Genomic DNA, 288,358 nt, shown 5'->3' on the forward strand with positions numbered 1-288,358 from the left:
CAGGACGTGAGTATAGCCATCTTCCCTGTCTGAGCTGTCTCCCCCAGATGGTGAAGATGGACTATTAGCGGAGCTGCTCTGATAGTCGTCTGGAGGGGTCCGTGGGCATTTTGTTCATCCATATATATCATTCCTTGGTCATTGATCAGTAGCTGCTGGGTACTATACTGCAGAATTAATACAAAAAACTGCATACAAAACAAAAAAGTAGACTTGTTGGTATTCTTTATTTCAACCCCCCATGATGTGACGCATGAAGATAATCTTTAACATATACAATTTGCAGATCTGTCTCAGTAATATTTTCTGATAATAAAATAATTAGTGATATTTCAGTAAAAAAAAGGAAACTTGTATTAAATACATCCTCATTTATCAAGACAAAAACATACTCAGCAGTGTGTGCATTTCATTTCCCTTGATTTCCTGACAATTATAAGACAGTGAGGAATATAAATATTAATTGTATTTAATATGGGTGGTCCTTAAAATCATCTCAGTGGTGTAATTCATCTTGAGATTTGGAATAATGAAATTCTCAGACTGGAGTTGCCATTTAGTCTTTATAATAGTAAGCTCTGCAGAGTTTACACAACAAGCACGGGTGCTCAAAATGGAATAACTGGCCGCAGGTTCACAAAAGCCAGAACTTATACAAAGAGGCTTTACATAACACAAAATATGAAAAAAAAAGACATGCCAGAACTAATACAAAGAGGTGCTTCATAAAACGTAATATGAAAAAAGATATGAAATCCTCCTTTGTGTCTATCTGCTGTGTCCGCTGTAGCAAACTCGCTGGTTGCCAAGGTCACAGCAGTGAGACACCTAGTCAGGGGATTTCCACAACCTTAGACACTGGTCAGAGGAATTTTCCATAACAGTTGTTAAACCATTAGAATTAATATGTAAATATAACGTTAGTATAAAAAACTATAGTTGTGACGCTCACAATAACAAACCAGGCTCGTTTCTCTTTTCCCTAAGGTCAACTCAGGATGTAGATATGACCAAATCAGAAATGTGTTAAATGTTAGATACGATTCTAGTTTCAGTTCATGCACGGAGCAGACCGACAAATCGTAAAGTGACAACGGGCGCAGCAAATAACACAATCTAGTACTGTGTCTTTTTAAACACTCGTGGATGCATTTGACTGGAGTGTGCAGTGAAAAAACAACTGAATCAGCTCTGACATTTCAAATCAAGGCAATCCCAGTTATATAATAATACATTTTCTAGCTACACTAGAATGAAAATGGGACCATGAACCCACAGGAAGTAATCATTGCAGTCTATATTAGTCCAACGCTAATATCACTTAGTTAGTTAGTTTCTTCACTTTATTCAATCAATGAATCAGTGAAATATGTAGTTGTTTATACTCTACACAGGCTTAAATCCCCATTAGTTTGATCTTTGTCAGTTATAATGTGTCTATGTAAAAAGTGTTAGTGTACAATGGTGTTAACATAAACAAAGAGAACCTAAAAATGTATTTCATTATGCAAAAATGAGCAACTAACTAACTATCTCTTTAATAACTAACAGTAAAAGTGCACTTGATAAATCCCTTATTCCCTGTTTCCTTTTTGACTTATTCGTCTTTACAGATAAAATACAAAGTACACCAGTTTGCATCCATATGTAGTTTCAGTTGATCGTGCCTTTGCTGCATACAGTATATCACAACTTTCAGAGTGTCTTAAGCTGCGAGACAGATTGAAATGTGCAGAGAATCCAAAAGCTTTACTCCACTGGCTCTGTGAAAGGTACCACCATCCTCCCGGCCACAAACACCTCCACTATGTTACGGTCGTCACCTAGAACAGAAGAACAACACAGATGCATTTACAATCGAATTTGAAATAGTCTTCCTCATCTACAAAGCTCTTAATGACATGGTGCCATCATTCCTTAAGGAGCCCATAGTACCGTATCACCCCACTAGAGCACTGCACTCCCAGAATTCAGGCTTACTTGTCGTCGGAGCCAGAGCCTTCAGATGTCAAGCTCCTCTCCTGTGGAATCATCTCCTAGTTTTAGTTTTGGAGGCAGACACCCTCTCTACTTTTAAGAGTTGGTTTAAACCCTTTCTGTATGATAAAGCCTTTAGTAACAGCTGGCTCAGGACAGCCTTGGACCAGTTATGCTGCTATAGGCCTGTGTCAGGGACATAAGACACATGGAGCTTCTGTTTTTCTTTCCTCCTCTCCCTCTTAACCACATTAATTTCTCATCAATACATGCTACTGACTTGACTTATTTACCAGAGTCCTTGTACTTTATCGTTTGCAGATCCAGGATCACTGTAGCCTCCACATTGTGAATCATGGTGGCAGGTGATTGTGGATTATGACGACAACTAGATTGCTTAGATGTCAAATTCATCTTTGTCAGACTTTTAATTTTTCAGAAATACTTTGCGTATTGATACACCTCTCCATTTATAGTAGACTCTTCTTCTTTTCTCATGAATACTATAGATATTATTATTATGTTGATGTGCTCTGTTACAGGCTACATCTATTGCACTTAAGTCTGTGGCCTGGCAGAGATCTCCTTCACTTGCAGCTCTCCCCTAAGTTTGTGCATTTCAATTTTTTTGTTGTAGTTTTACCTCACTCTAGCTGAGGGTTAAAGGCCGGAGGATATCACAACTTGTTAAGTCCTATGAGGCAACATGTGATTTGTGAACATGGGCTACACAAATAAATTGACTAGGAAAGGCAAACTGAAATGGACACTCACCCAAATTCAAGAACTTTTCCAACAGAATCTGAAAGTAAAATGAAGATAAAGTAGTCTGAAACTGGATGTTTTTTTGCTTTTATAAATCTGTACGTGAATGTGTTGGTTTCTGTAGAGCGATGAAGAAGGTGCTCATCCACCAACCTTTGGCTCTTCACACTGGATCAGGTCGATAGGTGCACCAGGAGCAGCTACGTTCACCCTAAGGGCATCGAAATCTTTGCCAACCTCAAAATTCCCTGTTTGGTCATCTAAGGACAAGGCTGTAGACGAAACACACATTCAAATACACTGTTGTACTCTCTCTGCACTTCTGTCAAATTGCAATCAGCCATCATCAACAAAAACATCATGTTCTGAAAGTGACTGGTATTTTGATTCTGCTGAGACACTTGGCGTGTTATGTGTGTTACCTTGGCTGCCGCCTAGTGTGGCCAGTCTGAACACCTCCTCAAAGGTGAGTGTGTTGTACTCCGGGTCCTGGATGGTCAAGACTTTGGATGTGTCCAAGGTTCTCCTCACAGCATCCAGCATAGAGGCTGAGTACCCCCCCGCCACGTCTGATGTAGGACCACAAACACAGGTGGGTCACATGAATATAGGCACATATAAAGACACAAACACAGACTTGTGAATGCCTGTGGGAATATGAAGACAATACTTTTTGGGGAATATTAAAAAAAACAGAATGTGCATTTTCAAATTTCAGATGTGCAGGTTTCAACAAACTAAAGTTAAGACTTTCACCGAATTCCTTAGAATTTCCCGTAACTGAAGATAAAGGGAAGTAGTCTAGTAGAGAATAACCCTAAAAATGCTATGTTTTGCCTCAAAGCAGAGAGAGAGTCCTTCATCCTCCCAAGAGGCAGGCAGAGGGAACTGTGATACATTCTGATCAGGGTGATGCTTATAGACTAATATGAGTTCCACATTGATTATGTTTGTAGTATCTACGGTAGCATTACACAAATGTTGACACAACTGAGACCTACCCAAGCATAATCTAATACCTACTTAAACGTAATATTCAAAAAGTATTTAAAACCTAAAATGTCAATGATTGAATTGACCCCACAGAAACCCTGAACTCAGATGTTAAGATTTACTCAAAGATGGATGATAAAACCAGCTAAATGAAAAGTGATCAGCTGACCAGGGTGTCAGACTCATCAGCTGACTGAACTCCCCACGTCAGTAAAACAACCAGACTTCTGTAAAACCAGATGATGCTATCATGTGATGCTCACACGCATGCTTGTGTGTGCAGAGCAGAGGAGTTGAAGCGGGTCAAAAGTTTGTTAAAAAGCAGCATGGCACTTGAAAATGTGCAAAAAGTGAATCTTTTCCCACCTGTTCCCAGCCCCAGCTTGACTTTGTGGTTCAGGACGTTGCGGACATCTAACAAACCACTGCACAATCTGGAAAGCGAGAGAGAGAGAGAGAGAGAGAGAGAGAGAGAGAGAGAGAGAGAGAGATTTATAGAGAGAGAGATGACTAATACAATGATCCATAAAGCGTCCTCTGTATAACATATTTTCATTTAGGCATTCGTGATAATTCCTCACACTTTTAAAGTGCTATTTTACTGTTAAATCTGTGTTATATCAATCATCATGGGCATAGGTCAAGTCTAGAGAAACACCCGGATACTTACGCAATGTTGGAATTGGGGCAGTGAGACACAGAGGCTCCCGTCTCTCTGAATAGATCCAACTCTTTATCACTGAGGTAGCAGCCATGGGCCATCACTGTCTGTGAATCAATCCCGTTACAAATAAAATCAACCCTGTTCAGCAGTTAAATGGGACATATTATGAAAATTCCACTTTTGTAGTGCTTCTACACGTTAATCTGGGTATCTGGCGTGTCTACCGTCCGTAAAACCTCTGGAAAAAAACTACTCCCGTGATTTGTTGTGGTTCCTCTATGTCAGAAACGATACGCTAGAGTGCGTCGAATGGGATTACGACCGAAATAAACGTCAAAGTCACACCATGCCCATGTAGGGAGTCTCGCTACAAGGCCTTGGACGAGTGAGCTAACGCTACCTGTCAGACATTTAAGTGGCCTGATAAACAAGGGACCCCCGGGACACCTCTAAACGTTGACGTGTTTGATGTTACAGACATTTCATTAAAACCCGAAGGAATCATATCAACTGTGGTAAAAGGGGCATAATATGTCCCCTTTAAGCATTCATACAGTTTCTATTTTGCACAGAAATGTGTGTGTGCTTTTGTGTGTGTGTGTGTGTGTGTGTGTGTGTGTGTGTGTGCGTGTGTCTGTGTGTGCGTGTGTGTGTGTCTGTGTGTGCAGGCAGTGATGTGTTCTCACTTTGTCTGTGAGCAGGTTGTGTCTGTGATAGACGTCCGTGTACGACTCTGATTCAGGAAACAGCTCCTTTACAAGGTTCACCTCCTCAACGTTTTCACTGATATGACTCTGTCAAACATAAAAGTACATTTATTGATCACAAAAATGTTTTTGTTGGATCTATCTAAATATTCTTCACTTGCATACAATATCTCTTAAGTACAAATTCAACACCATAAAGCTGTAGGATCTACATGGAGCCTGAGGCACTGAGGTGACAGGATGAACTCAATCCGGATGCTTTTCTGAAAGTATGTTCTTCAAGTGTAAGTCTGTTTTTTATGTCATTGCTCAAAACCCCCACAGGTCCAAACAATAAACCGTCTCCATGGCAACAGTCCCCAGTGGACACGGCCTGGTTCGGTTGCCACAGTGAGCTCACCTGAATGTGCAGGTTGTTGTTCTTAGCGATCGCTCCCAGCTGTCCGAGCAAGGCTCCCGTGCAGGATAGTGCAAAGCGAGGAGTCACTATCGGCTTCACAAGGGGGTACTGGGAGGGGAGAATAGAAGAATGTAATGCAGACCTGTGATCGTTTTACTTGCGGTGTTGAATTGTCCTGGTTATCTTAATTTAAAACCTTACCTTTTTGTTTAAAAGCTCTGCAATGAACCTTGAGGGAACAAAACAACGATTACAAATAGGTCGTCAGAGACTCTCTGTGATGAGCATATCTGTATTGTAGAGGTAATACTAGGAGGTGTCAATAGGAAGAGGATAGGAATTAAAACATTAAGACCACTCTAATTTCGGTCTTATGCCACTCAGACGCCCTGAAACCATGGAATTCATTCTGATGCTCCCCATTCAGAGAAACTTGATGAATTCCCACTAGATTGTCTCTTATTTATTCGGACATTGTGGCTGTTATTGAGCATCACAGCGTATATCTGTGGCATATCTGTGTCTGTAACATATTGTAAACAAAAAACTGCCTCATCATAAAGCTGTTTTTAGACAAACAAATTCTGTGTTTAAAACAACTGGAATTTTCCAGTACAAGGATGTAACATATAAATTCTGCTGTCGAGTTGAGGGTTTTTTGTTTATACACATCGACACCGGTATCGGGCTTAATTGACAAAAGATCTCAAATCACGTCTTTCTATGTTGACATCTTTAGATTTAGATATTTTGTTCAATTTCTTGACGTTTGCATGTTTTCAAGCCTTGCTACGGTAAACGTTCTGGAAAATGTCCCGCTGTGTTCTCACATGGGCTCACGCTGACATTTCACCAGGGGGCTGGCAGGAAAAGTTTCAAAAAATCTCAGCAGCAAAGTAGTGCTCTTATAAACAGCACATCGCCAAATCTTCAGGATATTGTCCAGACAGGCGCTGACTGATGGTCACAGTTATTAAAGGACACACTGAGAAGGATTCATCTCGGTCAGCAAGGTCTGAAAGCGCCTCTCAGCTGAGGCACTTTGATACAGCGCTGGGTCAATGTTTGTTCCCAGCATGCATTCAAGAAGAGATCGACAAAGACAAAGAGATTTGCAGAGTTTATATACTGCAGCTCTCTGGGGTAGCACACACTACACGTGAGACGTAGCTCATGAGGAATTACAGCCATGTTTCTTTCCTTCCATGTATGTAGCACGCATGGAAAGTATTCAGCCTCTGTACAGAGAACATCCTGAGGTATGCATGTCTATTGACCGTGACCGTTCTTGACTCGAACCGATACAAGAGATGTGTAACCTTAGAGCGTGTGTAAAAACATAAGGACCAAGAAAAGAAAATGAAAGCTAAATCTCAATAACACTAAATTGAGTCAGACTAAGGTTATTGCCCGCAGAGAAATTCTGTTCCTAAACATCTGCATCTGTTTCTGATGCTGTTGTTAATTTTACAGCTTGAGCCGACACGTATATTTGATCTGGCCTTCCACAGTGGAGTAGGGTTGCATAAACCCACCGAGAGGTTTCCTCCTGCGACTCCTGGATGGTCTCTTTGTAGTGTTTCACACCCTCGTTCCTGTCCATGCACACCTTACCCACCAAGGCACGCTGTCCAAAGTCATCTGCAGGAAAAATAAGGATGATTGAGATCACTCTGAGTTAAAAAAATACAATCGCGCAACGTGTCACAGCTTTTTTCACTCTAGACGTATTGAGCAAGAAAATACGACTTGCTTCACCTAACATCATGACCATGATAACATGATCAAAACATGTGAACTAAGTATCTGAGAGATGTTTGATATACAAGGTCCCATTTCTATTGCTCCATTTTATTTTTATTTATTTGACTGTTTTAATGTTGTTCTTTTTGTGACGCTCAGTCATTTATGTTTATGGTTTTCTATTTCCTGTTTTATTTTGTAGCCCCGCTGTCACTGTCTTGTTTCAGCTTCTCACTTCCTGTCGTTAATTGTCTTCTCAATCCTCATGTGTTTCACCTGGTGTAATTGCCCCGGCCTTCCGGCTTTGTATTTAAGCCTCTGTTTCCCTTTGTCTGGTGTCGGGTTGTACTAGTTGTTTTCTCCCCACGTCGTGAGAAATGGTTTGTTTGTTCCAGCGATTTCGACCAGCTTCTCCTGCTTCCTCGTTCCTTGTTCTCAGTGCGCCTTGTCGCCAGTGTTACTTTTGTTAGTGTTCTTGTTTTGTTTTTGTCTTGTTAAAAGCGTTTTTGTATATTAAATCCCCTTTTGTTATAACCTCTGAATCTTGGGTCCATCTCCTCCTTCAAACCGTAACAGAACAACCCGACCAAACTATGGACCCAGCAGAGGTTAGTTTTTTTAGTTGTCTTTTCTCAAACCCTTTTGAGGGAACCCGCCTGGCTTTTGGTGGACCCCGCAGCCTTCAACAGAGGTCTGCAGTTGGTGGCGGAGGTCGGAGCAGTAACCCCGCATCTTTAAGGCCAGCTCGCAGGCGCCACCCTCCAGCCCCATCCGTAGTCCTGTACGCTGGAAGCGACAGGGTTTTTTGGGGACCCCGCAACCTCAAGGGGTTTCCTCTGGCTGATTGCGGACGTGAGAGAGGGGGGATCCACAGCCGAAGCAGGGACCAGCATGCTCACAGGGACCAGCCACCTACAGTCCCGACTGGGTCGCAGTCTCCAGCTCCACGCCGGAGGCTCCCAGCTGATGTCTCTCGTTCACCGACGTCAGTGGTCCTCGCAGCGGCGTCTGCTGCAGCACCGGCTCCAGTCCCAGCTCCACGCCGGAGGCTTCCAGCTGATGTCTCTCGTTCTCCGACGTCAGTGGTCCTCACAGCGGCGTCTACTCCAGCACCTGCTCCGGTCCCAGCTCCACGCCGGAGGCTTCCAGCTGATGTCTCTCGTTCTCTGACGTCAGTGGTCCTCACAGCGGCGTCTGCTCCAGCATCGGCTCCAGTCCCTGCTCCGCGCCGGAGGCTCTCGGTGGACGTCCTCTGTTTTTCGGCGTCGGAGATCCTCGCGGTGCCAGCTCCGCACCCTGCTCCCGTGCCTGGTCCGCGCCGGAGGCTCTCGGCTGACTTCCTCTGTGTTTCGGCGTCGGAGATCCTCGCGGTGCCAGCTCCGCACCCTGCTCCCGTGCCTGCTCCGCGCCGGAGGCTCTCGGCTGACGTCCTCTGTGTTTCGGCGTCGGAGATCCTCGCGGTGCCAGCTCCGCACCCAGCTCCTGTGCCTGCTCCGCGCCGGAGGCTCTCTGCTGACGTCCTCTGTGTTTCGGCGTCGGAGATCCTCGCGGTGCCAGCTCTGCACCCAGCTTCGGTCCCTGCTCCTGTGCCTGCTCCGCGCCGGAGGCTCTCGGCTGACGTCCTCTGTGTTTCGGCGTCGGAGATCCTCGCTGTGCCGGCTCCGCACACAGCACCTGTGCCTGCTCCGCGCCGGAGGCTCTCGGCAGACGTCCCCTGTGTTTCGGCGTCGGAGATCCTCCCGGTGCCAGCTCCAGTTCTTGCCCCACGTCCAGGGTTGAGGTCGGAGCTCTTGCCCTCTACCCCTGACTGGTCTTCGGTCCACCTGCCCGTGGAGCCCCCGTGCTGGGCTCTGGACCGCCCTCCTGAGCCTCAGAACTCTGTCCCGGAGCGGCCAAGGCGCCGCCCTCCTGGGGAGCTCCCGTGTTTGGCTCCTGACCGGCCTCCAGGTCGTCCAGCGGAGCCTCAGAACTCTGTCCCGGAGCGGCCAAGGCACCGCCCTCCTGAGGAGCTCCCGTGTTTGGCTCCTGACCGGCCTCCAGGTCGTCCAGCGGAGCCCTTGAACTCTGTCCCGGAGCGGCCAAGGCGCCGCCCTCCTGAGGAGCTCCCGTGTTTGGCTCCTGACCGTCGTCCAGCGGAGCCCTTGAACTCTGTCCCTGAGCGGCCACGGCACCGCCCCCAAGAGCCTCAGAACTCTGCTCTTGTGCGGCCACGGCGCCGTCCTCCCGAGCCTCTGCGCTCAGCCCCGAAGCGGCCACGGAGCCGTCGGGTTGAGACTATGTACTTTGTCCCGGGCCGTCCTCCTGAGGAGCCCCCGTGTTGCGTTCCTGTCCGGCCTCGGGGCCGTCCACCTGAGACATTATGCCAGGTTCCGAAGCGGCCACGGAGCCGTCGGTCCGAGAACCTGGGCACGTCCCGGAGTCCCTCCTCCGGTTCCCCCCTCCTCCCTCCCGATTCGGTGCTCGTTATGGACCATCTGGGATCCGGTCCTTGAGGGGGGGGTACTGTGACGCTCAGTCATTTATGTTTATGGTTTTCTATTTCCTGTTTTATTTTGTAGCCCCGCTGTCACTGTCTTGTTTCAGCTTCTCACTTCCTGTCGTTAATTGTCTTCTCAATCCTTATGTGTTTCACCTGGTGTAATTGCCCCGGCTTTCCTGCTTTGTATTTAAGCCTCTGTTTCCCTTTGTCTGGTGTCGGGTTGTACTAGTTGTTTTCTCCCCACGTAGTGAGAAATGGTTTGTTTGTTCCAGCGGTTTCGACCTGCTTCCTCGTTCCTTGTTCTCAGTGCGCCTTGTCGCCAGTGTTACTTTTGTTAGTGTTCTTGTTTTGTTTTTGTCTTGTTAAAGACGTTTTTGTATATTAAATCCCCTTTTGTTATAACCTCTGCATCTTGGGTCCATCTCCTCCTTCAAACCGTAACACTTTTCTGTATGATCAGTTTTTTTCTGATTAAAACACACAAGCAACTGGTCTTGAGTGCTATGTCAACCTAATCAATAATCTTTATAAGGTCCCATCAATTAAATCCTTTGTTCAGTTTTGTCCTTGTATGAGTATAATCAACAATCCTTTGCTAAATGCAGATCAATAACACATGTACATCATGTGTCTTGTGTGTACTTCAGAGTTCTCATATCAGTGTGTATCATTATAATACATTTATTTGTATAGCACTTATCTCAGCAAGGTTACAAAGTGCTTCACAAAAAAAAAAACACTGAATCATAGTGTATTGTTCAGTCCTTCCACAAATACTCTTATTAAATCTCTTTCGGTGTGACATACTGAATATATAAGGCTACGCACACAAAAGAGATGTGACTTGAATATAATCACATATACACACACGTATGATCATTGAATTGCAACAGTCCTCTGCGAAATGCAACAGCTGCTCAGAACAGGACAAAGGTGGGGGTTCAATGAACCTGGTTACACAAAAGGACTACGTAAACCTGCCAGTGCTCAGTATGGTTGTCATTATGGAGAAGTGAGGATATTTTTGTTAATCCTCGCAACAGCTATCAAAGGGTTACGACTTCCTTTTAGGGTCAGAATTAGGTTAGAATTAGGATTTGGGAAAAAACTCAGGTTTAGGTTTATTTTAGGTGAAAAGCACAGGTGTCTGAACGAGCACTCCGAGGGGCACAGGAGATTGTGGGTGTTTAAAAAACATTTGTGGAGTCCCTACAGTTACAGCTGGGTTAGGAATAGTTTTCGGGTTCAGCATTAAGTTGGGATGATTAGGGTAAGGGTGTAGGGAATGCACTATGCCAATGAGTGTCCTCACTAGAAGTACAAGAGTCTATATCTGTGTGTGTGTGTGTGTGTGCATCTTCTATAGTTATAAGGGGCAATTTTGGTTAAATACCATAACTGTGGGGACATTTGGACATTGGGATGCCATTTTGGCTGGTCCTCACAACAAAGTCTTATTCGAGGGTTAAGACTTGGTTTTAGATTTAGGTTAGGTTTTAGGGTTAGGCATTATGTTGTGATGGTTAACGTGAGGATAAGGGTCTAAGAAATTAGATGTGTGTGTATGCGTATGTCTACGTGCATGCCTGTGTGTGTGTTTGCGTGTGTCTGTTCAATGTTGCATAACCTCACATGATAAGGAACAAGGCATAAAGGTGAACAAAATAAGTGATCATACAGGACCCACAACCTCTGTCCGGCACATTGTCATTTCAGCTCTGCTTATAACACCACATGTCCAGCTTTAACACTTGGAAAATGACAAAGGTCCTGATATAACATGTACTGTGGAGAAACTGACATATGTAGAAAACGATGTGCTCGGTTTGACAGGCTTATATCACGTTTTTTTTTTCCAAGGGACATCTCTCTTTATGTATAGACCGAAAAAACTCAGGCTTTTGCTCCAAGTTGATCATTTTAAACTACGAGCTGGATATTTTGATGTATTTAAGCCTTTACCAGCATCATGTCACCTGAATGGTTTCACAACACGAATCAACATTTCAGTCCAAAGTCCACGTCACAGATAGAAAACACTCCGAAGAAGATTTAGGTCAAAATGTGTGTGTTTGTGTGTGTGTGTGTGTGTGTGTGTGTGTGTGAGAGAGAGAGAGAGAGTGTGTGTGTGTGTGTGTGTGTGTGTGTGTGTGTATGTGTGTGTGTGTGTGTGTATGTGTGTGTGTGTGTGTGTGTTTATGTGTGTGTGTGTGTTTGATGTCTTACTTGCAATCTGACCCAGCAGAAGTGAGGCGTCGCTGTGTATGGTAGCAAAGTAACATGCAGTGGTTGTTCCGTTTCTCAAGGTCCTTTTCTGTAATGAGCAGGAATCATATTACAGGTTAAAGGTTTAAATTCCTTTAATTATTTTTACATTGTTATGTCACTGAGTTGGTCACACCCTCGTCAACTCAGGGGTTAGCGTCTAATTGTCAAAGAAACCGCTTTGACCTTTTTCCCACAGCACAGGTTGACAGCCCCTTTGGCAATACCATAATTATTGCATTATGCCACTAGCAAGGCTCTGTTTGGGTTTACTGTGTGGCTTTAATTCACATGGATTATTTCATGAAACCAGGAAACTCACCACTACTCGGGTGTAGACCCGGTTGGCAAAGTCCAAATCCTTGAAGCGGGACTCCACAGGGAAGGTGTAGGTATTGAGCCACTGCAGCAGGGGCAGGTCCAGGGCCGTACCTGCGTAGCTGTACTGGGATGCATGGATGTGGGTGTCCACCATTCCTGGCATGAAGAATTCACTGCAGTGGAGCAAGCATGGAAATTGTTTAATGATTTTGCTTTTATGTCCTATGCAATAAACAACCTTCATATGGGGGAATGATCCACGTTCATCTTTGGAACTCAAGTGGTGAAGCAAATTCATTTCTCTTGCTAAACACTTTGACTGTCATCACCCACTGGAACAACCGCCCTTCAGCACCAGGCAGAGAATGTTCTAAAATGTGCACCAGGAGCACAAACATCTGAAGGATGCACTTAAATCCTGCGGATACCAAAACTGGACCTTTGTGATAATGGCAGCAGGCTTTATGAAGAACACCATCCCTTCGGGTCGGGCAGGTTTAACATGTGCATATGTCTGGAGCCTCAATCTTCAACAAGCATCACATTCCTGTGTTTTTCACACCCATGCAGGAACACCCTGAGACAAAAACTGGTTCATGCAAACCATCACACACCCACAAAACCGCAAGTGTGCAGTCCAAAGCAGTGAGGGATTCACAGACTTGTGTAACAGTGAAAATATCCAACATTACATAAACCTATGGCTCAACAATGAAAGTTCAACCCCCTTAGGTCATGACTCAGTAATTTACATACACCTGATGGATGAGTGGGACTTATTTAAATGACCGCAATGTATACAGAGGACCACTGAATCCAACAGACAGCATCACTAACCGACCAGGGGACATCCTTGAAGATGACGCCACGGAGCTTCAACAGCAGCTCTCCATCAGTCAGTCTGGGCTGAAGAAGCCTCTTGGATGAGAGGTGAAATTTTGAGTCCAAATGTCCTCACTATCTGTCAAGTCTAAGTGCTATACTCTCCAACTGCCTGAGGTCATTGCATAATAATTGCTGTGAAACACAAGTGTGCTTCTCCAGTGATTAAATCCCTAATCATACTCACTGTTGTGTCAGTTGCGTCACCTCAGAGGGACTGAATCCAAACGCCTGAGCAAGCTTGTGCAGATCGACACCTGTTCCAATGAATGCGATCTGAAGGTTGAATGGAAAGAAGCCAACAGTTACTGGAATCAAGCATAAGGACAAAAACCTGTTTGCAGACAACTATCCAGTAGCAGTGAGGCATTAAAACACCGGTCTACTTAATGGAGCATGTCAGCCTATACACCACTCTCTTGATGCTTCACTTCCTTTGCAGTCTTGATTGATTTGATTTCCATAATGTCCCCTACCATATATATAAATTATGTATTTTCCTTTGGTTTTTAATGATGTTTTATTGGTTTAAATCCCCTTTATTATAGCCTGGTTACAGAGGCTTTACTTCAGACTATCATTCATTTTTTTGTAAGTTTCAGAGCTTTTGGGATAAATTGTGAAAGCTGCTCAACGACAGCTCACTGTATAGGAGACAAAGTTTTAAGTAAGAGATCTCTGTCCGTCCAACTCAGCCGTCTGCCTACTCGTGTTTTTCACGCACAGACCGAATAGTCACAGTGAGTGAGCCAACAGATAACAGATATCAATAAAAAACCTACATACCAAGAGGTGACTGCGCGGCTTCTCTTATAATAATACGGATCATTTAATCAGATATTAAAAAAGACTGTAAAAACCTTTCCCTCCGCGTTCACTCCCAGGAGCGCGTCTTCCAGAATCTGCACGGCCGTTTTCTGCGTCGAGTGGATAAAGGTTCCCCTGAAGACGTGCGAGATTGCGGCGGTGGTTCTGTGAGCGTGCGCCATCCTTCCAGCAGATCAGCCCGAGTCCAGCAGTCGGTTACCTGCAGCGGCGGCAGCGCACGGGGGTTTTGAGCTTCGCTGAGCAGGACGCACGACTCCACCTGATTGCATCGACCATCCGCAGCCAATGAGGAGAAAGGGTGTCCGTGTGCGTGCGTGTTGAGAATACACTGGTCATTTTAGGTACAAATATTCCCCGGTCACAGATTTCCCAAGACTGAGAGGAGGCGGGTACAAGTTTTCTTTTACCGCAGATGCTGACGCGCAGGTGCCAGACGCGTTACATCGAGTTACCCTTTGAACTGTGGCTGTTCAGTTTTTATCACAGAGAGGTCAATCATGCAGGATTACCATGCTGCTCCTCTTGTGACAAGAAACTAAACAGCTCCCATGCGTTTATATGATCACATCTCTTCAGGTCAAATGAAGGGAACCTGCGCTCTGGCTGTCCAGAGCTCCTGCGTAAATGTATGTGGCCTAATGAAAGACCCCATTTTTAATATAAACAAACATGTCTGTGCATGGTAATCCATTCATTTCAGTTGTCATGTTAATGTCATGGTATCCAGGAAATGAATGAAAGTTCAGTATGTCCGCAGGTTTGCAGAGTCACTCCAGATCCATATAAAATTAATTAATTAATCAAATAATAAAGGACCTTTCAATCTTAAGCACAAGGTTTGTTTCCTCCAGAATACGAACATTTCAACACTTTCTTACTCTCTGCAAATTTTGGTAAGAATTTGAGCATGTTAAAGCCCTCCAAAAGCTAATTCATTTCCTACTCTTCTCCATCTGCATGCTGAAGTTTCCTTGGCAAGATAATGAATCCCTAAAATTGACTGGACATCAATCACCTATTAATTGAACAATATCTTACACTCTTTAAATCTAAAAACAAAAATAAATAAAAAAGAAGGAAAACAAATAATTACAAAAATTAAATTGAATTAAAAATAATTAAATAAAATGAATCCTGCTCAGGATGTGCACAGTCCGCTTCTCCACTCACCACTTTCAAATTTTCTGCTAATTTTGGTCAGAATTTGAGCAAAAGCCAATTTAATTGCATGAAAAATAATAATAATAATCCTAACAATTTCAATAAGGATTATTGAACCCAATAAGGATTATTGAAATTGCACTGACTGTCTGTCAGTGCCTGTCAGTGCTCGCGCCCTAATAATAATAAATTGTTATTTCTTTCTTTCTCACTGTCTCTTATTATTTATTTCGTTATCCCTTTCTTATGTATCTAAACTAAAAAAATTGAGTGGCCGTCTTTGAAGACAACACCTCTGTTGGTATGAAGATGTGATACACCTTCTCTGAATAAAAAGTTCTCTGTGTCCATGCATCTGTGAAAATCTATTTTGTGAATCTCATTTTTTAGTGAGTCTACTATGTCTATGAGTTTACACTGAGTCTACTCAGTGAGGGTCCCTGTCATCGTCACACGGGCATCTTTCTAATCCAGAGTTTCAATTTTCAAGGGGATCCTTATGTTTTTTAGTTGGGTTCCTGATAATTATCAAATTCCATTTTGGGTCGTCTACGAGAAGTCTATGAGTAGAAACCTTGATTGAGAACATTCTGTACCATGTTGAGTGGCAGCAGGGCGTCGAAAAATAAGCCTAAAATAAGTTACTTCTTCCTGAAAGTGGATTCGAATTTCACAATAACAAGGTCACACCCCAGTAATTTCCCTGTACATACCAGCTTGTTCCTCTTTGTTGTAATGCAGTTTACATATATGTTGTGAATATTGTAGTTCAACATGTTGTTTGACACCTTTCCCTTATATTAAGCATGTGACAGCACTTGACAGTATGGTATATTCTATGCAGCCGAGAGGTCGAGGTTGTTGTTGAAGTTGTTGATGATTGAGGAAGGACTCTGAGGACCCAGTACTTTCAATATAACAAAGTTTATTACAAGAAATTACAGGTCGGGACGGACATCTAGATACCCGGATATACACAAGCCAAAAGTGAAATCTGACTTGCAGGGGTCGAATGCACATTTACAGTTAGGTCCATAAATATTTGGACATTGACAACATTTTCATAATTTTGGCTCTGTACACCACCACAATGGATTTTGAATAAACAATAAAGGATGTACTTTAAGTGCAGACTTTCAGCTTTAATTTGAGGGTATTTACATCCAAATCAGATGAACGGTGTAGGAATTACAACACATTTTATATGTGGCACCCCCTTTTTAAAGTCAAAATCAAGCACAGCACATCAGCAGTAGTCTGGAGAAATACGTCAGTTTAATGGTGTGATAAAAATAAAATATAAAAGCTAAAATACAATCACAGCCAAGTCCATTTCCTTTTTTTTTTAAAGCTAACAGATGTGCGTTTCTTTACCCTACGATTTACCCTATACCTATAAACTAACCATTTCTCCTTGATTTTTATTTCATATAATTCATGTTATATATTTTTTGTCTTTGTTCACTTCTCAAAAAATATATTTCCAACCAAACACTATCCTCCAAAGGGAATCGTATTTAAAGAAACAACAGGTCAGTGTGTTTAGGAACTGGATTAAGGAAAAAAGGGTGTGGTCTAATAGTTCAAGGATTGCAGTATGTCAAAGTAATAACTTCATTTATAATGCCCCTTGCATTCATAAATTAAATTTGCATTATTAAAAACTAAACTAAAGGGCTTCATAAAATAAAATAAAAGATCCAATTAGACAAATATTATGAATTGTAAATATGGAAGCAGAAAACAAATCATATAAGCCATCAGTTGATTTTCAGTTAATGTTGACTGAGCGTGTATGTCTAATGTAACAGGACATGGAATTCAGGAACACACTAAAGATCAACATCAGAGGGCCTAAGGGCTCTTGTTGAGTGAAAAACGATTACAATGTCCAAAATGTAACAAGAAGAAATTGCATTATCATGAAAAGCTTTGTACGTGAGGGAACAGATCTTAAAATCAACTGGAAAATAAATTAGCTGTCAGTATAGAGTGAGAGAAACAGCAGTGAAGTGCTGTCTTTTCCTCATATTTGAACTCGTTTTGATGAAGTTAAAAATTACCTTATTTGGTATGATTTTTCTACCAGGTGAAAAAATGCTCACTAAAATGTGCTTCAAAGTTCAAAGGACAGTCCAAAGTCACACAAAGAACTTTTACTTTAAATTTAGTGAGGTGACCAAAAATAATCTTTATGTCCTGGTGAGCTGTGTATCTGCTATGTCTTTGTTACATTTTAAAAGCACCATTGTTAAATGTGGTTACCATACGCAGACAAAATATTACAAACATCATTATACTGCAATACAATTCAGTAGCAGCAACCTAATACAGCAAACAGTAACCGCTGTGGTTCGTGTTACAAATAGCCCAATGAGGAACTACAATATAGAAAATCATGTCTTCTCAAATTCGTCAACCTCACATGACAAAAGACACTACTTTTAGATGACACCATATAGCTTGCACGCCAGACAGCATTTCTGTGTTACTACGGGTTATCCATGCTGTGACAGAGGGAGGAAGTGGGAAAGTGGCTGAGTTCTAAGTTACCGTTTTGTCCCATAAAGGTTTGATTAACTCTCTAGATTAACTCTCTGCTGTAGGTGATCTTTCAAGCTGATTATTGAGAGTTGAAACGATGAAGCAGTGAGTAAAGTCGGTTTGAATAAGTAGTAAAAGTTAATGTGAGGGAAGTCAACTGAATATTTGTTGTTCTATTTAATTAATTGTATTGTAGAGGGGAAAGGTAGAATCCCAATGGCAGAAATGACCTTATTTTGTGGTTAAAGACAAAATAAAATACTTGACTAATATCAATTCTAAGGCGATCCCCTCCTACTGGAATCCTGTCACAGTAAGACTCAATGCGCAAGTAAAGGTTACATGTGATTACATACTGAAGTAAAACAAACCAGTGTGTCTTGTTTGTAGTGATGGATAAAGTCCAACATTGAACGTCTTTAGTTAGAAACATGCTAAACGGAATGAGATTAGATTATGTATAGGACTCAAAAAAGGAATAAAAAAAAGAACAACACAAAAAGAGGAAGAAGAGGAGAAATGAACAAGTATTGGAGCAAATGTAAAGTTATTTATTCCAATGGAATAATATGGATGTAAACTGTTTAAATGAGTGAATTACACTGTCAATTATCATCACACACAGCTCAACTATAAACAAACATAATAATGATTATGACTTAATTTATTGAATTTCCTGTACAGGCTCCGATCAAGGCTGACCGACCTAATCCTGGGAACTCATCACTACGGTGATATTTTGAAGAGGAAGGAAGAAATTCAAGAAGACAGACATCGGATGAAGTCATCCTCTCCATAGCCAGCGATTGATCTGACTAATGATAAACCAGCGCTGGTGAATGTGAGGGCAGTGGTATCTCTTCCTTATCACTCTGGTCAAGCCGCCCTCGAGCTGAGCTGGCTACTCATTCCACAAGCCTGGTATTGACTTTATTACCTCAGTAAAAAAAAAAGTATATTTAACTGACTTTTCATTTGCACTTTTAGCCAGAACTCCAAAGTTAACCGAGCACTGGTGATGGAACTCAACGTAAAAAATAGCATTATTAGTTAATTTGAGTGTGGTCACAAACTTCACAATTATACTGTGATTAGGTAACTATTTTGGTGATAAAAAGTCCATGTGGAAACCTCTTGGTTTTTATTCTTTAAAATGGACTCTGGAAGCACCTGGCCGCGCAGCAGACCCTGTCTGTGGTTTCTTTCGACTCAAGTCAATGTCAAAGTCTTCATCATCCTCATCGTCAAGGTCACCAAGGTCATCATCATTATCATCGCTGTCCATGTCCTTCTTCCCTCGTTCACTTCCTTTCTCTGTCTGTTCACCATCTTCTTCTGTCTCTTCCTTGTCCAGATGGGAGTTTATTCTACACAGGAAGAGAAAATCTAAATGAGGCAGTGTCCAATGTTATCATGTTACTTGTGCTCTTACAGCAGAGAGAGGAATATATAAAATAATGATGTAAAGACTGAACCAAGTTGTCAAGAAGCAGTTGTAATGCATCTCTTGGTCCACCAGGCTGCAGTCTTGCACTAGAATTTACTACATGTGCTTGACGAATATAAAAAGATTTAATATATGAACATAAAATGTCATTTAATCCCGCCTCCACATGTAAGGCCAACCAAGCAGCCTTTCTTACAATTGTTTAGTTCATATATAAAGGGAGAGCATTTAATATAAATGGTTTCCTATGAGTCGCTGAAGGCAATGCTGGTATAAAAATAGAAGCAGATGTTTTTAATGACAACAATTAATGTATGGCCAGAAAACAAAATAAAATCAGACATTAATAATTTGTAGTAGAGATGTTCAAAAACCGATACCAACCACAGAAAAGCCTCATATGCAGCTGAAAATGCCGGGTACACAAATCTAGGTACCGATCCAATACCACCTCTTTAAAGAAGATTTTTTTTTTTTCCAGTCATGTTCATACCTTTATCTTTGCAAACAACTACTGCTATTTTGCACGCAGTCTCGCATTTATTCTCTTGTTCTTCGCTCTATGTGCAATGCCCTTTACATGCTGCTCTGACATTAATTTCCCAATTTGGTGCTTTAAATCAATAAAGGACATCTATCTATCTATCTAAATATGTAATTTTCTTTTCTGCTCCACAACAGCAGTGGTGCTGCACTGCTACCAGCAAGAACCGTTTTTAGAAGGTCAAAGTAGAAGGGATTTGTGCTGTGTAGTGTTGGCCAGCGTAGCAGCAACTTTTGAAAACTCCATTCAAACAACGCAATTAATTCAAATTGTCAAGAAAGACAGTCCCAAAGAAAGATAGAAAACTGAAAAACGTGTCAAGATCATTGTTCTGGACGACCAACCCATGGCTGTTGTTGAATTTGTGGGGTTTCTCCGTTTAATGGAAGATTTGAAACCATGGCACAGTTTGGCAGGTCTGTTGCAATGGTGTTTAACATTATTACTGTTAAAGATACAGACAATGTGTAATTTTCTAAATTGCAGCTGCATTTTAACAGTTTGTGTTTAATTGGATGATTTATTTTTCTTTGAAGTTGCTGCTGAACTGTTTTATAATGTTCCTGTACTGTTGCAGCTTGCAAGATCTATTATTCTATAAACTGTAGCTGCACTTTAACAGATATCTAAAAGAGGTCAGTTTTCCTGTGTATTCATGAGTCTCCTTTTTCAGATATGACAAAACTAGATAATAAAAATAAGTTCTATATAGTTCGTTCTCTGTATGCATTTCTTTTTCTATGGGTTTAACCTGAGCTAGGCCAAACAACAATGATAGTAATCGCCACTTCCATACCAAGCTAGTAACATACAACTGTTGATTTTGTGAAGCAGTTTGTAACTTGTTTAGATAAGTGCTTTACAAATAAAGCTATGATCATTATAATATCAGGAAGGGGAAATGGCATCAGATCATTCGATTTGTACGGGAATACTTACGGAACAACAATGTCCTCCTTCTTCCCACACTTGCAGCAGATCTCCAGCTCAAGAGAACAGGGCTTACAGAGGATGTGGTATGCATCCTTCACAGTCTTCTGAAAGCATTTGACACTGAGAGAAGACCACATGAAGAGGGGGCGTCAGCTCACATGTTTGGAGTCAGGATTTGACTTAAGTGACAGATACTTTTCGATATCATGTGTGCAATGATCCAGTACTCTCACCATTTCCGGGGCTGTGTCAGTGACTTGTATTTGCTGTACTTGACTTTCCACTCGAGAACCCCTTTGCAGTGTAGACACAGGCCATCGTGGATCTTTGAGTTTGCCACCTACAGCGAAGACATATATACAATCACAATACGGTAACGGTTAAAGCTATAAAAATGACAATCTGACAAATCTAATTTGACACAAGTCGTGAAAACTCATCGCTTCATCAACTCAGATCTTGAACGCTCACAAACCTTCACTTGAGCAGTCGCTCCGTACTTGTTGTTTTTGTAGGCAATGGCGTTCTGATGCTTCTGGGCTCGCGAACGAGACACGTTACCTTTCTGAGAACTCATCTTATTTCCCTCTTTTCAGTCGCACATGTTATTTTCAACAAATCCCACAACCTCAACACCATGCCGAAACACACACTGACCCGGAAGTAGTCCGAGTAGGTCCCTCCCCTCATAAAACGTCGAGGGAGTCGGTCTATGGTCGAAGCACGGATCCAGTTTTTCAAAAAAACGAAACAAATCAAGGAAATTCTGTTTGTTTCGTAGAATTACGTTAAAAGAATCCACATTTTTGTTTAATTTGATTTACAAACACTTTGTCACATGTCAATGACGTCACCTACCAGGACATTCGGGAGCTCCTCAATCGATGTTGATTGGACGGTGCTCCACAATGGTAACCTTTCATTGGTTCTTCTCTGCGTCAATCAACGTATGAGTCAACCAGACACGGCCTATAAAGTCCCACACCTATTTATCATTGGTCAGTTTGTTTCCTGAACCTTTTTCCTATTGGTTCTTGTAGCCGTCAAGCACCGCCCCCTTATCTCCTCGAGTCAGGACAACAAGCAGCAGGGTGATTTCCACAGCCGACGCGGGGATGTTCCTGAGCGGATGTTAACACCGTGACTCTGTGTGGTTCATGTCGCTGCTGACTTGTACGGACTCCAACGTTTCCCCCGAGTCGGCCTCGCTGTCATCCAGGACCGTCTATTGAGGGAGCCGAGCGGAGGACCGACACTTCAGCCCCGGACCGGAGGAGGAGCCGCTACCAGCTAACAGAGACTCCCAGTTGTGGTGGATCAGTAAACACCGGGCGGAGGAACGAGGAACGATCATCTGGTCGAGGACAGCCGCGTCCAGAGGAGATAAGTCCAGTTGTCCCGGTGCCAGGAAAGCGTCTGTGACCACGGCGGCCGACACTGTCACGTCCGAACCGAAAGGAAAAACGAAAGCGGCGTCCAGCCTCCATCCAGGTAATGTTGTCATCCGCTCGCTGTTCAGGAGAAACACACACACATACATACACACACACACACACACACACACACACACACACACACACACACACACACCCTTCCTCGATTAGTGTCGCGGGTTAATTGGCCCGTCATTGAAAACCGCGTAGCCTCTGGAAATGAAACATCCAGACACCAACCGCAGCCTTGAGTCAGTGTAATCTCCCTATTACTTTACCACCATTTTACAATAAATTGCTGCGGGGCTCAAGCCTCCATGGCCGCAGGATTATGGGCTATTTTGGGGGGATATGGGAAGCAAATGGGGTCCGATGTGTGCTTGGCTGTTACACGCTCCTTATATGATGTCACATCATATTGTGCAACATGGACTCCTAGAAATGCATTCACCCGGAATCATATCAGGTCCAACCAGTTTATTGATATGAATAGGCACATGGAGTCACGTGTGTGTAAGTTAGGTGAGATGTGGGTTTAGTGCATCTGCAGGGCCTCACTGCTGGTAGTCCAGTGTTCTTGTTTAACTGCACCATGAAGACATATGTCCATTCAAAACCAAACCCATCACAAGGTTGTTGGGGAGGAAAAAATGTAAATTAGGAGAGTGATACACAAATATTATCAGACACCATGAATGTGCAGCTATCGGCTCGGGGGGAGTGAGTGAAATTCAGCATGCGAGATGAATCCTGAGGATGAAGGTCACCACACATTCTAGGTTAAATCTGAAGCTCCAAGTGGCCAGAGGTCAATGACTGAAGGAGGGAGACAGGCAGCAGCTGTCTGGGTCATTCATCGATCATCCACATGACAACAGAAATACTCAAATAAATATATGGACAAGGCTCCATAGTCTGAGATCTAACTTGAGTTTTTGGTACAAGCCAAACATTGCACACCAGTATTATAAGTAAATTCTGGGAGTCCAATACTGAGTCCGCCATGCTTGACGTAGGCTGAAATTTCACAATGGTCTTTAAAAGTCTTAATTCTAATGAGTTAATCTGCAGAAGCCCTGCAGTAGAAACATTTCCATCTCTTCGTTAAAGATGTGGAGGCTGCATCATGTTTTTGGATGCTTTCCTGCAGCACAACCTGAAAAGCTTTAGGAGGCTAAAATGAAAGAAACCTTGCAGGTATATCCTTGAGAAAATAGGTGGCTACTAGGGAGAAGGGTTACCTTCCTGCTAGATACAGTGCCTTGCATAAGTATTCACCCCCCTTGGACTTTTTCCCATTATGTACGGTTACTAACTGGAATTCAAATAGACTTAAATAAACTTTTTCCCGTTTGATCAACAAAACATGCATAGTACTTTGGAGGTGCAAAATAAATTTTATTGTGACACAAACAATAATGAGAACAAAAAAGTTGACATCTGTTGGGTGCATAAGTATTCACCCCCCTGTGTCAATACTTGGTAGAACCCCCTTTTGCTGCAATTACAGCTGCAAGTCTTTTGGGGTATGTCTCTACCAGCTTTGCACATCTAGAGATGGAAAGGTTTGTCCATTCTTCTTGGCAAAAAAGATGAAGCTCAGTCAGATTGGATGGAGACCGTCTGTGAACCGCAATCTTCAAGTCTTGCCATAGATTCTCTATTGGATTGAGGTCTGGGCTTTGACTGGGCCATTTTAAGACATTAAAATTCTTTAATCCAAACCATTCCTTTGTAGCTCTGGCTGTATGTTTAGGGTCATTGTCCTGCTGGAAGATGAACCTCCGCCCCAGTCTCAAGTCTTTTGCAGACTGCATCAGATTTTCTTCAAGGATTTCCCTGTATTTGGCTCCATCCATCTTTCCCTCTATTCTGACCAGTTTCCCTGTACCTGCTGAAGAGAAGCATCCCCACAGCATGATGCTACCACCACCATGTTTCACTGTTGGGATGGTGTGCTCAGGGTGATGGGCAGTGTTGGGTTTTCGCCACACATAGCGTTTTGCATTGAGGCCAAAAAGTTCAATTTTGGTCTCATCTGACCAGAGCACCTTCTTCCACATGTTTGCTGTGTCTCCCACATGGCTTCTGGCAAACTCCAAATGGGATTTTTTATGGATCCCTTTCTACAATGGCGTTCTTCTTGCCACTCTTCCATAAAGGCCAGATTTGTGGAGTAGACGACTAATAGTTGTCCTGTGGACAATCTCCCACCTCAGCTGTGGATCTCTGCAACTCCTCCAGAGTAACCATGGGCCTCCTGGTTGCTTCTCTGATTAATTTTCTCCTTGTCCGACTCTTCAGTTTGGGTGGACGGCCTCCTCTTGGTAGGTTTGCGGTTGTGCCATATTCTTTCCATTTTCTTATGATGGATTTTATGGTGCTCAGAGAGATGTTCAAAGCTCTGGATATTTTTTTATAACCTAACCCTGCTTCATATTTCTCCACAACTTTATCCCTGACCTGTTTGGTGAGCTCCTTGGTCTTCATGATGCTGTTTGTTCAGTAATGATCTCCAACAAACTCTGAGTCCGTCACAGAACAGGTGTATTTATACTGAGATTAAATTGCAGACAGGTGGACCCTATTTACCAATTATGTGACCTGCAAATGTGACTTGTGAATGCAATTGGTCGCACCAGATCTTTGTTAGGGGTTTCACAGTAAAGGGGGTGAATACATATGCACTCAACACTTTTCAGATTTTTATTTGTAAATAATTGTGAAATCCATGTAATATTTCCCCCCACTTCCAAATGATGCACTATTTTGTGTTGGTCCATTACATAAACTCACGTTGAACTAAATTTTAATCTGTGGTTATACCATGACAAAATGTAGAAAAGTCCAAAGGGGGTGAATACTTATGCAAGGCACTGTACCTGCTCCTCACATTAATAACAATAATAACTTGGATTTATATAATCTGAAGGGTTTCAAATGTGCATTTCAATTACGTGCAAACCAATATTCTGGTATTAACCTGATTAAGTCAATCGCCTGAATGACGCACTGCCATGTAAAGAGCTTATTTTCTGATTACCTAAACCCGAATAAGGTCATACACGGAATAAGCAAAAATGTCAACTAATACATGCGGAGTACTCTGAGCTAAGTCGCATTATGTACACAAAACAAGTATATGTCTGAATAGCATTATAACGTCCTATTGGAGTTTTCATAGCAATTGGCAACATCATCATCTACCAACTGCTTGATGACAATTGCCCTGGATTTGAGTGTAAAAAACTGTAGGACATATGTGGACTTGAGTCCTAGTCAGGCAATGCTCTATAATATTTAAACAGGAATTTGAATGGTATATTTTATTAGCAACACCATAATCGAAATAATATCTTATTCAGAATAAGGTCAATAGACTGAATATTGCTCTTCATGTAAATGTAGTCACTGATGGTGTCATATCGGTCAAGTCTAGACCTCAGGCTAATCAAGTATCTATGGCAGGAATTGAAATGAAGTGGACCCAATTAAACTTGACAGGTTGGAAGAAAAAGTGCTTTGTATTGCGGGGATACAGTCGTGTTCACATAGACTAATTGATGTATTTGCAGGGTTGAAATAGCAGGATGTAATGTCTGTCTTCTAGCACCTACACCTCTACACATTGTCATAACCTGCCATTATGATCACCCTATTCAAAAACACTAAATGAGTCCAATTTCAAAGTGAAACCAAGGGATACATTTAAAGCATACTCAACGTTTTGTTTATCCTGACCAACCAGTGTCACCAAAACAAGCTCTGCTGACATCTCCAGTGCTGGCTACTGCATTTCCAAAAGCACCTGGGATATCTCAGCGGTAGCCTTAGGTCCAGGTGCTGGATGGAACAACAAGGTCTTTTAAGTCTGAGTGGTTTTGGAGCCTCGCGGCAGAATGAGTACAAACCCTCAATTGGGGTCAGGACTATATTTTCTTATTATCCTGGGTGAAGAGAGCCATGCGTTCTGGTGAAGAGAATTGATGGTGTACCCTTTTTTTTAAAGACAGCAGCCTGGCCTTAGCCCTAAATTCTGTAAACCCCTGGGGGTGTTTGTATTCTGAGAAAGAACATAATCCACAAGCTGTATGGCACGAATTTGCTCTTGTGGTGTTTTCCTTGTGATCAGTCTGCAGCGGATCTAGTCACAAATTACAGTTGTCTGAGACAACCCAGATATAGTTGATGAGATTAGATCTGTTTTTCCCATTCTCTGTTCTTGAAGGACATTTTTTGATTTAATTCAGTAATGAAGTTTGTCTGCTTCTGTTTTAACTGTCCTCTCCCTCTCTTGCCACAGTTTGTTGAGGATGAATCACTTATCCCTCAGTGAGCTATGCTGCTTGTTCTGCTGTCCACCATGCCCCAGTAAGATCGCCTCCAAGCTGGCCTTCCTGCCCCCGGAGCCCACCTACAGCCTCATGTGCGACGAGAGCGGCAGCAAATGGACGCTGCACCTCTCTGAGCGCGCCGACTGGCAGTACTCGGCCCGTGAGAAGGACGCCATCGAGTGTTTCATGACGCGCACCTCAAGAGGGAACCGCATTGCCTGCATGTTTGTCCGCTGCTCTCCCAGCGCCAAGTACACTCTATTATTCTCCCACGGAAACGCAGTGGATTTGGGCCAGATGAGCAGCTTCTACATCGGCCTTGGCTCGCGGATCAACTGCAACGTCTTCTCGTACGACTACTCGGGTTACGGGGCCAGTTCTGGGAAGCCCTCAGAGAAGAACCTGTATGCTGATGTAGACGCCGCCTGGCAGGCCCTCCGGTCAAGGTAAGGAGAGATGATGATGAATTAAGAGGGGATGAGGGTAACCGTGCACGAGGGGAAGAAAAGAGTTATCGATTAGTTGTGGTGAATGCTGATATTAGAGCAACTTAATAGCATACAGAGGCTGTAATTGATTTATAATGGACTGGAGACTCAAGCCTCACAAATGTGGCTACTCTGTACCAAACAGCATCTATACTTTGGAGTAAAATAAATCTTAATGGTGACAAACATAAGGCATCGCATGAATTTAACTTGGTAACTTGTTCATGAAACACTTTTTGTCTTATTTGTTGAAATCCTCTTTAGGTCCCAATAGCCATCATTAAATGGTCATCAAAAAAATAAATAAAAGAAGCAGGTCTGTGGCCCTCAAAGGACAATGATAAACACAACCTATCACTTATTTCAGGCCAAATTAAATGATTGGCTGGCGTATCTGTCCGGCAACAACCGAATTTTCTTTCTGTGTGCTCCCCCGCCTGTACTCTCACTGAGCATGCGCATTCTAGCATTTGACGAGAGGGCCGATTGGAAGGGGTGTATCAGTGGCTTTTCCAGGATTACCAACCCCAGCTCTAATGGGGAAGGGAAGTAGCATATCCCCAAAAAGCAGGCAGAAACATTATAACCTTTAATCCTATAATTTGGAAGATCATAGTTCAACTTCTATCCTGATTTGTTGTTGTGATTTTTCCTTTGGATATTTAAAGTCACAAAGTATGCTGTAAGCATTGTGAACAGCCAAGAGAGAATCATATCAACAATCAACTTTGCAAACTTATCGTGTGAAAGTCGGCAGAAATGCAGGAGTTTCACGCTTAAATGAGAGCCACTGACATCAAAACAGATTTAAAGAAAAATCCAAGCAAGCCTGCCTGAAATATCCCAGGCACACAAAGACATAATAAGAGGATTTGAAGACTACAGAGTGAGCCAAGTGGAGGCATGATCAGTATTCATAATATCATCGTTGGTGATGTGGAGGAAAGAAAGTTCAGTAGCAGTGACTTGATGTTTTTGTAGGCGATTTATAAGGCGCATGGTTTCTATGCTTACGCCGGCCCACAATCTGTAGGTGTGAGTGGGTTCTCTCCTGCATGTTTGTGTTCTGCAGTCTATTAACAGACTATCAGTGTACTGATTATCAGCAGCCGACATTCGACTCCTATTGGCAGTATCTGTATATTCCTTTATCAGTATCTGTGAATTTCTTTAGCTGATGAAACTGAATAATAAAGCTTATTCAGCGCTTCTTTTTACAATCACAGTATTATTCCACACCGTATCTTTGTAATGATAATGATATAAGCACGTTTTTTTTACAGTGCAGAGGGCCTAGAGGAATTAGCTGTTTACATTTACACTACAATTATATATCTTTATTGCATTATTGAAAAATAGATTCACAAGAAAAAACAATACTTAAACAAATGTAATTACTTTCACGATCCTGTTTCCATTTTAAATACATTTTCTCAGCTTCAATCCCTAATGTGAAGGCCTCACAGAAGAGATAAGGTGTTCCTGAATGTAAACAATGTTCATCAGTCCATCCGTCTTACCTCACTTCCCACACTTCCTTCCGTCTACACTTAAGACCTGGGACGTCTCTCGTCATCGCCTCCTTTTGACCTTTTGTAACACCACAGACATTACACTCTGTGTCTTTGGTGCTGGATTGCCAAGAGAGCGTCTGTATTTGGGTCTCACAAACATTCAGTACATAAACGTGTAAAGAGCTGAAACTGTGTAATTGTGTAAACATTGGCTCCAACCGACTTCTCAAATTTTGAATGACAGTAAATGAAAGGAAAAGCCCTGAGGGTTCATGCACTCCATGAACGTACGTTGTATATTAGCTATCATTGTTAGTTGCAGCCTTATACACACATGCGTTCAAGGCGGATGGTAGTGCCATGCAACTGTTTGGATCAGGAACAGGATGTGGAGAGGAGTGCACAGTGTTAATCAGTGTAAATAAGTGATAACATATTTGGCCGTTTTTGTTTGTCGATGTGGGAGAAATAAAAATTTCATCCAGTAGGTTGCTTCTGTATACTTCCTGCTGCAAGACAAACAAATGACGAAGAGAGGAGAGGGAGATTGTTTGCTTAGGAAAAATAAAAAGGCCGGAAGAAAACACCCGGAGCAGTGTAAATCCGTCACAAAGAAGAGTAAACCAGGCTTCTAGTGGGGCATGCTCTCCTGTGTCAAAGCTGATGTGTATGTGTGTGTGTTCTTTCTCTGCTAAATTAAGTTGTTGGGTCTGCAGAGATTTCAAAGTGCTGATGAATAATTTTGGTACAGCCACCAGCAACTTAAAGTTACTGTTTCTTAGCTACTGACTTGTGCGGTAGATCTCTGTCAGCACTTCTCTTCCACTTGACACTATCAACTCCTCACTGAGTGGCCTTCTGTAAATAAGAACCTTTAAATGAGGAAGCAGGCAAGTTAAACAGGAAACCCTCGATCATAAAGATTCTACATGCAGGAAAGTGGCCAGACTCTGACTGTGTATGGGGTATAATCAAATGCAGTAATTTACTGAGCGCTTTCTGTCACTGGTAATGCTTTCTTTGAAGAAGTGCTTCACATAGTTTTACCAAATGTTTGCTGTTTACCATAATGTGCACCGGACGGCTTGAACGGATTTGTCTATTTTATTCCTCTTGTTTTCATGACCAGCACAGAAATTAACTTTGAAATATCATTTAATCTGAGCAGAGTAAAACAGACGCTTGCTAATTATGCTTGCTGATTTGTGTGTGGAGCAGGATGTGGTAAACAATAATTCCCAGCATGAATTAAAACTGGAACGCACAACTTGATATGTGAGCTGAAATAGATTTGATGACCATTTGCATGGTGTGGCCCCTTGTCCCCGTCTGTCCTCTGGAAGACTGCAGGGAGGTAGTAGCTGTAAAAGGCTGTTTCTGTAAATCAGCTGACTTATAAAAAAAAAGAAACCGGCTGAGAAGGTATTAACAGTAAATCAGACACTGTATCATGTGGCTGTTGGTTAATCAGGAAAGAAACCTCTTCAAAGTCGGATAAGAGGCTTACAGGAATAAGGAAATAAGTAGATATTCAAGAAGCTGGTCCCATGGTTGGCAGTCACACAGCACTGCAGGACCCGGTTTCCTCTAGCTCTCCCGTCAAGACGAGTTGACATCAGTTTCATGTCTGAGTGCTTGCTGTTCTTTCACAGCTGTGCTTTGCCGTGCGTTCTACATGTTGTAATTAAGCTGTCTATGAGCAATGATTCCGAGTCGTTAATAAATCGTTAGATATCTGTAATATGGGCCAGAGTTCAGGAGCAGCTCATGAGATAATAATGTGATTCAAAGCTATTTAGCTTTTGTTTATTCTTCTTACTGAAGTCAGTTTCTCTGTGACAGTGGATGAAGTGTGTCGAGTGTCCTTTCTGGATACTGTATGCCACAGAGAGAAAAGATGCAGGACATTGCTTTGTTTAGAGCCAACCTAAACATAAAGTATATGAAAAGACCCAGATTATCATATATGTGCAGGACAATCTACTCTTTTCACTTAAATTGAAACATGGAATATTACAATGAGACCATATGTTAGTCCCTAAACCTATTCTGCTTGTCTTCAATCACCAACAACAACAACAACCCTTTAATGACAGTGTCTCACTGTCTGTGTTTTCCTGTTTAGTGACGCTGTGCTTTGGGCTTCAAACCCTCCACATTCTATCACCTCAACAAGCACTTCATGTTCACAATGATCCGGTGCTTCAACTTGTTTTATCTTGTGCAAAGACTGCTGAAAGTTTGAAAGGATGTTTCACAACACCTCAGGGCTACTTAAGAGTTAATATCTACGATCAAAATGGGGATCGGGGAACGGGCATGATATATTTTTGGACTGGCATAGGCTACTTCTCCACTTTTACATGGACATGAATTGTGAACTTAAAAAGCCCCAAAACACACAAGTATATTATTGTATATTATCATAAATTTTCTGACTTTTTGACTTGGCTGTCAGTGTCAGTGTTTTGAGAGCTGTGCCATTCCTATAATTGACTGCCTGTCTGATAAAGAGGTTACAGACCAGCCTTTTGACCCAGCCAAACGTAAATCAAATAAAATTGTGTTTATCACATCAAAAGGCATCTCTGCCTCGCATTAGTCTGCTGCCCATGGCCCTCGTACATCCCTCGTGTTAGACCAGGCAGAGTCTGAAGAGGGCGGCTCTCGCTCTCTGATTGTCGATCTGTGTCTGGGTCTTTTCTTTCTCGGATCATTTGGCACTTTGAACACAACCGATCCTGACTTCCTCTGCTTCTCTTTTTGTGTCACTCAATCTTTTTCCCTGTTTTTGACTTCAGCTGTCAGCCAGTTCAGCTTCTCCTGAGTGTTGACTCATTTATGTAGGCTTCTTTCTCTGCACTCCAGTCATATAACATAGCAACCACGGCCCACCCGTCACTATAACAATCTTACCACACAATTGCTCAAACCAACACACACACACACACACACACTCTCCTCATGCGTTCTTTTCTCAAGCCAAGGATGAGGCACTCCCTTCACCTGAGCAGGGAACGGGTCAGGTGATTCAGCTCTATGAGTCAGCGGGTTTACACATTAACACACACACACACACACAGCCTCTGTTATCATGCAAAGTATTAATATTAGAAAGGAATGAAAAAGGAACACTTAATGGACTTTAGAGTGATCAAGCTGGTGAAAGCAGTTAGCCCACTTCCTCTTTGTTTGTTTGTGTGTGTGTGTGTGTGTGTGTGTGTGTGTGTGTGTGTGTGTGTGTGTGTGTGTGTGTGTGTGTGTGTGTGTGTGTGTGTGTGTGTGTGTGTGTGTGTGTGTGTGTGTGTGTGTGTGTGTGTGTGTGTGTGTGTGTGTGTGTGTGTGTGTGTGTGTGTGTGTGTGTGTGTGTGTTCTCCACTAAGGAAAGGCACCTCTTCATTTCCCTCGGAGGTGTTGGTGAGCCAGCAGTCAATCCTGCTCCCCTAATATTGAGCTGTAGCCTAGCAACCAATTTTCAAATGAGCTTTCAGACTGAGGTCTTCTGTGGCCGACAAACAGGAAAAACCAGTACCTTCCTGGGGGGGGGGGGGGAATCTGATTGATTCAAACAAATCGCCATATGTCAAACTCTCATGGCAACACACAATGTAGTTAGGTGTTTACTTCTCGCTCTGCTTGAAATGTCGGAGACTATTGGCCTGATGAAGGGTGTCGACAAAGGCCAATGTGCCTGTTATGTCAGATGGGTGGAGTCCCGTCATTCTCCTGACTTGTACATATTGTCCTCTCATCTGAATATTTATTTCAGTTTTATCTCAAATCTGTGTGATCATTGAGCCATAAATGGAGATTAAATGTTGCGTAAGGGTTTTGTTATCTGAAAAGGTTGAGTATTCAATGGATTTGAAGATGCACTGTAGCGCTTCAGTGGAGGATCCCCCCGCTGTAGTACAGATGGTACTCTGATCTGTGAAGCATGCTTGTACATATGTTCAGGATGTCCTAAAATATCTATTCGTCATAGTGAGGGCTATGGAATTAGAATAATTTTGTCTTCAGGGAGCAAGAGGTGGGCAGCCAAGAGGGAGCAGGAGACAGAACAGGGGGAGGAGGGAGGATGAGATGCATAATAGATTGGATTTGTGTCAGGAGTTTAAATTGATGAAGGTCTGGGGGAGGGGTGTAACCATGGTGCATGGCTGGCTATGGTTAGTTGAGATCCATTCAAGCTGAAAGGCAATGGAGCAAATTGTAGACCAGTGATAGCCGTTTCAGGCGGTGGGGGTGTGTGCGTCTTGTGTGGAGCTGGGTCACTCAGAGCCCGTCATAGTGTCTTTATAAGAGCGGTGATTGTCCTCCTCTGTGCACAGCCTTTCCTGAATGTGTGAGAAAAAGCCACAGGAATTCATCCAACAGTACAGAGTAAAAGGGATAGGATAGTGTTGAGGAAGCTTGTTGCAAGTGGAAGATCACAGGTTCAAGCCTTTTTCATTGTTATTTGTGGCCTCTAGTAAAACGCTCCTCCATGCATTTCCATAGACCAGATTTAAATGTTGGACTCAAATGCTGATGAACAGAATAATGTCTCTGACCCAGCAAAGAAGTGAACCAAAAAGTTGAGGCTAGCTTGAGCTAGTTTGAGATATTAAATATGTTGTTTAACCTTGAAACATGGTCCTGTGGCCCCTCCTTACTATCCATTGAGGGATCTCTGAAATAAAAAGTTGGTCAGACTCTGTGTTTATATGACTTCTGAACCTGGATCACAGCAGTACACCATATTGTAAATCAGCATTTGAGCTGTGACTTCAGAGGAAAGGGCTCTGCCTGAATATGGTGGCCTTGCCAAGTTAGGTTCTCTTCCCATCTAATATCAATAGACCCGAAGACTAACCTGTCAAATAGCTTTCAGTTTACCCTCTCTTCATTGACATTGGTGATATAACTTTACAGTGTTGGGACATCCGTGTGTCTGCGTCTTAAGATTGGCCAGCCCTTCGTGGTGTGATATGTTGAAGAACATCGAGCAGATAAGCCAAAAGGAGATAGACGCTAACAACACGTGGTTATAAAGGGTAAGAGCAGATAAAGGTCTAGGTGAAACATTTGGAAGATTACAGTAAACAACCAACGCACTGTGATGACAACATTGAATCGACGATCAAATGCTGCCCTTTATAAGTGATGAGTAAGTGAATTCGGCAAATGGCCCTCGTGTACCTAGCAGGTTCATTTCCAGGAGTCATCTCAGTTTGCTCGACATCCTCAGTTATTTACAAAACCAGTTATCTTTTCTGTTGGCTTCCGGCGAACCTCTTCCAAATTCTACTTTCAGTGATACGCTTTCTGTTTCAAATCGTGGCTCATACTCAGAAACCCTTGAGGCCTTTTTAAGGTCCTGAGAAAAAAGCTTTCACACAAACCACACTAGACAAAGGTGGAGTCTACGTTAGAAAAGCATACTGCCATTGACATGCAAAGCGGGGAAGTTGTTTGTGACGGATTTGGTTCCCGGACAGGCCGGCTCAGAAAAGAGCTGTGTTTTTTTTTTTTATGGGTTCAAACTGAAGAAGACTGCTACTGCCCTTCATCTCCTTTAGACTATGTTGTACCATTAAGATGGGCAATACATTTTGAACATGATTCATACAACAGCCATCCTAGAGATTTAAAGTTGCTGTTAACGGTGTCGCACCAACAGCCTGCAGTCACTTTCCCATGCCGTGCCAGTGTTAACACCCTTATTTATACTCGGTTAAGGCCAGCTGACACGCCAACGGTAGACAGATCCTATATTCCGGCTGTCTACAATCGAGACTGTGTGTGTGTGTGTGTTCATTTTCATGTTGTGTCTGAAGTGGACGTGGCTGCACTTAAGTTACGTATACTGACCTTTATAGCAATAGCTCTTCAATACTGCAGATTCTTCCAGATCCTTGCGAAGGTTGTGTTGTGTGTGTGCACGTGCGCTCCTAAATATAATAATCTATTTCAGCGGTGTAGAGTGATGTCAGACTTTGGGGCTCATGCATTGCTCATCACTGTGTATCATAGGCGTGTAATGTCAGTGTCCTATTTTTTAATAATAGACTTGAGCAGCGATTTAGTCAGACTGGTTGTAGCTGTTTACTACGCGGCGGCACAGACAGTGATGTAGTGTGCTCAGGCCCGGCTTCTGGTCGTCAGCTGACTTGCTCACTTGCTAGACTGCGTCACATTCTCCATAATCGGTTGTGGAATGTCGTCTCCTCCATTTTTCTCCCCCTCTCTCTCTGGATTTTTGGTTCTCGCTCAGCCTCAGTTCAGTATCAGTATCAGCCTCTTTTTTTTTTTTGCTCCCGCTCAGCTTGATTTCCTCTAATTCTCCCTCCGCCCTCCTGAATCACAAGACCTCAGCGGTGGTTGTCTGTGCTGGGAAAAGCAGCAGAAAGCAACTCAGCCTGGACTGTATCACTGATCTCTGTGTGTATGTGTGCTTGTTTTGGGAGGCCCTATAATCGCTGAGTAATCGCTATGGCCTGACATTTCAGCCGATAATAAGTATGAGTAACTGCACACAGGTGCATGTTTGCTTATGGAGCATCACGTGGCACAAATCCAAGACTGATAGAGAGTGTGTCTGAATATAGTTCCTGTGTGATGGGTATGAATCAGAATTTACTTGGACAAGTTTCCCTTTTCCTATGAAAAGCCTTTAAAAAAAAAAAAAAAAACAACGAATGATTGTAGTATGAAATACAGAATCTGCCTCTCGATTTTGCCAGCCGTGTTTTTTTTAAATGAGCAGCATTAGGCACCTGCCAGCCTGACACTACACTAAATTTACCTGAATACGTCTGGTTACTGGTTGTGTACACATGGTGGCTGATTTTCTGATATTCTTTGTCCTCCTCGCAGGTATGGCATCCGTCCAGAGAGCGTCATCGTGTACGGCCAGAGCATTGGCACCGTGCCCTCAGTGGACCTGGCATCTCGCTATGAGAGCGCCGCTGTTGTCCTCCACTCCCCACTCACTTCAGGCATGAGAGTGGCCTTCCCCGACACCAAGAAGACCTACTGCTTCGACGCCTTCCCAAAGTGAGTGCAAACTGCACATCCACTGAAAATCACACAACGCACAGATAATTTATATGGGGTATGCATGCATTTCAAATGACAACTCTGCATTAGGAAATCAGGGAAAACACAAATATATTTAGGAGTGTTCATATTCTTAAAGTCTGTGTAAAGCAGTAAATGTTTCTGCACAATAGTCCCAAGCCAGATTTGAATGATTAGAGAAATTGAAAGGTAATGTTTAAAAATTATCAAAACAATAAGATGTATTCTCTATTGTGAAATACCGGGGGTTGTGTCTGCTAAAACCAAGGACAAGTGTTCCTGGTGAGCTTGTTTGGTCCACAAACTGGTTCATGTAACAGCTCTGAAAGGCCCAAAAGCACACACATATGTTAGTATTCATTTTAATCCCCCTAAGAAGGAGACTTATTTCTCAGTCCTTTTCCTTCACATACAAATCTAAATTTGTAAACACACAAGACAGCCATTTGTTGGCGGATGTGAACTGCACTTACTGTACTGACCCTGGAATAACATGATTAAGACCAGAGGAGGGAGATTTAGTTTGGCCCCTTTCAACAGCAATACTAGATTAACCATAAATCTCATTTGTCTCCACTTTTTAAAAGAATATATTATAGTATCAGGGCAGGGGTTACGCTAAGAATGGCTCCTAGTCATGAAGTCTGCTCCGTGTGATGTCAAACTGTACAATTTAATTCTAAAAAGTTCCCATATCTTTAGAAATAGCTTTCTAGCATATGTAGTGTGTTAAGACAGAAATCTCTTTACACTGACTCAAAGGACTCACAGCCTTCAAAATATTTTCAATCGCTCCCTCTAGTGGACAGTCAGCAAACCAGCTCTGCTCTCTTTCTATGTAAACAGTGTTGATCTTAAGAACAGCTCAAATCAGTCCCCGTCTTTTTTGTTTGTCACCATGTCTGTATTTTTATGAATCTCGACCTAACTCCCTGTTCCCTTTCTATTCTCACTTCAAAGCATCGACAAGATTTCCAAGGTAACGTCACCGGTGCTGGTGATTCACGGCACAGAGGACGAGGTCATCGACTTCTCCCACGGCCTGGCGCTGTATGAACGCTGCCAGCGCCCCGTGGAGCCGCTCTGGGTGGAGGGGGCCGGACACAACGACGTGGAGCTCTACGGACAGTACCTGGAGAGGCTCAAACAGTTTGTCGCCCACGAGCTTGTCAACTTGTAGAGGAGCTGAAGATGAGGGCGGAGAGGGAAGAAGAGAAAAGAGAAGAAAGCTGGTAGTTTCTAGGAAAGGTCGGATGATGGACAAGGAGTAGAAGCAGTAGAACTTTTTATCCCCGTGAAGTAACGCAGGTAGAAGTGTTGATCGTCTTTGTAGTTCTGACCTCCTGATGGCTGACTTCTCTCGTCAAACCCCTCTCCCGCTCAGAGCTCCAGGGGTCCCGGGCTCAGGACCTGTCCGTATCGTCCATTCCACATGCTGCAGCTGTGAACTTACAACTACACATTATTTAGTTATTTTCTTCGTTGTTGTTTTTGCTTCTTTTTTTTGTATCATGTTTAAAGTTGCACATCATGATAATGCGTGAATGAAAGAGGAAGCAGTCATGTGCACAGACAACATACCATGTGTATATGAAATATTGTAGTGTGTGTGTGTGTGTGTGTGTGGGGGGGGGGGGGGTTGTGTGTGTGAGTATGTTTGTGTCTCCCACATTCTTGCTGCCTTTTCGAGGAGGACGTGGTCCACAGTTGTTGCTGGAGACTTCTGGTCATCTTCTGAGGCTGTTGACGTTCAGAGAAATGGCCTTGCTTCAAGCTGGACTGGACCAGAAATATACCCGTCATAACAGTGCAGTCACCATGTTTTTTTTTTTTTTATTACTGTTTGCTATATATATTTTTTTATATTATACACGATATTTGCACGTCACAGCTGTCACTGAAGAACTGTACCAGACAAACTGACTTATCGCCTCGCTGTGCCAGTCTTGCCAAATGTTAAGTGTGATATATTCCAGAGGCTTAGCGTAGGTTCTGAAAATCCGGTTTAGAAACATCTCCAAAGCTCCGCTAACTGTCATTTAGCTAGCCGTCTTCAGTCCCAGAATGGTACAATGTCCTGTTACAGAGACGCAAAGCCCAGTGAGCAGCTCGTTCGCCAGTTAAGAGGCTGTAAGTCATTGACCAATAAAGAGTGGGATATTTCCTCACGTTGTGTTTTGAAACATTTCCACAGTTCTCTACTTCTGAGTTTACCTTGATGTTTTGTTGCAGTAAGATCAGTGTCATTACGATAGAGTGGTAAACTCCCATGCCTTCAGCAAAATGAAATCACAGACCTTGATATAGTATCTATTAAGAAGCCCAGTGTTGACAGTGTTATTTCTATCAAGTTAGATAACGTATGTAGGTGTTATTCTAGATCTTGTTTATGTACCTGAATCAGATCTTGTGTCTTTATATTATTAAAACATTTAACCACTCTGACAGAAGCTACCGGCCTGTGCCCTGCTCCAGAACTTCTACCACTAATGCCAATCAGGACTGAACGTGGTCAACGTAGCTGGTCCTGGTTTATTTTCAGTTCAGGAACTTGTTTAAAGATGACAGTGTTGTAATTTAAGTTATTGAGAAGCTTTTACGGCACTATATTTGAGGTGGAAATTAAAGGACACTCAACCGGGTGCTGTGAGAGTAAGCGGCTCAAAATGAAAGGCCTCCATCATGGAGAGAATGTTTTATTTTTTCTGTCTCCACAGTATTTCTGGAACCATTGTTGTCTGTTGATTTGCTGTTGAATTCTGTGTGAGGCTAAACAAAGCGTCCGCCAGCTGACGCCTCCATTAGGTCCACTGAAAAGGTAAATGTCACGCTGCATGCCACAAAAGGCTCCTTTGACACACTTAAAAACTGTATGGATCATTTTTCTCGTGGATATTTTTCATACTGTGTGGAGTAAAATATGGTCAAATGCTGTTTAATGACAATTAAACAACAAGCCAATTGGTGCTACTGTAAACCTTCAGGTCTATTCACTTGCAGAATGAGAGGAAATGATGACAGCTTGTCAGATTGATGAAAGATCAGGATCGGTAACTCATGTGTCACACAATGATCTGTTATGAAAACCACTGTTTCACAGCTCATTAGTCTTATAAACAGGGTTGTGCTTTCTTTTCACTTTGTAAATGATTTGTTTTTGTACTGGACATGCCATTTACATTTTTTTCCATCATCTCTCGACTGTATTTCTTATTTCTCTAACGACTATTAAAGACATGGGTAGGCCATCATTTCTGGCTTTTTTGGTGACCTTTGAACTGGTCGCCCCGACCAATCTCATCCTTGATTTGATTAGATTAATTTTGTACAGCGTATTTCAATACAGAAGGAACTTATATGTAATTACAATATTAATATAGTAATTCTAACATGGATAGAGAAAATAAAATGATATTTGAGAAGCAACCCAGTTTGTGAGTGAACTTTTGATTTCGGAGGGAAATATTTGTGCCTCTTCGTTTTTACATGTGTTTGTAGATGGAGAGGGATCTTTTTGTGCCAGGTGAAAAAAAGCTTGATCTTGCATGTTATTAAGATAATACAAATACAGTTTAATAGTGGAGTCTTCCTCCAGATGTGATGGGAACCTGCTCTTATTGTGATGGGGCAGAGCTCACAGGACAACAGAGAGCTGCTGTTGTGACTGTGACTTGGCTCCAACAAAGCAGGTTGATATTTATGTTCATCCCAGCCTACACTCCCTCCTTCAGGATGATAGTCATAAAGCAGCTCTTTCACATCTGGTATTCATTCCCTGTTCTTCTGATAAAACCTGATTTTAATGTCAAGTTTATGAATAGAGCCGGTGAGTGTAGTTTCACCATTTACCCTCGCGTGATTATGACTTAAAATGTGAGAGGGCACATGTCACACATCAGCACAAACAAATATTGTGGTTTTACTGTAGAACACATCTTCACTTTGATAATAGATCAAGTTCTACACATTGTATTTATGTGGCCCTGGAGAACAGAGTGGCACTTTGAATTAAAAACTTGTTTATTTTTATAAGCAGACTTAACAAAAAGGCCTAAATTGTTAACCTGAGACAAGAGGTCATCATAGCGGACGATGTTTGGATAATTCTTATGTAAAGAAATTTAAACTTTATCTGAGATTTGAGATCAATGTTCAGAATTCCCCAGACCTGATATCTGGTCTAGTGTGCACTGTCGGAGGTAATTTCTCCATCATACCAGCAGGCGGCGTTGTGTCGCAGGTTTAAGCCCCTCCCCTCAGTGAACGCCGCTCCAGTGCTCCTGGTGAGCCATTCATGACTCCTCGGAAATATCTCTTTCGTCAGAGATTTTAAGAGAAGGACGTGTCCCAAAGATGAGAAATGAAAAGACCTCATGATAACTCACATGAATTGGTTGATTTATCTAGTTTTTCATTCAGCTGCAGAATCACAGACAAAGTGTTCTGACTATGTTTGTCTTACTTATACTCTGTTTAGGTTTTAGAGAGAGAGAGAGACATCAGGATGTGCAATGGAAAAACAAAAGCAAGACACCCCCCACAAAGGAAATGGTTTTGCATGTGGTGTTCTCTCCTTATCCTTCAAGACTGGTTCGTCTCTAGTTTTGTGTTCTGCTAGTGTCCTTGTCACTACTGGTAGCATGTACCTGCAGCCCATCAGGTTACACAGATAGTCCAGCTCGTCCAGGAAGGCACATCCATAAGTGTGGACACAAGCAAGTTTGCTGTGTCTCCCAGCACAGTCTCAAGAGCATGGAGGAGATACCAGGAGACCAGACATTAAGCAAGGAGAGCTGAACAGAGCTGAACAGAGCTGTCATCAGCAGGACCAGTATCTTCTCCTTTGTGCGAGGAGGGACAGGAGCGGCACTGCCGGAGCCCAGCAAAATGACCTCCAGCAAGCTACTGGTGTGCATGTTTCTGACCAGACTGTCAGAATCAGACTCCATGAGTGTGACATGAGGGCCTGACGTCCTCTAGTGGGACCTCTGCTCACAGCCCAGCACCCAGCAACTCGATTGGCATTCTCCAGAGAACACCAGAAGTGGCAGGTCCACTACTGGTGTCTCGGTCTCTTCACAGATGAAATCAGGTTCACACTGAGGACATGTGACAGAAAGAGTCTGGAGAAGCTGTGGTGAAAGTTGTGCTGCTGTAACATCATCCAGCATGACCGGCACCATGACTGCTGTTAGGTACAGGGATGAAATAATCAGAGTGATTGTCAGACCTTAGGCTGGTGCAGTGAGCCCTGGGTTCCTCCTGGTGCAGGACAATGTGGCCTCATGTAGACCGAGTGTGTAGAAAGTTCCTGGATGACGAAGGCATTGATGCCATTGACTGGCTTGAACAATCTCCTGACCTAAATCCAATTGAGCACCTATAGGAAGTTATGTATCAGTGCATCTGACACCACAAAGTACCACCGTAGACTGTCCAGGATCTCACTGATGCCCTGATGCAGGTCTGGGAGCAGATCCCACAGGACACCATCCACTGACTCATCAGGAACATGCCCAGATGTCTCCAGGAGTACACAGGAACGCGGGGGCCTTACACTACTAAACAACCTTAAGAGTTGTGATGAAAATCACACAAGTAGAATCAGACTGTAATTTCAAATTTTCAGTTAGATTTTTTTTGTGATTTTGAATCCAGCCTAAATGGGTTAATGGTTTTGGTTTCCATTGAACTTTCTTGCTATTTTTATTCTCAATTAATTTCACACTGTTACATCAGTAAATATTTTCCTTAGGTGTTCCCTTAAATTCTTTGAGCCATGTATATATTAACAGTATTATATATGATATAATATATATCATGATGATTATTGTGAGGTTGTCTACTTCAATTGATAATTAGAAAAACCATCATGAAGAAAACGGCCAATTGCACTTAACTATTAATCTATAATTAAATCAGTTAACAATACATATTAAAAAAATTATTTAATATTAAAATGTTTTCTGTAAAATAGTAAAATTGACAGGATATGTATCTGAACAGTTAATATGTAATGCAATATTACTTTTTTTCTACAAAACAATAATTTATATATTTGTGGTCTGTGGTGAAATCTGATATGACGAAAATGAATTTGATAATAACAACTAATAATTATAAACTATAACTGAACTAATATAATACAAGTAATACCATATTATAAAGATATTATTATGATTATTACAGGTCGATATCATCTCTACACGCTGTCAAGGGAGGTTGTGTCTTTGTTTTCATCGCCGCTTCTCCGACAGCCTGTGAACGCAGCGTCACTTCCTCCCCGACAAGCCGCGCCTGCTCCTGAGTGAGGGACCGAGCCACGGACCGGGGGTCGAGCGACGACAGCCCATCAGCGAGGAGCAGGAAAAACACCATGTGGAGAAAAGGTGGAGAGAAGGTGGAGATATAAAGGGACACGGAGGGAGAGAGGGAGGGAGAGAGAGAGAGAGAGAAGCTTTCATCCGTCTCACCGACACCGGCTTCTGGTTTCGAACGGCTCGGCGCAGAGCGAATGGACAGAGCCGGAGAGAAGCAGGAGCAGGACAGTGTCACCAACCACGGTACTGTGTGTGTGTGTGTGTGTGTGTGTGTGTGTGTGTGTGTGTGTGTGTGTGTGTGTGTGTGTGTGTGTGTGTGTGTGTGTGTGTGTGTGTGTGTGTGTGTGTGTGTGTGTGTGTGTGTGTGTGTGTGTGTGTGTGTGTGTGTGTGTGTGTGTGTGTGTGTGTGTGTGTGTGTGTGTGTCTGTCTCTGTGTGTATGTGTGTGTGTTTGTCTGTCTATCTCTCTGTGTGTGTGTGTGTGTGTGTGTCTGTCTGTCTCTGTGTGAGTGAGGTGTTAGCTTATTTTGGGGGCTGCCAGTATGCGTGTTTAAAAAGTGACAGTTAGCACCTTTCGCTAGCTAATGTGCACAGCTTGTATGTTTATATTCACAACAAATAACTTAACTGTCAAAGTGGAGAAAACAAACACTTAACACGTTGAAAGTGTGTTTAAATGTTAATGACTTAGCGTGATGCCTAAATAATGCTGTAGGTCATCTTCTAACTTCCTCTACTGATGGAAAACTACTATAGTTACTCTGGAATGAGTCAAAACAATAATAATAATAATGAAATCCTCCCATTTAAAAACGTGGATGCACCCAGTGTGGTAACCATTGAGTCAGCTGGGGCTGTGGAAGAAGTGGTAATATCATATTAATAAACGTTATTTATAACTATTATATACAGTGACGAGGTGCTTTGCTAGAGGACACAGTTTAAAAAGCACAGCTGTAGAGCACAGATACAGATTTCTGTATAAAATAAAGATAAAATAAAACACTATAACATGATAAAAAAAGAAAGAACACCTATAAAGATGTGTTAGATTTAAAAGAGGATGAGGCGTTTGTCAGATGGATCTCCTCAGGGAGAGTGTTCCATAGAGAGGGAGACAGAAAAGGCTCCTCTCTCGTCCTCGTTGTAGTAGTAGCATTACTGGTGTTTATGATTGTAGATTTAATGTAGGAAACGCATGGCTTACTGTCTGTTACTCTGCCACTGTAAATGTCCAAAGTAAATGATGAGTTTACCACGGAGGAATGTCTAATGGTCTGTCCCGCGTTGACTCCGGCGTTTCCCCCCACATCTGTTTGATATTCAGTAGCTTTCAAATCAGGAAAATATGAGAGGGAGCGAGAGAGGGAGGGAGGGAGTGAATGAGTCTGTGGTCCGTGAGGAGCAGCGCAGCCCTGTGATCAGTGTCATTTCCCCGACTCCTGAATAGCCCCAAGGTGAGTAAGCTCACAACTCTCATGGCTCTGACAGGTCGCTAACAGAGGGGGGAGCCGGGGGCAGCTCGGCCCTTTCTTTTTCATGGTGAGGAATGTGAATAAAAGCGTAGCCTGAGATAGGGCCGTAAAAGACTGATGCCTGAGGGGGACATCCCATCACTGGGCGGCCCCTGAATCCAGTGTCCGATCCAGGGCACGGACTGGGAGAACATGGACATCCAGGACACCAGCGTGCCTCGTTGTTGGGGCGAGTTTAGGTTTAGATTAAGATTTAATAGCCACTAAGACTTTGTCCAGAAGAGACGGTGTAATGGGATAATTGAGGTTGAAGTGGGTGGAACAGCTGCTGTTAGGTCGAGCTCATACATAAGTGACAGAGCCCTTCTCCTGAGGTCATCGCTTGTATATTGCTTTGTTTATGAGCTGAAGTGGTTTGTTGTACTCCGGGCTGAAAGGATGACTAATTGGCTTTGCAAGACAATGGTTGTGTGTGTGTGTTGGCATTTGTGTTTGTGTGTACTCATTTTATTGTTGTCTCTTTTACGATCTTTTCCAGTATAAAGACTAGAGGCCGGTCCTAATTAGGCTAAATGTCATTTTTGAGGCCCTGGTTAAAGTTAGGGGTAAGATGTCAATTGTGGTTAAGTTATGGTTAGGGTTAGGCATGGATTGTCCAGTGTCCACAATGAATGGAAATGAATGCTTTTTCATTAAAAGGATGCCTGTGCAAACTTGCCTGTGTGTGCATGTGTTGTCCAGGGGACCTAACTCTGTCCACACAGTCACATAGTCTGGACTTGTCTTCTGTATGGGGACAAAAAGCAACTCTCCACAATGTGTGTTTGTTTGCGTTTGTTAACGAGAGAGAAAGAGGAGCACCCCTGGATATGTCCCCTGTGTCTTTGGTTTGACCGAGCAAGGCTTGTAAAGATGTTGCTGTCTTGCTCTTCTAACCACCTCTTTAAAAGCAGACTCGGCCATTCTTGGACTTATGTGGCCCTGCTGTGAAACTTTGAACTTACTGGCGTTTTGTTTATGAAGTCCTTTAGTAACATTTGGTGAAGTGTTTGTGTTGAAGAAAAGTGCCATTGTAGCCCTTTTTTCTGCAGTGTCATTTCCTCTACCTCTGTGTGTTTGTGTGTGTAGGTTGGTTTCCAACGGACCTTTCCGTGTTTCTGTGTGTGTGTGGATTCAGTTCATTTAGTTGCAAACCTCTGGAGTTAGTGTGAAATAAAGACTCAAGCCGGGGCGCTCTCCTCCTTCCCTATAGTGTAATTGGTGCCATCTGTTTTGGCTGTGTTAACATAGTGTGAGGAATGTTATGATTCTTTATTCACAGCCTCCTTCATTTGAGTGGACAAGCGCAGCCAGTGTCACTATATTCAAGCCAAATCGGCCGGGGGGGGATAGGCTGACTGCTTCGGAGAAATAGATTTACTGTCTTTTAAAGACCCCCCTCACAGGATCATCACCTGGAGGTCCATATGAATGAGATGATTGGTGGCTTATTGCCTGTTACCCCAGAATCGGCTGTCTTCTTTCCTCACCTCCCACTGGTTTTTACTCTCATTTGTGGTTTTATAGTGTCTTTTTCCTCCTCTTTGACCTGTTTCTGTCAAAACTCTTTTTCCATTCACTCCTTTCTTTCATCCCTAATCCCTTTGCTAGTTAATCAACATATTCCTCGTGGTACAGTCTTTACAAAAAACCACAAACATGTGTGCAAGTCAAATAACTTTTCGGCAACAAACTTAGCAGACAAACATAAGTCCAATGACTCCCATCAGAAAGTTAGCCCAGATTCCAGATTTGGATGTGATAGACAGAGGGAGATGCATCTAAGAGAATTAGAAAGTCAGACGCTTTTTGACTGAGGTTCCTAACATCCTCAATGACCCCATTGTTATGGTCCTTGTTGCGAATGTTTAGTTTGCCTTCTGAAATAAAAAAATGTGCCATTTTCTCATCTCAGGTAGCAGACACGTTTACAATGCCGACGAGTGATGGCCCCAGTCACTTCCCTGTCTTCGTGGCTCCGCCCCACGGCCACCACCCGAGGTCCCCAGGCTATGTCCCCGGGCGAGTGGCCCCGGTCCGCTCGCCTCCACCTGCCAAAGCTCCGCCACCTCCTCCGCTAAAACCTCACGGCCCGCCGCCGCAGCGACCAGCCCCTTTTAACCTGTCAGAGGAGAGCCAGCGCAGAGAGCTCGCTCAGAACCTACAGCAAAGAAAGAACACGCTGATCTGCTTCGGAGTGTCGATGGGTGCATTGCTCCTCACGATTATCCTTGTCCTTAGTCTCACCAGTGGAGATGTGTTAGATGGTCAGTATTGATTCAAATGTTTCTGATTTATATGTTTACATACTTCCCAAATTGTTCCATGCTGGATGTACCATTGCTGTATAGTGTTTGATCCCTGTGTCTAATTGCTTACAGAGAACTGTCCAGACCACAATCCATCCCTTAGTAGCTGGAACCCAGGTCATCAACCAGATAAGGCTGTAGTTGTCTTGAGGGGACATTTGTTTCGATTGGATTCTTCCGCTACCTTCTTTTCACTAACTATTCAGTCAGGAGGTAAGCACACCAAGGTCAATGATTCATTTAGTAATAATGTTGATGGCTTTACATGTATTATTTATGATAAGTGACATTGTTCTGCAGAACAAGTTCAGCTTGTGGACTTTTGGGTGTAACACTCAGCAGGCGACAACTCATATGTGTCTTTCTCTGACCTCCGACAGGTCAGGTCGTTTTTGCAGACAATCCTGATGGCTCCAAAAACATAACCTTGAGAACACACCACATCCTCATAGAAGAAGGTGGAGCCCTTCACATCGGCGCACCCAAATGTCGCTACCGTTCTCATGCAGCCATCGCCCTTGTGGGTCGTTCCGACAACAAGGCTGTTCCTGAGGTCACTGGCCTGGGCCGCAAGTTCATAGGCGTCCAGAGAGGAGGCACCCTGGAGCTGCACGGCGCCGAAACGGTTTCCTGGTCTCTGCTGACGAGAAGCATCCCAGCTACTGGGCTGGCCACAGGTGGTCATGTCTTCCAAAAGAACTTCTACCGAGGCATCCACCTGCGTGTGGTGGACCAGGACACAGCCGACGTGTTGGTGGCTGAACGCTACGACACGCACGACTCCCGTAACGACAGTCGCCAACTGACGCAGCTGCTTCGGTCCTTACCCACGGGCCGTATTGTCTCACTGGCTGTAGGTGACTCAGCCGCTAAAAGTCTTCTAGATGAAACCAAGAAGATCATTGAAGAGAAGCTCGGCAGCAGCTTTGTTTATGACCTCAAATACAGGTAAATATTGCCAACTCTGAGTTTTTAAAAGAATCATTCATATTTGGGTTTCAATTCAACTACAAATTAAAACACACAGGGATTCTTTTTTGTTGTGTTGTGAAAATGTCTGTTGAATAGGTGCTTGTGAGTTATTGGCTCAGCTGTATGGCAGTGTGCCAGCTCTTGGAGAGTTTGTGGTGTGTTGTCTCTTAAACTCTCACTGAGTGTTTTGTTTCTTCTTGGTCTCCTGGGACTGATAAAGAAGTTTAATGTGTTTTTGTTCAACACCTAAAGTAAGGCGTCTCAACCTTGAAGCCTCAATACTGGGACTGAAGATACCATCAATTTGTTCCATGTCCATCCTCTCTGGAAAATAGTTCTACTTTCATGTATCTTTTATCTCATTTGGGATCCCTCCTTGAATCACCCCTAGTTTTTCCTCTTTCCTTTTCCTGTGTTTTTGCTCAATTGCCCTCGGCCAGGAAAGGAAGCACGTAGCGGATGCTGGGGTTATGGTCAGGATTTGCGCAAAAGGTAGTGATTCAGGATTTTTTTTGTCCAGCATGCTTATTCCCTCCAAAGAACAGATACTGGAAGGTTTGTGTTCCTGTTCTCATGAGCTAATGTTGTGTTTGAGCTCATGATGTAAGAGAACTGGATTTTAGCTTTATATGACATTAGATATCTGTCATTGTCACTGAAACATATGCATGAGTACATTTCTTTGAATGGAAAGTTTAAGTGCAACATTTCAATCTGAGTCATTTGTAACTTGGTGTGGTTTAGTCATTGGCTGGCTGAAAAGCCAACTGCTACGCCAGATTCTCCAGTGTCACATTTCCCCTTTGGGGGTGGGTGCCAAGGCAACACAGAGGTCTTCATGCAAATCCCCTCTAACCTAAATGGATCGGACAATAAAACCTGTGCTTGTGAGTGTGTGCGTGCTCTAGTGAGTTACTGTCTGCTAATCCTTTCACCATTTATTGGTGTGGAGATCTTTTATCTTAGCTTTCTGTGGTTTTTCCTATGATAGGAGGAAACACATAAAACACATTTATGAGACAGCATGCCGCTCAGTGTCTTAATAAAGTCACACTTTGTTAGTATGAGTGATGTTAGACTGGAAAAGGTGGGTAATAAAAGCATATAATCTACAGGATTAAGTATAATGATCAGTTCATTATATGTAATAATGGAGTGTTATGGAAAAACAGCTGGAAATGTTGCTGGAATCTACCTGGGAACTCATTTAAGTTATTTGTATTATTTGATGTGCTGTAATGTCAGAGTGCACTTTAAACCCCTCGTGATCTCCAACTTAAAATGTAATACAAAATAATCAGCTACAACTCTGCCAAGTGCCAACAATCCCTTCATGAAACCACATTTAAATTCAATTTGGGTCTGCACCAAATTGTAGACACTCGTAATATCAGACCCTTAAACATGTATAATTTGTTTTCATCAAGTCCCATGAATTATTCTCTGAGAAATCTACATTAGTGTCTAAATTACCATATGACCCAACAGAAGGGCACTGGGAGAGCACATCCACCATGTCTGATTGGCCAGTTATCACCACATGGCATTAACACATATATTGAGATCATATTCATCCGAATCGTTATTCAATTAACACCAAATCACATCTTTTCATAGTAATGTTCAGTCTACATTTTTGTTTCATTAAGATCTCTACATTATTACATCTCTCCATTATTTATTCACCCTATCTCTCAATGTTAAAGAACCCCCACCCTTCCACTTAGTTTAATAAAATCGAACTCACAGACAAACTGCAATAAACACGTAACCTCCTCGGTGGAGGTAAACCAAACTCTGTTTACTATAGGTTGGTCTTAGTGGTGTCAACCATCCTTCCTGGCACAGATCCATGAATGTGTTGCCTCGTGCCTGTTGACCCCTCTGTCTTTAATCACTGCCTCTCAGAAGAGCGCTCAGACGCACATGAACACCCGCTCATGTGCGTCTGTAGTGAATTCACCTCTGGCCTCCACACATTCCCTATATCAGGTCAAACAATGAGGTTGTTAAAACACTGATGAACATCAACCCTGGGAAGTGCCAAAAGGAAAAGTGAAACACCCACCCTCCCTTATTTCCTCTAACTGTTGGATTCATCTTCTGATTCACACATAAAGTGCGCAGACTGTTTAATAGCAGCCTACAGGCAGAAAAGGGGCCTTCCTTGATATTTTTCCCTAACAGGAAAAGCCACACACTGGGGCTGAAATGAAAGAGCAGAGTGGATCTCCAGATGGATCTTGATTGTGAATCAGTGGGGTGCACAGTGACACGGCACAGGGGCTCTTTCATCTACAAAGACATGTGTTTTGGTTGTGGTTATGCCAGTGGGAGCAATTATTATGCACTGAGACAGATATTAGCACAGAGGCAGGTTGGACTTAAAAGAATCGCTGACTGATGCTAAAACCCAGGGAGATTTAGTGGGTAAACACTGGGAATATGAAGTCCCTAAATCCCTCTGGAGCACATATTACATTTTTTGTGATTATTCCAAAGATCATTCTCCAAGGAATAGATGGAGCGTTTTACTACTTTTACTACAGTGTTCAAATGTGCCAGGAGCTGTGGGCTCAACTGTGGAAAGTATAGTACCTGAAGTAAAAGAGCTAGAAATGTAAATGTAAAGGTGAGTTTAGGAAATTGCCCCTGACACTGTTTACTGTATTTAGAGGGTGGTTCAAGCTGTGTCTATTGGAAGCAAGACTTCTACGTCTGAATACTTTCCTGTAGTCCTTCAAAATGTACAGCTGAATATCCAGGATCCCATAAGTGTAAAAATAGGCTTTTGTGTGGTCAAATTGTGGTAGAAGGTCATGTTGGTCAGGGTCAACATGTTTGTGCTGACAAAGAGTGAAAAGGTCATGTCACAGTTTAGAACAATGGTGTTCAAATATTATTGAAACCATGAATAGCAAGGACATTTTATGCTTGTTTGGACTCACTCAGCTGATGCTGGACAACAAGAAAAAAGAAAGAAGTCATTCTTAAGAAGCTAAGGGCATGACATTTGAAACATTTGAAGGCTGCACACCGTCTGGTTTTAAGTCATACGCCCTCAAATACACACCCAGTCCCACTCGCCCGCCACACCCTCGAGCTCCTCCACTCGAATGGTTGTTCATGCTTATTCAATCATTGTAATCTCATTTAGAATGATTCTCTTCACATTCCTGCTTTATAAGATATTGTGCAGTGGAGTGAGAAGGGAGGACCTGGGGAGGATTTGATTGAATCTTTGGACTTGGTAGTAGGTACAACCAGTATCCCTTCGGGCCACACGCACACCCTTCCTGTAATCATTTTTTCTCATATTAATAATCCTCCTGCTTTCAGATATGCTTTAGTTTTACCCCTCTCACGGTCTTTTTATTATTACAGGACATTCTCACTGATATTCAGCTTCCTGCTCATCTTTCCCCTACTGTCCTATTTCAGGCTCATCACACTGGCTTCTTTAATCCCGTTCTTCAGATATCTTGTTGAAATGTCTGCCTGTAATGATCTATGGTCTCACTGTAAGACATTTGTGTGTGTGTGTGTGTGTGTGTGTGTGTGTGATGAACACAGACGCTCCAACGCAGAGAAGCGTTATTACTCAGCTCAGGGCACACCCTTTATCCGATTAACTGTTGCATCTGTAAGATATTATGTAAACTTGAATCTTTAAAATCCTCTGAAACTACTGCACTGATTTTGGTGCTAGCTCTCAGCTTGCATTACATCTCAGGGTTTCACATGTTTGTTAAGGTTTCCTGTCGCAAGTAATGGGTCCCGTAGGGGGCAAAATTTATTTCTGATCAGTAGCATTGATAAGTGGGTTGCTTATTATAATTAACTACTCAGTGAGCCTGTAAAAGGATTAAAACACTGGTACTGGTGTTTGTGTGCTACAAATGTGAAGATGGCAATAGATGACAAAGTGAGAAATGAGGAGAGACTGACCAATATGGATTTTTTGGTGGTGATGCCGATTACAATAGTAAGGAGTGAAAAGAATTCTCACACAGATACTATGTATTGGCCGATATATATACATAATTGTAAATTATTCCTAAGATGTCACAAATACAAACAAATATATAGAACTTGAATTCAGAACAAGACCTTGAATGTTATTTTCCTCATCCAAAGAAAGTGTGTGGAAAACTACAGCCCAGATCTTGGTCATTTGTTATTTGATGCAATGGAAGTGTGAAACATCCATATCAAATACTTTATGTCTGACAATGACTTGATCTCTTCTCTCTCCCACTTTTCTCCTCATCCCTCCGGTCTCTTCAGACAGGCGTGGGCCCTGGTCTCTGTGGTAGACGGCGGCAACACCTCATGTTCAGAGGACGTTAGGGAACATGAAAACCATGACACGGGAGGCAGAGCTCTTGCAACACGCAACTTCACCACGGTGGACGGAGTGGGCTTCTCGGTAACCGCCTACAGCGAATGGAAGAATGGTGAGCAACAGCTTATGATTTTCTACATTTGTCTATTTTTGAGTGTTGACAGCTATTACAAATGAGGAAATGACATTTCTTTGTGGGAAAGGTTTTTCTCTATCAACTCAAGGGTTGACCTTATTATGTTATGATTTGGCTCTTAAATTGGACTGAACAGAATATATTTGATTACAAATGGGTAGGCTGTGGCTGAGGGGTAGAGCGGTCATCCTCCAACCAGAGGTCGGCAGTTCGATCCCAAGTCTTCCCCATTTACATGTTGAAGTGTCCTTGGGCAAGAAGCTGAACCCCGAATTGCCCCTCAGAGCACAAAAAAGTGCTGCTAATAGAAGCACTGTATTAATATGTGTCTGTGAATGGGTGAATAGCAATCTGTACTGTAAAGCACTATATAAATACAAACCATTTAATATCGATTCTTCATTTTGCCATGGACCTTTGTTTGAAGCACGTTGTAACCTTGTTTAAATGAGTGCTATACAAATTAAGTTATAATTATTATTTATTATAATGTTTGTGCTCTCTATCATTTTGTCCAGGTGGTCTGTGTTTGACTCTATTTGTCCAAATAACCGGAGTCAGTATTGTGTAAGCTGTCCAGCTGAAAATGTCAGGATTCTATTTCTTTGAAAGTGTAAAGGGTTAAAGAGACAGGCTCAAGAGCAAGGTTTACTCTAGGCCAAGTGCTTTACAGATCAATCCTCGCAACATGAAAGACATTCTTGTGTTTGTGTGACTGTCAGTGTTTTTATGACCATACTGTTACGACAAATACTAGGTCTTAAGGCAGAGGAGAAGCACACCCTTAGGAGTTGTTTATTAATTGCATGCCCACACCTTGTAAAAGACATTTTGAAAGTTACACATTATTATTGTGAAAGGTAGTAAAATGTGATATTGTACAAATATTGAATTGAGTCTCTTTTCACAGGTATTTTCTGTATTTATTTAAATAAAGTCTTTTGTAGGATCTTTTGTGGCTACTAGTGCAAAGAACAATGCCAAAAATCAAACTGTATATGTTGATAATCATGGCTCACCTCAATTTAATATCAAGGGCATTACAAACATTAATTAAAAAACTATCAAAGCATCAGATTCTGTTCTGTGTCGTGCTTTGCTGTGGGCCTCATGTTCTTTTTAAATCAAGTTCTCTGCTGTGTCCTTGCAGGTTTTGCCATTTCGGGCTTTCAGGTGGATGCTGTGGACCAGGTGGTGCTCAACCTGCAGGATGAAGTGCAGCCGACCTGGAAACCTGGGGATCAAATTGTCGTTGCCAGTACAGATTACTCCATGCACCAAGCTGAAGAGTTTACCCTGCTGCCCTGTCCTCACTGCACCAGGAGACAGGTCAGGATACAAGGTGAGGGAGATCAGCATCGCTTTCTGGACTGCAAACAGAAATTGACTGGTTGTTTGTCCTCTGTTGGTCCACTCTGCTATCTTGTGTGTGTGTGTGTGTGTGTGGGGTGTGGATGTGTGGATGTGTGGGTGGCCTTGAAATCTGACCCGAGGCTTAAACTGCAATCGTCCATTTTGAGCTACACAGTTCCTGGTAAAAGGAGAGCAGTACAGAAGAGAAAAAGGAAGGAAGAGCTTTGAAAAGTGCATTGCAAAGTTATTATAAATTTAGTGAACACTTTCATGACCAATACTTTGTCAAGAGTAGAACTGAGCAAATACAAGGCTTGCAATTGTAGTTTTTCTAAATCTGGAGAGATGCCCTGTCCTGTTCTTCTGTTTGGTTATGGTTTGAAAACATGTCAAGCTAAAATAACTGATAGAACGGATTTGGTTTCGCCTCTGCTCTACATCCCAGAGTTTAGCAATAATTATCTAGAAAGTGGTTACACATTATAGTTTAGTTTGTCCTGCCAAACTTCTGAATCGAAAACACGTCAACACTTGAAACTTTTTAGACACTGTTTCCATACATTGATTTATTTATTGCAGCTCGCCACATATTGATTTTTTTGTTCATGTAAAATTGATAAAATATCATTCTAGTGTTTTGTTCTGCACAACTCAAACACATGAACACACAATGGAGCTGACTGTCAGACTGGCCCCAGGAGCTCCAGGAGAAATCCTGCCACATCGGAGGGCCAGTGAACCATCAATAAACCAATAGCATATTTACTGTCTCTTTTTTCTCTACTCTCTGTGTGCCTGCCATTCGGGCTGAGCATGAGATGATGCATGTGCCGGTACCGTTCTGGTTTGAATAATATGAAGTATGAAATGAAACACTGACTGAACCAGGTCAGGATGGTGAGGGTAAAATCTTATTTCATGTGATTTGTTTGGAAACAATGGAGCTGTACACTGTTCAGTTGAGTTGTTTATTTTTCATAGAGCACTTGGCAACAAAATTATTTGCAGTGATTTAAGAAAGCACCCCCCCTCGTCAGCTACTGCCACTAATAGAATCTATTTCTGTGGGGAAAACAGAATCCTCCTCCTTATGCTGCTGCTCTCATTTCATTCTCAATATGTGACTTGTTTGTCCATCTCTTTATCACACACGTTTCCTGATCTCATTCCGTTGTTGTCAACAATTGCCTACTCCCTTCCTGAAGAGAAGGGTGTATTGGTTTTGTGTGTGCGTGTGTGTGCGTGCACGCCTCGTTTTTGAGTTCGCTGCTGTGAGGAAGGGCTGACCAGCTGGAGAACAGCTGAAATTTAACATTGGCATCTGCACTCCTCTGGGCACGGGTACTTTCCACATTTTCGAAAAGTTGATTATTCTGTGTTTCACATGTTTTAGACTACTATTGTTTTTAGGCATCTGGAGGGCGTGGGTAGGTGCATGTTTGGATGTGTGCTGCATGGGAAACTTCCTGTGGTTGGCAGTTGGTGGTTTTTAATGGTGACCTTTTTTTATTACATTAGATGCGACTACCTGTTTGTCGAATTGTGTGCAAGATTTTTCCTTTAGCATGTGACTGAGAACCAACCTGTCTACTCTGTGCTGCTCAGGGAAGCCTCAGTATAACCACGTGGGAGAGGTCATCGATGGAGTGGACATGCGCGCCGAAGTGGCTCTGCTCTCCAGAAACATTCTCATTTATGGAGAAATGGAAAACTCCTGCTATGGAGACAACCTGTGTCAGTTCTACAACCACGACACCTACGGAGGCCACATCAAGGTGGGTTTTATTTGTGTTTGTGTTTTGTAATTTGAAAACACTGGCTGTTGTTTAAACTGTGTATTTGCTGATGTTAGTGTCTGCATGACTTTACATTTTCATTAAAGGTCACTGTGGCATATAACGATGCCACCGGGGTCTCACCACAACAGCCAGAGACAAACAATTCAGGCTTTAACGTTTTATTCAGCTACCAGGGGAGAACAAAAACTTAACTACAAACATAAATTCAGCCATTTCTGCTGGCGTGTCAGCTTTGGTTTTTTGGTCTCTCTCATGTGCATCTCCTCTATTAGCTTCACTCATGTGCGTCTCCCCGAGTCCCCTCTCCCTGGCTCACCTGGAGGGGCTCACTGAGCCTCGGCCACAGTCAACATGTCTGCAGTAACATGCTTGACGGTTTCCATACTGCAGAGCTCCAGTGTGCATACATTCTATATTTATATGCTGTCCTAAATGAGAGGGGTTGTTCATGTTCCCAGTTCATTTTCGTTCTGTAAGGTCCAACAATTTCTCTGACTGCCATTCCCTCTGTTTTTCTCATTTCTCCTGCGACATGTGAAGCTTTATTTTTCTGGCCGATGTTCCTTCTGTAAAAGGTACGCAGTCTATAAATCGGAACATAACCCGATGAAAAGAGGACGGATCACGGTTGAGCAAAGCAATAACTGGAGCATCTTATCCTCCTGGACTTCTGTTGCTCTCTATGTAGGCAAATGAGTTCATTTCAATTTAGTTAATGATGGTTTGACTCCTTTAACATTTGTGGCAAATAAACAATAACATTCCTTAGGCTTGATGTAACCCGTCCCCCTCGGGCAAAACAAAATAAACACGTTTTTTTTCTTCTTTCCACCACAACTGTCTCCAACGAAAACACTTAAACTCATATTACACAATCTGCCTCTGAAATGATTGACTTTACCCCCCCCCCCGAACAGACCTCAATAAGAGCACCATCTCTCTCACACACACACACACACACACACACACACACACAGAACTCATAGCAAATTGTCCTCAATCTATTGGTCACCATGCTCCCACCTGGACACAGATATAAAGCCTTTCGTAATCTTGTCTTATGTTGTGTAACTGTACTATAAGTGTATTTCTTAGAACTCTCTTTGCGTGGGTGTCTCATAGTAGCAATCACTTAAGAGGAACAGAGGGGGAGCTGGGCATTATGTATTCTGGGTAACTGAGTATTTTTGTGTGTGTGTGGTTGAGTTACAGTTAGCTGGACGGATTGGCCAATACCTCCTTAACAGGAACCAGACCGTGTGGATTTTGCCATACCGACAGAAAGGCCTCCTAGAGAGCATTGTACAGCATATTCACAGAATATTTGATTATTTGCTGATGTTAGTGTTTGACCAAATTTGCTCCTCAGTGCATTTGTGTTATGCATGTGTGGACCTCGACGTAGATTTTAATTTATGCTTCTCCCTTGCATCTTGTATTTGTAAAGAGGAACATCTGTGGTTCTGGACAAGTTTGACTCACTTGAGCAGGGTGCCAGTAAAGCTATAGCTCATATCCCAGTGGGATCATTGACTGAAGATCTAAACTTTTAACTGGACCAGAGTGACCAGACCCTTTGCTTACCTTTGTAGCAGAATGTTACCTTATGTTACCTTCCACAATATCAGTTTAAATGACTTTCTCTCTGTGGAATAACTCATTGTTCTTGCACCATCCGTTTTCAAGTTTTTAAATCCTCCACTCAATCCTTTATTTGCTCTCTCTGTCCAATGCCATCAGATCTTTGGTAACTTCTCGTCAGTGCATCTGTCCTATGTGGAGCTGAAGAATATGGGTCAACAGGCAGAGAGGGACCACTACCCCCTCCACTTCCACATGTGCGGGGACGTTGACCAGAGGGGAGGTTACTGGGAGCCCACCTATGTGGACGGACTCTCCATACACCACTCCTTCTCCCGCTGTCTCACCATCCATGCCACCAATGGGTTGCTGGTAAGTCAAGTGTGCGGCTGTGATGAGTTAAGTGTATGATGTATGAGATACTGTAGAAACAACACATGTAGACCCACAGAACTTACTAATGAGGACCATGTGATGCTGACTGTTGAGTTCTCATCAATTAAAGCTTCCATTACTGGATCACTTTAATCACTTGTTTCCTCCATTTTCTTGTCTTTAAGCTCTGTCTTCAAACCCTCCTGTCCCATCGTTTTCCCCATTATAGAACCTGTCGTTTATTCTCTATATATATATGTTTTTTTTCTTGTTTCATAAATAAAATCAAATGTGTTACATTATTGTGTTTTTTGTGTGTTTATGTGTGTAATGTTTGGGGTAATACTGTGAGGAAAAAACTAATCTAAACTTTCAAACAACATTCAATAATATTTTAAAAGAAAATAAACTATGAATTCTCCAAGATAAATCTGTTTCAGTTTTGAAGAATCTGAACAGAATATTTGCTCTTCACTTCACAGCCAATACGATTTTAGTACGGGCTAATATAAGCATTGAGATTGATAAGGGCTTGTTGCAAAAAAAGACCCAAACTGTAAAATGAATGATGAGTTCTGGAAATGCGTAAGAAGCCATTGTTTTTCAATTTTCGCCACAGGTTTATTGAGGTCTTATCATTTAATCCGGCATGATGGGACATCTGTTCCCTTGTTGTACGTCAAAGGTCCAAGCTTTTGGATCATTTTTTTCCCTGTTTCCTCTCTGGCACAATGTCCATGTGGATATTCTTTTGTTGTGTGTCTTCTTCAGCACCTCTCTTGATACCATCATTCTCTACATAGCTTCAGGTGGATTTAATAAAAAATGGTCTCAGTAGGAAATTGTTTCAGGAATTTTAAGTATTTAAGGAGGTTGGCATCAAGCGACCGGAATGTACTTTATTTTCCTGTGGGTTGTTTGGGAATCCAGGATGGACTAATAAATGTTGTCCTTGCCCTCTTGTTTACCAGGATTTTCTGCATACTTCCTTAAGGTGCAAACTGGCCACTACTTGGAAAAGGAAAGAGGGCTATGAATTGGATTTAAAACCAACTTATTTTCTCTCCAGCTGAGAACTCTCCTCTGAAAATCCTCCTGTGCTCTAAATAGTTTCTCTTGTGTCTCGTTTCCTTCTCTCTCTAACCCAGGTGAAGGACACTGTAGGTTATGACACGTTGGGTCACTGTTTTTTCCTCGAAGATGGGATCGAGCAGCGCAACACTTTCTTCCACAACCTTGGCCTGCTAACTCGACCTGGGACTCAGCTGCCCACTGACCGCAATGACACCCTGTGCACCAGCATCAAGGACAAAGTCTACAAGGGCTACACTCCCTCGCCCAGCACAGAGTGCAAGTAAGATATCAGTATAATGACATAGTATATCTCTAGGAGTTCAGCTCAGACAGAGTTTCTGCACCATTATCAAGGCTGATGTAGTCTAATGCTTTGCTCAGCAAGCACTGCAAGTCAAGAACCAAGGATACAAACATTGTTAACAGAGCTTTTTATAAACATTCTATGGTTCAGAGTGAAGTTAGAAGACCTTGTGTTCATCCTACTGATTTATCTGCAATGGAGCCGTTGTGCATCCATTATCAACTGGATTTTGTTTTGTCACACCGAGTCAACGTTTATCCTAAAACGAAAACGGATTCATCTTTATTACTTTTCATGTGTGTGGTTTACATATAAGAATGACTTTATTTTTTCTTACTTTGCATGTCAGTTATTTCAGAGGTCGGTTAAGCGAGCGACACAACCTGCAAGGCGCTGGTTGCTTGTTTATTCAAAGTTTACTGATATTGAATGTGACGCACCACATCTGACACAGCTCATCCTTGGACCTTTAACAAAACACATGCCAAGTGTGATGTCGATAACATGAACAGTTCTCAAGTTGTACCTTCCACACCAGGACAGAGAAAGAATTCTGGAATTAGTAGATAGATATATTTTATAGCTATTATTGGTGTTTAACTTTTACCTTATTAATACATCAGCCATAATTCACAAACCCTGAGAAGGAGGATTTTCATGAAAGATAAAAATTAGATAAAGATGAAGAGTTGTATCCAGTCAAAATCTTTATATTTAAGTGAGGAAATATAAAAAACATTGAGCACCTGTCTTGGCTTTAAACAACAGGAGCAAAATAGCACGAACGATTCATGCCACTTGTGAATGTGTCCTTGTCAGAGTACATTTTGGACTTTGGTGTCAGTGTCGGAAACTTGGTGAGATGTAGCAGACATACTTTGAGGGAATGCAGCAGGACGGTGTCCTTGAACGAGATACTGTCATTAGCAAAAATGTGTGAGAGAGACATTGGCAGGATGTTTTTTTATCCGTGCAATAACAACTTTCCCTCTCAACGGGATGTTTTTATGTCGCTGGAAGAACAAGAAAAGTTCCTCAGTGAGGGAAACGGCAACGTCTGTTTCCAGAGGTTTAAGTGCGAGTCTTGGCAGGACTCGCCCTATCCAGGCTTTAGGTTGGAGAGGTGGATTGTCAAGGGAATTGTTTTAAGATCCCTCTGATCTATCTTCTTCTCGTAAGTCAGTCCCAGACATGTCATGTACTGCTCTTTTCATCTCCCTTCTGCTTCTGTTTCCGTGTCCTCATCTGTGTGTGGTGGGGGTGTTTTCCAGGGCAGTCTCCACATTCTGGATCACCAACCCAAACAACAACCTCATCAGCAATGCAGCTGCTGGCTCTCAGGTAATAAGATCAGGGTTATGTAGGCAAACTGCTTCAAAGCAAGATTTTAGAAATTATTAAGAAAAATATGAATGACCAACACAGAGTCAATTAGTGAAATACAGCAGGACCTGTTGTGAAGCTGCTGTGGCTTTGCTGTTGCTGAACTCCGCATAATAATAATTAAAGATTTATATTTCATAAAGAAGTGATCCATCAATAAAACAGGAATTAACATGCTTTAGTGTTTTATGAAGGCTGCAACAAACTAGTGATACTCCTAATATATGAAGATAGAAGATGAAGATCCCTCACTCATCTCTTTTTCATTCGGGCACAAGCAATGTGGAAGTTCCCATGGGAGGGGTATGCAGTTCACTGCTTTCTAGTAGGGGGTATTCATGTGATCTTTAGATTGACTGTCAATGTCTGATGAACCATAAACTTTAATGAGCCATTGGGCTCATACGAACTCCACCTGGCAGGGTTCCTACGGTCATGAAAAACCTGGTTTCATTCAAAAGTCATGGAATTGTTAAATGTTTATATCCAGGCCTATTAAAGGGCTTGAAAAAATGTAAATCCCAAAAGTTTTGGAGAAGTCATGGAAATTTGTCATATTCATATTTTCAGTTTGTTCATTTAAGCTGAGTTTTAAATAATTCATAAGCTTTTAAAAGAAATACGTTCAAAATATAAGCAGGCATACACTGTCATACCAATTGAAAAGTTTGGTCGGAGAGCAGGCGGGATAATGCACTATGACATGGAAGTGTAGATTTAACCAAGCTTTGCTATTAAAACGAAAACTACATGCCATGGGTTACAACAGACAGAGGCCTCAAAAAAAACTATTGTCTCATTCATTTGTGTAATTTAAGGTATACTGTATGCTATGGAATTCTCATTGTTAGCTTAAATACTACATTTTGTCACTTTTTCATGTATACACCGAGATTTCAAAAAATGTTTGGTCATTGAAATTTGGTGCAAAGTCATGGAAAAGTCATTTAAATCCATTGGTCAAAAGTTGTATGAATCCTGACCTGGTTTGTTGTTGCTGTGGGACCTGACGAATATGAGAACAAAATGATATCCAGCCCTGTTCTACTTATTACCCCATAGCCCAGTATTGTTTTCACCCATGCGTGTGTGTCTCTCTGTGTTTGTGTGTACACACAAAAATAACTCTATAACTCACGTGCAGATTTTAATGAAACTTGGTGGGGATATTTGGAGGGTATGCTCATAATATTAGCCTTTGGAGTTGATTGGTCAGGGGTCAAAGTTCAAGAGTGAAACACATATTTTTCTAAGATATCTTTGCTAATAAAAGGACTAGAGAGAGAATCTAAAACTAACATTGATCAGAAAACAACATTATGCCTACTTTTTGCTTAGTGCGTTTCACTGTTTTTGTATTTCACTCACATCCTCCTATTGAAGAAGTGTTTCTAAGTCCAGATAATGAAATTCCTGCTGTCATCCCGCAAATGTGATTTGTCCTGTCTATCACCTCATTCCTCTTCTCTTCCTTCCCGTTTCAGGATGCTGGCATATGGTTCGTGTTCCACAGCTCTTCCACTGGAGACTCTCATGGGCTGGTACCAGAGACCAAGGCGGAGCTCACGCCCCTTGGGATTTTTTACAACAACCGTGTTCACTCCAACTTCAAGGTATGATCTGTCTTGCATATTTTCAAGCCATATTCTTGTATTCATCCGTTCACGTTCAAATCAGTGTTTTTATATACAGTGTTTATAACTGGTGAAAGAAGGATTGCACATAATTCTCTGCTTAATTACTCAGTTCAAGCCAAAAATGACACACACACACACACACACACACACACACACACACACACACACACACACACACACACACACACACACACACACATACACACACACACACACAGACACAAGCACTCACAGGCACACACAAGCACATGCTCTATAATAGTGCTCTGTTGTGTAAGAAGTGAAGTCAGGCAGGTGAACTGTAACTTCTTTGTCCAGGCAGTGACCACAGCAGCCTCTCTTATAGTGGAAGGGGCCCTGAGGTTTAAGACTATACCTGACTTATACCACAAGACCAACTCAGAGCACGGGTTTCCATATACATAGCAAACAAACACAAATTACATTTGTTACTCCATTTATTTTATAGTTATTTCTTAAACACACAAAACTTATGTAATCATACATGTAAGTTTATACATTATTCCAAGGAATTATGTTTCCCCCATTTACTGCTTTCTACACGGACCTGTACAGCATTTTAATTAAATACATTTATTGCAGCCCCAGGTCCCACACTGTCAAATACTAGATTATATATTTCATAGTATTTAAATCCAGCAGAAACAGGTGGTCAATCTTAGATGTGCAACCAATGTAGAAAATGTAATTTACTGTCATCAAACTTTCCCCTTGTAGGCTGGTCTGTTCATTGATAAAGGAGTGAAGACCTCCAAGGCTAGTGCTGCTGACCCCCGGGAATACCTGTGCCTGGATAACAGTGCCAGGTATGTGTGTAACAGCATTTTACAGGGAAGTGTACAATATGTCATTTACAGAAGTAGTATATACTGCATATGTTTTTGCACTAAGCCTGTAACTGTGTACCGTTATATGGTCTCTGCTGGGTGATGATCTGCATCATGGTTTTACAGTTCCTATATGTTAATGTTAAGGCTTTTGTGGTTAACTAACGTATTTGTTTAAGGCCACAGTTTATGATGTTTATAAATTAAGTAATTTATAGTTTTTTTCTGTATATCCAGTAGATTATGGTCATTGACTGGGATAGATACAGTAGATGGCCTTTTACTCTGTTTCTGCATTTTGGTAGAAGCTGTACCAAAATGTGTTGACAGAGAAAATAAGGCTTCACAGATAGAGTTTCCACTCTGCAGACCTCAACTAGACGGAAAAAATCTTACGTGTCCACAGAGACTGCTGGCCACGCTCTCTCTCTCTCTCTGTGTGTGTGTGTGTGTGTGTGTGTGTGTGTGTGTGTGTGTGTGTGTGTGTGTGTGTGTGTGTGTGTGTGTGTGTGTGTGTGTGTGTGTGTGTGTGTGTGTGTGTGTGTGTGTGTGTGTGTGTGTGTGTGTGTGTGTGTGTGTGTGTGTGTGTGTGCGCAGAGGTATGAGGAGGAGGATTTGAAATGTTAAAATGTGTACTCAGGATAATCTTGCGTAAGTGAGAGACAGAGAGTAACCTTTGTTTTTGGTCATTGTAAGAACTTGTAAGATAAGGGTATAGATATTATTATTTTCCAGAGAATAGTTACTTCTGATTTAAAATTATATCATGTTATAATTTGAATCACATATAGTAAGAGAATATATCACATTAGATTCATTTATTTTAGTATGTACTTTCAGCCATTTCTGCATTTCCAAGCAAAGCAGCATGGGCTCTCATGATTTCCAGACGATCGGCTGGTGCTGTCTGATGACGAACAATCCTGCACCAGCTTTCCCACTGGTTTAGAGTTTACTTGTGTGTGTGTGCATAGGTGTGTGGTGCACATGCAGAGACTCATGCAGTTTAGAGGAGGAGGGTGAAACCGCAGTTGATTTTCTGTACCTATAATTTACATTCAGATGTCAAAACGCCTCACACACGGTTTTTTTGCTCGATGCTACAATTTACCAATGGTCACTAAACTTAACTTCAGTCCATGACAAAGAACCAACGGCCATATCTCCCTAATATTTGTGCCTGTTCATGGTGTCCCGAGCATAAATACTGGTGTTTAACCTGAGCAATATTTTCTACATAGGGCCACCATTAGGCTGGAAGAAGATGATGCTCACTATTTTGGTTATTCTCCATAATTCTTTGTACACAAGATGTTTCCTTCTCTAATGGGAAGTTGAACATAAAACCTTTCTAAGCGCTTTCATGTTCCCAAAGGGAAGAACTCTTTTGTATTTAATGATGCAGTAAACTCTACAGTGCAGTTCACATTTTGGGAGGTAATGAAGCCTGCAGTCGCTACATTACAACACTGAGATTTTATACTTACTTTATATAGTGTGTATTTATATAATATGTCTGTGCAGATTTATAATATGATTATGTTATGATTATCTTCTCCATTAGTCACAACGTGTGTGTTGTGCATTGACCTACATGAGGATCACACATCCAGAATATTTAGAGGCTACAAATAGGTTTGACATTGTGGTAATGGTGAAAACCTCACTCTGAGCAAATGAGTGTAGTCATTGGAGCGTCATAAGTGTAATGGATCAAATACCCTGTGTGTTTACCTGTGTGTAATACTTTCAGATTCAGACCACACCAGAATGCTGATCCGAGCCGTCCACGGGTGGCGGCCGTCATCGACACTCTGATCTCCTTCAAGAACAACGACTTGGGAGCGTGGATACGTGGTGGGGACATCGTCATCCAGAACTCTGGGTGAGACGAGGCAGAGGCAGTGATTTGACTAATGGGTTGTCTTTAAGAAATCTGAGGATGTTTCTGTCGATAAACAGCGGATGGTGTCTAAAGCATATAGACACCAAAATGTAGATACTTAGAATTTGCGTTAGAAGCTTAATGGTTGATTTATTCCAACCACAAACTCCCCTGTGAAGACCCTTTTCCTTACTTTTACATTTTCGTCCCACATTTATGTTCAACTGTACTATTGATTTAAATGTGTTTTTCAAAGTGGTAACAAAGAACCGCAATTTTGAATGCAGAAGCAGATTGGTTATCAGATGGTTTTCTTCTATTTGAAAGGTTCCTCGATTACTTATTGTCTTATTTATATTCATGTTCTGAATGTTGGATCAATATCAAACTATTCTTAACACAACTTTCCTTTTTTCTGTTTCCAGTTTTGCAGACAATGGAGTGGGGTTATCCTTTGCCAGGTCTGTACTTTACTAAATCACTCTTGTTATGGTTTTATTCAGCTGTATCTGCTTTTCTCCGTACTGTGAGAGAAACTTGGAACAAAAAAGCAAACATTTGTGATTGATAGATATTGACGAGGAGCAGATGCTTTGAATATCATTCTTGCATAACACATAGACATGTATTTTTTTCTTCTACTTGTATTCCTGAGAAGCTGTCAGCATTACACACATTTATTTTTGTTTTAATTACCATATACTGTACATTCATGTCCTGTCCAGTGATGGCAGCTACCCTAAGGACGAAGGCTCCAGCCAAGAGGTGACGCAGTCCCTGTTTGTGGGTGAAAGCCAAAACAGAGGGACCAATGGAGGACAAAATAAATACTGGGGACCTGGAGGAGCTGATGCACAGATGAGGACGCTGCCTAGAAACAGGTGGGGGGGGGGGGGCAAACACGGATGGATACGTTAATGAAGGAAGGAAAGATATACTGTGGGTGAGGAGTTGAGGGGAAAGTCCAACACAAACTGGGCTTCCGCGGAAATTGCAGGGGATGGTGTCGGAGTAGTTACCTAAGAAAAATATGCCGAGAAAAACAAACAAGGAGGAGAGAGCCAGCGGGGCAATCGGATAGTTGGACAGATGGAGGGATGAGGCTGCTGCAGCTTTTCGCTGGAGGAGGACTCGTGAAAGGAAGTTCTGTTTGGACTAACTTCCCTCCAGCGATATTTTAGGCAGCTTATGAAAACTGTGGTGGCAACACTTAGGAGATTCTGTAGATAGGGATTACTCACTGTGGCACTTGATTCCTTTACGGCAAGGGGAGTCGTTTCATGGTTTTCTGACACATATAAACGGCTGTCACTATTTAACTCCTGTTTTTTGTAATATTTCTATCATTTTGAATTGTTGATCATGTTTGGGAAGATGGATGAGGATCTCTCTCCGTACTCTCCCACTAGCAAGTAATCCAGACAAATGTTTTATAAGATGCAAAGTGTCAGTCTATCCTTACACTGACAACTGGATTTCCCTTAAGAGGAAGTTTAATTAGTCTCTCTGCTGTTATGCCATGAAAGGCCATGTCAGCCCCAGTGGACAGTCTTGTAGAGAGCAGAGTTTTGAGCTTCACATTCACTCAGGGTCTCTGTTTTTATGTCTGTCTTTGTCTGTTATTACAGTGGTCGTTATATAAAAAGAGAGAAACATATACTAGAGTTTGCCACATAGCTTCTGCTTTTAGTTTCTAGAACTACTGCTTATGTCTCTATTTGACCACTGTCACGACCAAGTACACATTTACAACCAGTTTAAAGGCTTCCTCACCGCACTGTGACACCTGGCTCAGCCGGGTTTGTCTATCGTCATCGTAGTCACTGCCTGAGCTGCTGACATACTTTATTTATCTTTGCCAGAAACTAGATAGTTCAGGTGAAATTGACGGTTTACTTCTTTTAAGGAGTTTCATAAAAAAATATCTGAAGACTGCTTAGTCTTATAAATTAGTTTTATTTGGGTGACAGTAAACTCTGTATAGCCACCCCATTATTGAAATACATCAAATTTAGCAGTTGAGCCCTAGTGCTTCAGTTGTGGTTTAACAGGAAGCTAAAAATACTCATGTTAACATCAACAGGAAAAACAAAGTCACGCAGGAAACAGTTTAAAATATAAATGATAATTATATATACAGCCCAGGCTGAAGAGTGCTTATGTGATTATCATTTCAGAGTATCATGTTTATTGATTTACGTAACTTCAATTAAAAAAAATGATGTTTGTGCAACACAATGTTCACTTTGGTAAAAGGTATAATTTCTAGCTTTTATTGTCTTGTTACTGTATTCTTTATTGTACTGGTGCAGCTTGGTGATGCAAGGGTTTTTAGTGTACATGTTCTCCCTTTGCATGCTGGGGTTTTCTGCAGGTACATCTGGTTTCCTCCCTCAGTCCACAGACATGCAGCCGATCTAGGTGTGAATGTGAATGTGGGTGTGTCCAGGTGTATCCTGCCTCACGCTAAATGTCAAGTGGGATTGGCTCCATATCCCTCACGATACTCAAAGGAAAAGCGATATACAGAATATATGAATGGATTGTGCATACATCTGTATCTTTTATAATATATTTGGAAATACTATGTAAATACATTGACGGTAATGTCTACATTAATGTTAACGTGGTTGTAATTTGGGGGGAAACCCTTGCAAATGTAAAATTGACTAAACGCCCCCATTTACCAAGAATTATGGAGCATATCATGTCTGAGGAAGCTTGATTTCTCATCAGCTCCAGGCTGAATTATGTTGCTGAGTTTTTATTGACTTGTCCCTGTGCAACTATTTAAAAGTTTGGGGCTTTGGTCAAGTCCATGACTGTATTTTCTACCACTTGTACATTGATTTAAATTGTCTTGCCTCATCGTGGAATGTTAACTCTCCTTCTTAACCGCAGGACGTTTCCGATCCGAGGTTTCCAGATCTACGATGGTCCGGTGCGACTCACTCAGAGCACGTTCCGTGGATTCATCCCCACACCAGAGCGTTACACCAGCGCAGTGGGATTCAACCTGAAGAACACGTGGCAGCTCAACCCACGAAACAACTTGTCCCAGCTCCGCTTCCACTCCACTGTGAGTGAACATGCAGGTTTGATAAGATCAGAAGCACCTCATACCGTGTCCAGTGTGTAGCACATATGGATAGTATATGTGTCCTGGGGTTTTAAACTATACTATATACTTATATACTGTGTCATATTTATTGTTGTCATTGTAATCTGCTTATAATATCTATTGGTTATAATGAGTAAGTATAATAAGCACCTCACGTTTTTAACCATCTGAATTGTTTTCCCTCTCTCTCTCTCTGTCTCTCTCTCTCTCTCTCTCTCTCTCTCTCTCTCTCTCTCTCTCTCTCTCTCTCTCTCTCTCTCTCCCCATCTGTGGCTTCTTACTTTCCCGTGTATTTGTTCATCACCATTATACCCATCCCCTCATGTTGATTTGTTTAGGTCACAGCCATGTACGCGGTAGTTATTTGAAAAATAATTGCGACAGAAGAAAGAAGAAGATAGTGATTGTGAAGAAGAACAATGCAAATCACTGATGCCCTCTTGTGGTGATATTAGTCAGTGCGCTGCCTTTACTAAACATAGCCCTTAATATCTTAATAGATCTGTAGGTCATCAAATGTAATCTCTTAAACCTTGATGTCATTGCGGTATTCATCCTAACCACACATTGAACATAGATGTGTGAGGGGTTTAGTCTTTTTCAATTAGAGTTATCAGAGTGCAATTCCCTGTCCTTTTGCTGTGCAAAGTCCACTGTGTGTGGAAACTTTAAATGAATAATTTTAGCAGGTATTCACAGCATTCTTTGCCACTGATGTCCTCAGGTGGGTCTGCAGACGTTCTTTGGTCGCCCCGGACAGTGGTTTGAAGAAAACGACCTGGACGGGGACAAAAACTCCATCTTTCACGACGTGGACGGCTCAGTCACAGGCTACAGAGACACATATGTCGGCAGAGGTGACAACTACCTGATCCAACATCCTGGCTGTGTGCACATGTCCCAGTGGAGCGGAGTGATCTGCAGCGGCCGTTACTCTCAGGTAGAACACGTCCAAATCTACACCTCAATTCTCCTCCAATGTAAAATGAATGCTCCTCCCCCTGACCTTTTACTCTACAACTCCAATGTCTTCTTCAGGTGTACATCCAGACACAGGGAGCCCCCAGTCTTAGTTTATCCATCAGCAGAGATGAATATCCTGATGCTCCTCTGGTACTAAGGGGGACTAACAGCCAGGGGGCGCCATCTCAACAGTACCAGCCCATCCTGATGATGAGCAAGAGCTACACTATGCATTGGAGTGGACCTGCTCCTAGGGAGGTCGTCCTCTCTCTCATCAACTTCAATAAGTAAGTAGTAGAAAGTGTGCGTGTGTATGTGTGTGCGTGCGTGTGTCCTCGGTGTGTTTGTGTGTGTGTGAGAGTGAGTGAGTAGCAGGAATAAATAATCATAAAGTATTAAATAGTTAACAATTCATGTTAGATCTGAAAAATCTCATTAACAAACCAAAGAATGACATTTTTCTGATTCTAAATGGTCTTGGTGGAAACCAGTTAATGTCGCCATCCTTCTCTTTCTGTCACTTAGAGATGACTGGGTGCTGGTGGGACTCTGTTACCCGTCAGAAACCACATTTCAGATCATGGCCGACATCAACGATAGGCAAAGCAACACCTTCGATGACCTCACAGACTACGGCACAGTGTCATCCCTTGTAGAGCTGGAGAAGAAGCCGATGGAAAGGAAGTACTTCTTTGACCAACCGGCTGGGTAAGATAACTCCTGTCACTTTCCTTCTTTTGTTTTTCCTCTGTTAGCCAATCAGATTTATCTTAAGTTATGTATTTTTTGAAGCACTTTGTAGCCTTGTTTAGATAAGTGCTATACAGATGAAGTTATCATCTTTATTATTATTATTAAATTCTTTCTGTTGTTTGTTTAGCTTGTTGTGGCTCTACCTTCGGGCTCGCCATGGTCGTGACGGTCACAGCTACTGTTCAGTGAGAGGCTGTGAGCGAGTGAAGGTCATGGCCACCACATCCTCCAAACAGACCTGTAACTGTACAGCTAAGGCCTACCCTAAGTACTCCAGGAGTCCCTCAGCTGTGGTGCCTATGCCGGCTCTAAACACGCAGCCCTGCAAAGGCTGTGGTGCCAAACAGGTTTGTAATGATATTGTGAAGATAACCCCGCTGCTTTAAACACAAACCCCCACTGCTGACCAACGTGTTTCTGTCTCAGCTCGTGTTTTCCAGCGAGCCGTGGACTTCCTACCTCCAGACACAGATCAAGTCTCTCAGCAGCCAAGAGCAGCAGCAGAGAGAAGATAACAGCTCCTTTATCACTGTGAGCATTCTCACATTATCTCTATCTGTGTATTTCCTTATCTATATGACGAGAGCCCCTTCAACTGGTTGTTTCCTGTCACCTGGCAGGTAAATGAGGAGACCATGTCCTTCTCTCAGCCGGGATATTTCCTGGTCACAGTGGACGCCTGCTCTGGGAAAGTCACCAAGAAAACCTCATTTTCCAAAATGGACGCTAAGATGGAACAGTACCTTAAAAGTGGAATAGCAAAGAGGTATATAAAAAATATAACAATGATAATAACAACATTAATAATCTGTCTATAGAGCACTTAGTACAAGGTGCTGCACCACAAGAAAGCGATGGTTAAAATACAGGGGGAAGTACATAAATAAAAATAGTATAAATAATAATAATAATAAATTAATTTTCTACAGACAAATATATACAGAGAAATGGCCGCCTGTTCTCATCGCATATGTGCTTAGAAACTTGTTTTTAATCTGCATTTTGTTTGATTTATTTTGCACACCAGGTCGATAGTGCTCATGGCAACACGAGGTCAGCCAGGTGACTTGGTGGCCGTTGCTCCGCACCTGGTTTCCTTTGGTTTGGCCAAAGCTGCCAGTCTGCACAGTAAAGGTGAGTGACGTCCTGACCTACTAGTTTCCCTTTCTTTGTCTCTCCTGACACTGGATTTAGGGGAAAAGTCTCTTTCTCTAACACTCACACTCTTAATGCTGCCTCTCACCACAGAGAGCCTGGCACTGTGGGGGTTCCAGGGTGGTGCTCCGCCCCCTCCATGGGTTTCCCTACGAACCGGGCAGGGGGACGACTTCCTGGGGCTGCAGGAGCGTTACCTACCGCTGGGCTCGGAGGCGTACGGCTGCACGCCGCCCGCAGCTCAATCCCGCAAAGACTTGGAGCTACTCAAGAAAGCCACGGGACAGCAATGACAAATGTGAACTGTACAACATACCTACCCGATACACTCTTGCACACAGACACACAAACACACACAACCAGCTGATGAATGTGAACTGCTGAACCTTTAATTTATTAACAATAACAAAGATGTGACCGACTTCAAGGGGGAGAAGGTTATTTTATTATGAACAGGCGGAGTGTTTTTGTAATTTAGTTTGTGTGTGTATGTGTGTGTGTAAGTGTGCCTTTGGGGCCGCTGAGTCAATGCACTTTCCCTTTTAAAGACACAACTTGCCTTATCAGCCAAAGTGATCTGATGGAGCTCAGCAGTGCTGAAACTCAGCTGTTTATCTCGGACGACAGAAAAAAGCCCAAATCCCTTAACCTCTAACATCTCCCTACCAACCTTTTTTGTTTACCACGAAGTAAAGGAAAACATAATGAATCATATTGAGTCTGAAAAATGCATTAGATACACACAGGCCTGTAGGAAATTATGAAAATATACTACATCGTCCCTGTGACGAGTTAGTTCGATTGGACCTGAAAAGATGGATTATTAGATGTGCTCAGGTCAAAACGAAATTATAAAAATAATTGAACAGCACCATAAAGCCAAACATTAACATATAGTGTCATAAAACAGCCATTTGTTTATGTGTATTTGGGAATATGTGATGCAACACACATTTTTATTAAGGAATCATAAATTAAAGCCATATAAAAATACTGTATTCAAATATTTTCTAGTAGTTTTCAGTGAAATTTATTTTGCCATCTTGCCTTCCTAGCATGTGATAACAGTGAAGGTCATTAATCTCTTTCCACCAATCCTCACACACATCGTTAAGCTTCTGAGTTGATATAACAACTGAATCTTTTAACTGGAAAACCTCCTCTGATCATCGGGCAGCTCGACAACTGAACACTTTAAGCACCTTTTCATGGATCCTTACTGGTCTTATTTTGTTTTAAATCTCATATCTTTGTATGTATCTCTTCGCAGTCAGTCCGTGGTGATGAGCACACGCGCAGCACAAACAGACATATTATCTTGTTACTTTTCCTTCTATTTTTGTTTTCTTAACCAGAATTGAATGTTTTTCAACTGCCTCATGTGCATTATCGCCAAAACTGTGTTTGATACATTGAAGGGTGCTTTTTTTAAGAGATAGCACCCTGACTGTGCAGTAGTGAGCAGCAAAATACAAACACATTCTATCTGTGAGGTTTCAGGCTTTCTGTTGAGATTTACAGTTTAATATAATCTGTTATAGGGTGTTTGGATGTGAGCAGGGCTCCCCCACTGAGCAGTGATAAATACCAATCTGTGACTGTATGCATGTGTGTGCGTGTCCGTGTGTGTGCTTGTGTGTATGACTGTATGTGTACATGACTTACCATGTGCGAGAGAGCAATTACCTTGTTGCCTTTTAACCACTCTACTGTCAAAAAGAGCGAGAGAATGAGAGAAAGATGTTTCCATCCTTTGTTTTTGTTCAATTGATGCTTTAAGGATGCACAACCAGAGCGTTATTAATGGGCGGGTTAAGTTAGAAATGACCTTTGTAAATACAGTGTTTAATGTCTTGTTAATGTGTAACTGTACAAACTGTACATGTAATGGAAAACTGGTTGTCAATAATGTATAATGTGTTTACTTTTGTTTTTGTATTTTGTCGATAGAAAAGTCATCTGGAGGGATGTTATTGAAGTCATTCAACATGGCCTTTTTGTTATAAAGTTGCCAATTAAATAAACATTTATGCCTTTGTGATAAAATAACATGGTATGACTTGAGAGTAACAGTCTCTCGTAGGTTATACATCCACATACATCAATATTCATTGTTGTCCTTCAGATATACACAGCCTCACCACTTGGGGGCAGCATAGTATTCTTAGCGAGCCGTTAGCCATCATTCTGGAATTCTTATCTTGGCACAAATCTTTTTCTTCTAATTCAAATTATCATCATCAATAAGACAAGGTTTTAGTATACGAACAAAACCGCCCTCAACCTGTAGCAACAAACATCTGTTGTTGATTTCAACAGAGGGGAGGGGCCAGAGGGTTCTCGTCGAGATCCCAGTTTACATCCATCAAACATGTTAAACTGGTAGATGTTGAAAAACACAATAGCAAGATGGAGTGCAGAAATAAAATGATGAAAATCTTTTAACCCCTGTTAAGTTTTTAGTTTTTTTGTCTTTCTTCTCTTGCTGAGGGTTAGAACAGAGGATGTCAAAGCCCTATGAGACAAATTATCATTTGTGAATATGAGTTATACAAATATAATTTGATTGATTATCCACCAGATACAACTTTATCCAAGATGCTAGATTATTGATTGTCATTTTTGCAGAAAACAAAAAAAAGACAATGAAGCGATGGCACTACCTGAGCTAACACTAGGACAAATATAGAGAAAAATTAGATATAAAAAGGATAGAATTATAAAGGAATGAAAAGAAATACATGCATACATAAATATAAGGTATTATTCACTGTGACATTCAGGGTGCTAAGTCAGCAGCAAACAGATGGATACAGATAAAAGTTGAGATATATTCAAGGACTTGCCTCATTAAATCAGACAAATATCTACTGTCATGCCCCTGCTCTCCATCACCGAGTGAGACTGATCATTCCTGTGTGTGTTCATGTGTGTGCGATGCCCCATGACAAGGAGAGGATATAAAAAACGTCACCCGCCTAAGGAAATATGGTTCAATCCTAACACAGCGGAGCGCGGCGTATGGCTCAGAGAGTGAATTAATTGTCCATAAAATGGTCTCTGACCATGAAGACCGGGCGCTCTCCTCACGAGGACAGATTGGTCCGACACACTCGCAGGCGAGAGGATGCACATGAGGACGGCGGCCCCCCTCAGGCATCCTCAATAAAGAAAGAAAAATGTTAGAAATGAATAAATAAGGCACAGTGGTGAGATAACACTGCATGGTTTGTTTGTTTCTCACTGGTGGTCCCTGCAGGTCTGAGGTATGAAGGGACACATTTCACATTTACAGGCAATGAGAACATTTCTAACAGTTTTCCCATTAAGTTGTCGATGGGGTGGTATTTGTGTTTTTTTTGTGTGTGTGATATTTTTGTAATCCTTTGATGATTGTGTTTCTATTGTGCATGGATGGATTCAGCGCTCCTTACAGCTGAGTTTCAATTATGTAATACTCAGGTTTTTGAACTGTGCAAATACAATTAGAGAAATGCCAAAGCTAAAAATATGACACAGTGGAGACTCGGGTTTGTGTGCGTGTGTAGAAGTGTGTGGAAGCTTGTGTGTGTGTGTGTGTGTGTGTGTCTGTGTGTGTGCTTGCATGCTGGAGTGTGGGCAGTAGCCTTTAGCGTTGTACTGTATATTGTTTTCGTGATAAAGGTAAAGCTATGGCAACATGAGTCCACATTATGACACATCACGGTATCTTCTTACCTTCTTCTAAAGGTTAAATGAGAAAGAGGACAGAAAAAGAAAAAGGTGCAGACAGAAAAAAGGGTTTAAACATTTTAACAGAGAACTTTACCTGGACCTAAAAACTCTGCTCTGCCTTTGAAAACAAATGTGTGAGAATATATGTTATATAAGTTTTTTCTTTAGCATTTCATACATTATAAATATGTGACTTAAAATAATACATTTCACCATTCTGAACTTCTACCTATTTTTGTACCACCTTGGACCCCAGGCTTTATGGGAATAACTGTTTTGACTTTGCATATGTCTAACCCACTTGGTAAACACAAACAGTTTTATTTCACCATTCACCACATTGGACTGAAACAGTGATTCACGGATGTCGTGGGTTCTGATCTCTGTCATGTCCTCTTCAGCAATTTGTCCACAAGGTAAAAGTACATTTGTTAAGTGGCTGTGATGCTTTAGGTCGAGATTAATTACAGAGCTTTTATTTTCCAAAGTGGTAAACTTTGGTCTGAGGATTGTGTTGATTACTTAACAGACCTCTGAAGTAATACCATAGTGAATCATTCAGACATAAATATAAGCCCCACACATGAACAGTTATAAAGCAAACTGACCCTAAAATCGGTGCAGAGCAGGATCCAGTTGATCATGGACACACAATGCCTTCACTGCTGATAAACCTGATGGGATGAACACAAAGTTTGTACTTTTACTTCACTCTTCACCATGGACTGTGTATAGAAAGCTCTGCCCACAACGTCCGGCACACAGGCAGTGCAAAGTGACAGTATATTGTAGAGCTGTTCGAGGAGGACTCACTAATGACAAGGAACAATTCTGAAGTGGCTCCGGATCATTAACACAGGACAGGAGAACAGAACCAGGCAGATTCAGAACGGACACTGACCCAGTTAACACTAATTCCAATGAGACAGATTCTCACCTTATTTTATTTCGTATATGTTCAGAGCAACGTACACCCTTAGCAACATGACCGCTGACATGAGAAGAATGGCTTCTTGCCATCTTTAGACGAATGGATTAGTGGTGTGAGTATGTTTGCGATGAAATGAACTGTGTGTGCAGAGTAGGGAATTCTCCCCCCCACCCCCCAGCAGTTCTATAGACCTTTGCTTTACACTTTGCTATATTCCAGCTAAGTTAATCTGGATTCCCCAACTTGCTGCGTCGCATCATTTTTTTTTTTTATCTCACCATTCAATCGGCTGAGCGGCTCCAGCTGATCCCCCGCTGGTGCTCAGCGATGGTGGTCCTGAATAATTAACCAATCCTCACAGCCGGGTAGGGGTCCGTTTCCATGGCAACCCCCTCTCCCTGTGTCCTCGCTGCCCTGAGGAGCAGTATAAATCTCCTGTCTACTTAATGTCACGGTGACAGCGGCGAAGACACACAGGTGGAGGTCGGCGATGGGGGCTTTTGATTGCGCGGCCGGGCCTCGGTTTCCTCTCTGCTCGGTGGCATCGAGCGGGGAAAGGTGTGATGGACGACCTGTGGCCACATGAGGAGGAAGGTTCCTTCACCGCCCTGCGACCATTAGGTGGGAGCGGAGGAGCTACGTGAGCTGCTGTAGGGCACAATCATACAGTACACAGCTGCTGGAGGAAGACAGCAACTAACTTTGGAACGTCTCATCGTGTGTAGCAATGCAGGCCGCGTGGAGAGTGACCACCGCAGCTTGAGCAGCTACCGATGAGTCAGTGTGGGGGTGGGTGGGATCGCTTCAGGGTCACAGGGGGAATATAGCAATGCTGTCCGTATCTTAGCTGACAGTGTGTCCACACATCTGCGATTCTGAGTGGCGATACACACACACACAGGCAAACACACAGCATCCCCTGATCTCCCCTTTTACACTCAACACTACTCAGACATAGTCAATTACCCTTCAGCATCAAATGGGTCATCAGTTCCCGAGCCCATTAGACCAGCGAGTTAACCTTCTCTACCTGCAGATGAAGACTTATGGCTGCGACATTAGAAGCCTTGTCCCAGTTGGAGGTATTTCGAGACAATATGCTGTGTTCTTTCCACGCAGCGTGACGCCCGCTAATCGGGGTCCAGAAATGCAATAAAGAACGGATTATGATGCAGTTTTTTTTCTCTTTATTGTCAAAAGTGCTTGTTCTGTATTTTTATTCTTTCACTCAATTTAGTATGTGGCTACGTGTTGTGTTCGGGGACTCGGAGCGGCTGCGGGATGTTTAAATGCTCAAACTCAGCGTGAGGTGTTCTCAAACACAAACTCTATGGAGTGCACTGGGTTTTTAACATGACCTAGATTATAGCTCCTGTTGAGGCTCAAATGTGTTCATTTAACCAGGACCTACAGATTTGTGTGGTGGCTGAGGACTTTTCGAACTCACATTCTTAACAAGATCCGCTCCTATGAGGCCACGGAAATGTTCATTTATAAATGAGGTTGTTAACTGAGTTAATGGTAATCAGAATGGTGATGAATTACTGATGACTTGAATTTGCCAACTTCAATCTCCGGCTAAACTGATTTTCACTGCGAAACCAATTGCCTGTTGAGAGAATTCAAGTTGAGACATGAAGTGTGGTTAGGAGTCGGAGATAATCACAGCTCCCTGGAGACACGGCACCAGATTTCTCTCTGCTGCGACTGACCCAACATCGTGGGCCCGCTGCTCTTCTGAGAGCTCCACTGCTCCAGGCTGTCGAGGATTCATCTGATCCTGTAACCGAGCTAAAACCAACTTTGGTGAAAACCCCCGAGAGGCCCCGGCTCAAACAGAGAGATCACTGGGTAAATCCTCTGCGATGCTCGCTCAGTAATAAGCCCTGATAGGCACAAGGCAACCTGAGTACACAGAGTTACTCACCAGAAACCTGTAGCATGTACCGTTTCAGCTGGCCGGCTCAATGTGACACAACCACGTGTGCTCGTGTGATTTCTACGTCGTGAAGTAAGTGCTGTGCCATCAGCCGGACCTAAAAGACACACTACATTTTCTGATTAAATATAGATTTTGTGTGTCCTTACATGAAATGAGGAGAAAATGATCATATGTTTGAATTGATCGATTCACATTTGAAGCCATAAATAACAGAAACACCTATTGAAACCACATTGGCATAGAAAGACTGTGTGATTTTTGTGTGTTGAGTTTTAATCACTGCTCTCTACTTCTCTGTACTTTGTGTTCTTGCTTTACTTTCTGTTTCAATGAGGCAGTCAAATATGAGTGTGAAAATGGCCTTATGTCCAATTGTCAACAAAAATAAAACACTCAATCTTTTTGTTTCACAACTTCAGCTCACGATGGTGAACACGCTTTTACTCTCCTCTCTATTCCCTCAGTTTATGAGTCCTCATCATCATCCGCCTCCCTTCTCTACAATTCTTGTCTCTTTGTTTGTGCCCTTACATCATCAGAAAAGACGCATCTGCTAAGGAGAACCACCCACTCACAGTCAGGTAATTGATTGTTAATTACTACACTATTAATGCAAACGCACTGTCTGAGATGCTACGCCTCTTTTAATCACTTTATCTTGTTCACACATTCCTTTCTTAGATGTTTTTCCCCCGGTGTGAAGCTTTATATAGGAGCTCCGATGTGACCTTTCATTTAGAAGTTTAAAAGAGAGAAGGCATTACAGCAACGTGCACAGTGTGTACAGGCTGCTTGGAGGTAGTTCTAAGCTTGTATTCATGAATTTCAGTTCATGGATATGGTTAAGAATGCAGTGTGTCAAATGGCCTGGTACAGTGTGGTCGCAACTGTTGAAATACCAATGTGTGTGTGTGTGAGTGTGTGTGTGTGCAACAGGTGTGCATGGCTGCCTGATGGAGCGGTGTGGAAATGAATGAGGCCCTGATAGGTACCGGTTTGTACCTGATTTGACAGGCCGCGGTCGCAAGAGCCATGTTACGATCTCCCTGATGACACCGGTGCAGATGGGCAGTGACTTGAGAAGGGACAGAGAGAAGGACGAGGGCGGTGGAGGAGGGAGAAGCAAATCACTGCAAAGAGGAAAATGTAAACAAAGTGGGGTAAAAGAAGGGGAAAGCTTTTGAGCAGGGAAATAACTGATTTGTTGTGGATGAATACCAACCCCACGTTATATCATGCTCATGTTTCCAGACAACAGAGCGGCAGATCGGGGCCCTAAAATGTCCAGCGGCTTGACGGGGGCCCCTCACCGAACTCCCACAAGACGACTCCTCCCCTCTGTTGCTGTGGCATCTGAGTGATCTCTTCATTAATTCATAGCCTGGTGCTGAACTGAATTAGCACTCGTTAGCCCCCCGCTGTTTACTTTTCATTATTTGCTATCATTAACCCTACTCCCTTCAAACTGTGCATGTGTGTGTGCTTGTGTGTGTGTGTGTGTGTGTGTGGAGGGGGGGGTGACGATTTGGGCTGGGCATCATGACTGCCTCACCTAGCAACCTGGCCTGGAGAGCTGCTCAAAGGGTCTGGATCAGTGGTGGTGAGACGCACACTGAGTCTCCCGCCCTGCAGCCCCTCAGAGTCACTGTGACTCAGGTGCTCTGGTGGATGACGCTCCACCTGCCAGATGCTCTTCAGGCCCCCACACGCAGCAGCGGCCAGATCTGCAGGAACAGGTCCTCCACGCGACACCCCCGGGTTTTCATCCTCAGCCTCTGCTGAAGCACAAGGCCTTTGCTCGGAATGATCAGCCAATGAGGAAGAGCGGAGGAGACGCGCCGCAGCGTTAGAAGATACAGGACGTCTTCATCCCGTTTCTTCACGCCTGCCAGATGACAAAACGACAAACTCTTCTTCTTCATCTTCTTCCTCTTTTTGACTCGTTGGCTTCAAACACAGACGAGGTTTGTCATAACAAGCGTTTAAACAAGTCAGCAAACCGATTTAGAGATCGAGCAAGGGTTCCCGAGGACTTCAATACCTGTAGGGTGGGTTTGGCTGGTTCTGGTGTTGAGGCTGTGATGAGATGATTGCAGAATATCTGGATCCTCCTCATTAGGGTCGTGGTTTCTCCTGGACCTATAGACAGGTTTCATTAGAGACTGACAGTCTCTCTCTCTCTCTCTCTCTCTCTCTCTCTCTCTCTCTCTCTCTCTCTCTCTCTCACACACACACACACACACACCGGCCGCGTCATGCCGTGTCCTCCAACACGCCTCCACTAACAGAGAGACTTCTTGCCCACCTGTGGCTTCTGACTCCTGGAGCCAGCCATCTTCTCTCAGCCTCCATTCCTCTCTTCAATCATCTGGCTTTGGTTTTTCTGTCCCAGTCTGTGTGTGTGTGTGAAATCACCCAGGTTTACACCTTTCTGTCTTTTGAAGGAAACAAGGACATTTGCTCAGGAGAAGATTCAGAAGTTCAAGACTCAAAGTGAAGTAAGGGAGGGAGGAAGAGCGATTCCCAGAGGAGCCGCCAGGACTTTCAAGACTGGTAAGACATCGGCCATTTTGAATTTGAAAGCTGTTTAATAAAAAGGCCAATCGTTGCGGATGATTTTACACGTAGACTTAAAGTTTGATTAAATCATGTTTTGGAGGAAAATGTACAATGTAATAAAAAAAAATTAAAAAAAAGAATAAGTAACTTCACTGTTATGTGGGATTTCTCCGTGTGCTGAACTTTTACCGGGTGATGATGGAAATTGTATGATGGAAGCTGGAGGAACAGATCAATGCTGAGAAGTTGTCGGCTACTGGTACGCTGAATAAATCATAGTCGTCTCCCTGTATCCCCCCATGTCTTTCTTGCTTCGCTCCTCCATCTGTTGGCCATTGGACACAGAAGCGAACATATGCTCTCTATGTATAAATCATCCGCAGTGGGTTGCTGTGTGTTAGTCTGATAAAACATGGATTTGGCACCTTCACAGCAATCCTCCTGAGGAATTCTCCGTCCCCTAATCAGAGGGGCCGCGTTTAGTTTTTACTTAAATCTGTAAATTTGCTTATTTTTGAGGGATTAAAATTAGAATAATGCAACCTCCTGTCCTATATGTTTTCTAGTTCATGCCTTTTAAAGTTAGAGCTGAAACACAAGAGGATTTTTCTGACTGAAGCCGAGTCTTATAATGTCATTTCATTTAAATGAAGAGTTTTATTTCCATGATGCAAAAGTAGCAGAAAACCTGATCACGACCTGGAGAGCGGAGAATCATCATTACAGAGAGAATACCCATGTGTGCCTGTTTTAACATGATCTGGCATATTAGTGACTTGCCTCCAAGTTGGTCCGCGGCTGTTGTTCAGCCACTGATGATGTGTCCCTCATTAGTGTGTGCGATGGAAAGCCAGCATTAGTGAGTCGCTGAATCACACACGAGCACACACACACACACAATTAGGAACACATCATTTCGTGAGCATATTGAGGATTTAATGGCTTTGCTAGTTGTCATTTACACTGTTGTCAAACAGCCTGTGGCGTGTGTAGGAGTTTCTGCAGCAGCATGGACAGTTTTGGTGACACTTCTCCACCTGACGCTTCTCACTCCTTGGTCATAACAGCTCGACAGCAGGAGGAGTAACTGAATTAACAGACAGCCAGAGAAATGATGAAACAACATGAGAGAGCCTCTAAATATATCCACCTAATGAACAAACCAGGCGCGTTTGGGAGAAATTCACAAATTCTGGCAAACAGAAGTACACATATTGTCTGTGGAAGCCGTGCGTGAATTATTGATGGCGTCAGCCTGCTTAAAAATGCATCCCCAACCTTTCTGTCGCACAGAGAGAGGAAGCAGTAATTAGTGTTAAGATATGACAGGAGAGACAGAGGAAAATCATCGGTGTGGTAAATGCCATATTGTTGACTGCTAATTTTTTATTACATGTTCCAGCTGGTTTCAAGAAGGGAAAGTGTTTGAGAAGGATTTCCTCCTTGTTGGTGAGTGTGTGATTGTGACTAGATAAATTCAGAAATTCAGATTTGGAAGAGCTGCTTGTCAAAGATCATTTCAAGTTCAAGGATAAGAAAATCCTGAATCCATTACAGCACTTTCCCACATTGATTCGCTCATTTCAGCGAGGACTCCAAACACCATTCATCCCTGAAAGAAATCCGAGGTACGGCCTCGCCAGTAGAGTTGCAGATTACGTCCTTGTCTGTCAAGGCTCATCCGTCAAGATTCATATAATAAATGAAGTGAGGAAGCAATTTAAGGGTTTTCTGCTATAATTAGCCTATGGATTATTTTGTTATTGCCAAAAGCATGTGACTTTGACCTTTCACCACCAAATTCTAATAAGTTCTTCCAAAGGGCAAAGTGTTAGTTTGTGGCAGAGGTTATGAGATTCCCTCCAGGAGTTCCTGATGTATTGTGTTCACAAAAGCAGGTCGATCGTTGGACAGACGTAAAACCACCTTTAACATTTTTTTTTTTTTTTAAACTGTAATTTTCCGGCAGCTGGGGTGCCAAAAAAATACCGTGAGTTGACAGAAAATTTCCATAATTAAAATACATTTTAAAGTTGTAATTTAACAAGATTTTGCCTTACTTTCAGGTTGTTTTTAACGTTTAATTAGAAACATTTTCACATTTTAAAACAATGAAATTACCTATAAATATGGTAAATACACGTAATACGAATAATAGTGCTCAAATTTACAGAAATGTATTGTTATTAGTTGGTTTTAATGACATTATTTTATGTAAAGAGGTTGTATAATAATTTATATTTGATGTTATATAACAGTATATGACACACAAAATAATGTGATTGTCGAAAAACTAGATATTGGGTTTACAATTGCAACAATTTACTGTTAATTTTAATGTATATTAAGTTTTAACATACATTAACATTTTTGTTTTAAAACAATGAAATTACCTATAAAGATGGTACATAAACATTGTAATATGCATAATAAACCTTAAATTTACCGAAATGTGCTGTTATTAGTTGGTTTTAATGGCACTATTTTATGCAAAAAGGCTGTATATTACTTTATATTAGATGTAATATAACAGTATACAACACACAAAATAACTTCATTCATCTTTCAAAACATGTCAAACTTAACTTAGATATTGAGTTTACAATTGCAAAATTTACTGTTTATTGTAAATTTAGTTTTTTGTGTTCTTTTACATAGATTTTCTGAATATTTAATGGACTTTCAACTTAAAAACCAAGCTCACCTATATAATTACACCAGAATTATTTTAATTTTAAATGGTTTAAACTGGTTTTTGGCCATTCGGAAAAGGGGCTTAAATGAATTGTTGTGTTTGAATGAGACTAAGCTGAAAAACAACAGCTACAATTTCCCGTTCTCAGTATTTTTATTTAAATTAACGAGTAACCATTATTACAGCAAAATTCAAAAATCAATTAAATTAAAATGACTGTCTGGTTCTGAAACAAAAAAAACAAACAAACAAAAGCTGGCACTACATGGTAGTGTGTATTACTGTGATCTTAGGAGTTTGCCGTAGAGATTTTTGACCATTTGGAACATCTTGTGCTGCTCAAGCTGCATGATGATTTTCTGGAGCAATTCAAATGTGAAATGCAGAGGTTTTGGGTAAGCTAGGTTGATGGCATATATGTATCTGAGAAGAAGGGCATAAGCTGAGGCAACTGAGGTCAGTCCACTTAGAACCTCAACGCCCTCAATGATGATGCCAATGTCTTCAGGTGGCTCCTGGCATCCTTGCCCGTCTTTGCGAATAACAAATACTGCCACGGTGAGCTGCTCCAGGTCCTTCTCAGCACTTTCAGCTCTTGAGTCCTACAGATGGGTACATGACAAACATCATTGGCAGCACTTTGCACTGTTATACAGTTACTATGCATTAGGTAGAACTAAAATGCACCATGTGTAGGATATTTATGCATGTCCCCTGGACTGACATGCATATTTGTGTTAAAACTTACAAGATATTTCTTGATCAGGTCATCTGCATCTTCTCCCAGGAATATTATGAGGGCTTTCAGTAGACACTCTCTCCAAAGATGAATATCCTCAGCCTAGGAAAAAATTATCTTGATAAAAAAAAAGAAATGTGATTCCAATGGTGTAGCTTTCCTACAGCTGAAAACATGACCTGTAAATCAAAGACGTGGTCAACATTGGTCTGCCCATGTTTATGTATCTATAAATGATAAAGATAACCTGTGACACCCCCCTTAGCTACTAAGAAAAATCAGGATCTCCTCTGATTATACACATCTACCTGGTCCAAAATCTGCATGATGCCAGCAATCTTCTGGCGTGTTGCTCCTCCTTTGGAACGTTTGACTCTGATCAGCTCACTGGAGTGCATATCTAACTGGGCCATGAATTTCTCCTCCAGGGGAACAGCCATGAGCCTCTTGAACTCTTCGTTGATCTTAAACAAATGACAATTGATATGGTATCCTTACACAAACGGACTTGTACACAACCTTAGGTTTTCATAAGTAGCCACAGAAGCATGAATATACAACCACAAAAATATATATACACCAAAATGTACAACTAATACAGAAACTATGGACTACCAATTAATACAAAAGCTGAGAAACTTTGATCACTTCAGTTCCATAATTACCTCTCTTTGATTGAATAGTGCAGGCCATCTGTCCTTGAAATCCTTTAGGCTGGGCTCTTTGTTTGGGACCTCTTGTCTTCTGTAGGCACTACTGTGACCAATCCTCCATGAGAATAGGTTAGGACCACCTTTCTCATTAGCATGCAGACACAGAAATACAGAAATAATAAAATGGTAATTTATTAATGTGGAAATAAATTACATTTCATCATGTATGTTCTATTTATTTATGCATTTCCTTATTTATTTGTAATGCCTTTATTTATTTATACTTACGTCATTTTTCGGCCTCCATAGAGGTTGAGGGAAATGCTGACATTTGTCAAACTCGTCTGAAAGCAATACACACATCTCAAATGTACATTCAAAGCATAATTGGTTATTGGAATTATTTTGCTCACTTCAGAAGACACTGCCCTGTACATAGTCACAATACATTCTATGGAAATGAAGCTGTTCATTCTTGGATTTTAACTCACCTTAGGTTAATCTTGTGTCCTGGGCTCAAGTAACTACCTGGAACGTCTGGAACAAAATCATGTTAAGAATATAAAAGTCCATTAATACTGGAGGAAATGGGTACCTTTCTATTCAGCGTCTAGTTAGAGCTGTGTAAAGAGTCTACAATGAACCTACATTAAACAGTATTACATGTAGGTTCATTGTAGACTCTTTACACCAGAAATGGCCCTGTTTATGGACTCAATGGGCACAGCAATGACTAGTTGAAAATACTGAGCTGGTAACACGGAACAACGAGCGGGTTATCTGCGCTGCTTTCACACAGTGAGCACTTATCGCCGTCATCTCCATACATCCCAACATTAATACAAAGGATGTCATGTCGCCCTGGCACAGAAATACTGAGCTGAGTCCGCTTAGCGTAACGAGTTACCTGTGGTGTTTTCACACAGGGAGACTAGCCTCCATACTATCCCGACGTAAATACGAGGGCCGCAGCAAGAGCGGAGACCAGCCGAAGCACCCAGCCCGTCTCCCCAGCAGCCCCTCTCCGCCCGAGCCCCTCTCCGCCAGACCGTTTCAGCGGGGAGATGTGCGCGAAACCAGGGGGCCATCACAGATGTCCACAAACATCAAACTTCAGGCAGGAGTGAAGCCGCTGAGCCCGGTTACATTTTCAGAGACGCAGATACACTTTAATGTCAAACTGAGGGGCTCAGGCTCCATGAAGAAAGACACCCGGGACGGTTTTAAACGAGTGTTTCGCTAGGGCGTCGGAGAACTTGGCAAACGGCTAGCTAAGGCTAACGCTAGCATCTAGCCCCGCTAGCTCCTTGATGTTAACCCACAATAAAACGCACGTCTTCCAAACTCACCGACTCTAGTCTGGGTGAAATAAATCCTTGGTTCACAGAGTTAGCTTGATGTGAATATACGCCGTCCTTTCTGTCTCCTGCCCGGTCTGCCCCGGCCTGACTGGGTGTGTACAGGTGTTTTAACGTCGCATGAGCTGAGCGTGACTGGGCAGCTGCCCCGACTCGTCCCCGGTGAAAGTACGGAGCAACTAACCAGAACTGTAGAACACAAGTGACCGCATATGAACACTTAGCGTAAGGAGTTACCTGTGGTGCTTTCACACAGGGAGACTCGACTCCGTACTTCCCGACGTAAATACGAGGGCCGCCGCAACAAGTATGACTAATAGAATTATATAATAGCTTGGTGTTGCGTGTGGAAATCAAAGGAGAGGAGTCGTCGTTCTCAAGTTGAAATTAAGCAAGTTTATTCAGAGGTCACAGGTCAGGAAAACGCGGTGTCCAGCAATTGGACATGCATGGGTCTCTAGTTCTATGCTGAAGGCTACACAGAAAAAGAGGCGCTTAAACAGAGTGCGCACATAGATTATATATTGATATATTGGGCGTGACAGGGGTTCTTCTTGGATTGGTCGAAACTAGATGGAGGCCGCTGCATCTAGACGCGCAGTGCCTCCTCCTCTTGGAATGTCGCGTGATGAAGATATCGTACGTGCACCCTGTTTGTCGTGGTTACCAGAGGTCATAATGTTCCTGTCTCAACGCAGCTGCCTTAGTGTGTTGTGGGGGAGAGAGATTTCAGGCCAAGGTCTGCTCATTATCTGCTGTTGGTGTTCTACTTCGTGTGTGTGTGAATTGAAACAGGGAGCTGGGATGTGTGGTACAAAGTGTTGACTGTTCTGCAGAGTGTAATAATAAGGTATAAGGACATGGTATGTGTATCTGACCACACGCTAAAGTGTGTGTATTTCAATATTGGCTCTTATGAAAACATAACATATTCAGGGGACAATTTAATATCTTACATGATATATCATTTAATATAAGATAAGAGAAAAATCGTGCACTTGACTTACCTGCTTGTTTGAAAAGAAAGATTGGCGGAGATCGGGCGAAGAAATACCCCCGGGGAAAACCGAAATTGATGTCCTGACGTCAGACGCAAGATGGTTAACTTAAATGAGGCGCTTTGACTTCGATAAGAAATGTGCTTTAAAGGAACAAGCTGTTTTATTAAGTTGATAAAGTACACAAATGTGGACTGCCACCACTAAAGCAGAAAATTATGCATGCAGTTTCACTTGGAAGTTAAGTTTTAACCTCAACATTAACGTTAACGTTTGCAGTACATATACGCATATGCTGAAGGTATATCTTAGGAGGTTGAGTGGTTCTGATGGCAGTGGTCATTCAGGAGCAAGGGTCTGGAGGAATTCCTTTTGAAACTCATGACAAGTCATTCATACTCAGACTGCAGACTCAGACTTTTTCCTGGATTAAAATCAGCACCAAAAATAATATTATACACAAATGTCTGAGTGTTAATGGGACTGTGTTTGCATCTTACAGTCTGGCTAATAAACTGCCCTTGACAATATGAGCATGCTACGAGTTACACAAGAACATCCAGTCATCAAACAGTGTGTCTGCTTCAATACTGAAGCAGCAGCTGCAATAAAGTAGCAGCATCTCCATCAGTGAAATGCTTTATTGAAAGCATTTAATTGCAGCTCAATTGGTAATGCTAATGCCCCATAAGCAGAGGCTATATAGTCCTTCCTGCAGCAGCCCTAAATTCAAGTCCAACTCTTTGCTCTGCATATTATTCACCCTGTCAAGCTTTCCCCTTACCCTATGTCTCTCCAGATGTCCTTTCAAAATAAATGTTAATATGTTAATAAATGTTACCATCTAGGTAATTACAGTAATTGTGGTTATTTTCAATGAAAATATTAGTCAATTAACAAAGAAATTCTAGTAAAATTACTAATTAAATAGTTATTTTGCTATTAATTTCTCAGTAATTTTAAACGGTTTCTTATTTTTTTATAGTTTTAAAGTTGAATTTGACAGTTTACTCCCTTAAATAACAGGCAATATTTGTGAAATTACGATACATTTGTGAACGTATTTTAACAATAAATATGTGTATTTCTAAATGTTTTTTTTGTATTTTCACAGTTACAGTAATTTCATGTTATTTTACATTTGACATGTAAAATCACAGTCTCTTTTTGTAAAATTAATGGTATTCTAAAAATACAGAAAAAATCTGTGAAATAAAAAGTAAAGTTCTGTTATATTACTGTTTTTTTTACTGTGCACTAAACATAAAGCACTGTTACTGGCACAGAGGCATGACAACTATTGATATCTATATCATATGGAAAGATATTACAAGAAAGAATGAAGAACAATAAATAACTATTATATCCATCCATCCATCCACTTATTCATCTATCCATCTATCCATCTAACCATCTATCCATCTATCCATCTATCCATCCATCCATGAGCTGATATTCTTATCCTTTAAGAGTCATGGGGGGGCTAAAGCTAATCCCAGTAGACATTGGGCGAGAAGCAGTCTTCACTCTGAACTGTTCCCTTTTCTCTCCTTCATGCTCTTCCTACCTCATGCTACCAACCTTTGCATTGCTAATGCAAATCAAGGATTTCGCACCATGATGCTGTATCAATTCAGAAATCCTTCTATGTAGATTACTTTCTAATTTACCAGAGCCTGTTATAACATCCCATGTCAGTTCAGCTGCTTCAGATAAAATCAAACTGGTTTAATATGTAAAGACAAACAACCACTCACTCCTCAAGGAAAATTTGAGATGCCAATTAATCTCAACCTTCAGGTTTTTGGACTGTGGGAGGTCACCAGCGAGGAAACCCAGACAGGCATGTCCACACAGAAAGACCCAGCAGGCTCAAACCAAGAGGCTGAACCACAAACATCCTCAGAGCTTTTCCTCATTACAAGTTTTTGATCTAATGCAGTTGGGTAAAGTTGACTCTGTGTCCATTTGAATGAATAGACCAACACTTCAGATCTTTTAAGTCTCATTTAAGCTGTGAGAATATAAATAGAAAAGGCCATTAAGGGAGTTCAGTCCTGTCAGCTCAGTGTTAACAAATGGAAAAGCATCTTATGCAACCACAGTGTGCATATTTTCACCACATTGCATCATAAGTTCAATATGAAGACTGGAGAATCAACAGGTCCTTTTAAAAATATGTATATGACAACACTCATTGATAAAAAATTACAAAGTTTTTATCTAGTCAAAATGTAATAAGATTCTGAAATTTTTGTTTGATGAGTGAGGCAATGAATGAGAACAGAGTGACGTGTTAGTAGTTAAGTAATTCATTTAACCACCACTTTCCGATGAGATGTGGGAGCCCATTCATACTAATATAAAGAATAACATCTTTATTGTTTATTTATTTCTCTCTCTCTGATTTTGTCCTCCAGAGGAAAATGCCGAGGAACTCTCACACCAGAAGGGTCCTCACCCCGCTGTGCACAGAGCTGAAGGTAGGATGCACACTTCCTGTTCTACCACGATCTGCAAGATAAAAACTGATCAGAAAGAAACATGGCATTTCCAAAATGAATAAATGTTTATTTGTATTTACTATATATAAATATATATATGTTTACTTTTGCATTCATACAGAACAGGATTTGACTGGGATCAGACATGATGTCAGTCGCTCATTTGAAAATCTGAACAGCTGCTTTTACTGCTGCTAAATAATTTAATGAGAAAGTCAAATAATTAATTACCAACATTTTAAGGAAGAAAAAATATTAGCAGCATTGCATCATTTTTCCACTTTCTAAATTAATGTTAGTCCTGAATATTAATTTTACAAGTGTAAGTGCACATTGAGGTGAATAAGATGAAAGCTATGGGGCTAAACGTCAAATTTGCAAAACACATAAATCTTCAATATCAAAAATACTCATTAGACTGAAATGGTTCCAATCAAGCCTTTATTCTGAAAATGTTTAATAATTTTTTAACAGACTGATCGGCTTCTTTTATCAACATTTTACTTAAAGATTTCAGATTTTCAGCGTCAATAATTTGTCACAAACTCAATATGTGTTTATATTGAAATAATGACATGTCAGATTTCCTCTGTGTGGACCTATGGTGACAGTTGAAACCTCAGCAGCTCGGCCTCTACATAGGTTACATACTGTATCACTATCAGCCTATTCACAGCAGACATTTCGACATGTTACAGGGTTGGGCTGCTGGGTCAGAATCCAACATGTCATGTCTGAGTGGGACACTTGAACTAAACCGAACATTATAAGTGGCATCTGTGCTTTTCCTGTATATCAAAATGTCCTTTACGGCAGTTAAATAGTTATATCCATGTCTTTGGTAAAGAGATACACTTTGATTATCAACAAACTTCTAGACCCGAGTTATGTCTTGTACAGAAAGTCTGGCAATGATCATTTGTTTAAGAGATTAGAAACAAGCCGGGCAATTTCTCTCAAGTATTTAGTTGTTTTCCTCGGCTAATGGGAGCTCCTCGCTGGCATGCTCTGCTCTTTTCTGTCGTTTTTTTCTGTAACTTGTTACCGAGTCAGAGCTTGACACTTAACGCAACCCCCTGGAAAATATTCTGCCCATCACAAAGCCAATTAAAAATCCTCTGGCTCTCCAAAAAGTTACCTTTCTGATGAAATGACATGGAATTTAATGGGGTACATGTTTTTCAGGTCTGTGGATGTTTGGAAATGAATTTATTTATTTTGTGTTGCACCATTTACCAAACATGTCACACTATCTGAAAGTGAAAACAATATCTGCTTATGATCTTCTGCCAGAATCCGTACTACCTTTTTAACTTTTTTTAAATTTATGAAATCATTTTTATGCCGATTGTGAGATAATGTGATCATCTGTTATTGAAGGATAATTTTTCTGGCAAATCAGGATATCAGTTGGTGATCCTGTCAGATTGTTTGCATATTTGTGTGTACGTCTACGTGCGTGTGTGGGATTTTTTTTATTGGCAACTGTTTGTGTGTCTGCTGCCGGTGTGGGTGAATGTGTGGATATAACGGTGTGAAATCGTCCGTGAGTGCACATGGTGATGCATGGGAGGATCAGAATGAAGCGTTCATGGTTGTTACCATGGCAACCACACAACCCTGTGTGGGTGGATCTTTGATGTTTAAGAAAGGGGGCGGTAGTGGGGGGGGGGGGGGGGGGGGGTAGGGCTCAAGCAGATGTATAGAAGTAGTCTCAACATTACAGGACTAGTTCGAACTTGACGTGCAAGACAAATCTTAACCAAGCTCTGAACCTCTATCTCTTTATTTCCCTTCTGCTCTTCAAACTTTTTTAACTCTGGCTCTCAGGGTTTTTCGACCTCTTACACCTTGCATCCCCATTAAATATATGAAACCAGTAAATCAATTTTACAGTAAGTTTGTGTTTGGTACAAAATATGATATGGGGCTTCTTTTTTTATATATTTGAATTATATTAATACATCACTCTTATCTCATGTACTTTTACTGCTAAAGTCTCTATATCAAACTAATTTTGCTAAACCTTTGAAAAGCTGGAAAAACTACCATTTAATTCTGTGTGTTGTGCCGGTAAACTGGGCTGAATTTAGGGACCGATTCCAGTGCTGAGGTAAAAGTCTCATTGCCAACTCCAGTTGAGATAAGATAAGCTAAGATAAGCTAAGCTAAGATAAGCTAAGATAAGATAAGATAAGACTTTATTGATCCCACAAGTCAGAATGAGATGGACAAGAAAATACGAAAGGCAACAGAATCAAAACAGGAAATTATAAAAATACTGAGAATATTAGTAAACATCCACCTCTCACTATGGAACTATTAATCGTAGAGAAATGTGTGTAAGTGAAGTGCAGTGGCATAGGATGATTAACACATTTCCTTAAAAAATATAACAATGCAAAACACATATTCCCATTTGATACTCACTCTGCGTAAGGTTTTGATGTCTGAATAAAATGCTTATAGCCTGAATCTCCATTAAATAAGAGTTTTTACATGAACTCATACGTTTATGTACAATGACGACGAGGGTTCTTCTGACCAACCTGCTTCCTGACACTTGGACGGATCCAGCAGCTCCACTCAAGTCTTTCCACAGAGTTGATTCTTATGAAAATGATAAAAAACGTTTCTTTCAAAATGTTTTACAACCACACACCTTAGTCTGTGTTGGCCTTAGAGAACGTTTGACTTTAGCACCTCCTAGCGGCAACAGCAGGGGGGACACCTTTAGCTGCCACATGGACTCGAACACAGACCGGTGGTGTGCGTCCCGCTCACACCCTCTGACAGGTAGATAACTGTGAACTACTTACACCCACTGTGACTGTGTCGAGCACTTTACAGCTTGTTACTCACTTGTTGTTGGCTAGCTGTGAAGATTAGCAACAGCCTTAGCAAATCATTAGCATGCTAAAGCTAGCCTTAGCTAATTAGGCTATCAAATGAAACCTGTGTGCGGCATAGAGCTGAACATTTTCATCAAGGTGTTTCTAAATAATGTGGCATTTTTAGCAAACCCTGACCTACTGGGTGTTATAGGCTGAATAAAAACATGCTCAGGCAAGAGGTCCTGTTCAGGCTACGCAGGCTAACTGTCAAGCATCGTATTCTAAGAGCTATTTTACCAGTTCAGATTTCACTTCATGGATTATAATGTAGTTTATTTACAATGAATAACTGTTTGAATAAATGTGAACTTCTGTTAGCTAGCTGGTATGGTGGCCCAGAGAGCTCAACACATACAAATTAAGAAAACACATGATGCAATTAGAGAAAACACGTTAAAATTAAGAAAACATGTGCAAATAGAGTAAACACGTGTAAATTAAGAAAACACGTGCAAATAGAGAAAACACGTGCAAATTAAGAAAACACGTGCAAATAGAGTAAACACGTGTAAATTAAGAAAACACGTGCAAATAGAGTAAACACGTGTAAATTAAGAAAACACGTGCAAATAGAGTAAACACGTGTAAATTAAGAAAACAAATGTCATCACATATTGGATGTCACGTGAGCTGCAAAAAGTTCCAACACATCTAAATACAAAAACGTGCTGCACATTGTAAAAATGTCTCGGGAACTGTCTCTCGGGGGCCCCCCCCAAACAATGAATGAACCTGGTTCCAGTTCAATGCTTTGGGAAGTCCACTTTTCTGTCTCCACTTAGCTTTTTTCATCCAATACATAGGATCGTCAATGTGGCCGTCCATCAGTCACTTCCTGTCCCGTCGTTTTATTCTGTGTTTGATAAAAATTTAGTTTTCACTTCCGCTGTCTTTCTTCATCCGTCCATGTCTCGACTCGTTCACCAACTCTCATCCTTCAGTGAATAACTGTTTTGCCTTTTTACTTTATCTGTGTCTCACTTACTCAGTCACACTACCTCTCCCCTCTCTCTCTCTCTCACACACACACTCACAAATACACAGTAGAGCTTACTCCCAGGTGGTGAGCCGTTGCTGGGAGCGGCGACAACATTGTCCCTTATGTTTAGACACTGTCGCCTCTCCTTCCCCCCTCCTCTTCTCTGTCCGACTCTCCTCTGGGCTCTCTCTCTCTCTCTCTCACTCTCTCTCTCTCTCTCGGTCTAACTCTCACTCTGTCTCTCTCATTCCAGAATCTAATTCTCTTCCTCTTTGGTCAAAATAGAGTAAAGTGCAGCTAAAAATACCTTAATTTTTTCTTCTCACCATTGCACCTGAAGAAGTTACCTAAATTCTCACCTTCTGTCAACTCCAGAACTCCACAGCGTGGCACGCCTTTTTGCACATGTGAAGACTTGTGAAGTGAGAGAAGAAGAAGAAGAAAACTGGGAAAGCAACTAGACCTCGGAAAAAGAAGAGAAAAAGAAATACAACTGCCAGGTTTCTTTGGTATCACCCTTTACTCTTTAATCGCAACAGAGAAAGTGAGGCTCAGATGGCTTAACTTCCTGAACTGTGAACCAAGTGCATCAAAGAGGGAGGAGAGAAAGAAAAAGAAGAAGATGGGGAAACATGCAATCCACAAAGAAGAGAGAGGTTGTGTTTCAAAGCTTTGGGAGCAGGAAGAAGATGCGAGGGAGGAGATGGAGGTTTAGTAGCTGTGGGTATTCATGGCACAGTGCTCACAGTGAGAGAGAGAGTGAACAGGGTGTGTGTCTCTGTGCTTCTCAGTCAGCTCAAAGCAGCTCTGCGCTATATGCTCAACAGGAACCCTGCACTCCAGAGACCACTGCTTGTTTCTTTGTTTTCTTTGTCTGCAAGCCTTTTCTTTTTGTCCTCTCTCCTCACTCGCTTTCCTCTCTTGTTTTTTTCTTGCCCACTTGGTGAGCTTCTCGATATAATTTTGTCTCCATGTTGAAGTTTCTTTCAACCTGATCTTTAAATCGTGCCCTCCAACCCCCTCCTCCTCTTCCTCCTCCTCCTCCTCCCATTTGCTCGCTCGCTCCCTCCATCCCTGCCTTCCCTTGCCTTGTTTCCCTGTTTCTCTCCCTCTCTCTCTCCCCGTGTGGAGGGAAAACGGCATCATCAGCTGAGCCACAGCAACAGCACATGCAACAGGGTGCAGACAGCACCTACTACTGCTTCTCCACCTCTCCTCGCTGACTCTCATCCCTCCCGGAGGAAGGCTACAGCGAAGAAAAGAAGAGCAAAGGAGTGCAGCGGCTCAGGTGGAGATCTGCTGTCCCTTTGATCAACAGCTCAGAAGAAGGAGAATTTTTTCTGAGAACGCTTAAAGAAAGAGGAGAGAAACTGAGCGGATCAGGAGCAAACAGAAGAGTTAAGAATGAAGTGGAGATGCCACCTGTTGCACTAGTTTGATTAGAGAACAGCCGCCTCGACTCAGCCTGGCTGCCATACTTCCCACCTCTCTTTGACCAAATTTGTTTTCTAACACCAATGGCTTCCAAGAAGAAGTGGAGTGAGCGGAGGGAGCTGCAAAGGGAGCGGCCCTTCTCCACCCGGGATGATTCATCTGTTGCGTCCGGGACATCTGGGCCGGGGCGTCCCACCACCAGGGGGCGGTTCTCAGAGTCTTGGAAGAGGCTCAGCTCCCGAGGGGGGTCCACCAAGAGGGGGGTGCTCAACTCTCAGCAGCCACCGGTAAGATGTTTCAGGGACACATGGGCCCCTCTATACGTTGCCCCAAAGATTAATCAATGGTGCTGGGAGGGAAAGAAGACAGGAAACGCTGCTGTTAGGGCCGCACCTGTCCTGGGGCAGAGTTAGCAGCAGTGATGGATTACGCTATGAATCTGGCAGAAGAATCAATAGTTTAAATTAAACATTCAAACTTTAAGATCTGTAGATTATTAAAGCTGTGGGGATTTTTGCATAAGAATCTGCCAAAATACAAAACAGTTTTTGTCTAGCTGGTTTCAGCTTTACACAGTCGTCCATCACATGTTACCTTGGAAACCAGGTACTGCAGACAAAGTTGCATATATTTATGCATGGATTACTTTACTTACTTACTCAAACTGCATAAACGTGCAGTTACTTACCGTTGAATTAAATAAATGCTCCTTGTACTAATTTCCGAACATTTTAGATAATGCTAGGTAATTATGGATGGTCAGTCACCACAACACATTATCCATAAAGACATGTGATTGTGGTGTGTGCACTCCCTGTATGTGATGATCAGTCCTCACCTTCCACCATCAGCGCCCAGTGGGTGAATTGTAAGCACTGAGGAATTCAATATTGATTCACAAGAAATGTGTTTTTTACAAATTAGTAATCTTTTAAAAAGCAGCTGTTGATTTTATGGCTTTATAATCCTATGTTAAATGAACATTGTTTGACTAACTAGTAAAGATTTGACTATTTTTATAGACACTTGGAGATCAGTATATATTAAATGCATTTGTCTAATTAAATATATTTGTCTCATTAGTTGTCAGTGGCATCTTATGACTGGCAACTGCTGTGTGAAATGTGGCTGCAGATGTCAAGACGTATAAAGAACCAATGATGATCCCTTACTGACATAACTAAGTAACATTAGCTGAATATTAACAGGGAAATTAACAATTTGATGGCTTTCAGGGACCATGACTCATTTCTGCAGTAAAGCTATTGTAAATGGTAGAAAAATCCCAAGTGTAGCTGTATTGCAGAGTGGTAGTTGGGACATTAAGTTCTTCAAAATGTATGTATTTTATGTATTTTTGCAGCATCTCTTAAGCTAGTGGGAAAAAAATCTCTGTCACTTTTGCTATGATGAAACTTCTCTGTAATACGGATGTGATGTGGTACCGTCCCTCTATTTTAGAAATGGCGAACTTCTCTGATGTTTATGGATCAAGGACAGAATCATCAGAGCTGACTGCCTGCTGGTGCTCATCGGCTATCACACTTAGCCAATCAGTGGGGAGATTTTTGGCAGCGATAGCTCAGCTGGGAGATGTGTGGAGGACACAGATATGCGCGGCTGGCGATTTGTGATCCATTTCTGGTTTTTCAGTTGTGCTCCAGTAACCAGGGCTATTTTGTCTTGCGCACACACTTTTCTTCTGAGCAATATAGAAAGGTAGTTGGCTGTCAGCCGGTTTTATCACAGTGATTAGAGATGATATCAATGTGATGATGTATGGATTTTTAAAAAGGCTCTCAAAATATTTCATAACAGTATAACAAGTGTGTGTGTGTGTGTGTGTGTGAGAGTTTGTGTGTGTGTGCTCCTGTCTGTGTCAATGGCTGTATTTCTGTTTGTGTGTTTGTGTAAAAAAAGAAAGCTAAGCTCAGTCCTGAAGGATTTGGGTTGCTTAGATATGAACCACAGAGTGATACTACCACAACGCCACTGCTGGTCTCAAATCATTAGACACTTTGAATCATTAGTCATTTGTTATGGCCAAGAGTGTGTTCATGTGTGTGTATGTTGTGTGAGAGACTCACAGTGAAGGACAGACATTGAAAGAGAAAGTGAGTGAGAGATGGAGAATCACTCCAAAAGCACTTTGAGAATCCAATACTCACTGTTAGTAGAGAATGAGTGAAAGAAGAGGAGAATTAGAGGCAGAGACAGATAAGGAGACTGAGAGAGAAGCTTTAAGAGAATTCCACTCTGTGGATTTAAGTTTGTCACTTTAAATCCTCAGAATAAATGTGGACCTTTCTGTAAGGCTGCAAATCTATTCCTCTGTTAAAAAATCAGGTTTCATTCAGTTTCCTCCAAGACCAAAAATGATATACATTTGTGTCCTTTGAATTAAGAACTGCTTTCTGTTTTCTTTAAAAAAAATTTTTTGTATTAAATCATGGAACTGTGCCTTGATAAAGTTAGTAAACATCGCACAACGATACAAGCAAAGTCAGTAACTAATTGTCTATACTAGGGCTGCCGCGATTAGTCGACGTCATCGATGACGTCGACGCTGAAAATGCGTCAATATCAATATTTTAAATCTACGCATCTTTTTTTTGTTTTATGAATTTACCTTTTCGATTTCTAAAACGTTTAATTTCTATTCATTAAAACAAATGCTCCGTGCAGCACAGCGCTATTCTCAAGCGCGCTGGCGGCTGGCTGTTCACACGGGACACGCATTTCTCAGCGCCGGTCAGCCCGCAATGCTGCTTTCTCCGCTTGTTGTTGTATGTAACCCGTCCAATGTATCGGTTTGGGAGTAAATGATGAAAACATAATCCAGTTTTTTCGTAGATGAAAAAATAATGTCATAGACGAAATTCTTAATGATCAATAATTGATCGTCGATTAATTATGCCCATCCCTACGTGAAATCCTGTCATAGATTCACTGATCGATCAAATTTAGTGCCAAGGCTGTCACTTTTCCAATAATTAAGTTTTAACAAATTTCACACGACTCACAGATGTTTCTACTTTAAAGGCAGTAAGATGAGGTTGAACACTTGCCGTCGCTCTGCTTGGCAAACAGCTGCTGCTGTTTACAGTGTAGAATACAAAACACTTCCACATTCTGCATCTCTGATGCTAGTGTGTCGTCTTTGCTTGATGGCATCCTCCACTCTTAGCCTAACAACAAAAACCTTACTGACTCACTTTACTGATAGTTCAAGAGGGCATAGCTCAAGCTGCTAGTTAGCACTCTCTCCTGCATCACAGAGAAAACTACTTCAGATGGTCTGATGTGCCTCTCTGCTGTATCTTTTGAATTCAAACATGTCATTACAGTTCAAATATGAACTTTCCCCTCACTTTGTTACTTAAATCATCTTTACACTCTTATCGTACCCTGTTTTCAGCTCACTGTGCATGTGTGTTTTGAATGTGTGAGTCTGTTGAAAGTGAGTGTGTGATAATGCGTGTCATAGTTGGTGTTTTTCTTTATTGCCATGCGAATGCCCTGCAGTTCATGAAACCATCTGTGGATAATAGAGACCTTCTGCTGAGCACATCGAGAGAAATCCCCTGTCCTCTTTCATAGTGAGACAAAATGTTGTTCAGGTTTAATTTGCTTGTGAGATGTTGTTTGTCTATTTTGTTATGTGGGAACTAGCATGTAATGCAAGCTAACCCTTGGAGAATATGGCAATTGGAGTAAAGATGTTAGTATCCCCCTGGTGCTTTTGGCTGTAAGGAGCATCACCTCATGTCACAGAGGGACCACTAGTACAACAGCCCCATGAGAACACAAGTGTGTCTTGGGCCACCCTGAAGGCCCGCTTATACTCGCTACAGATTTCTAATGAGCTAAAAATATTTCTACATTTTTGCATGTTTCCTTAGCATTGTTTTATTTATGGTTTCAATATCAATGGCCACATTGATTCATTTGTATTTTTGATTAGTTAAAATCATCAATTATGTCATAGTAGAGCTACAAACAGCCTCTCTCTCTCTCTCTCTCTCTCTCTCTCTCTCTCTCTCTCTCTCTCTCTCTCTCTCTCTCTCTCTCTCTCACACACACACACACACGAACAAACACAAACACTCTTCTCCAATGGATAAAATAGAACACATTGACAATGGACCTGTTGCAAACATCATTTGTTCTTCGTGAACAGAAATGATGTACGGGTTAATTTGCATATAGAGTGGAGAAGTGAGATTTGATCCCAAGTGGTCAGTGGAGGCACATGTAGAGCTGCATACTAATGCCAGGTATGAACCAAGATACTTGTAGGCTTGTAATCAAGTGTTGATGCCAGGTATGAACGGGGTCATTTTGCCAACTGTTATCACACCTGGTACAAAAGCGTATTCCTAATAATCTCTCCTAGCCCGTGATTCCTTTCATTAGTTGTAGCCCTGACAGGCTCATAAGTGGACACGGTTAATAGTCAGGGAGCTGAACAGTAGAGGGAGTATTTGGCTATATTTTCTTATTCATTTAGCAAGCACAGAGCAGAGGTATTACACACATAAGATCCACCGTATGCTGTTTTCAGACATTTCCTGCGGAGGATTTCCACAGAATTGCGTCTGGATTGTCACTGAAGTTTGCTTATCACACCTGCATAATGCAGCCGGGGGTGGGGTTCTGCTCAGACTTGGTCACAACAGCAACAAATAATCCACAGGATTCAGGAAGGGGTTCGGGCAGCAGACAGGCGTTGGGCCACTTGAAGTGAACCTTCAGAGAATCATCACCTGAATCTACAGCTTCCTTCGGCTTTACTGTACTGAACTTTGGGTTCAGGCATCTGACAAACACCCACTGCCTGTTCACTGCCAAATGACAGACAGACAAAGTTAACAATTGTTGTGCATGGTATTACTGCCAAGTTTGATACAACGGAGGAATTAATTCCTTTCATGGAACTATCAGAGGTGAGGATTTGTTTGATCAAGGTGTTTTGGCTTAAACTAGTTGCAAGTAACATCAGCATCATCTGACATCTGATATGAGATGCCTCACCAAAGTGAAGCAGTTACAGCCATTGCATTGGTGGAATATATACAGTAAAGTCAAGTTTATTTTATTACACCTTTTACAGATAAAAACGTTGCAACGTGCTTTACATCAGTAGAAAATACTCTATTAAAAAAACATTCTAAAAATAGCAAGTATTAGAATCAAGCAATATTTGTTTAATAATTTGTAATGACCTTGTAATTAAAAAGAAATGGCTAAACATAGTTTGGACGCGTTGTTGCTGGTTTACTACTGTAACAAACTATATCATTACATCACTTAGGCTCTGTATCCAGCATTTAAACTTCATGTACAGTACATACTCATGTTAAAAACTTTCCATGCTAATAAAATCAGGTTGGTTGAGTTGAACATTATCATTTTTCTTCCTTGTACCCAGGGGGAAACCAAATTGAGAATAGGGGGATGCTTGTCTTAGATTCTCATTACAATGAACTCAAGTGTGATATTACTTTATGAGGCAGAGGTTGGAAAAAGAGAAGAATGTTGTCTGTTCCTATGGTAACGGTACATGGTCCAGTGATTTGTGTCTTTTTCGAGAGATGTTTTTAGAACAAGGATCTGTGCTCTTACGCTACAATGGGCCATCTCCTTTGCTGCTTGGTAGCGCAATCGGCCAAATGATTACTTTTGAATACAATTTTGGTCTGGAAAATATCAATTTGGTTTCAGAGTTTGCTAGTTTCATTTATTAACTTTTTTTGAATTATTTCTCTCTCTATGGGAATTGTATAACTATGAAAACAAAACCATTGCTGTTAAAGAAAAACATAAAAAATCAAATCCATCCATATCCTTATTATATCACAATTACTCTTTCAACAGAGATAAAACTAGCTAGGGCACCTGGAAACTACAATGTCTACCATTGCATAAATTCAGGAAGACATATTAACATTTTTTGAATCAGTCGAGCCAGTAGGTAGTGGATGGAAAACAAGGGGAAGATTGTCCCCGGACATCATGGAGGCTGTAGTGGTGATGAGGAGGAGGGGAGTTGTACATAGACTGACAGAAATACGTTGATTGACAAATTCAAGGAGCTCGGGAAGAAATATCAAGTGATGTGATTAATCCCAGATAAATAAAGATTATCTTGAATCATGATGAACAAGAAAAATCAAATCATAATCATAGTGAATGAAGATGTAAGTATGTGAGAAAGGCATGAGAGCTGTTGGAGGCCAGCGGAGATCAACTTTAGCTTTCTATCTAATAGAAAACAAATTAAGAGATTGCCACGGCACAGAATCGGTTGTAATCTGATATTCAGTCTGTTTGATTCGTTTTTGAAATTAACCAAATGGTAAATCTCTGACCAGCATCAGACTAATTTCACAATCAAAGCAGAACTTCAGGCTGTGGGAACAGAGATTCCTATTTTTTTACTTTTCTTGTTGCCCCCGCCAAGGAGGTAATGTTTCTTCCCTAGCTGTTTGTCTATATGTTTCATTGTCAACAGGATTAGGTGCAAACTATTAACACATTTTTCCACAGAACCTGGGGGAAGGATGGGCCAAGAAATAGCACATTACGTTTTCGGTGCGGAACTGGGAATACGGGCAGATACAGGATTTATTTTTAACTTTGCAAGGTATTAAAGATTTGAAATGTTTACCAAGTCACATTAAGGGGACTGATGTCGATGAATGTGTACAATTTGATGCAGCTTGATTGGCGGAGGTTTGTGCTCTACTGAGGGGCATTCTTTTTGTTTGGTTATAGTTTCTGTGTATGTGTGCGGGAATATTTTGCATTTGACTGGTGCAAATCAATTGTGTACAAAGGGAAATTTAATTAGATGATGATAATTATGCTGGTGACGATGATTACAAATATCCAAAGAATATAGATCTACTGCTGTGTGGCTATCGCCTTTAACAGGCAACAGGGGGATTTGTGACTCAGGCTAGATTACATTAATCCCTTAGAGGCTCTGAAGACTTTTAGAGCACTGTGTTGGAAAGATTTAGTGAACCTCTGCAATGGAATCACCAGAGCAGACATCACAGAAGCCAGAGAAGAACTTCAGCTCTAGATGCCCACCGTCGATCTGAAAATGAGATGGATCTTCTTAGGTCATCAATGCCTCTTTCACAAAACATAGACAGAATCAGAAACAACTGAAAAGGTTTGTAGTGAAGCACAGAGAGGAGCTGTACGTCTGATTGACAGACGGGGATAATTGCACTGATATTTAGGAGAACCGATGAAAAGTGTAAGACACAGAGAGAACCAGGGGGGAAAGACGTCTTCCCAATTGATCAACAAAGTTTCCTAAGCTCCATGTACAATAATGTAAACTATTGGTATTCTACAGCTGTCATTCACTCTTGTGTTGGAAAACGTATGAGTTTGCCAGAGGCTTCCTCTGAGTTGCAGTCACTGGTAGAGACAGCATTTCCTGGGGGATGATAGTTCAGACTGTTCAAGTGCAGGACAGAAGTGTCCTCTGCCTCATGCTGCTTCCTATCTGTCAAGAAGTTGATGATTCATTCACAGGGGAGTCAGGCAGCTTCAACCGAGCCAGGGACAGTTGAGATGTTGCAGCATTTAGTGTTGTTACATGTCGTATCTCATTATATGAGCATGTTGTAACATTGTGGAGAGGAAAGTGAGACCCTATATTGGGCTGTTTTTGTTTGTTTTGAAGACATGGATGAAGAATAGTCCCTCAAAGACTGTCTGTCTTCATTTGTGAGAATCAATGTACCAGAGATGTTGATGAGGGACAAGTCCTCCTGATAAATGAGAGTTTAGAGATGATTCCTGGAGATGAAGTTGCAGTTAGAATAGTTGTTAAGTTTTCTTTCTCTCTTACAGATTTCACCATTTGCTTTTTTATGGGGTAATTTCACTACAATTGAAAGAAGCAAAGTGTCTTATGGGAAATGAGTCAACTATAAAGATGATTGTCCAAGTTATGCTGTAGCACATCTGTTATCTGTCCTATGGGTGCTTTTTATTGCATGTTAGGTCATTGGTTTCTCTGGTGACTTATTCACAACAATCTCATACCTCAGATGTATAAAAGGTTCAATGTCATGACTGAAATCTTGAATTTGTTACACAGACAAATTCCCATAAACAAGAACACAGTCACGATCAGTGATATTAAATGAGTTATGAATAATACTCCTATAAAATAAAGTTACTAATAACACTGGAAATGAAAGCTGCTTTAATTAAAATGATTACAGATATCATGACTCAAGAATAATTTTCTATTTTATAATGATTCACAGTGCTGATAATGATAATGGAGTGAAAAACATTGTGAGTCATGATTATAATTACTAATCATCCATACGTCATGTTAAAAGTGTACTGGGGCAGCCACAGTGTCGTTCCACACTATGATTTGGGAAATATTGGTTTAAATTGCAATTCCATTTACACCCATTGATCAGTGTCCTCTGACACTTTTAAATAACAGGACAATCTAAAAGGATTATTTTGCTTATTTCTCTCAGTTTTTTCTTCAAACATGCCATCATTCAAGTAACTGTGACAAAGAGCCTGCACTGCTGTCTCTTTTCCATACTTTATATACACTGTAAAAATACCACAGTCAATTTAATGTAAATTACTTTCCTGATCATTTTATTAAGTCGGTATATTCGTGAGAGATTGAAAAAATAGAGAGAAAGCTTTGAGTGCTTCCCCCACAAGCATCTACTCCACACATTTAATAGATTATCTTCAATGCCAAAGCAAATAAAAGAATACATACAAACTCGACCTGTGTTCCTCCTGCTTTCATCCAGTTTCATGTAAAATAGGATCTGCCTCTCAATGGCTTCAAAGTTAACATTTAAGCATGATAGTTTATGATAACAACTTTCCCAGCAGCCTCATTACCCAGAGTACCATGCGTTGTATACTAGCTATATTCATAGTTTCAACTATTTATCAGAGTTAATCTATTGTAGTGAAACTATAATCTATTATTGTATGTTTATTTCATGTATTCTATGCTGACACAAGGCTTCTAGTGCCCCCTCGTGGCTTCTGCCATGAAAAGATATTCTTTGAGACATCATTAAACCATTAAATGGGGCCATCAAAACAAACAAGCTCAGGTTTATTAGACCAACAATAGTTGGTCTACTGCCGTACGTGGGTGATGTGGCTAGCCACCGTAAGGTAGTGCTGTAACCAAGTGGGAAGAAAGACGAACAGCACAGATGGTCTGGTCTATTCATATTATTGTCTCAGTAACAAAACTGTTTCTGTTCTCACAGAAAACACTTCTCTTTTGAGTGTGTATTATTTAATTTTCTTTTACCACTAACTCAAGACCCTCCAGCAGCATTCTAATATTGTTAAACATTAAGCTTTAGGGAAATGGTTCCATGGTAATCCCATTGATGATCAGCGTAAACAATAATGTATATGTATAATTTCCAACATGTCAGACAACACATTTTGCTCTCCCTGTTAGCTTCATACTTTTACCTGTCAGTTTGCCTTAATCCTACATTTTGACAGCGGTTGTCAAGACACAGTGCACATGATTGGATTTAGGTGGAAACTATTGCTGACTACAGATTTTGTCTTGGTTTTAATCTGCACCACCCTAATTTTTTTAAAGATTGGACATCTGATGGAATATGAGGTGTGGTGTTATTTTGTTTCATACGTCAACTGTGTTAGCTTCAGCGCGTATTGAGGCTGAAAATAGTTTATCTTTTAATAATGTTAAAAAAAACATGTGGCCACAGGGACCATGACTTTATAAATGGCTCCAATGGTCTTGTTGATTGAATGAGAGGGTTTGCATGTTTTTCAAGCATATAAAATACTAGAAGGACACTTAGTAGAGCGCAAACCTCCATCGGGGCTCCAAAGTCCCCTTAAATTTTATCAAGCTGCACGAAATTTCACACACTCATAGATATCAGTTTCCTAAATGTCAGATTTTTTAATCAAGAATTACGAACAGTGAAATTGTTGAAGTGATAAAATATTCCTTGCTGTTGCTTAACCAATACAGCATTCTTCCACCAAGTTTAAAATCCATTCATTTTTTTCTGTGTAATCTTGCTTACAAACATACAAACATGAGAGCGGGGCAATGTGAGATTTTTTTTTTACATTTGCTCCCCTCTAGGCGAGCTAAATTGATATATCAGTAAAATGTACACATTTCCCATTAATTCAGGAGGTTTTCTAGCATTAAAAATGATCAGAATATCTTTAGGACAAAGGGCAGTGAAAATATGATTGTTTTTTAAAAAGTGGTCTTGTGTCTCACTTTACTCAAGCTAAGGGGTAAAGTGAGACAGACCAGAGAAATCAACGGGGTAAAGTGATCCACTTACTTTTTCCACTTTAAAACTACCATAACAAAAGCATGTTGTATTAGTTAAAATCCTGACAGCTAGATTGACAACCACACATTCCAGAACTAATATCGGACTAGTAACAGAATCATGGGGATTGGTCAATTAAGCACATTTATGATTATTATGATTCATGTGATGTCTTGCACACCCTAGCTTGCCTGCACATCGTTTCTCTGTCCATTTGGCAGGGACAGGGATATTGTTTTTCTCTGCGTATTCAAATAACAGTTCACGGCACCTAACTGGAGCAAGGCCATGGAACTGGTCAGCTAGTTGCTTCAAGTGTTTGGCAAGCTCCTCCTCCATCTCATCTGTGAATATTCTCTTTACCTCAGCTACTGCACCCCAGGCTACTGATTTTACTTTCCCTTTCTCTTTTTTCTTTATGAATCTTTTGAGGGTTGTCTTATCAATATTTCTATCCCTTACAGCTTTTCTTAAGGACTTCTTTCCTTGCATGACCTCAGCGGCTACACTCCATCTCTGCGAGGGATGTCTGGCCCCAGGTTGTCTTCCTGGTGTAGTTTATGGAATGATGGATTTTCTACAATGTTTATGACATTAAAAAATAAAACATATGTAATGTAATATTACACTAAAATATGTTTAAGACTAAACTTAACTTGTGCTTCATGTCTCACTTTATCCTACAGCATTTGTCTCACTTTACCCCACAGCCAACATTTTAGAAAAAACAACATGTCATAGCAATTCAGGCTAATCTTCAGCTAGCATGAACCACATTTTGGAAGTTCATCAACATGTATGATATAAGTTTTTCTACCTACATCAATTTGTTTTGACACAACAGTGGATTAAGTTCAAAGCAAGAAAATTTACTTTTACATGCAAAAAACATACTTTCCACAGAACCAGCACCAACTTCTCCTTCATGGCAAGGGGGGAATGGGAGGGGCTTGAAAACGTAATGGTCACATGACCACAGATGTGTACCGTTGCCTAGATACATGGGGTGTCTCACATTACCCGATGTCTCACATTACCCCCCTCTCCCCTACAAGGAAACAAACAGACAGATGAAAAAAACCTTCATAGCGGAGGTAAGGTTAATCGACTTTTCGGTTATTAGCTCACTCACCACATTACTTGCCTGCATAATTTTGTCTCTAGCAGAATGCAGTCTTGTGAAAGTTGTTTGTTGGGCATTCAGGCACCCCAAAAGAGAAAATCTTTTTCCAGGCCAAACTTTCACATCAATGTTGGCAAAATAGAAATATCTCCAACTCTGTCTCTTTGGCAAAGAGCCGCAGTGCACAAACATTCATCTCATGTCATTTATTAACATTAATTTTGTGAGTAACTTGGTCACATGTGGTATGATTTGTGAGGGAGGAACCTAAACTCTGTAACACTGTTGTTCAGTTGTCAGTATTTCGGATGAGCCAACAGCTCATACAGAATGATGCATCTTGTCTCTAGTGCATCATTTCAGTTTAAGAAGTCGTGCCTCTCAGTTAAATCTTCATTCATTTACTGTCAACAAGATGATCAACTTCAATATGAACCAGAAAATAGCTAATTGAAATTAAGGTTTGCCCAAAGTCATTAGACTGCATCTGTTATTTCAATGGGCCAGAAACATATTTATAACAAATTGCGAATCCTCTGCTCTTTTATAGAGTTTTGGATCAGACTCCATGTACTAGCAGATACCCAATATCAAAGGATAGAATCAGGGACAACATTCAGATGAATCCTAATGTCATTCCCTGTCAATTTTTAACTTTAGTTAATTAGAGTAAATCACCGTTGTTGTTTTTTCAGACTTATTATTTAATGACTCACACAAAAAGTAGTTTTTTTAAATTTCAGAGTTGGCCTTGCACAGCTCTGTAATTGGTCCCTCTCAGTCAGTGTTTCCAAACCACAATACTTTGTCGACTACTGAGTCTAATGACTGTCATGCAACGCCAGAGACTTTCATTTCACTTGATGTTCGCATGCCGGTGGGGTTGAATCATAACAAAACTCCGGCTGGGCTGCTAGCATGCCAACGCAGCAAAGTCCTCAATGTTAATCTGTTTAACACATGTTTCAGTGGCACACCGGTAGTACAAATAAGCTGGTTATTTGAAAGCCGTGATGGTTTATGTGTGTAGGTGCTGATTGACATCCGTAGCAACAGGAGCTTGAAAACAGCCCTAAGTATTATGTAGTGTGTTTAAGCAGTGAACGGGGGGGCCGTGTTAGATAGTGGCAAAACGTGCTGAGGAGATGAAGCGTCTTTTGGGGAGATGAAAGCATTTATCTGTATGTGATCACTTCTATGTGTGTGCATCTGCAACAGTTAAGGAGAGCATGTGTGTGTGTGTGTGTGTGTGTGTGTGTGTGTGATGAAGACAAAGTTTAAAATGTAAAGGGTTTGAGCAGGAGTGATATTTCTTTTGAGATTTCTAAGTGCAAGTGGTGCATTTTATCTCTAGATTGCTCAAACACACACACACTTTTTTGTGTAAACCTAACTAAGGAGATCTTTTCTTTAGATACCATTCAGAGAGACGATGTGAATGTTGAACTTTTCAAGCAGGGGGAATAGAAAGGGCAAAATGAAAAAGGGATGGGAAAGGAAAGGACGGCAAGAGGACGGGGTCTGATAAGGTCACATGGCAAACTTTTGTTGCGATGGCAATTCTTGTTCAACTCTTCTGGCTGAGCTAGTGACCGCAGTTGACCTGCAAGTCAGTATCTGTGCATGTGTGCGTGTGGTGTTTTTATTTGTGTGTAAACAGGGACTGCCCGACATATTCGGACCTTAAAATCACTCATCATTACTGCTGCTGTTTGTCTCGAGCTGACTCTGTGTGCCGCAGTGCACTAAGCTTCACTGATCTATTAGCGAGGAAGCCTGCCCTATCTGCCTTCATCTGGTAAATAAATCACTACAAATAGAAACAAAAGGAATTTTTGAAGATAAAACACCACATCCTACCAACCATGAGCTTCGTATAGTCTTTAAAATGCAATGAAACAATGTGATCAGGTGTCTCAAAATTCGACTTTTATTTTTTTGCTTTTCTGTTTTCTTTGAGTCAACTCTTTAATCTGCTAATCCATTCATCTCCCTCTCCTTTCTCGACATATGATTTAAGAGAGAGAGAGGAATTATGACCGTTCTATAATCCTTCCTCTCTGCATGGCTTTTGGATTTGAAATTTAGAAGCTCTTTTTCATTATATTACACTGATCGGATAGTGCTATTGTCCTTGGGTTAGCTTTGGCCACACTTGTGCTCCTCGCCATCCAGGCCAGTGCACTAATGCTGAGTGGCACGGATAAAGAGGTGAAATCGCTTGTATGTGCAAAAAAAAACAATAAAATCCGCTCTACCTGGAGTGCAGGATTAAATGTGTCTCCAGGGGTTTCGTATTTACCCCACAGCTGTTTTTGAAGACACACACACATACACACCTAACCCCCCCCCCCCCCCGCACACACGCACACGTACTGTTTACTTGGGCTGTGTACCAGTCCCTGGAATTCAGTATCAGTACCTATACCTACATATTTTCATACTTCACAACTCTGTTATGTACTCTTGGTTTAATTACTTGAGTTTAAGACATTGTAGAAAATCTCCAATAATGTTTAACATGGCAAATAGCATGTTTGCTTTGTATTATAGACTCCTTTTAGCTCTCATTTTTTCTATTTATATTCTGTTACTCAGACCTTAACCCAGATGTGGTCTCGGATACCAACATTTGGCACAACATGAATTGGCAGTAGTACCGTTATTATTTGGTCTGTGATCACATATGTACTGTACAGAGTTACTGTGTACACACACACACACACACACACAGAAACACACACAGGTTTGTGCAGCTATCCTTATTAGGACTTAACTTCCAGTCATTGTGGACAGCTTAGCCAACACCTTACCACTAATCTTAACCAGGAGCCCAGAAATGACGTTTTGCCTCATTAGGACCAGGCTGTGGACTCCATGAGGTCTGCTGGTCCTAAAAAGGTCTGTGTTTATTCTAGAAAAGGAGGTACCAAAAACTAGTGCACACGTACACACTCACAGGAACATGAATATATTTAGGAAATCAAAGCAGAGCATGTAACATAATACATCTGAACAATTCACCCCAAAAAATTATTAAAAAAATAAACGTGTCGTATTGTAGTACAATTATTTGGAGATGTGTCCATTAACATCAGGGTAGTATAGTATTAACCCATATTCATAAAACAGGGCAAAGTAACTTGCCATAGCAATATATAGCCTCTTAGTTGCTACCCTTATGGATTTGTCAGATTACTGGCTTGGTCCTGATCAAAGCATTTTAAACCCTCCTCTAAGAAGCCTCACTCTGAATTCTGTCTGCTAATTTATCCTGGGAACAGAAGTGGAGGCCGAGACGCAGACAGAATGGTTTCAGAGATGCACAGTCATGCCTCAGTAGAAACAACCTCCATTAGACAGCTCACATTAGATTACATCTTTTTTCGATGCAGGAAGAAATTGGGTCTTAGATTTTAATTTCCCTCACTTCTCTCAGAAAAATCTGTTGCTATTTCCACTGATTTAGTTTGATGTCTTGGTGTCATGAACAAGACTGAGCTGTAATATCTCAAGCGGTTAAACTTAAAAAAAAAACAACAGTGAGCTTTATCATATTCTTTTTTGCCTTTACATTTTAGTAATTGACAAATCTTTCAGAAATTGCTAAATGGATCTGTTGTTAAGCTGGTAAATACCATCATCAAACTTCAAGTCAGTGCAGACTGTTTAGGGGAATGTGTGTGGATCTTATCAATCTAATGTCAGATTAGTGTCTGAGAGGCACAGAGCACTGCACACATTCTCAGCGGACTGTGTCAGATTGAGGGGATTTTCTCTTCTTTTCCAACTTTTTAAATCGTTTTCTTTTTGCCAACATTTTAACACACAAATCGACATTCATTAGGTACTGCTCAGCAAACATTAAATGTGTTCAATTATTCATTCTCCCCTGCTGAGCAAATCCAGACAGATCTTGACACGTCTCGTCTTATTATTGATGTAGTATTCTCTATAAACAGATTCTACATGGGAATCTGTAGGTATTGGACCAGATTTTGGGCTGGAAACCTTCAGGTGTCTGATTCTAGTTTGACCAATCAGGTTAGAGCAAGTATTGTTTGCTCAACAGGCTGTGTGGAGGAGGAACACATTGACTGAAATGCATCAGCTCTTGACCTTTTCATTTATCTGCACTCATATGCAGATATCTCTTAATAGAGATCTGACAAGATGTCGTCTGATCGAAAACATCCACAAAAAGTATCACTGTTTAACTGGTGTGATCAAAGACACTAGTCGGACTATAACAGTGTGCAACAAAGGGAAGACAGCGGTTTGTACCGGAAAGCTGCTGTCCACACTGTAAGTCCCCAAATAGGCTGATTCATTGTCAGCCGAATGCCGATGGGCTCAGAGATTGATGATGTAGTAACTTGCTGGTGGTTTAAAATTTTTTAAACTAATTCATTTAATATATGGCCTTTACTATGTGGTGTGGTGAATCTTGTGATTGTCCCAGAAGATTAGTATTATATTTCATAAAACTTAAATTATTTATTATCCCATTAGCAAAATAATACTCTTTAATGAAGCAATGCTAGGGCACTACTTACGTAGTATGCTCTAGGAAACCCTTGTGTTTTTAGTTTACTGGTATTGATATTTTATGGAGATTAAATGGACAATATCCAGTCTGTGCTCCCTAGGCTGTTCCAGGAAACTCTCAACGGGAGCTCTGTCTTCATGTAAATGTAGATATTTTGTTATTTATGCAAATTTAGAGATGTTTGAATAGAGTTGATGTGAAACCTGTGTTGCACCCTCTCTTTGAACTTTGGCTTTGAAGCTCTTCTGTATGATCCAATGAGCTCTGTGCTTTGAGGTTAAGCGTATCCCTGTATGTGTTTCCTGGTGTAGCGGTGTGGCAGTAATGATTGTCATAAAAGCCATTATCAGGGGCCCCGGGGCCACTGGGCTGCGGCTCTAGCTTTATTACACCAACCTGCAAGACAGTAATTATACTATGTCCACGTTGCTACGGCAACATGGAGGTTCACAACGGCTATTGCAGTATTTATGTGAGGGGAGTGTAGCATTTTGTTAGTGTAGCTGTACATTTGTGTGTTTGTGTGCCGCCTTCTCAACAGGGGCACATCTCATAGATGGAGTGACAAAATGGAGGAGGTTGACCCATTAGCTGTACTATCCACTGTTTCACTTCACTGGCTTGATCCACATAGCTGAGCACTGAAGCCTGAGTTTAAGGACAAACTGGAACCACTCTGGAACACAAGCTACGTCACGAAGTACACCCAGATACAGCTCTGAACTAGACTGATCCGAACTCCGACTTCTTGGCCAGAGGAAAAATATGTCATCAAATCCTCCCGGTGACTCATGGCTTGTGACCTGGTTATTGGCATGTCAAATATTAATTTTGTAAACCAGCAGTTTTCTAAAGGTAGAAATGTGATTAAATTACAAAACTTGACCCAAGTCTCAGAATATCTATGGATTTTGGTTTAACAAAAAAATTGATCATGAATTTAATGATTGAATCAAGAATTTGGACAAAGTACAATGATTTCTGCAGAATGAGCCTTTAGTTTTAAAGACGACTCTGCAGTATCGGGGCGACATGAGTGACTGTTCATTATTGTGGCTTCTGATACTGAGCCATGTCTGCATTGCTCTGTTGACTCAGAAGATTAGATCGGCAAGTACTAAGTCAAATCTGGAATTTATAGATTTGTGTGTGTGCGTGCGCGTATGTGTGAGAGAATGAAAGCGAGAGAGTAAGATTTTTATCTATTCCTACTTTTGGCTCTGGTCTGACATATAGATTTTGGGGCTTCAGGTAGGCGCCACACTGACGAGAGAGAGAAACACACTAGTGTTTTCATTGTATTTAATAGGGAAATGAAATCGTATAAACCAGCATGATAGTGATTTAACCAAATGAAGATGGACAAGAAGTCCCACTTATACATCATAGAGTGGGCACAGGCCAAAAGTGGAATTTTCAAAATATTACCAAAGCATTTATAAAATGAACATAATCACACAAATACAATAAAAAAAACTGTAAATTTAACTAATGTTCAAATGCCAGTCTTCTGCCTCATCTCCAGTCAGTGCAAGCATTGTTTGAATCAGAAGTTATTCTGATAAACAAAGTCCAGCAGTTGGTTGGCATATCTCTCCACTGGTAAGAATAACTCCATCATAGTCCATATAGCCTCTGGACTGGAGTGCATCAGTTTTCAATTGTGGGCCTTTCATGTTTTTTCCAGAGGGGCATCATATGCAGACATTGCATTATCTTCCACTCTAAAGCAGTCAACTCTTCCTGCCAAGCCCAGCAACCTCACTCACCTGCTATATGTAATAAACTGAGTAGTCGACAAAGTATTGTAGTTTGGAAAGACTGAATGCCCAGAGATGTTTTAAAAAATAACTATTAGTCCAGACAAATTTGGATTTGCATCTTGGATTTAACCCAGTTGAGAAAAACTTGTTAATTTCTAGTTTTGCAAAAAGTTTGGAAAATTGGGCCCTCCTGGTTTTGTGATGCCTCTATTTGTTTGACTGTCGATCCATCCTGTTCTTTTAAACGCTATAACCCAGGAATGCCTGAAGTGTTTAGGGCTCAAGGATAAGTCAAAGTAAAGGCACCCATGAGCTAAAAAAACATGTTTTTGGCCACAATCTATAATTTTTACACTCTAGATCAATATGGCTGTGGTTTAAAAATAACAGAATTATTATTGTTGTATTTTCTCATATGTACTGCATATAAATTAGAGCAAGAGAAAGCTGGTAAAACACAATATGTAGTGACCCATGGTGATGTTGCTTTTATTTTTAGATCTCGGCTCTAAAAAAGGCTAAAAGATTGGCATTTGGTTTTAACCCTAACCCTTATTTATCCACACCAATTGTTTTATATCCCATCTTACTTTTTAATCTTATAGTAAAGACGAATAAGACACAATTTCTTTCTCAGCCTAATTTCTAATGAGATATTGAAATGGACAACTTAATATGAAAGGCTTGAAGTGCTTCTGCTGCTCTAATGTAGGCACATTATCCAAAAGAGATATTTGATGCTGGTGTCCAACAATCACTTGTATGAAATGAATTAACAAAATGTTAATCTAAACTGGTTGTGTTTCTTCACTCTTGTTTTCTCTTCTCTCTAACGTTGAACTCTCAGTGCTTCGTTGGACAGAAACACCCAAAACTCTTCTCTAAAATTCTTATTGAGAAACTTGCAGCGTAACATCAGACACTCAAGTCCCCGACCATTATTCTGTTCTCTTTGACTGACTCTAGAGTCTTGACAGTTTTTTTAATAAAAAACTATTTATGTCAATATTTTACAGCTCTGTAGTTCAGTCTGATGGACTGAACCCCCCAAAACCTCAAACCATGAAGGCATATAAAAAGCACAATACGTTTGTCTCATTGCTTTCTTTACTGTGAAAATAGCGTGAAAATAAAGACATAATATAATAACAGTCCTCGAGGCACTTGTAGTCAAGTTGGCTCCTAACTTCTCTTTTGACATCAAGTGATATTACCCGAAAGTTTCTTATTCTTAAATTGTGAGTTTTATTTCAATCTAAATGTATTGTTCCCAGATAACGTGACAAAATTGCTAAAGAAGGATTCACGTTCGAAGGACCGCTATTAGTCTTTATACATTATTCATTGCCAATTCGGTTCCTATAATTACGCCACGCTGCAGTGTGCTGTTTATGCATCCTTCAGTTCCGGGGCAGTTTTTGAAGATGCTTTTCTCCAACAACGGAAGGCAAGGCAGGGCCCTACATCTTAACCTTATCCACAAACTGAAATTCATCCATACAATCTTAGAAATACCTACAACCAGCCTGTACATACTGTGCACTTTGCTGTAATTGCCTTGCCTCTTTTGAACTCTCTTGTATTTTTCACACATTTGTAATAGCTGTTTTGCTGGAGCACATACGTTTTCTTCCATTTGGCGTAAAATAAACAGGGCGTCACACCAGTGATGAAATAATGCTGCTTATACTGACAATCTTTTGAATGCTGTATTTATATATGGCCATTTATTGTTTTACTGACAAGCCTTCAGCTTGAGACAGTCAGATATGATGTGTTGCTGTGGAGCAGAGTCACTATGTTCAACTAAGGGGATCATACTGTATGTGCAGTTGTTTGTAAGAGTTTCGGCACCTCTTACAAAATTAAATAATTTGTTGATTTTCAAAGCGAAAAGAAGTGAAAACAACCCTGATGCAAAATAGATAAAAAAAATCGAACATTATTCAAGTGTTACTGCAGGTTGAGTTTTTATTGTATATACTAGAAGTAGAGATAATACTGTATAGAGCGATTGTTAAAAATGTGGGGACCCTGCTTAGTCAGCACTAATCCCCCTTTAAGACATATCCCAGCGTACAAACACTTTGTGGCCAGCTTAAGGTCTCTCTGTTCTTGATTTAAGAATTTTAACCCACGCGTCCTCACAGGTCACTTCAAGTTCTAAGATATTTTAAGGCCTTCTTGCTCAAAAAGCATGTTTAACATCTACCCACAGATCTTTAATGATGTTCGAGTCAGGGGGCTGCAAGAGCTGATCCAAAATCTTCTGTTTATATTGTGTTTGAAGGAATTCATTGTGGATTATGAGGCATGCATAGGATCATCGCCCTGCAAAACATTTGCATTTAGAATTGAGACATTTTGTAAAGTACATTTTTCTCTCTGTCTATGCAGTGTTTCTTGTGCCACAGGCTGCCACACAACCACACAGCTGAATGTTTCCATCCTCATACTTTTCTATCTTCGAAGGGCGATAAAGATACTGACTGAAGGTCAATTTATACCTCTGCGTTGAATTAATGCCATAGGTTTAACACATCCACGTACCCTGTTTATGCCTCGGGATGCACACACCATCTCCTCCAACATCTTCTCTCTTTTCTGCGTTCCAGAAATTTCAGTAAAAGTCACGGTTCACTCATTAGCTCCAACGCAGACACAATCAGTTCAGATTCAGTTGCTATTTATTGAAGTAGACACATAGTGGCATAGAAACCCCGCCGTGAACTAGCATTTTGTTATTGCAGAACACACAAGTACACATGCTCACAGCAGGCTCTGCAGCGGTCCTAAATATAAAACAGGCGGAATGTCCTGGAACTTTTGCATGTGTCACAGTTACCGTTCAAATTGTATATCCACGTTTCTTATATCTGTGAAATGAAAAAGTTAAGATAATTTTTATGTTTATTTGATGCTGGAGTTGCATTTTCTGCTTTTAATTGCTATAATCAACTAAATATATGATTTCAGAACTTTAGCATACAGCTGTGCATTTATTTAAATCAATTTTATTCCACCTTGTGGAGACTTGCCAAATATAGTATTACTTGAAGTCATTTGTTATATAAATGAGCACTAATAGATTATTAAAGTAAATTTAAGGATGAATTTCATTTAGTTATGCAGAGTCTAAGATTTTGTATCTAAAACACCTATCTAATAGTGTTTGTACTTTTCTTCCTGCAATTATGAGATATTTGTTGTTTCTCTGCCTTCTCATATGGGGATTGTAAAATCCCACATATATAATTTCTATTGCAGAGAAAATAAGTCTCTTGTTGCTCCTTTGTTAGGTGACATAACCGCTTCCATTCACAAGATCCTGGACAGGGTTAGATCAGGATGTGTTCTTGTGTAAAAAATAGGATGGTGGATCTGTGTAGTAAACTGACGATTTGCAGACATGAAAGAGACTATGTGAAGCTTTGATAAAGGATGGCTTAAGTGACTGCCGCATCGACAACCACTGCAGGATATTATTTTTAATTAGCACCAGCTTCTCAGTCCGTTACCTCTGGCGTAACTGATAACACCGCTGTTAGTCAACACTCGCTTTCACCTGCCGATAACATTTAGCCGTCCTGCTAGAAGCCTAAATGTCAGAGCTGAAAGCCGTGGACCTGATTTCAGGGCCTTGATGGGACAACCTGTGGGACACGAGGGAGCATCGATCTGCATGAAGACATTGATGTTATTACAACTTTGATTGGATGCAAAACGGACTGGCCGATAGTGAGTGATGAAGAGTAGCAACAAAAATAATGTGGTGAAAGCTACAGATTCTACAAGCCTGTGTGCGTGTGCGTGTGTGTGTGCGTGTGTGTGCGTGTGTGTGTGTCTGCGCTTATGTATGCATGTGGTTCCATCCCGCAGGCTAATAATCATTGCCTCTCTCCAGATGGAGGAGTGTACCCAACTCAGCAGAGGCCTTCCTGCTTCCTCAGGGCAAGGGAAGTAGGGGGTAGTCGTGTGTGTGCGTGTGTGTGTATGTGTGTTTGTGGGCGTGCATGCCTGCGTGCGTGCGTGTGTATTTGTGTGTGTTTGTGAGAGAGAGAAAGGTGCGAGAGAGAGATCATTTTTGTGTATGAGTGCTAATGGAGGGAAGTATTGAACTGTCATTTACCTAGAATCCTCCAAGGGATGATGATCACATAGAGAAGAGGGAGAGGGAGCCAAATCAGATAAAGGCTTCTGGCACCATCAATCTACAACAGACAACTTTGTTAACACCTGCACTTGCTCATTTTACTGAAAAACCAATTGATTAGGGGATGTATACCTGTATGTGTCCGTTTGATGGACATATTCATCCATAACACTGTGTCGCACTATATAGATTATTCAGTAAGTTTTTACAGGCAAAGTTGCACAGCTTTTTCTTCTCTTTTCTGACCCATGATTCATTTCAGATTTTTAAATTTTGTATTTTTATTCACAATATTGTCAGGACTCCAAGTGAAAAGTGTGCTATATAATATAATGATGACAAGCATCATATACCCCAATCTGCTGACGTATTAATATCGTAAAAACAATGACATCCCACTGTCACAATGAAGTGGCACTAAATCTGATACTATAGCAGCTTGAGGCCAAGTCTATATGTCATGACTCTGAGCTTTGATATAAATATTTAACTTAAGACACTTCTTGATTATAGACATGTTTCTTGTGTTTAGATTTTGTTTGTGTTTGTTTGTTTTACATTGATTTCTCCGTTTCCTTTTTTTATTCTAAAATGATATTCCTTGTGTATCTCCAGCTTGATTTCCCACCTTTGTGATGGTCTTGACCTGTTTGTTCAATCATCCCTGCCTCCCTTTTCCCGAAATCTTACATTCATGACTATTGTTTCCCTCAATGCTTCATGAAAAGTAGTGCACAACCAATGGTCATTAGCCGAGCGATATATACCATCATGCATTGTGCTCACAGCGGAGAGACGAGAAGAGCGAGGGCAGCAGGAACAGCCTGACCTGTTGCATAAATATAAATAGAAGCAGAGCAGCGCCTCACAGCAAAAAGTCCAGTTAACAAGTTTATTTCTACATTTAAACAGGAGCATTCAATATGTTTTTTACCTTAGCATATTAATAGGGTAAAATAAATTATAAAAATTTACTGTGGGATTATCCACTGGCCGAGGTTGTTGTTTTTGTTGTCATAATCCTGCAACAACAGTAGTCACTATATAATATACTATATATAGTGAAGTTCTGAATAGTGAGTGGGTGATTTGAGACACAACCTCTGTGATTCCCTTTGTCTTTGTCAGTTCGTCTGGATCCTTGTTTCACTTGAGTGGTGTGCTTCAGTCATTTCTTGTTTTTCAGTGTTATGATTCTTTTGAAGTTATTTTTTTAGACAATGCTTTACTTTCGTACCTTTTAGTACTTTTGTTTTCCTTTGTGTTGATATTGGCTGGTGAGACTTTTGGTTATTCACCTTCATCTGGCTCCTGCGTTTGGGTCCTCCTGCCTTCCACATTTGCGACACTATAGTCCAATAGGATGCAGAGATACCTGAAAGGATGCATGCTATATTTTGTATTATTTTTTCGGACTTCCTCATGACATCACATATGGTATTATATTATGTTTAATTACTGTCCAATCCATATAAGCTTTAGATTGTCTCTCTTACTCCATTATTAGCTTTCTTTTTAAACTTGACCTTGGACCGATCCCCTCCAAAGGTTACACACACAGACATGGGTGAGAACGATACCCTGCTTGTGTGGTTATAACATCGCCCGGGGCAATAATATTCCACAAATCCAAACTCAGTGGGCCCCAATCTTTTACAATCTTTTCTGTCCAAACACTCACAGAGAGGATTCACGTGTTCATTGAGCGAGCAGCTCCTTGGGAACTCCTTTCTTTACTTGACTGACAGGTGGAAATTGGCTCCTTTCTCACTTCTGTCACAGTGCAGGTAGGCAATGTCACAATGTCTCCTTGTAGCAGAGATCCCCTCAGAGAAGAATTGGATTACAGAACACCCATTCAGTCTTATTACGCATACATGTGCTATCACTCTTACATGCAGATGATGAAATGTACAGTTTCCGCCCAAGTACTTGTGGGTCATGAGTGGATTATTCAGATGTTCCCTGATGTGCACACACTTTACATTTACATAGCACTAAATAAATCCACATCTAAGTGACTTCATATGGTAGTTTAATCATACTGTGAATACAGTATATGTTTAGATTCACTCTGATAAATAACACCCCATTTCTAACATCATACAAACATGAGTGGCAAAACATATTTAGTTATTTATTGTTTTTGCTTTCACCATCTGACACACATTCTCATTGCTGAAGCACTTAAGTAATTAACAGCAAACTGCCTCCTCAGCCAAGTTAAGCTCCCATTGGAAGAAATTAATCACTGTGAGGGAATTAAATCTCATCTTGTCTATTCTTTGCTTTGCCAGTGTTTAATACTTTTCAACGTTGTGATAATAAGAATTGCCAAGAAGAGTGAAAGGATAAAACGAACCAAGACACTCATGCAAGGCATGTTGAACTGATGCTCCCTAGTGGCTGAAACATGTATGTCTTTTATGGCAGAAAGATAATGCAGACATGTCATGTAACCTGATGCATTTACTAATAACAAGGCAGTAACTTTGGTTTTGTGTTGGTAAAATAGCATGTGGTTTGATAATTATTCAGATTTGTTATTATAGGATTGTGGTTTGAGTCATGATTGAACGCTGAGGCTGAGGTGGATATTGTGCATTAGAAGGTTGCCATCTAGAGTTGGGATGCAGGCAGTGCACAGAGATGAAGCTGTGTTTGCAGTACCATTTCATGGGGTGAGACAGAAGTGTGAATTTAAAGGGTTAGGGGGCACAGTATCACGCCTTCCGTTGCCACAATATCTCACACACACGCACCATCTCCACAGTGACTAGCTGTATGGTTGACAGACAGCTCTCCCAGAGGTCTTGCAGGTCCTCCGGGACCTGCTGGTCAGTGAGGTGGATATTCTTAACATCAGCCCTTGACTGCCAGTGCAAAACACCAACTAACTGTGAGGTGGTTACTCAAGAGAGTCATTAGACAATCTACTAATACTAATACTAATATCTTATTCGAATACCTTGCCAGCACAATGGAGTTTGAGAGCATTCTGGCAATGTGTTTTCCCTATTTTCATATTGTGCTGCGTTACAGCACCTAATATTATTATACATTTTATAAGGGAGAAAAACACACACTGACAGCGTGTCCTGCTTCATACAAAGAGCTGCTTTAAAAATATGAGAGCTTCATTTTCTTTCTTTTCTTTTCTATAAAAGCTCAAATTGTAAGGCCAACTGTTCCCTTTGTATTCAACATCCATATTTAAAGCTAATCTTTTATTTGCACGGATTTAATGTCTCTGCCAAGCAAGAGCCTGTGCTGGACAGGTACACTCTGATATTAATGTAGCTGTGTTCACTGTGACATTAATCTGAACAATTTAAAAACAATGACAGCGCACAGTGCATCTAACCGGCAACATGATGGGTTTTCATCAACACCTCTGAACCCTCAGTGTTTTTATGTGTACACCAGAGGATCAGATCAAATCGAATCTCTCCTCCAACAGCCCAAACATGCCCAGTCTGTCACAAAGAGAGTTGATAATTTGTGTTTTTCATCTCTTTTGTTTTGACAAGCTTTTGGGTCTTTGATTATGGTGTATCAACAATTCACTGGAGACAATCTGAGGGACTAGAAATAGAAAGAATAGGCACATTACATTCAGAGCACCAACAAAGACAAAATGAAACACATTCACTGGCTTATTTTTGTTAGTGTGCTTAATAATCAAGAATGCAAGTCTGTATCTGATATACTGATAAAGGTTTTCTATTATAGATACAGTATATCACATATTATACAGCTATCTCTGGATGATTGTAGGGTGTGAGATTATACCATTCACTAAAGGCAATTCTCCTGGTGCCCTAAGACAGGGAGAATGATCAATGCGCCAATATCTCCCTGATCATCTCAGGCTTTTGTAGAGATAGAAGACAAATGTTTCACATATGTGTAGTATTTTAATATTACTTAGGGTAAAGATCATAGCAAGCCTTTGTTATTAAGGTCCTGAAAGGGGGTACGACATAAAATTCAAATTTAAAACAATTTAGCTCTAAATAGAGGGCATTCGATGAAGAGTCTGATTAGATATAGATGCAATACACTGATATCATCATGTTGTAATTTGTAAATATTAGGGCTGTGAAATGATTAAAATTTTTAATCAAATTAATCACAGGTTTCTATGGATTAATCATGATTAATCACATTACCGATTTTCTCGGAATATTTTTGTGAAAACAAGATTTATGACATTTAACTTTTCTTTTGTACTGCAACTCAGCAGTTCTTCAGCAGTTATCATTGCTTTTCCATATGGAACATTAATATAATCTTCATCCTAAACAATATTCGGGCTCCTTAGCCATTGTGTGGTTGAATAAAACTTTTTTTTTTTTAAATCAAACAGAAATTATTTGAGCTTCTTAGTCATAGGATGGTTGACATTTTTTATATTTTTTGTCACACAACCATTAACCACACCATGATACAATCTAATGCCTCTAAAGGCCCTCTTAGCTACTCGTTCTTTAGCCAGTTGGTGAGGCAAACTAACTTGTTCAAATTCTCTGACAGTAAAGCTGACCGCTTCTTTTGCACAATGTGTCCTGCGAGTGAGTCTGGTTTGGCGCATTCCACTTGAACGCCCCTCGCCAACCAACACATGCTTCCCGTTGCGGTGGTTAGGCGGGTATTGCTACGTCGAAACGATAACTTCTCGCAGAGTGTGCATATCACCTTGGTTTTACTGAATGTTCGATCTTTGTTTTTTTGGAACACGATCTTCCCGTCCAGAAGGTCCTCAGGTTCATCAGAATTATCCATGTTGTTTGTTTGTTTGAATGGCAGCTGCCGTCTGACTGCATTAGAGCGGCAACTAGTGCAGAGGCGGCGGAATTGGAAGGTCCTTCTGCGCATGCGTTAAATGCGTTAAAAAAAAACAACGAATTAATCCTGTAATTTAATCATAACGCGTTAACGCGTTATTTTTCACAGCTCTAGTAAATATAAATATACACAATCATTTGTTTGTGCTACACATCTATCATTGAAGTCTGTGTAAAGCAGTAATAAGTATGCATTCTGATTTTGTCACACCATTTGGTATTAAGCACCCTGCCCAGTTTGAATAATAAAAAAAATCATCAAGTATCTAAAATCAAACCAAAATGTGATTAAATGTACATATAATAAAAGTTTAAAGTGCTTGGGTTGTGGCCACACCAGGGTTTGTTTGACAGCTTCCACAACAGTCCCAGGGAGGGTTATAAATAGTGATATGGAGAACAGAGGTCAAAGGTTTAAAATCACAACATGCACTCACAACAGCCCCGTGCAGGAAGGTTCAGTAACTCAGAGAATACGCACTGAAACAAAATGAAAGCAGCAGTATTAATTGGTGGCAAGTGGCAAATAACAGTGTTTTTATATCTTCCTGGGAAGGTGAAGTGACCCTCAATCCATGGTTTTCATGATACACAAACATAAAATATGTACACAAGGGGACTTACTGGTGGTCACAGTACTGTTGGTGGGATGGCACCAGTTGTCTCTGGTAGAAGTACTTAAAACTACCTGGTGTAAAATGGTCACTGCAGAGGCAGAAGGTCTTAAAATCAATCCACTTCTTCGTCATCTCATCATGCTTATGCAATTTAAATAAGGAGAGACGTTTTGCTTGTAGCCAATTCACAAACTGTAGTAGGTGAAGTAACTTGTACTTGAGCCAGAAAACCACAGATGCCAATGTGCTGTAGTATGATTAATGTTTATATGATGTTAAGTAAGGCGCCAGTTTGTCATTGAGCCCACCTTAAAAAATCCTGAATATAACTTTGAGTTTAACGATCATACGCTTCAATTCAGTACTACAGCATTCACAGTCTTAACACATATTTGAAATATGAAAGTCACGTCGGCCGTGCTGTTTTTAGGGGCTTTTTTTCTTCTGCTTCTTAATGTGCAATTCAGTAAGTAGGTCGTACTCCTCTTCACCGCCACAGCACCGAGTTGTTTAATGTGCTTACATCTTCAAGCTCCATCTGAATCCACTCTATAAGACAGAGCTTTGACTGAGCTTCACACATTTCCCTTTCGACCACCACACAGTGCCTCATCTCATCTCCTTCGCTCCCCCCTCTTCCTATTCTCTCTCTCTCTCTCTCTCTCTCTCTCTCTCTCTCTCTCTCTCTCTCCATCTCTCCTGTTTTTTTCCCATGCGCAAAATCAACCTTTTTTCTTGCATCCTTTCCCCATAGTTTCAATTTCAGCTTGTTCATCAATTGTATTGGATTGTATTTTGTCTCCCCTCTCTCTCCCTCTATCTCTCTCCCCCTCTCTCTCATTTTTTCTCTCTCTCCATCTCTCCCCCTTCCATTCTCTGTCTTTCCCTTTTTCTCATCTTGGAGACAGTAGTGTGCATGCAGCCTCAAATCTAAGCTGCTGCCTGTCAGGCTGCTCCGTTTATTCGCTCTGCGCCGCTCTCGTTTCCTCTTCTCTGCCCTCTGCGCTATACTGCACTGCACTGCACTGCTCTGCTCATTTCTCTCTCCTTTCTATTCCTCTTCTCACATCTCAATCTCTTTCTATCTTCTACCTTTTTCTCTACCTGAATCCTTTTCACATTCCAAGCTCTTTTATCTGCTGGGCATTGCCGTGCTCTGCTCTCTTGTTTGGGAAAATATTGTTCACTCTGGGTTTTTTCGCGCCACCACTCTACACGCTCCAGCTACTGGTGGAGGAGGAATCAGATGCTCCTGGTGCTCCAGGTTTGGCTTGCTTCGAACTCTTTGGATCTGTGTGCACGGAGTGGAGAGGAGGACAGGGAGAAAGGGTGGAGGGGCAGTCAGCTGCCCAGGTGAGCGCTTCATTTGCCCAGGGAGGTAAAGGCTGGCAGTAGTGGTGGCGGCAGTAGCGGCTGTTTTTTGTCCATCGAGGGTCATGCCCTGGGAATTGCGTGCTTTTCAGCAGTTGGAGTTGGAGACCCTCTCCTATTTTTGCCCCCCTAGTGGGGCAGCATTGATCCTGGTGCCGCGAAAAGCTGCCGGGCACCAGTGGCTGCTCCGAGAAGAGTGGGCACCATGAACCAACTGGACGCGCCACGGCCAATCAACTGGACCATCAGAAAACTGTGCCATGCAGCCTTCCTGCCATCTGTTCGCCTGCTAAAGGTAAAAAAAACTTGAAAAAAGAGAGTGTGGATGAACTAGAAAATAAATGTCCAGGGAGATGTATCATAAAATATGTCAGGCAGCCACTCTGCTATCCTGCTGCTTTCCAAAGGAAGATAAATGGTGTGTGAGAATACCAAATGAATGTTTGAAAAGCTGCTCTGCCACATCTCTGGCTTCAATGCATTTCGTACATAACCCAGTGGATGTAAGGCACACATGAAGAGGAAATAGAGGATTTGGTTGAAAATGAAGAGACTTGTGGCAAAACTCACTGAGATTGGAGCATTTAGGTTTTGAAGTGTAAGGATGTGCAGAGAAGAGTGGAGAATAAAAAATGGAGACGGGGTAAAGTGGGAGCATGATGCTAGAGAGATGCACAGAGTGAGGGAGCTTAGAAGAGAAAAATGAAAAGGTGTATACATGAATAGGGGCTACACAAATTTAGGAGATGAGAGAACAGACAAGAAAGAGGCTGAGAGTGGATTAGAAGGATCGAGTGTTGAATGAGAAAGGTTTACACAAAGGCGGAAGGTGACGGCCTGATATGTAGAAAGTTAAGGAGAGTAAGTACAATAAATGTGCGAGGGGAAAAGGAAAGGCAGATGATGAACAAAAGAGGCAGAATATAAGGGAAGCAAAGATTTGCAGGCATAGCTGAGGAGAAGTGAGAAAATTGGAAATGACGGAAAGAACTGAGGAGATTGAGGAAGAAGGGGATGTGCTACACCAAATCCCAGTAGACAGGTGTTCAAATGAATTCAACAATGCACCTGAAAGCAGAGCCTCGTGGGACTGGTGTTTTTTTGTAAGAGTGAGTCAGGTTGGGCTGGTAGACCACACCACCTCGTCTCATCATCTGAGCAGCTGGTGGAACATGGTGTGCGAGATTGAGTGTACATAACCACCCGTGCACGTATCTGTGCATGTGTCTCATTGCCTCGGTAAATCCAGAAAGCATTTATCTGGCCTGTTTACACATATTCTGTTACCTAAAACCTCATCTGTATTCATTCAGGTGTTTTTATAAGCCAGTTACAAACCCCATGCAAGGAGGGCTATTGTTGGAGGTCTTGAATGCCTCTCCTTTGATCTGGCTGTATCAAAGTGTCTCACAGAACAGTGGCGCTGTGATGTTGAACCTCACAACCACAGTGACTGGGCTCACATGTCAGGCATTTGCATTTGTTTAGCCTGGTTAAATGAATATCATTGTAATCGGTGATTAAATGTACGCAGGATCCATGTGTGCAAACAGTAGGTGTCTGTCTCAGGATACACATGGTGTACTTGCTCACACGTGCTTGAGGATTTCATTTCGTCTTGATGCATTTGTGTGTTTATGGCATTCAAAGGGCTGCATCGTGCAGTTAACATAAAATAAATGTATTCCATTTACAAACAGCTGCAAGAAGCTCCAAAAGTGCCCCGATATTTCAAAATTACAGGTGATTTTATTGAGTAAAAGCTTTTTCTCACTACCTCAAATGTCTAAGGGAATTTACACACATGGATTAATTTCAATGTTTTTTTAGCTGGATTCTTGAGTGTCAGGACTTGATTAGATTAAATATATCAAGTCAGACTTAACATCTGCGTAGGCTCATAATTACTGCAAGATTGAGTTTCACTAGAATTTAAAGCCCCCAGCTGTGACAATGAAATATCCCAATCCCATAATTCCTCTATAACAGCTTCTCTTTAGATATGAACACACATTTAAGACACAAACACACACACACACACACACATGAACACACAGAACCACACACACACACACACACACACACATACACATATGTATATATAAAGAATTAAACGGATTGTCTGGATCAGAACATGACAACAGGAAAATGTTTGGGTAAGGGCATCTGGGTAGAGCATCCAGGTGACAGGACACGATGTGTACGTTCCGTTGTAGAAATCACATCGACGCTGGCATCAGCTCTGATTGCCAAAAGCTCTTGAATCTCTTTGTCTTTCCTTGTTGACATCTTGGCCGTCTTCCATTTGTATGAGATATTTACCTTCTTTTCCTTTAGTTTTTTTCCAGTTTGGCATTTGTCTTGTGTAAGACATTTAATCAAAGTTCCCCCTCACTCACTGTGAATTTTCTTGCTGTATTCTCACATGTGCTGGTGGGATAAGTTCTGGAAAATGTCAGCATCAACGACTCAGACATCTGTGTTTTCATATACAGCCCCCCCGACAAAATTTCAGGAAAATATCCAGAGTTCGATGCATTGTCTGGAAACATATTATATGTCTAAGCTTCATCAAATGATGTAAAAAATAACTTGGAACTATCATTTTTAATCATGTGGATCGTTGCTTCAAAGTGACTCTGTTTAACTGTTGCTGCTTTTGAATAGCTGATTTCTCATTTCGAGGTTTAGGGTCTTACAGTTTTGGTATTGGCAGCTGAACCTGTAGCCTTGCTTATGTTATAACTATGGATGAAGGAACAGAGGATTATGGAAACTGCGTTCACTGTACATCAATCACCTCGGGGAGATATCAGGCTGTCAGTGTGAAATTAACCTAAGAGGCCTGTCATTATTGCTGGAAAGTTCTGCACGACAAGCACTTTCCTCCCATGTCCCTCTAACTTATCACCTGCCTGCTGCTGCCAGCAGCATTCTCGCTGTGTGCTTGTGTGTGCATTTGAGTGTGACTACAATTTATAGGCTGACAGAGATGTTTGCCATCTTCCTTGGGCAGGAAAATATGTCCAGCAGATTGCGAGTTCGTACTTGTGCGTAGGTGTGTGTTTGTGCACGACCGTTTTTACGAGTATGTGCATTTATGATGCAGTGCTGACGTTGCAGCAAACATGTAGGCTGCAGGCATGGGTGTGTGAGCATATGATTTGAACCCTGTGTGCAGAGCGGGAAAAAATGCTATTAAAGGTGCCTAAACTGAATGTATAGTAGAAAATTTCAGGATAAACAAGCAGGAAATGCTAAGGTCTACCTCATGTAAGCACAACTACTATATCTGTCTCTTCCAAGCTTACCAGTAAAGCAATCATATTCCATGTTTCAATGCAAACACACACAAACAAACTAGCCTGCTTCAAGGCTTCGATGCAGTTAATAAAAAAGCTATTACCAGTTTCACTATCTTCATTACCCTTAAGTAATGATCCTTATTGAACGTATGGATGCGTGTGTTTGAGACAGACCTGCAGCATGCTCACTTATTGATCAGCTTAAGGTATCATTTTCACAGTGGTTAAGGCCTTGCAGCACCTGATGTGGAAATGGTGTACTATCCATTAAATGTGTGTATGTGTTGGTGTGTGTGTGTGTTACATTTTTACTTCACACATTTGTTTCTCTAGCAGAGTGACTCAGTTACGCTCTTTCTTTTTGACTTCTAAAAACAAATTCCTTGTAGTGTAAACAGAAAAAAGTCAGACAAAACACTTTCTTTTCTGTTATCTGTCTCCAGTTACACTTTTTAAACACTTCACACATTTAAGAATTAAACATTTCAAGGTTGCAGGAGTAATAGTGAAATGTGCTCTGCCTCCTGAGAGGATGTGCTTCACACTTTCAGTAGGTAGGCCCACTCAGCAGAAAGTGGTGCGGTTTCCAAACTTTATAGCGGCAGAGCATATTTTGCTTATTGCCCGCAACTTGCTCATCTCTCTTGAAAAATCCCAACTGTCAGCAAACTTGTGATTTGTTGCAATTCTGTGGAACGTGTAGCTCTTCCTCCTCCATGATAATCTCACCCAGACCAGCCCAACTTGACTATAAATGGCTACTGACAGCAGTGGGGGGCTTGAGAACCAGTTTAGAGGGGGGATCTAAAAATAAAATTATTGGTCTCACGTCTTTTCTGACACAAAGATGTTACCAAAGAATGCGACCCGAGTTCATCCCAAAGTGTTAACCCGGGCAATAACCTTGTTTATGCTGGTGCACCAATGCCAATCAGTGGATCTTACACTCCTGAGTTCTGTGATGGGTTCATGTCAAATTTGATAGAAAATACACTTGTGTTGGTTCAAGATTTTCCCAAGAAATAGTTGTGTTTTTTTCTGTAAGAGCGGTCCCACTTCAGTTACTCAGTTTTATTGATGGTCCCAGGCTGACAATGAATCAAGTTTGTACCGACACCGACATGAGTTTTCAACAGGTAATTAAATTAATTATAACAACTTCCTATTGACCTTTAAAAGGCCAAGCAATTGGTGCTGCTTGACAGAAGAATAATGCCCCGATTAGACAAGACTGGGTTTCCTGAAGTAGGACAAGTAAGAAAAATGAGAGGAAGCACACCTGGAGTTTCATTCTGGTCCACCTTCTCTCAGAAATAGACAGCAGTTTTTAGGTTATGTCATTTTTAAATCTTGTGCCCCGTCTATCCAAACCATTATTATATGCTCTTTGCTTTACATTTTTAACAATGCTTGTTTCTCCTGGAACAATTAGAGTATTTTGTGTTGACTCAGTGGAATCAAGTGCGTAACAGGAAGCAGCATCGTACAGAATCAGAAAAACTGTTATTTTTCATTGTCTCTCGTCAACTTTAATACTCTGTTTGTCTCATTCTTGTACAGTTGTCTTGTCTTTTTCTTTTGTAGGCAACAGCCTGTCTCACACTGCACATTATGTGTGTTCTTTATCTCCTACTTTTGATCATCATACCACAATAACTTGTCTCAACTGCCTCTTCTATATCCGTTTCAAGACATTTTTATGTCACATCTCTTCACCCTGTGAGAAAATCAGACAGTAACGACCTCTGCAGCGCTCTGCGGTAGTTCTGCAAAGAGAAAGCAGCAGTGAATACAGTATTAATCCTTTCTTTGATTCTCTTAATGAAGTTGTGCATTTTCTACCTCTCTTGTCTCTACCAGCCATCTTTTCTCTGTCCCATCTGTCTGCCTGTCTTTCTCTCTTTCCCTCTCCGTTATATCGCCTCTCTTGTAGTTTCACTCTCATCCTTTATTTCATTGGCTCCTGTTATCATAAAGCATAGATAACACTCCATCTTATGCAAAATACATGTTGCTGCTAAAAAATAAATGTCTCTAATGCTAAAAATAAACTTGGTACATACTAAGATATATGCAGCTAGAGTGCTTTATATCCTCTAGTTAGCTGTGACAATGAGAGCACATTCTGACCAATGAGCAAAGTACATGCCATCACCCATAGGTGGCACCACCCATTTTTTGTACCCGTAATAGATCCAGACCACAGTAGATGTCAGTAAAAAGATAAATATAACCTAAAACCTACAGCTGTATCTGATAACTGTTAGAGTTTTTAAATGATGCAGATGTTGCATCAGCACAGCAGCTCTTTGTTTGATCTGACTGAAGAGTGCAATACATTCTTCTGTTGTAATACATGGGCCTGTTCAGTTTGATATTAACACCATGAAACATCCCATTACTGTGTTGAACTTTTAATTAGCTGTATTGTGAATGTTGGAGCTACTGAAGAGACAGATTTGATTTTCAGGCTGAGTTGAGTCTTTGCATTAGACTCATTATGTTCAACAAATGTTGTGCTTCATTTACTGATGATACTGATACATAATTAAGATTGGGGCAGGAAGGGTTCCGCTTATCAAATAAACCCCTGGTTATCTGATGGAGTTTTCCATGTTGCACTCATACACATTTATCTCTGTGTGCGTTCTAACCTCCACCAAGGAATTGATGTTTTCCCCATTTTTTGGGGAAGGTTTTGTCAGCAGGACTACACAAAAATTGAAGAACAGATTTCCATGAAACTTGGTGGAAGCATAGGAGATGAACCAAATTTGGGGCAAATTCAGAACTTTTTTTTTTTACTTTCAATGCGAGATAGGGCTTCTTTTTTTTTACATGTTTACATATTTCCCAGAGAATAATGGATGGATCTTGATTAATATACAACAGGCACATTCAGACTGAAACCTATGAGTACGTGTTTTTTTGTTAATGAGTTGATTTAAATGGGAAAGGGCACACAATGTAAATCCTGTCATTCTTTAGCTTAGCTTAAATCTATATTTAGTTCCTGTACAGGTACACAATATGGTACACAATTAAACACATGATTCACCATTACATCAAACAACAGGGTCAGAAATAAGATAATGAATTACCAACGTGTCCTTTGTCTTCTTTTTTGGTATTTGGTGAACAGGCGTATAACTCATTGAATGTCTCAAACCTTGCTTGTTGTTTTTTTCCAATTAACTCATAATTACAGCATTGAGCATGAGATTTCAATTTAAACATTACCTCATTAATGAGCCAAAATATGAACATAAGCTGCGAATTAGCACCTCATTCCATTATTTGGCCACACAAAGACTTTTTATTTCCTGTTTGGCTTGATTACACACCACATCATGGGAAGTGAGACAAGCTGTTTGCAAATTTGTCTTTTACAGGAAACCAGCTTGAGGAAACAATGTGTCGTCATGCTCTCTGTAGTATTTGTCTCTGAATGCATTTGTCCTGAATTAATGCAACAGGCAGCACAGAGGGATTCTAGCTACCAGTCAGCGGCTGAATCATTTATGAGATTCAATGCTGAAAGGTTTCTGGATAAATGTATAATTTTATAAAGCTACTTCTAGCTTTCACTGTGGAAATTTCTCGCATGCGCACAAACGTCAGTAAAACACACACACAGATCTGAATTTTGTGCCCATCCACTAAAGGAAGGTCCCTTTCCACCATCCTCCCACCGTGAGTCAGAGCTGCAGCGTCGGTGATCGTATCAGTAGAGTTATGAACTCTGAACACTGACCTTTGACCAGTGTACTGTCAGGGGGAGTTTTATACTGGTGGTGATGGTCTGTTTAATAATGTATCCACACAGTATGTCATGAATCCCCCTGCTTTATAAATACTTCACACTATACCGGCATAGAAAGAGAGACCCTAGTGTTGGGTGAATTGTGCATTTCTGTCTGGGTTTTCATTTACGTGTGTTGCCTGCAAATGTTTGTACACATAGTTTGTAGGTTTCTTACTTTGCACAACCTTATACTCCTGCATTTTCCTTTGAACCAACATTTAATTTGTGAGCAGTATTGCAGCACCTGAGCTTTGAAGTAGATTTGTATTTCACCATCACAGTAACATAGGGTGTTGACATGTTGCACTGTTCACTCTGAAACCATAATTAAATAAAACAATAAGTCTTTTATTGCTGAGGCAAATTGGAAGTTGAAAAATAACAGTTTAAAGCATGTTAACTTAAATATGTAAATATAGTTTAGTCTCAACAAAATCACATTATAAATAAAACATAACCATACAACAAAAATGTAACTCCAAATAACAGTTTTTGAATGGAGTAAAACAAAATACCAGAGACGCCCACACTGCTGGCTGATGTGTTTGGCATGGGGTCACACAAGCAATCAAACAAGGAGCCTCCCTCTGGTCTCAAATGTGTCTCTGCACCATCAGGTGCTTCATTAGGTTTGTTGTGTTCCTGCCTTTACATTAAATCAATTTCAATCGTTCGCTGCACGTCCCAGTGTCATAAAATCTTCACGTGAAATACAGCAGCACTTTTGACATTTAGCTTCAGGGATTTTGTTGTTGTGTAGACTCAGGTTGGAGGTAGCTTCTACCGTAGGCCAACTGGAAGGCTAACTTCACGTGCTGCCAGATAGATCGATTGACACAACAATTTGGCGCCCAACCCTGTTTTCAGGTGAAGCTTCTAAAGTCTTGTCACAAAAAAGTCTTAAGTTCAATTTTTTTGTCAAATGAAAGTTATAAGGTGATATTTAGTGTATAGACAGAACAAGCTTAGTAAATCACTGATGTAGTTGGGTGGTGAAGTTTGCGTGGGCTTTCTTTTTTCACAACGGTTGTCAGACTGTGTGCATATGTGTGTGTCATAGGTTGGGCTTGTTGCGTGTTTAATTATTCATATTTTCATGGTTCCTTGGGAGGTAATTGACAGCTAATCCATAGGTCACAATAAATCAATAAATCCACTGATCAATACATTTCCCTGTAATAATCTTCACATGTGATTGTCAGGGCTGTTAAGATAATGAAAAGACACTGTGAGGTGTGAGAGGGCGGTGGGAGAAGGGAGACTAAAATCAGAGGCTTTCTAATGAGATCTGTAGCCATATTGTTACTCAGGCTTGCGCAATCGATCAAGCTGTTGTTGGTGTTGAAGCCGGCTAACAGATGCTGTTTGACAGTGTGGTGAAATGCAGTCTGACAAATCAGCACCATGGACAGTGACGGCAGAGCATTTCTCACTCACAGCTCTGACACTGAAGTCAGAGATATCGCAAGTCCCAAACAGATTTAATATAAGTTTTAGTTTTCCCTTACTACACTCATTCTTATTCACTAGGGCTGCCCCCATTGATTATTTCCATTATTTTCATAGATATAAGAAAGCCCAAACACCAAGGCTGAGGATCAGAGTCAGGCTACGAGACTTGTGACGGGGCCTGATAGCATGTATGTGACCCCAAACATAGAGGGTCTCCAAGGGATCTGGAGTGCAGACAATTTGAGATATTGGAGTGCTACCCATGAAAGTGGGGGATATTTTGCTCTTTTAGATAATGGTACAAATGGAAGACTGCTATTTCAGGTTTCAAAGCCTTAAGAAATTGATAGATTTTAACATGAAAGTTCATTCTTGACCTAAGAATTTGGTGCAGTTACAATTTATAATAGTGAATATTTGATATTGTGGCCCTTCACATGGTGTTTTACTATTCGCTCGTGTAAAGATTGTGCTGAGTGAAGATTCCGAACATTTCAAATAATATTCGTTGGCTTTGCTCAGATTTGACTACGGTCGTCAGGATTGGGACTTTGTGTATCAAGAGTTTGTGTTTGTTTCAGCATCTGTCACATGAAATCATGTCCTGAAATTTGCACTTAATTAGAATCTTCAGTGACCGAGTTTCACCTGTTTAAACCTCAGACCAGCTCATGGGACCTGTAGGCACTGTCTGGGCATCTAGTAGTCTGTGAGTAATTGATATGGCCTTGGTTGTTGTGGTGTCTTTGTGTGTGTTTGTATAAAAGGCTGAGTCATATTACTTATCCAGATTCCAGCTTATGATAACAGTATATAAGCCTGCATCTTTTGTAGACACCCAACATCCTACATAAAATGCACAGTTGCAGCCTGAGAAGCTTGAATATTATTGTAATCATTCTTTGCATATTGCAGATTTAATATTTCTCCTCAGCACTGGAGTGGTATCTGTTGCATAAGCTGTTATAGGATTTTGGCCTTTATCTTTTAATGGCATCAGATAAAAACAAATATGTTTTTTTAAAAAGGTTTTATAACTTCATTTTAGAGTTTGCTGAGCTGGTTGTTTCTGCCTCACAGATATGTGGAGCACTAATTCATCATTTTTATTGCATTTTAACTGTGCAATGAAAAAAATAAAATTCTAGTTCATTTGCACACAGATGCAGAGTGAACATTGTGGTCGGTTGCTAATCTCCATGAAAGTACAGCATCTCTAGCACCTTGTGTGTTGTGTTGGAGGACTGGTAGTGCCTAAAGAAGAAGTGTGAGTAAAATAGTGTTTATAAAATGAAAAGTGTGAAAGAGAACAAGAGCCTTTATGACAGGAAGTGGTTTATACTATGAAAACTGTTGAAGGAGAATAAAAATCTTTACGACAAGAAGAGTCTTTTCACAAAATGCTTTGATCTGGGAGAGCGCTGGAACAGAGCGCTCTCGCTTACTGCCCGGCCTTATGTAATGTCTCATTTGATCACTCTCTCCATCTGTACCTTTCTATCAGTTCCCTCTCGATGTTTCCTCCCTGCTTCACTATCCACCACTATCAGTGTCACTCTAAGTACCCTCCGCAACTCTGTCTATCTCAAGCTCCGTGGATGAAGATAAACTAAGTCATCAGGAAGTACAGCGTATTCAAAAAACTGCTGATTTCATCTTATGAAATCACATTGCTTTTATTATGTATTTTCTTTTATCCTCACCTGAGAATGTTGTGTTTACATTGCTATGTAACTGAAATGATTACTAATAAACTACTGAGTTGATCTTATAGAAACTTGGTTGAGGGGGAGGGGGGTGTCGGCCAAGGAAGAAACCATTACATTTGAAGCTTATTTGATAAGGGGGTGAAAGAAATAATGCAGCGATCTTAAAGAAAAAAAATCGGGCATGATCAGGGGACTGATTTCTATGAGTGTGTGCAATGTGGTGCAGGTTGATTTAATATAAGGAGACTGTTGGGCCTTTGCGGAGGTATGCGCACAACTGAGAGCCATTCTAGTTGAAGATGTCTCGGTTAGATGGGAAGATACAAAGGGCTTGACGGATTCACACTCTAAGAAGAGAGACATGGATGGTGTTGGCAATAAATAAACCATCCAAGATGAATTTATTGAATAATTGCATGTTTGACGATTCAATTTATTGCTTTAATCCTACAATAATAGGTGTTTTGATTACAAAACTTAAATCTATGTAATCAAGCTCATTTAAACACACTTCAGGGATTGAACTGAATGAAGAAATGCTCTGTAACTTACTCTGTTTGATGCTACACTTTTGTTATACCCTTATGATCTCCTCTGTCACTCCATACATGGTTAAGGCTTTTAACAGTTTTTTTTAGATTTATTATAATTATTTGGCTTTCAACAAGTCATAAATAAGAAGTGGCACTATTTATTTTCTTTGTATGCCCCTCTGTCTATGGAAGGAATTCACATCTGGCCGTTGAAGTTTTTTCTCTGTATTGGTTACTCGACATCACTGTACTTTGTTGCAGTACAATTATTTGTCTCTCTCCTCTCCTCTGTCGCGGCTTTTTCTCTAAACCAACACTATTTTCTGCAGCTCCACACAGTTTCGTGTTTCAGTGTTAGGGACCCGGGTCTGTAGCTGTGTGTCGTGTTTCAGTGTTAGGGACCCGGGTCTGTAGCTGTGTGCCGTGTTTCAGTGTTAGGGACCCGGGTCTGTAGCTGTGTGACGTGGCATCTTAAATCATGGCGGAGCAGCTGTAATTCCCCCGCACACCTTCTTCAAAATGTTGGCGTGTGCAATCCCACTTGTGGATCAACGTACTTACTGTACACAGAGGAACCACAAAACTAAAATATGCATGCGGATACATATCATGCAGAAATCTATACATGTATACATAAATAATACTCAGAAGTCTCATTTGCACTTAAAAGCTAATTTACTGGAACACAAACACACAAACACACTGCACGTGTGTGATTAGCCTCCTTCCGCTCTGGCTTCGAATAATAAAAGTGAATTCCCTCTACACCAAAATGGAGAGAATAGATAAAGAGTCTGTACCCACTGCAGGCATTAGGTTTTTTTCCATCAGCTGAAATGATTCCCTCATGCACCCATGCACCTATACACACACACAAGCATGTGATACGAGAAGAAAATAAAGTAAAGAAAGGAAAATAAGCTTGATTTATTTTTGTTAAAGTTACTAAGACCACCTGCATGCAATTTGTTTTCATTTCCATTCCTCTCTCCATCTATCCCTCTCTGCATTGCTGCCTTTATCTCTACTCTTCTGTCATTTTTCACTCTAACCTCTTACCATCTAACTTTGTCCCCTTTAAATGGCTCTAAATCTCAAGGCATGACGACAGGACAGCTCCCTGAGGAGTTCTACCGGCTGCCTTCAGTGTGTGTGCATCTGTCTGTGTGTGTCTTTGTGTACAAATGTATGCACAAGTGTGCCCATGCCTAAATATCCATTTGTTCTCAAGGCCTTACTAGGTGCAACGTAGCTTCTGATGGAAATGAAGAGGATGGAGGTGGGAACAGTACTAAGAAAAGAGTGTGGAGGTGTGGAAGAATGTGAGAGGAGAGCGTTTTTTATCACAAAGGTAAATTACATAGCGTGTGTGCAGTTTTGTGTAGCTCTGTGTGTATGAGTACTGCACTGTGTGTGTGTGTGTGTGTGTGTGTGTGTGTGTGTGTGTGTGTGTGTGTATGTGTGTGTGTGTGTGTGTGGCTGTAAATTGGATATTAGGACATGGAAAATGAAAGTGAACAGCATGGCCACATATGGTCTATTTTTGTCCCTCCATCCATCTCTCAGTCCTTCTCACGCTCTCTCAGTGGATTCCATCACCCCCTCCTTCTCCCCAAACTTTCCTCCTCCCTTTTTTTCCCCTGTCACTGTCATATCTCACTCTTTCCTCGTTTTCAATATGTCTGATATATATCTGTGGCCACATCGGTGCAGTCTTTCACACCATTCACAATGGGCCTAGAGCCCCCCACCCCGAGGGGATGGCTGTCATTTTACATCTAAGAGGCTATTATAGCGGTGCTCCACATTGGCTTCCAAAGTGCAGTTTTTACAACACTAAAGTCTAAAATAGCCTTTGCCGTCCTTCTATAAATCGTCTCCACATACAGGGATTTATAAGGCAAAAAGGCTACATCCAGAAGTCAGATTTTCAGTCTTTCCTTAATTTATTACATAATTTCCAGTTATGTCTTCTTTTTTTAAATATATATTTATAAATATATTCGCACTGCACACTTGTTATGCCCCCAAGGAGAATTCTGCAATAGTTATGCAGGATTTCCCTCCGCTTCTTTTCATCTTTTTCTTACCGGTTTTCACAGCAGACAGCTCAGCTACGGTGCATTATTCTGTATCCATAAAAATTCAATTTCTTCCTCAGCCCCAGTCAGAAGATTTTCATATGATGTAAGAAAAAAATGAGGGTCACCCTGGCTGATAGCAGGCCGGGCTTTATTTGACAAGAAAGATAAAGAATGAGATCAAATGTAGTCAGAAGCTCAATTGTAGAAGCTGTATGGAGAGTGTTCTCCAAAAATAAAGAAATGCTTCACAGAAGAGCATGTTGGCATTTCAGGGTGAATTGTTATGGATGGCCATTCCCACGTGTGCAAGAAAGGCACAGAAAATACATTACCCAGTATGCACTGTCCTAATCCAAACATTCTCTTACCCGCACTTCACTGTAAACAGTTCATGTTTTGATATTCCCGCAAATACATCCACGCTGTTTCTTCCTGTTCTTAGATACTTTGCGCGGCACATACATGTAGAACAGATGTGCCTCCCTCTCGAGTGCGCAACAACAGTGGCAGAACATCAAGAGGATTATAAACTCTGTGAGGACAACCAGAGACTTAACCAGCACTGCCGGCTCTGCCTGCTTTTCAGCATGATCCCAAAAGGCAGGAGGAAAGTAGGATGCAGCACTTTCCCTGAGATAGACGGAGAGAAAAGGGGGTGGGGGGTGGCGCAGGGGAATGCAGAAAAATAAGGAAGAAAAACTAAAAGAAACAATAATAGATGGAAAAGGGAGAAAACTGGCTAAATGAGGAGGAATGAATGAATGGACAGACAATGCGAGGTAAAGAAAACTGGATTCAGGGAGTCGGTGTGATGATGAATGCGTGCATGGTGTTGTGTGGGATTGTTGGCAGGTGCTGTGCCTCTGAGCACCAGCTCCTCTCCTGCCAGCAACCTTATGTAATGAAGCTTTATCCCTGTCACTCCATGAGGGTGAGAGGTGCAGCGGCACACCGCCTTCCCCCTGTAAACGTGCCATGAAGAAATATGGAGCCGGAGAACATGAATGAGAGTTGCTTGCTTAATTTCTCATGTTTGGCTTTTAGTAGATTACATCTCCTGCTGTGACTCAATTAATTGTGGTAATATGGCTTTACTTTTCAAAACTGACATTGGTCTTCATCTGAATTCAGTGCATTATAAAAATGCTAATCAGTGCAAAATAGTGACCCCTAATTTTCAACAAATTACCGTTTTCATATATTTTTGTTAGGGAATTGGTTTCCTTTGCTTCCTCGGCTGTTTAAATGACTATAAATACATGTAGCTGTTAAGGGCCCTGCAGCCACCAGGAGGCCCCTAAACTGTGAAATTACAAATGGGAAATCCTCTCCCACATTTTTTTGTCATGGTAATTATCTTACAAATTTTTCTACTCTTTCTTTTATACCATAAAAAAAAATTGTGTTACAAAATTGGCATAAAATTCTGGCAGATTTAATATTTTTTATATTTTATTTTCAGAGATTTGTTTCTGAACCTCTTTTGATCATATTTGTTGAAATATGTTGTAGGATTTGATCTGAGCCAACAAGCCTATTAACATTACTGATTTTCTTTAGAGTTCAATAAAACACTGACCTTTTGCTTGATGTAAAAAAAATTGTAGAAAGAGGGAGATATCTAGTTTGAGATACTTGCTTCCAACAAACATATTATCCACCACAATGTGTAAAATGACCTGGATCAAATTGCAAGGTGTATTATTTATAATTTCTCTGTCCTCTCTGTTTTTCTGCACAGTTCTCCGCCAGTCTTTCACATATTTAGACAGTCCTATTCCAGCTCAAAGTCACAGGGTCAGGGGGGCAGGCACACATTTCACGGTTGAGTGGCACTAGGTTGAAAGTGAAACAACACTCCTTGTTTTACTTGTCGATCAGGAGAGGTCACATCTGGTTCAGCAATGTGTAGCGCATGCGGAAAGCCTGTAATGCACAGTGTCGGTCTATTTCCTGCCTGATGGGATTCCATGTATGCTTTTATCTCGGCCTGCCCGTTGCCCCATGAGGATGCATTATATGTTTTCAGAGGAAGAACCCATATTTGAGTAGGAAGCCATGACCTTGACTGTTTTCATGACATACTTCTGCAGAATCAGCGTCCCTGCCCTGAAGTGTATGTGTATCGCATATGTGTGTGTGTGCGCGTCTGGTAAAAGGGGGTCAGATGCTTCATTGAAGATGCTGCCAAGAGAGGCAGACAAAGAAAGCCCAGATCAGAGAGAGGCTGTAAATGAGAGTAGCTATTTGGGGAAACCTCGCACTGCACAGCTCTGCACCACAGGTGAGAGAGACACACACATGAGTCAGTTCATGGGCAGACACCAGCTCATGAGTACGCATGAGAAGCTGGGCAGTTAAAATTCTGTTCACCCTCATGCTTAAACATACAAAGGCTCACACACACACACACACACACACACACACACACACACACACACACACACACACACACACACACACACAGTATAACTCCATCGCACCCATATTTGCATGTTTGGATGCAGGCATTTCCCCGCATGGAATTGGATAGATTGATAGAATGGGGCAGGCGTGTGAGGTGGGAATTGCAGGGAAGAAAAGCAATTAAAGTGGCACTCAAACGGTAGCGGTGCAGCAGAGCATCGGATGGAGTCAGTCCCTTGCTTAATTACGCTTAGCCACGAGAGCCCTCACCACGAGATGTGTCATCAAAACACACCCACAGAGCCAGGAACATGTGGCCGGGCTTAATATTAACATGCAATGAGACTCTGTTGTCATAAATTAGACATCGTGAGGAAGGAGGAAGTCTGACCAGGTAATAAATGTTTGGTGAGAGCTCTTAATCGCGGAATGACAGCCAGGAATTTAAAACACAGTGAGGTGCAGCCAAATACTATGAATAACAGTAATATGATAATATGACTATAACGTGAGAATCATGTTGTTTTCAGAAAGGAAAAACTGAGGAGGTTTCTTTGTTTGTAAACAGGATTACACAAAAACAAGAAAGGGGGTTTCCACGAAAGTTGGTGCAAGGACACAATATGGGTCAGGAACAAACCCATTACATTTCAGTTTTTTTAATTTATTTTACTTTTTATGTTTACAACATTTTCAGCATTTTTCAAGGGTAGAATATTGGATCTTGATGAGAAAAAATCAGACATATCTTAGGAACAAATATCAACGAGTGTGTAATATTTGGTTAAGCTTGATTTACTTTAAGGGGACTATTGGCCTTGGCGGAGGTATGTGATCTACTGAGAGCCATTCTTGTTATTTTATGTTTTTTTAAATGTTTAATCACTTTAATTCAGATGCACCCTTTCTTCGAATCCATTATTTCTAATTAATCCATGTCTCTTTCTTACCTTTGCTCATAGGGATATGAATATGTCTGATCAGACATTGAGACCTAGTGAATCTGTGTTGAACAATTCCACATTAAAATGCAAATTCATTGGTTTCCCATGTGCAGCCTGTGGGCCAAATGACTCACAACGCATCCTTATCTCACTAATCGCCACTATATACAGCAGCGAAGTCACATGGAAGAAGTCATATAATACACAGGATGGGTTATGTAAAAATGTGTTGGCACCACAACTAACCTGCAGAGTCACAGATGCTGGTTGAAGCCTCCGGAGTATTTTCATTGATCGCAAATATTCTGACCTACTCATGCATGTAGTCAACCTTAGCACAGAAGCTCTCACACATAGGGGATGATGATGATAAACCATAATTATATTTTACATTGTATAGTAAAAAAATTGTCAAGCTACAACCTTGGAAATGTTTGAATTGTAGCCGCCTGAGTGTATTTTATTTTCCATTGTGCAGTAACTCAGAGATTTCCAGCCCTGGTTCTTACCCTCTGCCTTTATTTTGTTAAATTGCTGCCATCCCTGTGTAATCCACATGTACACATGTACTTCTCAGTGGTCATCCTACAGGAATGTGTCTGTGGGGTGACAGCTTGACAGTTTGAAAGGAGAGGGAAAAGAAAGTCAAAGAGAAGGAGAGGCGAGAGTTGAGAGCTGGAAAATGTTGAGGTGTTTCAACAGTGGTAGGAGGGGAAAGAAAAAAAGATCCCAGTTTCACAAAGAGTGAAATATAGAGAGAGGCTGAAGCCTCATGGCAATAATGAGTTGCTGAGGGAATGTGATGATATGTCAGAGAAGGGAAAGTAGTGTAGAGGCCCAATATAAAGCAGAGAAACAGAAATAGAATAAGAAAATAGGCTGATTAGTACAAGCGCCTATAACAGCAGGAGAGGGCATCGAATAAGAGAGAGCGAGACAGGTCAGAGATGAAGAGTGAAAACCTGATAATGGATGTTGAATGTGAAGGAGACAAGCTGTGAAAGAGAGAGGGCGGAAAGACAGAGGTTTCACGCGCTCTGATCCTCAGCCAGCTCTTTTTGCCTTATCAGGCTTGTCCAGACATGGGAGAAAAAAACGTGTACCCAAAATGCAGTGTGGCTTTTGCCTATCGGCCTGGAAAGAGCCCCTAACCCATTCCTATCTGCTCAGAGGTCGGTAGCCAGTGCCAGTGGAACTTCATCTCTGGGTCCAGGGAAAGAATTGTGTGCTGAGCTCGGTAGACAATAAAACACAAACGCACATATACAAACCCCAGATTTGGGCCATCAGCCATCAGAAGATGACGCCAGGTCACATCATTTACATAACCTGCACTTACATGCTCACTAGTAGCAGCCTTCTCCTGGTTTGATCATATTTGGCCTTACACGCAGCATTGAGTAATCTGGTCACTCATTGATAATACAAGTATCCTGGTGACTTGTAACTGCAGGTGCCTGACATGTTTAATATTACCATGGTAACAACTACACTGCCTAATGTCTTTTAGTGGGATTAGCTCTATTACATTCTGACATGGTGTACAGGGTTTGGCTTATTCAATTTATTGGGAGACTAGAGCGACGGAAAATATTAAACATCTCCAATTTGGCTTGATCCGTTCATGAGACAGGAGGAGACAGCAGTTCAAGTTGTCTCCACATGTGAAACGCTTTCTTTGCCGCCACTGTTTGTGTTTATGCTGCGTCACTTGGCTGAAGCCACGCCGGTGCAGGCTATGGTAAGAAACAAGGACAAGATCAATACATGCACCAGTCCTGGTTACTGAAGAGTACTCCATCTTGTCTATGTTTTTTTTAAAGGGTTTATCCAAGATGCAGATAATCAGGATAGGACGTTTACAGACTTGAACACAGGTACCTGATAAATACCAGGATGCTAGCATGTATGTTAACACAGTCATAGATATATATATATAAACACACATTAGGACATACACAAATACACATTTGCAAACAAAATTACAAAACACGTAAATCAATTTGAAGATGGTTTTGTGCCGTTTGTGTCAATGTAGCGGATATCTTCTAAACTAAACCCAAATGAAATGAAACCACCGCAGATCATCTCCCCAGATAAATAGTTGGAGTTCTTAATGCTTCCAAAACTGTCTGCCAGTCATTTCGGGGCAGAACTCAGCTGAACCGAGCTACAACCCCCCGGCAATATTGAGGGAAGCTGATGAGCGTGCTGTCTAAATGCACACATTACTTACTGACACCACATTTATCCCAGGGCTTGTTTAGTGACATGTGATTTGCAGTGAAAGGTCCTCACCTAAACACGCCTGCATTTAGAGACCAGTCAGATGCGCAGTTTCAGTTTTGTCAAGGCCACTCTGTGTGTATCTGTTTTCTCCCCTGTGAGCTCTGCCCATTGGATCAAGGTAGGATTTAGTGTGAAGCTCTCTGATTGACATTGATGATGAACACTGACATTCCTCAAATGAGCCAAACTGAAAAATTTCACACAGACAGGAAGAGCAAAATGACTTAATATTATTATTATTATTATTATTATACATCTGTATATAACTAATGCACATACCCTATAATATCATTGTACCTATTTATTGTCCTCAGATTGTCCCACAGCATAATCCGACCCAGGTTTTTGTTCATACTGACATTGTTTGCATTTGTGGCAATTCGAGGCAAATTGGTTCTCCATGTCCTGTTGTCTCTGTCCATCTGTTGTAGATTAACCTGTCCGTCTCATTCCTGCCAACCACATGTTTCTGTCTGTTCCCGAGGAGCTTACTGCAGCTCCTCTGTTTGACACGCCACCACACCTCATCTGAAAGCAGCAGAGTAAACTGATATTCATTTATTGTCATTCACCAATAATTGTAAAGACATTTCAAAGGAGGAGGAGCATTTCAGGTATCTGTAAAAAAGCACTGCTGCAAATATTAAATGAACTGCTTAATTTAAAGAGACGTATTTATGAATTACTTATGGCTTTGAGTAGAATGTCAAATATTAGTTTTTTGTGACTGATTGGGTTGTAATACTTGGACTAATCTGACAAGACAATTTGGCTTGTTGCTTCTGACAAGGGACCAGATGGCAATGATTTGGTTTGAATTATTTTCTATATACACTAAACCAAATTATCTTTATAGTGCTATAGGTTTTACTTTTTAAGTCTTGCAATAAGTTCTGGCACCGGATATATGTTATAGGAATCAGTGGAGGTTATTATCAGACTTCTTTCTCTTATCTCTTGTGTATCTCCAATCTGCAGAAACAGGGGGGGCAATGATAGTTCATAAAATCTGTTACACTGATTAAAATAGCCAATATGTGTCTGTTCAGCATCTGTGGTGCTGTAGAGCTCGGTTTACAGACCAGACCCACTGCGAGTGTGAACACCTTTATTAATTATGGCTCTGCTGACCCAAAATGTGAATGCTGAGTCGTTTGATGTGAAATCCAACTATGACGTGGTGCAGCTGCTTGTTCACACAAATTACGTGAATTCCACTGAAGAGAGAGAGAGAGAGAGAGAGAGAGAGAGAGAGAGAGAGAGAGAGAGAGAGAGAGAGAGAGAGAGAGAGAGAGAGAGAGAGAGAGAGAGAGAGAGAGAGAGAGAGAGAGAGAGAGAGAGAGAGAGAGAGAGAGAGAGAGAGAGAGAGAGAGAGCACCTGATTGCTGTGCCTAGAGGTGTGATTGGGGACAGTGCTGATTGTCTGATTATGCATTTAAACGCTGCTGCTGAGACCCATCTGTATTCATTTCCCTGGACAGGGACATACTGTTGAAATGACACCTTCAATCTTGGCAAATCCAAACCTGCGTGCTACACTAAGCAAGCCCAAATGCTCATCAGATTAATGCATCTTTAAAGATTCTATAAAGTACAATAAACAGATCAGATGCTCTTGCCCACATCCTCCTCAGTTTCAAGCTCATCTGACTCATTCCAAGTCTTTATGTAACAGAATCCAATTTCGTTTCAGAGGCTTAAGTGAACATTCTTTGCTGATGTGCAGATCCACTCACTACAACTTGAACTCGACCTGACACTGACAATAGGTCTCGGCTGGATAACGAACCCTCTTTATTAACCCTGCTCCAATTGGAAGGTCATGTAACACAGAAAACTCTGAGTCTTGTTTCATTTGTCACTCGATGGCATTTATTCAAATGCCTCAGCACAACCAGAGTCTCTCTGTATTATATAACTGATTATATAATGTAACATTATGAGGCTCTATCATCAAACTCTCCGTCCTCCAATTATTAGACAATGGCTCCACTGGACATTGATATCAACAATGTGTCTGTGTGTCTGTGTCCGCACAAGCGAGCGAGCAAGAGAGAGAGGTAGAGAGAGAGAGTGGTGAGAGAGAGGCACTGAATGAATCTCGTGCAGCTGTGCCGTGAATACGATTTTAGCAATTTAAGGAAAGTATCGATCATTATCTGGTGATCAGTGTTGATATTGTAGCGTTGGTCACAAACAAATCAACGAGAAGAGAATAAATCTGTTCGATTAGTAGTGAAACTGTAGCGGACGTCAGCTGAGTAGGAGGTCCTTCTCAATCGGCCCAGGACGCATTTGCTTTCACACTGCTGAATGAATGTGGACCCATGTGGCTTTAAATGTGGTCTTGCGTGATCAGAATCTCTTTCTGACTGAGTGCGTTCACACCTGTACTCAGAGCTGTACACTTGATTTGTAACATCAGATAAATCCCTTTGCATGAAGTACCTCTCAGAATTTATCCCTGGGACTGTTCCTTGAATATAAATTGTGAAGAGTGCACAATAAAGATAAACACATTTTTATTGCTAAATGCATAAGTGAAACGTGACCAGTCTAAATTTGAAAGACCTGTATAAATCCTATCCCATACAGCTGGGTCAGCTACAAATTGTATTAAGTAGCCGTTTCCTAATTTCTGGATCTGGTCTTGTTTCATCGTATATCACTGCAACCCCCCCTCTCTCCCTCTCTTTCTCTTCCCTCCTTCTCTTTCTGCTTGCCTCAATAATTAATAGGCATTTGCATGTTTTCACTGCAGGAGCTTTTTTTCTTGCTGAAGTAATGATGTGTAAATACAGGCCATTTACTGTACCGTCTACTTCCTCTTTGTCCAATTAGAGGGCACGACACAAATCCCCGCTGAGCAAGGACAAATAGCACACAAACTGCTAATTACAGGAATTATAGGCCGCTGCCGGCTGAGAAATCGTGATTGTTTGAGGAAGAGGGAGATAAGCCCGCACAAAAGTTTTTCAAGACCATTGATACCCGCCCCACAGCCCCACCCCAAAACCCCTCACCCATCCGTCCACCCACACTCCCAAGCAAACAGTATAGAGATGTTGTGTAATGTTGCAGAAAGAAATCACATTATTTCACCTTTATTGTGTCGACATGCCCGAGGCAAAGAGATTAAGAGAGACCAAGGGATGCATCACAGCTAAAGGTCATGTGGTCTAAAATGTCAATATCACCATCTTACATTTGTGTAAAAATCGATACTGTTCATCATTGCAATACCTTTTTTTCTTCATCCACCTGTTGAGCTGAGGGCAAACGAGGGCATGTGTAATGTAGAAGTGAGACATCTGTCTGTGTGTGGCAGATTTCATAGAACTGACTGTTAGAAATTCAGTTCACAAATCATTAACAGTAAGATTAGAGGAAAATCAAACAGAGTAATATAGACATACAGTGAACAGAAGCATGTTTTTGCACCCGCATATGTGTGTAGGCGTATCTGTTCATATCTGTATCACAGGAAAGGTACAAAGTCATTTTGTGTCACGGTTTTTCTTCTCATTATATTGCCATGTCTGTGGTTAAACAATCCATCGCTGCTGCCCATCCAATTAGCCTTAGATTCCCACAGCACACCACCAATGACACATGAAAAGATACTCCATTAACAGCGATGGAGAGATGAAGAGGAGGTAACAAAAGCAAGAGACGGGATTCACATTTGTCCTTCCTCAAACTTTGTCTGAAGTAAAGAAATTATGTCTTTCATGGCATGATTAACAGACATCAAGTCGTCAGTCTGCTGAGAGAGGAGATCTGAATATCACCCTTTTGAATTAAGTCTAACGTTTAGGCTGGGGCCTGTTTGGAAATTATCAAAACCGTTTCATATTCCAACACTAGACTGGGCTGCCATACCAAATGTTACCACCAGGCATTTGTACTAAAATCTTGGTCTGAAACTATAGCAAAGATACTCATGGTGTTACATTTTGCATCAGTTGTAAGAAAGGACCCTATTTATAAACTTTGAATAAACAGGTGGTAGATGGGACTCATCACCATTAATGAGTGTCTGAATAACAAAAACAGCACGTGACAATGGAACAACTGATTCTCCAGTTCAGGATTCTGCGTACTGCAGTCGAACTTCACCAAACTTTGCATAAACTGGTCAACAGCTCTTTGTGCTGCAGCGGTGATGCAGCTTCAGGGTTCTGCAGTGGGTCTTTTTTTCCCCTCAGATCAATAACTACAGGTCACTTTTACTGTTTCTTAAAGAAAGCTGCATCCAGCCTTACCACAGGCTAAACAAACAGGCAGGTTTAGAACGGGATCTGCAGTCTAACACAAATTTGATCTTCATGTTGCCGACCTTTGCTTTTCACTTAATTGCACTTGACTTTTAAGACACTAGCGGTTCCTTTAATAGTTTATAAATAAACATCAGGGTGTCGTATAGTGTGCTATTTATTAGCCCCGCCAAGGAGCTGATGTTTTCATTGCTGTTTATCTCTTTGCATTTCTGGTGGAAGGGTGGGGCTCCTACTCTGCACCAAACCCAGCCCTACTTACCTGATTTGTTTTCACATTTAATTATAATAAGTAGCCCACAGGTGTTGCAAAACAAACATATGAGCACACAAATATGCATTCATTTTCAATATGCAATGATAATTCAGTATGACGTCCACATTACAACTAATTGTCACTTACTTTGTTATGTCTGATATTGAAGCGGTTGCATCATTATGTAAAAGACTCATTCTTCACTTTGGTGTTAAAAATAATCGAATTAGCATGATACTATTCTGTCATGCAAACTGACATTCACTGCTAAACGCTTGACAGAAGCTTTATCTTGGATTATGCTTATTTGTGAATATAAGGTGATGGATCTGGTGAGCTGGATTTGAGGATTTAGATTGCTTTGCAGAACATGTGTGCAGTTTACTGAACCATCCTATAAAGGTCTCTGCAGTTATGTGTGTGTTCAGAGAAGCGTCTAACTGAATGGGATTTTTTGAATATAGGAAGGTTGCGCTTTCCTTTAGACAGCAAAATTGTGGACTAAAGACATGTAAGTCTAATTTTACAACTAATCTCGACATGGCCAAGGGGAGCACAGCTTCACACACTGAACTGGTGAAGGGTTAATTTGTTAAACGTGCAAAGAGCAGATTTGCCTTGCTGCCACGAAAGAGGAGAAGGAAGAAATCCAGCATATGTTGAAAGTGCAGGGGGGACAAATCGTTTTAATGGGACTTGCTGTTCCTACTCCCACTTCTGAGCTTATCTTTTAGGCCAAGGTTTATCTTGATTCAGCTCTTGACAAGCTCTTGTCGTGAGTGTGTGCATGTGTATGCGTGAACACAGAGAGACGCGTTCACTGATTCACACGGAAAATAGAAGTCCACTCACTTTTTACAGGGTACAGTGGACTGAGCTAATAGAGGTCACTGCTGATTTTCTTTAATGAAACATAAAGTTGAAGCCAAGCAGAAAAGCAAGAACACTTTAAGTTTTACAAACACCCCTCAATGTGTCTCACAGGTCAAAATTACTATGGGGGATGGGAGAGTAAGTATGTAATCTAAAGTATGTAATGTAGGTTTTCCAATTATAGAAGAACTACTCATTGCTGCCGATGATAAATTGTGACGTCACTGGTTTTTTGACGGCAAAATGTTTTTTGGCGTTTTCCTGAACAAAATCCACAAACTTCTTCCAGTAAATGTCAGGAGCTAACTGGCATTTACAAATAATGGTTTAGCCTTTCTGAAATGTAGAAAGCAGCAGCCATCTCTATCTCACGGCTTATTTTACATGATGCCGTTATAGAACAATATTTCTCAACTGCATACACATTTGGTCCTGGGAGTACAGAATATCCAGGCGAACAAAAAACAAATCAACCTCTGTGTTTGTGTGTGTGTGTGTGTGTGAATGTCCCCTCACAAGTGTTAGGGTGTCCTGGGGCCAGTGGCAACAACTGGTCTTGCGCCTGGACTTAAGCTAAGTTGGTTAACAGCATTGTAGGTCCAAACTTATTGTTATGCCACTAAGTCTTATAACTAAGACTGGTTGTAAATATTACACCACCTTAAGGAGGAGATGCAAAGTCAAATTCTTAGCCAGTAAACAGGTGAAATAGTGAAGACTATGGAATGTGCTGAGCTTTTAGTTCAAATGTTTTTAACATCAGTATATCTTTTAAACCTAAGAATCCACAATATTCTCTCTGTATGTCTAGGGTCGCTTTTGCTTGTTCCTGTATCAGTGGACACCTTCAAGCAACAAAGAGCGCTGACAGAGAGGTGTTGGTCAATGTGTGTGTCTGCAGGGGTGTAGTTAATGTGAGAGATGGCTAATATAACAGGTACAATTTTATTTAATATTGATTAATAAGCTACTGCTGCCAACAACTGCTTAACATATTAATGGAAAACAGGCCAGATCCTCTCGACATTGGACTTTCAGCAGTCTCTGAGCATGTCTGGACACGGGGATCATTGTCTATCTGCACCACTTTCTGCGTTGACAGGAGTATGCATCACTCTAGAACACTGGCTTTAGGATAATGCTAACACCCTGACCAGAGCAGCTATTTACCTAATTAAATGATAGAGATTGTTGATGTAGACTTTATTGCCACCTACTGGCACGACTTGCTTCTTTGCTTATTTGTAGTTGTTGTGTCGATGGAGGAAAAAATATCCAAATTTTATATTTGCTGTACTGTTGAAAAGGCAAGTTGGCTGCAGTAAGTTGGTAAATTTGGTCCAGGTGTTTTCTAAGATGTAAGAACTGTTTGAAATTACAGCAGGATGTTGTTTGCCCTGATAAAAAAGAATAGACTCGTCACTGATCTATATCTATGTTCAGCTCCTCCGCCTTCTCAGCTAGAAGCTGATGGTCCCACCTAATTTTGTTTGATACTGGATCCAAAAGTTTTTTTGTGGCACCTTTTGTCAGACACCGGCAACCCTTCTCTATATGCTAATAGAGCTTAACTGCCTCCTCTTGGCCAATACCGCTGACAAAAGCTGTGTGAAGTCGTTGATGTCCCGGCCCCGAAGAAGACCACTTTCCTCTGGATTAGTTCTGAGTGCTACAGGTTCAGTACCACATAGAGCTGCAATGGCCACAGAGCTACTGAGTCATTCATTATCACGATCTCTTCCTCTGCGCGACAGCTGAGAGAACAGACACTTCTACCTCCACAATCTAGCTTCAGATGTTAAAGGAACATCCTGCACATTCTAGAGACCCACCGCTTTGAAATGTGTGACCCCATCAGTGTAAGCCCCGGCTCAGCTGCACTTTTCCCCTCCAGCTTCCTCCTCATTAGACACAGCAGCGGTGACACAAGCGTTAAGGTTGGCCTAAAACGCAGCAGCTCTAAATGACTGTTATCTACAAGGCCCCCTCAAAATATCTATTTTGTTTCAGCATGAAGCAATACTGTGCAAAATAAAATTCATACACTTTTACCTCGACAATCTAGCTTCAGTTACTTAAGGCACATTCTGGAGACCGACCTACTTAAACTAAGGATGCAAGATTAGGATTTTTCCGACTGATAACCGATAAGTACATGCTTCACATGGCCAATACTGATATAATTTCACGTTTCCTAAAAAGAACTTTATAGCCTTTAGTTTAGTTTAGTCCACTGCTCGGTCGAAATTTCTACAATTCTTCCCTCTCCTGTTAGGTTCTGGTATTCGTTTTAGTATCCTAGTATCCAATAACTGTTTTTGTTATTCAAAACCAGATACTTGAGGTGAGAATTCAGATCCATTCTTCATTGTTATATTCTTTTTTTTGTTATTGAAACATTGCTGTAATCTGATTAAATATCGCTCCCCTTACTTAAATTGTCAGCCATTATCTGAAATGCTAAAGTGAAATCTTTTTAGTGGGCTAAAAAAGCTGACAAATTAAATTTCCCTGAATGCATTTTGCCTTTTAGCGAGTATTTCTGTGAATCACGATGTATTTCATCAGTCACGCGTCTTAAAAGTGACGTTGCATGCTATTTATCAACTTGCATTTTTTAAGCTTATTTTTCCCTCTAAGTTTGGAGAAAAATAAACCTTCAGTCCATAAAGTGGGAGCCCCATTTCCAAAAGTGTGCTATGAAATTTTAAATAGCGCCGGATTATATTTTACTTCTGAACGTAACTCAATGATACAATTGAAGTTACGTATCTAAAAACAAAAAAACAAAATCTGTATTCAAGAACAATACTTCATATTATTAGCTTTAACATTTTGAACACCCTTTTTTCCTCCTCATCTCCTTTTCCACAACCCTTATCATTATTCCTTCACTTGCCCTGAAGACACCACACTCCCCTCTGCACCTCTTTTACATACAGAGGAGCATGAGTTTGACTTCCAGCCTCCCTGCTTTCAGCTTAGTTCTCTTCCCCGTTGCCATTCTCACCACTCCTACTCCTCCTGACAGGTCCCTCCTTCCCTTTTTCCAAGTAACTCCTCTTCTACTACTTCTGTACTGGTGTCAGAAATGCTGTCTGCTGCTCCCTCAGCCCCTTAACGTTTCTGAGCTTGCCATCAGACCTTGCAGCAGTTTTGCTCTCACAAAATAATCGTCGTTGCTCTTCCATCCTTCTCAACAAGGGCTCCCTCATTGTCACTCAGCTGGTCATCTTGCTCTCATCTTTCAGCTTTACCAGACTTCTTTCATATCTTCGTCTCTGCCTGTTGCTCTCGTCCATCTGCTCCACAGTGACCAGCCCTGAGGGTATCTCTCCTCACTGCCAGCTACAAATGCTGACAGGAAAACTTCTCATGTCCAGGATTCCCCCTCTCCAAAAAGGACAGCCTCTCTGCTGTGCTGTTGGGAATGGCAATAGTTTCAAATGCATCTATTTTTAACCAAACTTGACTTGCTCCTGCCACATGTAATATCTGTCTGCAGAATTACAAATGTGATTTTACTCTTTCCAGAGAACTTTTGGTGAAAAATTAATTGGAGAGCTACAGAAAGAATCTTATTTCCTCTGCGAAGGAGGATGTTTTGTATTTCTGTCTCTAAGTAGGATTACGCAAAACCCACTGTGGTTCTGGTGAGGGAAGAACCCGTTAATCCAAACGAAGGATCTGATCAAATGGGCGGATGCAGAATTTTGTTTCCACTTTTTCTGCAGCGTTTCACATAGAATTCATTCAATCTATGACAGCGCACACAGGAGCTTACAAACGTCACTCAGGGAACAATACTTTCTTGAGTGAGAGAGAGAACTGCATTGCGGGCTTCTTGTGGGTACACATAACTGCAGCGATGGTGTCGTTGTGTATCACACTGCACACAACTATACAATGCAGCAACAGAGTATAACACAAAGTTAGAGCTCTCTTGTTTTAGGTATGAGTATAAGTATAAAAAAAGTGTTGTATCATAATGAAACTGCGGCAGGACAAGTTAGAATATATGTTTTGGGATTAGCCTTGGTAAAAGCATCTCAGAGCCTGAGAGGATTCATCATTTTCATTGCTGTTTGTCTTTTATCAGGATTAAGTGTAAACTACTGAATCAATTATATTGAAAAAGAGAATGGAACAAAACAAATCCATAAGATTTCAGGGCGGATTCGATTAAGGGGCGGATCCAATATTTTTCACAGTCAACATTGAACTTTTTGTGAATTTCTCAAGAAATTCTGCAAGAATCTTGATGTAACAAATCAGAAATACTTAGAGGACTTGTGAGTTTGTGAAATGTGGTGTGGCTTGATTGAATTGATTGGGCCTTTATGGAAGTATCTCTCTACTGAGTGCCATTTAGTATTTAATAGATTGAGGGTATTGTGACTCCCTGCCACTACCTCTACACTAGCAATGATCATTGTGTCAATACAAGAGACATTACTGCAGCTTTAATTCATCTTGAAATCATAGTCACAGTTTTCACAACCTGTCTGTTGGCAAGACCTTTCCCACTGTAGAACTGCTACTAGGCACACAAACTGTAACAGCCAAGTGTTAAATGTCAATCTCTCCAGTCCCAGCGCCTGTCAGAGGTCATTCTGACCTGCACGTCAGACTCAGGAGCCGACACCTGCTGATGAAGGTATTTCAGAGTCAATGTTACCAGCTTCGTTTTATCCCCCTCACCATGTTTAAATAGAGGTTATCCTTCATTTAGTTTTGTAGCTGAGTTCCTACAAAGTCACAAGTATTTCCTGTATTTAGACTTTCTGTTATACTCTGCCAACTCTCTGGAAATAGAAAAAAAAACAAATGCTCATGGGGAGGCTGATAAAAACAGGGCTAGAGAGAGCGCTTGTTTGTGTGCGTATGTGCAGTGTGTGCAACCCAGGGAATAGTGTGTCTTGGCGTGTTGTGTTTGTGAACTTTCAAACGCCTTATCTACAATTTCCAGACAGTTGTAACACCTGCAACATGTGATATCATGAGAAAGTGTTGTCAGAGGCTGTGATGTGAGCATGTCACAAGCAAACAATACAAACTGTCATTTAGTTCATCTTCATTTCATGATTTGAGAGCAAGGATTTCTGTAGTGAGCAATATGTTTTTCATTACGCTATATCCTCTCAGTTTAAGGCTTTCAGACATTTAATGCCTCCGTCTCTCTGTCTGCATCTGTGTCTCCATCTAACTGTCACATACAACAAGACGCAGGGTGAGACGAGGGGTAATGTACACTCAGGGAGACATAGAGAGACCGGCAGATGGACCACAGGATTATGGCCCAGGTTTCAGTAAAGAGCTTTGTGTTGGTGTAGCTTTGTCCACAGATACATTACTGTTCAAACACAGACAAAGTAGATCTAATTCACACAGATAAGTTTCTGGATGGAAACTGACACATGATAACAACCACTCCGTCCGTCTTTATACTCTTCAGGCTTGAAAAATACTTGTATTATTGGACATACATGTAGAAGTTAATAGTTCGTAATAATCCGTTTTTTAATTTAATAAGCATACGCAAATGTGCAGATTATTCAACACATGACGGCTTGTTTCATTGAAATTTTGACAGTCTGTGTAAAGATCATCTCCTGTGAGATCAAGGTTGTTTAACATATTTGCTTTATGGTTTAGAAAAAGCTCAGTTGTGAAAGAGCAAAGATATAGTTCCCTGATCCGTCCACATCTCTGACAGCTCCATCACTGGTCAGACAGCTCAGCTGACAGGCTGATACCAGATCACATCATTCGCCTACTTCCACAGAAAGGAGCGTGTCTCAGAAATGTCAAAATACCATAATTTGTTTAACTGCGGCCTACATTGTCAGGATTAGTGCTTTGCTTCGCATTTTTAAGGTATAAGTATTGTAAAGACATACAAATTTGATATTTAGAGACTCTCAGGTTCTACTTGTACAGTAAAGTTCACAAATACTCTGACAACTAAATCCTCAATGATGAAGCTTAGAAAGAAAGATAAGTCGAACTGTCTCATAGAATAAGAGACTCGAAAGACACTATAGGAATGTGACCAGTGATGATTTATTAGACTTTCTTTTTTTTGTACTAAATGATTTTATATCAAATATTTAAAAAGTCCCTCAGGCCCATCTGTAACAGGATGTTTTGTCTGTCCGTCATTAGGATCGATCCTTTCTGAGATATTTCTCGAGCTAAATGTTTTAACCTTTAATTTTTCCGCCAGCTCCCTCGATGCCAATCAGCGTCTTGATATAAATGCTGGAACACTGTGACGGGGCACTGTCCCGCCCAAGCTTGTCAAATACCACCTGACATACAGAATCATGTTTGATGGACAGAATAACAGATAAACAGAAGCAGGCCAGATCCATTGTCCTGGCTTCCTCATTTCTCAGCCCCTCATTAATATTCAACCATATTTCCATAAGCCTGTCAAAGAAATATTGTTCTGCAAATTTGTAATTATTCCTTGTTACCTTTTGCTCTGTGTGCGCTCGCTGTGGTATCAGTGTGCTGACGCACATGGGCATGCTCCAGAGATCACCTCTCCTGTTCCCAGCTATGCCTGGGGGCCCACGGGAGGGGGGCACAGGAAGCAAGGAGGAGGCTGGGATGATGTGTGGGGGGTGGGGGGTTTCCTCCTAGTTTTCAGTATCCATGGTAACACCGTTCTGCCCTGCCAGGATCTGTGTCAGTAATCCTGAGATGGGTTTCAAACAGACTGAGGAGCGACGGATAGGAAAGAAAAGAAGAAGTATAAAGAGAAGGATAGTGGGTGCAGGGGGGTTGAGAGGATGTGTTAAAAAGAGAAGAAGAGAAATTAAGTGAATTGTGGAGTCGGTGGGGATGTAGTCAATGGGTAAATGGACAGACTTGAATGCCACTCAACAGAGCACATACCCTCCGCCAAAGCCCAACAGTCCCTTTAAATTCGATCAAGCTGCACCAAATCACACAAAATCTTGGAAATCAGTCCGTCAAATATTTTAAATACATTTTTCATTATGAGAGAGCGACGATAACATTGAATGTGTTCATTCTTAGCCATTTCCCATCCTCCCATCCCATCCACAAATATTTACAAAGATCAAAGCAGTAGTTTTTGATGGTCCTGCTGAAAGTCTAACAATCTGGGATGAGAACATGAGCTGCTTTCAGACGATGCACTGAACTCTGCAGATATTCCGTATTTGGTCCAGGGGAATTGCATTTGTAAACGCAAATGTCCGTGTGAGAGGCTGCGCACTTTTTGTGGACTTTGTCTGCCTGGCCTCCTTGTATACAGTCCGTAGAAATCTAGGAGCAGTCGATGGATTCGTCATGCGCAACAGACGCAAAAATGAAAAAGAGAAGAGAAAACAAATATCTCCCAAAAGTGCAAAAGTGGTGACACACACGTTGAAGGCACTGATGAGGATGTCAAGAGAGTTTGTGATGATAAAAGCTGACAACGGTGTCTGTGTGTTGTCTAGAAAAATCACATGATCTCCCGTCATTTTATTTTATTGCTGTTGTGAAGGCGTCTGTGCAGAGAACCTCCCGCTGCGTGGTGCATGTATAAAAAGCAAACTGCGGGTAAACTCCACAGCCAATTCAACGGATTTTACAAGCGGGTCATATCTGAAAAATGGCTAGAAACTCCTTGGTAGTTCATTTTACAGCTGTAATGCAATGCCTCTGACATCCTCCACCCATATGCTCATGCCTACACACCTCAACACACACTCATCCCTCTCTGGCAGCAAGGCTGGCACTACGCATTTTGGCCGGCGGGGAAGAGCTGTGACTTCCTTCCTCTCCCTACCTCCCTTCCTGTCTTCCTATCTGGGGATTCTCTCTCTCTCTCTCATTCTACCTCCCTCAATTGTTAGAGTCAGATTGAGTTTACCAAGCAGCCAAACTGCTTATTGATCGAAAAAAGGTTCCAGGGAGAGGCAGGCGACCAGGGAGATATAATTCAATACAGGGTTAATGATTTGAATCTAATACGACCGAGGGTTGAATTTATGTAGATGTAATAAGAAGGAATGAGGATGCCATGGCTTTGGTAGAGGTTTTCCTTTTTTTATGTGTGCGTGGTGAATTAATACCGATGGCACGCCAGAAGAGGAAACTCGTCAGCTGTTCCCGCTGTGCTGGAAACAACAGGGAGAGACACAGAGAGAATAAGAGACTAATGGTGTGTGTTTGTGTCTGTGTGTGAGCGCTGTACATCTTGTGTGACCATAGTGTGTGTGCCTGCCTGTGATGATGATGATAAATGGATTTAGCCGCTCAGCTCAGAAACCATAAACTATTAATAAATACTGACATGCATATTCCACTTGTGTTACAGAAATGACACATTGAATGGAGGAAATAATGAAATTATGTTTTTTTTTCTGGGATTATTAGACATAGTCACACTGCTGCTAAAAATAAGTCATTTATCTAGCACTTGATCATGCACCTCAGCACCATCAGTTCTCAAACAGATGTTGATGACTGCAGGACACACCAGGAAGTTTTAGAGATTTCAGAAAGTCGCTCTGACAAATCTTATTTTTGCCTGAAGAAAAATGGATCCATAGTTGTGCGTCTGTACCAGTGGTGCTATTAAAAACGAATCATTGGCCATGTGTACTTGAAAAGAAATATATAAAGATTAAATCCATTAAATCCACTGTTTAATGTGCTATGGGAGACATCCCGGGACTTGATCAACCCAGACATTAAAAGGAGAAGAAGATAAACCTAAAGCCAGGAAGCCAAAACTCGTTACTAGGAAAATGTACAGTGCAACAAATAGAACATTGAAAAGATTAAACAGCATTTCCCTCAGAAATAATTGTATATATGGCGGTAACAGGGTGCACATGCACAAAGGGTCACTCTCATGAGCAATAGATTCAGATTGACAGGTACTAAAGAACTCGAATGCATGCCGCAACTGCAACTGAAACTATCAATCAATCAAATTGTATTTGCATAGCCTATATTCACAAATCACAATTTGTCTCATAGGGCAAGATGTGACATCCTATGCCACTGATCCTCAACAAGAGTAAAGAAAAACTACTTAAAAAAAAAGGAAAAAGAACGAAGAAACCTTAAATGGAGCCACAATAGATGCCACGTGTAATGGAGAACATCAGAAAATAAAAGAGTATTTACAGCATTGGTTAGAATAAACAGTTTGTTGTATAATGGAAGGTATATTAATTGATGAATTATTGTCAGTAATGGTAGAGAAACTATGAGGTCTGACTGTCTGTCTCGACAGTAAAAACCTCATGGATCATAACATGAGTTTGCAATAGCTTGTTGAAGCACACGCATTAAACATCACAAGCGAACATGCAACAAATAAAACTGCAAATAGGACTGCACATACCAATTTAGAGATCTCTAATGTTGATATTAGAAAGATAAAATGTCTTTTGCTTTGTAATGAAACTGTTGCAGTACAAATTTCATTATGGCGGGCTGCCATAATCTTTGAATTTGATGGGAAACACTGCTAAATAAGGAAATGTATATTAAGCCAGTGTTAAAACCGAAGGAATGCGATGAAAACTGTTGAGCTAACTCCGACAGGTACACAGCTGATGATGTGTGGCTAACTTCTGCTGCTGGTCGTGAACATCTGCTGCTGATCCTTGACATCTGCTGCTGCTTAGCAACTTATTAGCAGTCTCGTTAGGAAGACCTTCAAACCTTCACAAACCATGTCAGAGCTGCTTTTCCCACATTGTATGTGTTATGTCCTCTTTCTTCTCCTCCTCTGATGTTTCCACACACAGACTTTATCGGCCGGAATATAGCAAATTCACATGATGCTATTTCACAGCCTTACGCCTGAACCACCAGCACCTGCAATTTCATAACCACACACCGTAGGACTGGTTCGCTGCACACACATAGACACACATAACCCAGCACAGTGGCGCTCTTGTTTTGGCTCCGAATGTGGCACCTCACACTGTCATCACATGCCGAGTTCTCAAATCATACTGCCAGTGGTTTGGTAAACAGCAAATCATAGCAAAGGGCCCGTAAAGAGCCTGTGGAGCTAAAAAGAAGACAGAGGAAGGAAAGATCTGAACCAAATGTTTTGTAAGTGTACAGTGAGTTACCAAGCCAATTGTGTCCCACATTAATTCAGTGTTTCGCAAATGGGTCCGGTGTTCGGTGGTGTGACCACTGACAGCTGTTACCATCAGTCGGAGTTTGGCATGCAAGATTGAGAATGGCCACCTCCACCTCCTTTTAATTAGCGAGCTGTCTAGATCTGTTAAAAACAGCTACTGAAAATGGAGACAAGGTTGGATGACACTGACAAAGACGTACACATTTCAGCTCATTGAAATAACAGTTTTCAGATCCACATATTTCCAGGAGCTTAATACAAAAACATTTTATAAACTGCTTCTAGCAGCCATTTCTATACATGGTTTCTGCAGGTCTTACATAAAAGGAATTTAATCATTTTCCTCTGAAAGAGCTTCAAATGTCTTTAAGCCTTGAACGTCTTGTATAAAAGTTTGATATTTTTTCTTACCTACTGTAGAGAGTACTGTGAGTTGCACTGGCTGTAGATGCTACTATTAATTGAATTTCTAGCTGTCTGGCAGTAACAAGAGGCAGTTCAATCCTTTCTTGTCAGCAAAACCATCACTGCTGCTCGCTACAGTATATAGAAGTTCATTGCCTCACAGTGGGAACCTGTCAATTTCAGCAAACACTTAATTAATTCAGCAATTTTCAATGCTATCCAACTATCCATTTTCTATCACACAATGCAGGTAGAGGCTGATTTACTAACGGTGCGCACTGAGGATTGCGTCATGGCATCAAGCAACGAGAAGAAACTGTCTGACACCAACATCAAGGTGTTTGTTAGTGAGGGGTGGAGGTGATGAAGGACAGATCGTTTGGTGCCCACAACGGTGATATTATTTATAAAAAATACAATTAGTGGTAACTTGTTGCTGCTGCTGTTAATGCAGTGAGTGAGAGTGAGTACGAGAGAGAAGACTGTGCCTGAACTAAAAAACAGGTCAGATTATAAAACCCAGAGTCGGCTGTTATATCCTCAAACTCTTAAAGTTATAAAGAAACCTTTTATTCCCAAAAGGTGCTACACACAGACCTGTCGGCTAATCATTCCAGATAGCGAGAACTTGTGTTTGCACAGGGACAGTTATTTTCCGTTGAATCAATCTGTGTATTACTGTATCACAGCTCTATAGAATCTATCAGCTGATGATTCAGTCACCATCATGGGCCAGGAAATCGTCATGGTCGCTACCAATCGTTCCTACTAATCCTTCTATAAGTGTACTCCTCTATCAGTGCCAGTGCCTCCATCACGCAGCATTACACACAGCAGTATTTATGTTCACAGCATGTTGGCACATAAGTGGTATCCTATCCTCAACTTTGGGACATCATTGGGTAATAGAAGTTTAAAGGTGAACACAGTTTATCTATTTTTTTGTAAATGGTCTCCAGTGAGCTCTATGTGCTATGTGTGCTCTGTGCAGCTGCAACACACTATTCTCTTCCAGGGTTTTAGACACACACACACACACATATACACGTTATACGAAAACTTAGTCGTACTTGGTGTTAAAGGCACATTGTTATAGAAAATATGATTAGAAACTTGATTTAAGTTCAAGTTATTTTATCTACCTTTAACTTTTTATATATTTTTCAATTGAAGGTTTGTATGTTACAGTTATGTCGTGTGAGCACAAATAATGCTCTTGGTTTCAAAGATAGTCATGAAGTGGATCAATAATCTGGCTTCAGTTCACCTCCTCATGTCTGCATCAACACTTTCCTGTCTCGTGCACATGGGTTAAAGTTTGCATACAAGTCTGCACATTTTCCAATCAAGTTTGTTTTTATAGATTCCAACGTTTGTGTGAAAAGTGGCAGATGCACAAAATGGCGTCTGAAAGATGGGTATGCAACGGTTATAAATGAGGCCCGAGGTCAGAAGTCATCACAGTGCACTCGGCTTGGATGTGAGAAAGACCATGGCTACCTACTGTCTGTGCCTCAAAGGTTATTCTAAAGGCTACTCTCTTATCTTATCTTCAATAAGAGGGAGGTGTAATTCCTTCAGATCTGTCATATCTGAGATAAAAATTTCATTTATTGTGCTCTTCAAAAGGTCTTTAAAAGTCTTCAGTTATACCGTGGAAACCTGCAGAGACCCTGTGAATAACTGAATTAAGAAAAAATGGAACCTATGGTTTTATTGTCAGGATGTAGATTACACATAACACATATTAACATATTGAACTCAACATGACAAAAAACTGTGGAATAGGAAATAAATATGACACAACAGAGAACAGACGCCATGATGCAACATGACAACACAATATAACAACACCAACATCAAAGCTTAGTCTTAAAACACCTTCCCAACAGCTAATAAAACACATCTTCTCTTTTTCTCATATCTTCTCTACTGGCCCCTGACAATTACACTGTCCAACATCCCTTAAGCGCTACTTGACAGGTGTCAATCAACCCGTGGTTAACTAAACCACTGTGTGATCGAAGGACTGACTGCAGTTCATTGGTTGGCTGCTCCCCCGGTCATTCTCTGTCACTTTACCACTTACTCTTATCACGTTAGGAGTCTTTTGGATTTATTAGACCCGTGCAGAGAGAAGGATGTGGCGTGAGGCGGACAGAGCAATTCAATATCAATCAGATCCATGATCAGATCTCAATGTGGAGACACATATTAGTACAATGTGAATACGGAATCAGGTTTATATCATATTTAGATTCACTCTGAATACAAGACATAGTTTTTGAATGCCGGGTGTTAGAGGGGTCTCTCTCTTCCGTCACTCCTCTTCTCTGCTGGCTTCTTATCTATCAGCTACTTCCATAAATCTCTGTCGCTGTCTGTGTGTAAGTGGAACACATATGTCGCAAACCAGTGAACTTATCAGCTTCACATTTGGCATTTGAACTGTTAAAAGCCCCAGGTGTTGCAGAATCGAATTTGGTACGTAATACGTTAATAATTAATAAACAGGGACGTCTGGGTGTCGTCTACGTTAGTGACTTAATTGATCACGACTGAACAGCTTATTTTGGCAGCAGTCGTGTGGCAGCTCCAGGGTTCTGAGTCCTGCAGATTGTCTTTACTTGTCAAAACTCAGTAACTGCAGGTCACTTTTACAGTTTCATAAAGAAAGGAACAAGCAGCATCTCCACATGCCAAGCAAATCGTCCATTCCAAACAGGCAGGTTTAGAACATACACTGCACTCTATTCTTCTAATGTGAGGTTCCTCACTCAGCCAGCCTCACCTCGACACAGATAAAACAGATACAGCTCATCACTCGTCTCTATCAGTTTATTTCTTTTTCGACCTATTTTCGACTTGGACTCTTTCGCCTCAATTCTCTTTTTCTGTTACTGTTGCTTTTATTTTATTTGTTTGGACCTCGCTCCTGATTGACGGCAAATAGGTTCTTCTTCCTTTTCTTCTCTTTTAACTCTCCAGTAATGTCAACTTAATCTGTCTCTGAGAATTACCGTCTCTTTTCTGGTGTTCCCTCCCCCGTCATTCTTTCCCTCCGCTCCCCTCCCTGTTTTCTCTCACTGACTTGGCATCACCCTCATGTCTCCCATCCAAACTCTGATACAACACAATTTATGTCACATCTTGCCTCTTCTCCATCACAGCACCCACCTTCACCTCTTCATCACTTCTTATCTCTCCCAGCGCTTACCTCTGCTCCATCTTCCCCACACTCTGTCTCACCCCTTCCCTCCTCCTCATCTCCTTTTGCCACTGCCCCCACCTCCAACCCCTCCCCAAACCGTGAACCTGTCTCCCCTCTTTCCCTCTCTGTCACAGAGAGAATGGCCATGCCAGTGTTGATTAGAGCCTGCATGACCAGATGCTCAGCTAGGCTTAGCAGAGGCCTGTGGGAAACAGAGCTGCTTATTCTGCCCTCAGGAGGTGGATTGAAAACGACGTGGGCTAAAACAAGCACGCACTCTCTCATTTCTCTCACGCATTCAAAACACCCGCACATGCGCACAAGTTCCCAAGTAAGCTTGAATTACAGTAACACACAGCACAGAGTCCGGTCAAGAAGGAAATAGATGCATGCACAGGCGCATTTTGAAAACACAAAAGTAAACAATTCTTCCCCTCATGCATTTTGCATTTAATGTTGTTTGCTGGATTTTTAGGGGATTTCGCTGCTGTGATAATGTCCGCTGACATTGAGGTTTGATGCTTGTTGGAGAAAAAAGTGCAGTAAACAAGAATTATTATTTTCAGGGTAATGTGATGTTTCTTGTTTACTTGTGTGGAAACTGAGTGATACAGTGTCTTTGCATTTATTTAAAGATTTTATTGTTGAAATGTTTCTTTACATGCAAGACAATATCTTGCATACATTATCATAACAAACGTATTCGTTTGCATCACTGCATTTCTGCAGACCACAGCTCAGGATGCACTGATCCAAACTGTACCTATTACAGACCAGTGCTCTCTTTCATGAATGGCTGAGGTCCCATGAGGTAGAGCGGGTGGTCCTCTAACCAGAGGGTTTGAGGTTCAATCCCCAACGGTGTTTGAATCATGTGTAACAGAGAAAGTGCTGCATATAGATTCAGTGTATGAATGTGTGTGGGTGGATGGCCAAACTATACTTTAAAGCACTTTGACTGGAAAAGCTAAATATAAATACAGGCCATATAAATGTATACACCTCACTGCTTGGATCTTATTGGGATTTTAATGGGAGGTACTGCACAGTGAGGCTGGAGATTGTTACAATTCAGTCTGCCATGACTGCATGAATGTAACTGATGGTTCAAATTCTGAATTTTATAATGACTTGGACGATGGAAGTATATTTTTATTTTATGTAGATGGGATACATTTGGTAGATACCCACAAGGCCTATAATAATAAGGTCGCTATCTGCACCAGTATCATTTCCCTGGATCAGATTGGTGCATCCCAAAATAAATGTGATAAATGAGACGCTATGTATGTCACTTCTTAAAAATAATTTTCAGATTTCCTTGGTTATAATGCATCACACAGACACACTTTCCTTTTTGTCTCTATCCACAGCTCTTCACTGCAGGATGTCTAGCAGTCTTTATTTATCCTTTTCACAGTGACGGATGAATGTAAAGTAACTTGCTAAGAATATGTGTCACCAGTAAAGTTCACTTTGTATAATAATAATATGACTATATAAAGTCTATTTACAAAAAATCCATTAGGAAACAGCCTTTATTCGGTTTGCATCATTCATTGTACATAAAATTTGGGGAAATTCATCCTCTGCTTTTAACCAATCCGTAGGTGGACACATTACACAGAACACAACACACAAGGGCAGCAAGCAGCTATATATTGGAAAGCACTGGGGAGCCGATGTTGGAGGGGAGTAAGGTGTCTTGCTCATGGGCACTTAGACACCGGGATAGGGAGAGGAGGGTCCATCTGTTACTCCTCTTGGACTTGAACAGATCCATTGTCTGGTCCATCCTATGATCCAAGTATCATGTTTTGCCAGTCCGTGACCTCGAACCAGCGACTTTCTACTCCGATGTCCCTCTTCTGTAACCACTAGTCCACAACCACTCCCATTAACAAATGATATACTGTATATTGTATATAACATATATATATATATAACTAATCAGGAGGGAGATTTAAGGTTGTCTGAGGGGTATATAGATTTTCAATTAAATGGTTTATATATCAAACGCAGCACACACAGCGGAATAAATTAGAAATTACTTTTAGGGGTTTATTACATCTACACCCTTCTGTCTTATAGGACACGACATAGCTGTAGATAATTCTATAAATCACATTGGAATCAGTCCATAAACCTGAGTGCATCCTACCGTAAAGTCTTCCTTCGGGATCACAGAAATCCCATTCCAGAGCTTTTTCAGTGAAGGTCCCCTCAAGGTTGCTGGGTTGAAGAATCCGTCACAGATAACTAGTAACTGTCGTGGTCTATGACGTTGTGGATAATTATACTGTAGATCACTGAGTTACATTGCGGAAACCTGGAAGTTTATGTCTTCCGCAGGGTGGAAATCTGTTTAAGTGTGAGAGCAGATTAATAGCATTGTACGTTCCCCTAGTCCTCAAATACGGAAACTAAATCTGTCAAGTATCTGGTAAATCTGTAAATCTGTTCAAATATTAATGTAAGATGTGCCTCCTTAAATCAGCTGCGAGAATTCCTTTGAAAGGAACCACTATAGAGAAGAGACAATCTTTTAAGTTTAAAGTGCTTTGTTTGCCATTTTTAAACCGGTGGATGATAAAATATGTGCAGTTAAATACCAAAGGAGAGCGTTGGCAGGCTTGTTATTCAGCAGCTGTCGTTTGCACTGGGTGAAATTGTGTATTGTGTTAGATTAAAACAAAGAATCCCACTGGCACTTAACAAATTACAAGATTTAAATAAATTTTCCCTGTGTCTTTAGTGCTTATTAATGTTTGGTATTTAACTAAGTTATTTTTTTATTTGAATGTTACATGGCTCTAATTGGGAGACACAGTGTGCATGATGAAATTGTGGGCAATTGCCTCAGGAGACACAAGTCTTTCCTCTAAATCTTGTGTTTATGAGTTCATGATGCTTTCTTTCACTGGAAATTTGAAAATTCTGACTTGTGGGTATTTGCATCAAAAGTGCTGCTATCCTTGAATATGACACCTAATTGTTAAAAGAGAGTTTGGAGATTTTGGTTTGGTGCTGCGGTGGGTTATCTTGTGTGTTGAGCAATTTGTCACTCTTCTCCAATTGTCGCCTCAGACTGAGGGAGAGCTGCTTAATAGAGGTGGAAAAGGAGGACTGGGATTAAGGGGTTTCTCTTTTGTAACACACCGGAGGAGAATCCCCAATCTGCACTTAGATATCTTGTGTATTTTACATTTTACATCTTAGCACGATTGTGCGGTGGAGAAGTGTTTTTCTCCCTTTTCACAACTTTCCTCTGGTCTGCCCGAGAAGAGCTTCGGAGTAGAGTTGCAAAGTATTGCTTTAGAGTTAGACTTTGTTGTGCAGCAAGCAATGAGCCCCAAGTTTATAGTCAGTTGCTTTTTGTTTGGGCCATTTTGAAACAATGTACCTTGGCTGCTGAAAAATGGAATGAAATTGCCCCCCCGAGCACACACATATATTTGTTATAGGCCCTGTAAAACGGCTCTGTAACTCGATTGGGGGTTACACTTTAAATCTCTCCTAGGCTGCAAACACCCATAACAAGTGGAAAACTCATTTTGTGTGCGTACAAAGGGGGTTGTATAGTTCACATTCCGACTGCCCTACATGAAGATAAACCTAGGTTTCTGTGTGTGTTTAGGTTAGTGAATACTATTTCACTTTGTTCCTCCTCTTGACGTCACTGAAGTAAGAGGCAATGACCTCCCCCTTATTGTAGGTAAGTACATGGACATTATGAGATAGCGATGGCCTTTGTGGGCCTCCATCAACCATTGAGTCACAGTTGAGTGCTGTTTACCAAGGCAGCGACTTGCCAGAGAAAGGCTATTTTTGAAGGTCACTGTGTATATACCTCCCATCTTTGTGGTTTACATATTGGGTGCATGGTTGGCTTCTAACTGTTGTCGTATAGGGTTGCAAATTGCCTTGAAGAAAAAGACGAAGACGAAAGGAGGGATAAAAAGAGAGAGAAGGAGCCAGGCACAATGACATTAGGTACATGAATCCAATTGATATGGAAGCTGAAATTGCTGTACAAGTACAGTTTAGTCTACGTCTGCTCTGAATGGCTGTTTGTTCCTTTTTTCCATATTGACAATCAAACAATGTTTTACCGAGCACCGGATATTTCAAAGGCATTTGGCTGGACGTTCAGGTCAACAGCAATGTTCACTTAATGTCCTAAACAAACCAAGGTATCCCTGCGGGTTGATGCACGCTAACTAGGCTAACAATTTATCCTTTTTGAACCAGCAGTAGATTTCATACAAAAGTCAGAGGAAGATGCCGATCTTGCAATATATACACTGCATTGGAAATCTGTGTCTCCTTAGTTTTTTTTAATGCAAGTGTGACACATGGCATCTGGTTTATGATCAGATCAGTGCCTTTTACACAAACCATCAGTTTTCAAGTCTGGGGTACAAATGCAAGGCCTAGAGAAAAGCCCCACTTCTGGACAGAGGGAGGAACATACTAATTATTACAAATTAAGAAAAACCTGGACATCAACAGGTTTTTGGATATTTGAAATATCGCAACACTGACATTTTGTGTGTGAGAGAGAGAGAGAGAGAGAGAGAGAGAGAGAGAGAGAGAGAGAGAGAGAGAGAGAGAGAGAGAGAGAGAGAGAGAGAGAGAGAGAGAGAGAGAGAGAGAGAGAGAGAGAGAGAGAGAGAGAGAGAGAGAGAGAGAGAGAGAGAGCTGTATAGAGCTGCCATTCTATCTGATTTTCACTACATGATTAAATTTGGCTAAAATTTTTCATATTAACATTATCCCAATATCTATATCCAACCTGCCAGAGTTGTAAAGATAGAAGATGATCTTTGTGGTTTTCGAGAACCCAGTGTTAAGGCATGATCCCATATTTCCAATGATGTAGGAAATTATTACTATTTGTAGTAAAAGTAAGTAAATACTAAATAATGTCAGCTGTTTTGCATCTCCTACAGGTTCACAGTGCAACACAGACATTTAAAGAAATAATTCTACACTTCTTCCCTCTCTATCACTCTCTCTCTGGGAGGGAGGTAGGAACATCACAGAAACAGCTGTTACTGGCTCACAGCATTCTCTCCCCCTCTCTCTCTCTCCCTCGTTGACTGTCCATTCTCTTGGAATTAGGGCTAAAAGTTGTATTTAAACCCACGAAAAAGGAAGAGAGAGCCACTGAGAGACAGAGTGGCGTTAATGTGTGTGTGTGATTTTGTATCCCATTCTGGAACAAGCCACTGAGTAAGTTGAAGATTATAACCTTGCCATACCGCTTCCTTTTTTACGTATGTGTGTGTTTGTGTGTGTGTGTGCGTGTGCGTGTGTGTGTGGTTTGTGATTCGTGCACGCACATTCTGACGAAACTGCCTCTGTTGCCCTACAGCATCTGAACTGTGTGGACTCAGGTGCACTCCTCCAAGCAGAGTCAGTCATGACACTGAATACATTCATCTTTAATTTAAACCAGATGTAGGCCAGCGAGGCTTGTTCTGATCATTTCCCTTGCACTCACTTGTCGTTGTTGGTGCCTGCCCGTGTGTCTGTGTGTGTTTTGCAGTAAGAAGGATTACAGTTTTTGGAAAGTAGATTTTCTTTCCTTTATGTGTTTTTCCTGATTGTGTATCATTATACTTAATTTATTTGAGATTACAGTTTTAAGTTCCCAGTTTCCCCCACTGCTCCTGCTAATTAAACCTGGTCGGTATTATCTACAGTACGTTAATCCCCTTGATGAAATCAGGTCGGAAACTGCCCTAAAATAATACAAGAAACCTGCAGGTGAAAAGGCAAAAGCTTACACAGTGTGTGTGATTGCATGCATATATGTGTGTGTCATTTAGAACAAAATAATGATGATGAGCAGGCTCGACGAATGTTATGTTGCTCCTTATAATAGGCTCTCTTGCCATTCAGGCTTACTCTTCGGTTTTGATCTCTGACAGGAATGTGGCTGAGAGACATGAGACTCTCTCCCTGCCTATCTCTCTCTCTGACATACACACAGTCACACACACGTAGCTACCTAGCCACACACCCATACACTCATACAGTCTGACGCTAATTTAAAGCTAGAACAGGTGAACAAGAAAAGTGGAGGACAGAAGTTAAAAAGTAACTGTTTTCTGGAAAAGTCTTTATACTTTCGATTATTTTTGAGAGGTCTGACTATTATGGTATTACAATAGATTGTTAAATAGTTATCTTGTGAGATTTCCACATAGAGATAGAGTACATACTTGGAATGGGGACCAGGGAGGATACTCAGAGATACATAAAGAATAGTTGAGCAGGGATTCAGGGTTTGCCTATAGTGTGTACCTTTAGCACCATGAACATGCGCTCACACACACACACACACACACACACCCACACACCCACACACCCACACACACACACACACACACACACACCCACACACTCACATTCCAGTAGTTCTAATAGTCCCAGAATGGACCAGTTGCCCGGGGACTTAGAGGTGGCCTGATCAGTTTTGCTCTGATCGGGATCATTTAGTACTTTCTGTTTTGTAGATAGGATCCTAACATCTAACATCGCAACAATGCAGCTCATCTCAAAGCACAGGTGAGTCCACACACCTTTTTGCCACAGATGTACCTTTGATTTACCTGTTAGAAAAAGCTAAACCGATACAATTTAATTTGAATCCCTCAAGCTGCGAAAAACCAATTTTTAATCACATTCAGTGTTTATGATAACATATTATTTTACTTGACTATCTCCCTTAAATTATTTTTATTTTAAGTGTTTATTTCAGATTTATTAAATCAATTTATTTCAGCCAGTGATACATAATTTGAGTGAAGGAAAAAACTACTTCCTGTTCAGTCCCAGTTATTTGCAGCCAAGATTGAATAAGGGCTCTCTTGTTGTTCAGCTCTTGCATCTTTTGGGATAACGCATCCAAGAAATATGGTCTAACTTTGGACCAACTTAGTTTATTATGTATGGGATCACCTTCTACTGAAAATGTTTAATAACTTTTAATTAAAAGCTCTCCATGTTATAATGTAAGACATACACATAGAAAGCAGCTCTGTTTGATGATGCTTTATCACGTTTTTGGACATCAAACAAAAGGAGAATATTTGTGTTTGGTGACAGTTGTGCTTATTACTAGTTTCATGCTTCAGTAATTAATAGATCCTGTCAAGTAAATTAGTATTTAATGCTAAATACACTTCATTAACAGTGCTAAGGCTTCACAGTGCAGGCTGCTTATATGTTCACCTATGTGACCGTATCAAATCAGAGTAATTCATGTTTGTTAAAAGGAAAAAAAGATTTAGAAAAAAGAAAGCGCGAGACAGCAAGGAGATTAGGCTTTTGATTGCATATGGTTCTCAATTCCTCTACCTGCCACGGCCAATAACAAAGAGGAGATACAATAATACGAGATGGGAAGAGAGAACACGGAGAGGAAGGTGGTGGAGGTTTGAGTATAATGGAGTCAAGACCCCTAACAGGCTGTCAGATGCTGCTCACTTGCTGCACAGTCACTCTTTACACACACACACACACACACACACACACACACACACACACACACAGACACACACACACACACACAGCAGGTCTCTTGCAAAACATTGGACTGTGTGTGTGCCCCCCGGTGATAAATCTTAATTACACAATGGAGTTCAGGCCATGTGCCATCTCATCATACCATGTCAAATCTCATAAGCAACACTAGTGAGCGTGAGAGGAAGAGTGGGAGATAGAGATGAAAGAGAGAGTGAGAATTTGTGAATATAATGTGTGAACAAAAAGATGGAGGGTCAAGACTGAAAGCGGGTTGAGCAAAAGATGGGGTTACAAAGCGAAAATAAATCTTTGCATTGGCTGCTCTGAGGCAGAGCGACTTTTTTATTTTACCAATACTACTCAACTCCGAAAACCATTGCTGCTGCTGCCACTGAATGGATCTAGTTTCCGCAAGGATGAGCCGGCGGATGAATACACCGTTTTAGCATGTCATAGAAAGAATGGGGCTGACGGCGTTGTTGTGGCCTGCTGAGTCATCGTGGCCAGGGTGAGCTCTAAAAGCAGCCCCCCAGCCCCCCAGAGTAATGGTTAATCGTGGAAAGTCTGGTGTTAGGGTAAGTGTGTCCGTGTGCAGGCTCAGCCTGTTCGTGGCCAGATGGGGTGCATGGGTTTTGGCGTGCTGTGGTGTGACAGGGCCAGTCAGGCGGATGGGGCGTGTTGTTGTAGCTGTGGCGATGGGGAAAGCCCTGTACAAGCAGCTTTCAGCTCTGCTGGCTGGGAGAAGAGCCGGGGCAGCTCTCCCAGAATGAAAAGCAGTAAAAAAAAACGCTCTGTCCTTTTGTTTCCACTACTGTTGTGTTCCTGTTGCTGTGGGTTTGGGGGTCTGTCCTGTGTGTCTTCCTGGTTGTATTTGAACGTCCCGATGAGACATTTGGCTTTATTCTGGACCTCTGGTGCTGCGATCTGTCGCCACGAAACCTCTCACTGACATAGTCCACTTCCTAGAATGGCGGCATCAACACAGGAAGTATAACCTTTGAACCACAAATAGCTGAGTCCAAAGTTGTTCGTTTAAAAGGCCGAGGATAATTTTCTAATAATCAGAGGAACTGAACATTTTAATGCAACACATAACTGATTTTAGCTGTATTAACTGTTTTATTTTTTACAGTTAATCAACAAATAAACACTTTAAATATTACAGAAAAAAAAGACACTTAGGGATATTTATTACATACTGTTCGTTTTGCTTATAGATCTGATTTATAACCATAACAGCTGATGAAACAAGTTGGACTAAGTCCTGGTCAGATGGCAGCAGGGTGAAGATACAGCTGCATTCAGGACGTTAAGCACATGTGCAAGAGCAGGACAAATAAAACAAACCAAACCAAAACATAGTTGTCCCTGTTAGATCTAACACTGAGCTGTGATGTTCAAGTGAAAGTGTAGATCTTATTATATATTCTGCATTTTTTTATCCCATTTGACTGCTGATTATGCTGATAGAACAACAAGGCAAAGTGTTTATTGATTGTTCTGTTGCTCTCGCAGGAAATCTAGATTTCAAAGTTGTTCCTGCAGTTGTTATTATATATCTCATCCTCTGAAAGACGCAGTAAGTGGAATTTAAAAGGTGCTATGCACCCCTGTACTTCAATTTCTATAAAGTAATAACCTTTCACTATTTTTGGCCCTGCAATATACTCCTACTTTCACTCCCTCAGTGAAGGAGAAAATTGAAAAAGCAACTACAAAATAAAATCTACCCTTCTGGCATTATTTCTATAACATAAACAGATATACTACCAACACTATTAAGGTGCAACAGTATTTTAACAGTTTAATACTAAAAATATAATCTCTCTGTAATCAGGCAGGTTCCACTGGCAGGCTCTGTTAGCGTTGTGGAAGTAAAGCAAATGTCAGCAATCGCCAAAGAATATAGAGTTGTAGTATTTCACATTGTGACATTGCATGTTACCTTTAGCCAGCTTATCTCGTATCTATTGTGAAAATGCAACATTATTAGTTACAGGTCACAGTTAATTCTCTAAGAGACACCCCAGTGTTGGCACAACTCCATGGTCCCTGATAAAGCTCACAGGGTCGTAGATGATATTAACTGCTCTGTCAACTAAAGCGAGGAGACTTGATACCTTTCTTACTTTTATCATAAAACTTGGTGACTGTATTTATTAGCGGTGAGAGGGTTCTGCTGCATACAGTATATATCAACTTGTGTGCTGTTGGATCCTCGTTTATATATAATGGATTTGTGTATGTGCGAATGTGTGGTGACGTCTTTACAGATGTGTGCTAGTTTCTAAACATGTGCTGTGCGTGTATCTCAGGCTCCTTTTAGTGGCTCAGCGATGTCTTCCTTGTTGTATCTGTAGCAGGGTAATTGGCTCCAGTCAGTCGCTCTGTCACTCAGACCTGCAGCTGATGCGACTCCAGAGCAATCAAGGTCTTGCACTTGCACCCTACCTTCATTATGCAGAGGAAGTCTTTTAATACTACATACGATTTAAGAACAAAATGCACGCATTGCGATATACATGCTCACACTTACACACACACACACACACACACACACACACACACACACACACACACACACACACACACACACACTCAGCTGGCTGCACATACAAGTATCTAAGGAGTGGAACACGGACATAATTTAATGCCTCAGTGCATTTGACATCCGCTTTTTCTATCCAAGCTCTTCATCTATTCCAGTTTGGACTGGAGTCACTGAGTAACAAAGCATTTCTGTCAGAGTGTCCTCAGCGTTTGAGTTATGTGTGAGGGACCCTGCATCTGGTGTGTGTGCTGTGTGTGTCATCTCCAAAGTGCTGTGATTTTTGGGGGTAATAAATTGCTGAGTTTTACTTGCATCTCTAAGCATATGTTGTGTTTGCCGTCCTCCAAATCTGGACTGTTGCTTGGAGATAGACAAGGGTCTGTGTCATTTTACACAATACATCGCTGCCAAGCACAGCTTTTCTTATTTCCTGAAGGACAAGAAATTATTTTCTTTCACACGTGAACCCCACAGTGAAGCACAGGCCTAAACGTCAGTGTATGGGCCTCTTGCCTGCCTGCTGTCACTCCTGCGTGCTCAGGTTAGAGCTCCATTATCTGACAAAGACTGACTGCCTTCTTCTGTCTTCATTTCTGCAGGCACAGAAATCGTGGATAGAAAGAGCATTCAGCAAGAGAGAATGTGTTCATATCCTAGTGAGCGCCAAAGACCCCCATAGGTGAGTAAGAATGTGTTTACCTATTGTTGTTTTGACAATGCTTGAGGAACTACATTTAACTTATGTATGTATGTATGTATCTGCTCTGATTCTACGCAAAAAGCAATTTGTGAAAAATAAGGATTTCTCTTTCTATAACATTATTTTGTGTAAACATGTAAATTACAGGACAGTTTTGCATTAAACAAGTCTATAGATTTAGGATTCAGGAAGTTAACTAATGTGATAGTTCACCACACATCCATCGGATAAAGAACGCTGTTTAACTACACATGTTTTAGAACAGGCCTCAGAATAATATCACACAGGCTTCTGTTTGCATCACAGGTATATGCTACATGCTACAGAGGTTGATAATAGGTCCTAACTTACTTCTAATCTGTACCCAGATGGTGTTCTACCTGGATCTGAACCTGTAAACGGCCGATCAATTAAATTTGTCAGATTTTGACAGCACGTTTCCATTACACTCTGAGCTTTTCAGCCTTTCTGACAGTGGTGTGGCCCAGGAAACTCACACATCTACTGCATTCCTTGACAAATAATCACTGAATCCCGATCAGCATTGTGCCAATCAGTGAGAGAGATGCACGTGTCAGAGAATAGTGGAGAAGAGTGGATTGTGAGAAGGGTGCTGAGACAAGTAAGGAAAGGAGCCTCACACTGGTGTACTCTAAAAGCTTCAGTTGTTAAGATGGGTGGAAATTGATAGAACATTTTTAAGACTGTTAAGTGAAAATAAGGTAACAAAATGAAGAAGAAGTGACACTAAAATCAAGCACAACAATTAGAAAAAAGCTTTCTGTCATGTATTTTATTTTTTACTTGATATGTATAAAAATATATATATAGTTTTTACTGATTTATAGTCCAGTAAATATTGTAAAACTGTTATTGCATTATACTCTATTTGATTTGACAGTTGTTGACAACACACTAGCCTTGATACATTTTATGTTTCAAAGATTGCACTAAATCAATAAGCTAGTTATGATGTTCCAGACCTTTGCTTGAGGAAATGTTCCCTGTCTGGACCTCTCTGACTTTATGTCGACTTCCCCTGCTCTACACAAATGAGTCGAAACACTGACATTACACATTTAAAACCCCAGGACTGCTTTATTGACATTTGTGAAATACAGGGTCAGACCAGTTCATAGAATCAGTCAAATATTCCACTTCAGATTATTAATCTAAGCAGCTCTCAAGACAGAGCCCTCAGAAGCTTAGTATCTACTCAGTATAAGGAGCTATAAATATAAATATCTGTTTTTGAGAAAATCTTCCTGATACTTCTGGACACATCTTCAGTGATGTTTCAGGAAATAATCTGGTGTTTCGGGTCTTTAAGCGTCATAACATTACAACACAATATTAGTGCATTTCAAGAATATAAAAGACTCAAGCTCAATTTCAATGTCCTCAAAGCGACTGCCAGTGGTGACTTTATCAAAAATCTTTCCTGCAGCCGACTGTCAGACTCAAAACGTCCAATCTGATTCCTCAAGCGCCGACATATGTCACCACACACACGCGCTCTTGCACACACGCAAACACACACACACACACAGGAAATGCCACTATTGGTTAGGTAAGTATAATTAGCTTAAGTAGAGGAAAGCGGGAGGAAGCCATGAGCAGTAGGAGGGGAATGAGATGTTCCTCAAGATCAAATCAGCTTTTCTTTTTTTAAGTCCAAAACATTTGTGCTGACACGTAAAGGCAGAGGGAGGCAAAGTAACTTTGGTTGAGGGATGACAGAAACTTGAAGTGATAATCAAAGCATCCCAACTCCCCTTCCTCCCAGGGCTCACTCCATCCTGTGAGGTGATAATACATGTCTGAAAGCTGCATTCAGCACATCTGAATAAGTATGTACTTGTGTAGGAATTCTGCAATTGATTCGTTACAACTCAACTGTCAGGATGCTAACTTTTGAGTTGCCAAAAGGGAAAAGGAGAGGAGAAGATAGGAGGGAGATAGACAGAGGTTTGCGAGGTGCACAAAACAAAAAGAGACAGAGCCGATGGAAGATTACAGGGCCCCACAGATGCTTCTCCTCCTCTCCTCCCAATCAAGAGATGAAAGTCAAATGACAAGCTGTCATTTCAGCCTTGCCCACCTCTCACTGACTACAGCAGCTCTCACACTTTTTCTCTCTTCCCCGTGTTAGACACAATGTCTTTCTCACCCTCTCCTCTCTTTTTCTGCCCAGTTCTACAATAGCTTTGCTCGAGGCTCAGACCTGTCAAGGTTTCAGTTCTTCTCTGTAAAGCAGTTTGTAATGTACCCATCTTACATCCACTTTGACTTTCTGCTCTCATCCAGGTGCTGTTGTGGCCGTCTGATAGGTCAGCATGTGGGCCTGCCCCCTGGCATCTCATCCAGTCAGAATGACAAGGCAGAGCGTTTGGCCAAGAATGACAGCCTGTCAGAGAAGTGGTCCATCACCAAGCACACACAGCTCAGTCCCACCGATGCCTTCGGCACCATCGAGTTCCAGGGAGGAGGACACTCCAACAAAGCCATGGTGACTTCCAAAAGAAATCGACTGTGTCACATTGTGTCAGTGTACTTCAGCCACCTTGCTCCTCAAGTCATACACTTCATATACATGTATATTTAAAATTGTAAAAGGAAATGTAAAGAGGACTCTTACCCCTCTTGACTGAGGTGAACCCGGTGCCAGGGCGGATTTTGAGTTAAAAAATATCATATAAAGTATGAAAATATAACAATATAAATATTACAATGAAGCATCAGTGCAATGTAGGTCAATGTGTAGTCTTATTGAGTCTGTGCAAAACAAACATTGTGTGCACTTTTCTATGGGATATGTCTGTATGCATGTGTTTGACCTATATAACAGTCTGATGGCTGTTGGATAGAAGTCTTGCATTTCACTGTGTATGTCTGTGATTTCTCAGTAACAGCAGCGCCAAATCCAAGCACAATATCAACAATGGCAGACTATAGTGTCTCTTTTCAGTTTTATTTTACAAAAATCAATCTTCTTGGCAGACTTCCCATGGCACAAGCTTGTTTTTTTAAATGCTGGTCACAATATTTTGGTTGGTATGAAGCAGTTATTTCTGCTAGACAAGTGAAGTGTTGATGCCAGACTCAAAACAGTTTCTCTGGGCAAGAGCCAATTCCTCTCCTGCTGAAACACAAATAACTGGTTCGAGATTAAGCTCTGGCTTCGAACCGGTCCTGGAAGTGCCTGGGTGTAAAGGGGATATAACTCCTTCGGTACACTTCTCAATCAAGCGCATATTTAGATTACACTCAGAACAAATTAAAAGTCATCTCACATATGAAGAATTGCATCATATCTGCTCGCCTAAAGAGGACAGACATGCTAATAGTTATAATGACATATTATTATCGATTCAAACGAGTTCCTCTGATCGATCCATTCCAAGAGTAGAGAGTGTTGTTTACACAGTCACTGTCTCACATTGACTCAACCATATCACATGTAGTCCAACACACATGATTAAGGCAAAATTAGGTCTGATGTATTCACAGTGCTAAATTATTCATCCAGACACATGTCAGGTTGAGTGACTGAAAATGAACGAGATGCTGATAAACAGGTGATCCATAATACATGCGGTTCTGCAGTCATACTACACATCTGTTCAATACTTTTTATAACATGAAACATGAAAGCCTTTTGCTCAGCATCAGGTCTTCCATACGGCCCTGTCCTATTCACTTAACTTTACCTTATCATCATATATTTGCATAACATGTGATGCTCCTGTAACACGTAGTGGATGGCCCTACTGTCTGCATGAACACGTTTGTGTGTTTAAACATCAAGCACAGGCAGACAAAAGTCGCCATGTGCCTGATGGTGAAGCAGAGGAAGCAGCTGCTGTACATCACTGACACCTCTCTCCCGTTTGCAGTACGTGCGAGTGTCGTATGACACCAAGCCTGATTTGCTGCTTCACCTGATGACCAAGGAATGGCAGCTGGACCTGCCCAAGCTGCTCATCTCAGTCCACGGGGGCCTGCAGAACTTTGAATTACAACCCAAACTCAAACAGGTCTTCGGCAAAGGGCTCATCAAGGCTGCCATGACAACAGGCGCCTGGATATTCACTGGTGGGGTCAACACAGGTAAAGCACTGTACAACTTTGCCAATTCATGTTGAAGACAAACAAATCATATTGGACATTTTATCTCTACCATGCAGTCTCTCTTCTTGGAGTATGATGAGTTTGTTTGATTGGTCCTCAAAGTTATTAGCTATTAAATAGCCAGTTATTAAGACCCTCAGGGGTGTAAATATGTTCAAAAACCACTGGATTACCACAAAGGGGCTCTTTAAATAAATGATGAGCACTTAACTCTACTCACAGACACTCATAGTCTGACAGGGGAAGTAGGAGCTTCTTGAGTGATAACAGTGTAAGAGTCTATAAACTGCTTTTTGAATTTCATGGATCAAAGTAGGGTAGGGGGATTAAGAAACAATTATTGCGATATAATTTTAATTAATTGCAGTATATCAAAGGTTCAACATACATCAACATTATGCTTACAGATTGACAACACATGAATTATGCATACGTATGGAATCATCATGCATATGGAAAATTATCTCTGTGACTGAAACTGAGCTCCACTATGTTTACGTATCTTGGTGAGCTATAGATATTGGTTCTAGGCTGATGATCAGTTATCGAACAGTATCAGAGGTAATGATAGTGGATAATCAATGTTGTTTAACTTTGTCCTCAATATAGCACTTTATTTTTATTTATTTGGGTCCAGGTCAAAAAAGAGAACTTGCTTTGCTAAAATGTATCAATAAGATCCGAATATAATTCAATAACAGAAAATGTGTTTAACAGGATAGATAAGACCTGCTAGAAAGACATGATATGTTGTTGGATGGTGTGAGAGCAGACCCTTGGATACAGAAAGGAACAGAATGTAAGATTTAGTGACAGAGTGGGTGCAAAGTCAAGAAAGAAGAAGATGGAGCCCTGAATAATGAATCGAAAGATTGAAGGGACAGTCACGGGTTGAAGAGGAGAAAGAATGAATGCCAGCATTACAGATGGAATAAGATGGTCTCCAGGTCTGACTGCTGCTCCACTGAGGACAACAACAACAAGAGGCCCAAAGCTATGACCTGTCCGTGTGTGTGTGTGTGTGTTTGTGTGCTTTTTTTTATCACATTGGCTGCCATTCTGTTGTCTTCTGCGCCGCACAAATTCTGTTTATCTTTCGCAGCAGAGTGTATCATTATCTGAGTTTGTGGCTTTGTATCGAAAGTGATGAAACTGATTTGTATCTGTTTCTCTGTCCTTGTCTCAAACACACTCTCAAATGTTTTTACACACACTCATGTAAACACACAGGTGTGATTCGCCATGTAGGTGATGCACTGAAAGACCACGCCTCCAAGTCGAGGGGGAAGATCTGCACCATTGGCATCGCCCCGTGGGGCATCGTAGAAAATCAGGAGGATCTTGTTGGCAAAGATGTAAGTCTCTGAAAAAACAATAAGGTCCCAATGAAAACAGCTTCACAGTGGGCCCATGTACCACTTGTTTGCATGTTGGTATGTGACAAATATCATGTGCACTCCACAGTTGTCAGACGCAGTGAATTGCAGCTGACAGCTTATTAACTGCGGTGTTGCGTAAGCCAATCCAATCTGTGATAAACGTCCCTTCAAAGTGAGTCGGACAGCAGGCGCATCCACATGAGACTGCGGAGAACATGCTGACTCGTTCAAATTCTCGGGAATCGATGTTATGTTACAGTAAAAATGTCTTCACCTGCGGAACAAGTCAAGCAGAGCCAATTAATGGTGGTGCCTGAAATGAGATGATTAAGTGCTCAAGCTCTTTTTTCATGCTTGATTTGACTCAACTGTTTAATGACCTGATGAGTTTACCTCCCATTGTCAGATACTGTCCCAGTAGACCAGCGCCAAGCTCCGAGGAAACTTAATGTTGTATGAATATTCAATATATATGGTGTTGTTAAAAATGATGGATGTTGTGAATTGGTCAAGGTGTTTTTTTGAGTTATTTTTTCACTAGAACCTGCAGTAACAAAAAGGATAAGATAAGATAAGCCCTTTTTATTCCTGCTTTTGGAACATTTACTTTGTTGCAGCAGCAAAGACCGAATGGTGAAATTCCCACTAAGTCAAAAATAATAAATAAACACAAGGAACTATATATATATAAACAAAATATATACAAATGTAATAGTATGGCTATGTAGCTTTTGAACGTTTAAATTATTGAAGAATCGTATTCTTATGAAGGCTGTTGCTGTTTCCATCCTTCTGTGAATAGTCAATGTGGTTATTTACATCCAGATATAAACCATAGCAGAGATAAGCCCCCATGCGTCTGTAGCCAACAATGCTATTAGCGAGTTTAAGCATGCAGCAGCAATTATTTTAATAACTTGTCGAGAAAGAACAGGCTCGTAATTAATCTTCAGTTTTTCTTAGAACAAACTGCCGGCCATTGGCTTCTCTGATGTATTTTTATACCTAATAACTAAACGTTATCTTCTCTCGACCAGGTGGTGCGTCCATACCAAACCATGTCCAACCCGATGAGCAAGTTGACGGTTCTAAACAGTCTCCACTCCCACTTCATCCTGGCAGACAATGGCACCACGGGAAAGTACGGCGCTGAGGTCAAACTGCGACGCCAGCTAGAGAAACACATCTCTCTGCAGAAGATCAACACACGTGAGTGGAATTTACTGTATCTGTCTGTCATGGCTATTGTCAGACCGACCTACATACCCTGAATTAGAGAAGATGTTTTAAAGGAACACAGCGACTGAAAGCTGCTTAATGAAAACCAATAACCCTTTTTTTATCAATGCCATCACTGAGTATTAATTGGATTCAAAGTCTGCAACCAGACACAAATGATCATTACCTGCCTAATAGTGTGATCATTCTGTCAGATTATATTTTAAGGCAGCTGAGATATAAATGATAAGCCTTGGACTACCTGCTGCTAGTCTTGGTTTTCTTGTTCTGGAGCAGTGCGCACAGCTACAACACCAGCTAACAAATAGTGACAAGCACACACATATGTGCACACACACATGCTCCATAATGCACACGCAATAAGGACATTCAGTTGAACACACACATAAAGGAAAGAAAGGTTAAACTGATTGTTTTGGAGTATTTTTTACAGGGTTTTTATGTAAACCTTAAAATCATGTTTTTCCTGTGCAGCTCCTTGTTGTCATTTTATAATTTGCCTCTGCAGAAGTACATTCTTCTCATAAAAGGGCAGCAAGAGTGTATTTGAATGCTCGCGTGTATGTTTGAAAGATGTAGGTGTTTATGCAGAGTGCGTATATTAATGTGTATTTCAGTCTGCACATGCACATATTTGTTTTCATCCACCGCCGAGTCCTTGTCACGTTGCATTTATCCATTTCCAATTTACACATTACACTCTAGCTAGAAACCAAATAGATTTGCATGAATACAAAATGCATTTCTCCCTCCTTTTTTTCCCTCCCTCACGGACAAGCGCACAGAAACCGCTCACATTCCCTCTAAGTACATTTCTCACTAGCCTCCTGCAGGATTGTTAAGAACGTGTCAGAGCCGCGGACAAACCTGAGTCAGAGAAATGTTGTTTGCAGCTGTGATTTATTTGTTATTACCGTCTTTTGTTGTCAACATAAGGCAATTGTAGAATCATTACCTCAGCGTTTGGTTGACATGAATGCAGACATTTTAACATCAATACTTTATTTTATAACTGTCAGAGTGTCGGGGAAATAGGTGTTGGAGTGTCAAAAGCAATATCATACCTCAGGCCTTTCCTTTGTCAGTACCATTTCTGTTGACTGTCACCGGTGTCTGCTGATAGGGACTTTACATTTAACGGTAAATGTCGCTCTTGAAATAGAGCATAGTTTGTGTGTTTGTTCTTGAGGTTGAATGGGTACAGTAATGTACTTCTTCCCTGTTTCTCATTCAGTCATGTGACCTTTGGACTTCCCTTTGTCATCCTATGCCTGGAGTCATACAAAAGGGGCTGGGAAGGCAAAGGGACGCCCAGTCGTCACACAAGCATCCGATATGAATCTAATTTGAATCCCCCGACCTATATTTGGATCCTTGGTGAGCATTTGCTGGGATCCTCCATTAACTGGGTGATAGTATAACGCTGCTGCTGACCACCCACAACACAGAGGAATCAACTACACTCTCGTATAACCTTAACCTCAGGAGTGTCTGAGGTTACCTCGATAACCAGCCTTCAACTTTATCACCTGCCACTCCGTCTGCTTCACTTTCGTCTTGAGGTCAAGTGCTCAATCAGTCAAGATGGATTGGTAGTGCGATTTAAAGTCATCCTGTTACCTCTGCTTGTAGTGAAGTGACTAGTGAAGTGAGTGAATATCCAAAATTAATGGAATTATACGTTCTTTTTAGTTTTTTTGTCTGCAACAAATGATGAATCCTGTTTCCCAGGTTAAATATGTCCGAACGTTGTAGATTGACATAACCTGAACATTACCAAGGAGCAAATTCAGGATCACCTGGTTAATATCCATAAGTTGGCCGAGGCATGTTTGAAAAGAAAGTTTTAAATATTTATTGCTGGGCGATTCGAGGCCCATGAATAATTTTATGCTTCTTAACATGAGGGGGGAAAACTGGAACAGCTCTAATCCTGAAGCTCTGCTGATTTACAGAAGGACCGCTTCACCCCTAAAAGAGAATTTCAAAAGTACCTAGCACAATACTGGAAAACAAATTTATATTGCACAGTTTCCAGTCTTTGGTTATTGTATGTTTTTGTGTACGTACGATGTGTCCCCCCCTTCCTGTTTCACTGCTGCAAGGCTGGCAGACAAGGACCCTTTCTTGATTTGATTACCTGTCCACAGTGAATCGAGGAGTGCATACATTTTCCTCACAGCAGGACTCCCATGAGATCCAAGTGTAGCCTTAGGTCCTATCACGGAGAGCAGGATAAAGGGAAGTAAAGAGGGAAGGGAGCAGTTTGGTTTGAATGTCCCTACATGTGGCTTTTAGACCACACGTATCCACAAGCTCTTTTCTTCCCCACTTCTTTACTTTTAAACACAGTCACACAAGCTGCGCACAAACCAAACATGAAAGAAGTGCGGTGAATAGATATGCCTAATCTCCCCCTGTGGTGTTTTTGTCATGTCCGGGCAATCCTGTAGCTAATCCTAGTGTGGCTGTGTGCAATTTTTCAAGCAACAGTACCGTCAACGTGCCGGCAAGAAATGCTGGAGAAATCAAATTGGCTCCACAATAATATATTGCAATCTTTAAATATCAGAATCAATTCCATATTGGAAAATCATAGGTGTTTTGGTTAGACTGCACTCGAGAAAAAATATATTTTAAATTTTGAGTCCTTTTCCTGAAACCTCACTACATTTCCATTTTCCATTGTCAGGAGATATATGTGGTTATTTTGCACAGTGCTCATTTCCATCTCAAGGCATGGCAGCCCCACTGGCACCTGTCGGAACCAGTCACTGGAGCACAGTTGTACCTTCCCTAAAACTCTTTCCATCCCCCCAGGGTGATAGCTGTGTGTTCTCTCTGTGGACTTTGTCCTGCGGTCTCCACTGTATATTTGATGTTGTGGAAGGCGTCGTTTCCTGTGATTTCATACACTCCTCAGTGGAAAGTGGACGAGAATAGTCAACGGACAGCTCTGGCAGGTGGTAAACAAAATAAATGCCTCAAGACAGGAAACTTTGGTTGTGCAGCTGTAAATAGGTCAAAAGAGCCAACACAATCACATGCAAGAGTAAATGCTGTGCCCTGTGTGCCCTACTGTACGTGCCTGGGCTTCACGTGACTTGTTCAGCCGGACGTGGTCCAGCTTGATAGGACTTGTAGAGAGATGCAAATGCAAATGAGTCTGGATTACCGTGACGAGGATACAGATGAATAAGCACAGTACTTAACATGCAAACAGAGGGAGAGAGCTTATAGTGACCTACATCAACATTTATTGCATGATTATGTACAAATGTAATTGTTAATTTTAAAAAATGTGCGTATATTGCTTTTCCTGACACTCGTATATCATGTTTAAGGTCAGACACACACTCTGGGACGTTTCTTTCACTTGAGGTCCACCTCCCCTAGTCTCCTGCTGCTGAAGAATTATTAAAAACTGATTAGCACCATTTAGCACAGCTCACTCAAACATGACACAGCTCTTTTGACATGTCTGCAGCCGGGGCTATAATCTTTTGTAATTACACATCTGCCTCGGAGAGATGACAGGTACAAGAGAAAGAGGAGGAGGGAGGAAATGAAAACACAGCCAAGGGACTGAGGGTGAGCAGGGACGGACACAAATTATTTGTGAAGCAGCTGTGAAGCAGTGAGGCCACATATCACCTTGAGGTGTCTTCACTGAGAGAGCGGGATAAGAAAGTGAAAAGGTAGCATGCGAGAGGACACAATAGGCTTCATCCATGAATGTTGTCTTATTTTCTCTAGCAAAATTGGGAAAGAAAACTCAAAACTTAAAATTGGATCCACATTCCAGGCTCATAGAGGAAGAAAAGTTATTCATTTGTGAAATTTAGGTAAAGTCTGTGACAATGCAGGAGGCACCTTGAGTGGGACCTCTTTCATTTCACCTAAATTTCTTGGAATATTAAATTGGCCATGTAAGTATTTTATATATTGAATGTGTGCATTGGTGTGTGTGTGTGTGTGTGTGTGTGTGTGTGTGTGTGTGTGTGTGTGTTTTAACTCTGGCGACTGTGTAACCTTCACTGACCCTCTTATAGCAGTGGTTTCATTAATCACAGCATACGTAAAAGATGAAGTAGCCGGGGTAATTGAATCTAGAAGCCATAAGACCTTGAGTTGCAGATTAGCCCTGATACTGTGACCTCCATCATGGAGCAGCCCATACAGAACAGTTCATCCTGAAGATGCTGTACACGGCAAGACAAAAGGGCTCTAATACTCTGAGAAGTCTAGAAAACCCTTGGATTTTTTAGATGAAGTTAATCATATTTGGCCTTTTTCTTGTGTTACCAGCTGGAAGAATTGGTGGCTCTTGTTCTTTGACACAATTATAACCTGTCACCCTTTGCTGAAAGTGGTTGTATCTAAGAAAAAACAAACAGGTGGAAAATGTAGAAAAGTTCATATTATAAAAGCGGTTTAAGGCAAGTGTTAGTAATCCTGGAAAGAAATAGCATGGGTAGTCTACTATAAAAAATTAAACCGATGCATCCCGGCCCCTGCCATCGGCCCTCTTGTCAGAGCTGCGCCCCAAAAAACTCATTGACATGCACTGAAGAACAACAGCCAGAAGCCGGCTTTTCCAGGACTTGCATGCTAACCTCTGGCTATCGTCTCTTCTGCAGTGGTGTACGCCTCTCTGGCTGAGGCTCTGGTCATGTGGAGTGAGAGCATGGGCAGGGGGCAGACAGGCAGGTCAGTTAGTGACAAACAGGTACACCAGCAAATCATTAATTTTAACATTTTGTCTTTTCTATTTTGTAAATTACTTCATTTATTGATGGTTACATGGACGTGAGGAAAATGTCTTTAAATATTTACAAGTTGATTCAGGACTCTAGATGATAATGACGATCAATGAATGAATAAATATTTATAAATTTTTCACGAGTCCTCCAGTCAGTGGTTGTAATTCCTGAGGTGCTGTTACCTTGATGACTGAGTTTGATCTGACACTGTCAGTGTGGATCAGTAGATATTATGTCATAGTATGTAGCAGGTAGCTGAGAATAAGTGCACATAGACAGTGGGGGGACACTTGAAGACATTGGGCGAAGGTGCACTCATGCACGAATGGTTACGGTGGACATGTCAGAACTATGAACATGAACCACCAGATTGTTCACCACTGTAGGGGAGAGATAACAAAGACAGAGAGAGTGAGTAGTGGGTTGGATGCAGGACTTGCTACAGCTATGGTTCCAGGTTGATGATGTGCATGGATGACATGTTTTGTGGTGTGGAAAGAATTTGAGTGCATGGTCATTAGTGTGAACTGTGGTAAATGTGTTTGGGGGGAAAAAGGAGTAGTAGTAAGACGGTCAGACATGTTCAGGTAGCTGGCTGTGCACACTGCAAAGCAATCAAGGAAGTCAGATGGCAAGATTTTTTACCAGCTCTTATTCAAGCCCTTTACAGGCATGAACTCCAGAAAATGTACTACAAGGGGGTCAGGACTTTGTCTGCAGATTGCCTTTCACATATGAAGATGGCATTAGGAGTATTCAGGTGAGGGGTGGTGCAACATGCAGGAGGAAGAACATGTCTGAATTTTCCGTATCACCGGAGGTTCTCAAATCTTGTTGCCTTTCCAAGATGACATCTTCCCCAGCGTCTTCTATGTGTGGTGCACCTCTTTTTTTATCCTGAGATGTTTCTTTTCTTTTTGTTATGTACATTTTGCCTCCATTGATTCGCTCATGGTGAATCTTGCGGTGAATCACCTGCTGTATTCTCACAAGGGCTCACTCAGACATTACCCAGAGTTTTTACTGACTTGGACAATTGCGTTCTCACCTATAGCCCCTCCTGATAATTTCAAGACATTATTTCAGGAGATTATTGGGAGTTCAGTGCATCTTCATAGAAGTGTCACACATCCTTTAAGCTTTTATTTGTGAAGGATCGATTGACTGGGTGTGAATCCATAGCAAATGCTTTCTGGTTGCAACTCGTCTTTGCCTTCTTGATGTCCAGTATCTTTCTCTGATCAGTCAAAATGCATGACGTAACATAGTGTAAATATGGTCTAATATTCCAGATCACTGAATACAGCTTCAAAGTCTCACAGACCCATCGACTCAAAAATCATCACACAAATCACAAGGGTCATATTTCTCAAACCCCTATTTCCCTGTTGTAAATATCCTTTATTGGTCAATGACACCTTTCCTTATTAATTCTCTCGGGTTCACTCGGCCGTGGTGGCCCCACAACTCATGCTCCTGGTAAAAAGGTGGCACAACAGGCCTGAGTCAGTCAGAAATTCTTGTGACCAGGTTAGAAATAACAGAATATCTCGATGTCACAACATGACAAAAAAACAATAACACAAATTGAAGAGAAGCCTTGCTTTTTCGGCATCAAACCCCCTGACCTTTAGTTCTGTAGCCTGTTGAGTCGTGTTACCTTCACAGATGCGATGTTTCCCATCTCCTTTGGTTGTCGCACGGATATTGTTGTGTTCATGTGTGTGTGTCTTTACATTTGGTGTGATGGGGTGCGAAGACAATGACCCACATAATGTAGCACACCTCCCAGAGTCTACTGATACTAATTTGACTCAGACAACTACAAACTTGGCAACACTAATGTGCACAGACACACAAAAAGAGGATGAGTCATAGCTGAATCCTTAATTAGCATAATTTAAGCATGTTATGTGTGTCTCACTTACGGGCTCTGCCTTTCCTCCCAAATTCCTTCTGCTCCTCGTTACTTCCTCCTCTCCCAGACGAGGATAAAAATAGAAACTGGTAGTGGAGGCTCATCGACCATCAGGGTAGTTTCCCTCCTGAGAAATACGGTGTGGGCACTGGGTTAAAAACTATGGATGGGATACAGAGGGATGATTGTGTAATCTGATGTGTTGAATTGTGTGACTAGATTATGGATAAAGCCAGTGCTGGAGGAGGAGGAAGAATGGGTTTAGAGGAGATTAGTCAGTGTGTCTACAAATATCTGTAGATGTTAAAGCTTTGTTTTTGCATTTAGAATCAGACAGAAACATCATACATGTAACATCACCAAATTCTATTAGGATTTCTGTCATGGGGTTGCATGTTCCATCAGAAGTTAAGTGAAACGATAAAGCATAAGAAAAAATGGAAATACACTGTATTGGTATTTGGTTTTCTCATCTTATCAACCCATCAAAGCACTTTACAATACAAGTAAAGTCTGGCCCCTAATTGAGTCTTGGAGCTTTCTGCCACCTTTTCCACTCTCCGATCTCTCAGCTCGTGGCTTTTCCTCGGCCGTGGCTAAAGCCGGAGGATGAGGCTGAGGGTGACTGTGTGTTTGCTGTCGCAGCCCCCAAGCTTTAGAAGAGTCCACCTTATACTGTTAAGTGCTTCCCTTCTGTTAACACATTTAAGACGTGACTAAAGACCCTGAGCGCTCTCATAGGCTTTTGAGTGTCTTTAAGTTGTTTTTATTCACATCATAGAATTACTCTCCTATTTTATGTTACTTTATTTTACTCCTTGTATTGAGCATTTTTACTTTCTAACATTCATACACTGAACACAGCCATCCGTGACAATTGGGGGCTCAATGTCTTGCCCAAGGACACCTCAGCTACTGACTGGGGGAGCTGAGGATCACACCACAGACCCTCTGGCTGGTGGAAGAGCGCTCTAGATCCTGAGCCACAGCCACCAAACAACGGGAAGAAAAACCAGACATATTGACTCAGTCCACTTTATAAAAGTGCTGCACTTTTGTAAACTCCTGTAAGAAGATTGGATTTTCACCAAATTCAGATAAGCAGATTAGCTTTCCAGGCATGGGTGTAGAACAATAGATGTAGAACAATATTTGTGCTTCTGAAAGTGCTGACTCATGTGACCACACTGCACATGCTGTATTAAAATAGAGTTTTATTTGACGGGAGAGTTCAGAGCGCTAAATCCACCCACATGGATGGAATAATTCAAAGGACTTAGTTTTCTAACAACAGCAGGATTATATATAAAGAAGTGTAAAATTGCAGGTTCAGTGGAAGCAGCAGTTGGCCGAGCGTCAACACCGGTTACTTCCAGGTCTCAGTTTCCACACAAGCCTCCAGGAGCAGGACTGGAATGTGTGGGAGGTGGCACCAGTTGAAACTCAAGTGACATTATGTCCATCAATACACAGAAATTCTAACTATTTAAATGTGTAAAACTGAACTGAAAATAGATTTGTGGGCATGACATAGTTAAAAATATTAAATGATATATATGATTAGATATTTATAACAAGAAAATGTGCCTGCTGGTTTTGAAATGTCAGGGGAAACAGAAGATAATTTATTATCAACATGTATGAGTTTGCATATGTATCGGCATGCTTGTGTGTGTGTGTATGTGGATGCTCATGTATGGGGTTGTTTGTTTAGTTATACGTGGACATACATGCATGCGTGTGTGTGTATGTATTGACATGCAAGTGTTTGTATGAATGGTGATGTGTGTGTAGATGTATGGACATGCATGTGCTGTGCACAATTTCAATTACAATTTCCTCCCACCAATTCACAAGCAATGACGCAGCTGTGCTTTCCCCTTCTCATCTGCTCCTCGGTGGCTTTCAGTAGAACAATAATCTTTACATAGTGCGGCGCTGCCTCCAAAAGCTCACTAGTCATCAATATCAATGCTCTATCCGACACAGCCATAAACTGGCACACGCGCACACACACCCAGGTAACGGAAAAAGAGACATCCAAAAGAAATGGAAGAATCCGACACAAAAATGCAAGTCATTAGTCTGCTTCTCTGTCTCCCATTCCGCCCTGATGATGAATGGTCGTGTGATGTGTTGTGGCACAGTGACGTGTTACCTCTTTGAAGTAGGCAAGGCCCCTAAAATATTCTCCTTATGTAACTGTCCCTGTTACAAGGCCGCACAAGGCTGTGTGAGGCAAAGCGCAAGGGGTGGTGGGTTAGCTCCCAAATACATGCATGTGTTTGTGTTTGCGTGTGCGATCGCGGGTGCCAAGTTTGTAAGCACACATCTGTACGTGCTCGTCTGCCTGCGTGTGTTTGGAAACAGACTACGCTTTCTCCTTTGTGAATTATGCAGACCAGGCTGAGGGTGCAGCAGGGCGGGGAAGATCCGGCAGCTACACAGCTTTTGAATTAGAAGAGTCAAAATACCCAGTAAAAAGACACAACCTCATGAAACCGAAAAAGAGGGAGATGATGATGAAAAAAAACAGCAGATAGGAAGATAAAAGGTTTGCAGGAAAAGGCAGGATGAGGGGAGAAGGGAGTTTTGGAAGTGGATTGGACTGAGGACAGTAAAGAGGGAAAGAACATAAGGGGATACGAGAGAATGGGCCTTGGGAACGAGAGCGAACAGGGTTTATGGTGTCTGTAATGGTTTGGTTTAATGAGGAACAACAGCTAGGAAGAGAGGAGCAAGAATAAAGCTGGAAATTCCTTTGAGCATTGGGCAATAACTTTCATATCTACAGTAGCTTCTCCTAAACTAGCCTCACTGCATACAGGAATAACCCACCTGCTAATGATGCATAATTACTCTAAAAAGCCTGTGATTAGCAGGCAAGGAGCAATCTATGTGGAACAGTGAGGGATTTATCGGTGTAACGTTCACTCACACGAACAGAGAACAAAGAAAGGCTGGTTATTTTTGGTATATTTTTTGTAATCCTCTGTGTCATAATTAGAAAGTGTGCAACGTCTTGGCAATGATTCCAGGAAGCATCACAAGCGACACATTAATACGTGGTTGGTAGATTTGGATTGGGCTTTTCTATTTGTAGATCAAGCCTGACTCCCCTCCCTTTGTCTTATTCTATCCCTAACCTGTCTTCTCTTTCTTTACTCCTTTTCCCTTTTCTGAATTGTTCATCCCTTTGTTCCCCTCTGCAATCCCTCCATCTCTCCTGCTCCCGCTCTCTTTACGTGCAGGTATTGGTCAGGGTGTGCCGGTGGTGGCTCTGATTGTGGAGGGAGGTCCTAATGTGATCTCCATAGTGCTGGAGTACCTCAGGGACACTCCTCCAGTTCCAGTGGTGGTGTGTGATGGCAGTGGCAGAGCGTCAGACATCTTGGCCTTTGGACACAAATACTCAGAGGAGGGAGGGTATGCTCTCACATGTGCACATCATGCTGTAGTCTAAGGACAAACACTAACTGATACAACCTTCGTCTACTGTGGAAAAGCACTTACTCTGGGGAGATTTGTTTGCAATCAGACTTTCTGATCAAAATAATTTTGATTATTACTAAATGATTAGATAACATGTCTTTACACAACAAGTCTGTATTTGTCATGTCTATTAAATACATCATCCCATAAGAATCATCACACACAGAGTCAGATGCATTTTATTATTCTATTCGAAACTTGCAGTAGGAGATAGAAATGGAGTCGACCTGTTGATTTTGTGGTCCTCTCACTTAGAACATCCATCTAATCCCAATAAGCCGTCAGGTACCAGGAGAATTTTATCTTCTCACCAAAAAGTTGCAAAGTTATGCCGACCTTTTCCAATTTTATTTCAGGAGTCCAGTGGTCCAGTTTGATTCCATCACTGAAAAAACTACAGACTTGTTGTGCAAAAAGTCCCTTAGATCAAACATATGCAAACATATTCATACAATTTCATACACGTAATGCTGAAGCTGCAGTGCAATATTTAAGAAATATTGTTATAATAAAAACATGAAGTGATACAAAAGAAGAACTAAAAAAGTGCTTTGTGAAATTATCCGATGTGTATTTTTGCCTCAGCCTTGTTGTATAGCTTCATACTGTATATGCAGGTACAGATGAAGCTTAACTTGCAGATTCCCACATCATCAACGACTCAGAGAAAATATGCTGAGAGTCCCAGTCAACCTTGGCTTTACCCACTGACAAATAAATCTACTTTGCCTGCTCCCCCCACACTGTTCTTCTTCCCTCTCTCTTACACCCTCCTGACATGTTCTTGTCTTATTTCCCCCTCACCTCCGCTCCTACAGCATAATTAATGAGTCGCTAAGAGACCAGTTGCTGGTGACCATCCAGAAGACATTCACCTACAGCCGAACTCAGGCCCAACATCTGTTCATCATTCTCATGGAGTGCATGAAGAAGAAGGAGCTGGTGAGTGTGGTTTTCATACACGTCCACATACACATGCCGGCAGACGAATGTACGTACATTATTCACACACATATGCATCATTTATGCACATGCATGGTTATACTTTTTAGTTGCACCACAGAAAAAATAAACTTTATATACACAAAATGTCACTAATATCACCGATGTCAGCATAAAACTCTAACCCTGTGCAGCAAAGCCCCAAAATGAAAATTATGTTAAGCAGAAACAAATGAAGCCTGCACAGCGTGAAACTTTTATTGAAGCAATTATTACCCCATCTTTTATGTATGACATGTAACGTTAAGTGGATGTAAATGTATTCAGATGGAGTTCGGGACCAAATGGCCTCCACTTGAGAGTCAGTGCCGCTTTGGCCATGTTTAAGTCTAGAAGCACATCTTGTCAAGCATGGCTGTCACACACAGGGAGGAGTCTCAGTCCCCTAAGAGAGCTGTCAGTCAAACGGTGCTCACCTCTTATTAATGCTCTTAAATGCTGTGGGTGTAGAGGTGATGTGCACAGCACGGCAACCAGGCGCATTACTCGACGCAGGTCAACAAGAGACTCTGCTCCTCTGCTCTTTTCTAACCACACACACGTTGAACTGATCTTTATAAAAACCCATAAATTCATATTTATGTTCATGGATAAACAGGACGCTGCTTCGTCTGCAACACTGCATTGCGTCATAATCTGCAGGAAGCTTCTCTTCTGTCTTCAGGAGTGTGTGTTGTGTGTTTGTGTGTGTATCTGCTCGTCTTTGTCGCAAACTGACGATGACATCTATTTTGTTATTAATCGTTGACATTGCATCATGAATCCTGATCGCTCCGGTCACTTTAACCCTGAAGTCCTGGCTGTGCACGTTATCTCATTCATCGTGTGGTGTGTGGCAGTTGAACTGCGTGCGCGCAAAATGTCAGTGTGTTTAAATATTCGTTTCTATTAAACTTATGAGCGAATCAAACAAAGTAACCTTCACACATGCACATAACAAACCCGCGCCTGTGTATAGGACACCGTTACTCACTGTGGTTGATGCTGGACAGCTTTTACACCATGATAAACAAATGCAGTTATAATGATAATTTCCTTTCCCACAATAATGCTAACCCTCTGGGATTTTACTGTGGTTAATCGTAAAACCGGTACCCGTTTCATCCCTATTCTGCAGTGGACACAGGTTTTTATCTGTTTCCATATGGTGGAAATGGAAACATAACTCCTGAGTGAACGTGATATTTTCGTCTTCATCATCTTCTGGCAGTGTAGAGTTTTGCCGCTGCACCTGTTCTGCCATGACATTATTACGTGCGTTGAACTTCTGGGCTTTGGCACGTAAACAGCCATGAAGCTTTTGCGTCCTGGGAACAACGTGCAACAGCATGATGCAACACAGGCACATTGGTTTTGGGCGCGTTAATAACGTTGAACATGACTCACCAGGGAGGAAAAAACAGAACTCGCCCTCTCCTCTACTGGCAATGGCAAAGGAGTTGATCGTCTTTTTTTGCGGGTTAAGCCATGTTTAAAAAAACGAACACATTTATCTGGAAATGTCGGTGTTAAATAATTATAAGGGCACGTTTACATATATGTGAATGTTTCAGTGGCGGAAATTTGCCTCCCGTTCACTTCCAATCTGTGTGAGTGAGCGGGCAAATGAAAAACATTCACCTCCTGTGGTAAAGTGACTGGGCTTTAACATAGGGAGTTGGATCAGTGTCAGTCTTAAATGAATTGGTATTCACAAGCATTCACACACCCAAGCTCTATTTAATCAAGGATGGAATGTGAGAGATGACCCTGCCAGGTGTTTATTGCATGCTACTCCTCGCCCTGTTTGCACAAATACTGCAGGTTAATCATGATGTGTTTCGATTATTCTAATAATCGAAATAATGCGTCACACAGAGAAATCAAAAGCACATGCTCACACACACCACACACATACAGTATGTGCTCACACACATAGCACATGTCATATTTTTAGGCTGCCTAGCATTGGTCACAGTTGCACAGCGTGTAAGTGGATTGATGGAGTCCTCAGTGGGGTTCCAGCGGCTGACTGATGCTCACACTGATGGATCCTCTGAACACAATACGCCAGAGCAGAACAATGGCATGTGAATCATTCAGCAGGAGCAGCTGTAGAGCCCAGATAGTCTGATGTTGTCTCTCTCTGAATTTACCAAACTGTTACCACTGCCTTCCAGAAACTGAGCACTCAGGAGTATTTTTGGCAACATCACAGAGATGGCCCCAGGGGTCGAAGCACAGCAGCGTTTAAGAATACACAACATCTCAGTACAGCCGACAACCTCTGAGGAAACACCAGGACATCTCAGAGTAGGGAATAGGTGGGACCACACGTCTCGTTTGGTCAATGTCATGGTACTACTACTCTCAGCAGTGTCCTAAGAGATAATGGAACATTTTAACAAAGGACAAGATGGCTCCTCATAAAGAAGGGCTGTTTTTACCTTTTCATAAAAAACATTCATGACCCAATTTGAATGAAATCAGGTATCTTATTTATGCAGGCTGTCTTACGGGTTGTGTTTGCAAGCTTCTGACAGGAGTGCTGAGGACGTCTGGCACAAAGTATTGTATAGGAGCTCAGACAAGGTTGTGCTCATCTCATTATACTTTTAGACTACAGCAGTTGTTTCTTACAAAGTTGATGAACATAAACCATAAAGATGGTAGAATTTGAAATTGAATAGGGCCGGTACAGTTTGACTCCTAAGGATGAAATACTGGTGAGACGCAGCTTCTGTGTGTAACTTAATACTTGATACATGTGTATGATCATAAAAAGTCGAACGCTGGTAAATCTAGGCCGTGAGAAAATCCTGGTTTCAGACGTATGTTTAAAGGACAACTAGTTCACACACATGCAAACTTAGTAAAAAGTCATGCAGCTGATCAAAGTTAAGCCAAAGAATCAATTATTCAAATGCAGGACTCCTTGTAGAATTGCCTGGGGGGGGGGCAGGGGATGCCTTCACAGCTGCAGAGTTTACCATGTGGTCAGTGGGACTGGATGCATGTTGAACAAACTGTTCAGTATTTCTGCCAGTAACTGTTCTGTATCTGGTGGAGCTGAGGGGACCATTCTGGTTCATACATCAGAAGCATGTCAGACAAGTAGGCTGCTGCAAGATCATGCTTTTAAGACAAGTGAGATCCTTTTAAAATCAATACGGAAAGTAGCTGGATTTAACATAGGTGTAATGAATTCCCTCCAGAGGGATACAGTGATACTATAGTATACTATTAACCACAACCACATATTATAGAAACCTGTGTTTAAGCTAAAGTCAAGATGTGTCAAGCTCATGTTAACACCCAGGTCAGGGGCCGGGTCACAAAACCAGGTTAGATGTGTTGGCCCATTCACACTGGCAGCCGATGCATGTTTATCCTGGTTGGGTGCATTGGTCTCAAAGTGGGTAAGTGTATGAGGGCGAGAGAGTAAATGATAGTGTATGTTTGTCTTTGTGCCAGTACGCCTGCCTGTGCTTTCATTTTCCTGGCCTGCACGAAAGCCAAAGTGTGGGAGGAAAAGAGAAAGACTAAAGGTGACTGGGATAATGTATGAGAGAGAGAGGGCGTGTGTGTGTGTGTGTGAGTGTGTGTGTGTGTGTGAAGTCCAAAGAAGGACATGCTTTTTTCCTTATTTTCAGCTTGTTGTTTTATTCATGAAAACATTTTGTCCTTCACTTGTTTCCTGCTGCCTCGGCTGTGTTTGTCATACTGTGTACTCTGTGTTTGTTTTATATCAAGAGGCTATAAACTCACAGTCCTACGTGCAGGCTGGAATTTATACTTTATATTTATACTATATTTTCTCAAGTGGAACAGGCAGTTTAATTCAAGCCTCAAAGCCAATTTTTTACTCTGTCATTCCACGATGCCCCATGACAGATGTTATCATTAACATATCGCTGTGAAGTTAGTTAGACAGTAAATTACAAAACTGAGAAGTGCTATTTACAGCTACAAGCCTCAGCTTCACAAAACAATTAGCTAGTCACGTGTTTGCATTCAGTCAAATTTGAGGCTCACGGCCCACTAAAAAAAATCTGCTCTTAAGAGATGATGCATAATTAAATCTCCCGTCAGATAAAGTGGAGTTGGGGGGGGGGGCTAATTGCAAAGCTAATCAATGAGTAATGATGTGCAAGCGCTTGGGTTTTACACAGGGCTATCTGCTTTAAAGTATATAGCTGATGCGTTGAATGCAATGAAAGAGAATACTAAACGAAAGCATCAGCCACATTTGTATCAATTTGTCTGGATGAAGAGGGTAATTATCTTCATTGCATATGCGCATCGCTTGTCGTGTTTTCTTTTATCTCTTTAACACAAAGGTGGAACATTACATGAATGTCAAACAGCACTGAACAGACCACAGGCAGCGTGAGAGTCCGTGCATTTAAATATCACCACACACTGTTGTCGTTTACAGTAACTTTTGTTTTTCTGAATTCAATTCTTGGTCTCCCGCCCTCGCCTCTCTCTTCCTCTGTTGGTTGGTGTGGGTTTGTGTAGGGGGGGGTTCAAGATGACTGTCCTGGTATCTCCCAGCTTGGTATGAATTATTGAGTGCAGAATAGTCCTATTATGTTTAATTCTGATTAAATATTGAGGAGGAACCACCAGCCCACAATGTTCCTCCCCCACCCTGACAACAGAGACTATAAGAACTAGTAGGAGGAAGACGAGGAGGGTGAACGAGTGACTTAAATGGACCATGAGAGAGAGAGAGAGAGAGAGAGAAAGAGAGAGAGAGGTTGGGTGGGAGGGAGGCACAGATGGAGTGAAAGAGGGAGGGTGGAGGAACGTGTATTATGAGAAGAGGTAAAATAAATTTAGTTTTGGATGAAGAGCAATTTTGAAAATAGGTGCAGAACCACAAACAGAGAAATCTTCGGAGAGCTCATGATCAGCAGAGCAGTTTATCAGAACAACATTTCCTGAGTAGAGAAACCTATTCCCTCTGTTTTTTCTTTTATACTTTGGACTGTTTACGGGTTATGTGTTTTTTCCCCCATCTTAATAAACGCATGGTCTTTCAGTTTGAGAGCAGGACTTGATATTTCACGTGCGCATAGAAGCAGCCTGAGAGTGAGGAGACGAGCTGAAGCTGGAGCGCAGGACATCCAAGCACAAGCAGTGCGAGTGCTGGGTTTTAAGTGAGAGCATCGCAAAATCTGAGCATGAGATTAGTATAATAATTAGTATAGTGTATTGAATACAGATGGGGGAAAAAACATAGTTAATGGTTCATTCCAAAAAGTAAAAGATACACAGGAGGAGATTATGGAAACCTCTGTGGGCTGTACGAGTATGTGTCATGCATGGTGATGCCATGTGTCTGGCATGTACATGCAGCAGCGTCAGCAGGGACTTCGCCTGTTAAATGAAGATGAATGTTTTCCATCAGCTTCGCTCGCTGCGGCGTGAAGAGCAGTTTTCTGATCCTCTAAGCATGTAGCTTAGTGTCTCTGAAGTTGTGGCAACCTCCGACGGAGCCCAGTCATGCTGAGAGAGATAGCTCTGCCTCTTCCCTTTTCATTTCTCACATCCGTCTTCAATTTGTCAACAGTTAATCTCCCTCCTTCTGTCTTCCTTTGCTTTACACATGATGCCGCTTGCATGCTGTCTCACATCTATCCTCCCGATCCCGGCCCCTCCTGAGCGTTTCAACTCCTTTCCTCTCTCCTCTAGTCTTGTGAACAGAGATTCATTGTGACAGACATGAGTCGGTGCTCTGTCGCTTGTACGTTGACCCCCTGTGTCACTGCAGAGGCTGAGTGATGTCAGAAATATATGGAGCATTTTAAGGTAGTGTAAGCTATTTTTCTATCGCACAATATTCCCAGGTGGCCCAGTCATCGAGGACAACTTAGGGTTAAGGGCCTTGTCCAATGGCACATGATCTGCAGACTGGAGGAGCCAGGGATCAAACCACCGACCTTCTGGTTAGTGTGCTATAGGAATGCCATGGTGTGGTAATTTCCCTACACGTGTTCTCTGATAACTCTGGGCATTTTAGAAGAAAATTGTGTTTAATTTCACTGCAGGCCTCTTCACTTTTCTGCTGCGCTTGAAGTTGTGCTCAGTGTTTCCCATTAATTAAATAGACTGTGGCGGTCCACTTCTCAATAATATATAATAGATCTTGAAGACGATTTACACTGTTTTCCGACAGCTACAGCCGTGGGTAGTGTTCTCAACTGACCTTCGTTGGTTCATTCTCTCTCCCTAGTTCACGCTTGCTGCCTACTGTTCTATCAATAAAATAAAGCTGGAAAATACCCAGAAAACATCTTAAAAAAAAAAATTGTTCTTCCACTGAACTTGTTTGCTCACTGTAAATACTCAAGAGCACCTTTAATCGAAAGGGTTCCAGGAAATAGATGGAGTATAGGGTTTGTTTACCTTCACACACACCTATTGATGACTCATTCGATCAGTGCAATTACATTAGCAACCGAGCATTGTCGTAGAGGTCCTGTGATAACAGGTAGCACATAACCACAGGGTCATCTCGGGGGTGTGTCTGAATGAAGGGAGGAGGACGGAGAGAGGACGGAGAGAGGAGAGAGGAAGATGGTGATAGCGGTGGTGTGGTGTAGTATATAAGTGAAAGGTGGCTGGAGATTAGTGGTTGCAGGTGGGGAGCAGGGAGGGTAGAGAGATGATGGATGGAAGAAAAAGGAATGAATGGAGGTAACGGTGCAGAGGTCTAAAGGGAGAGGGAAGAATAGAAACAGAGGAGTTACATCTTCTGTAATCTTCATATTTCATCTATCACAGCGTCATCCACCTTTAGAGAACTCTCGATTCTGATGTAATAATTAACTACAGACTCATGAGCACTTCCTGAAAAGAAAAATAGATAGCCTCTCTCTCTCTCTATCTCTATCCATCCCTCCTTCACTCTCTGACCTCTTCCTTCTCCTTTCTTCGTTACCATTCTTGTTTGGATCAGGTTTTTTCCCACTTTCTTTAATATTGTGAGTTTTTTTTAAACATTCACGTTGATTTCTCAGAGAATATTCTTATTATAATAATAGATCTACTGAATTTAAGTGTGGTTTCATGAAGGTACTGTTGGACCTTTGCAGATGAATGTGCGTTATTTAAAAAAAATGGATTTAGTTCCAAAATCACGTTTTATGTTTCAGTGCAAATTATTAGAATCGCACACAAACACACACAGAAGAAACACTTTAAAACACAAACACGCATGCTTGGTTAGTCATTTTATCACAAGTGTGTTGTCAGCTGGCTTCGTAAATGTGTTGTTAACAATCTATTAGAGTGGATGCAAAGATGCGTTGTTGCTAATAATAATGTCGCCACTGGCCGCACCCACGCACACACACACACACATACAGTAACTAAACATGAAATTACACATTGCACCAACAACTCATTGGCGTCCCCACTTGTAAAGACCTCAACTGCTACCTTCACGTTCCAGTGCACTCCTATTTCAACTAGAGAATTACCTTTTTATTTCACAGGTGACCACCTCCACACACACACACACACACACACACACACACACACACACATACACACACACACACACACACACACACACACACACACACAAACACACACACACACACACACACACACACACACACACACTTAGATGCTCACCTATTAGTGATTACATTTGCAATGCATAACACTGGGCTTAGGCGCTTACCCGATGCCCTACTCCTCATTTCCCTCTCAGGGAGAAGCCGAGATGTCATCAGCATATGGTATACAAATGATGAATGAGCCAACATAATAGACACTGTAAATCATCGATGGGAATTGAATTAGTTTGTGCATTTGGATAGTGTGAAGGGAGAGATAGGGCGAGAAGAGAAAGAGGAGGGTTCGACTACAGCATTGCAGCATCGCCCAAGGGAAAACAGCAGCAAACGCAGCAGCAAAGCCCACAGATTCCCAGAGCCTCACGAAATGAAGCCATTTATGGGGGGAGATGGGGAAGGGAGATGGGCTGCAGGGAGGAGAGGAAGGTGGGAGGAGATGGAGTGGTGGATGGGAGGATTAGAGGAATAGCTCGTCAGGCATTCAGAACACGCATTCTCCCGTACATGGCTGCCACAAGGTGCCCTTCACACATGTATGGGTATGCATGTCCAGTCACAAGTAACCAACAAGGCCGGTGTACACACATTTGATATAAATAACAATACAAATACGTTCAGGAAAGCGTTCCTATTCCTCAGATTTCACTCTTGGCAGACTTTGGCTTTTATCCATTGCACTATTAGTTCATCTCACGCAGGACATAAAAAATGCAGCTGAAGTCTGCACAGCTGAAGACCTGAACTGGCCTCAGAGTAAAATATTTTTGCTTAAATCCTGATCTGAAAACCGTTACACTCAGCCAAAGGAAAAAAGAATAAAATGATCTTCAGAACTGAAGAGCAACATTATTCATATTGATGCGATCTCCCTCCTTGTCATGTTTTTGCTCTCGTTTTCTTGGTCGCCTTCGCAGCAAGTACAGCGAAGCAGCTGTTTGGAGAGTTGCGTGGTGTTCTCTGCAGAGGAGGATAAGAGAGAAGAGAGGGAAAGTCTGGAGAGGAGAAAATACAGTGCAGCTGTTTTCAGACACGAACTCCAGAAAATGTCCAGAAAATTAAGTGTTTGCTTTTCACATCTGAAGAACACAGCAGGAGATTGTCCAGGAGAATGTCCATAACGTCCGTGACTTTTTAAGTTAACATTTTCTTTCGGCATGGTCTGCTTGTATTACACCTCTTCTTTATCCTAGGACAGATTGTTCCTTTTTGTTATTTGCTTCAATTGTGTGTTAGAAACGAATTTCATGGACACTTTCCTGCTGTATTCTCACCTGGGTTCACTCTAACATTTTCTGGACATTTTACTGGGGGGCTTGCAGGAGAAGTTCTGAAAAAACGTTCAGAGCCATTGATTCTGGCATTAGCGTTCAAACCAACAGTACAGCGCCTCTGGAAAATGTCATTATACTATATCAGAGTGATTCCTCTCCTCTTCTCTGAGCACCTTGGAAGCAGTATGTCAGTTGTGTAGATTTATCCAACAAACTTAAACGCTCGCTCTCTCTCTCTCTCTCTCTCTCTCTCTCTCTCTCTCTCTCTCTCTCTCTCTCTCTCTATCCCCCCCATCCCTCTCTCTCTCAGATAACTGTTTTCCGGATGGGTTCGGAGGGACATCAGGACATTGACCTTGCCATCCTCACTGCATTACTCAAAGGTGGGTGCGTGCACATTGAGTGTGTGTGTGTGTGTGTGCTGGAGCATGCCTGTAAAGTAAGTGAATTCCATTTCACCACTGCCCTCTAGGGATTGTGTTATTTGGAAGTTTCTGAACATGAAAAGGGATGATGACGATATCGTTTCAGAAAAACACTGCTCTCACTGTTCCAGTTTTAGGCGAATGTTAAAAGCACGAGGGTGTGTTTTCATTTACTCAGTTCATAGCTGCGGAATAAAACATAGATATCTGAGCTTATGTTTTTTTCGCTCTCTCTTAAAGCTCCATTAAGCAATTTTGATCACTGCGAGGCAGGAAGACTCAAACACAAACTTCTGTTGAGTTTATCAAACCATCGCTTAATTACAGATTTGAAAAAAATGTAATAGGGCCTCTATTCTGGAGGCGTCTTTTTTTCTTTTAGCGACTATTTCATTTGAGTGCTCCGTCTACCTGTTTGTCACTAACTGACCTGCCTGCCCGTGCTCTCATTGCACATGACCAGAGTCTTCACAATTCATAGAGACATACACCCCTGAGACTATTGCCAAACTTTTTTTCCAAAGTATAGCCTGCTACGTTTTCAACCCTAGCTTTAAGTCCAATGTTCACTGGTTTGGTTCACTACCTTATGACATGTTTGTTTCACCAAATATTAGATTTTTTCTATCCCAGCACAACATGTAAGTTCCCCCCCTCTGAATGTATTCTGCCAACGTTATATACCATTATAATTACTGAGCTTTAGGGGTGGTTGTATTTTTAGCCTCGTAGAGAGCCGGGCTTGCTGTTTCCCCCCTGTGTCCAGTCTTCATGCTGAGCTAATCCAACTGTCAGCTGGCTGTAGCTGAGTGTAATTATTGTACTGTCATCCCCTCTCATAACTCTTGGCATGAAGCATCCAAGTGTTTTTCACAAAATCTCAAACTACTCCTTTAAACGTGAGGCGTTTGCGGCTCTAGGTGGGTAGGAGCTGCAGTTTCAAACCATCCTGCAGTGAATCCAGGTTTCCAGCATGCTAATGAAAGCCTGTTACAAAAACAACACCTGCAGAATAACCCGTCAGCATGAACACAGCTGCTCATTAACTCTGCAGCCAGAGACAGATAATTACAGGAAGACACTGAAAGTCACCACTGAATTATGGAAAGGGACGTCTCTTTGTGCCATGACAGGTGAACATTTCAGTGTAATTTGCTTATATGCAATTCATTTGGAATGAGGTAATATTTTGGCCAATGTCCTAACAATACACTGTGGCCCCACAGGTAGGTCTCAGAAATGGTTTTAGTGGCCACATTGCATCGGTAGAGTCCCACAGTCCAAGATTAAATGTTCTTATATGTGTCTTGTAAAGACTTAAGGCATGACACAGCAAAGTGTACCTGAAGACATACAGCACAGTGTGATCCGTATGCTGTAACAGATTGTTCTGCATTCATCAGTACCAGCACTGAATTGGAGTAACAAAATTGAAAATGTGTCAAGTGCAGACGGAGCAATTTAACCAAATCTCTCTTGTTTCTCTACCCTAATTCCCACTTCACTGTTTCCCACACCTCCACACTCCCACACACACATACACACACTCACACACACACAGTGGTGGATCAATTTTTTCGATTGGTTGTTCAGTAGCTTGCATTGATCACCGTTGCTTTTGCGTCTACAAGGAAAATAACGTTGACCTAGTTCAGGTTTGCATACATACTTGCACACGTACACACACATATGAACACACCCGTATGCACGCGTATAAAGAAAGCAGTGAGTCCTGTGGGACTACTTAGCAATTCAGAGCATATGATTGACTATTTGAATCGTTCCTCAGAGAAAGATTTCAGAGACTAAACCTAAGTTTGGAGAGGGAGAGAGTGAAAGTGTGTTTTACATAATTTAAAAGGCATGATCTCTTCAGCCCAGGCATCACTCTCTGGTCTTCATCTCTCTCCATGCGTATGAACACATGTCACTTACTGTATGTGCTCTGCTGAATTAATTTGTTGATTTCTGTTCACTTGTTTATACCTTTTCCAGTCGTTAATTTTCACATTTAGATAAATAAAGGATGTGTTAATGAGGGAAGTAATATAAATCAGACAAATAGAAAAAAATGGAAGGAATGGAAGGAAGAGACTGAAGAACAGAGTGGATGACAGAGGGGGACTAAGAAAAGGGACACAAATATTTTAAGATAAAGAGCACAAGGGTCATTTTAAATGCAAGTCTCATACTGTGGCTGAGTGAATGAGAGGCATTAAGGCTTTTAGTGTTAAATGAAATCAGTCACATCCTGCCTGAGAGCTTTTTTTAAATGCTTGGATTAAACTCCTTCGCCGAAGAACTGAGATACTGCCTGAAGCCTGTCAAAGCACGGCGCAGTCAAGAATCCACAGTGAACAGAGCAGGAGCGAGGAGAAAAAGACAGAATAAAGAGAGTGAATGTGTGAGCCTGTGTGAGAGAAAGTGGGAACAGACTGAGCTGAAGGGGAAACTGCAGCCAAACCCACATGTTGTAACAGAGGGGAGTTTGGAGTAATTGATGATCTGCTGTCAGAAGAAGTCAATATCCTTCAGTTCGGGTCCATAAAGTCAACTGGCTGCAGTTCAACCTCCCAGAGTGACGCCACAGGCTTTTAACAGAGCAAGGCCAGCCTACCTTTTAATACACACATACTGTATCTCCACTAAAGCTCTTATTAGGGGGCTGTGCATGTTATTAGGCTCTGTCTGAACTTACACCATTAATCTTCAGCAATGCTGTACAGACCTTTAAGTCAGAGAGAGCACTGTGTAAAGCAATGATACTGCTGTGCTTATTAAAAACGATCACTGTCTCTTCTGCACACAAGAGATTCTCACATCCTGTATACATCACTGGATTTCGGTGAAGGCCAGTTTCAATTATTTCCTTATTGTTTTCACTTTGTTAAACTCCCAGTGTACAGGTCAATTATAAATGTAAACAGCAGACTGTGGTTTTCTGTTAGATCTCCATGGTCAATCTCTCACAGGCCGACTACAGAAGATAAAATGCTGTGGCGTACAACACCAAAGCTCGCAATGGATAATGCAGTTAGAAATAAAAAAATTAGGTTTCTTTTATACACAGTTTGGTACAAACATTCACTTGGACTCATGACTGAACAAATCCGATTTTTTTGCGGTCGAAGGTCAAGGTCACTGTGAATTTGCTCAGTGAACGAAGTGAACAAGTGCTGACCCATTCTTATTTGGATCCTTTTGTCTTTGCACAATGGTTATGTCTTGTTTGCACCTCTGTCCTGGAATCAAACTTTTTACAGTCTGATAAGTCTCTTGTCATGTTGCATGCTAGATTACACTCCAAAACAGAAACACCTAGCAACCCTGAAATTAGTAGGAAAAGATTTCTGTTGCTTCTTTTACTCTTGATTTCTGGCATCCAGCCAAATCCTGGTCCTGACATTGCTATTTGTAACACACCTGCTGAATTTAAGGATAGGACCGGGCTAGGTTTAATACATCTGAATATTCGTAGTCTGCCATCAAAGATTGATATGCTGCATATCTGGGCAAAATCAACTGATGCAGATGTCATTGTTCTGTCGGAAACGTGGCTCAGTAAATCTTATTCTGACAAAGCAATCGCCATCAAAGGGTATAATGTATTTAGGGCTGACCGTCCTAGGAAAGGGGGCGGGGTTGCAATTTATTGTAAATCAAAATTTAATGTAAATGTCCTGCAGTCCAAATCAATCAGTAAACAGTTTGAATTCTTAGCCATAAAACTTGATATTTCAAATGGGTTTTCCATCACTGTTGTGGGCTGCTATAGACCCCCATCAGCTACTGCTGAAGCGCTAACTTCTCTGAATCAGCTATTAGCTGAACTGACCTATAATGAAATAATATTAACTGGTGATCTAAATTGGGATTGGCTAAATTCTAACTCTGATGCCTTCAAAGATTCCTGTGTTTCATTGAATCTTACGCAGCTCATTGAAAGCCCCACACACCCAAATTTGAAGTGTCCAGATAAATCATCTTTAATTGACTTGGTCTTGACTAATGTACCGCACAAGTATTCGATGTCAGGTGTTTTTGCAAATGATATTAGTGACCACTGTGTGATTGCTGCAGTCAGAAATGCCAAAGTTCCAAAATCCAAACCTCGTATTTTGATAAAACGTAATATGAGGGCCTTTGTTGAACAGGCGTTCTTCCGTGATTTATATGATTTTAACTGGGATCGTATTGAATTAATTAATGATGTAGAGACTGCATGGCAATTTTTCTCTGAAGGTTTATCTTCCCTGCTTGATAAGCATGCTCCCTTCAGAAGATATAAGGTTAAGGGGAGGGATAATCCCTGGTTCACGCCCGATTTAGCCGATCTACTGCATAATAGAAATCTTGCCTGGGCTAAGGCCAGAAAGACACAGTCTGAGGCAGATAAACTTATATTTAGGCAACTCAGAAATAGTTTTACCTTTCTTATTAAAAAAGCAAAGTCTAGCTTTTATCTCTCTGCAATAACAAAAAATTTAAACGACCCTAAAAAATTTTGGAAAGTGATCAAATCTATCTCAGCCACTGATAATCATAGCGAACTCCCACCCTGTATTGTTAATGATGCTACCACTGTAACTGACAGGGCAACTATACTTGATTGTTTTAATACCCATTTTTCTGCCTCTGGCTCCTTATTCTCTCTGTCTTCTTCCACGATTGCTATGCCTGCCCTTAATATTGCGTCTTCTGCCCCAGATGTTGGAAACATGTCTCAAGGCCTTATCTCTGCTGGTCAACCTTCCTTTGTTTTTAGGTTGTTTTCAGTGGAAGAGGTCCATAGAGCTCTTTGCTCTCTTGATATCAGTAAATCTGCAGGTCCAGATCACTTGGAACCATATTTCTTAAAGTTAGCAGCTGATTTTATTGCCAAACCGCTCCAATATCTTTTTAACCTCACTATCACCACAAATTGTATTCCTGAAAATTGGAAAGTCGCTTACGTCCTTCCCCTTTTGAAAGGGGGGGACCCTACTTGCTTGAATAATTATCGACCCATCTCCAAGTTGTCCATCCTGTCAAAGGTCCTTGAAGGTCTAGTAAACAATCAGTTGAAAGATTTTCTCCATACTAACAACATTCTCTCCCCATACCAATCCGGCTTTAGGAAACAACACAGCACAACTACAGCCTCACTCAAACTCACTAATGATATAATAGACTGGCTGGATCAAAAGAAAGTGTGCACAGCTCTCTTTGTTGACCTTTCTAAGGCCTTTGACACAGTGGATCATTCCATTCTGAAGCAACGCCTGCTTGATATAGGTTTATCTGAGCAGGCTGTTGGCTGGTTTAATAATTATCTGTCTAATAGAAAACAATGTGTTTGTTTTGAAGGCAGCTCATCCACACTGCTAAATGTCTCTACTGGTGTGCCACAGGGCTCAGTTCTTGGCCCGATTCTGTTTGTTATTTATGTAAATACATTGGGCAGTAACGTCCCAAATGCCAAATTTCATTTTTATGCTGATGACACAGTTATATACTGTTGTGGCACCACTCTTGTCGAAGCCCTTGGCAACTTACAAATTGCTTTTAACCTTGTGGAAAATCAGCTCATTGAACTAAGACTTGTCTTGAATGCCGCCAAAACCAAACTGTTGATATTTTCCAATGGCAGAAAAGTGCCTGTGTCTCCACCCAGCATTTTGTCATTGCAAGGGTATGAAATTGAACTTGTGAACTGTTACAAGTATCTCGGCATTTTAATTGATGATCGACTTTCTTTTAAACCACATGTAGCAAATCTGGTAAAAATATTAAGAGTGAAACTGGGATTCTTCTTCCGTCACAAATCTTGTTTTTCTTTTTTTACCAGAAAAAAGTTGATTGCTACCACTTTCCTCCCTGTACTTGATTACAGTGATCTCTTGTATATGAATGCCCCAGATAACTGTCTGCGCTCTCTAGACACTGTATCTCATGGTGCCTTAAGGTTTGTCACTGGTTGTAAAGCCCTCACTCACCGCTGCATCTTATATGCTCGAGTTGAGTGGCCATCTCTGGCAGCACGCCGCCTTATACATTGGCATATTTTTATTTATAAAGCTATCTTGGGTCTGCTCCCCCACTACTTATGTAAGTACATCTTTAAATCCCAGAGCAATTACAGCTTACGTTCAAATGAGCTTTATTTATTAGTTATGCCCAAAGTAAACACTGAACTGTTTTAAGTTCGCTGCACCTGCTGCTTGGAATGCACTGCAAAAAACTCTTAAGTTAAAGGAGCTCATAAACCTTGAAACTTTGAAGACTCGTGTGAGAGAAATTGGAGCGGCTTCATACCGCACTTGTTCTTGTTTTGGTGGGAATCCGAGCTTTAGTCCTGTTGCCTTATCTTAAGGGAACAGGGAACTTATCTTATTTGATCTGTGTTATGTGATTTTTGTGTGTCTTGTGACTGTTGACATTTTTTGTATGCTGCTGTCTTGGCCAGGCTTCCCTTGGAAAAGAGGTCATTGTATCTCAACGGGACCGACCTGGTTAAATAAAGGCAAATAAAAAAAAAAATAAAAAATAATAATAAAATTAACAAAGATGTTTTTGGTTTTGGAGGAACACCTTAAAGGATTTTTTTTCAAATTTGGTACAAACACTATTTTGGATTCAAAGATGAACTGATTAGATGTTAGTGGTGAGAAGTAAATATCAGGGGGTCACTGACCTCATATGAGTCTGAAAATGTTTTCACTGTCACTCATACAGGGAAAAAGATCTACATTGTCAGGTCTGTTCACTGCAGTGACACACAGCAAAGCTCTCACGGAGACAAGTCGCCATTTACTCTTTCCATCATTATTTTCAGCGTGCCTCTGAATTCAAGATTCAAGATTTGTATTGTCAAATGCACAACAATAACAGCAGTCGAACTGAATGACTGAATGCCATTTCTCTTGCCACCACTTCATTCAGAGCTCCAGTAAGCTAATTGGATCGGTCTACAATGCCACTTGATATTTTGTTTTCTGAGCTAATATAGTTCTTTATACCACAGTACAGTAAATGATGCTCACTGACACAGAAAATCAAAGGAGCACAGTTGGTGTAGTCCACAATTTATGCAGCGATGAGATGGAGCATTTAATTAAGTGTTACGTCAAAGAGCAAGCTGTCATTGTGAACAATGATGTGAATACATCTTCCTCTCTGCAGGCTCACATCAGGCTCCGGCCAAAGGCAGCAGCAGAGCAAAGACTTTGTCATTAGATGGGGCGATGTAGTGGTGCCACAAAAACTCAAGTTAGATGAAGCCTCTGCAGCCCACATAAGAAGCCCTCAACTCAAAAAGCTGCTAATTAATTTATTTGAACCATTATAAAACAATGCTAGACACTTTAAAGCCACCATCACATACTGTATCTCCGAAAAATACTATATGTTGATTCTGTCTACCATACAACAGAGAAATATCACAGTACAAAATATGTTTTCCGTAGTTCTCCCAAGATAGAGAAAACCCTTCATCGTATCATACTGTACCAACTTTAAAGCAAGAAAACAATAATCATTCAGCTCGGGTGAATAAGAATATAAGCATATAATGAAAATCAAAGAAGCTTTACTGACAAATCAATGTCAATATGATGATTGAACAACAAATCTGACAACTAGAATATAGCATATCTCCATCAAGCCCCAAAGGTCTTCTTCTGAAACAAAATTGAAATGACCAGATCCTGATTATTTAGACCTGCCAAAATTGAACATGCCAATATATATCAGGTCCCAACACATGACAGATTTTTTTTCTAATAAGGATCTATGAATTATTCTCTGTGAACATGTAAAAAAAAAAATCCTATCTCATAATCTTAAAGACCGAGTTCTGGCTCTGTCCTCTGATATGGATCTGCACCAAAATGTCACATCCTTCCACCAAGTTTTCTGGAAATCTGTGCAGTAGTTTTTGTGGAATCCTGTTGGCAAACAATCAAACAAACAAACAAACAAACAAACAAACAAACAAAAGGACAGGGGGTGAAATCATGACCTTCTTGGTGGAGGTGATCACACTAGCTGTTTGTTTTAAAGTTAGGATCTTTCACCTGGCATGTGTGTTTCAAAACCTCCCTGTATTGACATTGTCCATCAACTTGCTTCCTCCTCTCTCAGGTGCCAACGCCTCTGCTCCTGACCAGCTAAGTTTAGCTCTAGCGTGGAACAGAGTGGACATCGCCCGCAGTCAGATCTTCATCTATGGACAGCAGTGGCCTGTAAGATCCTTAAACCTTGTTAAAGAAGGAATTGTACATACTGCAGAAGAACTATTGCTTCCACTACTTGTTCCGTTGCATTTCCACTGATATTAACATTTCTTTATACAGCTCTGCTTAATTTGGGTCTTTTCTCACGGGATTGCTTTGGCATTAAATTACTGTTTGTCAGCTGCTGTTTTTAATAACTAACACAGTTTACAAGAAATGTCAGCTCAAATTGATTTACTCCCAAAAAATAACAATTATTGAATATGTTGAAAGGGAAAGATGATGCCCTAAACTGAACTGAATGAAATTATACTTACAGCCTTATAGTTAATTTGGATGCAGCGTGTTGTTCATAACCAGTCATGGGTGGAGGGTTCGACAACTGACAAATGGTTACAAACAGTAATTAAGGACCACTGTGCTTGTCCGTGTGTAATTGAAATGTATGCATTTATTTGCGGTTGTCAGACTGTATATTACGAAGCTGTATTAAAATCCCTAACCATTTTATTTCAGCTCACTCTGTTTGGAATTTGTCTATTTAAGTAAAAACCTCATTACATAAAAAAATTTATTTTACAAATACGTGCCCCTTCACTCGCTTTATGTGTGCAATTGATAGAACATACAGCAGTAACCCTCGAGTTCAATGCATTATCAGAGTGAGTACTGAAGTTGCCTGTTGCAATAATCCTGTATTTTAGTAAGTGATGGGGCTCAACCTTTAAGTCCTTTTTTCTGCTTTCATCATCATTACCTGTTCCATGTGCTGTAGGTCGGTTCCCTGGAGCAGGCGATGCTGGATGCCTTAGTTCTGGACAGAGTGGACTTTGTAAAGCTCCTGATTGAAAATGGAGTCAGTGTGCACCGTTTCCTCACACTCTCCAGATTGGAGGAGCTCTACAACACGGTAATAACAAGTGCACAGGAATGACAAGTTGTGTCATCTTTTGCAACACACCATTCACTTTCAGCAAATAATTGTGATTTCGAGTTTCTAAGTGAAATGTTATTGAAAAAACACTTTGTACAAAAAAACATGGAGCCCACAGTGAAGTGAGGTATGGTCAGTTCTGTCTCAAGGAGCTGTAGAGGCTGTCTGTTGTGATAATGATATCCTCATATGCTGTGTTTCCAGAGACATGGACCATCCAACACGTTGTCCCACCTTGTACGAGATGTCAAAAAGGTAAGAGCATCCCTGCCGGCCTGTCATCTGTTTGGAAATGTTGGCTTGAATGTATAACTTAAAGATGACATGATTGACTACATAGTGTTTCAGTTGCTTTTTTGCGATGTGCGTCTGTTTGCATCGGTTGTTGTGTAAGTCTGGTAGCCCTAGCTGCTGTTAACTGCAAATAGAAGCCAGCTTTTCTCTTTCAGCTGGAGTTGCGGGCTGCAGTGGCTGTGTAGAGCTATGCACGACTCTCATCCCTCTCAATTTACTCATTACCTTCTTTTCTTTAAGGCACACATCATCATGGTAAACAAACACGACATGTATAAAAAATTCTTTCATCCACAGAACTGGAATTTAAGAAAAACAGAGGCCCATGGGGCTGATCCAAAATAACTTTGCATGCTAACAATTTAATCCTGCTTTTTTTAATATTAACAATATTATTTGTCTATTGAGGCTTGAGTCCTCTTCAGCGGCCGCAGGTTTGGATCTGATGCGGCCCCATTGCTGCATCGCTTCCTTGTTCTCTTTGTCCCTTCATGCTTAAATTGTGTTTCTATTTCTCAAGACAAACATAAGTGTTTATTTACACCTGGGCCCCATTCGGCGCATGTGCAGCGTGTGACAGTTAAATCACTGATCTGCTGCCTCTCCAGCTGTTGTCCTCATAGAGAGCTCGGTTCCTGCTGAGCTCCTATGTGAGGTTTTTATATGATCACTGTATTTCCTCGAATTGAGTAGAAAACTAAATACCAGAACTTTACAGAATGAAGCCGTGCATCCTTTGGTTCTATATAGTGTTTCAAATTTAAAACAACGGAAACACTGAAGGGCTTTAATTTGAAACTGTACAGAAAGTGTTTCTAAAATATTTAGTTTTAAAGATATTGATTAAATAAATTAAAAGAATTATGCTGTGGTGAAAAATCATGTTCACTGACTATTTTGCTTTGAGCTGTGCGTGTGACACAGAGAAAACAGGCAAGCCGGCGACTTTCTAGAAAAGCAGCACGGCTTACACACGTGATGCTCCTGAGACACGCAGCCCATGCTTGCAGTGTTGCCGCTCTTACATGATAACATGAAATGAAAAGCAAGATGTTCCGGGACCCACCCTTCACACATCCAGTGTGGCCCGGGCACTACTGGGGGTTTTAAATATGAATTTATTATGTTAATTATTTGAATAGTGATATTGCTTATATCAAACAAATCCTTTTGTATAACAGCAGTGTTAATTTCATGTTTATTTTTTAACTATGATTTGGCTGCACTTAAGCCAAACAATTTCAACACTGCGGTCTTAATTATTTTTTATTTTTATGCAGACTTCCTATAGCGTGGTGATGATTACAGGCGATTTACATTCACCACATGTCTGCACACCAATTAAGAGTGATCCCACTGTTGAGGGTTGATGGAGAGGTCAGTTCTGTTAGAACTAAGAGGTGTTCATTAATTAAGTCGCTGCTGATCACAGTAATACCCTAATCTCCCACCTCGCCCCTTGAGTCGCTGAAGACGCTCTATATGTTGTAATCACCCTCATTTACCTGGACCCTGTCTTTAAACACAGCTTTAATCTCCAGTTGCTGCAGAGAATATGCAGTTTTACTAACACACAACATCTCAATCACATCTCACTCCACAGATTCACAAACATGCAATCAGCCTCTGCAGTGCATGGCATAACATTACAATCTTCTTTTGCCAGAGCTTTGTGTCAGTGCCATAGTGTAGCTTAATGTTTGTGTTTCATTGTTGTTTATGACAGTGTGATGCTAATTAGAAATAACGACTATCCCTCGGGTTGAGTCACCACGTCATCGCCGTTTCCTGTCCTCATAGTTCTCTGCAGACAAGATGCCCTGGCAGCCGCTGGCAGCTCTTCCTGTGATTCTAATGCAGGTGTTTGTGTTAATAACAGTTGTGAGGGCCGCTCTCAGGTTTAATCTGGCCAATTCATTAGACTGTGTGAACATTGAGTCTCAAAACAGGGCTTGTGGTTAGCTTGCGGAGCTCAGCTGCCAACACAGAAATTGGTTTTCCTGCGGAGAAAGTGAACAATGTAGTTTTGTGGTCAAAGGTTGATAGCAATACACCCTGGGCCTGGAGTATCACATAACAGCGAGGGTTGGGAGGAAATCCAAATGTAACGCAGACAGCGAAAGCAAAGGAGTGAGCCAGAGTATGTGGGTGGTTGATAAGTACTACAGGTCATCAACTGACAGGAGAAGAAGATTGAGAAATACAGACCATGTATGATATATATTTGAATATTGTCTGTATCATTGTTATCAAATTACTTTTCATATGCTTCCTATAAAAATGACACCTTAAAGCTAGGGTTGGTGATCCTGGAAAAGCTAGTAAGAGCAGGCAACACTTTGAAAAAATGCAACACATACAACACACTCCTTTCCATTGGCCTTCATGTCAAAGCTCTGGCCCCAAAACACATGAATCTGCACCGACTGATATCTGCTAGAAGCTGGTGTATGCCAGCAGTGTTTGTCTCTCCGGTATAAGATGCACCGATCTACCTGCTGCAACACAGACGGGTTTGCGGGCTTATCATTTCATTCGGATTGAGTGTTTATTACAGTCCTGTGAGGGCCACAGACACTGGCTGTTTTTATTTACTCATATCTTGTGGGAAGTAGAGGATTTGAACAATAAGATCAAAGATACATTTATACGACTTAAGTTTACATTTGAAAACACTTTGTTTGGTGTCCAAACTACTCCGGAGGTTTAGAGCCTGCTGGCTCCGTTTTATTTTGAAACTCCGTGGCTGCGTTTTGGTCTGGACTGGCAGAAACTGAGATGTTAGGATGAAGATGACATAGACTCTTACGTACGCTTGCTGATTGGGTCTATCTGGTCATGACGTCAGCCTCCTATCACATGGCTCCCTTCCGGAAGAAAACAACTGGCAGAAGCCTTGACTGCCCGTGTAGAACGCAACATGGATAATCAATTGCAAGCAGTACTGACCCTGTTGTCTGAGGTAACTGCTGAGACGATGCCCATGTGTAAATCATTGTTCACCTGATATACGTTTTCAGGCATGTGAATATGGATAAGGATTTAAACTGACACGGACCCAAAACACTTTTTTCAAACTAAAACAGCAGTATGGATGAAGACTACGAGTGTTTCAGAAACAACTTACCAACCCTAACTTTAACAAAAGCCTCTGTTTGGTCTGCTGTTAAACAAGTTGCTGTTTATTTATTGGCTATGAATAGAGGCAAGAAAAATAAATTTTGGGTTTTTCAGCAGAGCAGCTTCCCCATCAGTAAGTCAGCCAGGCCCCAACCAAATACACAGGAGAATTAGAAACTGCACAGGGCTAAGCTCTCGGAGTGTATCCATACAAGGTGTAAACAAACAGTTGTTAGTATGAGCTTCGCCACCGATGGGAATTTAAAAGAGGGCTCGGCTGACCGCTGACTGCTGCATTTGAACTATATATATATCGGGAGGAAGAGGAGGTGAAGCTTTGCGCACTTTGAAGCACAAAGTTCAACATTGAATCGACAAGCAGCGTCTGTGGCTCTCTTCAAAGTGCATCAGCCGGCCCACAGGGGTTTGTCAGGCAGTGAGGCCCTCGTCTCTGCTGCCGATGAATTTGAATCTTTGGATATGAAGTCAGGCCCCAGGATGAGGGAGTGAGGCTCAGGATACCTTGTCTCTGTCTATTTGCAGAGGGGTGGAGACGGTGTCAGGGTATAGATGTAAATGATATGTAAGGTAATTAGTGTAATTCAAAGGGAACAGTGGTGGTAAGGATATAGTGATTGCCGGACCTTGGGGTTGATATTGAGGGCACAAGGAGGAGCAGCGAGTGTTGACATGGTTATAGTCTTGACGTGAAAGGACTTCCATTTCAATAATGATTCTCCCCTCCAGCGTTAATAGCTGTCTGTCTGTCTTTCCATTGCCCCTCTCTTCCAGGCTAATGAGTCATTACCTTTTTCCCTCTCTCTTTTCCCTCGCATCAAGACTGCGTTAAACTTCAATGGGAAGATCTCATTATTAACCTAAATGCAAATAATGACAAATCATTCAATTTCTTTTACATGCTTTGTAAATGTCCTCAGACAATATATTATCTCTATAAATCCTACTGCTTCTGAGTTTTTAAACTCACCTAATTGTCTCCTTCTCGGTTGAATATCAGAGAAGAAGTTGAGATTGGGGCTTTAAGGTTTCACTTGCCAGCAAGCCGCCAGGAGGAACACCATACATAAAACTGCAACAAAAAATGTTGTCATCAAATTTTGGGGATTAGGGTTTGTTTCTGGTAATTCGAAATAAAAAAAAAACAACTGAACCACAGTCTGGTGGAAGAAACACTTCTTCAAAGAGTCTGGAAGAGAGATCTTTGTCTGTGTATCTCATTTCCCCTTCTCTTCTTCGCTTGTCGTGCGGTTTATTCACTGACATTGTGTGTTTTTTCCAAGCGAGAATATCCAGGGTTCAGTTGGATCTACTTCAAGGTGAATCAGATAATCACGTTTTCTCTTATAGCCAAAAAAAGAGTTTTATATAGATTTTATAGTTTGAGTAGGTGTGACTCTGTGATTTGTGTTACACTCTTGTATTTCCCTCCTCTTTAACTTCCTTTATAAATCCGTTGGTGCGGGTTGCTGCATGCTAACACTGTGTGGTTTTCTAGGGAAACCTACCCCCGGACTACCGCATTAGCCTCATCGACATTGGCCTGGTCATTGAATACCTCATGGGCGGAGCTTATCGGTGTAACTACACCAGGAAGAGATTCAGAACTCTGTACCACAACCTGTTTGGACCCAAACGGGTAAGTGACTGATTCTCACCCTCATTAGTGCCCCCCACCATTTAATGCATATCAAAGTCTGAGAATTTATAATGTCATTAATCAAACCAACAGTATCAGTGAAATGAGCCTCATGATTAAGTTTGCCCTGGAAGGGCAAGAGAGATAATACGAGCAAATTATGTTTTAATAATAAAATGTTAATTAGTTATTGTGCACCCGCTGGTGAACTCCATCTTGCTGATGTAAGTAGGTAATTAGTGTGTACGTAGACATTTACTGGGGGAAATATGAAGCAAGGAGGAGAAGGATGACAGAAATCTTTGCGTCACACGATTGTGTGTGTGTTGATTTTAAGACTAACACCATTGAATACTTTCCTTTGCTCAGAAAAAGCTTTTAAACATCTGAGGATGCTTGAGTGAGATTGTAGAACATAATTATTTGTGTAGGAAGGAATCCCAAAAAAGTAAAAATCTCATTTTTAAAGAAATTAGTTTCCTCATATTATCAGAAAAAAAGGTTTACAAAGTCCCTCACAGCAATATGATAAATAACAAACAGCAACTATAATGATGAGCCAATGGATAATTGCCTGGAACAATATGTTTGAGCTGTAGTTGTTTGTCTCGTTAGTTGTAAGTCTACATTTCTCACATATGCCCTCATCAAAAACTGAAGCACTGAAAAAACACATTTCGACAAACTCTGTGATGGTGCTGCTCATCAGCAGAGGTCAAACGTCAGAGTCGACCTCCTGTTTTTCTTCATCTCCACATTAAATAGAGCGGCAGCACAAGCTTTAATTAGCTTGATGTAACAAATCATCCAACTACTTAATTAGAAACTTACTGATAAGCAGACCTTTAAGCAGGGTGGAGAAACAAATCTTTGACATTGTGCTATATATTGTGGGGGTAGATCTACATCACAAATATGCAATACAATACATGTTGTATGTTCACGCTCTGTTGTTGTGACGTAAGATTCTCTCATTCTGCCTCAATACTTTTTCACAGGTGTGTTGAAAATAGACATACACAGCTGTGTATGTCAAACCATATTCCTGCTTGATGGTGCATCTTTGTGATTTTATGTTTGAGTGTGTGTATACGTGTTTGTCAGTGTGAGACTTCACGTGCCTGTTTATCTAATTCTACGTCTGCCATGGCAGAAACACAGAAGCTGGAAAGACGCCGATAAAGCAAAAGCAAAGAAATGGGGCAGAGACTGATCACAGAGGCAAAATGACAGAGCGGCAGAGAGAGAGAGAGAGAGAGAATCAGTTCCAATTTAACTGTGATTTTCTAGATGAAATGAGCATGCAGTCACATAGTCACATGCACACACGCACACATGTTAACTTACAACAAAGCCTTGAAATAGATGCAGATATCAAAATCCCCACAGGAGACCTGGGCTATTTTTAACAACACAGATGATGGCTCATGAATACATAATTCATACGTGCCCTGCTTTAATACAGATACTCAGTACTGTACAAAATGCACAAACACATGATGGTTGCCGTACATATATTATGCTGTCAATCACAAGCTCTTTTATACAAAATCACGTAGTGACAATATAAAAGCTTGTTTACGATCTAATGTGAGTGTGTCTGTCTGTCTGTCAGTCTTTGTTGTTTTGTAGTTAGAGAGTAAACTGCTCTATAAAATACATTCGACACGGTTTCTTGTTCTGTTTGTTTATGTTTTTGTTGCTTTTCTAGCCCAAAGCCCTGAAACTGCTGGGGATGGAGGTGAGTGTTGATCTCATCAAGGTTGTTCCTCAGTCATTCCTTTACTGTTCCTCTCCTTCGTCTAAAACACACCAGTCCTCCCACTCGCAGTCTGTGTTAAGTGTTGTACTGTGCCAGTCTGCAGAATCTTCAGTGTGTGCCGTGCGCCTCAACGTCTTTGAAAGAAAGACCTTGAGGCATATTTAATTCATCGTGGTGGCAGTCTGTTTGCACGTTTGAGCCAGTTGTTGTCAAATTTAATTATTAGACTCTTCACACTTCCTCGTATATGTTTTTTTCAATTTTCGCAGATTTCGTAAAAGAAAACGGACTAATGAGCCCAGACAGTTTAAAGTATACACCTCTTATGACACATGTTAGAGCAGCCCAGTTACATTTAACTGAATAGGTAATGACTAACGTAATAGGATAACATAATACATGGTTTGTGTACTCGGATGTATCCATGGTGTACGTACCATGGAGTCTCTACATCGTAAACCTTTTATCACTCCAGTTTTCTCAGAGGTATTTATATCAAATGTATTTGGCTGTCCGTTCCTCTGTGCGTCTGCCTGTTTGAAACCTGTCTCCCTGTCAGTGTGTGTTTCCTCCCTGTTGGTGCCTGTTCAAATCTATTTACTTTCCTTGATGCTTTGCTACATTTTAGTTAGACTAGTTTAGCATTCACTAATATAGCAAGATGGCCATTGAAGAGTATTAAATGTATTGCTTTTAACCCTGGACTCAGTATTGTACTGCAAACTTTTCTGAATATCCATTAGCTCATAAATTTACTTACCTATTAATGGATGTCAATGAAGTGTCACTATCTGAATAATTTACACCAGAAGTATTGTCATATGTTTCTTCGTCCACATTATCTAGGAGTAAATCAAGTAGCAATTCGTTTAGCACTAAAAGTCGTTTCTTACATGTTTGTAATTATCCACCGATTGTTAGTCCTCATCTGTTTTAATGTGAAATCATTGGAGATCAATACAACCCTGCTAATGTGCCATTTAGGACAGTGAGGAAACCTGGAGGCGCTCAATGCTTCACCTCAAGGGCTTGTTAGTCATGAGTAAAAGGAATGTCTAAACTTAAACACTCTTATGTTGTCCTGTTCTACTGACTTTATGGTAGTGACTATATCTGAAAAAAGTCCCCTGCACAATTTCTTCATCGATGCCACTGTGTTTCCACCCCGCTCACTTGTCCTCGGCCCTCCACCAGGACGACATGCCAGTCCGCAGAGGCCGCCAGAAGACCACGCGCAAACGAGAGGAAGAGGTCGACATCGATTTGGACGACCCGGAAATCAACCACTTCCCTTTCCCCTTCCACGAACTGATGGTGTGGGCCGTCCTCATGAAACGTCAGAAAATGGCGCTGTTCTTTTGGCAGCATGGCGAAGAGGCCATGGCGAAGGCTTTGGTAGCCTGTAAGCTTTGTAAGGCAATGGCGCACGAAGCCTCGGAGAACGATATGGTGGATGACATCTCCCAGGAACTAAATCACAACTCTAGGTGGGTGACACTAACGATGCACAAAGATATGCCTGTATAGTGTGATTGTCCCGGGTGAGATATGTCATGGTTATATGTCTGCACTAAACTACTAATGGTCCAGTGTTGTAGATTTAGTGGGTCTAGCGGTGACAAACAACTGAATACTCCCTCCAGTCACCCCTCCTTCTCTAAGCATGTAGGAGAAGCTACGGTGGCTTTCAGGTTACATACAAATGAGCCAGTGTTTTGGTTTCCCTGTTATGGGCTACTGCAGAAACATGGCCATGCAACATGGGGGCTCGTGGAAGAGCATTTTCTCCCTATGTAGATTCTAGGCTCACGAAAACACGATAACTCTTAGTTTCTAGTATAGACTGTATATGGATGGTCGACATATCATGGATACGGGTTCCGCAATCTATTGCTTTTGCTGCTTTTGTGTGCAATACTGATCGTAGTGTGGAGCTGTGATATCGAGGTCCCACCATTACAAGTACCAATCACAAGTCAGCATCAGCCGTCAATAATGACAATTTAGCCTGTTTTATACCAACAAATTGCTAATTAAAATCAAACCTTCTGGATACATGAATCCTTGAACATAAATCACTATGATGAGAAATACCTAAAATTACAGTAACCATCTGCTAGAAAAATGTATTTGACATGTACTTTGACTTTCTAATTTGGTCAATGTCCCATCCACCAGCATGGAGGAGGTGGGATTTATGATCTATACTGCAGGCATCAAAATGATTTGGCTTCACTTTCATTGATCTGTAATGTCATCAATCTTTATATAGTCTCTAATCAGGTGGTTGAACACAAATTAACACATTAGTGTTCCCCTAGACACCCACAGTGTAATGTGAGCAAAACATTGTTTGCACTTCTCATGATGACAAACAAAACCCTTGACTCCACCAAAATTGAGTTGAGAGTCCAGATGGGAACATGTGCTGCCAAACTCCAGCATGTGCACTGATGCACACACACAAACACTCTAATGTGGCTTTTCTGCTGTTGAAGCTGACCTGTTTTAAATGAAACTCCCACAGGATTGTAAATGACATACAAACAGAGATCTAATAACATACATCATCATTAGTTAACAATCTGCATTTCAGTTTAATCACCTCGACTTGAAAAATATGGATATGAAAATAATAGTTAATTTTCAGTTAATAACCTCTTCCACCAGCAATCACCTCCCCCCCCTCTCCCCCCCTGAACGTCTGTCTGCGTGTTTATTTGTAGAAACTCACCGGATAATTGTTTGAACTGGTGTTATTTAGAATGTGTGGTAAAATAAATAGTAGTGCATTCTGTCGGGAATTCTTACAATTTAAGGTACCAACAAACCAGAAAAACAAATCCTGTTGAAAGAGTCACCTTGTGCTGTGACTACAGTGGTTCATTAGAGAGGCAATTTATCAGAAACTCCTTCATCCAGCAACACTGCTGAAACGTGTCATAAGCTGTGTGTCTTTTTCATTGTAAACCCTTGTTTTATAAATCCTCCAATCCCCAGCAGAGCTAGTGCCTTGTTGTTCCACACTTGACCGATTGCTTTCCAGTGCATTGTGAAATATTGTGTGTATTTTGAGGGGGTGTACATGTGTATCTGTATAGAGGTGAGTCCTTTAAGGTGGATATCAGGGTGAAACTGGATCTCTATTGAGTCATGCTTTTTGTTTCTGAAAGTGAAATCTTTCAGAAATGCAGGAACAGTGGGTGGTGTTTCATTTTTGTTTGCAGATTTGAAGTTTTAATTAAGTTGTGCTCATCGATGTGCTCGTGGATGGATGGATGAGTTTGCCATATTACATTTTGGGATTTCTATACAGTTCTTATCGTGTTACTTCGTGGGATTCTGAAATCAATCCCTATGAGATCTGCTCAGAGCATTTCTTACTTCTTAAGACATTACTGTGTGAGTGTTCAAGTGTTTTCATGCAAATCTTTTCTCTTGAGTTCATCCAGATGGTCGGTGATTGACCAGACTAATTACATTTTGATACGTTTGGACAAAGTGTATTATTGTCTCTGATGATATGTCTGAGCCTGACCAGTGTATCTCCTTCATACTGTATAATCTCCTAGAGAGTTTGCCCAGCTGGCGGTGGAACTCCTCGACCAGTCCTATAAACAAGATGAGCAGATGGCCATGAAGCTGTTGACATACGAGCTGAAGAACTGGAGCAACGCCACCTGCCTGCAGCTGGCGGTAGCGGCCAAACACAGGGATTTCATCGCTCACACCTGCAGTCAGATGCTGCTCACCGACATGTGGATGGGACGCCTGCGCATGCGCAAAAACTCCGGTCTGAAGGTAACACAAGTAGGCCAGATGTTTGAGATAGCCTGTGGGTATGAGAACAGTTACATTAGAGCACAAGACTGGAGTTCACAGCTTTAGAGAGGAACTCATAGTGGTACCCCGAGTCCCTCAGACGACCACAGAGGGAAGCTGGGCAGAAAAATAATGAGAAACCTTTTGACCTCCTTGAGAAACTACTGCAGACACTGCCCAAATCACTCCTTTGTTGAAAAGTAGAGGGTGGTCATAAATTCTGTGGAAGGGTGGATTTGAGGATTGCTATTACCCTTTGTGCAGAAAATGAAAACTGCATGTTTGTTTTTAGCATTATATATCTTATAATACGCAGAGGCCAGATGTTTGTGCTCATTAAGCACCCTTCTGGTTTTTCAACAGTAATATGAAAAATCAATGCATTTCTTGATCTCAATTCCTCAGGTCTATTCAGAAACGATAAGTGCCCTCTGAGAGCACTTACCTCTGACAATGCTAACTCCTTATTCTGCCATGTTCAAGAAAGTCAAACTAAACAGACCTGCATGTTTATCAAGATCTGCACCGGATCCAACATTTTTTATAAGTTCTTCCTTGGGGGCATGCCCCAGCCCGGCTCATAATGTGATGGAAATTGGTTTGGTTGTTTTAAAGTAAACCTGCTGAACCAACAGTGAAAACAGAACCTCCTTGGCAAATTCATGTGGTTGTTGAATCTCATGCACCAGTAGGCTTAATCTGAAAGAATAGACTTTAATTCCAGTTACTCATCTGCTCTGCAGTGTTTATCTATATGAATATTCACTAAATACATATAATCCAGACCATAAAGGTGAAAAAGGAGCTTTTATTCCAACAATGTTCTAGAAGTGAGCACTTTACAAGCTAAAGAAGTGAACACACCAGTGTGGCTGGTTATAACTATGGTTTGGCCTCGATGACTAATTCCCGGGGAGGTGGAGAGTGTGCACCGGGCTGGGAAAAGTAGACAGGTCACCTCTGACAGTATAAATGCTTTATCTCCGGACTGAACACAATCTGCAAGTGTGACGAGCATCAGGGCGAGGTGACCCTCGTGGTTGAACTTCCTACACCACTTCATTAGTATAAGCCGACAATGCTCTCTCTTCTTTAAGCCAGCGTCTGAAGAACTGACCTCAATTAGTAAAAAAAAAACTTGAAATTGTGTCGTACATTTTTTACACTGAGGCTTGTGCGGTTGAACATCCTTTTGAGGTGAGGTTTGAGTCAAGGGCAGTGGTTGAATTTTGGAAATTTTTTGCCCACATGGGTTTTCTGGACTCCTGGCAGTAGTGTGATAGGAGGCAGCTGCTCAGATCAGAGGGGTTGGGGTTATTTAAAATGAAGAGTCGCCCTGGGAGTCGCTGCAAGGACGAGTGAGTTCACACTCATTCATACACAAAGGGAGACAGGATGATGGGTCCAGCTGGTTTAGCTTCTCGGAGCAGGGGTGTAAGCATTGCTCGGCCTCGGCGGGACTGCAGGAGCGGTGGGGTGGGTTGGGGTGTGCTGCTTCTAAATCAACCTCATTGGAGAGGAAACCACAAGTGGAACAAACAGGATTCAAAGCCCTCAGGAGTTGATGATGCGCAACAAATAACATTGTCAAAATGCTGTCAAAACAGTGTGTGTGCGCATTTTTGACTCTCGGCTCCAGCCCTCTATATTCATATCAGAACATGCTACAAATTACTTTCACCGCTGAGTGCATTGATTTCTTCACATATCGATAAGTCCTGAACTACTGATATCTTTGCCTTGACCTCTTGACAAGAAAACTGAAGCTGCGTTTGTGATTATTTTTCTCACTGCTCCCTACCCCTTGTAACCACTCCTTTCCTCAACTCATCACAAAGGATTGCTACGTAAACTTCAGGTCATCAATTCAATGAAAACAGTTCAATTTAATTAGTTAAAGGCAGCTGCTTCAAGAGATAAGAAGACACACACACACACACATACACTGCTCTCTGTCTTCCTCTCTCTCTCCCCCTGTCCTCTTCTCACTGTGGTCACAGCCTCTTGCTTTTCTAGTTTGACTATTATGTATCTGAAGTGTTTACAGCACGTCTGCCTCCTTTATCTGCTGTGGTGGTGTATCCCTGGCATCCATCGTGGCAGCTCAGTGGTCTTAATCCCTGTCTATTCGGACTAATGCTTTTGTAATTGATGGGATCCGCCGCCTGAGCTGTCACAAACATGAAGCTTTGTCATTCAGGCGCGCTAACATCGACATGATTCAGAGGTGGAGCGTCTGTTTTTTGTCGCTTTGTAATCTTCCCCTAACTTTCCACCACCTTCTCTTCCTCCCCCACTCCCCCTCATCCAGGTGATCTTAGGGCTACTACTGCCTCCGTCCATCCTGAGTCTGGAGTTCAAGAACAAGGATGAGATGTCGTACATGCCCCAGGATCAGGAGACCTACCTGCAGGAGAAGGAGGAGGAGGAGCCTGAGAAACCGGTCAAGGAGAAGGAGGATGAAGACATGGAGTTCACAGTAAGATCTTACTGTGAGACGCAGTACAACTCCGTGGTGAGAGAACCCACCTCAGCCCCGCATCTCAGAATATATACACATATTCAAACTTTAGATACAGCACATACACACATACACACACACACACACACACACACACACACTCTGTTCGGATTATAAAACACCTCACTGCCCACATAGTCCAGATTCTGTATTGTTCATAGTTTTCGCCTGTGGACCAGTTTTACATGTTGTTGCTGACCACAGTGTGACAATGATGTGCACACACATTTACACACACATTTACACACAAACATATTTGTCTCTATATTCTGGCCAACTGGACACTTCCAGCCAAACCGGCCTCTTCCTGTTTCTCGTCGTCTGAGCAAAGACATGGTCGTGGAGTTGTAGCGTCTCAAGTCTGTCGCCGCTTGTGGGTTCCCTCGTGTATGTTTCTCCCTTCCATCTATCTCCTTCTCTGCCTTTCTGCCTTTCCTTTCCTCCCTCTTGTCCTCTGCTCAGCTCTCTCTTCGCTTCTTTTGTTTCTCTCGCTTTCGATCTTTCATTCTGCAGCCCCCCCTTCTCTCTCCTCTCGCTCTCGCTCTCTTTATCCTTCCCTCTCTCTCTCTCCTAGCTCAGTTCTGATCGAGGTACAGTACTGTATGCTGGTCGATTGCTGCCCCTCACTCTCTCCCATCAGTGATGGCTTGCTGCAGCACACCACTCAGCATGTCGGCTGCTGAGCATGGGAGGCCCAGGCTTTTGCATTATGTAACCGTGTCCGCCTGCTGCTGCAGAGCTTAAATCATGCAGAGTCTGAGCACCTTCTCCCCGCTCACAGTTTAAGAGTTGGTCCATCTGCATAGACGTGGATGTACAGCAGGGTTAGGACCCGTTCCATTTCAATCCAATCAATCTTGGAGATGATACTGAGATCCAGTTTATGTGTTTAAATGACGACTAGAATTTGAAAAAGCAGGTTAACGCGCAAACTGGATTTAAGGTCGTCCCAGTAAGTGATTGAACTGAAGTTGAACGCCTTTCAGCACCACTGTACATACTCTCCATCTGCATTGAGCACAGCTGCAAGCCAGCGCAAAGACTCACAACACGGGCCATTTCACACACACACACACACACACACACACACTGTCCTTAAGGCACTGTGGTGTTAAACTACGAATCCTGCTTCCAGACAATGCATTTGCAATGAGCCCCTTCCTGTTGCCCTGGCTTCTGACTGTGCAAATGCACATTCAGATACTTATGAATCACACCGAGATTCATACAGATACACAGACTGCTACACCACAGAGGGAGATTGTATTGTCATATCCTAAGATGCTTTAGATAAACCACATTGTGATGATAGCTTGTGTCCACTTGCTGATCAGACAACGTGCATATTCAGTGCAGTAAATTGGCATGGTGTGATTTACAGTACACACCATGATTTCAAGACAAGGTGATTAAACTGGCATCTGAATCGGTTCACCCTGAAGGCCCTGCCTGTGTGCACCTTGGACAAAACTTTTACAAATTCTGAATAAAATAGAAATCCCTAGTTTTCATACCGATAGTGCTCTCTTGCTGATTTCTTAGCTGTGGTTTTCTCCCTTTTCAGCCACCTGGGAATTTAAGCCAACAGCTCATAGCGAGGCTCAAATGTTTGGACAGATTTTAAATTTGATCTTTGCCCAGGTCGACTATACAATACAATTTCATGAATGAACTCCCTCAGAGGTCTGGTGTTGCTTCGACATTAAGACCATGACCCATAAAATCAGTGGGCTCCGAGCCCTCTCTCATGGATTAGGAACTGTGTCACAGATTGAAATGAGATATCTATGTCTTATCTTTCTTCCTTTCCTTTGCCTGTCTTCTTTCTGTCATTGTCTTGTGTGTCTCCTCTGCACCTTATTTGTTGTCTGGGACACAATCCATGAGTGTCCATTTGTCTGCGTCATACTGGGCTACCAGCCTTCACCCAACACTCCACCTCAAACACACATTTCACAATTTGGAATGATGACATTGTGCTTGCTTCTTTTGATGATGATGATGTTAAAACTGTGTTGTAGCCCATAATACAACGCCTCTACTCGTTCTCCCTTTTTTCTCCTTTTGTCTTTGTTTTTCTGCCCCCCCCCCCAAACTCCCTTCCACTCACTTCATCTCAATCCTCTCTCTGCACCCCCTCCACAAATTCCTCCTCCTCCGTCTCTCCAATCCGTCACACCTCTACCCACACTATCCTTCCTCATCACACCTTTCACTCCTCCCTCCCTCGCTCCGCTGTTGGTTTGCATTTGCCCAGGCAATGCTGGGTAAGGTTACCACGGAGACATCCAGAAAGAAGGATGTCGAGGAGGTTCAGAACCGCCACCGCCTCATCCCCTTGGGACGCAAAATATACGAGTTCTACAACGCGCCGATTGTCAAGTTCTGGTTCCATACGGTCAGTGTCAGCTTCATCAGCACCACCCACTCACATGCTCGGCTTCCTGCTGGCACTGTCAGGCCTTATTGTATCTGCAACAGCATCAATTGCTGGTTTCCCTGTGGTTAGCTGCTGCCTCCATGGTGCTTCCATCGCCATTAACCTCCTGTTCCAGCTCCACCATATCATTGGCCAGCTTTACTCGGGTGGTAGAGTTTTGTGGGGAAAACATGGGAAGAGTGATGGAAGCAGTGTGGTGAGAAAAGTCCAAGGGAGAGAAGTGAGGAAACCTCTGAAACATTACATAATTCCACTCGATTAAATATTTATCCAAACAAATATTATTTGATTTTAAGTTAAGCTTTAGGGTGTTTACATGTGTGGGAAATGTTTTCTTTGTTTAGTTTATTTGTCCCCATGCAGCACAGTTCATCCAGATTCTGTGATTCTGTGTCTTTGAGGTTTATGTGTAGCTTGTGTTTTCTGGTTATCTGACTGTGTGTGTAAAAGCTGATCTTTTATTTTCTTGTTTGTTTTCTTCTCGGGCCCTTTCAAAATGCTTACCCAGCAAAAACATATTTTCTCTATATAGGGTTTTCACTGTTTATTCATGCAGAGAACATATTTTGACTGCCTTTTGTTACATCCCACTTTCTCCCTTCGTCCTCGCCCCCACTTCTCCTTTTTGCCCTTCAGTTTAAAAAAAAAAAACTACTCTGAATTTCATTATAGCACCATTGGAACAGATGCTGGGTTTTCTTAGGGTCAACATGTGGTCTTTACATCACTAGCACATTTGTATTCATTCCTATCATTCGCTCTTCTGCCTGGCCCTGTTTACAGAGATATGTATCAAACCTATCACACAAACAAACTATGCACATAAGACTGTGATTGCTTGACTTGTAACTGGAAAAAAGTCACTTCAATTTGAAATTTAAATATGTTTAAGACTTTTCATTTTAATATCATTACAAATGTTAAAGGAGAAGCAAAATCACTGTTATTATAAGTTATATCCACATTTAGATTTATATCATCTTTTTCTTTACTTTCCTGGAGAAGACTGACTCTGATCGCGGAAAACCGTTGAACAATCAAGAATATCCCACATTTGATTGAAAACCTGTAAATGCGAAATGGGTGCAAGAAATGATTTAATATACATGTGAAGCTTCCGAGGTCTAATCATTACATGGTGAAACTTGCATTGTGATCAAATTTTCATCTGATCTGCATCATTATGATCCATAGTGCACAGATTTGAGAAAATGAAAGTGGACAGATGACCACGGTAATAGGGTGTCCTGACATCAAATCTTTAGCATTAGATCTGAAAAAAACGCCTAAGAGGGGGGTGTAACGAGGGTCAATCATTCACTAAGCAAGCATTTAATTTGTGCAGTTTCTCACAGAAAACATTTCCTCACCTCTTTTCAGCCTTTCGAACCTGGTGAGCAGCTTGCTCATGTTGGGGAAAATGCATAACCATAAACGTGCCCCTGCTGATTTCCCTCTGCCGTTGTGTTTTAATGCAGATGGCATATGTGGGCTACCTCATGTTGTTCAACTACATCGTCCTGGTGAAGATGGATCTTTGGCCGTCTACTCAGGAGTGGATCGTCATCGCTTACATCTTCACTAACGGCATCGAGAAGATGAGAGAGGTACGCTGTATCCTAGCATACAAATATGCAAAGTGAATATAAAGCCCTATTGAACCCACAATAAGGATTTTTTTATCCATCCACTGAACTGAAGACATCAGTCTTGTCAGCATTATTTAGCTTACGGCTGAATTCTTTGAGAACTGTGGTGCAGGCCAGAGGCTCAGCTCCATGTCCAAACAGCTCATAGTAGACAGGGAATCGGCGATCGACTGAGGTGGAAGCAGGGGAGGAGATCACATGGAAAGAGAATAGAGGGGAGAGATGGTGGAGATGAAGTGAGGAAAGAGAAATGTAAAAAGAAAATAGAAAGAAAATGAGTAAATAGAAATTATGTGACCGTATGGGCCTGTGTAGTTCAGTCTCACTTTGTGGCTGAGTTTGTACTGTAAATGTATGAAATGCATTAATCATTGTGTCCCATCACTCTCAGCTGCACAGCAATGCGTCCCCACACGCCTGACTTGCTTTTCTCAGGATTGAACTCATACTGCCCTCGTATGGTCTCCCTGATGTATTGCATTTCAGGCACCTTCTGGTCTCATTTCAGTTTTCCCCTTCCATTATTCCTGCTTTTCTTGTTTTCCTTTTGACTCATTTCCATGTGAATCTCTTCCAGATTCTGATGTCAGAGCCAGGGAAGTTGTTACAGAAGGTGAAGGTGTGGCTCCAGGAGTACTGGAACATCACAGACCTCATGGCCATCCTCATATTCTCGGTCGGCATGATTCTGCGTCTCCAGGAGCCTCCGTTCATGAGCTACGGCCGAGTCATCTACTGTGTAAACATCATCTATTGGTACATCCGGCTGCTCGACATCTTTGGGGTCAACAAGTACCTGGGACCCTACGTGATGATGATTGGCAAAATGGTGAGATGAGCCTGGATGAGTCGCTTATATTTTTTGTTCCTACTATGTATTCTTCCTCTATATCTGATTGTTTGGACTGGAGCTCGAGTGATGTTTATTTTGGGGGGTCTTTGTCGATAGCGATATTAGGGGGTAAAAAATTCAAAATTCTGAAATATCACCAATGTTATTGAGATTTTATATTGAACAGTTAAACATTTAAACTCTATTCTAAATAACTATAAATAAATAGAAAAGTCAAATACAACCAAAAGTATAGGACTAGAATTGCAATATAAATGTACATCTTGTCTGCATTGTTTATTCTGTAAAAAGTTCTCATATCGGCACATTTCATGAGACAAACGCTGATGTGTCTGTGAAAGACGCACATCGGCCAACTGATTAATGAGTCGCGATCTCGTTTCTACCGTTTGACTCAACTCAACAGGGTTTATAATGATTATGAGTTAACTGAGTTCCATGATCCCACAGGTTCAATTTGTATGTGGCGTGCAGGCTCCATCCGAACGAACGTCCATGCCCCTAAACCTCATTGTTTGATCACAAGATCATAGCCTGTGATTCGCACATGATGCCAGACGCAGGGAAAGGATCAAAGCCCAAATCTGCATCAGTCTGAGTGGACTGTCAAACTCTGTTTGATGAAAATCACCAATTAGTTTGTTGGAGAGAGATGGATTTGAATTTGTATTCTATGACCATTGTCAGGTGTTGACATAAATGCTGTTGCGGCCCCACAAGCTGATTTCAAAGGAGTTAGAAGAGGAATAGACTTACTCACACACTGCTTAGACAAAGGATGTCTTTGTTTAAAAAAAAACTGCAGCATTATAAAAGCCTGTTTCTGTCTAATTGGTTTGCATCTTGTAATTCAAACAAGTAAAACTAGTCAAAATAACAACTGCAATAAATAAATAAAAGACTGTGTTAAATGTGTTTCAGCTTTCCAGAATAAATGACAACTCTAATCAGAAATGACACAGTGTAACAGCAGCTCGTGGAATACAAAGTAGCCCAGAGAAGATGGGCTTCCTCACTCACCTCTGTGACTTTCATATCCAATTTGGGATCAACCTAAATTAAGTGCATTTTAAATATTAACTTCAGGTTTAATTCCAGAACAAATTAAATTAAGATTTAATTGATCAACCAAGACCAAGGAAGGATAATAATCAAAATACAATTCCGACTCTTTCAACACTTTCCTTAACTGTTTCTCCAGCTGAAACAGCACGTTCCTATTCTGCTTTCTTAACTTTATATTTCCCTCTTATTTTATCATTGCACCCCTCTATAAACATTCTGACCAACTGCTTTTCCTTTTGTCTTTTCTCTCTCCTTTACAACCCTCTCCCTGTCAGATGATCGACATGATGTATTTTGTGATCATCATGTTGGTGGTGCTGATGAGTTTTGGGGTGGCGCGACAGGCCATCCTCCACCCGAACGAGGACCCGTCCTGGATGTTAGCTCGAAACATCTTCTTCATGCCTTACTGGATGATATACGGAGAGGTGTTCGCAGACCAGATCGACCGTAAGTCCGGGGCCAGAGTGTCGGAACTGACTAAGCGTCATTTTAGTTTGAGGGCCCGGTCACACTTATGCAAGTGTATCAGTGGCGAACCTTTGCCTTCTGTTCACTTTCAATGAGTGAGAGCAGGGGGGCCAATCAAACATTTGCGTCCCGTGGCGAGACAGGAGAAAGTTCAAATCTGGTGAACTTTGACCAGCCTCCCTTTCCCTTATGTGTAATTCGGCCCTAATTCCGGGTGGGATAACAGAATACACACAACTCAATGCAGAGATATTGGAGTAGTTTTCAGACATTCCTCCACAAGTTGAAATATTAGATTCCTTTTTACAACACTAACATAAAAACACTTATCACAAGAAAAATCACATTAACGTCTACTGTCATTTTGTCATGACCTTTTTTGTCTCTATTATTTAATAACATAGAAGTAGACTTTTTGACTTAACAATCCAAACCAGCTTGTGAGCAGTGTCTGTGGGAACAATGTCCTGAGAGTGCGAGTGTATTTGTGTGCTGTTGTGTTGTCTCTATGTATGGTAGTATATATCTGATGGTGTGTACAGGACGTGAGGAGTGGCCCAAAGAGAAGAGATCTGAAATAATGTTTTTATTCTTTGTTTCAGATATGCATAGTAGGAAGTTACAGCACAGGCTGAATGAAAAACTCTGGCTGGGCGAAAATTTCTTGCGAACTCACGGAACCTGGCGTAATATGGGTCCATCCCACAGTCAAAATCCCAGTAAATCTATAGATATAGGCCTCAGTTTAACCGCATCCACCTGCCCCACCTCACCCCTTCATCATCCTCACATTAGCACCATGTCATGCCCACTCCTACCTCAGAGCCCACTTGAGACAAACGTGTGCATGCAGCGCCACATGCTCGAAGGTCAAAGTTACTGTCACGTGTTGGTATCTTGGGTCAACTACTTTATACTCTGTAAAATAAGAATAAGAAAACAGTTAATGAGAATCTGAAGTGTAAAGGTTTCGATTCTATGGGACGACGTGTCTTCTCCATGTTAACAAGTAGCTTGACCTAAGACTGTATCTTGTAAGCAACTTTACCCTGACTAATTTTGGCTGGCAAATGGCACTGTTATATGGCAGTAGCACTTTTCAAATGGTGTCTAATGTACAGTATTTACCCTCTTTAGTTTATTGCATTTATGTTCAAACACCAAGAGGAACTATCAAAGTTTTTCAAATTTGATATTCCCTTGATGTATCCTCCTCCCATTTTTATCTCTTGACTTCCAAATAATAAAATTTGAAAAAGTGATCCTGCCATGTTAACACCGTCTGTCACATAAACCATGTCACCCTCCCTGGACGCACGCTCAGCTTCTCACCGGAGCAAATGCAACATTGCCAAAATCCTTCTACCAGTGTAGTCAACATTTAACATATGTAAGCATTCAGATTTCAACATGAATATCACATCATACAGGAAAAAGACATACAAACACCCACAGCAGGAGATATTTATCGACCACCTTTCATCATCTATAATCTGTTTTTTCACGTGGTTCAGTTGTCAGAGTTTTTTAATCTAAATTTTCTGAAGGTAAAACTCCAATTACTTCAGTTCTCTATCTTTGGGCTGCATTGTGTGAAACAATTGACTGTCGAGCAATGACGAGCATGACTAGAATGAATCTCAAAGGCAAACAAACCAAGACCTAATGCTGAATGTTCCCCAGTTAAGTCACAGCAACTGAACCATCACAGATGGAAAAACATGTGATGTATCCGAAATACATTTCCAATAATTCAGAGCAATCGACCATTGCTAAAAGAAGCTATGGCACACATATGTGACAATATATTTTAAAACTTCGACTGCATGTTTAAATATATTGGAAACACAGATTGTGATGAGACATGACGAATGTGTGTTTTTTGTGTATTTTGTTTTCAGATTTCACATTTCTGAACATGAGCCCCCTACCATTATTGTGTCCACTCTTTCCTCTTTAACAGAAGAAACATAAAAACACATTATGCTTCTTGTTTGTTTGCAAAAAAAATATGGAGTCATGCACTTTGTTTGGTACTTTCAGGTCTGCTTGTTATAACTCAACATACAGTTCATATTTCTTTTACATTTTCTTAAACGTTTTTTTTTTTACGTTAAATGTTATTTTCCTTTACTTTAATCTGTCTCCTCCTTATGTAACACGTCTGCATGTCTTTCTAATTTGTTGTGCATCTAAATGTTTCGTCTAACATATAATTTTGATGGATTCAAGACTCTTTCTGAAGACATACTTCCCTTGTATTAACTTGTACATGTGTGTATTTCTTTGGTGACGGTGTGCAGCTCCCTGTGGGCAGAACATCACAACAGAGGACGGGGGGGTGGTGTCCCTGCCCCCCTGTAAGACGGGTGCCTGGATCGTCCCGGCCATCATGGCGTGCTACCTGTTGGTCGCCAACATACTCCTGGTCAACCTTCTCATAGCTGTGTTCAAGTACGTAAAGAGACCTTGAACATAGCAAGGCAATATATTATAATATAACAGAGTAGAAAGACTTGGATGTTACTCATAGACGTATACATTTTATAATGTTTTAGAAGTGTGTGTAGGAGATAAATAAAAGAGGAAAATAGTAGTTTGAGTTGCTGTTAAGCTTAAATCATAGATGGATAGATAGATAGATAGATAGATGGATACTTTATTAATCCCGTGGGAAATTTAGATACTTTATTAATCCCGTGGGAAATTTAGATAATCCAGTAGTTTATACACTTAAACACAGGAGGCGGGCTGCAGATTTTATTATCAGAATGGGATAGTGCTTCTTCCAAGGAGACATTACCATGCTAAAGATCTGTTATTGTGCCTCTGAAAAGTCCACAAAGAAAGAACCGTCTTCATTTGTCAGTGTAATTGTTCACCAATAGTGCACAATGGGAGAAAAAAAAATCATTAAATTGAAGGTTTAATCACATTACACATCACAGCAAGCAGTTGCTGTGTTGCATTAAACTTGGCTTTTGCAGTGCAGGAGCATGCAACATGAAGGAGTTAGTCCCTCGTCCAATCAAATGGGTACATTATATATAAAAAGGCTGTGATGTTTGGTTTTGCCGACAATAAGTCAGTCCTCGTTTTTGACATATCGGTTTGTGATTTTCCGTCACCACAGTAACACATTCTTCGAGGTGAAGTCCATCTCCAACCAGGTCTGGAAGTTCCAGCGCTACCAGCTCATTATGACCTTCCATGAGCGGCCAGTCCTTCCTCCACCGCTCATCATCTTCAGTCACATAACCATGGTCCTCAAGCACCTGTGCTGTCGCTGGCGCAAGCACGACGACGACGAGAGGGACTACGGACTGAGTGAGTGAGAGGAAAACCCAAAACACGCCTGTTTAAACTCAGGATGTTGTAATAGATTCACATCACTTTTACCTTTTTGAATCATATTCTGTGATCATATTTAGCACTATAGTAAGAGTTTTTATACCTTGAAATATAAAGCATACGTTTTGTCATTCTGGACTTTTGTTATTATAATACGGATAAATGTGCCACTGCAGCTTTTTAACTCTCAAACTCTTTCATCCACAGAGCTTTTCATCACAGAGGACGAGCTGAAGAAGGTCCATGACTTCGAGGAGCAGTGTATAGAGGAGTACTTCAGGGAGAAAGATGACAGATTCCACTCTTCAAATGATGAGAGGATCAGAGTCACCTCTGAAAGGTCAGCCTATGGAAACCTGTTATATATATAAGTCTGCCAAGTAGATCGTGAAAGTGACGGAGCAGAAACATAGTCCTTAAGTGTTAAACTATAATCTTTCAACTTATGTAAATCAGTTTATTCCAGTTCAAACATTGAGATAACATGACTTATGGTTAATCTATTTTTCTATGGGGGAGGGTCTCTCTCTCTCTTTTTTTTTACACCCACCTTTTTTTCCACCACCTCCCCTGCTGTTCTCCCCTCTCCGTTGCTTCTAATGTCTCATTTTCTCCATTTGTTCTCTACTCTATCAGGGTGGAAAACATGGCCATGCGTCTGGAGGAAGTCAATGAGAGGGAACACTTCATGAAGGCATCTCTGCAGACTGTTGATATCCGTCTGGCACAAATGGAGGAGCTGATCGGCCGAATTGCCGTCGCACTGGAGCGTGTGACAGGGGTCGAACGGGGTGAGGTCAACAAAGTGCGTTCCAGGACTTCATCGGACTGCACAGACTCTGCATACATTCTCCGCCATGGTGAGTGCCCGGACGCAACATACATCCTTCGCCAAAGCAGCTTTAACAGCACAGAGGGGAATGCCTACCGTATGCAGGAGGCACTGGAGGGAACTGCTGAGGGCTCCATGTCCCCTACGTCTCCTACTGGCATGGCCACACGGACAAGAAGCCACTCGTTTTATGTTCGTGGCGGTGAACGCCCAAATGGAGCTGAGCGAGCCGAGAGCTTCTTCAAAGAGCGCTCGCTCAGTCTCCACCGAGCCAACAGCTCCCAATCTGTGTCCTCAGCTGCCGCCCCCAAGGAGTCTAAGCCCCTCCCCTTGGCGACGCTGTCGGTATCCCAGCAATACCGTCCATCATCATGCATTGATATCTATGTCTCAACTTCTGAGGAGGTGGGGCCTGCGGAGGTCTTCTTGGATCCTCTCCGTGTGGTCCCGCCACTCCGGAGAGACCTGTCGCTGCAGTCAGATATAATGGAGACGGTGTTGCCGGGAGGCCGGGACTTCAGCAGCGCTGCCTCCAGTGGTCTGGGCGACAGGCACTCTGAGGGCAGGCCAGGCAGCAGCGTAACAGCTGGAGCTATGTTTGACGACAGTGCAGCTGCTGATTTGTCCTTGTGCTCAGCCCACCTCTTACCCGACACAACCTTACCTCTGTGGGACATGGATCCATCCCCACCTCCCTCAGCAGGGCTGCTTGAACGCTCTAAGAGCAGTCGCTACCTCTGTACGACAGGCACATCGTTCCTGGATGAGCCTCCTCTGGTCAAATCCCACAGCCTCATGTTCACTCCAAGAGGCTGCTACAGCGGACTGGGGGCAGGCGTCCAGGTAAAAGCTGCAGAGTACACCAGCATCACTGACTGCATCGATACACGCTGTGTCTCAGCTCCATACACTCCAGCAGAGCGCTCCCACTCCCCTGGAGGCTCCACCTCGTTCCCCTTCGACAAGCCTTCAGACATTGGCTCATCTCACCCAGAGAGAGAGGCAGAGCTTAGTAACACAGAGTCTGATCCAGAGGACCCTGAGGACCTGATTCCAGCCCCTGATACCCCTCGCCTAAGGGGCCTTGGTGGGCCCAGTGGGGCCCCTCTCTGCTCCCCCTTCTCCAGGCTGGAGCGGGCAAACAGCTGCTCCTCGGATGACTCCCATCCTTCCCTCACGCTGGCCCCTCCGCACCGGAAGAGCCTGTCAGTGAGTGAGAGGATGGAGAGGGGATCGAGTCTGGGGGCAGACAGGGTGCCTGGGCCGGGGGGCCGGGGTCTGGCAGGAACCAGAAACCCCTTCCTAAGGAGCAAGTCTGGAGCACGGCCCGAAACAGCCAAGACTGACAGCCTCTCCATGAGGAAACTGGCCACTCCGTCAGCTTTCCGCAGCTTTGATAGGCAAAACTACACGTGACAAGGACACTGGTCAGCTCATTCACATACTGATAGGACCAGGGAGGAAATGGGCCCAGGGCAAAAGTGAAAGCAGGGTGGAGTTGCCCAATGCTCCTAATCTGCACCAGATCTACAGTTTTTACACTTATGTTATAGTCTAGAGAAGGTTATACAAGTTTTTTCATAGTACGTGCAGGAGGGGCAACTTTACCCTGGGTCATGAATCAGGAAGAAGGGATGTTAGATGCAGAGGTCCTACTGTACACCAGTCAAATACAAAGAGCTATGAATCTAGACTAGTTTTTACCTCTTCTTGTAGCTAAGTAACTCTCAATGGGGTGTTATGGCAATGGAAGGTGTCTTTGTACTGTGTGTCTTCCACCCACCACCTTCACGTCAAGTAGACAGCTGTCACTGTGTTACATCACATATCAATCACATTAGTCAGAGAAAGTGAACTGTTCCTCCTTGCTGTTTCGTTTGGTAGAACCTGCCACGTCTGACAGACGGACACAGAGAGAGGAGGTAGAACGCTAAAACCAACACCTCATTTTGTCAGTTTGTCTTAGCCTAGAGCCATTACTGTCACGAAACTAAACATTCACATCAAGTACATTTTCCTCTCTTAATCCTAACTCCACACTGTACGACCCCAGCACAAGCAAAGCAGAGCTGACATTTCTCTGGCTGGTCCATAACGGAATCAGCAAAGTGTTTGGAACCCCTCGTGGTTTGGAGACAATGGCAGTAACATGGCAACAACTTACCTCTCGATACACCTTTCAAATAATCAATATTTATATCAAGCGTGTCTTTCGTTCACGTATTGTAGCAAAATGTATCTACAGGACTGTAGTTATTTCTTCTGTCGGATCAGCCAGAAAAAGAGAGCCGTGTTTTAACTCATGCCAGACAGTTGCAGGTCCCCATTCCGTCTGTTTCTGCAGCGACTGGACAAGTTCAGTCTGTTCGATTAGCCACGCGATGCAACTGAGAAGGAAACAGCGAGAAAGAGAATGTGACACGAAGACTGAAAATCAGCAGGAGACAGTATCCAGTGTTTTACCGCTCAGGCTTTCAGCGCAGACTCCAGGCGTGGCCCAACACACAAGAAGGGAATTGAGATAAGAAGAGTTGTTGGAAATGCGTGATGACATTAACATACACACACATACATGGTCAGTAAAATCCTACTCACTTGTAGTAATAACCTCAATGTCATACCTGAGCCCAGAGATTTAACAAGTGCAATTGCAAAAAACGGGGACAAGAGGGCGCTGTGAGCCTGTTTCAGAGGCGATGCTTGCTGGGTGAACCCGGGACACGTTCATCTTTGATTAAACGTTGCATGATGTTTGTTTAAACAGAAACTGAGGCTCGAGCGCCCTGTTGTGTTCGCATACACGTCACTGCTGACTCACATTTGGACTTTTGAGTATCATGTTGCCCAATCTTATGTTACCTAATAATAATTATATTTAATCTTGAATCTTTATTGGACTACACCTCTAACACACCCACCAAACAAAAGAACAAAAACGGCCATTGCAGGTTTCCAGGAAACACATCGTTCCACTAAGCTAAACGTCTTGATTGAACGTGCCCTCAGTGTGAGCCTTTCTTTGCCAGCACCTGACGCCAAAAAAAAACCTTCCACTCCACCACTTGTAGCTCTTTTGTAGCGCAGATCCCCCCCCCCCCCCCCCCGCATTATGTTGCAAAGGTTTTTACATCCACCAAGAGCTAATGGATCCGTCCTTCATCTCTTCCATAACTGTCTTTCATTGGCTTTTCTCTTGCATTTATTTATTATTTATTAGTTTTATTGCATTCAGCTTCTGCAAAGGCAGAGTTTGAAAAGAAAGCACTTGCCCCCATGACTGAGCCCATTACACATCATCAACTGGTCCAGAAGAGGTCCTGGAGGAGGAAGTTCCATTTATGAATTTAAAAAAAGAGAGATACACGCTTGGGAATGAGTTGTATGCATTCTAGCTGAGATAAAGAAGGGTGTCTATTCACACAGGATGAAAAGTGGGACTATTATTGAAAAGATGAAAGCCAGATAAGTGTTTTAAAATTTTCTAATTTTTTTATTCTAGTAGCGGAAGAAGTGTGGTGGTGGTGGGGGAGAAGATGTCCTTCTTTAATCGCTCTATAAAGATAAAATATAGGTGAAATTATTAGAATTCCTACTGATTTTTTTAATGTTTATGTTTTATATTTCCTCGCTATTACAATTCATTTCAATCATGTTGCATTAATTTTGAGATTGATTCTATTTATTGACACTTTCTTGCTCATTGATAATTAAAGGAAATGCCTGTTTGAATTATTACAAATTTAATATTTATATCTTCTCAGTGATATTTTTGTCGAATTTTAAGTATTTTCTAATTAAGCTTTTAAATTTAATAAAAGTTGACCATCTACATGCACTAAATGCTGATGTATTATATTATTTATTAAATATAGAATTGTCTGATATACTGTACATTTCAATCATATCTAAAGTATTTAAAGTAGTTTTTATTGTACGTTTTATCAAGCAACGTATGAGAATTTTCTAATATGATGTTGACGAGGCAATAAAGATTTGCCAGTATAACAAACTTCGGGTGCCTTATGGGCATCGAAGGAAAATGTGGGGACTGAAGTGATTCTTAAGTCTGTTCAATTTCTCACCTTTGTTTTCTTTTCCTCTCTCTAGTCACAGAACCTGAATATCAGTGATTATTCTCAACATGTGGCTTCTACACACTCTCATAGACATTTGTTGATCTCTTCAAACACGCCTGAAGCCCAGAGTAGTGGGACTGACTGCATCAGGGCTGGTGTGGACATTGTTTTGGATCTGTCCAAACACATACAAAGACAGGATTGAGAATAATGGGTTTTATAGCTGAAGAAGAAAAACAAATCTATTTGCACATGAAAGTGAGACATGAGGACGAGTGTATAGCATCATCGTGAGGTCGCTGCTGTGGCAGTAAATCCGTTTTTCTTGCTCGAGTTGAATGCTTTGACTTATCTCTGTGTCACAACCCAGTCTGCTGCATGATACAAACTCTTCACATGTCCACTACACCTGACTCAAAAACCTTAAATAACAGGTACAATGCATTGAAACACCCAAGTTGAGGGGCTTACAGGAAAACCGGCACACAGTAGTGTTTGAATCTGCTAGATCTGCATTGGTATTTGGATCTGACAGTCGTAAATTATTGTCCCCTCAACATGTTTGATTTTTTCCATCCGGACAATTACAGGAGAATGGTGGAAAACCCCATCTTGAAGAAAGTGTAAAAACATTCCCTGGACCCACACCAAAATGTCATGGCTTGGGTCTTATCTCACCACAAAAACCTAACCTCCTTGGTAAAAGGATTCTCATAGTCGAAGCAGCAGAGGCTGAGATACTCAAACATTTGGTCCGAGTGTAGATGAAGCTTGAAAAAAGGATGGACTCCATAATTCCTTTAATGGATCTCAGTGACATCTTTTCTTAAGACTCTGCTTGGATGTTAAATGTGCTTATCTTTCAAGTTCCTAGTCCCCAGTTATTACCACAGCTTGTGTGAAATATTTGAAGTGTAACTGAACATCAGGTTTTCTCAGGCTTCAGAAAGCTCCTTTCGAAGGCTGAGTGGTACCCTGGCCAAAAACTGACCTTTATTTGTTAAATCAGCGGAAACCCCCTTTAACTCAGTTATTAAACACCAGTAGGAATTGCATTGTGGACACATGGGTAGTATGAATCATGTAGGTGGGACAGATCGTGGGTAACACATGAGGAAGGATCGCAACTGCAGTTTCCTCGACAAATATACCGTTCGTTTTAGAGAAGAAAGGTTGACACCAAGTCAATGCTCAGGGATACATTACTCCAGTGATGCAAGGTCAGAAGAAGGAAAAGAAAGGAAGAGGAGTGACTTCAGCTTCCAGTATAAACACTGTGCTTTACGAGTCAACCCCAGAGTCTTTGGGGATCATAGATAATCTATACATTTTGTATTTGTCTTCTTCAGCAATAGTTTATGAATAAATGTGATCATCCCGAAATGACTCGTTCACCGTTATAAATCTTAACGTCACTAAAGTGCGAACAATAGGAGGGGGGTTCTTGGAGGATTGTGTTTTGATAACGCGGGCTTTGGTCACACACAGTCGACCCTCACAAACCAAAATTTGCCAAACCAAATGGAGCTGAGCTGAGTCGTGCCCTGCTGACCTGTCGTCTACTCAGCTGCGGCGAACAGGGTCAACCAAGCAAAGGTCGGACAGCTCAGCTCGGCCTCGCGTGGCCAAGTATGATACAGACGACTGTGTCGGACTGAAGGCTCCCTCCCTCCTATTCGACCCGTCGCGATAGGAAATCAAAATATCCTTTCCTTTATCCTTACAGTAAGGGTCACACGATTCTCTAACGGCTCTGTGATATATGTTGACATGGCATCCGTGGACGGTGTCGTCGAGAGGCGTGTGCATGTGTGCGCTACGTGTGAGTGTGCGTGTACTGTGTGTGAATTCAGAAACGTTTGATGACAATAAAAACAGGGAGGCATGCCAACACAACACAACCCAACAGAATCTCAATGTACAGTATTTTTTCAAACATTCTCCTCTACTGTATCTTACAGTATTGTGGAATGGTGACCATATACGTACGATGATAATCAACAGATCCACTTGCCTCCTGTATGACGACCTCTGACTCATTAGATAAAGAGAGTTTCACGCACACACAGTTTCCTGCAATAATTGCCTATGTTGTGCTTTGACAGCACAAAAAGGACTTACGCCCCCACTGGTCACACTTTTATGTAACGTCCTTTAAATGCATGCGGTTCTTCCACCCAGAGTGTACACAGATGACCTGTAAAGATGACAATGATGATGAGAGAGAGATTATAACATGAAATCAAAGTAGTGAGTATTTGGATGCAAATACATATCTGTATTCTTCAATGTGAATAGGATCATGTCTGGCATGCATTGTTAAATAAATGATTAAATACTGTAGATTGGTACCCACTGTCTCGCCTGTTTTTACTTCACCTGGATCCTTCACCTTTCAGTGACACAAAGACTTGATTAATGTGAGAAATCTGTGGTTAACTCTATCATGTTTGTTTCAATTGAATACGACAAGAAGAGCAGCATCAGAGACAAAGTCTCATCCCAATGCTTTTACAAATTGTTAGATCCATGATTTTATAAAACCCTGCAGGGCAAAAACATCAGGAACATCTGTGTTTCCACTGTTCCCTTCATGGGGTTGAGATATGAACTGGGAACGAGAGCCGTTAACCTCATTGTCACAGGGCTCAGAAACAACAAAGCCTCATGGTGTGTAAACCATCAGCTACAGAGCCACAGCACACGAGCTGCTCTGCAGTGAGTACAGGACGACAGACTGCCACTGCTCCCCCCCCGGCCCCCCATTGGGTCCCACTGGCTGCTGGTGAGACGAGTTCTACAGGTGTGGATCGGTGCTTCAAAAAAAGAAATTCCACCATGAGGCAGAAGCAGACTGTTGAATTGATTCCACAGGGGGATGTGATGAGTTGTACAAGTAATGAACAAGGGGCGAGTTTTCAAGAGAATTGCCACTCATTGGAAATTATTATTTATAGCAATGTGACATTTTGCAACATGCTGGTTTCTTGCAGTTTACTTTACTTCCTGCTTTTCCTCTGCTCCTCGGCTCGAGACTGTAAAACACACAGTCAACACGTGTGTGTCAGTTTGTTGAGGTAAAATAAAGCAGTGCACAAGTGGAAAATCACCACTTCTGAAAATATGTGGGTGCTGCTTTGCAAATACATTGCTTCATCCTGCTTTGTGTACAGGACAACATGAGCACCTCCACCTGTACTACCTGTATAACAATACAGTCAGAGACGTTGTGTTATTTTCTCTTTTGTAAAGCAACATTCCTTTTTAGTTCACACTGTGCTTTGCTAGGAGCTGATTCACCTTTGGCACAAAATTATATACTGCAATCTCCAGTGTTGCCCAAAACAACAACTCGGGAGTTGAATCTTCATCTATCCGAAGTTATGTTCTGAGGTTAAATAAAAGACTCATTGGTGGGATGTAACAATGTACTGTACATTTAATTAGTTATTGCACTTAAATACATTTTTCATTGCATGTACTTTACTTTAAGTGGGTTTATTTCCAGGTACTTTTCACTTTTACTCCACTACATGTATCAGCAAATATCTACTCCATTTGAACAATGGATTGTTTTACATGTTTTACACGTTTTTTTAAATATTTTATAAATATTCAATTACTTGAAGGGATCCGTTGATCCAATCAGAGCAGGTAGACCATTCATTTTTATATAGAATATATGTAGTTGACCATTGCATTAGGGAATATAAGACTACAATGTAGTGTATTTAAAAGCAGATCCTTACTTTTAGTCAAGTAGAACAATTTGTGTCTACTTATTTGTACTTTTACAATAGTTAAATGTTTGAGTACTAGGCCTATACCTCTAGCAGTCACAATTCTAATTGGGTCAAAGTAAATCAGCAAAATGTGTCTAAGGTAAAAGTACTGCAATTACAGGTGTAATATAAAGAAAGTGTACGAGTAACATTTTTGATTATTTCTGCCTGAAATGTGGTAATGTAAAAGTATAAAGTACTATTGAATGAAAATACTCAAGTAGCCTATAGCTCTAAGTACTTTGTATGTATTTTTCAGCACTGCATGGTCGTTTCCTATGATTATGATTCAGGCATTATTCCTTTTCCTGTTTAATAACATTGCCTCTGCTTCAGTGTTGGTGTTGTAGACCACAGGCTCCACACCTCCCTGTTGTGTGTCTGTTGAGTGTCTGTTGTGTCTCCACTGTGCGGCCCTGGCTCCTGCTCCTCGGACTGAACCGGGCCTTCCGGTGTGTCCCGCGCTCCGTGGGGGCCTGAGTGCATGGGGTTGTTCTTGCAGCGCGCGTGTCAGCGGCGGTACACGCGCACGAGGAAGGGAACGTTCTGTACTTGGATTACGCACGTGCCCTCCTCCTCCTCTGTTACCGCACGCGCACGCGCACTCCAAAAGAAGTTCATAATTTGTATCTTACACAACCGCCGTGTCGTGTCGGCCGGTGTCAACACAATAACATGACCCAGATGCGCAGCGCACTCGGACTGAACTCTGGCACCTCTGTGAAGAGGAGGAGGAGGAGGAGGGAGGAGGGAGCTCCTCTCCTTCCTCAGAAATGTTTACCACTGTGCTGGACTGAAGGAGGAGCCGAGCAGAGCGCAGGGAGGCCACGGGCGAAAACCTCCAGTTACAACCAGATTGTATTCCTAGAAATCCAGGCTTTCTTCCGCCACCACAGGGGGGCGGGGCTCCAGCACGATCCAGGAAAGTTCCTGCAGAGACTCGCACAACAGCTGTTGTCCTCAGACGGAGACTGTGTGTTCAGTCCCCTTCAGCCTCGGACATGTTGTGTCTCACACTGTCGGTCAGCGGAAATCTGCTGTTTTACGCAGTGACATGTCTGCTGCAGTGCACAGATTGACCCGCCCCTGCAGGGAGGAGGGTGTATGTGCAGCTGGTTGTGAGGAGTGGCTCTGTTGTTGTGAAGTGTTGCTCCATGGTTTAGTCCCATCATCACACACGGTGGTGTATCACTAACACGCAGTGAGGACTTTACCCCACCTGGGTCACGATGAGCCACTAAAATACAGGAAAGCACCTCTCAGCGTGTGTGTGTGTGTGTGTGTGTGTGTGTGTGTGTGTGTGTGTGTGTGTGTGTGTGTGTGTGTTATTCTTATATGAACTGCTTCAGGAAGGGAAATGTGTCCATGAGTTCATGTCAAGGAGAAACTATTGCCAGGCATTGTTGCTCAACCCTCCCCCCCACAGCTGAGAGAGGTTTTCAAGGAACTTCGGTCATGAATGCACTGAAAGCACCTCTCTTCTTCTTTTTTTTTTGCAAGGGGTCTGGTTACGGTTGCAAGAGCACCGAGTGCATATATAGGGAGATTTTGACCTATATATCTGTCTTGTAAAATGTAACAATACTGTCTCCAGAATAGGTTTTATATTTGAGTGTGCATATTCAACAATGAATGCAAACACCTATAAAACTTTAAATAAATAACACATTATTTATACATTTGTGCCTCTAATCATTGCACCTAATTAATCCATAAGGACCAATTATTCGTACTGGGATGTAACTTAGGCTATAATCCAACCAGGCTGTGCTTTTTTAGAGAGAACATAACAGCCACTATGAGTGTTGAGGCACAGAGGAAAAAGAAGCGTGTGCAGCCTCGTTGAAAGAACATGTATATTTAGTAAATGAGTGGGAACACTGGCTCCGCAGGCTGAGGAAGCACATCGTGTTGAGGTGGCTTGTACATCACACAATACAAAAAGAACGAGTGACTAAGAAAATGCTTCTCAACTAGAAATTAAAAGCTTTTACTCTGGATCATGAATAGACAAAGAACATTCAATCAGTTTCAAGTTTTAAAGGCGTTAGAGAAGTTCATAACCACACACCATCCATTATAGGGACACGAAGCATAGACTGTACTTTGGGAGGCACGATAATCATCTAGCCTGTAACTGTTGTTACATTCTTATGACTGTTGCTATTTAGCCTTATCAAGACCTTTCACAACATTCTGCGGAAAGGGGTTGTATAATGTGTTTTTCGTTTTTTATTATTTTAAACATTAAATAGACAGTGTGATCATTAACTCCCGGGGACTTTACACAAAAACCACTGGACGTTAATGGATGAGAGAAATGAAAGAACCAGCACATTCGTAACATTTTCCCTTGGGTTCTTTTTCTGAGTGTGCAAGAGAGAAAGATATAAACGCACTGTTCTATGTGTTGAAGTGAACGCACGCCCTCTGTGAGTCTTCACTGGTGCTGCAGGGTTCAAGTGCAGCTCCGAGGACAGCTGAGGCCAGGGCTAATTTAGAATCAGACCATGGCTGTGAAAGTGGGCCACAAAGTGAGACCAGTCTGCAGCTCAGGCATCATGGGAATCAGTGTCTGGGTTGGTTTACAGCTGACCAGACGCAGCACATACATGACACTGATATACATTGTGTGTCATCACATAAGCAGTAATGGGCCTGCTCGGGTCGGATGCCACCTGACGTTACACAGGTGATCTGTTTTGTGCCATTAGTTACACTTTCTTTATTACAAACCATTCCACTCATTTAACAGCTCATTACAGCGATCTAATTATAACTTATGATTCCCAAATCACAGTTATCTCCCTGTAAACCTATTTACAGTGCCAACATCTGCTTCAGGTAAAGGCAGCATGTGTAGAAAGATCATAAACGTGAGCTGCTCTCTTTGACCTTCACAGGAAAGGGCCGAGCAAACAGATAAGCAGCTGCAGGACTCACATTCAGCAACAGCAGCAGTAACCACTGGGCCCCTTAAGAAAGATATGTTCCCAACACCAGGCTGCAGCAACAACTCTCCCGGTCCGTGTGGCCACAACACAATGAATCTTATCTGTCATCGTGAAATATGTACACTGTGACAGCAGCACTCACTGGTTTACGGACAGTGTGACCCGCAAGCACAGATGCTCTTGAGCAATCCTATACTCCATTGTTGTGTGTGTGTGAGGGGGGTTCTTTGTTTCTCAGAACAGTCTCTTCTATGCAAATGTGCAGGATCTTGTTTATGTTGACTCAAACTAAACATGAAAACGCTAATTGACCCCCTCTGCAACTTGCTACACAAAGAAGACCCTGAAACCATATGGAGGATATAAAGTCAATAGGTTTCCACCTCCACAACTCTGTCCTCAAAGGACGTTTAAGTTAACAACAGCGTGGAGGGGGGGGGGGGGGTGCTCTAATGCGGCGTTGAACCCAACCCCTCTCATGTGATGCGTTCAAGTACCTCCTCAACACCACGTGGAAAACATACTTGTCTGTAATAGGAAATGGCAAATGAGCCAGTCTTATATGCATAAATAAAAGGAAAGAAAAAATGCATGCATTTTTAACTCCCAATGACCCAAATGTAAATACAGATATTGTTCCAAAATACGAATATTAAACAAACAAGTAAAATGGATGATGATGATGATGATGGGTGGGATATTTAGCACACAAAATAATTCGAGACTACAGATGGACCTAAAATGCATTTCCCAGCCACTGTAAGTACGTGAAGGTAGCATCAGGCTGGTCCAGCCCTTTCTTCGTCAGTGATTGACCGATCGTACCGTCACTCACCCGTGTGAATAAGCAATTCCAAAAACCAAGTCATGTGTCCTCTCGACCAATCAGAGCGCCGCTTTATTATGACACCGCGGGATTCCGCGAAATAGTTTCTTGGAGTTGAGAGAAGTGCAGCTCGGGCTGAATCAGGACAAGTTGACGCATGTGGGAGCGAACAGAGGCAGAATCACAGCGGACACGATAGCTGCGTCCTGGAAAGCTCCCGTTCATCGACCCGTCTCTTTGGGGAAACGAAAGGATCAAGAGGAAGAAGGGGAAGAAGAGTGAGGACGATTGACACGTCTGTTTTTCCTGGAGAGCTGTTTATTTGTCCGCCTGCAGCAGAAGACGCAGCCTGAGCACAGTCACATTGAAGCGGACACGTGTGGATGGTTGACCACATGTCTCCTGGGAGGACCGATCGCATCCCTGTTGCCCCCCAGTTGTTTTAATACGGGATCTACTTCCTGCAGATTTAACACTCAGGCTTCTCTCTCTCCGGCCGGTTGTGCCTCAGTGATGTCGGAGGTCGACATGTCCGCAGAGTGTGTCTCCACCGGCCGAGAACCGGGCCGGACAGAGGACATGTTGATAGAGAACCAGGAGAACAGGACGTTGCTGATGGTGGCGATGATTTTATTGGACTTGAACAAATGTAACCCCGCGGCTGCCGGTAGGTGTCTCGGGGGCACTGACGCCGGCCCGCTGGAGAAGGTGGAGAGGGCCGGCTGCCGGCTGGGGGCCGGGGACGGACGGAGCTCGGTGGCCCCCAAACAGTCCCGGGACAAAGCGGCGCGGAGGCAGGAGTCTCCCGAGAAGAGACACTGCTGCCCCTTCCCCGGCTGCGGGAAGGTGTACGGGAAGTCGTCCCACCTCAAAGCCCACCTCAGGGTCCACACCGGTAAGTCAGGGGCCAGGGGACACGCCTACGACAGCACCGGGCCCACAGAGAGCCGCTCTGCGTCACTTTCACCAGTGGGGCTCATCTCATGCTGACGTCACAGTCAGAACGTAAAATAGCATGGGATATTGGAATAGGAGTGACATCACACTGAACTACGTCACTGCGAGAGATTGAAATAACACCGTTATTATAACGTCATGAAAAGCCCCACATTTAATGTCATAGACCAGGACTGCGTGTGTGTGTGTGTGGGGGGGGGGGGGGGGGGGGGTGTGAGTGTGTTGTTGTACGTGCGTGTGTGGTGTGACATGACATGAGCAGTGTAAGTGAGGGACCACATGTTCATATAAATGAATAACAGGTTATAGGAACGGGGGTCCCATGAAGTCGCCCCCTGGCTGTGGTGGGTGTGACGGGCTGTGTCGGGGTCGAGAGGCTCTACTGAGGATGGGGGGGGGGGGGGGGGGGGGGGGCGTGATATAAACGTGGTGCTGACACGAACCCGCACTGACCTTACACGAGCCGGGAACACCGCGTGCCCGCCGCCCCTGATTGCGATCGGGTTAACTTCAGGTGAACCTCAGCCCCCAGGTCGCTGATCCGCGTCACGCACGAGACACGCAATTATTTTTCTTAATGTCATACGCAGATCACACGTGTGCTAACAAGGACACGCGACACGTTCACGTGTAGGTCACTGCGACACCGTGTCCTCGCCCGTCCCGTGTCCTGAGATGTCTCCCTCCCTGCTGCACCATCGCTTCCTCACGCGTCATCAGCCTGCTCCCGCCCGCCCCAACCCGCACCGCACGTATGGTTGTAAACAAGAGGAAACACGAGGTGCAGCGAAGCACGTGCAGGGGGGGGAGTGGGGGGAGGAGGAGGGGCGGCCATATCTCCTCCGGTTTTTTCGTTCTTTTTTTCTTTTTTCTTTTTTTATTCACGAGGCTCTTATCATGACTCAATGTTTCTAAATCACTGTGTTCTGGGAAAACGATGTTTATTGCAGCAATGTCCCAAACTTTTATTTTATTTATCACAGGAAGAAACAACTCGCAAACACACACGCACGCACACACGCGCACACAGTCTAATTCGGGTGAAGTTTCTACTCTGCAATTCCTGTTTTCACACGCTTCATTCCGTGTGTTGTTTGTATTTATTGTCAGTATTTCTAGTGTTAAAAGTTCGGTGGGTAAGATTTAGGTGAAAGGGATCTAATGGCAGAAATTGAATATGAAATAATCCTAGTGATGTTTTCACGATTGTGTTTCATCTTAATTGTACAAATTGTTGTTTTCTTAGCCTAGAATAAGACCCTTATATTTAAATACTTAAATTAACATCAGGAGCCGGTTCTCTTTACGCAGGCCGCCATGTTTTTTACAGTAGCCCAAACTGGACAATCTAAACCCCTTTTGAGTTTTTATGACAACTGAAGGCTACCACAGGATCTCCTTCATGTTTGGAAGGGGAAGGGGAGGGTGAGGTGAGGGTTATTCAGCTACAACATGCATCTTCACCACTAGATGTCACTAAATTCTACAAACTGTACATTAAGAGGAGGTAATATCACAGTTTTGAGTATAAAAGTAAATGAAGATTATAGTGAAGGTGGCCTCTGATGGTTCATCCAAAGTAGGTTTTTCTGTATACTCTATAGCAGTGAGCAAGAAAAGCTTATTATGTAAATGCAGTCAAGGTGTAGTAACACAGAATGTGTGTGTGTTTCCTCAGGTGAGCGTCCCTTTGAATGTACCTGGCCAGACTGTGGCAAGAAGTTCTCCCGATCAGATGAGCTGACGCGGCACTATCGCACGCACACGGGCGAGAAGCGCTTCAACTGTCCAATGTGTGACAAGTGCTTCATGAGGAGCGACCACCTGACTAAACACGCCCGGCGACACGCAGGCTTCCAGCCCAGCATGCTCCAGGGCTCCAGCGCCGCCAAGAGACGGCGCTGCTCCACTTCTGTGTCGTCTGATTCTGGAGACCAAAGCCCTGCAGGGGTGTGAGACACACCCACATACTGTACATACATATAGGTACACGTAGTAGAATCCGAGGCATACACAAACATGCACACACCCTAACGTGTGGCGTGTGCACCTACACACAAATCCTTTCCAGACAGACAACCCAACCTGCCAGACCACTATCCAGAGAGTTCCTGTGCAGGAACCAGTGTGCAAAACAGTTTCAGCCTGACTGTTCTCAAAATCCAGTTTCCCCCTCTTATTCCCTGAGATGACTGCTATTTATTAAAGGTTATTCAGGGTCAATCTGACAGGTCGACTTGTTTCACCTTTTGCAATAATTAAATTTGTTTTCTGTGTCTATTTTTTTTCCACTGTCGGGGTGGAATCCATGTACATATACCCACAGTCGTTTTCATAAACACTACATGTTTTCACGTTGCATCATCTCCTTTGTAGTAGAAAACAACAGGAAAACAAGTCGACTTAATCTTCCGACTGAGATATTCCCACGATGATTTGGGAAAAGTCTTAAAGCGAACGCTATTGTTGCACACGCAAACACACACTTACACTTGAACAGTTATTCTCCAGACCAGAACAATTGTACAGTATAGCAGCGATATCCTGTAAATAGATGAAACTAACTTCCAGACGGATGATAAGCTCAGTATCCTGTAGTTAGGTGGCATTAGAGAGTAATAGGACAAAGCTATAATATAGAGACTTGCAGAGTCAGGTGAACTGTGAGCCTGTAGGTGTAGACAGAGTGGGTCCCGCGTTGAAACGTCAATGTTGTCACAGCACGATTAAATAACACTGCTCATAACACACAGGCAAATAAAAGTCATCTTTTGTGTTGCTTAATCAGACTTGAGTTGTGTCGGTGGTGCAGCGAAGCACTACAGGGTAAAAGTGAAGCGGTTACTTTCTCTCTCTTCCGGGTTCAGACCACAGTGATCAGAGTGTGGAGCAAGAACGCCTGTGCCTTTTTTAAGGGTTTTTGTAGCAGAGAGAAATTTCTACATTTTCAACTTTTGGGGAAAAACTACATGAACGAACATTGTCAGATTCTTTCCGTTGATGTTCATCACCCTGAATATCAGCGGCTGTCTTTTATACACACCAACAGTGCCAGTTGCTGTACATTGAAACTACGTTTTGTTTACTCTGTAACCGTACTGCATATTATCAGGGAATAATAATGTGACGCACTGTCCTTTCAGTTTAAACTACACCCCCTGGTGGTGATGTGGAAGCACAACATTTCTCATAACAGAAAATCAAAACAACATTTTTTTTTATTCCCTGTCCAAGCATTTTAAGGCAGGCTCTCGTGATTATTTAGTCTGTGAATCAATGAATTCCATCATGTAGCATGTTTGTTTGTATTTGTTTGGTACAATGTTTTTATTTTTTATTTGTCTTGTTATCTTTTATATTGTTACTAATGGGATAAGAGGTCTTATTCGTCCACCACATTGTCGATGTCATTCGTTTTATTTTTATACATAATGCATTCATCATCCAAATAGAGTGTGGAGTTAGGTGTATGCTCACAGAACCCAAACTACTTACATTTGTTAAAGTGAAATGCTGTTTGTTTGTTTGTTTTCTCTCTCATAACCTTGATAAGATGTTGGTGCCTTTCAGGTCAGAGCCTTTTCTTCTGATGCTACTGTGCTGTAATCAGGGACTGTCAATCCAGATCCCATGTTATTGCAATATACACACTGTAGCTGTGTGATAATTACTGCTCAAAAGGTTTTAACATTAAAATGATTTTTTCTTTTCAAATATGTGCTCAGTACTTCTTTCCCACATCAAACCCATTTAACATTGGATTGACTGAATTTCATTAATATTATATCTGATAGTATAGGGCCAGTGGTGGAGGAAGTAAATGGACCACAACAACTTTTCTTCTTGAGTAGAAGTAACTAGGTACTGACTTTTGAATATATTAAAAGTATTAAAAGTAAAAGTACACGCAGAATCTAGTCTATTCCCCAATGCATCGTCTACTACAGTTTTATGTATCTACTAGAGTCTTGGCGGTGGCTTCTTCTGAATCCATTTCAAGAGTTTCCTCCTCACCAGTAATGCCGCTGCTGCAGGAGGCGGGGTCTAGTGTTACCTGCTCACAGTGGACACATTCCCCTCTTGTTATTGAATGCATTGTAAATATGTCACAGAGACAGGGGACAGATAATTGGTGATAAATGCAGTGGAGTGAAATTATAACTGTTAATGCTAAATCTATATTAAAACTAAAACCCCTAAACCTCCACCTCTTCTACCCGTCCTCTCCTGCTACACTTTAAGTACAGTACTAACCCTAACCCTAACCCACAACTGCAAAGAAGGTGTTACAGAGGCAGTGAGGACGAAAGCGAGTGCTCTATCAGCTCTGTTTATTTGTTTTCATACACTGCACATAACAATAACATTGTTAAATACTGTAATGGAAGTGTCAGAGTACAAGAAAATTAAAAAAAAAGGAGAACCAAAGAAAAATAATTATCACTCATGTCAAAATGTAAAAAAGCACAACTTCATAGACTGCAAATGTTCTTCAAATAAATGAAATGATAAAGATGGGAATAAATGCGCGTCGTTTGAACTTCTCTGTACTTAAGGCATACTCTAATTGCGAATAATCAACTGATTTAAGGGACAGAGAGGGTCATATGAAGGATATTAGTGCTCAAAATCAAGTCCAAAGAGGCAAATAGATGCCATCTCCCTCTTTATTTTGGTACTTTATGTCTTTATGCATGCACATGTGTCAGTGCATGTGTGTGTGTGAGAGAGAGTGTGTGTGTGTGTGTGTGTGTGTGTGTGTGTGTGTGTGTGTGTGTGTGTGTGTGTGTGTGTGTGTGTGGAGAGAATAAATCTCTGCATCTGAACCTGTGTGCTCCCTTTATGACCTGTAGATAGATAGAAATATGGGGAGGAGTCCCTTTGGCCTTGATAACATGGGAAGCATCATGTGAACGTCATGTGCTAGAGGGTCGGTGCGACGATAAGTAATCTTCCCTTTTGACACAGTTCATTTCAGATAAGACACTGTCACCGCTCTGCAGGAAAGACCACAGATATGGGCCCAAAAATAAAAATCAAAACTGTGCAAATTCAAGCCAATACAAACCAAGCCCGTGCCTCAACAGTAGCACGTGAGAAATGGTTCAAAAATCATGTGCAACGAGGTACTTGCTTATTATTATCAATTCCTTCCGTGAGGTGTTCTTCATGCAATTTGTTCCTCAGCCATGTACTGTACTTACATGTTCATCCCTAAACTCTGGAACGCAACATATCAAGTCAGTCGGGCAAAGAAAGCAAAACATTGTGAAGAAGTGTTACAGTGCAATGACCTGGCCTGTGCTACATTACAACCCTGTACAGTACAATGAATACAGTTTCCTCTATCGGGGGACCAAGACCGCAGTCCACACTTCTCAAATACCTCCACAGCAACACGTACAATCTTACTGAACCTGCAGGTTTAAAAAAGTAAGCATTTAAATAAAAAACTAAATAGAAATAAACTAGAAAAATGCAACCAAGAAGTCAGGTAAGCAGAACTGCTGAGTTAGGAGTCATGATGACGTCTCATATTCTTCAAGGAAATTGAAATCACTTCTACGGCATCAATTAACCCTTTGTTTACTGTCAGTGTGTTAAGTTACGTCAGGTTCTTCCAAACAGAAGTGCACGTCCTACCATAGGAGGAAACCACCGCTTTTAAATACATAGTCATAATGTTAACATATATTCCTTCTCCTTTAAATGTAAACCAATGTTTCTATATATTAACTGTATTATTTGTCATTATCATCATATCACTTAACTGTTGTTACTATATTCTACCAATGCTTCACTGTCGCTGCTGTGGTGGCAAAGTAAACTCACAGCAGATGAAGATCCGGGGGTTCTATGTTTTGTAGAACGGGGTCGGGAGGGTGGGGGCAGAAGGTCAGAGGGGGCGGGGTTACTGTATTTGACAGGTGGTGGAGGAGGTTGCCTGGCAACACATGCAGGTGGGGTTGACTGATTTGGGTGGAATCAGATCCAGGTCCTCGTCATCTGGGATCTCGTCCAGGCGGTAACCGTCCTTCAGCAGCTGGATGTTCAGATCCTGGTTGATTTGCTGCAGGAGGGAGGGGGGGGGGGGGGAGAAGAGGTTACAGCAATGTCTGCTGACTCCTGGCCCGGGCTAGAGAGCATTTGTACCTGGATCGTTAGCTTTGTACAGTCAAGTTTTGGAGGTAGTCATGCCAGCACATATTGCCCAATGTACAGGGCCAAGGAGACGATGCATACTATTTCTAATGTGGTGCATTAGACGTATGGCAAACATGTGGCTAGATTCAGCTACATGTTAGCTTAGCTTAAAGAATGGAAACACAGCTCGCCTTGCTCTGTCCACAGGCAACAAATTCCACCCACCAACACCTCTACGATGAACAAGTCAAATCAAGCTGAAGTGGATTAACAACGATTTGCTGTGTTTCAGGACAGGGAGGTTTCAAAGGGCAGAGGGGGGGAGAATTAGCCTGCTGATTGTAATGAGGTGCATCACATGCATCAAAAAGGTCTCATTTACCAACTGAAAAAAACCCCAACCTAGTGATGACAACATAAATGTAACTGTTGTCAGGTTAAGACAAAGTACCGTGTAAAAATATTAAAACTCTCAGGAACTTTCACAGATGGCTGTGAGGAGAATCACTTGGATCTTTGTCATGAACGTGATGACAACCACTCGGTCCGAGTATGATTTTTTTTTCACACAAAGATTTTGTATGCAAAACTGAAGCAATGTCTTCATTTAAAATTCTTGCATCACTCCTCATATGTAATAACTGTCATCTCTGCAATATCAACTTCGAAGTCCCCCCAGTATCTCTCACCCCAAACCGAGGTCACATGAAACCTGGTGTAATGTTTGATGACCAGTTATCCTTCTCAGACCCTGTTGCATCTGTCTGTGGCTCTGAATCAGACCTAACCTGACTCAGAGTCCCACTCCACTCTCGGTGCAGCCCCTGGTTATCGCTCGCCCCTCTAGCAGGCCTCCCATCATCCACAGTCAAACCCTTATACATATGGTCTGGAATGCAGCAGCATGTCTCGTCCATCATCCTCAAAGGGCACGTGTCATTCCCCTGATCATCGACCTCCACTGGCTACACATCGCCGCCCAAATCTAATTCAAGTCAGCTTCTTTAGTACACAGCGTCTTCTGTGTCTGCACCCGTCTACAGGGACTCAATCATACTGACTTATGCTTCTTCCTGACCGCTGCGGTCCTCCAGGGAATGTCGTCTGACACGACAATCCCTAACACACAAGGCAATCTCCGTTCAGACTGTTCCCGTTTGTGGTTCCCTGATGGTGGAACAAACTTACCCAAGCTATCAGGGCAGAGCCGTCTCCCTCTCTATCTTCACAAGCCTGCAGGAGACTCATCTCTTCTGAGAGCAGCTCCTCTCCTGACACCTCTAACACGCCGGACTCACACAATCGCTGATCCTCTTTACCTGAGCTCCAACACTTTGTCCTATTGTGCAGATTTAGAACTCAGTGTTTACCCCGAGGTCTCCTGCTGTACTGAAGCGTGAGTCTAGTTCCTCAGTTAGAAGTCACTTTAGATTAAAGCTCCTGCTAAATGTAGATAAACTGTGTTAACAACAACCACAATTCCCTGCAGGACGAAAAACGCGAAACTTTCTGTAGTTAGCTTGAGGTAAAAAGAAGAGAAAATGGATAAAGTGGCTTACATTTACTGCTTATAAGATCATTTAAATTAGATAATGGGCAGCTGTGGCTCAGAAGGTAGAGCGGGTCGTCCATTAATCAGAAGGTAAAGGGTTTGATCCCAGTCTCCCTCATTCTGCGCGCCAAAGTGCACTTGGGCAAGCTATTGAACCCCAAATTCCAAATGACGGCTGTGCCAGCAGTGTGTCAGTGATGTGTGCTTCACGTAGATGCACTTTAAGAATTTGTGTGAGAATGTCTCAATAGCAAAACTGCTCATAACTGCGGCTTTATAAATACAGACGATTTACAAAATGGTGGCCTGGACATGTAATTGACAGGAAACTGATGCAGAGGCTGAGAATGAGAATTCCTCCCGAGAGTAAAATATGACGGCCTGTCTGTTATGTGCACTTATAATTGCAGACGTTTTGAAAACAGGATTTGCAGGAGCAGTCTGCCAAAGATGACATTTCATTTGTTTACTGCGATGTGTCTCATACATATATTTCTGTGCATGTGCATCTTCAGTATAACTGTGGCCGTGCACAAGGCTAAAGAATTCACTTGGATGAGCAGGATGGAAGAAAATGGGCTCGCTCCAAGACTGGATTATAAAATCCGGATTCCTGGCTTTTCGGCAGTCGTAGAAAATGGAGGGAGGGAGTGTAGGGAGGGATTGGAAGGAGGGAGTGACGGAGACAGTAAAAGTGAGCGCTCACCTCAGCAGAGGAGTATCCCGACGATGAGTATCTAGACATGTCAAAATCATCATCGCTGCAAAGGAAAAACACAAGTTGGTTGATTGTGTTTATGTGCCTCCTTAACAAAACCCATGGAGACAAGGAGCAGTGTGTTTGTGTGAGTGTTCACCTGTCTGTGTCTAGGGCCACCAGGGGCTTCTCGTCTGGGCTCTGGTCTAAAGAGGAATAGCCTTTATTGGGCACTACCAACCTGTGTGGGGGGGACAGAGAGAAAGAGAGGGAGGGAAGGATAGAGGAGAATCAGAGTGGGGGAGGATGAGAGGAGCAGAGATAGGGTGTAAGAGGGGATGAGGCGAATGAGGGAACATCACAAAGAGGTGAATAAAAATCGACAGAGGTGTTGAGAGAAAAGCGAGACGAGCCTGAGACTATATCAAACCTGAAGGGAAGCGCGAAAGACTCTAATTCTTTGGACAAATCCCTGAATCAATAAAAGACAAGTAATAGACAGGAGAACAAAATCTATTCATTCAAGCCCCTTAAAAATGTATATCCCCAAAAGGGTCATTTTGGACGACCATGACGGGGCTGATGTGGTGAGCAGTGTCGTCCAAAGAAAGAACTTTCTGTTTGGTGTTTTCATGTTTCCCTGTGTCTGGTGGGTTTTCTCCAGATACTCAGACTTCCTCCCACATTCCAAAGACATGCAGATGGGCTCAGGTTAATTGAAGACACTAAAGTCTTTCATATGTGGCAGGGAAAAGTCTGTGGCCCTATGCGTCCCAGACCAGTTTGAGTGATCGGGAAGCATTGGGTGCATTTAGTTCACTCCTGACTGATCTCAACAGGGTCTATGTCGGCTGTAGACTAATGTCAGAATGAATGGTTGTTTGTCTGTGTATGCTGGCCCTGCGATATGCTGGCAGCTTGTCCAGGGTTAACTCCGCCTCTCGCCCAATTTCAGACCGTCACAAAGCTGAAATCCATTTTGATTACTGATCTCTATCTCTCAGACAGACGCCGTCTTTCGACTTGTCTCATTTTCACCATTACCCGAGGAGCAGAGCGATCGTCTCTTACCGTGTTCTGGCCATGACGTTGTTCTTCTTGGGCTGCTGGTTCACTGGACTTCCTACAGTGTTGGTGTTCTTCAACGAACCCTTCCTGGCCAGCTCTCTCTGTTTCTCTGCACAACACACACACACACACACACACACACACACACACACACACACACACACACACACACACACACACACACACACACACAAAGGAACACACACATCAGATCAACTTTACATGACACATGAATAAGGTTGAAATATTGTTCTGGCTTCTGCAATTTTAGTCATAAAAAAAATCATAAAACTTAGGGAGCTTAATTATCTGAATTATGGCTTTGCAGAGGGACATATAATGCAAGTCATATTTTCTCAACTTACTGCTGCAGGTAATTCTGTCACGCTGTAAGCGCCGTGGAAGTCTTCTTAGGTTTTAACATTTATGAGAGGAGACATCAGTGTAATTTAAAGAGACACTAATCAGGAGATGTGCGGATCAGAGAACAAAACTGGGTTTGTTTCTACTTCAAATCAATTTTTACTTTGAGGACATGACATCAGGGACGATCAGTTACTGTTTGTTCTAAGCAGCGGGCTGCGTCTGAGGTGATTCAAACCCTGAGAACAACAGAATCCTATTGTGACATCAAACGCTCTCACCTCCGGTCTCTCATTTGTTCGATTCTCATCAGTGATCAGATCACAAGTGCCTACATCAGTGATATCAGTGGAGTCTGAGCCAGTGGCGAAAATATATGAAGTATCTTTTTTATCTTGATAAAATATAATGGTTTAGAGAAAGGAATTTGATTTACATTTGCCACCATTTAATTGCTTTAAACTTTTAACCCAGGGAAGCTTGTTAAAAGACCATTAAATGCAAATTCACATCTCAAGGTCAAAAAAGGCAAAGTGACTCATGTCATAATAACGCAATTAAAGCAATATGCTCAGAGTCTGTTTTACAGATAAAACATTTTATCACACTGTTTATATGTCATAAAAAGATGATGAACAACCAGTAAGATAAAACAATAAAACAATATGAATTACCACTGAAGTCATCATTATGGTTTCACTTTCTATATGAAATATGAATAAAACATAATTCCACAGTGGCTGACGTACTGCACATGACCAACATTTCAGTCACTGAACACTTTACTCAGTTTAAATATTGTTGCTTCTTAAAGCGTTGGCGAAGTAAGTTTGACATCTGGAGAAGCGCTGCTGAGAGACCCTGGACTCTGTCCAAGGTGCTGAAATGAAGCTTGAAGGACAACAGCTTTTCAAAAACCAGACAGACAGGTTTCCAAATATAAAACAGGCCTGAGTGACTCATACTTTTCCTATAAGACAAACACCAACAAGGATACGAGCGGAAAGCATTGGTCTTTCAGTCGGTTGGTTGTTAACAAACAGTTATTAATGTTAACTTTCATAATTGGGTCGTTGTTTTTACCAAACATTTGCTTGTTACAGCTGAAATTAGAGGATTCATTACATGTTCTGTTTATTATCAGTATTTTGTTGTAAGACTGAGCAGTATGATAGACAGGTTTTAGAAAAGTTGCTCACCGAGGTATCACGTCTGCACATATTATTATACATGGATTTGACATATAAATGCTTCCTGCCTCCCACGTGCAGACCCCTAGCCAACCAATACTGCAGCATCTCACCTATTTTCATCTGGAGGGGTGAGGGCTTGTAGTTTATGGTGACGGGCTCCCCCTCCCTGGTGTCCGAGTCCGCCTCTGACACCGTGGACGAGGCTGGGTCCTAGAGAGAAGACGGCACGGAGAGAGAGATGAGCACAAAATGTGCATCACTGAATTGAATGAATAATTAATGTATATTTTGTAATGCACAATAGACTCTCCCTCTACTCCCAGACAATGTGAATAAACAGTTCATAAATACGTAAGACAGGTGAGGGAGAGTCGCTCTCTGTCGACGGTAGAAAACATTTGGTCGGGGGAAACAATGATACACCTCTGTCAGACATTTTCTTTTGTTTTAAAACTATAAACATTGATCATCCTCTCTGTTTATGTTAGACACTGTTTATAAATGTTGTAAATATTGTTGTTGTGTTTATGTGCTCTGTGACACGTGGCCCTGTGCATTCTGGGAGAGGATTCCCTCGCTTGTGACTCTATCTCAAGTTTTCACATTTGTACATAAGTTTTTGTCACACCTCATTCAGCCTGATAAGGCAAATTGTGATTAGTGAATATGAGCTATAAACATATTATTTGATTGATTGATTGATTGGTTTACTTTTGCGGAGTTAATAACTCAGATATTTTTCAGAAAGCAAGGTTTGGGGGTTTTATGTTGCCTTCCACTGTTGAGTTAGAAATTGAGATGGTGAAATGATTTAAACAATGTTAAACTTGATTTATTATCCTTTTATCCCAGCATAGAAGTCACTTGTATGAAATACATGTCCACTGGGCAAAGTTGAGGAGACCAGTGGTCACACGAGGCGCAGGAGATGATGGGAGGTATGAGGCGACAGCAGGTCAGACTGTTGTGGGTTCAGTCTGGTTAAAGCTGCGGGCAGCAGAGGCCGCCCTGCAGGCTGCCGTCACCAGGCCCCCCCCACCCCCCCCCCCCCCCCCCACAGGCCATCTCACTCACACTGATTCATTTCATACACAACACACACGGTGGCTCGGTGTTAAATACGAGCACGTCAGAGATTGGGAGCCGCTCAGGGATCGTGATAAGGCCGCGGAAGTTGCTGCATGGATGCTGAGGATGTGGATGTTGTCAGACATGACGGATGCTGCTCACTACGCAGCTCACCGGATGCTGCTTACACACAGCAACAGAACCCTGGTGCACGAGCAGATGAACCACCTCACGCATTGTCATCTTTAACACTGTATGTCTGTCAGAGGAATGACTTGATGTTCGACATTACAACGCGTGGCAGGTGATGGAATTGTTTTCATCCCGGAGCACATCGCATACGCACGACTGGTCCTTATATACACAAAGCATCCAGGAGTAAATCACGTCATTTTAAATTAGAAAGCATTTCCTGATCACTGATCGATCATCTCCATCACATCACAGCCGACAAATGAGACTTACCAGCGGCTGCATCTCTGCCTGCATCTCCGCCTCCTGCACGGCGCTCGGTACTTGGAATCTGTCTATTTCTTCCATCATGTTGGAAACACTCCTCTTTTCCGTCCTCCCTCTCTTCTTCCTCTTCTTCCTCTTCTTCTTCTTCTTCTGGAGTGTAAATATCAGTAAGTATCGTTTCGCCGGGATCGTGACGTGATCTCAGATTTGTTTCAGTTCCTGTGGTTCTCCGGCGGCGAGCTTCATCCCAGCAGCAGCAGTATGTCGGCGGTGGTGTGACCAGCTGGGTGACGGTGGCTCCACCACCCACTTCCGGGTGGGGTATCCCAAGCTTAGGCCCGAGGACCCGTAAGGGGCCTTCTGAAGAGGAGCCAGGTCCCAGCAGAATAAACACTTAATATTAGAATCACTACATGACGCAGTCTGTTCTGATGTTTACATTTGCTGTATATATCTAAAATCAGGGAAGTGAATGAATTAAGTGGGTGTTTCACCTTGTTTATTATTTAAGAAAACTAGTAATAATAATAATGTATCTTCTTAGGTTAGCATACAATTATTTTGTTTAACATTTCTGTAAATAAGGTGAGGTGTCCTTAGACTGGATTCAAAGCAGATAAAGCCGGCTCAGTTAACGTTATTAGGAAAGATTATTAGGTTAAGATAAGTTAAGTTAAGTTGATTAGTATTATTGAGTTAATCCCCAATTACAGTGTGAACAGCTAACTTGTATTTATGTGCTCTTTTACACACAGACGACTTTTTTGTGATCAAACAGGAATCTTTTTAAAAGTGAGTGGGAGCCGGCAGCTGCCAGTGGCTCAATGTTATGTCCTTTGCTTGTTTATTTTTTTGTCATCTATGATTATTATTATTACCAAACAACCGCAGTCACATCCTCTCTCACTGTTCACTCTCCCTTTGTTCTTCACGTCTGCAAAAGAACTCAGAGTCGGAGGTTATGCTCCTATAGATTCAGTCAAATCTACTATTAAGCGTTTTAAAATGTGAAATATAGAATGTTTTTGTCAGTTTTCTAATACAAATGTTCCAAATATTGGTTTAACATTGTCGGCTGTACAAACGATTGATAGAGCAACATTACATTGAATGTCTTTCTTGGTTTTCTACTTTTCCTAATTTGTGGGGATTTAAGCTGATTTCATTACTTTGTAAATAAACAGGAACATGTTGGCACATATTGTAAAATTACTACAGGAACCACAGCGATCTCACTGTCACATACTGTAATTCAATCTACAGTCATATAAATATATAAATATATAAATTACAGTGGATGCACTGTAAAAAGAGCAAACCAGCACAAATGCCTCGAAGGAGCAGCATATTGTCTCCTGAATACAAGTTGAGTTACAGTGAAAAAAATAATTTATAAATACAAATAAAGATCAATTTAGCATTTTCAAATTAAGTGTTATTCATCTCCATTGTTACATTATCGAAAACAAAATAAATCCTTAAAGAAGGCAAGTGAAAACACAAAATATTTCCTCATTACAGAAATACAGAAATACCAGAAACTGACGGTTCAACAACTCATCAGTCAGAAAGTCAATGAGCACTACAGCCTCCACAATGGAATTCCAATTCAAATTATAATAATTCATTTAATATTAAACTTTATACAGCATTACTCATATTGTCATTTTAAATGCAGAACCTGTGGAATAACAAACTCAAGAGACTCTTGTAATACATTGAAAAATAAAAATAAGTAAAAACTAAATAAAATATATAACTCAGTAATACAATCTTTATGAACTTGTATTGAATGAAAATTCAGTTAGTATTTTATTTTGTGCTTATTTATATGTTTACTCTGCTACAACAAAATGCTTCTTGTACATTCATGCAACAGTAATAGCCCTGTTACTCATATATTGTCCTTCATAAAATAATTCTGATGGCAGGAACTCTGATAAAAGAACTAAAAGTACTTTTACTTTCGACTTTTGAAGTACATTTTACTAACAATTCTGTACTTTTCAGAATGCAAGAGTTTAACGTTAATAAGGAGCATTTTTACGATTTACTGATAAGTATTTATTTCTTCCACCACCAAAATGGAGCATTGTTGATTTACCTCTGTCAACAAAAACCAACAATATAAACTTAACTCGAACCCTTATCTTTCTCCACCCCACAAAACAATTATATCTATTACCCATTGAATGAATCTATAAATTAATTATAAAACCAATTAAACTTCATTCTTCCACCGGCTGTACAGCTGTCAGATGACCTTTTGGCAAAAACAATGGATAGCCGCTCACATCATACAACTTTTAACAGACACTGAATTAAAATAACAAAATTAGCATAATTTGCTTATTTTTACATAAAAGAAAATTACCCCTGGTAAATGTCACCCTGCCAGAAACACATCCGCAGCTGTATGACTTGTCATTGACACGTCTGACTGCACATTGTCCCTACCTGGACATTCCAGCAGAGAGCGGCAATAGCACGCTCTGCTGCACAATAATGGAGAGGGCATGTGGCAGCAGTGGGCCTCTACTGCAGCCAGCACCAGGCGGCTCGAACAGGAGGCTGCTGCACATGGAGACAATGATCCAGCAGGTGGCAGTCTGATTCTACACAAGAGGAGTAACACAGGGTGGAGGGAAGATCAATGACATTGAAGTGTGTGTGGGGTCAAGTAGGTTATCGAGTTTCAGTATTTAAAACAGTGTGAGATCCATTCTTCTGGTCATGCACATGCGATAGATATGAATACAGCTGCGTATGTGGAGGTCAACTTATCTAAGTTGGGAAAATGTGAGACATTGATGCTTTTTTAAGAGGCAGTAGATTGCTCAAAAAAAAAGAAAGGAAGAAAGATATTATGGATGAAAGAATTTAAATTTTTTCTATCTCTCACACTCGCCTATTCCTTTACATCACTCACAGACATCATTTGTCTTTCTACCATGTTCTTTTCACTGAGGCTTTTCACATAACTATCATTTCAGATTGTTTCATGCTATAATTAGACCGCTATAATGGCAGAATAAAGATTCATACCTACTAGATTATACCCAATGATATCAGAATCCGAGCTGCACTGTTGTCAAAATGGATCTAATGATCGTGTGTCTTGGTGTGTGTAATTGTGATGATGTTCTTGACTCTATAGGGGTCCCGGCATGAAGATCTGATTAAGGGTGATTAGAAATGTTGTCATTAATCTTTCATATACAAGGACATTGAAGTGGATAAACACACACACACACAGAAACACACACACAAACAGAAACACACACACAGAAACGCACACACAACACACACACACAAACACATGTCCCATCCCTGCACATTTTATATCAAGGAAAGACACTGTCCCTATACTGCATGAATTCATATTTAATCACAGCCTCAAAATGAAAGTTGTGTTTATAGATTATAGATTATTATGCCCACACTCGATACATGTAGTGGGCAAAACAAAGATTAACATTTGATCCCCCACACTCACACACACTCACACAGACAAACACCAACATCACTCAGTTGGGCTTGATGTGGGTTACGCAACCTTTCCAATGGTGCAGATGGAGCTGCAGATTACTGGCCTTTCATATGTTCATTAGAAATTTCTCTGTCTGTAATATTTTTACTGATCATTATGTAACACCATATTGAGTTCCGTGACCCTGTTCCATCTCAGCTACCATTGAACGACCGGGGGAAATTGTTTTGCTGCATACGCTGGGGTGGAGGGATGGAACAACTCATGATGAGCGCAGCAGCCGTGTCTAATCTCAACTGGAGGAAGTCACAGTAAACATCATCCAAAAAAACGACTGCACTCTCTGCTGAGGCGGAGGGATCGATAGGAGAGTGTTGGGCAGGAGAGGCGACGTGTGACCAGATGGATCAATTAATAAACTCATTCAGCTGCATGTCTTGAATAGAGGATCGTTATTTTTGTTTGTGATAACAGTGCAGTGCTTCATTAACTATTTGCATCAGAGCGTGCTGACCTTCACATCCAGCACAGGCTCTGGCTCTGGCACTGGTGTGGCTCGGTGGGAACAGAGAACCAAATAAGAGGAAGACAGCCAAAGAGATGAAGGGCGAGAGAGGAACTGGCAGGCACATACATAGAAGGGAAGCAGATAAACACTAGACAGCTGTAGAGCCTTTCTGACAAGCAGTTTCATCTCAAAAGCCCATCAACAAAGGCCCAAACCATCTGCCATGTACATGTGCTACAAACCACTTTTTTTACACGTATGCATACATGTCTTAAGCACTGCTGCTGTCACACATACACTCACTGGCTGTGCAGCTCTATTATCACCACTATAAACAAATAACATAAACAGTGAGTGAAAGTGTGTGGTGATAATACTGCTGTCACAGCTGGGGGGCGAGAATAGATGGGTGAAACATATGTAAGCTCGGTCAGTCAGGTTGGTATATTAAAAATAATACTAGTCATACTTATAAATATAATGATGTTATTAATGATAGCAGCACCATTTAATAATAATAGCAACAATAGTACTGCTACAACTACCACAACTACAACTACAACTACAATTACTACTACTACTACTACTACTAATAATAATAATAATAATAATAATAATATTAACAAAAGAGTAACGTGCATAGTAGAAGAACGACTCCTTCTTATGAGTGTTGCATGTTTTTTCATGTTGCACAAGGTGGAAATGCTCTTTTTTTCTTCCTGGTGGTTTAATTTCTGCATAATTTCTGCTATTTATTTTATATGATATGATATACGATAATCTTGTACCTTTATATATGGCAAAATCTGTATCGTATAGTATATATACTATATATAATATAGCGGATAAGAAATATAGCATGAAATGGAAATGCTCAAGCACAAGTACCAAACGTACAACACTAGCAGTGCCATTCTGTCTTTATGTGTGTTAAAGTGTGTCAAATCAATTAAAGTCTATAATTAAGATGCTGCGTGTCACTCAAAGAAAATATCAGCAGCAGTTCACCCCCCTAGTTCCCCCTTTGGATGGTGTTTGGCAGATAAAGATTAGACAGTCAGAGTTGACTACAACAGGATGTGGGTCACAGTTGGGGTCAATATGTTCCACATTGATTACTTCAGTGCAGGAGGCTGATGCCAATTGTTATTTATATTCATGCTATTTTGTTTAGAGAATATTGAAGCATGTTAATTCACATCGTCACCAAAGAGTTGGGTATAACAATAAGTAAATCATTTTGTTGTATTCGTAAAGAATAAACTGGGGTAATGCATAATAGCAATAAACACAGGAATGTCACTGAGGTAAGTTATTAAACTTATTGTTTTTTGATTGAGTATTCAATCCATAAATATAAATATATAGAAAAGCCACCACTGTAGGTTGCCAGAGTCAAGAATTCAAAGTTCTTGCTTTGTTTGATGATTAGTATATAAAAACAGATTTATAACCAAACTGGGACTTCACATATCAATAAATTATCAAACTCCTCTCATCAATGGATTTTATTTTGACAGATCAATCAATCAATCAAATCCACAGTTCTGACCCCAGTGCATTTCTCAGAAATTTCACATCAAATGAAGCAGAGCACAAAGTGCTACAAGGAAAATAAAATCAACATATTCGTATTTCATTGGGCAAAAATAAACTAATACCTGAGATTAGATTTCATCTGAAAAAACAAACAAGCAAATTAAGTAACGTTTTTAAAGCCCTTTCACAATAGAATATGTTTACAAGACAAAAACACATATGCTGCAGTTTTTATTCCCATGATGTGGAGATGAGGTAATGATTGACTGACTATTTTGTCAGTCTGGCTCATATCATCTCTTTTAAACCCTTCAAACAATCTTGATATCCCACAGTTACCAGCTGCCTTACTTGGGCGGCAATGAATACAATTTTCACTTGTACCTGTTTGACTGTGTGTTTCCAGTCATTTCTGGTGGAAGCTTTCAATAAATACACTATTTGGTCTCTGGAGTAGTTCACAGACTGAAAGAGAGGCACACCAGGACACAAGGAACATTTACACTGTTACTTTTAATCCTGTGGGAGTCGGTGGAAGCAGACACGTCAAAAAGGAAGACTGTCAAATAGTGGCCGCGAGCTCCCGTTTCTGTAAACAACACATCAAAGTGGTTCTTCCCCTGCACTTTATCATCCCACCAAATATCTGCCCTTTATCACACCCACACTTCCTCCGGCAGCATCTCTCTCCTCCCTGCATCGCTCAGGCAAACAACAGGATGCTCTTAAGCTACACAGGTACACGTTGCCTCCTCTGACACCTCATTGTGACTCAGTCGACCCTGTCGCCCCTAACGCTTCCATTTCAATTCAGCGTGTTTTTTTGCTCTTTCTCCTCCACATCCGTTCAGCTGTCTCACTTGACGGGACGAAAAAGTAAGGAGCAGAGGAAGAGATCATAGTCTGTCTGTGTGGAGCAAAACAAAGAGACTGACAGATGGACAGTCCCAGAGACGCCCAGCGGAGATAAGAGGATTGGACGCGCTTGTTGTTGCTATTGGTCTTGCCACAACTCTTTCCACAGTTAGCTTAGCTTGAGCTCCTCTGACGTTCACAGATTGGACGGGGCTGATGGTGGAGAGATATGAGCATCGTGTGAGAACAAAAGAAAGCACGAATAAGGACAAGTGTTTGAAGAGATGGTCACATTCTGCCGCTCAATATCTGGCAGGTCCACAAAGCTTTTTTGCTTATTCGTCTCCATCTCCATGATCAGGCTGCCGTCAGCATGTACCTCTGCTCCTTCCTCGGCTGCGGCATTGCTGTGAAAACCGGCATTTTGTCCGGGTGTGCAGGCACCTTGCAGGCCTTGTAGAGGATGACGAAGAGGATGAGGATGAGGACGCCCACCACCGAGTTGCAAACAATGGCCACGATGGTCCACACGGACAGGCCCATCCTTACATCGTGATCCATGGTCGACTGGACAGCTGCCTCACCGCGGCCACTTCAGAGGCTCTGCAGCTGGCTCCACGCTGGATGCACCATTTCTCTCTGAAAGAAAATGAAATTTCTCTTCAACATTGAATTTCCAGGCGCACGCTCACACACCTCGTACACACAGTTTGTCATACTTGGCCATGCTTAACCTGCCTGTCACGTGGGCCTGCTGAGTCCTCCGATGAGGTCGGCTCAGTAAAGATTACTTTCCCTCTGACGAGGTAGTCACCAGGCCAAGATGGCCTTATCCCTGCTGATGCCAAATATGGAGGAACCTGCATGCAGCCTGTCCAAGCACCTGTGCCAGTGCGTTTTATTCTCAAATACTATTTAAGTGTGAAATACAGAGCATTTTATAGGACTTTAATAAAGTGATAATAATGCACAAGAGACATGTCAGACTGATGCAAAGAAAAATCTATTTTCAGAAATTTGTTAATAATCTGCGGATGATAGCAGAGTATTACAGGAGGAGAAAGTGGCTTTTGGCTGCAGCCGCGTGTCGAAGCGTCTTTTCTCTTTTCCCTGGTTCCTTTACACTGGCAGAGAGCGATGAAGTTATTAAACTGATAAAGAAGGTGCAAGCGAGCACTTTTTTTCTCGCTGAATTATTTTTGAATGAATTTCAGCTCTAAAGCGTTTTCAGGAGGAACATGTGGGAATATAGTTGACAGTTTTGTGGCTGGTGTTAAATGGGTTGCTGAGGTGTACTAGTGTGTGCGAGCGAGAGAGACTGACAGAGACTGAGAGGGAGAGAGAAGGAGGGTGAGAGAGTCAGTTCAAGCATGAGATAGAGTGTGAATATTTTCCCTCTCAGAGTATAACAGATACAAACTTCAGCTCATCTCCTCACTTCTATGCCCCTCTCCCTTCACTCTAATGCATTTCTAATGAAACCAAATATTTCCTATCTCTCTCCGACTGAGGGATGTACTGCCACAGTCCAAACCTGCTGTTGAGAACTCATTTCAAAGTTATCCTTCCCCTTTATAGGCATTTTATGACCAAGCTAAATAAAGATGGATAGCTCGGCGTCAGAGAGGATGACAGTGATGCATTTGATGTGCTCTCCAACTCGTGATGGACCAGATGGGTCTGTCTCAGGAAGCCTCTGGCGTCACTGTGGGGAAAAATTATCCTCATAATCACTAACTGGGATTACTGTCAATAAAACTGCACTCACAGATTTGCTGAATATTTCCAGACCACGCTGAAGAGTTGTTTTTTTTGGCGGAAATCACGTTATATGAAATGTAGCGTATCCAGTTTACAATTTCAATTAGAGCAAAAGTGAGGAATGTGTAACAATTAAATCACAGAGAGACATGATAGAGGGAAGAGAATGCATGTGTGTGTGAGTGGTTGCGCTGGAGAGTGACGGAAATCCAATGAGTGTGAGCAATGTAGTGGAAAAGAGGACTGTTTGTGTGCTCATATAAATTTCACACAATCAGTGGTGCATATAACAAGAAAACACACAACCGTCACACTAGCTTTAGATTATCGGCAATTATGAGACATTTTCATAACGTGCACTCATCAAAGTAGATGATTGTGGTTCATGTCTTATTAACAACAAGAATAATTTGTTCTCGTTTGCGATATGAAGGCTTTTCCTCTGAACACTGGGCTAACTACGTTTCAATTGTGACCACACTAGAGGGGAAAAAATGGATTCAAAATTCAAACACAGGGTAAATGAGGATAAAGGTTTTGTAGAGTTCTTTATAGAGAAGGTTTGTGTTTGTGGGTTTGTGGGTGATCAGAACTTTTCAAGTCTGGCAAAGTTTAAAAGGTGTCACTGCTATTGACAAGTAAAGCATTTGTAGTGTGTGTATTTGTTGTGTGTGTGAATTCAGTTGAAGAAATCTCATGTTTAAATGAGTGAGTTTTGGTAGATTCAGGGGTTCAAAGGTCAGACCAGCACATGACCGACCAGACACACAACCCAAACTGAAACACACACTGAAACACACATTGACTGTCTGTGTGTGACTGCAGATAAGTGCAGTGTATCTGTTACGCAATAACTGTGGTCGTAATGAGATATAGTTGAACTACATGTGATCTGATCTATTTTGTTTAGTTCTGTTTTTTAACTGTTGGTTGTATTAATTTGTTGTCTTGCTCGATGTGAAGCACTTTGTAGCTGTGCACTGAAAAAGTGCTATTTAAATAAAGTTTATTATTATTATTATTATTATTATTATTATAATTAAGTTCTGAATCTGGATGCATCACTAAAATGCAGCATGAAAATGAATCTTGCATTTGTGTGATTTCATGAATGGTGTCTTTGACCCACATAAAGGCCTTTTGTGTACACATGGAAACAATCTAATGTTTGTTTGTATGCAAATACTGCCATGTACCAGAAAGCGCTCTCTTCCACAGGGCTGGGCCTTTGGGCACTGCATGAGAGTGCAGCCACACGCGTCTCACAGAGCCTGCAGTGGGTGACCACATGGAAAACAGGCGAAGACTGGTGGATAATGCATCACCTTGCAGTGCACTGTCAGAAAAGCCCCTTTGACACCGCCTGTTCAACTGCCTTCCTTCCTGTACAGCTCATTTGACTGCCAGACCACAACTTCAGCACGAGTCGCAGGATCAACAGGGCTGAGTGCAAACAATAGAAATATGACAAAGGTTCGACACTATATATTGGTTTTGCATTAAGCATTGCGTTTAATATTGATCAGATTTGATAAATGTTTTGCTCTGAAGCACGTGCTTCTCATCCTCTGCTCATAAAGATGAGATTAAAAGCACAACATTCACTTTAAACTGTAAATGACAATGTGGCATTCATCGTGAATATTATCGATATTGAATGATGTGAAAACTTTAATCTTGATATATACTTTTGGCCATATATCGTTCAGCTTGTAAATTTAGTCCTATTCCAAACTTTACGCCTGATACACAGAGAATGATAGGATAGGTTTACTTTTTAAACTTATACACAAAGTAAATAGACATCTTATAATCATCACTCTACCTCGTTCTTCTTCGAGTCCATGCGTCTGGATCCTCTGCGCCGCAGCTGCGTAACGCGTCCAGATACACGCGGGCACTTCTCTCCAGTAACTTCACCAAACCGTTAGCGAAGCGGGAACTTCACCCTGGAAGTAGGTCAACAGACTCCAATCCAAAGGCGGCTCAGCAGCACCCACGGGCGGTCAGAGGCTGGAGGAGTCCCGGTGTCTGCAGCCAGGCGCATGGGAGAAGCTGCTGTCAGTGACGGCTGCTCATCATCCCCATCCCCCGGTCAGTACTACACTCCTTCCCCCACCCACCCTCCACACCAGTCCCTCCCTTTCCGCACCCCAGTCTGTGACCACTGAGCTATACAAAGACTCTCTTATTGGACCATCCCATTAAGGGCTTTTCCTCTCAGCTCAGTGAAGATCCATTAGTTTGGACTTTCACATGCAAGAGCCTCAACAGTCCAAAGTGCGGACCAGCAAGGTATTAATCAGCCTGGGAAAGAAAGACACGAGGAAGAAGAACATGAAAGCAAGGATACACACTGTAGGGTTCACTGATAACTGCTGATAGGAATGTGATCTTTCTCTATTCCTTGGGGAATATTAGGGATTCAGCTAAGGAGGCACTTTCTGTCTACTTTAAACAACCACTCTTTAATTTGTCCATCTTTAAAATTGTTATTGCACTGCATTTATTTTCTTTATCTGTGTCTGTAAAGCACTTTGTAAACACATTTATTTTTTGCAATGGATTTTGTGAAGCACTTTGTCACCTTGTTTAGATAAGTGCTATACAAATAAAGTTATTGTTATTGTTAATGTCAGTGTTAATATTATTATTACACACTGAGTTCAGTAAGGATGAGGTAGGTAGTCACGTTTAGAAGTTAAGCGACCTCTAGCGGGCATGTAAATAATGGCAACCTCAGGTGTAACGTCGTCACATCTCCTGGAACCTTTTGGACCAATCAAAAAGCGATGCGCCCGGACGCGTCCATATAGGGGGCGTGGCTGATTCATACCCCTGAGCATTGCCGACCTGGTGAGTTTGAGCGTTTCCACGTGTTTTATTTACTCTCCGTGCAGTGATCCTGCTGTTTGTCACGTGCTCCTCTGTCAGTTCATGTGTCAGCTTCAGTTAAAGTGGAAAGTGACACTGAACTTCTGAAGGCGCCTGGTTTAAACAGCAAGGTGCTAATGGTAGCTCACATGCTAACGCTCCAGCGAGCTAGTTCAGGCTCTAAGTGATTTCTGTAGATTTGTCTGTAGCTCATGAGACTGAGACATGATCCTTAAATATATTATGTGAGCTACAAACTGTACTAACTGTATTTTGCTAACTGTTACACTCCATATTGCCCATTTACAGTTCAGGTAGGACCACAACTTTTGATCGTTGTCCAAATCTGTGACTGAATATATATTATTAATATTAATCTGACTGTTACCAGATCAGCATGTTTTAAATGAGAGGTCATCATACTGCCCCGCCCTTTTATATGATTTCATCAAAGCTTAGTTTGAATCAATGCTTTGTTGACTTCTCAGTTTGTCCAGCTACTGTATAGCACACAATGTTTTGACATGGCTGATATAGTTGCAACAACTTGCCCCCAAGCTGAGCAGCAGTTACTTACAAATAAGTAAGTAAAATAAATTTTAACAACTGTTGTAAAAGCTGTTCCATTCTCAAACTGAAATATAAATATTGAATAATATCTGTAACATCTGCATGACTCAATGTAGGCCCATGCTTTATGTTTAAACAAACCCCAATAACTGTTATCTGCTAAATGTTACTTAAAGAATAAATTGTATTGTAAAACCTTACATACTTTCAGTTTACTGTGCTTATTGAGACAAAAAAAGTTAAATCAGGACATTATTAACATTTCACCACCATTCCAGATCTGTTTCGCAACTTTCTCAGCATTCGGGTCTTTTGCAACATCTGACTTCTTCCATTCAAATAAATACTATGAATCATATTTCAAATGTAATTATCTTTCAACGGTGTGGTTGATTAGCAGAAAGATGCAAGTTGAATATATACAAATATTGATTGGATCCATCATCCCCATTTCCCCGATGCATGTGAACATTTTTTGGGGGAGTAAAATGTTAAAAAAGCTTAATGCAGCAGTTGAGTTACTTTAAAATCAAATGCAGAAAGACTTAAAAACAACACAATATTTAGGTGTATTTTGGTCTTGAAGTTGCACTGAATTAAAAGCACTTTCTCTCCTGCTCACTACTCTTGAAACAAGTTCCACAGGGCTGAATAGCAGCTGCACAAACTTTGCACTTGTTGCACTCCTTTTTTTTTTTTTCCTCATTGGTATGCAGTGCAACAGGAAGAGGGTCCATGGGGGGAGTCTGAGCTCTCTCTCTCTCTCTCTCTCTCTCTCTCTCTGTCTCCCTCTCTTTGTGTATGTGTATGGGAGCAGGGTTCACCCTGACCCACAGGGTTTATGCAGAGACAAAGCATTCTTTCAGGGCCTCGCTCTCACCCTCACCAACAGCTCCAGACAAAAGTTTTTGCAGAGGATTAGATCCAGAGAGCATCAGTTTCATCAAAGTGCTGCCTGTACACCGGAGCACATGGTAGCAATGAGTGAAGAAATGCGTCCTTTAGGTTAGATGTGATTGTAGTGACGTGCAATGACGTGCGAGAGTCAATAACGTGTTAAAGGTATCAGTTACTTGATAAATGCAGTAAAAATCTTGAGAAATAAGTCTTTGTAATGCAAGAATTTAAGTTATTGCATTAGTCCTATAATGAGAAATATAAGCATTTGGTCAATATAATGATTTCTCTACCAGGTAGAACATTGTTTTATTCTTCTCAGACAGTTGGGCTGATATCAAGACACATCCAGCCACAATAGGTTTAATCTAGTTATGTTTAAATTCAATTCTGATGAATTACTGCACTCAATGAGACTTTTTCCAGTGTCAAATTATCCATGCAGTGCGTGGAAACAAAGCTGAAGTGCTGTGTAGGTTTATTTTTACGGCTGCATTTCAAAGCAGACAGTCAATACTCATGGATCCCCTCACTTTATGCCCCAATCAGACTGAATTAGTCCGAGAGCAGCATGAGAGCTTAGAAGGGAGAGGTATCACTGATCACAGGCGGATTCTCCAGAGGAAGCTTCTTCAGATGTGTGATTCATCATATCAGAGAACTGCATTCAAATATTGACGTGCAGTCACAGTGAAACTCCCTGCCTCTGTATGCACACACACAGACACACACAAGGTCATTATTTGCTCCTGCAGGATGTGTCATGTCTGATCAGAAGACCCCCACACACACCTCCATTCCCCTGTCAAAAGTTATCTGTGTGTGAGACTTGCAAATGTGAGACAGACAAAAGAGTAAAGAATGAGACGTAAAAGAAGGAGGTCGGAGCCAATTTAATTCCTCTCTTCATTTTTCCCTCTCCACTCACTCTCTGATCCTCATCAAAATTTTTTAAAAATCTGACCAAAGTGTTCATCTTAACTTTGCTATTCTGGCCACTGCCTCCTTCTGATATCATGAGGAAAGAGAAGCCCCTGATGAGAAATATGGGTCATTGTTGAGAGGACATGAAGACAAACTGGACCAGTTTCAAGCAGGAATATTAGATTCATACTCTATGTCAAGAAGCACACACACAATTCACTCTAATCATCCTCTATGCAACTGAATCGCCTGCTTGTTTTATTTGGGCTATTTGCAGTGAATCACATCTATTCGCTGGAGTTTGCACTGTGTTCCTTTCTCGGAGAGCTGTCACAACCAATCCCCGATCATGAGTGTATGAGGACACCTGCTGGACATTTGTTTACATTGTATTTTTTTCCAGAAAACCTCCAAAGATGAGGGCAGAGTCGGGGTTTGTCATGTGATTTTAAAAAAAACAAAAAAGACCATTGTTCGGTTACCGTGCATCTGGGTGTAGTTAATCACATTTGGGTTTGCTGCGATCTGGTGGGGTTTGAGTTACACAATACAAATAGTTTTCTGGGTCTTATTTTTATTGAGACTTCTTCTTCTTTAGTTGTTCATCATAACCTGAGAAGAAAAAGATTGAGTCATTCTTTGAGGGGAACGGCATTAACACAATGGGAATTGTTCATTCAGAACAGTGCTTAATTCTATTTGTGTGTGTGTGTGTGTATTTCTTTTCACCTTGTCGATCCAGTCGTTGAAGGCAGAGACGCGGGTGAAGACAGTGGGTTTCTTCACATAGTTGCAGCCAAGGCCGGAGACGAAGCTGGCAATGCCGTGGACCTCCCAGGCTCCTTGGCTGTTCTTGCAGTTAAGGGGGCCGCCAGAGTCTCCCTGGACACGGAGAGAGGGGAGGAGAGCTTGTGTTTTATTCATTTGGTCGAGGTACTTGAAGACTGGTAGGTGCAACTCTGAGAAGCAAAGTTTTGCTCAAGTATAATTGGAACAGAAGGAAAAATCCCCCTCCCATCTTCATTTGAACACACTCACTGCCTTTTATATACACATTTTCTTGAGTGGCATCATTGAGGGTAATATTGCCATTCAAGTAAAATAAAAAATTTGAACTTCATTATTCTTTGCTCATTCACATTAAAACAAATGAAAAACAAGCTTACGTTGCATCCACCCACGATTCCATCCCCGCCGGCACACACCATGCTGGTCCTGACAGCAACACCCCACCAGTCAGGCTTGGAGCAGGTGGCATGATCAGCCACAGGCATCAGAGCCTGCTGCAGATTATCAGCGATGGGGCCTCCAGCTAAAACACACAGGCAGAGTCTATTACCATCCACATACACTAGCCGTCTGTCAAATGGGCTTTATAGCATTTCCCGAGCCCTGAATTTTCAATTTAGAAGTAACCCCCCCAACACCTTCCTGGGGAAAAAAAGTTTTGTGCGAAAATGACATGAATGTGATTTTCATCCCAAACTTTGCAGGTTTCCCTGGGTAACTCCGATCACACAGACACTCACGCTGGTTTTAAATCCAAAAACATCATGCTGGCTCACAAGTATAAAACTCTTGAGGACAATAGTATAAAGACATTTCCGAGATGGTAAGCTGAGAGAGAATGCAATGACAGGAAACATATACACAGCAACAGCCCTTCGCAAACAACGACTTACTGTACAGCCTGCCCCATCCGGTGATGTAGCAGGGGTACAGGTTGGAGAGGAGAGCGCCAGCAGCAGGGATACATGCCAGCTGCACCTGGTTACTCAAAGTCACAGGCTCTGACAGCTTGATCAGAGCAATGTCGTTTCTGAAAGAAAGACAAACAGAAAGAAAATTCATTTATTTATTCATTCGTTCAACCTTTAACGCTGAGGTATATTGAGGCAGACACATGAATGTAAAACACAAATGATAAACAGTAAAGCCTTGGGAATAAATACAGTTCATACAAAGCAAATGCATGAGGGCAACCTGTACTTTTGCATCCATAAATCAACATAAAGGAACGTCTTATCTCTCTAGGTTTCCACTGGCGGATAAAAGTTATCCAACTGCCTTTTCAAGGTGAAAAATCTCGTAGCATTTAAACCAAAAAACACTTGTCTTTATTTAGGTTGTAGAAGAATTTGAGATGAATGAAGATGGAGAACTTGTGTCAGGAGCTGGACCGAAGTGAATGATTCAAGTCTGAGCCTCAGTGCACTTTGTCACCTCGACACAGGCCGTGTGAGATTATGATGGACTGTGTGTTACGACAGGAGACCCAGCCGTGCTCTCTGTGCTGTACACGCCGGGTGCTTGTCTTACCCGAAGGCCACGAAGATGGAGTTCCATTTCTCATGGACGATCATCTTCTCGGGCAGGATGGCCTGGGAGCCAGGCTCCTCCTCGACCAGGTTGTGTTTGCCCACAAACACCCTGTAGGAGAGCTTGGTGCTGCAGGACAGAGCAGAGTGTTGAGGCCCGAGTTAAAGATTGAATGATTTGATGACTTCAAATGTTTTTTGTCGAGTGGGACTTTTGTAACCTTCATTTTGTCAAGGATAATGAAGAATTAAGAAAATAAGGTTAGTAGTGGGGCACAGAATAAGTGCAATGTCAATGTCACAATGGGATATTTCTGTATGTGATGTTTAATCGGTGTGTTTGTGTGTTTATGTTCCTCGGCTGCTCGTACTTGATGCAGTGTGCAGCAGTCATGACCCAGTTGGCAGCAATCAGAGATCCACCACAAGTGTGCCTCCATTCACCGTCCCTCTCATACTGCAGCGAGATCTGGAGATGACAGAGGACACGGTTAGAGGCAGGTATGTGGACGCAGAGATGTTTCATCATTTGCTGATTTAATTTATAAACCACCATTTAAATATTTATAGATTTTAATAACCACTGGGTCTAACATACAATAACCAGATGCTGGACCCTTCAGGCTTACCAGTAAATATATAAAAAGAGAAACCATTGACAGATGTGTTTGTATATTAGCTTACCTGCCAGGGCCAGCTGTGGGGCTTGGCATCGACTCCATTGACCACACGCGAATTCATGGGCTCAATGGTTGGGGTGCCGCACCCGAGGGCTGCACGAGGAGGAGACGGTGGACATGTGTGGGACATGAGAGAGGAGAAAGAGAACAATGTGATTATTTCATGCTCCCTGTGTGCTGAGATTTGTGCACGCACCCTCACTCACGCAAATTTGAGAACACGCAGAAACAATTGCACACAGACTTGGAGAATGCCAGATGTTCTTACCGCTAGCAAAGAGCACTGAGGCCAGCACAATGGGGATCATGTTGATTGACGCGTCCGCTGAGGGACAGCAGGACACACACCCGCTTTTAAACTTTCCACCCCAGGCAACGCCCGCTCCAAATGGAGAAAAACACTCTACCATTGGTTTATCCGTGGTTTCCAGTGGATGGAAATGGACCAATGGGGACGAGGGTAAGTACTGGAGTCAAACAGGTGCATTTTCTGGGACATTTCCCATGAACTCCATGTGCTGGGACAATGCATGCCCCACTTCCATGTTTTGCACATGTGTGTTTAACATCTTTCAGGTGTAAACAAACAGAGCATGTGTGTTTTTATGCAGACTGCAGAAGGCAATTCATACATGTGCTGCATTTGAACTTACCTTTACTCCTCTTCATGACAGTCTCTTCCCTGAAACCTGGGATTAACTGCTTGCATAACAGCATGGGAAGCCAACATCTGGATTACTGGCACTGACCTGTTCACTCCTTAATATAAAACCAAAATCAAACTAAGAGGCATTACGATGATGAATAACTGGGACAATGAGAAACAGATGGTGTCATCGGTGCAGATTATATTGACAGGACCACCATCCTCTTTTTGGCATCTTACAACGTACACAGTGAAAATGTGCTGTGAATTCTCCAGCGCTGGGAGAGTGGGAGGTTTTCTGTGACCAGATGTATGATCGATGTCACTCAATATGTTTCATATTTAAACATTCTCAGTATTTTTCTATGCGGTGCATTTGACAACATGAAATCAAACTCACCGCTCTAAACACTGACCCATGTATCATGAGGTTGGTAATAACCACCTGAACGGGCGGAAGTTTAATAAGTTATGAGACTTGGAGGGCATGCACACAACTTCTGAGGTATGAAAATGTCAGAGTGTGCAGGCCTGAGGTGACTCAGCACGCAGACATAAATCGGTCAGAGGCAGCTTGGGTAAAATTCAACAAAATAAAGGTGCAGAAAACCTGCATAAGTGTGTAGTCAGCAGAGTAGGTGGCGAGGAGTAGCCGTTGCTTGAACACAATATGTTTGTTTTTAATGAGAGAACTCAGTTTTGAAAAGATTACATCATTGAGGCCAGATTCCCCCGCTGTTTTACGAGCTGTATCTCTGGACTGTTCTGTAATACAAAGAGATTTCAGCTATAAAAATAACATTATCATGTTCTATTTCAGATAAACAAACTGGACTATTGGCTCACACGACTCGTTTAATTTCCCTGCTCACCACTAGATGGGACAATTTATCTGTTTAGACACCAAACCAAGTTATATTCTTTAAAAAAAAGACAGGGATTCATTGCTATTTCCGTGTCACTGTGCTGCAAGAAAACATTTCTAGACTTTGTAAATTGAGCTATTTAGGAAATCAATCCTCAATCTTACTGGGCTGGAGCGTTTAAAAAAAGAGTTCAGACATGTTGACATTGAAATTAATAGCACGAAGCCGGTCGTACACCTCAGACGATACTTTACAAATTAAAACAGCTAAATCCACTGTTTGGAAAGATCTACACATCTGTAAATTACAGACTAGAGAAAATACTTGCACAAGAGAGGCATCAACAACAACAACACAAGTTACAGAAACATCCAGCATGTGTGTGTGTTTGCGTCTGAACGCACTTCTGTGCACGTGTAAGCTTCTCTAAAGCTGTGATATTCAATTAATGGAAAGCTAATTAAAATTACTCTTCAAATCTGTAAAACGTTGTGAAGCTTATTACAGGGCAGCGTCCAGATGCTCCCCTCTCCCTATTTTCTGATAACAACTCTTGAATTCGTTAATTTCATAATGGGCAGATGACACAAGATACTGGGATAGGTACATTAAACAGGAAAATAAGGTTAGACTACATTAGGAGAATGTTCTCAGCCTGACACTCGGGTTTTATGACCTGGTCACCAAAATCTGCTCCCTATTCCCTACTGCTGTGATATGTTTATATTCAATCAAATGCATTTTGTTTCTGAAATGAGGCATAATATTATCATGGCTGAGCAATGATAAGAGCAATATTATCATGGCTGTTACAGACCCCCCCCAGGCATCTGTAACACGTACACTTCAGCCCGGTTCCCCTATCTGAGCAGTTGCTGAACTCTGAAGGACACCGTGTGTGAGGTTTATTGTTGGTTTACATCACTTTCAGGCAGTAAACACTCTGCCGGCCATGGTCATTCCCCATGTGGAGCAGAGGAGAAAGATTTTGCAATAATGTGTCAATATTACCGTGGCAGGTTTGTGCTGTTGGGTGCAGTCAGCTGTGATTTTTAACTTGCATACCTCTTCGTATCCCACGCTACCACTACTGGTATGTGGTGTTCCCGAGCACAGTGGGCTGGATCTTTTGGTGTGTAGTGACAGTCTGATGTTCAGCCCATTCTGAGACCGCTGACGTCCATGTTGTTTAGCCTTTTTTCCTTTTTTCCCTTTAAGAATATACAGCTGTATTTTCCAGTGGCTGCCTGATTTGCTTCAGGCGATGTGTTTTGAGCCACGGGGCTGAAGTAAATCCAAACCTCAGCTGTCGGCTGCTGATTTGCTTTTATCATTATCGGTCCTACTGATGTTAACAGACGGCATCCCCTGCCTTCGCTTTTCAATTCTTAGTGCATAAGTTTATTTCATTTTGATGTCTTTGTTTACCGCGGCTTTAATTCGTTGTTTCTCAACATGTTTGGTTCGTCGCGCCTCAGAAGCTCCCAGGCTGTGAACTACTGATTTAATTATATTTGATTGGCGGATCATGACCCAACTGGTCTTTCTACAGGTCTTGTATGTACTTGTCAGGTTTTTATTTCTCTCGTGTTAAGCGGGGGGAGAGTCGCACTAGGTGCAGCCATCGTGTGCAGCCTGTTCTCACACATGCACTGTGTGTAAAAGTGATTACAGCTTGTACACGTTATCTCATCTGTAGTTTGTGCCTGGCATGCTCATGTGCCAGTAATTAAAAGTGTTTCTGTAACCACCAAATAAACTATGAATTAACCAATTTGGAAATTACTAAATTAATGTTATATGTTGTTTTCTTCCTCTACTCTACTTAGAATGTTCATAACACAACCTCACTTTACATTTATAAATCAATAGATAGTGACCGGCTTTTTTTTGTCTACTCTTTCTTCTTTCTTGTCATTTTCATGAATCCCTGACATAGCGTGTTGCGACTTTAGTTTATTTGTCTGACTATTTTTACATATTGATGTTCTGCCTTTTGAGTATTGTTCATCTGCACTGACACATGTCTCACATTAATCCACAAATCTGTGAGGAGCTTCTCTAGTCATTCTGGTTTTAGAGCTGCCACATCTGTTTCAGACTTCGGGGCATGTTGTTTCAATTGGCAGGTTACTTGGGGCTGCACATGGTGTCATGGATTCTGAAAGAAATGCTGCATCTGAATTTGACTCATTGACATGATATTGGCCCGTCAGTGAACACTAAGTGTCTATTAAGAAATAATTATTTTTAGTCATTTATTTTAAAAGTTACTTTTGATCACTTATCCCGAATGATGATTTTTCAGTTTGAAAGTATGCAAAATATCGACATTTCATGTATTTTTGATTTAGCAAATAAGTGTGAAGGGAACAAGATTACATGCTACAAACTGCAGGAGCCAGGAGACAACTAGTGAGATTAGATAAATTCTGCAAACAAGCACAGTCTACGTGTACAACTAAAGGTAATTTGCACCGAAATATATTGTTTACATATAGTATGTAACATAGCAACAAAGGCTACACTGATGAAAAATGACTATGCATACTTTGAGCCTTTAAAACCGGGGCCTCTGTGTGTGGTGATAGAATGAACTAATTTCCTAAGTAGATACTGGAGAAATGTACTGAATGAGTTTTTCTTTAATAACATTAAGAAATCTGTTTGAAAACCACGCTTTGCAAACAGTGATGTGCATCATAAGGCAATGGCAATTAGCATGTTTGCTCTCAATGCTTCGTCTCTACATCTTTCAGGGCTTCTTCCTGTGTTTTGTGCTTAGCCGATGTGAAGGATGTTTTGTGCAATCTCCTTATTCCCTTCAGGCTTTCAGGCTTTCCCAAAAGATGGAATTGTTCACATCGTCCCTATCATTTGATGTGAGAAAGAAGGAGATGTGTTCCTCCATCTGCTTATAAAAAGCCTCATCTTTCAGAAATGCTGCGTCAAAACACCAACCCCTTTGTCCTCTGTTATCTAAATCAGCAAGTTGAAAAGTCCAGTGAGATTGGACTATGATCTGAAACCAGGATAGGATGATACGTTTACTGATGAGTTTAGAATCAAGACAGACATTAGTGTAACTTTTGTACTAGGGAAACAATAAAAACAACTTATAGTCTCCAAACATTCACATATTACAGTTTAAAATACAGTTGAGAGTCAGTGTCAAGAAGATTTCCATGTCTCCAGCAATTAAATCCTTTTTATACGATCTAAATTTGGAATTGAAATTCCAAGTTAATGATCACCAGAGTTACCGGGGTAGAATTAGATAACAGCCACTGGGATCACTAAAGTTGTGCTCTGGATAAATGGGATTTTTAAGCTCTAGCTACAAAATTAACTTGATAAGCTCTGCACAGCCATTACACAAACTGACTGACCATCGTGCTGTGTCTCTTGCAGCAAAATAATGTCAGGCTGTAATGACAAAAAAAGTGTAAGGACTTTTGACCCTTTTCATGGGATTACCTAGACCAGGTACCTTGAACAAAACATCCTTAATGTAACATTAAGTGAGTTGTTTCTGGCCTTGACTTGCCTTAGACATGGCTTTTTTTCTTTGGGCTTTTAGCAAACAAAACTATATTGACCTTTATTTGTCCCATCAACAAACTACATACCTAGAAGAGCGCTGTACCTGGGCTAACAGTTCCTTTAGATTGCTAAGCTAGCTTCAATTTGATCTGCTGCCAACAACTGTTGGTTAACCACATTTGTTTTTTGACATCTTCTGGTGTTTCCGTGATCAGTTTGGCTTTTCATCATTGTCTTGCATCTATCTCGATGAGTGGAATGAACAACAAGAATGGTAGCTGAAAGGAAATATCTTAAAGTCAGATTGAAGCCACATGGGACACAGCTAAATTGGCCGTGCCTTTGTAGCCATGCTCCCTGGTTTAAACCAGCACCTGTCCCTTTTCCCTATCCACTGCATTTCTGCATCCAAGTGTGCATAAGCCCCGACATTCGACTTGAAAGTGGGTCATTTACACCAGGTACACCGCACACACCGTATCACCACTTCCGCTAGCCTCATTACTTTTGGTAGCAGACTTTTAGGCTTAAAACATGGTGTAAATGACGCCGTTTTAAATTTGGAATCCCAGGACTTACGGATGCTTGGATGACACAACAGAATATTATGGAGGCATTTTGTGTTGCTTTCAATCCCCATTAACTTCAGTCGTGTTGGATTTGGCTGCAACACTGTTTATCCCTGAAACTCCATAAGGGTTTTGTGGACTCAAACACTTCACCCACCCCTCCATTGGCATAGTGGTGAGTAGTTTAGAGTGAATTTAAATTTTTGAAAACATCCTAAAGAATTGCAGGAAGTGCATTTGCAAAAGGATAATAAATGAGAAAACTTAAAAATTTAAGTTCTCCATCTTTCTACTCTGTCCAATATTTTAGATCAATGATGCATACCTTTTGTAACATGCATTTTTTTTCTGTCTAAAACAAGATCTTACGCTGTATGATGTTAAAAGATAAATAAATTACAACATCACTTTATTACTAAGGTCGCTTGACTCGAAGCACAACGCATCAAATTGATCTATGTCATTCTCATGGTTTTTAAATGTTATGTGTCCACAGGGACAGTGGCAAAGACAATGCAGCACATATGCTTGCAAATGGAAAATGAAAGCCTGTCCCCTGAAAATGCTGCCAAACATGTAAGGGAGCTAGCCATTGCCTGAGCCAATCAATTAATGATATTTTTCACTCTGTAAACCCAGTTTTTTGGAGAATATGAACAAGTTAATTTGTGGGTTATGGTGACCCAGGGCTAGGTAACTAACAAAAACATTATTTTCCTCTCCTTATTTAGTTTTGTACCATGGCTTTATGATCAAGGAGATGGAAGCAGAGGGTGTCATAACCCAAAAGCAAAAAGTGGGAAAATATAGAGGAAAAGAAATATAAGATGAATTATTTTCTTTCCGGCTAAAGGTTAGTGTTATTGTCTCTGAGAGCTAACGTACCGTACATCATAATCCACAGGACCTGAGAAGCCAGTAACTCTGTAACAGGCCAGGGAGAAGTGACCCCAAGACACTTTGCCGCACTACACAGACATGCATGAGGTGCTGGGGTCATGGCCAGCAACTTGCCCCCCTTGTTCTATTTGCTTCTCTCTTTCCGGACCTTTCTCCCGCCTCCACTGCAGATAGCAACAGCCCTGCATCCTCATGCTTCATGTAATTCCCCCTCATCCTTTGGACCATCCACAACTTAGCCCCTCACCTGATATGCACCTAACATTAGTCGGAAAAAGAGGACAAGCACCATATAATTTAGTTGTTTTGAAAGAACGGTTGATAAAACATGATTTGGATGAAATGTTATGAATTATCTCTCGTTCTTCAGTCTGAAATCACGCTGGCCTGAGAAATATGTGTGTCTTGTTTATTTTTGGGTCCAATATGTTGATAGCGAGAAATGTATTATCTAGTGATGTGCTGAAAAGAAGATACCAAACATTGGCAAGGTTAAGTTAAGATATTTTGTATAAAGGCCAAATTCAAAGCCCAGAACTCTTCAGGGTTGGAAGATTTGGAGGATTATGCTCGCACAATTTTTCTTTCGGTGAATATTTGCTTCAGATGTGTTATATTTTTGTGACTGTGCAGCGAACAAAAAGTTGTTAACAATAGAAAATACTCTTTATGTGCTGTGATCTTAATTCATAGATTCATCAACTTTAGCAGCTTGGATAAGATCAATTTGACCATGGATCAGTAAACATCAGTGTTGATAATGGGACACATTATTTGAAGAAATGGGTATGATGATTGTTCTCTCCTCCCTTTATTTACATATCAGCAACGTGACACAGTAGAGTTCAGATGAAAGAAAAAGCGGTCCGTTTGTTATTAGTTCAAAAGCCTTAATTTTCTCTAAATGTCAACAATGTCAAAAAGAAAAAGTAATACAAATATGACTAGATAGACAAAAGAGATCGAAGACACAGGTAGCCATGCTCCTGAAGGAAGAACAGAGGAAACACGTGTACAAAGGAAAGCAGCCATCCAGTCTGTGATGTGATCCCCAATTGTTTCTTGTCCGCCGATGCGTCGTGACAAGGAACCTGTAGATCTCTATCTTCTAGATCCAAGGTATTATCAGTCTTGCTGCACAAAACGTGTAAGATAGCCCAACAAGCAATGATATTATGGGCAAAGGTTGGACTGACCTCCAGTGCCTTGAAGAGTTTAATGCCCGTTGGTGGTGCAGTCGTTGGGCATTGTATGGGATTGAGTCATAGTCAACAAGGCACCATCGTGTTTAGTGTGTGACGTAACTTCCTCAACCTGGCGAGGGTCCAAAGGTTCAAAGTTTTCCTTCGGGGCTTGTATAAATCCTCAGCTTTTGTCTGATCGAATCTGCAGAACGACAAACCATGTCCAACACCACAGAGCCCCAGACACACAGCAGTGAGTACACACCACTTTCAGATTTTTTTGTTTGAAATTATTATAGATTTTTGGAAAAGGGCATGATTGTTTGAATCAACATTTCAATTTGTATCCCCTTTTGGAAACGGGACTATTCATTAGCATCCAGTTGTTCCACACAGAAAGGTGTGCAGACAGACGCGTGTTTCGATTAGTGTGGTCTCTTCAGCTTTTTCTTTCAGTCACAATAGTGTTTGTTGCATTACACAATCTGAGCTGCACTTACAATACGACATGTTGGCATTTTCTATTGTTCCTGCTTCAAGGTCTCTTGTTGAACCTGAGCTGTTGTAAGAATACACACAATGTCTCATTAGCAGCTTTTAGTCAATCTCCGCTGTTAACGCAAAGAAGTGGCTGTCACGTCCCTGCACAGGAAAAATTAAAAGAACATGCATTAGAAAATGTGCAGGAATATACCAGCTAATTCTATCGAGATCATTTTCATGCACAGTGACATGCTGTTGGTGACACAAACAAAACGAGTTGATAAAGCTATAACAGCTAAAAATACATTTCTGGTGCAATCGTTTTTCAAAAGGAAAAAGACAAAAAGCAATACCTGAAGCTATTATCCACAGCAGTTTGGGGCTCATCAGTGTCTCTGTTTGGTTTTCACGAGACTCAATTTTGTCAAGATAACTACATGAACCCCCCACCCCAGCAAAAATAATTGACAGCCTACATTCAGGCTTCATTTGTAATGCTGCAGTAATCGGAATCAAAACTCACAAAGTCAACATTGTAAGAGATTGTTAAAGCCGGTTGCGGTTATCTCTCAATTGCACGTTCTGGTTTTTATTGTCTGTTGTACTCGAGTCGTGGGAATGAACAAAATTCTGTCTCCGCTGATTGGTTGTAATAACAGTTTACGCAGTCAGAAAAACTCTAATGTAGTAGCTTGAGCTTAGCATGGGGCTCTGTGCTGATTTGCTTCTGCTAATCACGTAGAGCTCATATATATTTTACAGTCTCCATTATGTGTGACATATGAGGTAATGAAAGAGAGCTTGTTATTGGATAACAGATAAGACAGAAGGTGGTGCAGGTGTCATTCATAGTGCATGACCCCCGAGAGCCATAACTTCACATTACAACAGGGGGCATGCTGTTTATCACTTGTGAAGTTTGATTGTGTCAGCGTTAATGGCTGACAACACAAAGACGGAGGTGTGACGGGCCATAGCAGAAGGTGTGGAATTATGATTCACAATTTGTCTAACGCACTATAATTTTGCATTTAGAAGATTTAGATAAAAGGAAATCACATCCTTGCTCACACTCATTCAAAGTTAAAGAGGTCTAAATGGTTTACACACACAAACACACACACACACACACCCATAGATACACATAACGAAGGGAGATCCAGAGAAATGGTGGGAAAGTATAGGGAAGGTGTGGAGTTGTAGGGCCAAAGCTCAGCTGATGATTCACTTGTTTTCACTATTTTCTCTCCTCAGTATCCATAAGGCAGCGATGCCCGCAGGCCAAGGGGCTGGAGAGCGTGGCTCCTCTCGTGCGTTCCGTGGAAGAAACGCCCGATCCCATCCCCACCACCATCAAGGGCACTATTCCAACGTGGATCAACGGGAGCTTCTTGAGAAATGGTCCTGGGAAGTTTGAATTTGGGAAAGACAGGTATTTGAGGAACACCATTAAAAGTTAAACAAAGTTGAATAAAGGTTAAAGGTAGATAGGGTCACTGAGGTTTACTGGCAGGATAGTTTACAGAAAGGTAAAACCTGATCTGTTAATAGAGGAAGTACAACCCAGAAGAACAGGGCTGAAACTTGCCGTTGACCTAAACACAAATATTTTTCAAACAATACAAATATACAAACCGGAAACAAGACAATAAGAATACAAATTATTAGAAAAAAAACTAACCTTGAATAACCCTTGAACTAACCCTTCAATTAATTATTCTCTGAGAAAGTGAAAATAATCCTGATGTGTAAACAAACCTGACCTACTTGGTGGACGTGACAATAACAGTCAGCAGAGTAAATGCCACCACTATGACCTGTGATCTCAATCTGTATCTTTAAACGGACATTAACAAAAGTATCAAGATTTCACAGTTAGGAGAATGTGAATTATCTGCAGAGGCAGCATTCATATTTAAGTGGTTTAAGCTGTCAGTGATTGAGCCACGCAAGCTTTTTATCCATCAATCATGACAAATTATTTTTCTCAAAATTATAATAAAATTTTTTCCCTCACTGTGTTTTAACAAAGAATTGATTCCCTCATAACTAGTATTTCTGTGTCTCACGCTGCTCCCATCGTTCTCTCAATTTTGTCTTACACGAATACCTCGTTGGGAATTTCAGTTATTTTTGTTTTTCCTCTTAGATACACCCACTGGTTTGACGGCATGGCCATGATGCACCGATTCCACATCAGCGAGGGCAGTGTCACATACAGCAGCCGCTTCCTGCAAAGTGACTCATATGTCAAAAACTCAGAGAAGAACCGCATTGTGGTTTCAGAGTTCGGCACTATGGCGATGCCTGATCCCTGCAAGAACATCTTCGCTCGCTTCTTTTCACGCTTTCAGATTCCCAGTATGTCTGTCCTCTTTACCTTTTGCATATTGCGTTTTGTTTTAGTACTGTCCTTGACTAGCTGCATTGCGTATCGCTGCTGTAGCCTAATGAAAGCTGATGTTTCATTATAATGTGTTTCCTTCCAAGGTAAAAGGAACAATATATTTGTGTGTGTGTGTTTGTGTGTGTGAGATCAAGTTGTTGTGGGGACTTGTCTTCCTTATGGGGACAAAAAGCAACTACCCATTACATCAAATCATTACATTTTATGGTAAAGACGTGTTTCTAAGTTAAGCTATGTTAAGGTTAGGTACAGGTTAAGATAGGATTTGATTAGGATAATGTTAAGTTTAGGTTAGGAAAAGTTTGGGTTGATCTTAACATAGGTTTAGGATAAGCTTACATTTGGTTTAGGATAAGGATATGTTTGATTTAGGAAAAAAATCCTAGAGATATTTTCACAAGTGTGTTTCATGTCATCTAAATTTTACACATGTTTGTTTTCTTTACCCTAGAATTCCTCCTTTATATTTACATACTTTATATTTACATCAGGAGTGGGTCCTCTCTATGTAGGCCACCATGTTTATTTTAACAGTAGCCCAGACTGAACAAACTAATCACCCTTTGTGTTTTTATGACAACTGAAGGATACCAAGGTTCTCCTTCATATTTCGAAACGGGAGGGTGAGGTGAGAGATATTCAGCTGCAACATGCAACTTCCCCACTAGATGTCACTAAATTCTACACACTGAACCTTTAAGTCGGGATACGTTTAGTTAAGGTAAAGGGTTAGGGGTAGGCAAGTACTAACTAAGATTAGGGGTTAGAGTAAGTCAAGAAAAACAATGATAGTCAATGTAATGTCCTATGAAGTCAATCTGTGTGTGTATGCCTGCGAGACGAAGTGCAATCTGAAAAAAATTGAGTAAGACATTGATTTAAAAAGTATAATTAACCGATGAGTGCTGTGCGAACTATGAATTTTGCTAAAGTGCCCTATTTCATATCTTCCTGAATGTCTGCATGTGTGAACAGAAGCCACAGATAACGCCAGTGTGAACTTTGTCAAGTACAAGGGAGACTATTATGTCAGCACAGAAACCAACTACATGCGGCGAGTAGATCCACAGAGTCTGGAGACAAAGGAGAAGGTCAGTCCGTGCATCAAGTACAAAAGTCTCTTTTGAATGCTCATGCTGACGAAGAGCCAGTGGGTAAAGACGAGGAAGATGACTGACTGTTAGGACGACAAAGCTGATGATGCTGTGCATTTAAGGTGGACTGGACTCAATACATTGCCGTCAACTCAGCTACAGCTCATCCACACTATGACCAAGATGGCTCCACGTACAACATGGGCAACTCCTACGGCAAAAGCGGTAACCCTCTCACTCCGTAATCACTCGCTACTAACCACAGAGCTAAATGTCTTTCATATTTATGTCCACATCATTATGTTATCCACCCTCACACGTACTGTACGATATTTACTGTCCAGGTTTCTTCTACAACATCATCCGTGTGCCTCCTCCTGACAACAAGGTAGCATCGGAGGACTCTGCCGACCTGAGCGGAGCCAAAGTGATCTGCTCCATCCGAGCCTCTGAACCCAGGAAACCTTCCTATTATCATAGCTTTGGTGAGATACACTCTCCAGCATAACAAACAGGCCACACCTTATTTAAGTAGTCTGTATGCTGGATGTATACTAAAGTGGAATTAATGAAATCCGAGAATTTTTATGGTCTGCACTGGCAGGATGAGTCTACTTCACTGAAAGAGAGCGTCACAGTGCTTCTTCTTTTTCTTTTTTTCCCATGCTCTTATTAATTACTCATTTGAATTCTAGTCTTGTCCTGCTTCTCTTTGTCAATCACAGTTCCTTTGTCTTTCAGTTCAGCTCTCACTATCTCTCTCTGCCGCTGACTCACACACACTTACTCACACTCACACTGTTACCGACATACACATTAATTGTGCAATTGGATTTTAATGATCATGAACATTTTATTTCTATAAGCTATGTAAGTGTTATAAATCATATGTCTAATATTCAGTCAGCGACACTTAAAGCAAATGTAGCAGGTAATAAAGATTGATTTGGCCCAAAAAGCTCTGCTCTGGGTCTCAGCAGGTTACATCAAGTCAATTTTTGGACTTTTCAAGAGCATAATGACTGAAATGTAGGACCTATGTCAAGTACAATAGACATGAAGGAATAATTCCTCATTTTAATTAACGTTCTCATAATTGAAGCTAAGTTGAAGTAGCCAAGTAGAGAATAACCCCTCGAAACACAACGTTATCTCTAAAACTACAGGCACACACTGGTCTGTATCCATCGTCTTTCTCAAAGCCTAGCTGAGTGCTCCAAGATGAATTCTGCCCGGGGTGTTTTTCAGCAGTTATCAGTTCCACATTGGTCCTGTTTGTAATGTTATAACGACAGGTTAAAGTCAGTATTGCCGTGAAAGACCTACGACACACGGAGACATCCCAAAGTATGATGTTTCTCCTAAAAATATCCTGAATCATAAGCGCAACAGAGGTAGCATTATATTAACTTTCATAAAAATCCTCCCTAGATGTGAATTGTTGACTTTTTTAAGACCCAGCGGAAACCCTTTGTGAAGGAGCTCTCAGAACAGACTTCTGCTGGGAGAACAAATAATCCTCATAAACTAATGCATAATTATACGATCATAATACAGTCAACAATAACAAAATCGAATCACCTAATGTGGAGGTTGAGCTGCAGAGTAAGAATGTGGATTAGTCAGGTTATGATGTTCACAACTGTACAAATACGACCGGATTTTAACAATCAGCTGAAGGACAAGCAGGGTGTTGCACAATGAGACATTAAAGCGATGCAGCTAATGGGAGCACGACTTCATCGCTCTGCCTGATCCAATGAAAACGTTGCTCCATTTTGTTTTTTTTCCACTGCACCAGTGCCCTGATTACATCTTGGTCTACATTTCCTGCAGACCACCCTCGCACTGCCAGACTGTCGGGCACCAAGAAATCTCACAACTGATGCAACATTGTAGAGTTGTACAGGGCACCACAGACTCAGCGCTGCACAAACGACTTACACACTCATCAGATCTAAATGTTGTATCCCACCATGACGCAGGAGATATAAGGAGTTCGAGAGTGATGGATGACGTATGATGAAATGTGATGACAACATGCTGAGTAAGGGTTGTCAGTCGAGTGTAATTTTTAATGCTGGCTTCTTCTCTTTCATTTTTTTCCTTCTCCAGTCATGTCGGAGAACTACATCGTGTTCATCGAGCAGCCGCTCAAGTTAGACCTGATGAAGTTCATGCTGTACAGAATCCAGGGGAAGAGCTTTCATAAAGTCATGACCTGGGAGCCTCAGTGTAACACCGTCTTCCACCTGGTCGACAGACACACTGGCGAGGTGGGTTAAAACTGCTTGACTGCACAGTCATGCACATTTAGGAAATGCACACATCCAGCAAGTTGTGAGCTAATCTGCTCATGCATGGTAAAGTTTTTTCCATTATTTGTTTTGATAAACTCTGATGCCGTACATTCTTTTCTCAGTTTTCTCATAACACTGAATGCCCATTAAGCATCAAATCACTTCCTTTCAATACGTGAAGGTACAGCAGCTGTGTCATGATCCTCAAATGTTACCTACAACCACAGCAGTTCCTCGTTGTGTTTCCAAAAGCATCTGTATCCCTTCTTATTATTTTGTTAATATGTTGTGATTCTGTGTCCTGACTATTCCAACAGGAGAGTGAAGTGAGGTACTTTGCAGCCCCCATGTTCACACTGCATCAGATCAATGCTTATGAGGAGAACGGCTTCTTGGTTATGGACATGTGTTGTGGGGACGATGGTGAGGTCATTGGAGACTTCACACTGGAGAACCTCCGCAACAAATCAGGAGAGGAGATGGACAAGGTAAACGCAGTGTGACCGAGAATTATGTGTCAATTACGGTGGCCCTGAGAACTCACGTGCAAATGGAGAAAACATCTTCATCAATCTGACATCACAACAGAACCTTATAATCATAACACAACCAAATACCCCTAACACAACCATATACTTATAACACAGCCAAATATTCACCACAAGAACAAATACTCACAACACACCTAAATACTCACAGTACAACTAAATACTTATAACACAACACAAACAGATACTCACAACACAAACAAATACCCAAAACATAACAATGCAAATACCCACAACACAAACAAATACTTACGAAAAATACAACTAAATACTCATGCAACATTACAACCAAATACTCATAACACAACCAAACACTAACAAAACAATACAACTTAACACTCACAACACAACCAAATATTCATGAAACAATACAACCAAATACTCAGAACACAACCTAATACTCACACATAACTAAATACTCACAAAACAAGACATCGAAATACACAACACAAATACTCACGACACAACAAAATACTCACACAAATTAATGACCACCTCTATTTGCAGGTGTTTTCTTAATTTGTAGTGAGTTGTGCTCTCAGGGCCACAATGGTCAACACACACACACACACATTTCTCCCACAGGTCATCTCCCTCTCACTGTCGTCATTTATATATTTTTATTCAATTCTGTCTCTTACGCAGAGATAAACCAATTGTCATAAACCATTATACTGGTAAGTTTGTGATGCAACAAGCTTTTGAAGTCTCTGTGATTTCCAACATGTTGCAGTGCATTACTTCAATCAAAGCACAGATATCCCCAAATAACACAAAAAAGCCTCCAAACAATATTACCGCCGTGTTAAAACATGATTTTGTCTCAGTATTTTATATCCTGAGGTTCAGCAAGGGAGCCACGCTCGCAAATTTTTCATGGCTCTCTGATTTCTTTTGGCAGTTTTACAACTCGCTGTGCAGAAACCTTCCGAGGAGATACATCCTGCCGCTGAACGTGGAGGAAAAAACTCCTCTGGACCAAAACCTTGTCACTCTGCATAACTATAAGGCCACAGCGAAGAAGACGAAACCAGGAGAGGTGGGATTTAACATGTACATACAGTAGATATGATGAATCATGTTTAACTGTGCATTACTTGATCTGGTGTTCCTGGAATCATGGAATGAATGAGGCCTGTAATCATTATGAATGAAGTTTTACTCCGCACACTGCAATTATCCAGCATGATGAGACACTGAAGGTACTTCCTGCCAGATAGTAATTTCATGACTTGGCCAAGATGTCTCACACAAGCCGATGGAAACACGACTTGAAAAGGCAAAATGATGACATGACTACAGCCTAGCACAGCTACTAAAGCCACTAAAAGGAATAAAAAAATGGAAGTGAGTGACAATGGAGTTTGGTAATGAGATGAGTAGAGTTACTTAGGTGTCACGTTGAGATGTCACGGTACAGGTGCGTTGCTTCTCTTCCGGCGCTCCAAGCACATGTATCGAAAAACACCTTAAATACACAAGCTTCAAATTTGAAGTGGCAGATTGCTTGTCCAGGTTTTTACAAATATCGGCTCACCTGGCCGCTGTAGTTTCATTGTTATTGACCGCTCAATTCCATTGTGGCTGGCTTCTGTTGTGTGACTTTTGCAGTTGTGTTGTGGCTCCTGTAGTCATGTCTTGGGCAACATGGATACAAATGTCACAGTGACAGTCCACCATGTGGCTGAACAACTGCCATCCAACAGCTTATGAGGCTAAAATATATAAGTTGAATGGAAAAGTAAAATCCAGATTTTCCACGTGACCCTCCAGGTCTTCATGACCCACGAAGAGCTTTACGATGACCAGCTGCTGAAGTACGGTGGCCTCGAGTTCCCTCAGATCAACTACGACCGCTGCAACGGCCGACCCTACCGCTACTTCTACTCCTGCGGCTTCGGGCACGTCTTCAGCGACTCCCTGCTCAAGATGGATGTCCACACCAAGGAGCTTAAGGTTCGCTATCGCCCAAAGACTTCTTATTGTTATCTGAGTAGAGTATTATCACATCAAAGTTATTTCTACCGCTGTTTTCTCTATCACTGAGTGGGGGCAATAGGTTGGGAGTCGCTTTCCTAACATGAAACAGTTCAAAGTAAAAACGGAGATGTCTATGTAAT

At 41.5% G+C, this 288,358-nt stretch overlaps 9 protein-coding genes and 1 long non-coding RNA gene across 17 annotated transcripts in view; 5 read left to right on the forward strand and 5 right to left on the reverse strand.

Moving 5' to 3' along the window:
* Positions 1-208: 208 nt before the first annotated feature.
* gda (guanine deaminase) lies at positions 209-14,318 on the reverse strand. Its single transcript, XM_053421020.1, has 14 exons — positions 14,057-14,318; positions 13,384-13,472; positions 12,316-12,487; positions 11,955-12,042; positions 7,042-7,147; positions 5,708-5,735; positions 5,507-5,614; positions 5,086-5,193; positions 4,406-4,503; positions 4,102-4,169; positions 3,165-3,311; positions 2,896-3,014; positions 2,752-2,779; positions 209-1,823 (listed from the first exon to the last, which is right to left on the reverse strand). Exons 1-14 carry the CDS (start codon positions 14,183-14,185, stop codon positions 1,750-1,752), a joined length of 1,362 nt encoding a protein of 453 aa, XP_053276995.1. The 5' UTR covers positions 14,186-14,318; the 3' UTR covers positions 209-1,749.
* A 3,941-nt stretch (positions 14,319-18,259) lies between these two features.
* Positions 18,260-21,335, reverse strand: c4h9orf85 (chromosome 4 C9orf85 homolog). The gene is made up of 4 exons (XM_053421868.1): positions 21,129-21,335; positions 20,887-20,993; positions 20,660-20,773; positions 18,260-19,096 (listed from the first exon to the last, which is right to left on the reverse strand). The coding sequence occupies exons 1-4, from the start codon at positions 21,228-21,230 to the stop codon at positions 18,871-18,873; spliced, it is 549 nt and encodes a 182-aa protein (XP_053277843.1). The 5' UTR covers positions 21,231-21,335; the 3' UTR covers positions 18,260-18,870.
* Positions 21,336-21,695: 360 nt separating this feature from the next.
* Positions 21,696-38,910, forward strand: abhd17b (abhydrolase domain containing 17B, depalmitoylase). 2 transcript variants are annotated; one of them, XR_008338414.1, is made up of 5 exons: positions 21,696-22,144; positions 26,390-26,866; positions 35,281-35,460; positions 36,445-38,245; positions 38,303-38,910. XR_008338414.1 is itself a non-coding variant. In XM_053421872.1 (4 exons), exons 2-4 carry the CDS (start codon positions 26,400-26,402, stop codon positions 36,662-36,664), a joined length of 867 nt encoding a protein of 288 aa, XP_053277847.1. In that variant the 5' UTR covers positions 21,696-22,144; positions 26,390-26,399; the 3' UTR covers positions 36,665-38,910. The 2 variants fall into 2 exon arrangements, 1 of the variants encoding a protein (XP_053277847.1); XM_053421872.1 differs by having other exon boundaries at positions 36,445-38,910.
* A 2,867-nt stretch (positions 38,911-41,777) lies between these two features.
* cemip2 (cell migration inducing hyaluronidase 2) lies at positions 41,778-71,359 on the forward strand. 2 transcript variants are annotated; one of them, XM_053421870.1, is made up of 24 exons: positions 41,778-42,047; positions 45,233-45,584; positions 45,699-45,839; positions 46,007-46,574; positions 50,886-51,055; positions 52,230-52,421; positions 54,038-54,207; positions 55,972-56,184; positions 57,336-57,541; positions 58,837-58,906; positions 60,433-60,561; positions 61,324-61,412; positions 63,187-63,318; positions 63,744-63,779; positions 64,044-64,199; positions 66,220-66,397; positions 67,164-67,379; positions 67,478-67,689; positions 67,928-68,110; positions 68,283-68,502; positions 68,582-68,686; positions 68,776-68,921; positions 69,183-69,289; positions 69,404-71,359. In XM_053421870.1, the coding sequence occupies exons 2-24, from the start codon at positions 45,251-45,253 to the stop codon at positions 69,601-69,603; spliced, it is 4,173 nt and encodes a 1,390-aa protein (XP_053277845.1). In that variant the 5' UTR covers positions 41,778-42,047; positions 45,233-45,250; the 3' UTR covers positions 69,604-71,359. The 2 variants fall into 2 exon arrangements, with proteins under 2 accessions (XP_053277845.1, XP_053277846.1); XM_053421871.1 differs by lacking the exons at positions 41,778-42,047; positions 45,233-45,584; positions 45,699-45,839; ... (1 more) ...; positions 50,886-51,055; positions 52,230-52,421 and adding an exon at positions 53,695-53,773.
* A 10,845-nt stretch (positions 71,360-82,204) lies between these two features.
* LOC128439052 (uncharacterized) lies at positions 82,205-83,999 on the reverse strand. Its single transcript, XR_008338415.1, has 5 exons — positions 83,893-83,999; positions 83,035-83,080; positions 82,832-82,887; positions 82,556-82,683; positions 82,205-82,354 (listed from the first exon to the last, which is right to left on the reverse strand). It is a non-coding gene; the product is annotated as an uncharacterized LOC128439052 (long non-coding RNA).
* Positions 84,000-92,793: 8,794 nt separating this feature from the next.
* On the forward strand, positions 92,794-231,559 carry trpm3 (transient receptor potential cation channel, subfamily M, member 3). Of its 3 annotated transcripts, none has more exons than XM_053420707.1 (27): positions 92,794-92,997; positions 169,868-169,947; positions 172,276-172,477; positions 173,865-174,078; positions 175,330-175,454; positions 176,516-176,687; positions 186,650-186,824; positions 187,709-187,832; positions 197,045-197,117; positions 205,281-205,381; positions 206,148-206,282; positions 206,511-206,561; positions 211,022-211,057; positions 211,237-211,377; positions 213,089-213,118; positions 214,334-214,626; positions 216,712-216,940; positions 219,273-219,476; positions 221,740-221,880; positions 223,401-223,529; positions 224,149-224,400; positions 225,765-225,939; positions 226,563-226,679; positions 228,264-228,414; positions 229,094-229,287; positions 229,519-229,651; positions 229,948-231,559. In XM_053420707.1, exons 1-27 carry the CDS (start codon positions 92,794-92,796, stop codon positions 231,557-231,559), a joined length of 5,493 nt encoding a protein of 1,830 aa, XP_053276682.1. The 3 variants fall into 3 exon arrangements, with proteins under 3 accessions (XP_053276682.1, XP_053276683.1, XP_053276684.1); XM_053420708.1 differs by lacking the exon at positions 92,794-92,997 and adding an exon at positions 121,706-121,795 and having other exon boundaries at positions 226,563-226,655; XM_053420709.1 differs by lacking the exons at positions 92,794-92,997; positions 211,022-211,057 and adding an exon at positions 121,706-121,795 and having other exon boundaries at positions 226,563-226,655.
* A 10,273-nt stretch (positions 231,560-241,832) lies between these two features.
* klf9 (Kruppel-like factor 9) lies at positions 241,833-246,452 on the forward strand. The gene is made up of 2 exons (XM_053421037.1): positions 241,833-242,676; positions 244,417-246,452. The coding sequence occupies exons 1-2, from the start codon at positions 242,295-242,297 to the stop codon at positions 244,692-244,694; spliced, it is 660 nt and encodes a 219-aa protein (XP_053277012.1). The 5' UTR covers positions 241,833-242,294; the 3' UTR covers positions 244,695-246,452.
* Positions 246,453-248,649: 2,197 nt separating this feature from the next.
* On the reverse strand, positions 248,650-255,547 carry fam219ab (family with sequence similarity 219 member Ab). Of its 4 annotated transcripts, none has more exons than XM_053421415.1 (6): positions 255,289-255,547; positions 253,909-253,965; positions 252,203-252,300; positions 251,292-251,372; positions 251,141-251,195; positions 248,650-248,808 (listed from the first exon to the last, which is right to left on the reverse strand). In XM_053421415.1, the coding sequence occupies exons 1-6, from the start codon at positions 255,364-255,366 to the stop codon at positions 248,650-248,652; spliced, it is 528 nt and encodes a 175-aa protein (XP_053277390.1). In that variant the 5' UTR covers positions 255,367-255,547. The 4 variants fall into 4 exon arrangements, with proteins under 4 accessions (XP_053277390.1, XP_053277388.1, XP_053277392.1 ...); XM_053421413.1 differs by having other exon boundaries at positions 252,203-252,308; positions 253,866-253,965; XM_053421417.1 differs by having other exon boundaries at positions 255,340-255,366.
* Positions 255,548-268,651: 13,104 nt separating this feature from the next.
* On the reverse strand, positions 268,652-272,080 carry ela3l (elastase 3 like). Its single transcript, XM_053421770.1, has 8 exons — positions 271,967-272,080; positions 271,703-271,791; positions 271,390-271,487; positions 271,020-271,148; positions 270,383-270,519; positions 269,867-270,012; positions 269,430-269,582; positions 268,652-269,312 (listed from the first exon to the last, which is right to left on the reverse strand). The coding sequence occupies exons 1-8, from the start codon at positions 272,004-272,006 to the stop codon at positions 269,295-269,297; spliced, it is 810 nt and encodes a 269-aa protein (XP_053277745.1). The 5' UTR covers positions 272,007-272,080; the 3' UTR covers positions 268,652-269,294.
* A 7,448-nt stretch (positions 272,081-279,528) lies between these two features.
* The window catches only part of bco2l (beta-carotene 15, 15-dioxygenase 2, like), a 9,733-nt gene continuing 903 nt past the window's right edge, over positions 279,529-288,358 (forward strand). Inside the window, exons 1-10 of the mRNA XM_053421499.1 lie at positions 279,529-279,659; positions 281,144-281,321; positions 282,039-282,250; positions 283,272-283,387; positions 283,513-283,615; positions 283,735-283,875; positions 285,506-285,666; positions 286,008-286,178; positions 287,140-287,277; positions 288,012-288,194. Coding sequence (XP_053277474.1) covers positions 279,626-279,659; positions 281,144-281,321; positions 282,039-282,250; positions 283,272-283,387; positions 283,513-283,615; positions 283,735-283,875; positions 285,506-285,666; positions 286,008-286,178; positions 287,140-287,277; positions 288,012-288,194 — 1,437 coding nt within the window. The 5' untranslated portion in view covers positions 279,529-279,625. The remainder of the gene's footprint in view (positions 279,660-281,143; positions 281,322-282,038; positions 282,251-283,271; positions 283,388-283,512; positions 283,616-283,734; positions 283,876-285,505; positions 285,667-286,007; positions 286,179-287,139; positions 287,278-288,011; positions 288,195-288,358) is intronic.

The sequence above is a fragment of the Pleuronectes platessa genome, chromosome 4 (assembly GCF_947347685.1).
Source record: "Pleuronectes platessa chromosome 4, fPlePla1.1, whole genome shotgun sequence".
In the NCBI taxonomy this organism is placed as follows: Eukaryota; Metazoa; Chordata; class Actinopteri; order Pleuronectiformes; family Pleuronectidae; genus Pleuronectes; species Pleuronectes platessa.

Excerpts from the sequence above, each read along its gene's own strand:
- gda (XM_053421020.1), bottom strand. The coding sequence starts at position 14,185 with ATGGCGCACGCTCACAGAACCACCGCCGCAATCTCGCACGTCTTCAGG. Across the intron at positions 5,615-5,707 it reads CAGAGCTTTTAAACAAAAAG|TACCCCCTTGTGAAGCCGAT; the intron begins GTAAGGTTTTAA and ends CTCCCCTCCCAG. Across the intron at positions 2,780-2,895 it reads TCCAGTGTGAAGAGCCAAAG|ATTCTGTTGGAAAAGTTCTT; the intron begins GTTGGTGGATGA and ends TTTTACTTTCAG.
- c4h9orf85 (XM_053421868.1), bottom strand. The coding sequence starts at position 21,230 with ATGAGTTCTCAGAAAGGTAACGTGTCTCGTTCGCGAGCCCAGAAGCAT. Across the intron at positions 20,994-21,128 it reads GAGCGACTGCTCAAGTGAAG|GTGGCAAACTCAAAGATCCA; the intron begins GTTTGTGAGCGT and ends TCTTCGCTGTAG. Across the intron at positions 20,774-20,886 it reads CTGACACAGCCCCGGAAATG|TGTCAAATGCTTTCAGAAGA; the intron begins GTGAGAGTACTG and ends GTCTTCTCTCAG.
- abhd17b (XM_053421872.1), top strand. The coding sequence starts at position 26,400 with ATGAATCACTTATCCCTCAGTGAGCTATGCTGCTTGTTCTGCTGTCCA. Across the intron at positions 26,867-35,280 it reads TGGCAGGCCCTCCGGTCAAG|GTATGGCATCCGTCCAGAGA; the intron begins GTAAGGAGAGAT and ends TCCTCCTCGCAG. Across the intron at positions 35,461-36,444 it reads TGCTTCGACGCCTTCCCAAA|CATCGACAAGATTTCCAAGG; the intron begins GTGAGTGCAAAC and ends CTCACTTCAAAG.
- cemip2 (XM_053421870.1), top strand. The coding sequence starts at position 45,251 with ATGCCGACGAGTGATGGCCCCAGTCACTTCCCTGTCTTCGTGGCTCCG. Across the intron at positions 68,922-69,182 it reads AAAAGTGGAATAGCAAAGAG|GTCGATAGTGCTCATGGCAA; the intron begins GTATATAAAAAA and ends TTTGCACACCAG. Across the intron at positions 69,290-69,403 it reads TGCCAGTCTGCACAGTAAAG|AGAGCCTGGCACTGTGGGGG; the intron begins GTGAGTGACGTC and ends CTCTCACCACAG.
- trpm3 (XM_053420707.1), top strand. The coding sequence starts at position 92,794 with ATGGCTTCCAAGAAGAAGTGGAGTGAGCGGAGGGAGCTGCAAAGGGAG. Across the intron at positions 176,688-186,649 it reads TCTGCAGAAGATCAACACAC|GTATTGGTCAGGGTGTGCCG; the intron begins GTGAGTGGAATT and ends CTTTACGTGCAG. Across the intron at positions 229,288-229,518 it reads CGAGAGGGACTACGGACTGA|AGCTTTTCATCACAGAGGAC; the intron begins GTGAGTGAGAGG and ends TTTCATCCACAG.
- klf9 (XM_053421037.1), top strand. The coding sequence starts at position 242,295 with ATGTCGGAGGTCGACATGTCCGCAGAGTGTGTCTCCACCGGCCGAGAA. Across the intron at positions 242,677-244,416 it reads CCACCTCAGGGTCCACACCG|GTGAGCGTCCCTTTGAATGT; the intron begins GTAAGTCAGGGG and ends GTGTTTCCTCAG.
- fam219ab (XM_053421413.1), bottom strand. The coding sequence starts at position 255,366 with ATGATGGAAGAAATAGACAGATTCCAAGTACCGAGCGCCGTGCAGGAG. Across the intron at positions 253,966-255,288 it reads AGGCAGAGATGCAGCCGCTG|GACCCAGCCTCGTCCACGGT; the intron begins GTAAGTCTCATT and ends TCTTCTCTCTAG. Across the intron at positions 251,373-252,202 it reads AACGTCATGGCCAGAACACG|GTTGGTAGTGCCCAATAAAG; the intron begins GTAAGAGACGAT and ends CCCCCCACACAG.
- ela3l (XM_053421770.1), bottom strand. The coding sequence starts at position 272,006 with ATGATCCCCATTGTGCTGGCCTCAGTGCTCTTTGCTAGCG. Across the intron at positions 271,488-271,702 it reads CCCACAGCTGGCCCTGGCAG|ATCTCGCTGCAGTATGAGAG; the intron begins GTAAGCTAATAT and ends TGTCATCTCCAG. Across the intron at positions 269,583-269,866 it reads GAATCGTGGGTGGATGCAAC|GGAGACTCTGGCGGCCCCCT; the intron begins GTAAGCTTGTTT and ends CTCCGTGTCCAG.